The sequence below is a fragment of the Manacus vitellinus genome, unplaced genomic scaffold, assembly GCF_001715985.3.
Source record: "Manacus vitellinus isolate BGI_N305 unplaced genomic scaffold, ASM171598v3 scaffold_23_pilon, whole genome shotgun sequence".
NCBI classification, from domain to species: Eukaryota; Metazoa; Chordata; class Aves; order Passeriformes; family Pipridae; genus Manacus; species Manacus vitellinus.
In genome coordinates this window covers 5,402,017-5,690,374 of record NW_021939718.1, presented here as the reverse complement: position 1 = coordinate 5,690,374, position 288,358 = coordinate 5,402,017, and the positions used below count along the sequence as shown (strand labels likewise).

General features: G+C 39.3%; 3 protein-coding genes and 2 long non-coding RNA genes across 5 annotated transcripts; 3 read left to right on the top strand and 2 right to left on the bottom strand.

Annotated features, from left to right (window-relative positions):
* Positions 1 to 14,146: 14,146 nt before the first annotated feature.
* LOC108639718 lies at positions 14,147 to 18,031 on the top strand. Its single transcript, XR_001920680.1, has 3 exons — positions 14,147 to 14,200; positions 14,481 to 14,536; positions 17,906 to 18,031. It is a non-coding gene; the product is annotated as an uncharacterized LOC108639718 (long non-coding RNA).
* Positions 18,032 to 32,598: 14,567 nt separating this feature from the next.
* STARD4 (StAR related lipid transfer domain containing 4) lies at positions 32,599 to 41,834 on the top strand. The gene is made up of 5 exons (XM_008921432.3): positions 32,599 to 32,838; positions 35,316 to 35,365; positions 36,464 to 36,590; positions 37,680 to 37,794; positions 38,354 to 41,834. The coding sequence occupies exons 1-5, from the start codon at positions 32,734 to 32,736 to the stop codon at positions 38,578 to 38,580; spliced, it is 624 nt and encodes a 207-aa protein (XP_008919680.1). The 5' UTR covers positions 32,599 to 32,733; the 3' UTR covers positions 38,581 to 41,834.
* An 11,385-nt stretch (positions 41,835 to 53,219) lies between these two features.
* Positions 53,220 to 195,938, bottom strand: CAMK4 (calcium/calmodulin dependent protein kinase IV). The gene is made up of 11 exons (XM_008921431.2): positions 195,691 to 195,938; positions 136,355 to 136,433; positions 117,826 to 117,888; positions 117,189 to 117,271; positions 102,344 to 102,416; positions 68,416 to 68,506; positions 67,255 to 67,329; positions 63,839 to 63,914; positions 58,653 to 58,779; positions 56,421 to 56,573; positions 53,220 to 54,067 (listed from the first exon to the last, which is right to left on the bottom strand). Exons 1-11 carry the CDS (start codon positions 195,861 to 195,863, stop codon positions 53,903 to 53,905), a joined length of 1,158 nt encoding a protein of 385 aa, XP_008919679.1. The 5' UTR covers positions 195,864 to 195,938; the 3' UTR covers positions 53,220 to 53,902.
* A 26,337-nt stretch (positions 195,939 to 222,275) lies between these two features.
* WDR36 (WD repeat domain 36) lies at positions 222,276 to 255,881 on the bottom strand. Its single transcript, XM_008921430.3, has 23 exons — positions 255,684 to 255,881; positions 253,989 to 254,016; positions 251,087 to 251,187; positions 250,475 to 250,592; positions 249,461 to 249,593; positions 247,745 to 247,799; positions 246,848 to 246,980; positions 245,725 to 245,900; positions 245,039 to 245,159; positions 242,856 to 242,921; positions 241,844 to 241,927; positions 240,204 to 240,358; positions 239,297 to 239,411; positions 237,916 to 238,081; positions 237,531 to 237,639; positions 236,718 to 236,797; positions 232,610 to 232,717; positions 231,548 to 231,645; positions 229,876 to 230,018; positions 229,413 to 229,529; positions 229,101 to 229,182; positions 226,996 to 227,183; positions 222,276 to 225,623 (listed from the first exon to the last, which is right to left on the bottom strand). The coding sequence occupies exons 1-23, from the start codon at positions 255,879 to 255,881 to the stop codon at positions 225,474 to 225,476; spliced, it is 2,724 nt and encodes a 907-aa protein (XP_008919678.3). The 3' UTR covers positions 222,276 to 225,473.
* Positions 255,882 to 256,851: 970 nt separating this feature from the next.
* LOC108639713 lies at positions 256,852 to 258,317 on the top strand. The gene is made up of 3 exons (XR_001920675.1): positions 256,852 to 256,930; positions 257,189 to 257,278; positions 257,538 to 258,317. It is a non-coding gene; the product is annotated as an uncharacterized LOC108639713 (long non-coding RNA).
* Positions 258,318 to 288,358: the final 30,041 nt, after the last annotated feature.

Sequence of the window (288,358 nt, the reverse complement as noted above, 5' to 3'; positions counted from 1 at the left end):
GAAAGTTTGAAAGTTTAAAAAAACCCCTAGTGATATTGTACAAATCATCTTTTAGCAGTCAGAAAGGATTTGATGAGAACAAAATTGCATCCAACCAACTCCATTTCCCCTATGATGAGGTAAAAAGCTTGTGGATAAGCAGCAGAAGCCATAAATCGTGTCTTTCATTATGTTTTTGACATTGGCTGATGAGATCTTTTTATAAGGAAACTAGGCAAACCAGGTCTGGATGAAATACATTTGGGTAGGAGTAAAACTGGAGAACCTTATCAGAAAAGTGCTCAGCCATTTACTAAAGAAACACACTCATGAATTTGTCTTTGTCCAAATCAATATTTTTAGCAATCCTATTGAAATTTAGGCACTGAGCTAAAAGTACGGTCAGTGGCACTGGTGACCACCATGGAAACTTAAAGTTTTCAATATAAATTGATCTTTTTTCTTCTTAAGGAGGTGTTGTTCAACAGGAAGGTACCACATATAGACAATGTCACTCAGTGTTTAGGCAGATAGCCTAATTTATTTGTAGTACTTCTGTAGAAGATGATCATATTGGACCTGAAGCTAGCAGGAGTTAATCTGCTGCTGTTGCTAGAAAAGCAAACACTGTACAAGAATACATAAACAGAGGCATTAACCTACAGGGCTCATACAGAACTCATTCCACTCCTGTCAGCATTTGCAAAACCTCAGATGAATCACTGTGACTGGTTTTGGGCAAGGCATTTCCTGCAGGATGGGGAGAAGCTGGAGGGTGTCCAGAAGAGAGCAGTGAGAGTAGCCAGTGGTCTAGAAAATGCACTGAGTGAGGAAAGACTGCAAAAAGTTGGACTGTTTAATCTAACATGAGGGGACCATGACAATGTTCCTCAAGTATAAAAAAGGCAACTGCAAAAGGGACAGGGGGAATTTTTTTTTTCCTAATCCATTAGAGTCTAAATCCTGGTGTAGGGGGGTTAGGTTCAATGTTAGAAAGTGGTTTCTAACAGCTTGGCCACTGCTGCAGGGTATCTTGGAAAATCTCAGATACACTAAAGAAAAATTGCACAAATTTATCCTAGCCTTAACTTAAATGGGAAATTTAGGTATTTTTAATAATATCTGAAAGAAAAAGATTTTACAGATTTTGTTTTCTTTATAGCAATCTCTCACTACCTAAACCAGGAGTGCAACAGTGTGTTAATAAACCAAATACTTCAAAGTTTTATACTACTAATAGTTTTGTTCTATTCTTTCTCTTTCTGTACACTATTTAAAGCATTTAATGTATGTTTAAGTGCACTGGTTTCCATGGGTATAAGCAGATCACTATATAAAACTCGGAAAATTGACTGCTTGCTTGTCACACCCTGATGAGGCTGTGCTAGAAGTATTAGTTTCATGGCTGCATGTAATCTAATAACAGCAGAAGCAACAGTCGCAGCCTGTAGCCCCTGGCCTTCTGATCCTACAATTTAATTGAAGATATGATGCACCAACCCTAGCAAATGTGTGGAAGAAGACAAACGGAGAGTGAAACACAAGTGACATGATCAAACCTGTTACATCTAGTTTCTATTATTTCCACCACCTACAGTATTTGTGTTCTTTCAACAATGATTTTAATTTTTTTCACTTCAGATCACTGCCTTAAGAAAATGATTAATTAAAAATAAGGAGTTTGGTTTCTTTTAAGACACCTACTCACATAAGAAGCCAGTTTTACCCCCTCAAATAATTCTACTGATGAGCTGCCAAGAAGCACAGGCAGTTTCCCCATCTCCACCCTTTATCCAGAAAAAGATGTTGCTTCCTGCACGCACAAGAGAGATGAGCGTGGATCAAACTGCAGCTCATGGTTCTGGACTGAGCATGGCAGGATTACCTGCTCCAGGTCCCCTGCTAGCCACCCCTACTCTCAGCATCTTACAGAGGTGCCTAGAGAAAGACATGTTTCAACTTATTTCCAATTATTTCTCCCTTGTGCATTAGCTCATAGCAAGGACATGGGTATGGTTTGTGTGTTTATGACTGTAGTGGATGGATCCCTGGATAGAGCTTTCTACTGTGAGGTTGCTGAGGGGTCCCACAGACAACTTAGGTGTCCCTACCAACTGCCAAAATCCTATGCCAGATCAAGTTACAAACACCGAAAATCAAGACACATGCAATTTATTCATAAAAACCTATTGCCTCAGTTGGAGCTAGAGCTCTTACGTATTTGATTAATACAAATAACCTTCAGTTTTTTGAGTTCTACCAGGTGGTACAGGTTACTGTACAGACATAAACCACTCAACAAGATGTCTGTAGCTGCATTAGCTTTGAAGAAGAGATACGGGAGCAGATGTGTGTCTGCCAGCCTGCTCCTGATGCACACAACATGACATTTACCAGGGTAAGGTAATAGTTTCTCTGGGCTCAGCTGGTAGCACTCAAGCTGCCTTGTCAAGGCACACAAAACCACTAGGATAATTATCTGTCCAAAAGTGAGTTTTAATTTCATGTTAGCATTAGATCACTCCTTAGAAGCACATCTGTGACACCTGTATTCTACCCATTAACTCTGGCCCATTGGCTACTTAACACCATACTGTCAGGAGGATTTTAGTAATTTGTGTATGTTTAAAAGGCAATAAATCTCTGTGCATTGTACTGAATATAGAAGTGTAAATCTGTTTCTGGGAATCTCTCTTGCTTAATCCTAAAGACTGATCCCCTAGTATTTTTATGGGGTTACTCAAAACCAAGCAGTGGATAGATATGAGATTGTATATTCAGTCCTGAAAGGAAAAAAATGTGTTCTTTAAAGTAGAGAAATAGAAATAAGTTGTTGGTTTTTTTTTTTAACAAACTACCTCTATGGAAAATTTGACATGAAAAATTACTTGTGTTTTCCCTATTACAGCAACAGTTTATGTCAATTACTTAGCTTTTCCCTGTTTTGTGAATTTTAAAGCTCTTAGAGTGTTTTGCGTGGTTTTCCTCATTTTCGAGTGAACACAGCTATTACTAAACTTCATTAAAGAAAGCTTTGTAAGCGATCTTTTTCAGAGGTGAAGCCAAGAATTTAGGAAGGTTTACAGAGCTGACTTTCATGCAGATAAGCGGGCCACCATCAAACAGTGTCTCTTTTAAATTTTAACTTCACTTTATGAGTTCAGTTACTTTCACTATTGGAGATAAAAGGAAAGACCTAATGTGGTAGAAAAAAATTACTTTCTACCAGCCTGCTTTTGTATAGCTATCAAATACATCTGCACCTAGTTATTCTAAGAGAGAGCACACTCAACTAATTAGGCCTCAGCTCTGATTTAGTACCTATGCATTAACATCAAACTAAACTTCTGCCACAATGTGAATGAATTGCTAAAAAACCAATGTATGATTATGAAGGGAATTATCTAAATTCTCATATGGTTCATCTTTATGAATGCTCCATGAATACCTTAAGGTATTTTGTCTCAGCAGTCTGGAACAAAATGGGCTTATAAGAGAAACATTCCATCCAGTATGTTCTTTGCAACATATAGTAATCACTATATTGTTTTTTAGTAAAATTCTTTAAGTTAAATCTGAACTGATCAGACCTGAAACAATGTCTGACTGGCTTCCTTCACCAGTGGCTTAGATCCTTTCACAAAATGATGTAGCCAACAGTTGTTTAGAATCTCTCAAATTCATGTTTTCCCAGAAATTATATCCAAATTACAGCAAAGGACAAAATTAGTAATATTTTCACTTCTGCAGTCAACAGATTACATGCCTCACTTTGTTCAATGCTGTTTTATTTATAGAGAATAGTGTAAAGAATGAAAGAATCTTCAATAGAGAAATTTGAGGGAGAAAGCGAGCAACGTACAAAGGAAGCAGATCCATCCTGAATTTCTAAAAAGCTTTTCTTTAGCTTTGGCATGCTGCTCATAATAGGAATATAATTAGCCTGGTGTTTGAAGCTATTGCAGATTAAAAATACAGTTAGATGGCAAAGGCAAAGGTCAATTATAACTAATGTCGTTCGTTGCAGATTGGTTCTTGCTCCCTAGTTACATTTGTGGAAGTGCTTTCAATCTAAGGCAACTGCCCAATTTGACCTACTTCTGCAAATCATTTTGGGTCTGTTGAAAACTCAGGAAGAACTGAAAAGAGAGGGAAATCATTTAGTCCTGCAATTATCTCTCAAAATTGGCCTCTGGCGAGATTCTGAACCAAGGCTGTAGCATATGCCACATGTGACAATTTGTCAGGTTGTGTTGTTCACAGGGCCTGACCTGCACACTTCAAAAAGCAATAATTTTCCCAGAAGCAATTATTTTTGGCTTTTAACTGAGTATCTGTGCCACACATTGCCTTCATATTTATGCTTATTCATGTCTTCTCCACAGTAGTATTAGCAGTGACAATTTTAAGGGGATGGGGAGGCCACCCTGTGGTGAGCAGCACACATCTGATGATACTTTCCCCATAAATTGAAGATACAGGTTTATAGTCTGCCAGGGACATCATTTGGATTTAATGTAATGACCCAGGCTTTTTTCCACAAAATTTAGGTAGTTCATTGTCTGCCTTTCCAGTCTGAGTTCAGAGAAAGGTAAAGGCTACTTTAAACTTTTACCATGAGTAAATATAATGTGAAATTATAAGGACAGCCTCAGAACTGCAGCACTGTAATTCTGCTGCCCTGGGATGATGCAGGAGAGAGGTTACTGTGGAAGTACACAGTACCTTTTAAAAGTCATAAAATGACCAATATCAAGAAGTTGTTTATTGTTTTGTTTTGTTTATTTTTTTCCCACAGAATACTCAAAATTTCAAGTTGGTACTTTCCTAATAATTATCTCTCAGTTTTCAATCCAAATCACAGGACTCCTAAAGCTAAATTTTCAATTGATTCGGAGACACTCTGCCCAAACCCAAGAATACCACAGTATCCACACATCATTGTATGGACTGCTTCTCCTCCACCCAGAAATCTTCTAAGTTTATGCTGAAACAGAGCATTAGACAAAATCTAACCTTAGAAGAGAAAATATAAGAGAAATACCAATACATACTCTAATACTTTTTCTTCCTTGTTTTATTTGGTTCTATTTCTCTACAGCGGGACCATTACTCTTTGAATCAGATACTTCCCTAGCAATTCAATTAATTATAATTAACTGGGCTGGAACTTTTCTGTTCAATGTACAAATACGCTGGGCAGGAAGTAGCAAGCTAAGAACAAATCCAATGCTCAGATAAGGAACAATAAAAGTGTAGAAGAAAGGAGATACTGGTCTTCCATCCAATGTGGCTGAATGGGAGTGTAGGCAGCTGCTCTGTTCCCTTAACTTTGCCGGGACTATTCATGTGCAGAAATGCATACATGCATTCATGTTTTGACAGCCTGAGACTTTTAAAAAGGAGATCAAAGAAACTGGGGGAGGGAGTGGGGAGGAGGTTTGAAGTCCTTATATTCATTCAAGTGAGTTGTTGCATCTGAGCTTATTCTGACTCTGAGTTATTCAGCTGCAGCATCAATCCCTTTGTTGTGTGGGCAGGTTGGAGTGGAAAACACACACGTGCATACTCACAGGGCTCTGCAGAGGCCAAATTTACATTATCCAGTGACACTTTACACAGGCAAAGTGTTGCTGAATAGCAAGCCAAAAAGTACCCCTTCTTAACTACACAAGCTGTGTAGTTAAGTCACCTCTTTAGTCACCTGCTGTGACTAAAGAGCAGTGGTGTCCTTAGTGGAAGAAGACAAGAGTGGAGCAATTCCCCACTGTCTTTTCTTCCTTTGTTCCCATTATTCTAGGGGTTGTGACCACCTTTGATGCCTCCCTGTTTTCTCCTCTATGTTTATATCAGACAGGGGATATTTACAGGTGATATACATATTCCTCGTTCTTTGTCATGCCTATTGACCAGTTGTGATTTGTGCTTCAACCTTCAACCTCCTATTACTCCCTTGTGCCTGTATCTTCAGAGCATCTACCATCAACTTCTGTCACCTGGTTGGTCTCTTGAGGACCCCTGCCACAGAGTAGATGACTTCAAAGCTGCATTATCAGAGACCCCATTTTGAGCCTCAAAATTCATGCAGTATGTATATATTTGAGGGATTTTAAAGACAATTCTAGAGTACCTATTTCCTAAATGTAAAAACAAATGTGTAGCAGGTACTACCTGTCTGTAGTTCTGCCTTTTATTGTCTCCAGTAGGGTTTCTTTTGTGTCAGGAAGAATGCCTCCGTCATATCACTAGTTCTTAGCCAGATGTCCGTGAGAAGTAGGACACAACCTTCTTATGCAATAATAAATACTGCAAAACACCAAAAAAACTCTGTCTGACCTTCAAACACTTTCCAAGAAATAGTTTAAGCATTTTCCAAATAAGGCATCAGTTATGTAGGAAGTTGTCCAGCTTGGCAAGCATATGAGAAAGAGATGCCAAAAGTCCAATCTCCTTTGCCAGACTCAAAAGTACAGTACCTACCTGTAAGTTTTCTACTTGGTAAATCAGAGACGAGAATTATCTGCTCGTCCTAACATAACCCAAAATGAAAACTAAACAAAAGTCAGAGGTTTTGAATGATAGTGTTGGAAAAATTGCTTCAGCTTTTTGTCACACTTCCAACAAGTTTGCCTAGCCACAGAGTTTATTTTTTCCTACATTTTTTTTTCAGAACTTCTTGAGTTATGATGGGAAAATAAAAGTAGATGACTGCAAAAATATGTGGTTTCAGGACTAACAGCCCCCCTTGCTCTCTTGATGCTCCCAAGCAGATATGCATGGCAAAATTTTATTTGTTTTCGGGTCTTCTTACCTACAGTCATGCAATGTGATTTAGAGGTGGCTGCAGTCCAAGCGCTCTGCTAGCAAAGGACCCCAATGCTTCAGGGGATTCTGGTTGATAATATTTTTCCAACGCAAAAATACCACAGACAGTTATGTAAGCATATATACTTCATCTTAAAATAGGAGAGCAAGTTTTTCTGTCAGGAAGATATTTTTTCCCAACTTCTAAAAACAAACTAATCATCATATGTTTAAGATGACTACAAGTGCTCTAAAGCACATGACATTTATTTGTTTAAAATGCTGATTTGAAAATTAGGCATGTTTCCACATCAAGTTATCGATCAGTGCTTGAAAAGCTCCCTCAAAAATATGAGACAATAACTGTTTGCTTCTTTTGGAGCAATTTGATTGTACTACAAACTTGATGCACAACTGGCATATTTTGAATTTGACAAAATATCAAACCAAAGAGAACGGGGGCTGAGTTCTGCAGTGCTCCAAGTGTCCTTGTGAGTGTCCAGTGAAGCACTGACTCACCTCCTCCATTTAAAATAACAAGTTCCACCACAGACTGTTCAATTGTAGAAAGTAAGGTAGTACAGCTGTGCTACTGCAATGTCTGCCAGACAATGGTTCCACCCATGGAAAAAGCGGCTTCAGGTTGCTTTCCCTTTAAACATAACTCAGGTCAAAGAGAAAATACTTTAAAAGAGAAAAAGGCAATGCTGCTACTTGAAGCCTTGTTACCTATCCAAATAAATAGTAAACCGAAAAATGCATCTAAGTCTATCAAGTTTTCAATGTCTCTGTAAACATGATTTTTCATGCTTGGGAGATATGTCTGGGCAATGGTGGATTTTGGTCTTCTGGATAGGAGATCAGACTGTCTGGTTGGAGCATGAGTTGCAGATGCCCAGAAAACCTGGGTGAATATCTTGCATGCACAAGCAGACCAAAAGAGCACATCAGAAGGTACTGCAGTTGAAGTGAACGGACACTTCCCAAAATGCTACAAGGAGAACCCGACATGCTCAGATACACTTTCTGAACAGCAAAGGCTCACAGGCTTCACCTGAGAAATTGGAGACCTAAAGCAGCCATGTATGTGTAGAAGGAATGTGCTGCTGCCTGGCTTTTAATTATGTAATTTCTATTCACAGATGCATAACTGAGCATTATACAACTCCTGGCAAACGAACTGTAATGATTAGGTTGTAAATGAGCCAAGACACTAAAACTACAAAGTAACTATTTTCTGTAGAGTGCTTATTACTGCAACTTGTTTTATCTGCTTCTGCTCCAACAGGTCAAGGTTAACAAAACCAAATTCCCCGAAATTTTAATGAGCACACAACAAGGAAGGAACCATCAGAAATATCACTACTAGAAACAGCCATTGTATTTAATGTGTATAGGACAAACAATATCAGAAGCAACATCTCACTCTGCCATAAAGTCCACAGGAAGAAAAGCAGAAAATAAAGTTAATATACAATGAATTTTCCAGTTAGTATAGGGAGCCTAGCAGACAACACACAAAATAAGATCAGACTTGAGTCTCGCCCATCCTACTGACTCCACTTTTATTGAATGTTTTACTGGTTTAAAGGGCTGCTCTATAAACTTTTTGCTGTGTTCTGCATGTTCTGGTTTAAGCCAGACAGAAACCAGAAATGCTAAACTAGAGCAACTGTGACCTTTACTGGCCATATGTATAGTTAACTTGTTGCTTCACCTCAAATTTTAACCAGTCAGATAGCATTATCTACTATTATTAAAATATATTTTATATCATTGTAGAAAGTCAGGTGTTTATATAGCAATGTAAATAAGGTGGTGAAATCTATATACAGTATTAGTCACTCATTCTGGTTTTTAAACTATTTATTTAAACAGACAATTTCTGTTGGTATTGTAACAACTATGTGAAGTTTATAAAGGCAAATAGACAACATTATTTTTGAAAAAACTTCTGCAGGTTAACAATATTAAACATATATCAGGTTATTTTCACAGATTAAGACCACATTCTTATATGTGATACACAGAGTGAATAAGACTGAGAGAACTGCCATCTGCAGGAGAATAGGGCTTCTGAGAGACACTATTTGAGACTAAAAATCTCAAAATCTGCCTGAAATCTTATTTAGAACAAGTACTCTGCCAATGAAAAATACAGAAAATCAATCAAAATAAACAAATAGAATACTTCAAGGTCAGCTCTCTGTATCACTTAAGTTATGTTGAAATTGAATTTATTTTCATTATTATTGATTTTTGGAAAAAAAGAATGCAGCACCTGTTTGCAGGTATAAAAATATAAGTTTTTCTTGTCAATATGATATTGCAAAATGTTAAATGTTATCTGAGTAATATCTGGCTTAGAATGCAATAGAGGGTGATGAGAATATTTATGTTTACTAACAAGGTAATGTTTGAACCGATTACCCAGTAACTACTGCTGATAAACCTCGGTCAAATGTAGATTGATTTATTTCTTATCTGATACTAGCACTAAGAAATATCCCCCCTTTTAACCCTAAGTATTACTTAAGTTAGAGCAAATTATTTGGCATATTTTTTGTGTTTTCTATAAATTAGTATTGTGCAATCTGGTTTTGTTTTGTTTGTTTAGTATTTGTAGTTACAAATGTAACAATGCACTTCCCTCTGAGAACAATGAGGCCTCTGGGTATTCAGTTTTTGTAAGGCACCCTCAAAATAGACATTGTAAAGCCTTTGTCCAAACAAGGCAATTTAAGGGGCTGGGGTCACACACCCTTCAAGTGGTGAGATGGTGAAGGGCAGTAAACAAAGCTAATTTTTCTGGCAGGGGCAGATCAAGAGCTGTCCAAGCAGAAACACCGCAGTGAGTTTAGACTGCCTAAGCTGGTCCTGTAGATGCTTAAGCCTCAGAAAACAACTGCTACTTCCGAAGGCACTTGAAAATTCACTTGTTTCAGTTCCTTGATGGTTAAACTCAGATTCTTTCACTTTGCTTTGGCATCCTCTAACGTGCAGATAATCTTGGTTGCTGGGTCAATTAAAGGATAAAACATTGCTCCACATAGCAAGATAAAACTTGTAGGCCCTACAGTCCCAATTCCCAGCAAGAATTCTCTCACATTTACACGAAGATACACATTAGGTAAGTCTGTCTCCTTTATCTTGTTAAAAGGTGAGATAGTTCTGCTCTCTGTGAACATTTCCTAGACACGTTATGGATGGGGTTGGCCCCACTTGGAAGCAGCTTTGAGACCTTTACTGTGCATTTGAATAGCATGGCCTCCCTTGACTGGCACCCAGGAATAGACAGCTGTGTAGATGTAATCTGCTGAGCCCAGCAAAAAATGTTAGCTTAGTTAAACACCAAGGAAAAGAAACAAATGAACTTCAGCAGCAAGGACTGAAAAGAAGAAGATAAGGAATAGTGTACTAATTACTCCTACATGTGAAAGAGTGTGATTCTCCCTTGTATGCTGGAGAAGTCAAAAGCTTGTACATCCATGTAAGGTGTCCCAGAACTGTAAATAAAATATGAGGTTGAATCTGGAAGCCCATGTCAGTAGACTGCACTACCTAATCTCATTAGCCCTTGGAGCAAGGCTCCTTAGCTCAGGATCAGACCAAGGCTGACAGGGTTATGTCCTTCCTGGGACATAATTACTTGGCAGCAGCTAAGGGCTTTATTGCAATGCTTTCTGCTCTGGCCATTAGACACATCCTAGCTTAAAAACGGCAGAGCAGATAGAAAAATCCTGTAAAGGTGTCAGAAGGTCAGCCAAGTGTCACTCATCTAAGCTTTCCTCATACAAGAAAAAGAAAAGCTTCCACTGAAGATACAAAGTAAGCATTTTAGAATCAGGAGAAGGAATTGAACTACATTCTGAACAAAACCATAAGCAGAGTACCTTCTTCCTCATTCTCTCAGAGAAACAAAGAAAAGAGCTTAGATGGATAAAAAAAAATAATAAAAAAAATCTAACATATGTTTCATAGATGAGACGCTATTTACTGTTATACTGACTAGAATTAGAGTTAATAGAGAATAGATTTATGGTTCATGTCAGAATTCATGACTGTGAGGGTTATGCTGGGAACAAATTTTTCATATTGGCAGGTTAAACTGTATAATTGGATTTCTGAAGGTCCTACATGTGTTCTTGAAGCTTCTAATCTGATTAAAGCCACGGCTTAGCATTGCAAGGTTTTTGCTTTTCTATACCTATCCAAGTTTTCTACTAATTAGAACATTAAATTTGAAGGTGGAGACAAGGGGAGAATGCTGCAAGGTTGCACAAAGCAGGTGTTCTTGTATAATTTCTGCCTTTATCACAAAAAGGGAGAATACATCACATGCTACATTACTATGAATCAAGGGCAGAATATTTGACTTGATAAGAAGAAATAATTTTTCCACCATGTGTGAGTGGTTACACACTAAAACACGTAACTAGTCAATCTCTGTACTAGTTGTTTCTGTGATTCAGAAAAGGCACTGGATAATTTTTTTCCACAGCAAGAAGGTTAGAGAGAAGACTAATGTGCCATCATGTGTTCAGGACTTATGACCTCATGACTTTTTGACTAAGATTTACACTGTTATTATACATTGCCTTCTTATTTGCCACCTTGTCTGCCCTGTTAAATAAATCCTGATTTAGAACACTTTCAGTCAAATGGAAGTCTTTGCAGGGGACTCAAAGAAAAAATCAAAGTAAAGCTTTGACTCTAGTAAGTGTCTCCTACCTCTTTTATATATGTGGAACTATTTGAACACATTGCCATTGTGTCTCACGCAGGAGCAGTAAAGGTGGTTATGGTGTCTTTATGGTGATGATGCTACCTACAACCTTGACTTTTGGTGGTGTACTCGCATTGTTGCTGGCACTGGCAGAAGCACTTCATTATGTATGGTACATCCACTGTCTCTACTGAGGGAAATTAAGACAAATATCCAATCTAGGAACAGCCAAGAAAGAAAGTCAAGTTAAAGTGAGACAGCTCCAAGTGTTGTTCACATACAACATCAAAGAAAAACTCTTTCATTCATTGGCTATAGAATAGTCTCATCAAGAAGACCTAGAATGGCAGAGGAGAAAGCTTGTGGTTGGTATTGAAGTTCTCTACTGCTTCATTGCCATTTCTGGTTGTGACTCCTGAGGGTAAGATGTGTGAACTGGTGGTAGTTTATGTAATGTCTGCATTTTGTTGTGCCTCAAACGTTCATCTTACACTGCATTAAAAAGGAGACCTCTGTAGTAACTAGGCTGTACAGGCTAAAGATAATTCAGTGGCAACACCCTAAGCTGGCACTCAGGGGCAAGTTTTTCTATACACTACCCGTTCTTTTTAAATGGCACAATAAAATTTTTCAAAACAAATAACTGACCTATCTACTAACCTGTTACACTACAAGTCTATGCTCTACAAGTGACAATGTTGTCTGCCTCCTGGTTTGGAGGATTGCCCACATCCAAGCTGTAGTTGTCCTGAAAGCACAGTCTGGATGAAAACATGTCAATATCTCTGAGGCCTGTGGGAAGCCAAGGCAGAGGACAGCAGCAACATCTAGAGCCCATTTCAGAAGCAAAATCCTTGTCTAACAAGGACTAAAGGAACCATAGTCTCAGTTTTTGTGTAGCATGCTCTAGCCAGCAAACTATGATGTTTCATTTTGAAGAGCAGTCTCCATTCCTCCTCAGCTGGTACAGGCTGAACTGGGCTTACAAACTCATCTGTGTTTGAAGTGACCACAGACTCCTTCTGCCTAGCAAGAGACAGCTGTCTTTGGAGCAGAGAGAGAAAAAAGGAGATTCTTTCCCATCTGAAAACTCAGTGAAATGTCATAATACAAGGACAAACAAAATTTTCATTCAGTTTAATATTTTTCCTGGTTTTTGTAATTTTAAAGGAGTTAAACAGCAAGAAATGTTCTCACTGAAGAATCCCATGGCCTGGAAGTTTGGTCAGTCTTTGGTGATAGAATGACAAACCCATTCATGCAGAGAACAAAACAAAATTAGGTTGGATATCAGGAAGAGCTTTTTCACCCAGAGGGTGGCTGAGCACTGGAACAGGCTCCCCAGGGAAGTGGTCATAGCACCAAGCCTGTCTGAATTCAAGAAGCACTTGGTAATGTCCTCAGGTACATATCAGTGATTCTGATGGGTCCCTCCCAACACTGCAGATTCCATGATTCTGTGAAAAGGAGGTGCTGTCATCCCCATCTCAGCCTGTATCCCGAGTAGGTGTGGTGGGACTCCTTTCTGGATTCCTGCATCTTCCATGAAATCATTTTTGTGTTACAGCTCCAGCTCCCTGAAAAAAATTAATGTAGAGAGAAGGTTCTACATTAGATGGACCCAAAAGTCATTGTCACTGGGCTGCAGGGCTCCAGTCCACCTGGCGTTGCTTGTCCCCTAGTTCCCCAGGGCACAATTTCCTTGGAGATCAGTGCTCCAGTAGGAGAAGCTTTGCTGTCTGCACACCTGCTTTCCTCCCCCAAGGCTCTAGTTCTATTGCTGCAATTATGACCTCATTTTGTTTGTATCTGGAATTTTAATCCCTATCTCCTTACCTCATCTATTCCCTGACTTTCTTCTTCTATTAGAACAGCAAACTTCATCTCTAACCGATTAATAGTTTTAGTCTTTTGATTTCCCCTTTATCCATCAGTTTAATCCAGAACATTCTGTCTACTTCCAGTATTTTCCCTTTTACACCAGTTAATAAGTAAATGATTCTTTTAAAATTTGTTTAAGAGATCCACTTAGGAACCTTCAAATTTATTTAAGAGATCCACCATTAGCTTGCATAATGATCTGCAAGAAATTCTGAAAGTAGCAAGATTAGACAAATAAGCATCTAAAGACACAGTATAAAAAAACCAGGAATAAAAATGACCAGAAATCCTGCCAGCATTTGCAATTCTGTAGCTATCATAACGTTACCACATTAGCAGCTCTGAAAGTCACCCGGGCAGTGGGGATCTTGAAAGTGACAGTGGGGTCATGCATATGTTTGCACACACAGACACTGCACTGAACATGCCCACAATTTAAACAGAAGTGCTAGAGCACAGAGAGCAGAAGTTTTGCCAACTTTAATCTTCTTAAAGTCTGTGTAGTCAGCAGTGTCAGTGCTGAGGGCTTCAGCATGGGCTATTCCTGTCCTGTGCAAGCCTCACACACCCAAACCTGACTGCTAATCCTTTTCTCTTTGTTGGTATCAACAAATCCAGATTGTTGTTACTTTTGGTACAGCTGTATATGCTGCAGTCCCACCTGACTGCCCTGCAGACATATTGAAGACACTAAAGAGCCTTTGAACACCAGGGTTATGTACTGTTGCCACAATACATGAGCTCCATCTGCTGCATTCCAGTAGTTTGTTATATCCTCACGATGACAGGCAAATGAATCCTTCCATGAAGGTGAGAAAACAATGTAAGAAATTAGAAAAACAACAAGATGAAATGTTGTGAGGATAATACTATTTGAAAGCAGTAGTTAATTTGGCTGTTGAAGAATGAGGATTCAATAAGAGTGTATCAGAAGTACCACATCCCTGCCTTTCTTCCAAAACTTCCCTGCAGATCTTCCCATCAAGAATGAAAGTTGTGCAATTAGAAATCAAACTTATTTATGTTTTTCTATGCAGCAAGTTTTGCTGATGTTTTTGGTTTTGTTTTGTTTGTTTGTTTTGTTTTTCAGGTGAGGAATAATATATCTGTGGGTTCTACAGCACTGGTGTAGCTATGGGAAGCCAGGTAAGTTCAAAGGTCTTTACTATGGGCTATGAGACTCACTAAGCAAAGTTCAAGCCTGTATATGTTCAGGTCAAACTACTTTACAAAGAAATACACACACAAAAAAAGTCTCATTTATTCCATCTTTAAATGTGAGGATGGGAGTGAAAATTAAGCATTTGGTAAACAGGAAACCATGTTTGAACAGTTTGAAAGAGGTAAAAATAGTATTCTGTTCTGAGGATATGAACACACACACACATATAGCCCCTACCAAATCTCTACAAAGCACCAAAACAAGCTATTCTTACAGAACTGCATGAAAAAATTAAATTAAAATAAAATTAAATTAAATTAAATTAAATAAAAAAAATAGTGACTTCTCCTTTCTTGGGCAGTGTTTTAATGGTCCAAAACACCAATCCCCACTAATAGTGTCTCATACAGAGGAACCAAAATAGTCATGTGTTATTTCCTGCTAAACCAGTTATGCAAACGCAGTAAATAAAGGGACTAAAAACATCAACAGTCAAAATCAAAGAGATGAGAAAGCTACTCAATGAATGTTAATGCTTTTTAAACCCATCAGGTAGATGAACTAAGTGTTTTCTAAACTACAACAAGGGCTTCTTCACATTGGAGGAGTTCAACTTACAAAATAGCAAACACTTAGCCTAGGGAAAAACATTTTAAAGTATGTAGCAATTTAGCTATTGCTGTTTGTTACAGTCACAATAAAATGTGAAAAAAACCCAAGCCCAGACGTCTCAAAACAACTGAAACACAAATACATACAAGGTAGAGATAGAAGAGTAAGGTATCTAATGGTCCTTACCATGTTTCTGGGAAAATAGATTATATAAAAGGCTTCACAGTCTTAACATGTGAAAAAAAATTATAAATGCACAGGGGGGTAAATTGATTATTATCTGGAAAGGGTTCTGGCAAAAAATAAAAGAAAGAAAGGTGAAAAAAGCTGAAACAAGGAGAAGAAGGGAGAGGGATGTGTAGAAAACTACTTGAAGAGCATGTTGTACCATCCCTTAATAGTTCAGAATAAGCATTTCACATGCCATCTGTTTAATTTGTGATCCAGCCTATCAAAGCTATTGCAGTAAATTAGACTCTGAAGAATCTACCAGAATTGGTGCAGATCTGATGCTGGTGTACTAGATGTTTACAAACAGGTATACTTACAGAAGCAGGCTAGCTCCTTTGCCAAAGGATTTGCATTTTAAGATGAGACATCTCAGGAGCTAGGAACATCAACTTTAACTACCTTGTAACTAACTCCCCTGACATGCTGCAAAGTCATCAGGGGTTTCTCACAGCACCTCTTAGACCAGAGAATTTTTGAAAGCATATATAACATGCAATATTTCTAGGGAAAGCAAAATAACTAAAGAACAAGGGGAGGTTCAGGAATCTAAAAGCACTGAACTACTGACCGTCTTTTTATGAAAGGTAGTGAGCTGGACGTAATATACTTTGAAAATGCATTACATTTTCCTGAAATGTAAGTAGATTACCTACTTTATCTCTAATTTTTACTGTCCTATATACTTAAACTATATTATTGAAACACTTGAAGTTTAAGTTTAATGTTAATCTTTGACAAAATAATCCCACAATTTCTTATTTCTCAGAAGGCTACATTGGGGAATTAAGTGATTACTATTGGAAGAGACTGAGGAAAAATCCTGTGTATAAACTCAGTAATGCTTAACCACTGTGAGGCATTGACTGCTTCATCACATTCAGTTGAAAGCTGCAGTTCCTTTATCTCTAAATAAGGATTGACAACATGAAGGAATACAAGGAACCTCATGGCAAGTGTGTCTTTCAACCTTTTACAATCTCAGGAGTGAAGAATCCAAGCTGTAGTATCACCAAAAGCCCTTGGAACAGACAAAGTGTAATGCCATAAAGAAGCTGTGGGGACCATTAACATCTTTGGTTATGAAGGATGCACTGGTTTAGCATTACTCAGACTGGTGTCAATATTGTTCAAGATGATGGATTAGACTGAAATCAGTCGCTCAAATATTCTGGATCTTGTCTCACAGTAACTCCTACCTCCTGAAAAACATGCCAAACCACAGAAATGTGGAAGTATTGTGGGAGACCAGTAAATAAGTAATGATAATTTCCCTTCCACAAAGCAGCAGCAGAAGAAAAAAAAACACCAAACAAACCCAGAACCAACCTAAAGCCAAAGAAAAAACCCAGCACAAATGACAGAAACAAAACAAATAAAAGAAATAATTGAAAAAAAGAGTAATGACAATACAGAAAAAAAATAAAATTCAAAATTAACTTATCAAGCCCCCCTATTTCCCCTTATTATAAATGGATAAAAATTCATCTACTGGCTCATTGAAATGTGACTTCCAGTAGTAAATGGCTATGTAATGTGGGATAGTGATCTCAATTAGCTGGGTGCCTTTAAATTCTAAACCCTTTTTCCATTTATCTAACTAACTTAAAACTGCCATCTGTCATGTTACCAGACACTTTATGCAGGAATCAAGTGTTTCAAAATTTCCCTACTTTGGCATGGCTTGAGCTGTCTTTAAATAACACTAAAATCCAGAGACGATTAAAAACTCAGATAGATGCAGAGCACACAAATGCACCACATGTGCACATGTAATCATAGCCTGTCAGAGGCTGGTGCCACTACCATGAGCCCACCGAGCCCCTGGTCTTACTCCAGCTGCTGGCACTGAGACCTCAGTATGCCCATACACACACAGAGAACATAGGCCTGAACCCAGGAAAGCAAAGCTAGAAATTAATATAATAAGAAGACAGGACAGACTCTGCTAATTGGGCACACAGCACAGGCAGACAAGTGTATTGATTAGCAAACTGTTTAAAAACAACCAGCTCTTTCTGTCACCTTATCTCTCTGGTTTTGCCAGCTTGTTCCTCCCCAAATCATCCAAATCCTTTTTTTCCCCTCATCTTTAGTTTCTTCCATAAACCACCCATTATAAGACCTCTGCAATTCTAAAATATTCTTCCCCTAGCACACCCCCTGCCTCTAGGCAGGAACTCCCTCAGCTCATTGAGTGCTCCAACTTTGACTTTTTATATAATAAGTGTCAGACCAGTGCCATGGGGCTGTGGGTCCCGTGGAAGAGCCATGGAAAGAGCCCACTTCCACTGGCTCTCTGTGCTCCCTTGTTGGAGTGAGTAAGGGAGCATTTAACATCACAGGCCTAGCCATGGGATCCACAGGTCCCTTTCAGTCTGAACCTGTTTTTCCAAATACTGGATGAGGTTATGTAACCAAAGTTGTCCTGTATATCTGGAGGAGCTGGCAGCATGAAGCTATGTCAGAGCTACCTGTCCTATTCCCCTCCCTGACATGCTTGTTTTGTTCAGCTGCCAAACAACATAGCTGGAACAAAAAACCTCTTCCATGCAGCCAAGCTATGGGAAGAAGGGAAGAGCAGAAAGGGAGAGAAGAAATTGGAGGTTATCCCAACCTAGAAGATGAAGAAAGAAGACATACAGAAGCCAAAAAGGTAAAAGAAGACAGTACAATGTTATTAATACTGTGTTTCGACAAATTCAAGGAAAAAAAAGCAAAATTTGTGTCCATTAGCAAGAGTTTCCATAGAAAATTAATTCAGTCACATTTCAGCACAGGTTTTCAGCAAGCTTTTGATTAATTTTCATTTAAATGACCAATGTGCAGTTAACATATACATGGTAAAGGTTTCCCAACACTTACTTTCAAGTTATACTTTTTAGCAAGAAAAATTTTTGGTGTTTATTCCTACGAAAGATGTTTTGCTTGATTGTCTGTTTTAGAGCACTGACCTTTGTTGCTATTCACTTGAAGTAAAACCATAAGTGTTAAGACCATCCTATCTACTTAGTCATCACTTCACAGCTATAACCATGGCCAACTTAAAGCACAGTTATTTCCTTAAACTATTTAACATCATCCAAAAACTGTCAGTTACTAATAAGCACAAAAAATGCCCAATATAATCCCAAATATAAATGACAATATCTGAGGAAGGAAAACATACATGAGTTTGGAGCACATCAACATTTCCAAGTTGTATGTACAGAAAATTGCATAGACAAGTTTTAAAATTCTATGATATAGAAAGATGCAGCTACTAAGGTATGTGTTATTGGGTCACTGGGCCAAAGGCAAGAATTATCATTACAATAGAGTCTATGCATCCACATGTCCCACTTACAGTATCATGCAGAGTCAATGGCTCCACCTACTTCTTCCTGCTTTAAGTAGAAATAAATAAGAAGAAAACTAATGTAAACTGCTTTTCCCTAGACTGACAACCTTCTGCCACAGAAATACAGCAGAGAAATTATCTGTTCAAAACTTGCATTAACACACAGTTTATTTTCTCCAACCTCTTAGGGAAAAAAGAGACCACTATGGCCTTCTAATGCATCTCACAATTTAAAATATTGTGCTGTGAAGAATATGGCTCTCTTGACCTAGTTTCAGCCTCTTATTTCCAGAGCACTGCATAAAAGCATGTATCAGAGCATCCTTCAAACATATTAAAGCTCCTTGAACTCTGAGAAGAGCTTTATTCAAGTTCCTCCTTGCTGTACACGGGCAGTTGATGTGAGTGAAGAGCCTTACAGTTTGGCCACTATTGGACACTACACAGGCCCTCTCTGACACCTGTCATGCAGCCTTTGTTACTACCTGACAGAATTCTATCCTTTTATCAGCTGAACTGTACTCCTCAAATCATGAACTTCCTACTTCTAGTTGACTACATACACGATCTCCTTGGACGCTAACCTTATTTTGTCTCTACAGGAACCTGATGATTTGCATACACTTGCCTCATCAATTCTCTCCTATTTCTTTGCAGAGTGTCTCCACTGGAGGAGTTTCTGGGTTTCACTTCTTCCCCCTTGAAGTGATCTTTCAGGATCACATGCTAGGGCAAAGCTGCTATTCTTCCTAGAAATGAATTCGTTCCTAAAAATCACAAAATCACAGAATATGCTGAGTTGGAAGGGACCCATCAGAATAACTGAGTCCAACTCTTAGGCCCACAGACGACCACTCCAAGAATCACACCCATGTGCCTGAGACCCTTGTCCAAACGTTTCTGGAACTCTGGCAGACCTGTTGCTGTGACCACTACCCTGGGGAGCCTTTTCTACTGCTCAGCCACACCCTGGATGAAGAGCCTTTTTCTAATATCCAACCTAAACCTCCCCTGACACAACTTCAGGCCATTCTCTTAGGTTCTGTTACTGGTCGCCATAAAAAAGAGACCAGTAACTGCCCCTCCTCAACCCCTCCCGAGGAAGTTGTAGCTGCAATGAGGTCTCCCCTCAGTCTCCTCTTCTCCAGCTGAACAGATCAAGTGCCCTCAGCCACTCCTCACATGACTTTGCCTCAAGGCCCTTCCCCATCTTCATTGCCCTCCTTTGGACACTCTCTAATGGCTTAATATCTTTCTTACATTGTGGTGCCCAAACTGCCACAATATTCAAGGTGAGGCTGCCCCTGTGCAGAGCAGAGTGGGACAATCCCATTCCTTGACCAGCTGACAATGCTTTGCCTGATGCCTCCCAGGACATGGTTGGCCCTCCTGGCTGCCAGGGCACTGATGTCTCATGGCCAACTTGCCATCAGCCAGGACCCCCAGGTCCCTTTCTTGGCACTGCTTTCCAGCATCTCATTCCCCAGTCTGTATGAACATCTGGGGTTGCCCTGTCCCAGGTGCAGAATCCAGAACTTTTCCTTGTTGAATTTCCTATGGTTGGTGATTGCCCAGCCCCCTGATTTGTCGGGGTCTCTCTGCAGGGCCTTCCTGCCTTCAAGGGAGTCAAAAACTCCTCCCAGTTTTGTGTCATCTGCAAACTTGCTCAGTGTCCCTTCCAGTCCTGTATCCAAGTCACTTATGAAGATGTTGAAGAGCACAGGGCCCAAGATGGAGCCCTGTGGAACCCCACTAGCAACAGATGACCAGTCTGATGTCACCGCATTCACTGTCACCCTCTGTGCTTGACCCGTGAGCAAATTGCTCCTCTGCTGCATGACATGTTTATCCATCTTAGGTTGGACATTTTATCCAGAAGGATGCAGTGAGAGACTGTATTGAAAGCTTTACTGAAATCCAAAAAGATTACATCAGCTGGCTTCCCTTAATCAACTAGGTGGGTTATCTTGTCATAAAAGGAAATCTAGTCATCTTTGTCTCACCTGAGGCTGCCCATATTAAAAAAAAAAGCCAACAATAATTGCACGTGATAAGTTTCAGGCTGAGGTCTGAGTTTTGTTGTCCAGGCTGTTATTCTCCTCACATATCAAACCCCAGGGCATGTTGCAATAAGAATTATCTCAAATGGCAAGACATGCCTCCATGGTACAGGGGAAGAACTGTTTTATTTGTACCATGAATTTGCACCAAAGCTAAGAAAACAAGAGCTCTTAGGGCTGAAGAAGGCTTTTAAGACAATTAGGTTCAGTCTTCTGCCATTGCCACATCTGAAAAATATTTTAAGTTTCTTGCCTCTGCCTGGAAGCCTAAACCAGAACTGTGATGCCCTGTTAATCTACTTAGCTAATACTTCCAATGTTACGTTTATAACCAGGATGAAGTTATCCATGATGTCGAGTCTGTTTTGGACTGGCTCAGAAAACTGAGACATTTTTGATGTCCATATAATTATCCGATTAAGACAGAAAGTGTGTTAAAACAATTACATCATATTCAGTTCATTAGTCCAAAAAGGCTTGCTTATTTGCAACTGCTAATGCCTTTTTCTGAGAGGAAATAGCTCAGACATGCAAGATAAATATATCTTACTCCACTGAAACGTTGTCAAACATGCTTTAAGATCTTAGACCTCTAAGCTGTTAGCCTCACAGTGGTCTAAGTAGTTTCCATTGCATATCGATGATAAAGTGGATACCTTTCTGAGAAAAAATAACAGGTAGGGAGTGTGCCCACTTAAAGAAATAAAAAAAAAAAAAAAAAGAAAAAAAGACAGACAGATCTGGAGGCATCTGGAGGACCGTGTGCCATACTGTTCTGTCACCACTCGGACAAAGCATGATTAAAAAAACTCCAGGGAAAAAGCATCCAGCTACAAAATAATTTCTGTGAAACAAATGGAGGAGAGTTAAGTATTTCAGAGCATATAGTGTAAAAAAAGAAATTACTGAGCCCAAGCATTTCATCTAGATTGGAAATCATAAACTTCTAAAGAACCTCTTGTTTTTCTTGACAATGACCATGACTGTGGCACAACAAAGCAATCTTGACGATGACGGTAGCCCTATACATAAGCAGAGGTAAAACGGTGAAAGTGTCAGCAAATTTTGCATATTCAAATTGACTTGTAAAAGAATATAAACAGTGTAGAAGCAAATATAGCAAGAACATGGCATCCAGATCTGCTAATGTCAGGACCCCACCAAAGCAGTGCAGTGTGTGGCCACAGGGGTTTTCAGGACATACTTATGGGAAAATAGCACAAAAGCCTACAGTGCTGACAAAAATTAAATAATTAAAAGAAAAACCCACTGAGAAAGTGGATCTGACATTTGCTTATTATTTCTCTTTTGCTGCCTGACCCATGATTTCCTCAAAACTGCAGCAGCTGAAGTAGCTAGCAGCTTGAGTGAGCAGAGTGAGAATGGCACAGATCTGCTGCTGGTGTAAGGCCACTGAGAGGATCGCTGGCCATAAATGCATCTTCAACATGGATCTTTTCAAAGAACACCTGCAAACCTGACAGATTTTATGACTGACAAAAAGAAGTCCCTTTTGTGACCCATTATTATGTGTCTATCTACTCCAAATTAGGAATTCCTGAACATGACTGAGATAATGAGTTAGAACATGCAGATATCCAGGAGCTACACTTTACTGGTATTACTCCCTCGTGTCACTACAAGCATGGACAATTCAAAGAAAAGACAATGAAACAACTGCTTTCAATGAAAAGACTGTTTAGGATTGCTGCCTGAGTCTCTAAGGAATCAAAATTGCTTTAGGTACAGCTATGAATTTATCATAAACCACCATTTCAATAGCAGAAAATAGAGGATCAGTAGTTCTCACATACAAGTGTGTCGTATGTAAAATATGACCTAAGTTACCGATATGGTGGAGATTTTTTTCTTCAGTTGCACTTTTTTTCTTTCATTACCAGGGCAACTACATATGCACAGATGAACTATGATTGTTTAACTTCACAGCAAAGTCATGAACTACTATTCATATCCTGTGAGCAATAAAGTTCTTCTGCACATTGCCTTGTGGCCCATAATCTGGGCTTCTGATCCTTGGCCAAGACACAGTTATTGCACTCACAGAGTGGTGCACTCCTTGACCAGCTCAGCAAAGAACCGTCTCTGTCACTGGCACATCACCAGGGCTGTCTGTTGTAGAAGTAAAAGGTGTCTCTGTTAGAAGCAAACAGCTGGGAAGGCAGCAGCAAATGGGGATGGAAAGAAGAGGGATGGAACTAGGGATGGAAAGAAGAGGCAGTAAGTCCCCAAACAGATGAAACTACAGAAAGCCCTTGAGTGTGCCATTGAAGCCTGTCCAAAATAAGTTCAACAAGTTTTTGGAGATAATAAGTGCTACTTATAAAGACATTTTGGTGAACAGCTTCCTGGTTCACTATGACAAGAAGACTGAGTCGTCTGTAGAGAGGACACAGATAATTAACCACGGATAATTAAGATTATCCATGAATCCAGATAAGGCAAGGGATTAAAACTCCATCTGTCATTGGGCATGCATCTTTTACTCAGTTTGCTACACTTAGGAGAACATTTAAGACCCCCTTAAACATTATTAACTGTGGTAAACAATGTCTTCTCTGGGTTACAGTCTACGCTATATTTGAGAAGGTTTGTGGGACAAGACTACTCAAGCATCTGAGAATTGATAATTCTCCACGTACACCTCTATTACAGATACTACTGCCATGTATTGCTGCCATACACTATTGCTACCTACACCATACTAATGATGCAATTGTGACCATCGCTTTTAAAAAAGGAGCTGGGATGTTTTAAAAAACAGTCTCTTAAGATTCCACTGAGGGGACTAGGCAGGAGAGGAACAGAATTCATTCATCTGAAATTCTTTAATAGAAAAAAGTTATAGTAGTTTCTTAATATCAGATGACACAGACAGATAAAGCATGAAGATGATTTTCAGGCAGCTCTACCTTGTACTCTTCAAATCAAGAAGAGCCAATTCATCATTTGAATCTCCTATCTGGAGATTTGCAGTAAGCTTCGAGAATAAGGTGGAGGGAGGTTTTTTGCAAGGGCAGAGTGAGAGGGTATACTAATAAAATACAGAAACCAAGGATTAATCATGATTCAGGAAAACCATGGTTCTCCTTCCAGATGCAAAGAGACTTTATTCACCATACTCCACTGGGATACAAAATTGAAATAATCAGGACTAGCTTTTTTATTTGCTGTCTGTAGGAAAAAAATAGACAATATTTGCCCAGGCCCACAAACAGCAAATAAGAGAAAGATATGATACTACGGTTTGGCAAAAAGCACAGTTGGATAACATTAATTAAAGGAATAGCTAACATATATTATAAAACTTTATAAGGCTTTAGCAGTGCTTTAAATTATAGGGAAAATTCATCCCTTTCTTGATTGTGTTTGATTTTAGATGTAACTTTGAAGTGCAGCTGCTTCAGAAGAAAATATTTATTTTGTTTTCCTGCCATCTTGTGGCTTAACCGCAAAATGCAAATTAAAAAAAAAAAAACACACCAACAAAAAAACAACTGCTGGTTTGTGAAGAGATTGCTTTTTGGGTACTATTTGGCCTAGGCTATGCTCCAGACCATCACCCCTCTTACATAAACAGCATTGAAACTTGAAACAAAATGGATCTGCAGTCTAACAAATTCCTGCAACAACTTAATACCATGGAAAGAAATTGTGCCAACTGCCCAGGTCTCATCACTGGGGCGATGGGCCACTCTGTCTTGCAGACACTGTTCCGTTGATCCAGTCTCTCTTTTCTGCCAGAAATGATGAGATGATGTTCTCAGTAAAAAAAGTACAAAATATTTGGTTGGATAAATCAACTAGGATGCAATTTGAAGAGATCAGTACCATGTAAACACAGTGTTTCAAGAGAAGACCAGTGAGAGAATAACTGTACAAGAACTGTGCCTTAATCCCCTGAGAGACAGATTTGAGGGTCATGCGTAACGGGACGAAATTCCATACAAATTCCCCTCAGAACCACAGGAGGTTTAGGGGAACAGGGATGGAAAAGAGAGTGCTGAGAATCCAGTCGTAGCCTTTTGGGTTTATTTGGCATTTACAAGGAATGGTCAAGGCAGCTGACTTAATGCAGCTGATTTCACATAGCTCATCTTAAGCAAACAAACATGAAATCCTAATGCCATTTGTGCAGTTTTATGTGGGCCAACCAGTAGAAAATAAATAAAGACTCTGATGAAAAGGTATCATATTGTACACTTCCCAAATCCAACCAAAGAATTTAAATTAACTAGTTGAAGATCAGACATGAAGAATATTAGAGGTTTTCTACAAACCTTGTTTTAGGGACTTTTTTCTTTTTTTTTTATTGTGGCTCATTTTTTAACAAAATTGCAATAACTTCTAGCTAGAAGTGCTCCACTGACTGAACTGCCCAAGAGCAAAACAAAGTTATTTATTTTTTTCATGCCTGGGACATATCTCCATCTAAAAAATCACATTTTGCCCATGCTGGATTTGAAAGAATCTCCTACATAGATGTATAGTCAGTTAGATTTAGCATCTCATGTGACAGTTTGTGGGTGAACAATACTCGTGCCTGTTTTCAGCAAGAAATAGGCCTCAGGATTTCACTGACTGATCTTCCAAGAAACTCAGACTTCCCCAGTAGTTTTCCTGCTAGTTGAAATGCTATGCTAGTCTGACTGAAAACATCAAGAGTGGTTAAGGGCAAAACACTCCTGCTGGTCTATTATTTAGTAAGAAATATTCTGGAGCATATAATTTCAGATGAGTCAGTAGAAAGTTTCAAAACAAAATTGTTTTAGTTAAATATCAGGCCTTCTATGCCACTTGTAGAATGCTGTGTCCAGGTTATTTCAAGACTGGTTTTCCAGAGCAGCTTTTTCTGGAAGTTTAAATTTCAACTCTTCTACTTGCAGTTGAGTTGCAAACCTGGATTCTCGTATTTTTTTTTTTTCTGACACAGAACACAAATTGGGTAGTTAAAGAGATGGGGAAAAAAATCTTAGAAGTCAACTGCAGAAGAAAAGTAATTGCAGGATTTCTCAGAAGATCCTCATAAAGAAGTTGGTGAAGTACCAGCTGGATGATGGGAGAGTGAGGGTGGTGGTCAGCGGTACAAAGTCTCGTTGGAGAAGTGTCACCCAGGAGTTAATCAATACTGAGTCTGAACCTGTCTCACATCTTCATTAAGGATCTTGGTGACAGGCTGGTTGCACTGGCCAAACTTGGAGCAGGGCCTAGTACACCAGAGGACTGTGCTGACATCCAGAGGGACCTCGACACGCTGGATAAGGGGCTGACAGGAACCTCGTGCAGTTCAATATGGGGAAGAGCAAAGTCCTGCACCTGGAGAGGAACATCCCCAGGCACCAGCACAGGCTAGGTACTGCACAGCTGGGAAGCAGCTTGTCAGGAAAAGCCCTGGCAGACTCCAAGTTGAACATGAGCCAGTGAAGTGCTCCTGTGACAAAGAAGAAAATGGTTTCCTAGGCTTCACTACCAGAAGTGTTGCCAACAGGTCAGGGGGGTGATCCTGCCCCCCAGCACTGGTGAGGCCACACCTGGAGTGTTAGTCCAGCTCTGAGTTTCTCAGGACAAGACAGAAACAAACACAATGGAGAGAGTCCAGGATATGGCCACCAAGATGATGAAGGGACTGGAGCAGCTCATCCTGGAGAAGAGAAGGCTCAGGGGGCTTTAACCAATGTGTATAAACACCTGGAGGGAAGGTACAAAGAGGACAGAGCCAGGCTCTTTCCAGTGGGGCCCAGAGACAGGAGCAGAGGTGATGGGCACACACTGAAATGCAGGAGGTTCCCTCTGAACATCAGTAAGATGTTTCATTGTAAGAGTGACCAAGCATTGGTTACCCAGTGAGGTGGTCAAGTCTCCATTCTTGGAGATATGTAAAAGCCAACTCAGAACAGACCTGGACAGCTGGCTCAAGCAGGTGGTTGGACTAGATGACCTCCAGCCTCAGCCATTCAGTCATTCTGTGATTCTATGTGTCTGCAATGAAGAATAATTTCAAACGGTTATAAAGCTATGAAGACCATGTGTTTTGTGCAACACAGAAGGCCTTGCAGGACAAAATATGGCGTGAAGTGCCAGTTAGGCAGAACAGGCTTTCTCAATAACTTTTTGAGAGTTCTCTCTGAGACATGAGTTCAAATCACAGAATCAACCGGGTTGGAAGGGACCTCTGAGATCATCAAGTCCAACCCTTGATCCACTACCACTCTGTTTGAGAATAGTAAATACATGGTTAAGGGCAGCCTGCTGAGTTTTAGAATCCTGTAATACCAGGTCGGAAAGAATATCAAACACCATATTTTTATCTGGAAAGGGTACTAAATGCATTTATATTTTAAAAAAATAAATTGGTCAGAATAACTTCAATGAGGCAACCATGTGCCATTTGTTCTTCTTTCAACAGCTGGAGTTAAGATTTCATCCAGTAAAATACTTGGGAATGGTTTTGGACTGGAACCAGGCTGCTGAGTGTCATACAAGAGTGAGCTCAGATTAGTGGTTCAAAAAGTAAAACTTGGTCCAATATGTTTGGCAAACTGCACACATACTGTTACCTTGCAAGACATTAGGATTAAATGTCTACAGTTCCTTGCGTTTGAAACCCACCCAAATTGTCCTCCTTACTGTTTCTTACGCATTCTACAGAGGAGCACATTCAGTGATCAAACCCATTATGAGGCATGGGTTAACTAAAATTAAGTACCAGTACTTAGTCTCACAGCTCTTCAAACAACAGTATTTCTAGCATGAAATGGCAGGCATTCTAAGGCAACCATTCCTTCTCAGAGGTGAATGCAGAAAAAAATATTTTATCTATTTACTTTCAAGTTTGGGGACAGAGGAATTTTGGCCTTTCAGCAGTGTTTGTGGGTCTCACACATCATGATAATCAAAATGCCTGTGTACAAGGTATGGTGTAAGAAGAGGAACAGATGTTACTCTACAGCAATACTACATACCTAAGACATGACACAGTGTCATTTTGGGAGTGGTTCAGGAGTTATTGCTGCGGAGGAGTGCCACAGAGATAAGCAGGAAGGAGCAGCAAAAGCTCAGCTACGGCATTGTTGGAAACATTTCACATTCACCTCTTCACATCACTTTTTTCCAGTAGGTACAAATTAGGGTTAAGATTAGGGTAGCACTGCAGGTAATGCTGTACCTAGTGAAGGAGCATAGCACAGGAAACATATACAGCATTACTTGAACATCAGTTATCTCATGTGCTTCACTGACACTTGGCTCTGCATAGGTGGGATGCCCAGAATATATGGAAGTACCCGTTTCACTGTGAGCAAGAACCAGTTTAAAAGCCCTGAAGGCACCCAGCTGGCTCAAGTAATAAAATTAATATTAATATGAGAATAAAGAGTATTCACAGGCTTTACAGAAGGCTTAAAGACCTCCTAAGCTTAAGAAACTTGCTATATGAGCTGCCAGAGCAACTTTCAAGAGACCAGGCAATCTGTTAAAATCCATCCAGCCCATGGAAACACGAAACATTTCTACAAACCAAGTTTTATTAAAAATGTCAGCATTTTTCAATAAAAACTTGTCATTTTCTCCTTCAAAAAAACCCCCCAAAAAAACAAAAACAAAAACAAAAACAAAAACAAAAACAAAACAAAAAAACCCCCACAAAAACCCAAACCAACAAGAAAACCAAACACAAAATTTCCTTTTAAAAACGGAACCAATTTACATCGGAGGTTTAAACTGCCTCTCAGTCCATGGGAAGGAAAGTCATACTCAAAGGCAAGAAAACCTTAGTCTTTAAGGAGAGCAACAGGGCAGGGAGGAATGGAGAAAGCAGCCAGGGACTGGTCAAATGTACACTTTTTCCCTCAGAGAAAGACAGGAGTCTGAAGGAAGATGGTGAAATACATTCCTGTAATGTTACTATGCTTTCAACTCAAAACTGCTGTTTTGATTCTGTATTGTAAAATTTCAAGGACTGCACGTAAAGCATCTTCATTCTTTGCTCAATTAAGGAAAAATGATCAAGAGTTATAAATTGCAAAGCTAGGGACAGTTCAAAAGGCCTGGTGTAAAGTCCTGAATTGAGAACACAACTATGTTCAAAACATTCAATTTGGGAGCTAGGATTGCCCAAAATGAACAATGTATTATCACACAAAGAAGATCTGTTGTTCCCCCACTCTAATAATTTACTTCTTGACCCATTTATCTTTCTGCCCTTACAAAAGTTTTGTCTTTTTAGAGTCGTTTGGAAGTGCTGACCTGGGGAAGCTTTCACTCCTCCTGCCCACCACACTGGCACTTGCAGAACACACTTCACATGAACAGCAAATCCACAGGACTCTGGATAGCTGCAGCCCTGTTTAAACTTTATATGGCCACTGCAAAGAAACCTTTTCTGCTGTCCCAAAATAGATTCGTCCACTCAGTGTACAAGTGGTCAACCCATACACAGAGTCAAGGAATTTGATTTCTTCACAGTTCTGCACAGAAAGGGGCCTTGGGTGGCAAATCCACAAAGACAGCACCACAACTGCCACTGATACTTTTCCCTATTGATACACTTTAGCAAAAAAAGGCACTAATTTCCTTGGCTACAAGTTACCTAGTTGTCTTATTAAGAAATATTCTATCTTCTATTGCTTAATGATTTTCTTGCTTCTCATGCTAATTAATCTGCTTGCTCAGTCTTTCTCTTCCTTGGAGCCTGTGGGTTTCTTGGGTTGGTAGCCATGAGTCAGTTGTGATCTGCTCCTGCCGGAATTACCTTGTACCCAGTTGGGACTGGTTTCAGCACAATTGCTGAGCTGGCTTTACTAGTTTCTTTCTTATCTTGGGGGTTCTGCCAAATGTCCTTGTGGCTTGTAAATTCTGCATTTCTTGTATCCACTATCAGTGGTACAACATTCTTCCTAAGCTTTGTTAACTTCTCCCTAGGTCTGAGGTCATTGAAGCATGTCAAGCCCTAAACCTTAATAAGACAATTCTACCAATAAGTCATTTGTTTATCTAACACTTGGAAATTACTTAGAGCTTGCTCGTTAGCTGATGTTTCAGGGATTAAATCTCCTTTCTTGTTATTAGGCTTGAAAGTACACAAAGATAAAACACTAAAGAATTTTCTTAAGAAAATTTTACATAGTCCACATTTTTCAGCAGTTCATCCTTCTTCCCGGGCTTTGCTAACCGCCCTGCTAGGTCTTTACATTGAAGCATGTTGGACCCTAAACCTTAACTCTTAATGAGAATGGTGTTGATAACACACTGAGGTTTTTTGCTAAGCCATGTTTAGCCAATGGATTTTTTCCTTATCTCATGCTCTGCTAGGGAGGAGGTTTGCAAAAGAAATTGGGAGGGAACATAGCTGGGACAGGTGATCTGAACTGACCAAAAGGATATTCCACACTAAGGAATCATAGAATCAACCAGGTTGGAAAAGATGTCTGAAATCATCAAGTCCAACCCTTGATCCAACACTGCTGTGGTTACTAGATCATGGCACTAAGTGCCACATCCAGTCTCATCTTAAAAACCACCAGGGACAGTGAATCCACCACCTGCCTGGGCAGCCCATTCCAGTGTCTGATTACTCTCTCCATAAAAAATTTCTTCCTAATATCCAACCTAAACCTCCTCTGGCACAGTTTATGATTATGCCTTCTTGTCCCACTGCTGGTTGCCTGGGAGAAGAGACCAACCCCCACCTGGCTACAACCTCCTTTCAGAGAGTTGTAGAGAGTGAGGAGGTCTCCCCTGAGCCTCCTCTTTTCCAGGCTGAACAACCCCAGCTCCCTCAGCCTCTCCTCATAAGACTTGTGGTCAAGTCCCTTCACCAGCCTTGTTGCTCTTCTCTGGACCTGCTCCAGCACCTCAATATCCTTCCTGAACTGAGGGGCCCAGAGAACTGGACACAGCACTCAAGGTGTGGCCTCACCAGTGCTGAGTACAGGGGAGAATTACTTCCCTGGTCCTGCTGGTCACACTATTCCTGATACAAGCCAGGATGCCCTTGGCCTTCTTGGCCACCTGGGCACACTGCTGGCTCATGTTCAGCTTCCTGTCAATCCAAACTCCCAGGTCCCCTTTCTGCCTGGCTGCTCTCCAGCCACTCTGTGCCCAGCCTGTAGCACTGCATGGTTTTGTTGTGACCAAAGTCACAGGACTCGGCACTTGGCCTTGTTGAACCTCATCCCGTTGGAATCAGACCATCTCTCCAACTTGTGCAGGTCCCTCTGCAGAGCCCTCCTGCCTTCCAGCTGATCAACACTCCCCCCCAACTTGGTGTCATCTGCAAATTTGCTGATGGTGGACTCAATCCCCTCATCTAAGTCATCGGTAAAGATATTAAACAGGACTGGGCCCAACACTGGTTCCTAGGGGACACCACTAGTGACCAGCCCCCAACTGGATGCAGCACCGTTCACCACCACTCTCTGGGCCATCAGCCAGTTCTCAATACAGCACAGAGTGCCCCTGTCCAAGCTGTAGGCTGCAGTTTTTTCAGGAGTATATTGTGGGAGATGGTGTCAAAAGCTTAGCTGAAGTCCAGGTAGACCACATCCACAGCCTTCCCCTCATCCAGCAGGAGGGTCACCTGGAGACCAGGTTGGTCAGACAGGACCTGCCCTTCCTAAACCTGTGCTGGCTGGGTCTGATCCCTTGTCCATCCTGTAGGTGTTGTGTGATTGCACTTAGGATTATCTGCTCCATAACCTTACCAGGGATTGAGGTCAGGCTGATAGGCCTGTAGTTGCCTGGGTCCTTTTTGCAGCCCTTTTTGTGGATCGGTGTGACATTCACCAACTTTCAATCATTTGGGACCTCCCTAGTGAGCCAGAACTGTTGGTGAATGATGGAGAGTGGCTTGGCAAGCTCTTTATCACCCTAGGATGGAGCCCATCTGGTCCCATAGACTTGCAAGGACCCAAGTGGCTCAGCATGTTGCTGTTTCCTCCTGGATTACAGGGGGGCATCATGTCCAGTGTATAAACTGGGGTAAGTTGACTGGAAGGGGCCAATCTGCATTGGGAAGAGGTGTCTGGCATTGGTCAGTGGGTGGTGAACGATAGTATTGTACATCACTTGTTTTTTTCCCTTATAATACTTTCATTTACCATTATTACTGCATTTTTACTTCATTTTCGATTATCCAAACTGTTCTTATCTCAAACTAAAACTTCTATTTTGATTCTCCTCCCCATTCCATCGGGACTGGGGGAGTGGGTGGGGTTGGGAGATGGAGGTTTGAGCGGGCGACTGAGTGGTGCTTAATTTCCACTACACAAGGTGATTCTACCGACAAGTAATTTATCTTTCGAACACCCGGGGACACCAGTACGGATCGACAGCGACAGGCACACATGAGCAGCGCAGCCCTGGCTGGGGCCGTACCGCGTTGTCACCGCAGATGACGGAGTGCAGCTCGGCGCTACCAGGACGGCAGGGAGCGTCCCCACGCCCATCCCGGGGCCAGGCGTGTCCCCGCCGCTCCATCACTCCACTCGCTCCACCTCAAATCCCTGTGACGCGCGGCCGCACACACGTGGTACGGGATGACGGAGGCCTGACGCGCGGCGACGGGCGGACCGCGCCGATTGGTCTGCGGGGTCCGACCGAGCTCTGATGGCTGTCCATCATTCGCGCGGCAGGCGGGGCGCGGCGCGTGAGGCCAGGGGCGCGAGCGCGCGGGGCTGAGCGCGCGGCGGGGCGCGCGCGCCCGCCGCCTTCCCAGGGCCGCCGTTCACAGGGCCCCGGAAAGTCAGAGAGCTCCGCACGCCTCACTTCCTCCGCCGGTGCCTGCAGCGGGAGATGCGCGGCGGTGGTTTCTGCGTCCTTTGCTTGGAGCGCGCGGGCTCGGATGCCCCGTGCTGGTGTCGGCATCCCTGATCCCGCTGCCTTGTTCCTGGCGTGTGTGTAACTGGGCATCTTTGGAGGGAAGCAGATGGATCCGCTGCCGAATCCGTCCCCCTTGGCCACGAGGCTGCGGAACACGCTTGTGCGCTACCACGGCATTGCGGACGGAGAGTGGAGGGTGGCCAAGAAAACCGTGAGTGCTCACCCTGGGCAGTTTTCCTGGTCCGTGATCCCGGGGAAGCTGTTGTGGATCACTCTTACGGCGGAAAGAGCCTATTGTGTGTGAAAATCTTGTCCAGTTCCTGCGGGACTTTTGGTGAGACAGGGGCTGTGAAACCTCCCTTCTAGGATAGAGCATCTCTAGATGGCTTGTTACCTCCAGGACGCAGTTTGTGAGCATTAGCGGTCAGGCATGCTTTCATTTTCAGCGCTGGACACACAGGAGGATCGCTCCTCTAATCATATGTGTGTCCCCTTCTCGGCTCAGCGTGCTAATATTTACTTAAAATTTTACATATTCAGCAAATGTCTTACATGTTCACTCCCTTTCTTATAAAGTTCATACGTATGTTAATCCTAAGAAGTTCTTCGGCCCCATATTGGTTACTAGGGGGTCTTCCGGTGGTCTTCTGGAGGTCTCTGGTGGTCGTCTGGAGCTTGAACTTTACTTGAACTTGTCTGTTGAACAGCGTATTTACAGCTGATTATAGAGCGTCTTTGTTCAGCATCTCTTATCCAAAAACTGGCTACTTACGTTTCCACTACTTTAACTAAAGCATTCAGAAACTTGCTTATTCCGCAACTACCTGAACAGAAACTTACATTGTAAAGGCCGATAGAAAATGACTGAACAATGGAGAATTGCTGCTCTCAGGCTGAGTGTGTTTTTATGGTTGCAGACATACTCTTGTCATTCCTTCTACCCATTTTCAGGGAAGTGTCGCACAGAAGGACCCTGCCTGGGTAGGATTATAGGCTTGATTTAAAGCAAAATGTGAAATAGCATTGGTAGTGCTGCAAGAGGCTCAGGTGTACTTCCAACAAACCAGCCACAGCCTGTAGATAGGATATGCCAGCCTCTTGAACGTTTTTCTCAACAGTGCTTGAACCCATCCATCAGACTTCAGTTTCCAAATACCTTCCTCTTAAGAAGTGAGGTAATTCTCAATTCTTTTTCTCATATTGCTTCACATTTTTGTTGCCTTCAGAGCCCCTACATTATGCTAAGTTTCCTAAAATGAAAGGGAATGTAGTTCCTGCTTTCTCCAAGCAGTTTGCCATACTCTTCTTTTGAGCTGCCTGGATTTTTATGAGTCCTGCTTCAACAAGCTAAATAGACTCTGCTGGTGCATCAGTTCTAGGCTACGTGAAGTTGTTAGTCCTGTCCTGCATAGAAGGTAGAAATGTATTTGGGTATCTCAGTGTATCAACGTGGTAGACTAATGTGGTAAATTTCTATCTTTGCCCTTTGGTTACCTTGTTTTGAGTGGGACTTACATTTATTTTTTTTCCTTCATGAGCAGACATTGATAGGATAGAGTCAAGTGGTCCAAATATAGCTTGATTATTTGCAAAATCAACAAATTCACTGTCTTGAAAGGGAGGAACAGAGCATCCAAGCCTTTCAGTCTTCCAATACACCTATACCTCTTCTGCTCTACTAAGTATTAAGGCTGTTGTATTCCAGTGTTGTTATGTCATTTACTATTGTATTCCTGTAGGAAGTAACCTGCATCTCAGTGTTTCAAATCATATTACTCCCCAGATTTTACCCCTGTAAAATTTCTAGTTTGACTTTCTTTTTGCCTCCTTCTCTCTGTCTCTTCCTCCCTCCCTTTCTCCTCTCTTTCTTCCCTCCCTTCTTTTCAGTTTGGTACTGTGCCTGTAAAAGACATTCAGAGCTTTACCAATAACCAGGGAGATGTGTTTTGCTCCAGAATATCTTAAATAGTTCTGGATGAAGTACTTAACAGTGCTCTTCTTTAGGACATTTAGTTCTTTGTGCTTATACAATCATGACTCCAAATAAAGCAGTGCCACATGGTACTGTCTTTAACACCAAAATTCAGAGATGTTGTACAGAGGCTTCATTTAATAGTTAGGCAAAAATCAGAAGATGCTAGTTTCGTTATTTTCCTTGTGTATCTTTAAAATAAATAGACTACTGCTTGCAAGAGACTTTTAGTGAGGCATTTAGCATAGAAGGGTATCTTAAGCTTCCCCTTCTGCCACTGTCAGCACCTCCTGCACACATCTGTTTGGTCATATGTTGCAGGAGTGCAACCAGAAGTTGTGTGGTCTTCCTGTCCAAGTAGCATCCAGATAATGGCTTTCCAGTTGCTTTTAACTGTAAGGCTTTGCCTGGTAATGTGGTTCCGTCATTCTGTGTGTCTTCATAGCAAACTGGCTTGGCCGACCAAGCCCTATTTCTATGCAGATTTTTAGCATTTTACACTGAGGAAGGCAATTGTCTGACTTTTTTTTAAAGAATAGAATATTACAAGAGATATCTGAAACATCTCCCAGGTGCCCCAGTCAATGAGACTTTGGGGTGAACCATAGTTAGTGGTAAAATTGGTTGCTTTTCATCAGGAAAATTGAAGCATTTTCTGAACATCTAATAATTATATATAAGTGACAATTAACATCATATCTTATATTTTCTTTCAGAAAGATGCAACTGTGTGGCGTAAACCATCAGAAGAATTCAGTGGATACCTGTAAGTTTGCCTGTAGAGCAGATGATTTTTTAAGGTTCCACAGGTGCACTTTATAGAATTTAAAAACTAAGATTGTGAATTCTACAGCCCTCAGCTACAGAGATTCTCCAGAGTAGAAGCTAAATGGATTATCTGTTGTACCTAAATTATTTCTTTGCAGTGTTACACTTTGATACTTTATTACTGCATGGTATTTATACAACAGACAGTGAAATCTGTGGAACACATCAAAAAACTCCCACTGGCTGAAGTGGGCAACAGCATCTGCCCAGAAATGATGACCTGCCTGCAATAGAGTAAAATATCAAGTGTTTAGTTGTGGAAAGAGGTGTGACACAAATGCCCTTCCTGTGTGAGTTTCTGTCTCTGGGTTCTCTTGGTTAGGTTTAGGCTACAGACTGTTTAGAGAAACAGTTACTAGAAAATGCTACTCTGAAGAAACAAAAAGTCATGTGAAAAGGTAGTGTTTGACTAGTTATCTGCAGTAAATAAGAACATCTTAGTTAACACAAAGTATTTTGAAAATAATGGTCCTGGTGGATTTTTCACCTTCAGGAACTGGAGGCCCAGTAACTCGAGTAAACAAAAATTCTAGAAAGAACTGATAACAAATGGATGTTCTGTAATGTCTGTACCAAATTATTTTATTTGATACTTTTATATGCCGCTAAAGCATAATATAGTTTCTCATTAGCTTGCTTTTACTGCTATTACTTCTTCTTTATGACAAATATTGTTCCCGTTGTATTACTGATCTTATTTTTTCCTTTTTAGTTTTACTTGTCCCTGGTGAATTCCCTTGCCAGCCCAACAAGAGGAGCAGAATAACAAGTTATTAGAGAAATAAACAGATTAATTTTTATCTAAGGAAGGATTTTGCCATTTAAAAATATTTGCAGAAAAAAAGACAAGGTTTCTCAGAATAACATGTATTGCAGAGAAGAATAGATGCACCCATAGGTCTTCTTCTGTGCTGTTTTTCTGATTCAGTTGTCCACTGTCTGTACCTCCAGGTACACTAACATGTAATTTTACTGCTGCAAATTAATAGGATATAAAAAATTTCTCACTGTTAAATGTAAACATATATTTCTCTAGCTACAAAGCTCAAGGAGTGGTGGAAGATGTTGCTAACAGAATAGTGGATCATATTCGCCCTGGACCTTACAGGCTAGACTGGGACAGCTTAATGACTTCAATGGACATCTTGGAAACATTTGAAGAGGTGAAGACTTGTCTAGATTCTTAAAGGAGATGTGTATAGATGAATATGTGAATTTAACAGTACAGCAGAGGAGTAATTCCTACAAATAGTAACATTTTTCATTCTGCATGAGGCATTGTGCATACATGCTGTGTGTGACCTCAGATGAGGCTTTCTGGCAGCACAGTCCCAATCTGAAGCTTGACGTTCATCTTTCCATCAATGCTAAAAATAGTCAATCACAGTTCTCTTGGACCTGGGAACTCTGATAAAATTCACAGATGAAGAGCTACAGTGTGATATTGTATATGCCAAAGCCTTTTCTTGCAACTTTCTTCCATCCACAAACAATCATAATCACACTTATGGAAGCTGCATCCTCTTCCTCTTTCTGAAAGGCTGACCTGTGTAGTGTGGCTTTATGCTGAGATACAAAACAGTTCAAACTGAGAGTCAGGACTAAATAAAGGAAGGTAGGTTTGAAGTTGATTACAGAAGAGCTGGTAGCATTTCTTTCGTTACTGCAGACATTCAGTATCACTTCAAACCCCCTCTGGATATCTGGCTTGAACGTGGATTGTCTTTTGCTCTGTTTCTTTAGGAAGATTTATATGACAAGGTATTTTTGCTAATTATTCCCTAAAATCTATGCAAATTCTAGTATCTTGTAAGAAAGCCTGTTTTGAAGAATTGTTCACATTCCATTTTATTTTTCACTTGGTAAATTAAAAGTATTTGACTGGAGCATCTTAGTAGCAAGAGAGTCCTCTTTCAATGTGTTCACGGTCCTTTCAGACTTCCTAAGTAATAGTGACATAAGAGCCAAATGACTTTCAATTCCCAGGCATGGCACAGTTCTCTAGTTTTAGATCTTTAAACCCTTATGGTGCCAGACATTTTCTGCTCTTGGCTGTAGACTAAAAGTCTCACAACTTCCAGTATTTAGATTGAAAATGGCACAGCCATTCAGACTTCACTGAGTTTGTTTGCACAGCATAGTTGACAGAGGCTGTGACCTTTGTGAGAAATGCTAGCTGCCTACAAGCATAAATTCCCCTGTATTCATTATATTTTTGTTTTCTCACTCTCTTTATTCTGTCACTCAACCAGAACTGCTGTGTGATGCGCTATACAACTGCTGGCCAGCTCTGGAACATCATAGCACCAAGGGAGTTTGTTGATTTCTCTTACACCACAAACTATGCAGATGGGCTTCTAACATGTGGTAAGCCACCTCCTACCTCTGCTTAATTCTTATTTTTCAACAGCTGCTTGGCTTAGGATTTGGTTCAAATGCAGTTTTGTTCTGCAGTAAACATTCCAAAAATGGTGTAAGATTGTCTCCAACAAATAAATTCAAGGTATTTTAACAATTTCAAAGGTATTTTAATGTTTTACATACTTAAAGGAGCGTACAAGTTACTGGCTTGCTTGTGTGCCAGGTTTCACTTATGTCAACTGTGAGATAGGAGTGGGAGAGACAAGTTGAGTCCTCCGACTCAGAGCAAACTGGGAGGAGCAGCAACTGGCTTCTAGTAAATGGGAGGAAGGTCTTTTTAATATCTAAATTTTTGCTCATCATGGTCTCCGTGCTCTGTTGTGGAGTTTGGATGAAGAGCAACTTTCATTCATGAAAGTACCCAGAAACTTGAAATGTGTCTGTCCCTTCTACTACATTCCTGAAGAAGAAGCAGCTTGTATATTTCAAATTTACTGCACCTGTATTTTTTTATTTGTGTTAAATTAATTTATCTGTTTGTTTGTTTGTTTATTTTCTTTGATAGGTATAAGCCTCGACTACGAGGAGGTGAGGCCTAACTTTGTGCGTGGATTCAATCACCCTTGTGGCTGGTTCTGCGTCCCCCTCAAGGATTGTCCCAGCCACAGCCTTTTGACAGGCTACATTCAGACTGAACTGCGGGGGATGCTGCCACAATCTGCAGTAGACACTGCTATGTCCAGTACCTTGGCCAATTTCTACTCTGACCTCAAAAAGGCACTCAAATCGTAGACAAACAGTGACTTAAAAGCCCGTGCATTCCTTGCAATCAGTTTATTATTATTTAGTTTTTGAGGTGATCCTTAGCATACATTCCCAATGCAAGATTCTTTCTGCTGCTCAACACTCTGCAGCTGTGTGAGAAATATCCTGAATCCATAAACCCCTGGCTTCCTCGGTAGAAAACACAAGATGAGTGTGTGCTCTTGAAAAATGCAGCATGAACTCAGCTCTATCCAACAGCATAGGTGGCCAAGTGCTCAGGATTTTGCTGGTGCAGGTTGCTGTACCGGCAGCATCTTATTGAAGATGTAATTTTGTTATATATATAGATAGATATAGATATTAACATTTTCAATTTGTTTAGTTTGTACAGCTGCATCTGTATTTTTTTAATTTGATTTGATTTATTGTAAGAATATTATATAGCTAAGTTGTTAAATGATACTATTCATAAGAAAGCTCTTTGCACTTGTTAGCAAAAATAAGTGTTCATTGTTGGCATTGATGTTGTAACTGTAACTTACTGTTGTGTATAATAGTCTGAGTGCATAGATAAAGAAATGCCCTTACAGCTGATCCAAAGCTCATTTAAGTCATCAGTTGTCTTTCCATAGTTTTTTTGTGGGCTTTTAATCACACAGTTGTCAAAATAGCAAACTTTCAGTGGATCTTCAGTGATACCCTGCACTTCTAAAGAATTTTTTACTTAAATTTGCATGCAATTGTTCGTGTGTGTGTGTGTGTGTGTGTGTTTGGTTTTGGGGCTGTGTGTGTGTGTGTGTTTCTTCCATAACTGAAAAACCTGGTTTTTTTCAGAATTTTTTAAGCAACAGAAAGAGCCAGTCATTTTTTTGATATATGGGCCTTGCTGTAGCCAACACAGACTGACAGCAGGCTGGTGCTGTGGAGTGTTCTGTGGTATTACCCCTAGATTACTCTTTGCAATAAATGAAATTAACATCTTTAAATGTGAGCAACTGAAGGCCAAAGCTCAAGCTGCAGAATTGCTCAGATGTGCTAAAGGGTGGAGGGCCCTTTCTTAAGGTCCAAATTTTTCAGGATATTCAGCAACCTAGTCATTCTGACAGGTATGTAGGAGGGGCACTCAAAAGATTACTCTGTGCTGCTAGGAACCTGAAATCTCTTTAAAACCCAAGATTAGGCTTTTAATGTTGGTATGTGTCGTGCTCAGGTGAGATTTTAATTATCCCTGTGCTTCACCAGTGCTCACAGGAGTGAGTTTAACTGTGTAGTAGTTAGGGAAGGTACCTTGAAGCCCTGATATTTTGGAGCCAGTTGTATGCACATAATCCAAGGACTGGTAATGAACTCTAAGAGAAAAAAAATTCAGATGAAAATTTTTCCCCTACAACACTGGCTTTTTTGACACTGGCCACTGTAGCTGAACTCTGAACAGTGAGGACTTTTCTTTCTCATTGCTCAGGCAAAAAGAGGTAGAAAACAGTGAGAGCTTTTCCAACGTGCTTCATGTTTTAAAGACCGTTAAAAACAATGCATCAAGCAGCCTTTGGTGTCTTCATAGGCAGAAAATGTTAACTCCCTGTTGGGTTTTGTTTATTCTGTAGTTCCCTTTACACTCCTTGGTGTAAATGAGGTCTAGGCACTGCAGAAAATTTTAAAAGGCCCCTGTTCCAAACACCCATTTTAGGGGCTCTAACACTTCTAGAATATCTATCCTTATTTAGTATTCAGTGAAATGTCTTTTTATGCTTTCAGTAAAGACAGGCTGGTGAAGCACAGAGCAGCTAAAGAAAGAAGAACTTGAGCTTAAATAAAAGAAAATTGCCAGTGTATTTTAAGTGTGTTGATGTTTTTAATAAAAATTTCAGTTCAGCTACAGAATAATACAGAACTAGAAGAAAGATGTCTAATTTCATAGTCTGTTGTATTTCTTTGAAACCAAAACTTAAATTTGTTTTGTATAGCTACAGGTGGAGAGGAGTGCTAGATCTTGAAGCACAGGTTTTCTTTAACAAGAGTACATCAGAACTGCAAGCCACAAAATCAGAGCCTTTTCCCACCCTGGCATTCTTTTCTTCCTAAGTTAGTGACAATCTAGGTGGAGCCAAGGCAGTTAAAACAGGAAGGTAGTTTGAAAGGACAAAGTGCAGGAACCCATGTTTTGCTTATGCAGAAGTGGGAGACAAAGTAAATTCTTTAGTATAGATTTCTGTCTCTTGAGTTTTAGAGCGTTTCAATTAACCTGGAATATAGTTATCCAGAAGCAACTTCTGAATAAGGTGGCCAAGAATAGCAGAGACCTGTTTTTTTAAGGGAAATGACATGTATATAGACACGTCAAAATTATTTTTATATGGCTAATACTTTTTAAAGAAATCTTAACTTTTTTAGGGATTTGAGCAATATGATGCTTTACTCTTTGGCACTTTACTAGGTGCTTTGTGTGTGTATGGGAGAAGTGACTAAAGATAAGACAATTTTCTTGTTTGACTTCTGTTCCTCCTCTAAAACCTCCAGCATTAAACCTTGCCTGTAGTTGTGCTCCTTATTTTACATATGCAGAAGGTAGAGACTGGGCTAAGTACAATTTGGGGGCAGTCCAAGGAACTCTACCACAGCTTGCTGGGAAGTGGACCACAACTTCGGATAGATACTATCTGCACAGGCCCTGATCACAAATATGATGAATTCATGTATGTGAAATACAGTGTATTTTGAAACAGGAGGCCAGGCCCAAAAGAGTTAACTAAGAAATTTGGGCCTGCTAACAAGCTACTAACATCCAAAACAATCTGTGCTTGTTCTGTTCTACTTACTGGACCAAAACTTAAGAGAATGGTAAAAGAACATGTAATAGGCCCAGAGGTAATAAATTAAGATGCAGTAGGATAAGGTAGACATTTGAATAGAAGAAACAGGCTGGAAGCCAAGGCTTTTTCCAAGCTTCAGTGAGCAGGTCGAGAACATTGGAAAAGAAGAGAGGTCAAGCTGAGAAAGATGAGAATAGCCCCCAGACCCATGGGAGGAAGATCGGAACTACCACCAAAATTGAAGGCCAAAAGAAGCACTACCCTAAGCCCCGCCTGAGCTCCACCTATACTCTGCCTGTTATTAATATGTATAGATAGATGTTGTAATCACTTGAATATACATTTAATCATATTTGAAAATTGTATAAAACCTGCTGATTCTGTGTGAAGCCTTTGAGCAAGTTTTTTCCAGCAATAGCTGGCTTGCTCCCAGCGCTGTCAATAAATACCTTTGCTGCTCAAAAATCAAAAGTCTCTGGGCAGTTCATTATTCCGGATTTTTCAGATTCAATTTATAAAACACAAAGGGATCATATAATTCCTCCACTAATCATGAGTAATCAGAATGGTTTTGATGGTATGAGCTGTTGATTCAGCTTAAGAGGTTCACTGCTGTAAAAGTAGCCCTAATTCCAGTGAAACTAGGTGAGCTGTGCCTATCTGCAGAACGTCAATGTCAGTCTATTTTAACAGTGTGTTTAACTTACTGTGTTCAGCACATAAGTGATTGTATTTCTACTTTAAATGCAGCTGCAGAATAAATTCAAGTACTGGATTCCAACAGACTCGTCATGTAGCTTTTTCAATTCTTGTGAAACCAGATGTACCATTCAGTGACTTTTTAGGGAGTTATATCTGATAATGTAGTTTTGGTGATCTCTAATGATATCAACTTGTCTCCTTAAATTTCAAAGCCATAAAGCCTGTTTTTACTTAGAAACTTGATTTAGGCCAAGGAAGATGCCCAACTCAGACTTCTTCTAGATTGAAATCTCTTGAAAACTGTACAAATAGAATTTTCTCAATGCTTCAATTCTAAAAATATATATACAGAGGGTATTTTTTATGATGACTGCATGATTGCTGTGGAAGAACTTTATTTGGCTTAGTATTACTTACCTTTTAGTATGTTTAAGAAATGGTTTATCATTAACATCAAAATGAAGTTAATCTTAAAAACGTGAGCATGTAGCACCTTGAAGGAGGCATATAGATTAGGTTTTATAAAACATGGAACATGTGTATTGACATGTGTTTAATTAGCACCTACAGAAACAAAGGAAGAAAATCTCTGTATTTTATGTAGAACCTTTTCTTGTTTCTCTTACTAAATTGGCATAAAAGCAGTAGAGTTCTGTAGCATTTGACTTCAATGGAAAGAGATGAGAAAAGGAACTGTGACCTCTGAGATATGGCAGGCTCTTGTATGGCTTGTATCATGTCACCTTCTGCAAAGTAGAGTAGGAATAGGTACAGAGACCACTTCAGATCTTTGGAAAATGATTAAAGTCACTAGTTAGAATTACTAAAAAAAAATAGTGATGTTTAGACCCATTTTCTGGTGAAAGATAATATGACAATGGAAGAGATTAAATCTATGCTAAATATTAACCAAAGTCCTAGAGCACAGTTTAAACTTTGGAATACATTCTGCCTTTTCCAGTCCTCATTGAGCTGTGGTGGTGATTTAGTTTTAAAGTACAGGGACTGATTATCATGGGGTTGACTTTCCTCAGGATTGTGTCATTAGTAGGGGGAAATCAGACACAGATCATAACAGCACCTGACAGGAGATACCTGTACATGTTTCACAGCTGACCCACACAATAAGAAATGTCATATCTGGGTTAAGGAGCCTCACATCCCAACAGATTATCCAGAAAAATCTTCTCCAAAGTAATGTTCTTTAACATGTTTCTTTCAGTATGTAAAGTCACTATGATGACCTAATAATCCCTGAAAATGTTTCCGTGATACAGGCGTCATAGGTGGAACTGTTAGAAGATCATTTACTGCCCAAAGTGTTATCAGAAAGTCACCTTGCTCAAGCCTTCTGTGGACCAGTTTGCCCGTGCCCTAGAATGTGTGACAAAAAGCACTTCCTGAGCTCTGTACCTGGGCCTTGCTGACCTGCCTGCCAGCACAGACCCCTCTCTGAGGCAGGTTATGACCCTAGAGAGCAAACTACTATGCTAAGATTCCCTGACTCTCTCAGTGTGTCAGTCTGAGTGCTGCTTTTCATTTGGGCTCAAATCAGGACTACAGCCAGTGTGTTACTGATTCTAGCTCCAAGGTACACTGGGGATGCAGGGCACTGCTCAAAGGGATTTGAGCAGCAGCAAACATGAGTATCCATGTTATTTGGGTACCATATGCCTCACAATTTGGAGGAAGAAGGAAGGAAATCACAGCATGCCTGTGCTGGAGCAGAAGTATAACAAATAAAAGTATAGAGAATTCACAGTGTGTGTACAAATACTGAATCATTCCCTAAAATCATCTGGGTATTTCAGACATAAAGCTTCCACAGTATGTACAATGTGTTGAAGGTAATAGGTGTTTGAACTGCTCAGAAGGACATAACTGCAAAACCCTGGAGCTTTCTAAAGAAGACTGCACTGGGCATCAACAGAAATGCAGAAATTTGTTAGTTATGGAGCAGCATGATTTTGTTTAACTGCCCACCTATCCTAACTTATGAGAAGTTCCCCTGACTTGTTAGTTCTTTCTTACTTCCCATGTTCTTGTTTGTCTTAAGCTCTCTGTAAAACTAGAATAATGTTATGCTGTATCATGAGCTTCTGCAGAGCTGTTTGATGTGCTACTTTTAAGAGGTCAGTCCAAAGCAAAAACACCTTGAGCTCCAGGGGGGGCTGAAAATCACCTTGATACATGCCCTCTTCCCTCCCTTGGACTTTCCACTCCCCTTTCCCATTCTTCTGTGGAGGTATGAAAAAGATGATTTCATGAAACTGTAGTAAGAATCTATGCCTTGCCTTAGTTTGGGAAAAGATTCAGCTACATCTCTGGAAGTGCCAAACCAGACCTTTTTTTGGAAGACTGTTACCATGCAAAATGTTCTGTGGAGTTTAGCATGATTTATTTCTTTGAAATTTTGAAAAATCCTCTCCCACAATCGGATATGTGGAGACTTTGCATTCAAGCAGTTTGCAAGACTAAGGAGTTGTAGGTGGCAGGAATAACAAGCTGCACCAGTACAGGACAGTGACTAACTGGCCAAGCTTCCATTCTTGCAAACTGAGCAAGAGGGAACACCACTGAGGGTGCTGAATGACAGGTGTGGGAACAGCACAGAAAAACAAAAAATAATCCTTTTAACACCTCAGTCATGCAAAGGCCTCCACTCAGGTACCACATGCAGCTTTGGGCTACATAGCTTTTGGCAACATAGTTCAAGAAAGAGAGTAGTCATCTACAGGTAGAAAATCCATATGCAAGCAAGAAGAGCAGTGAAAGAGCACATGCCCTCTGGGGAAGGACTTGGTTTGTTCTGCTGAGAGATGGGGATGCTGAACGAGGGACCATTTTAACAACTTTGATTTCATAATCACCATGATAGACAAACTGTTAACTGCAACAAAAAGACCAGAACTTTATAAAATACTTCTCAGTTAAAAGAGTAGCAGAACAATTTGATAGAGTGCAGAAGGAAGTGGTGGCATCTTCATCAAGTCTTTAGCAAAATGTGACACAAGCTTCTATCTCACATAACCCTCTCCAGAGCACAGGGGCAACCTGGGCAGCCCTCTAGTTCAGTACTCCACCACTAATAACATATTTAGTTTGTTACTCAACTGCTAAGTTTTTGAGGGAAGAGGAACAGGGGAAATGCTATGCCAAGTTGGAAACTGTTCTAGGCTTTGCAATATAAACTGGTAACACCCATGAATCACATCTCTCTGGAATGATGACTGTTGTTCCTTACTTACGCTGAGCAAATAATAGACGTAAGCATTTCTAGATTTACTAGTTTATTTAGCATCAGATCGGTCATGCAAACCACTTACTGAAAACTGATGTCCCAGCATCAAAGTATATTCTCGTGTCTTTATCAGCATTCCCATGCAAGCACACAGGCAGGTACATTGGTCCCACGCACAATACACTGAAATAACAAAACAGTCAATTTTTCTTTTCCGGTTCAAAATTCTCTCTGGTTCATTTGTACAGTATCAGAAAAGTTACTACATAAACAGGCTTTTAGTCAGAAGTAAAAGTGTACAGTTGAAAAAGCAGTCCATAAACTTCTATCTAGTTGCTAACATTGCTAATAGAAGCAAGCAGCATTGACAGTACAGGATTTCTTACACAACTAAGCAGTAAAAGAAGGACACAGGTACACAGGACATGGAGCTAATTTGAGAAAGTCTAATATATATATACATATATATATAACATATTTTTCATTGTTATTAATAAGAATCCAGCCACCATTGCTCTGAGATCAATGAGCTTCTGTAACAGGCTTATAAAATACTTTGTGTTACTAGTCAATAGCACCATTTGTCTGTTTGTCTTGGAAGAATCAGCACATATCCTAACCATGCAGCATATACTATTCTTGAATTAACAGAATCACAAAATTCCCCATTTACAGTCTGGTCCTCATCCAGTGAGGAGCCACTTGAAAGGCCAAGCCAGACACAAGCCCTTAGTGTATCACATTTCTTCAGGTTAAAACCAGCTTAAGCTGATGAGCTCCTTACTGTGGGTGTGGAGCAGCCAGCCAATCTCTGTTCAGTACTTCATGGGCTTGCAAGGGCATGGTGGTTTAGCTCCTTGAGACTAACAAACTCCTCCCCACAATGATTCTTCCCCTCCTCCCACTCCCTCATAGGCTGGACCAGACACCATTGCTGTTTTGCAAGACCATCCTATCAGTGGTAGACTTGGCAGTGCTGGGTTAACAGTTGACTCAATGATTTTACAGGTCTTTTCCAACTTGAATGATTCTATGGTTCTATGACTAGGGTTCATCCTCCACCTCTCCATCTTTCCTTCTCCCTGAGCACCTAATCATTTCAGAGGTAATATTCTCACGAGCATAGGCCTTTCAAGACTGTATATTCTGAAAAAAAAGAAATAACAAAAAAACTTCCAACCAAAGCCCAAAATAAGGTTTCCTTATGGAACACTAAATAAAATTTCTGCTTTAATCAGAAGCATTAGCATGACATCTCAGGAGGATGCGGCATGAACACGGAAGTGGTTTCTGTTGTGCATAACAGCACAAAACCACAGCTTGGGTTAGGTCTCAGTAGCCAGTTGTTTCAAATGTTCTTGTTTCGGATTACTTTCATTAAAAATCTCGTCATTTGTAATTACTGTTTCCCTGCAGCCAAGATGGTAAAGACTTGAGCAGAGCAAATAAGGCACTACCACTACACAAGAGGGCAGTAAGTTGTTGGTGGCACCAACTTGGATGCTTTGCAGGGTCCCATGGATCACTGTCATTCCCAAGGAAAATATTTCTCAGGGAGTACACTGCTGCAGCAGGGAGTTGGGAAATCCTTCAAAGATATTTTTTTCCTAAATATACATACAGTCCATTTGCGTGGTTTCGTGAAATGTTTCTTGACAAACTTCTCCATAAAAGATTATTTCAGGCCCCATGATAAACTGAGGAAGAGACTGGGTGCCATATTAATAGTACAAACAATAAAACTTTGATATCTGACAAATGAAAAGTCGAGTCAGTTGTGAGGTTTATCCATCTAGAGGAGGCTGCCACTGAATACATTTGCAATACTTTCATATACATGTTTGGTGGGGAAGTCTGAAAAATAACAGAAATCAAGGAACCTGAGACCTCAGAAGAAACACTTAGAGACATTTTTCACTTTGTTCCTTGTTGACACAAAGCTAAGAAGGAGCTCTCTTTGGTGTGTTCTGTAGCAAAGTTTTCTGCCATTTTTGTTGTAGGCATTCACTGTTCAGTGTTACTTAGGGATTTATGACATTGTGCTCCTTCATGTAAAGTTAGCATTTGTAAGTAACGCTGTCATGCTTGGGGATCTGAGGACTGATATGAGGATGCAAACACCTATGCACAGTCCTGTGGATGAATAGATATGACTCAGTGCCTACCAGAGCATATTGTCTCTAAGACAGATCACATGTCATTTGCAGCTGTAAATCACACCCAGTGGCTTGCCCTCAGCTTTTGGGTTTACCAGAATAACTGCTTCAAGTCATTTGACATAGTAATTTCTATTAGAAGAGCCATCCCAAATTCACACAACACAGGGATAAGAATTACAGTCTTTTTTCTCTTTGATAGACTTCCCCTGTGTGTGCAATGATTAGCTCCACACAGTTTTGTGTTACAAAGCAGATCATTATTTACAGTTCAGGCAAGAAAAGGGACCAAGTGTTCTGAACTGACTTTGCAGTTTCTTCTGCCAACACTGTAAATGGCAATGCTGCATAAAATATGATCCTAAATATATCAATTGGTATTAAATAAATGATATTAAGATCACTGGTCATAGCACACATGATATTTTTCAGAGTTCCTAAACCTGATGTATTTCTTTTGATTGACCTAAAAGTCTTTTCTACAGAAGGAAAAAGGTGCTGTTGACAAAGGAGCTTCCTGGTGCTGAGGAGCAGAACATGGCATAGTGTTATTCTTGTGTCACTTTGCTCTGAATCCCTCACTCCAAATACTAGCAGCTTCTACAGCAGCCCAGGTGCCTTCCTTTTCTATTGGGAAACTAATCCAAGAAGCCAAATTATTTTCTGTTTCTGTCTGGCATTTGTTGCACATCACTGAGCTATTTCTGTCAGCCAGGGACAGAAAAAAAAACAGGAAGCAAAAAAGGGAAGAATAACAAGAAGCCATTTGGCCATGAATGCATGTTAACACTTCTTCTTGAAGCCAGAGTTTCTAATGGAAAAAATAAGATCCCTTTCTTTTAAGCTTTGCTCTTTGTGTACAGCACTCTGGAATGCTGCAATTTCTCAGGTGGACAGAAAGAAGTACCTATGGGAGAAGCTCTGTGCTACTTCACAGGGGCAAACACATGCTTTTTAATATACCTTGGCCAGTAAACGTCTTCCTGATAACAAATTAAGGGCCAGATTGTCAGTTCTGCCACACATGCTGTGGATGGATCGTTACTGGTCAGGAGCCTCTGGTGCAGTTTAGGGCAACCCATTACAAAATGTTGTGCTTGTGTTGTTGCCCCACTTTAACCCAAGTCCTGATCATGCAGAAGGACAAGGACACTGAAGTAATCTTTTTCCCAACTGTGCCTTGGAGGAAGCCAGAGCTCAGAAAAACTCTGTGCCATTATCTTTCATACTCTGATATCCTTTACTCTGAATTTCATCCAGCAGTGATTCATGTATACAAGATTTTAATCATTATAGTTTCAGTTCCGGCTGACTAATGCTGGTAAAGGACAAAAGATGGCTTAAAAGGTACTGCAACTGTTAATACAGACATGGCTCTTACAGATTGTTCAGCAATCTCTGCCTCTCTTTTAACGAATTTATATATTTGTGTGTGCAGGTACATATTCATATTTTAATCTGCTAAGTTCAGAATTGGGCCACTTTGACTATTCTATTGTATTTCAGCTTCTGTACTATGCCTATTCCCACAATATTTGAATATCTTCCAATAATGATTAAGTTCATTCATGTTCTCTGTTCCACTCTGGAGGGTAGAAGAGGATGTAATGCAGGTTTTACTTGTGAGTGTTTGCTGGACTTTTGGTAATATGTATGCAGATTGTTCTATCCTTATATTGTTTAGAGGACTCACACTCCAAAGGATGCTCTTCACTAATCCACCAGCAATCTTCGGTGAAGTACTCTGGCCAGAAGTTTTACCTCTCAGATACAAAGCAAAATTTTGCTTATGTGGAGAATCTAGAGTATTGCCAGTAAACGCTTATACATGTTCTGAAAGTAAGATCACAGAATCAAAGAATCACAGAATGGGTGAGATTGGAAGTGACCACTGGTGTCGCCATCTAGTCCAACCTCCCTGCTTAGGCCAGGTTTCCTAAAGCACGTTGCACAGGATTGCACCCATATGGTTCTGAAGTATCTCGAGGAAGGGAGACTCTACACCCTCTGGGCAATCTCTTCCAGTGCTCAGTCACCCACACAGTAAAGTTCTCATATTCAGGATTTTCTCGTGCATCAGTTTCTGCCTATTGTCTCTTGTCCTGTTGCTTGGCACCAACGAGAAGAGTCTGGATCCATCTTCTTGACACCCTCCCTTCAGATACTTGTATACATTGATGAAGTCCCCTCTCAACTGTCTGTTCTTAAGGCTGAGCAGGCCCAGCTCCCTCAGCTTTTTTTTATAAGTGAGATGCTTCTGTCCTCTCATCATCTTCATAGCCCTCTGCTGACCCTGCGCCAGGAGCTCTGTGCAGAGGTAAATATTTTATTCCTATAGGTAAATATATTATTCCTATTTTCTTCCTTTTCATTCCTTATTGTTTTTTTCTTATTTTGCAACACAGCTGATGTTTTTGGTTTAATGAAACATGGTATTGTGCAGGGGATTATCAGAGAAGTTAGATTCTTTATACAAAAGCAGAATAAGCTCTCACTATTGTGGTTTTATGTTCTACCTGGAATTATTCAGAAAGGGAAGAAAGGATATTCTTTGAGTTATTATTGTTTTATAAAGCAACTTTAAGGATGTTCTTCCCTATCTCCTTGCTCACCTTTTGTATCCAGGACTTGCATGTATCCCTGTTGCTGTGCTCTAGGTCTAACTCTGCATCTTGCTTGGTCAGCCTGATATTTTTTGTTACATGAATGCCATGCCTACATGAGCTATGCACTCATAACCTCAGCAGCAACAAGGCATATTCAGCATCACAAAACTGAGTTCTTCATCAGGAGGAACAGCCAGCCCCTGCACAAGGCTGGGGTCAAGGCACTGTGCTGAGACTTGTGCCTGTCATTCTGTAAGCAGGCAATGTGCAAGACACCTTGCAAAGATCTGGTGGGAGTCCTCTACCCTTCAACTTCATATGCCACTCCTGAAACCCCAGAGAGCTGCACTGCAGTGCTCTGCATATCAACGTGCCTCAGGAGGTGTGCAGGAGCTGAGGGACTTTGTTACATGGAAATGAGTCTTTATCTTTCAGGGTCCTGCTGCATTTGCTGCTTAGCAGATAGTGCCATTCTTCTGCTAAGCTGGACACTAACAACTCCAAGCACCATCTTCCCTTTCCCTGCTGCTGAGCTGAAGAAAATTTGATGTTTTCCTCATCCCCCTGTGGCTGCTAGTTGTATCTGTGCTTACAGTATGAGTTGTAGGAGAAGATGCTTTATTTGGCAAGTATTGAGCCTGGCTGCCTCAGAACTCTTTGCATTATTCACTAAGGAAAAGGGAATGCTGGGCAGTTTTTATCACTCTATGTGACTGATAGCCTGCTCGCGTCTGGGGACAGAGTCCTTAGTACCCTTCTTCTGAACTACATGCTCTATCAAAAACTTTTGCCTTAATGTTCTTTTGTATTCAGAAGTTTGACTATAGCATGCCTGTCTCTTTATAGCATACTTGCACAATGTAAACTATGAACTTAAGCTAACAAACCAGCACCAGGCTCATGCAGTGTGATCTACTGTGTCATCCACAAAGTTGCAAGCAAGAGTGTTCAAAATCATGGGAGCTCTGTTCTATTTTGGGATGAATCTTTCTGAACTTGTGAAAATCTTGTGCCACAGAGGCAGGACTTTGTTGGCTATTTAACAGCCATCAGATCCTCAGCCAAGCTCTCACATATTAGACTTTAATTGGCCAGTGCTACAATCTGTGATTAAAAGAAGTTTTGCTCAATTCAAATACTTCAAAAAGATGCTAAGATTTCCCTTTTGGTATTTAAAGGAGTTGGTTAATATGTTAAATATTTTTAAAAATTAAAGCTTAGGATTTCAACAGAAAAGAGCATCAGTGACTTTCTACCTAATTTATAACCACAGATATGAAACTGGTCCATCTCCACTAGTTTTCAAGTGTGTTCATATTTTTCTGCCACAATAAGACACTGGTGTTGCACTCCCCAGTCTGAATTACGGCAGTTGCTGCTGGGAGGTGGTTTTTCAGACAAAATCAATGCAGGTAAAACTCCTCTCTTGCACTGCATGCATACACCCTGGTCCTCCTCCTGCACATGTGTGGTGCTGTCAAACATCATCCAGGCACACTCCTTTACTGAGTCACAAACTGGTAATCCATTCAGCACAGGCATCCTCCCTGTTTCATATCGAGCACAACAAAAGAAAATGAAGTAAAAACAACTGAAGCCCCAGAGCCTTTATGCACTGCCTCAGAGCTGCCTCTGAGATCATGCTATCACAGAGAGGTCTCCTGTTCTATGGTATCAGTTCACAGTTACTACATGATATGGTAGATTTAGCAAAACAGTAACTTTAAGAATCAGTTGGGACTACTTTTCAACTTAACAAACCATCAGATGAAGATATTTCTGCTCTCATAGATGCACAATGACTGCTCAGCAAGCTCCACTCCTGCAGATTAGATGCAACTATACCAAATGAAGCAGGAAATGTTACAGAAATCCAGTGTCTCCCATCAAACCTCCCTAGTGACCAAACTTTGATGGCTTCACCACAGTACCAGAGGGATGAGGAAAGTGGGTGGAAATGCATTTGTCCTGCAGTCACCTCACAGGAATTAAGACAGTGAAAAGTGAGACAGGTGGAGGTACCTATCATCTTCTCCAGAGTGATTAGTCTTACTGCATGGGGAAAAATCTGAAAAAGTGTCTTGTTGGCCTTACATAGCTGCCATGAGCCCATCAGCTGACTCAGCTGACCTCAAAGTGTGCACTTGAAAAAAGGATGGATACATGTACTTTAAATTACAACCTTACTTAGTTAGCAAACCTTTTTGTACAACTTCAAAGAGTTCTAAGAAGTGGATAAAAAATTTCAAGTACAATACATTCATTAGCATGCATTCTCACCTAGTAAAGACAGTTTCTTTAATCTTCCTTTATTTATTAATCTAGAGCACATTTTATTTATAAAACCTACCATCTGAATAACATTGTATTACCTTTTAATCTAATCAGGAAATACACCTTCTGAATGTTTTATTGAAGTATTCGTTTTTCAGTAGCTGATATATTTTTTCAAAACAAGCTGTTCAAGGCCTAACATCAACATAAAACCAACAAAAGCAAAGGAGGAATGTTGAGTGTATGAGGATGTTAGGTAATATCAGTATTAAAAAGTTTAACGAGCACAAATGATATTGTTGTACATCAGGTTCTTTTTGCTGTTTCTGTAACATAACCTTATGACAGTCACATGCTGTCAAATTGATAACAAGTATAAATGGTCAGACATCCTGATGCATGTTAATTTTTCAGTTCCTTTCAATGACATTCAACAAAAGCATCAAGACAGCTCAAGAGCCCGACCCTACTCTTGCAAGCTGATCAATGCACATAGCTTATAACATAAGACACAGGAGCTCTGGGTGGATGCAAGATCTGTGCTGGTGGATCACTTTACATGGAGGAGGGTCCTTTGTAAGGAAAATATGGACTGTTTATGTTGACAAATAGAAACTGGTTACTCCTGAGGTTAAACTACCCAGGAAACAACTAGATTATACTACTTGCTCCTAGACCTTGTATAAGAGTATTTTCCCAAAGTAAAATCAGTAAGCTATAGAATAGCTTCCTTTAAGCATTTACAACCTATTACATTGCAGATTACTCCCTCAGGCCCTATAAAAAGTCTTCTAGCTGCACAGTTTAGAAATTAATAAATATGGTGTCAAAAATTTGCATTTACTCTAATCCTTGTTTAGTCTATCATTTTGTTTCACTAACACTTTACTACAGAATTAAATGGCAGAAATCTGAGTAATTTTGGTTATTATTAAAATATTGTATATAAACAGGAAAAATCTGAATAAGGCATTCTCAATGCAAGCTTGAGCAATGTACATTTTCACTCCCAGTGGAACTAACATTTCAATTTCTTCCCAGAAGTAGTGGAATGGTTTTTTTGCACGTAAATCCCCAAATACTTTTTCAATTTTACAGATAAAAAGCATTATTTCATACATCAGTTTTAAAAGCATTGGTTTGGTATTTCCTTCCATTTTGTCTGCTCAAGGACTATGGATCTGGAAAGAAACAGTCCAAAGAAACTCACAACACATATAAGACAACTACTTCCATAAAATTAAATGAAACAACATTTTGTTTCAAATGCCATCTAGATAGATGTATATGAAGCATACGGATTATGGTAGGTAGTTATTCATCCCCATATTTTCACCTGCCGGTATTACTGCAAATTACACTGTTTCCATGACATGCCTTATGGAACAGTTTACTATTTTCATAAGCAGTCACATGCATTGAAGGTAGGATCACCAGCCAGAGTATTTGGCACCCCAAAGCAGAACCAGAGAGGTCAAGCTTACGAATCTCCTTGCTGAATGACAAATTAGCTGGTGTGTGAAATGACAGACCTCCATTGACATGAGGAAGCATATCGACCTAAGACATTTCCTCTGGAGCTGCTTCTGCTTCCTGAGTGGGTTTCTTTTCAGGTTTGCCACTGAGGACGGGAGATGGGTTGTGGCTGGGCTTGTTGCTGTCGTGTGCACTGTGACTGCTGGCGCTGCCAAGACGTGTTGATGCCACAACAGCTTTTACTGCAGCCTGGGAGAGAGAAGACCAAGCAAATGTTCCTTAAAAGGCATGAAATGTCAGCAATGCAGCCTCAGCACAGTCCCCTTGGGGAATGTAACTACCTTTAGTCTTCCTGGTAACATCACATACCTGCCTGGGCTTGGACAGATTTAGAAGACCATCTGAAATTCTAGACTGAGGTTTAAAATTGCTGCTGTCACAAGGTTACAAGTTGGACAACATGAACATGACTTCTTTTTTCAGCTGCAAGTGCTGCATATTTTTTTTTTAGAAACTACTTCAGGTTTTCATGTTGAAGTTAGATGGCAAAGAGAAAACCATCTTCTGCCATAATAATAACAGTATCACTACCGATTATTCCATGAAAATTTCACAAACGAAAACAATATTTATTATTATTGAACTATTGCATATGCCAAGCACAATGGTGTGGAGCATACAGGCAACTTCCTAAGGATATACATATAAAACCACTAATTCGGGTAGGCTTTCATATCACGCAAAATATCACAAAATGAAGACAGTCATGAAGACAGTGATATTAGCCCTTGCCTCAAAGAGTTTTATTGCCTGAAAAAACAAACATACGGAGGTGAGGAAAAGAAATCTCTGTGTATGACAGCTCAAGTTACTTTTGACTTGGCTAGATTTTTGCTTAGGCGTCACAGAAGCGGGTCGGTGGGAGGAGATGAGGAGTAGAGCAAGTTTTGTGGATACCTTGGAGAGGTAATCATGCTGAAACAAACAAACAAACAGAAGCAAGGAAATAAAAAGAAAAAAAAAGAAGATGCTAATGACAAACAGACTACATCGTCATTGTCAATAAAAACGAATCAGCTAACACAGAATATGAAGAAAAAGTACCAGTAAAAAGTGGTAAGACTTTTCAAAGTGAGAGTCCAGACCTCTTAAAGCAAAATTCACAGAGATCCCCTTAGTGGTGAGAGGATTTTGGACAACTGATTACAAGAATAGGCCACTCAATGATATTATAACGTCCAAAGATACTTTTAGTGTATCTCTCACAAGCTATATGGATGTTTATGAAATAAATTCAACACAGCTTGTGAAAAACAAAATCATGACTGAGACCTTTAGAGTTATTTAATAAAAAATGTCTTTACATAAAGAAAGCCTGTCTCTGAATTTGTATGTTGGGAAAGAGAGGATAATTTCATATTATTCTTACTAACGAAACAACAACTAAAGCATGTTCTGCTTGAGTTTCTGCTTTGGTCTTATTTTTTTTGGCTAGCAATCAATTGTCTAAACTTTTATGGTTTATTTTACATGTATATATGTGTAAAACTTTTAACTTCACAATAAGTGCTAACTTCAATCAATTCTCTTAATAATTGAAGATTTGATCGTTTAATCTTTAACAGAAAAGCAATGAATAAGCAAACTTATAAAAAGCATTAGCTTTTAGTCACAAAAGAATAAATTGACTACGGGATCTAAATAAACTGGTCTTCAAAAAAATCTTTTTAGTGATCAAAGGTGTAAAACTATAAAGAAACACAAAATCAAAGTATCACTGTGAATTATATGCACAGTCTCTGAGACTTTTGTAAACGACAAAATGTTTTTCTTTGCCCTGTAGAGCTTCTCTGTCACAGTTCCCTATTAATATTGAAAAAAATTAGCAAAAGGAAAGTTAAGGGTCATTTTTTTTGTGAATTTAGTTTGCACAGAGTTTGTAAAGCTCTCAGTTAAGATGCTTTTAACCCTTATTCCCCAAGGCTACAAGGGCAGCTTCACTGTAACCGTTGGTAATAATTTCTGTGCTGAAGTATCCCTGGAAATATCTTCTGAGCAGACACAAATCTTTAACAATTGAAAAAGGGATTTGGGGAGAAGAAAGTTTCCTGATGTTATGTCAGTTAGATGCCTAGCTGCCTGCTGGTAGAGTAACTCAGGGTGGCTTAAAGACCAAAATATGCTACAGTAGATTAAATTTCTTACAGATTTATGGATGCTCATTAAGAAATTATTCAGAATTTTGTTCCTTCTTGTCAGTACTATAAGGATGCCAAGCAGTACAGGACAGACAGATGGACAAAAGGAAGAAAGGAAGAAGGGAAGGAAGGAAGGTAAGAAAATTGTGAAAGTTGTGTGCATTCTCATCAGTTCTATCTGTGTAGACAGAGTTATCAATCCGCTTCACCAATTTTTATTTATTTGGTTTCAGTTATCGACTAAATCAGCTTCCACTTCTTCAGTTTTCATCAGTTACCTTAAATAAAAATCTTCCATACCACTATGGAATGTTGTCCTCAAAAGACATGTAAGTTTTCTGCAAGGCTACTAATTTAATTGCTTGCTTTCATAGCCAAAACAGACACTGTGTGCAGAGACTTGCCTTAAGTTTACGCCGGGCATTGAATTCTTGAAGTTTCTTTTGTGCGTTGTCCATATGTGCAAAATTTGCTGCCTTCCCTGTGACCCATGGGTGCTGCAAAGCCTGTAGAGTGGTGAGGCGTTTCTTGGGGTCTAAAACAATCAACTTTTTAACCTGCATCACAAGCAAGAAACACAAAAGACTATTAACCTTATTCTTCATTTCCATTTATCTAGCTTTGCATTTTGGGGTTCTGGTCCTGGTTTTGGCAAGCATCTTAGGTGAAAGGCATTCTAGGAAACCAACAAGAATTTGCATTTGTGTCTTTGCAAGTATTTTGCTTCTGGCATTTCTTGGTCCTCCATAAATAACATCTGAGTAAGACAGCCATTAAGGGGGAAGAGAGAAGAAAAACAAATCAACCGGTTACCAACGTATTAAGAATAGGTACCAATGCAGCTGACCTGTATCTGCCATAGGGTGTTGCATGTCTGAATTGCCACATAAACCCTAAGAGATTCTCAAAATAACCCCAACCAGGCAGTTTCTCTGAGCAGTGTCTTTACTTTTGTATTTGAACAAGTTTTAAATGGGATTAGAAAGTTTAAATTATAGTGTGTGCAGCTCATGCAGACTTGTACCATGCAGTCACTGTCAGGTACATCATAAATGAAATGTTTCTTTCAGTCTCTCTAAAACCTCTTGTACACATGAACTAAAAACCACTGTACAAGTATTTTTCTCTTAGCCCACCCTGAAACTAATGCTGTTCACACCAGTCTTTCTGTCACCAAGGCCAGTGAAGCTGCACCTCTCCAAACATGAGAGTAGGACATTTTTGGGAACAAGGCACTGCAAACGTACCCCTGGGAGTGGGGTTGGTACAAAGTGTTGGATACAAAGTGTGTCCAGTCAAGCCATCTTTCACGGGTTTTGCTGTTATGTCTGGACTAGTAGAGTTTTGAAAAAAAGAGAAAGGTGGGGATGGAGTAACAAAGTACATAGATGATACTTTGCAGAGCCACACTTACCCAGCTCTCCTGACTGCACACCCTCCTGGAGCAGAGTGCAAGCGATGGCACAGGGCTCCACTGCTGCTTTGTACCCAAGTGTGAGGGAAGACTCGCTTTAGGGTTCTCTGAAATTTCCCTACAAAGAACTATTAAAGAAAGATGGTGCCAGGCATTGTGACGAATCCAGCCTGTTGTGTCTCCATGGAAGAAGTCAAGGTAAACAAATCCCTTCAACTGGACCTCCAGAACTGCCCACAGCGGAAGGTTTTAAGAGTCATGGCCTTCATCCTTATCTACAACTTCCTATACAGTGTTCAAACCTGAAACTTTGAGCTTTATTGTACCAGAACTGTATGGAGCAACTTGGACAAAAGCTCTGTATGCACAATAAATAAGCAGTTTTACTTTCAGGCTGCTGTTTATCTGGCAGTAAATGATATTTTTTTGACTTTAGAATAACTTCGCATCTAATCAAACAACAAAATGTACTTTGAACTTCTACAGTCCTTCCATTTGAAATGTCCTGAAGTACTTCACAAACACCAATTACATAGTATTTTATGACAGAGTTTTGTATAAGTAATATGGAACAGACCATTTGTGTTTTCAATGTTAATGAAATAACTGAATTATGCAAGTGATTATTGACTAAAAATCAGACTCAAGCATACCTATCTCTGCAGATCAGCATCTCCTGAATCCAAATTACTTTATCCAGTAATGAAAGAATGCAGTGCAGATAGCATGTCAGCTCTTGCATTTTGCTAATGGACCATATTTAAAAGTAATCAGCCTTCTCTCAGAGGGACAGAAAAAGTCTGTCAGAAAAGGCAGGGGGAAAAAAGTTTCATTTCCTTTAATATTCTTTCCCTAAAGCTCAGGCTTGAAAACTGAAAAAAAAAAAAAAAAGGACTTGTTTTTACTTTCCCCTGAAGGTTGTTACCCAGAAAAGAGGAATGAGCTTCAGAGCTGGAAAAAAAAGGCAGGCATATATGAACACTGTGACAGCTGCTAACAATCTGGCCGGTTCAGAGAAGGACCTGAACATCCATGGTTTTGAGGGCAAAATTACAGCACTGGACTAACAGGGATATTTAACAGCACCCTAATATGTCAAAGACAAAAAGAAAAGCAAGGGGCTGTACGAACAATTAATTAACCAATTATTCTTCCCCCACCCCAAAAATTGACTCAGTGGAAGTGATACTAGATACTCTGATCTGATTTTTGCTTTACTTACTAAATCCTTGGCATTCAGAGACACATCATCCCACCAGGGGGACACAAAGTCATATTCACAGTTCAGGATTCTCTTAAACATGTACTGATCTCCCCTGTCATCATAAAATGGTTCAAAGCCACAAAGTCTGCAAGGATAAAAAAGAAATAAATTTATCAAAGATTAATTAGTCTTTGGATTGTTAGGAAAAATTCATGGTATTATTTTTCCCTACTTTGTATTCTGTAGACCCCTTTGGAAAACCAGACCTGGCTGTACTCATGAACTCCTAATTCTACAGAGTAGAGAAAAATGTGGTCAAAAGTATTCATAAGCACTGGGAAAGGCTTGTCAAATTGTAAATTTTCCATTTTCAATGTCTTTAATTGGAACTATTAGTACAGGGACTTACCGTAAGAGTAGCCATACACCAGTTGGTATCTGTATACCTTCTATATGCTAACAAATATTTTCTAGCAGCTCTTTGCTCTGCTGGTCTCAGGTCGAAGTCACTTGAACTACCAGTTATTCCTCAGTCTAAAACCTTTGCTCATCACTGCTGTCTGGGTGAGGCTTCTCCCACTATGTGCCTTTTTGAAGTGGGTGCAAATGGGCACATTACTAAGTTACAATTCAGTGTAATGATGTTTTCTATTTTAGTCTTAGTTTCTTTGCTAGAACTTTCTGACCTTACTTTTTTAGACTGTTTACAAGCACAGAGTTAACGTGATCACAGAGTGTTTATCAGAATCTTTGTAACTCTTGCCAGATGAATAGGAATTAGCTGAGGAACCTCATTTTACCTGTTAGAAGGTTTTATATATCCAGTTAGGACTGATTTTTGATTATGTTCATCCCTGTACATTCTTTCATCCTATGATCCACAAAATGTAAAAACCTCTGTCAGGTTTTATTAATCACCCCACATCTTTACTTAGGTAACCTACATACAAACAAGAAATGTGATCTCACTAATGACTGCATTTTTGAATATATTGAATAATACAGATCCCAGCACAGATCCACACTGCTGGCCTCAGGAAAAGCAAACTCACAGAAGTGGTTTCCACCTATATAATGTCCTTTTTTATTGCTTCCTTTTGCTTTAATCATGCTTGCACACATAATCAGATATTTTTAAGTGAATTTCCTATTCAACCAGAATGTGATCTGAGCTAAACAGAAAGTCTATCTGCTACTCTGCCTCCAGCAAATGCAACAAGCAATGAGATGATGACAGGAAAACAACAGCAGATATAATGATCAAGACAGCAAGAAGTCTACAAAATGTAACTTTATAGTTTAACTTGGTTTTGTATTTCTAAACCCAATCAATGTGCTTACTGTCCTGAAACAGGAGACTGGCGCTCAAGGAAGAAATGTGGTTTTGGGAGTGGTGCATAGCTGTGGATGAACAGTTGCATCACATTCCACTGCTGAAGAGGAGAAACACTTCATCGTAAGCACCTTCTGGGCACATTATTAATTTCCAGGTCTGTCAGAGATGTATTAAAACACCAGGATCCAGCCTCCAAACACCATGTGCTTCAGTAGGTGGGAGCTGGCCACAGCACCCCAGCTGTTGCCCTCCTCTTTGCCTCCTGTCCCACTACCATTTCTGGACTTGTATCAGGTCACTGTCATCCCCATGGAACATCTTTGCTGAGAAGCGTTGTTGGGCCCCTCACTGGGTCAGCCCAAACTGGATTTTGGATACCGGGTGACACACAGTACGTTTACATACACACATACATACACACAGTATGTTTAAGACTTCATCTGACTGCACTGAAAATCTCCTAAGTTTTCTCTACTTTCATTGTAACTCACTATTATCACCTTTTGTCTTTTTACAATTTCTATAGATATGCTTCTACTTAAAATAAAAATCCATTTCAGCAGACAGATTTTTTTTTTGCTACATGCCAAATGAGATGAATAAAACTAGAGGTGTGATTTCAAATTAGATTAATAAAAGCAGAGTAAGATTCAATGCAGTTGCTCTTCATTTAATTTTATTTTGAAATATCATTTTATTGTGATGACTCATTTTATATCAATTACATACAAATAGAGAAAAAACCAATGCAAACAGCTACAAAAACAATTTAAAAATGACCAAATGGTGTTTTATCGCCTTTTAAGTTAGTGAAAAGCCATCTTTAACTAAATCCATGTAATTTCAACTACAGGCAAAGCCTCTGTATTTGTTGACCTCTATCTGCATCTCAAACATACCGAAGGATTTCTAATATAGGAATACACAAGGACTGTTCTTTCTGCCTTTTAAAACTGTAACATGTGGCTTCTCTGGAATTATGACAGTTGTCATCAATAGATTAATATAATTTGCCTCAGGAAAAACTGTTCAGTCAAAATATGTGTCAAAGTTTTTCTTAATCAAATGCTAAGTCCATTTCGATTAACAAGAAGATTAATAAGAAGTTTTATGCAGATCTTCTGTAACATGGTTGTTGCTCTTACATCCATTCCAGTTTGGAGGCACATACAGCAAGGTAATTTTTGGACTGTACTGAAGAGCATTCCTTCTATTAAACAATGAGACCAAGATATGCAACACTGTCCTTTAGGCTGCAGGATTAATGAGTTAGTTATTGTACATGTACCATCAGGCCATATTGACCCACAGAGCTTTACATGCAATAGAAGAGCTTTAAATGTGGACTACTGTTAAAGCTAAAAGGAAAATATAGCGAAGTGGATTTTTGCCTGGCTTATTCCTGCACATCAAATTGGATTTCAAGTTGGGAGTAGGAAGGATCATAAGGAGGAAGAATCATAGAATCATAGAATCAGTGGGGTGGGAAGGGACCTCCGAGATCATCAAGTCCAACCCTTGATCCACTACCACCGTGGTTACCAGACCATGGCACTAAGTGCCACATCCAGTCTCATCTTAAAAACCTCCAGGGACAGTGAATCTACCACTTCCCTGGGCAGCCCATTCCAATGCCTGATTACCCTCTCTGTAAATAATTTCTTCCTAATATCCAACCTAAATGTCCCCTGGCACAGCTTAAGACCATGCCCTCTTCTCTTACTAAGAGTTGCCTGGGAGAAGAGATCAACCCCCATCCGGCTACAACCTCCTTTCAGGGAGTTGTAGAGAGTGATGAGGTCTCCCCTGAGCCTCCTCTTCTCCAGGCTGAACAGCCCCAGCTCCCTCAGCCTCTCCTCATAGGACTTGTGCTCGAGTCCCTTCACCAGCCTCGTTCCTTCTCTGGACCTGCTCCAGTACCTCAATATCCTTCCTGAACTGAGGGGCCCAGAACTGGACACAGTACTCAAGACGTGCCCTCACCAGCGCTGAGTACAGGGGAGGGATCACTTCCCTGGTCCCAGTGGCCGCACTGTTCCTGATCCAGGCCAGGATGCCATTGGACTTCTTGGCCACCTGGACACACTGCTGGCTCATGTTCACAAGTGGAAGAATATCCATTCTGTCGGTGTTCCACTCAGAGCAGCAACTCACACATTTGTTTTTACACCAGTGCAGAAGTTCAGTATGTTTTGGGAGCATCTTCTGAACAGCTGGAAGGTTTTGAAAGGCTGCATATAGCAAATGCCACTCCATATATTCAAATAGGAGTTTGATTTCTGTTCTTGCTTGGAGCTTGCCTACACTTGAAACCAAGTTCTGCTTAAGAAAGGAGCTCAGTTTCAAGTACAACAACTTCTTTAAGCCTTGAATAACTAGAAAAGACCAAAGCTTAATCTAAGTGGCTTTATAAAGGGTCAACAAAAGTCATCTCTTCAATCTTAGGGACAGCCTTGCTGACAACATTCACATCTCTCTGCCATGTGTGGAAACCCCAGAACTGACAAGAAATGAGCACCTGGCAGGCAATTTTTGAGATGTGATCTTTTACATAAGGTCTGGATCTTAAACCAGACCCTGAGAAAAAGGGTCACATTTAAAATGGAGAAGATAAAAAAATGGGAAATGGAAGTATTGTAGCCTATTATTTACCAATACATCAAAGAAGAGCTGTGAATTATATGAAGCTTATATACACAACAAAAGATGTTTTATGATATTTCCATCAGAGGGTTTACATATCCTTACATGAACTTTTAGTATAAATCCTAGAGAATGCAATTACTTCTTTGCAAAAGACAAAAAGAAAATAATTCTATTATTACACACTGTACTTACTGGACACAGTTAAAGAGTCCTAGTAAGGGAAACATAATGACCCAGATGTATAAAATCCTCCATATCTTTAATGTACATATGTAAAATCTCATTTTCTTCTCCTAAAAGGCATCCTGCAAGTATTGTATATAACTACACAAGCCATCTTATCATCGCCATTGTCAAGAGACTAAATTAAGTTATTTTTTCTCCCATAAAGGGAAGTATCAATATATTATATAAAATTTTCCCTTCTCAATAATCTTCCTCTGAAAGATTCAATGACACAATAAAGTAATTACAATGCTTACCAACCGTATCATGACTAGCTATACTAAGATGTAGACACAAATGCCTACCTTTAGACATAACTGTTTGAAAATTTTGGTCTATAGTTGCAACTTCAACTGTTTAAAATATGTGTGGCCAGCATTGCTCATAACTCTTTTTCAACATGGTCTTTTGTTATCTTGTAAGAAAAAGAACACTTTGACATTAACCCATCAGACTGATTTGCAGACAGTCCAGGGCTGTTCCCTGCCTCCTGGCTGAGTGCTATGAGACAGCAACACTGATGCTGCAGCTGCAGCTTTGTCAGTGTCTGTGGCTGACACAGGTGGGACAGCTGCATTTGAGAATATTCACAGGCACTGTGAAACTACTGCAAGCACCTTAACTTCTTGTTGTCTCATCTGTAGTCAAGAACCAACTTAGGATCTCTCACAGTTTATGTGAATGAGAAGAAGCCTCCAATGATTTCTGACACTTTCATGCTTGTATTTTTGCTTTCAGTATCTTCACTGGTACTCATTTACTTTAACAGCATGGTTCTGTGCAGGTCTTCCTGTTGTTCAGGAAGGAGTATTATATCTATCAAATACATAACCTGAGTATTTTCCATGCTTCTCTAGGATTTAACTTACTTCAGTAAGATTAGGAATATCATAATTAAAGTTCATTATCTTGTCTTTTTCAATGGCATAACTCATAATATCATAAAATCTTGAGGGTGTTAACAAATTAACCGCTCTGTAGCACCTTCTGCACTTACAGGATGTAGGTGATAATTCCCAGGGACCACATGTCCACCTCAGGGCCGTAGGCACATCCGCGCAGTATCTCTGGTGCTGCAGATGACAAAACACTTGTCAGTAAGATGAAAGCTGAATGAAGAAGTAACAGTCACAAAGTCAATTAAAGTCCATGAACATTCATACCTCTTAAAAAGGTAGGATCTGTTTCTTTAAGCCCTCAATTAGGCAAATTATTCCCTTCACTGAATATAAAATCAAAGAAGTTATGCCCAAGCAGAGCCACAATAAAATGTAAAGCGGACTTTGGTTTCAAATTGCTTTTTAGGTTTGTGAAAAGAACCACTGAAAGCTACATTGTTTTACTTAGTGCTTTTATAAATACATCAACAACAAAAAGAGGGTCAATGAAAATCTCTCCCTTATAGGATGAAGAGGGAAACACTGTAACCAAGGACGAGGGAAAGACTAAGGTACTTAGTACCCTCTTTGCATCAGTCTTAATAGAAAGACTTGTTATCCTCAGGGCAACCAGCCCCCTGAGCTGGCAGACATGGACGGGGAGCAGAACAGACCCAGGAGGAGGTAGTTAGTGACCTGTTGTGCCACTTAGATACTCACAAGTCTATGGGATCAGATGGGATTCACCCAAGGGTACTAGCGGAGCTGGCAGAGGAACTCGCCAAGCCATTCTCCATTGTTTATTATCAGCTCTGGATAACTGGGGAGGTTCCCAGACGACTGGAGGTAAGACAGTGTGATTTCCGCCTACTAGAAGGTCTGGAAGGAGGATTTAGGGAACTACAGACTGATTTTGATGCTGGCAAAGGTCATGGAACAGATTGTCTTGAGAGTAATCACACCAGGGGACCAGTACAGAACAACCAGGGGATCAGGTCCAGCCAGCATGGGTTTAGGAAAGGCAGGTCCTGCTTGACCGTCATATTCTCTTATAACCAGATGATCTGCCAGGTGGATGAGGGAAAAGCTGTGTCTCTTGTGTATCTGAACTTCAGTAAAGCCTTCGAGACTGACTCCCACAGCAATCTTCTGGAGAAACTGGCTGCTCATGGCTTGGACAGGTGCACTGCTTGCTGGGTAAAAAACTGGCTGTGGTGTATGGAGTTACATTCAGCTGGTGGTTGACCACTAGTGGGATTCCCCAAGGCTCAGTGTTGGGGCCAGTCCTTTTTTATATCTTTATCATGATCTGGACAAGGGGGTTGAGTGCACTGCCATTCAGTTTGCAGAACGCACCAAGCAGAAGCACCAAGTTGGGTGTGGATTAGGAAAATTCTACAGAGGGACCTGGACAGGCTGGATTCAGGGCACAAGGCCAGTTGTATGAGGTTCAACAAGACCAAACGCCAGGTCCTGCCCTTGGGTCCCAAAAAACCCCAGCAGCACTACAGGCTGAGGGAAGAGTGGCTGGAAAGCTGCCTGGTGGAAAAGGATCTGAGTGTGCTGCTCAACAGCAGCTGAGCATGAGCCAGCATTGCCCAGGTGGGCAAGAAGGCCAGTGGCATCCTGGCTTGGATCAGCAATACTGTGGCCAGCAGGACGAGGGAAGGGCCTGTCCCCCTGTACTTGGCACTGGTGAGGCCACATCTCAAATCCTGTTCTGGGCCCCTCACTACAAGAAAGCCATTGAGGTGCTGGAGCATGTCCAGAGAAGGGCAATGGAGCTGATGAAGGGTCTGGAGCACAAGTCTGATGAGGAGTGGCTGAGGGAGGTGGGGGTATTCAGTCTGGAGAAGAGGAGGCTTGGGGACACTTTATCACTCTCTCAACTATCTGAGAGGAGGTTGTAACAGGGTGGAGGTTGGTATCTTCTCTCAGGGAACAAGAGATAGGATGAGAGGAAATGGCCTCAAAGCTGTGCCAGGGGAGGTTCAGGTTAATGATCAGGAAGAATTTTCTCACTGAAAGGGTGGTTAAGCTTTGGAGTGGGCTGATCAAGGAGATGGTGGAGTTGCCATCCCTGGAAGGGGCATTTAGTGCTATGGTTTAGTGGACATGGTGGTGTTCAAAGGCTGGGCTTGATGATCTTGGAGGTGTTTTCCAACCTTAACGATTCTATGATTCCATTTACTTAGCATTTTATTTAGGCTTTATTTTTGATATTCTGTTTTAATTGGAAGGAAAGACAGATCGCTTCAGGCAATTTCTTTTGCTGCATTGAGGAGCAGACAGAAAGGCCAGGCAGTTTTGGGGGACTCCAGCTCTGCAATGGTAAAGAAGAGTGAATGTCTGCCCAAGCAGCCTGACAGAAACACCTTGAGGACCTTGGTCCCACTGTATATATGATGCATGTGGGATGGCTGTCATACTTCTGGAGGACAGCGGACTTGTACCTACGTGCACCAACACTGCAGCACGTATGCAATCTCTTCCCCTTCCTGCATTACTCTTGCATGGCCATGAAAAGCAGGTCTTTTAATATTTTTTAGTATTTCCAGAATTTTGCTTTTGGTAAATGGATTTGTCTGACACATTGCTGTGAGTTTAGATATTTCCTGTAACAGACTGATCATGAATCACCGCTCTGGACTGGCTTAGTTTTATGTGCTACTGTCAGAAATCACTTACGCTCCTCTTATTAAGTTCACTGAAAGCACAGTGTTGCAGTAAACTAAGTTCTTCATGACCATCTTTTTGCTTTCAGTCCTCTGCATCAATCTGCACATCTCAGGAACTGTAGACTGGCAAGTCTTGACGCCAGAGTATCCAGACTCCAGTATGTGTTTTTGTTGCTGTGTCCTTTCTGGAAAAGCTGCTGATAGCTGGGTGGGCAGGATGTGGGAGTTAGCAGCCTGAGACTGCCAATTATTCATAGTTTAATTCGGCATTTCAACAGCATTCCACCTGGGTTTCCTCTAGTTCTGGAAAGTAATACTTGAATATATTCTGGGCACCAGGAATTCTGCATGAGCAGTTAACTTGGGTTGTAAACCAAGGATCACAGGTCCATGACTAGAGGCACAAAGCTCCTTTCTTCTCTTCTCCACAGAGATATTCACCCTCAACCCTCCCCACCAAGTTGTCCTGAGTCTGAGGGCTCTTCTATGGGAATAAGCCTTATAATCTATTTTTATCATATACAAAGACAGGCATAAAAAGGGCTAAATACTAACTACAGGTGTATAGCATTTGTAGTATAACTGTCTCAAGAGAGGACAACCAGAACATTAAACACTAATATGTAAAGTATAGTTTTATGAAACTAAGTGGACAGGAATTAGGTGCTGCTCTAAAGCATGACTGGCACCTGTGTGTGCTTGGCAGAGAATGTCATACAAAGTAAATGGATATATCACCTGATTTGCATTATCAGCTGTGCTACGAGATAACAGAATGATCTTATGGTCTTCTCCAGTGTCCTCTTTCATTTGCCTCTACCATTACAAAAGCAAATGCAAATAATGAAACAACATACCACAGTACCCTGGAGTTCCACAAACCGTCTTCATGGTCACCTGATCTTCCACAATCTTAGAAAGTCCAAAGTCAGCTGTTAAGATAATTAGGAATATTAATGTTCTTATTTCCTTGTAAAATAACGTGGTTTTTTTTTTCCATTGTATAACCAATTAAATGAACATTTATGCATGAAGTGAACAGTACTGTCATATACAGAGATAAGCATTGATTTAAAGAATATACCCAGACTGCAATCCAGAAGCAAAATTTGCTGTACAATGAGCATTCCTGTCTTTTCCATGACAGAAACGTAGCTTGTATTTTATTCTGGAGACTACACAAAGCCAGTACAGTGGGACGCCTAAGGGCATACAAGCAGAGATCCAGAAATGCATTTTAGGTATATATTCAGTTTTCACTCTGTGAGTAATCCAATAAAATTATCAGAATAATTGCAAGTTAAAAAATTTTGCATCAGAAATTTCTTGGATAAAGGTCAGAGTATGCAGACCCTGCAAGACAAAATCCCAGCAGTATTTTGATAGAAGCCTGGGGGCATGAAGATGATGACAGAAGAAGTATTGATCATCCTTTCTGCAGAGTTTTCACCCTGTATTACTACTCAAACAGCAAGGGCCATTGTGGCATCACATGTTGTACCTGCATGACTCATTTTTTAAAGCTCATAAAAACTGAAGTCTTCACAACTCTTAATTTTCACCGAAAATAAACCGATTTATTCAAATTTCAGTATGGATGATGACATCTTTGCCTTAAAAACCCCAAAATAAAATTATAACTACTTTGTTATACTGAATATGAAAGGAAATGTTTTAACTCAAATATCAGCATAAAAATAGGTCACTTGTCCCCAAACAGCTATTACTTATGTATTATTATTTATCTAATCAGAAATAGTGTTTACTTTTATAAATACTGCTTTATTCTCTGCAATTTTCTGCATGATTTTCGGTATAAATTCTGTAAGCACCTAGTTTTTTATTGATTTAGAAACTACCATGCACAGTTGTGCTGCCAAAGAAGTAATGCGCTGTTCACTTGAGTACAAGCATTAGCTTCAAATAAAGGGATTGTGAGATGCATGTACTCTAAACACCAGCTAGCACATATTACTGACACAAAAGAATTAGGGAAGCATATATTTAATGCTGCTTACCGATTTTTAGTGGTGCATCTGGAGCTGGTGTTGCATAGAGTAGATTTTCTGGCTTCAAGTCCCGATGCACAATCCCATTTGCATGCAGGTACTGAAAAAAAGAGAAAGCCAAAACATTTAAGTGAGAATAAGATGCTATGGTCAAGCACGAGTTGACATCTTTCTAATAATCTTTAGCAGCAGATTAGTATATGATATATACTAATGATATAATTTTCAGAAGCTTTTTTTCTGCAAACTTGCTCAGCATAGAATCCTTGGATGCATACTCTAATCTGAATAGGAAACTAAAATTTGGGAAGGTAAAGATGGCATCATGTCCATTTGGGAACAAAAACATCTCAGAAAGTATTATTGAATTTTAAATGCAAGCATAGATCCTAGGAAGTAATCTAATAGATGTTTAGATACCAAAGTCAGGCTCAGAGGAAAGTAGTTTCTTCACATTATAACATTCTGGGAGATAAGAAAACGGTCATGTAACTATTAATCTATTAAATAGACACATTTGAGTAGAAAGGATGCAGTATACATCGTGGGGCAACTACAAAATACTTGGGGTCCCTTGCACAGACTTCTCGAGAGTTTTAAAATCACCCAACTGCAGAGTCTCAAAAATCTGTCTTGACAAAGCGCATGCAGTACACATGAATTCACTCACCACTGAATTCCTTCCTTGCACTAACGGAAGGGAAAATTTCTAGAACATATGGCTGTCACTTACACTGCTATGGATAGAAATATATGTATTTATTGACAGAGAAAAAAAAGGATAAACTAGTGTAACAAATTCTGTATTTCTTGTTGATAAAACATCCACACAAACCTTTGAAGTCTTAGAGGAGAGATGCTTAAGGGTAGGGTAACTATCTTATTTGAAAGTCTCGTGGACTACATTTTAGTAGCATTTCTATACTACAAAAGGAAAAACAATCCATGTGCATAGTTACGCAGCAAATGACAAATGGTTGAATATTCACCTAGACAACACAGCTATGGTGTGCACTTGAGTTAGCACTGAGATGAACTCTTCACTGTGTATCTCACTGGAATTTTAGTTTGTATAAATTTTCAGTGATTAAATAACAGTAAAGAAGAATACATTGCTCTGTCCTTGGACATTGTTTTAGAGATAGTGTGGGCTTTTTACGTGTGTGTTTCTCATAATGTAATAAATGTTTTTTGTGGACTTTCTTTAAAATCCTGAAGTCACAGTATTTGCCATGGTGTGACTTTTGGAGATCAGTCAAAAACCCTCATCATCTATCTTACTTCACAGTGCTTATTCCAACTGTGTTTTCTACAGTGACATAGCCAATCAGTTATCCAAGGTAAAACCAGGCAACAATATACGGAAACTGATAGACTGCACACTGTTACATCATTTAATGCAGCCCCATCTGCATGACTGCACACAACCATGTCCTCCGTGGATAAAAATATATCTTCATCTGCCAGTGAAGGCATAACTTTAAAAAGATGCTTCGACAGCGCAGCAGTGATGTGTTTGACGTGTAGAGGTAACAGTGGCACAAAGGGAGTGCAGCAAAAGCCATCAGTATGGAGTGGACAGAAAAAAAGAAATCTGGACAGAAAAAAAGAAATCTAAACTGATCTGTGTTCATGCACTGCAAGTCAGTTTAGCTGCCTCTGTAGGAGTGAGAAGGATCAGACATTCCACAATCAGGTGGTGGAAAGCAGACATTTCCCATTCATTCCTACAAAAAAAATCTTTGACCAAATACATACAGAGAATTTTTCCAGCCAAGTCTGAAGTCTTTTAGCAGGTCCTTTTTCACACATGCCCATAATCTTAAAAACATCTTATGGTGTGAGGCTGAAAACATCAAAATTTTTGTGTCTTCCCAGAAAAGCATTTTTGTGGGAGGTAAATTTGGGAAAAACTTTGTGAGAATCTGTTCAACTTTTTCTCCCTTTTAGTTGTAAAGTGAGACTGGTTCACAGGGCTTCTTCTCAGACATAGCAAGAATCATAACTGACAACATCTGCTAACCACACTTTACCTTCATGACTGACTTTTTAACTGATTTGTATTGAACTTGGAGTGTGAACTGTTTTTTTATTACAGACTCATAATATCCAAGGAAAATTTCCCTTCTCTGTCCAGCCCAGCATTTGCAGAGAACTCACAGGATGGGGGTGCCAACAAATGAGAATTGCCTCAATAATCTAGCCCATGCCTTTCAGACACTGTCACTGCAATAATCTGAGCTCTCTCTCTCTTATTTACCCTCTTCACAACGCCTGCAGCTGCCAGTACACCTCTGCAGTTCACTTCCCCTTATCTTTCCAGCATCCTAGTCCAGAATTCCTGCCCAGCCACACTAATTCCTCTGATATGCATTCCAGTTGTGGCCTGACAAACTTTATATATAATGTATTCATAAACCTATTTGCCATTTCTTTGTAACACAATACCACTCCTGTTTGCTTTTTGATCTGGTGTAACCTTCAAGTCCTTTCTCTTGTATTCCCACTGTCTCTGCAGTCCACACAGATCCTGGCACAGTTGTTACACACCCTAAAATCAGTCTCTGCTGCTCTGTCCTCTCTCTCACCTGCACTGTTTCTCCTTCTTGACTTCATATTTGGGCACAAATGATACCTGTTGTGCTTGGACAAGGCATATGTGTGGCTGGGGCTGCCTCAAGCTGCCAGGTCATAGGTTTAACAAACCTACTGTTGGCATCTTGTATTTTCCATACCATGTCAAATTTTGTTGTGATGGCTATTTGGATGAATAGTTCTGTTGTGAATCAACAGACTAAAGGGCAAAATGAAAAAAAAAAAACAAAAAACCAAACAAAATAAAACTCAAAAATAACCCAGCATTTTTATTGATGCAGATATCCCATTCTTCAACCACAAAAAGTACCAGCTAGAAAGGTGGATCTCCATCTCTCTGAGGGGAGACACAGCTGGCTGGACTTCTGGAAAACGTATCTGAAAAAGGTATCTGGAAAAGGTATCTCCAGACAGCCTTGTACTAAAGGTTTCCAGCAGATGCAGTGACCCGCTGTCCTTCAGCCTGAGCCACCTGTCATTCACTGAGAGTGTTCCAGGCTCCACAACCCTCTTTGAAAGGGATCTTGCGAGACTGTGTCCATTTTCAGCACTGCTTCCTTACTTAGTAGATACTCTGGGACTTTGCAAATTTTCATGAGTCCCAATATGCTCCCCATGTAGCTCCTGGTATTGAAGGCTACTTGGTAATTACATTATCTTGTCAAAGTGTAAACAGTATTCTGAGTTAAACTATCTTGGCTTAGAAACACATTTAGTTAAATTAGCATGATCCACTTTGTCTAGCACTTTTTTCAATTTATATATGTTATATTTTGGTTGCTCTCACTTAATTTCTCACATACTGATTTTAATACACATCATGTTTCCTTGCAGGCAGTGCCTCTGCAGCATAAGTTCTCCCAGTATGGAGTACAGCTCTGGGCATCGTGCACTCTCCTCATAAGACAGATAGCCTTTGCTCTACTCTTTATATGCTATGTCTCTTAATGACTAATGTCATATGTTATGTCTCTTAATGTGATTAGATGAGAAGATCTGGGCACAGGTATCAGGCCAGAACAGTGTAGTGACTCACTTTATGATCTAAGCGTTGCTGAATTACATCACTTTCTCCACCTGTAAGATATGGATGAGATATGGAAAACGTTTTATTTCTGTGGCTGAATAAAGAGTTTATAGATGCACAGCACTGTAGAACAGTTAAATATGGTATGCTTGTTAAAATGTGATCATTATGTGATATTCTTTTAGTAGCTAAAATGTCCTGTTTTCACTTCTGATTTTCAATAAAGAATGCCAGCCAATAAAAGAAAAGTAAGGCATTTCAGATAATTTGGGAGAAAAGTATTACAGCAAAACTGACTATCATAGTCTTCCTTACTTCTTGATAAATTTTGAGGTCAGACTCCTCATGACACCGGGTGATGCTGAGTCTGATATACAGGCCCTTTTCTACAGAACTTACTTGTTAAAATGAAGTCAGCCTTCATGCTGGCCTTTGGAATAAAGGCAGCAACTCATGAAAGAATAATTGCCATGACTACTTATGACTGCAGAAGAAAGACTTTTTTCCCTTTTTTTTTACTAAGCTTTTTTCCAACTGTTGTAAGTTTCTTTTGTTCTTTTGTTTTGTTCCTTAATAATTTAGGTACCTAAATTGAAAGATTTTATGACAAAAGAACAAATGGAGACTGCTTAAAACTCTAGCCTTTTCCCTTAATTTTATTTATGGCACCCATTACACAGAACTGTAGAAAAGTAGAGCTGAAATGAACCTGTATGCTCCTTGGCAGCATCAATTACATCTACAGCAGCTGTTTGTTCAACTTATGCTCACAGACCTCCGCTACTAGAGAATCCACAATTTCCACTGCAAATTTATTACAGGTCTAGGCTTTCTCGACTGCTACAAAGTACTTCCCTGTGATTTACTGGGATCATGACAGGAGTGGATGAAGCCCATTACCTTATTACTTATACGCCTTAGAGGCAGAAAGCAGATTATCCACCTTTTTTCCTTTTGAGTACTTGTTACCACGTACACAATTAGTCTTCTATCGAAGACTGGAGGACCTTAGTTTGCTCAACCTTTTCTAGACCTTTGGTCATTCTTGTTGCTCTCCTCCAGGCAAGTGTCAACTTGCACTAATGTGTTGAAAATGTAAAATGCATTTCAGTTGTGGCCTGATAAATTTTATATATAATGCCTTCATAAATCTATTTGCCATTTTTTTGCAACACATATCACTCCTGTTTGCCTTTTGATCCAGTGTAACTTTCAAGTCCTTTCTCTTTTGTTCCCTCTGTCCTTGACAGTACAAAAAGAACACTGAATTTTACTGAAGTTATTTTATTTCTAATCTTACTCTCCAGCTTTCCCCAATTTTATGGTGTCTAAAATTTTCTATAAGTGTACCTTCTATTCCATCATCTGAGGTTGTCAAAAGGAGGCTAAAAAAGCAGACCAGAGAAGATATTTCCTGAACTTCTCTCTTGATCTTAAGACACACTGATAAACATTCTCTCAGTACAGACAACCAGTCTTCATCCAGCTTAAAATCACATCATCTTGATCACATTTCTCTAAATCATTGTGAGACTGTCAGATGAGACAAGTACCAAAAGCTTTGCACATGTCAAGTAAATATGATACCTTCTCTTCTTCCCTTACTAACAATACCTCTTACCCTGCTTGAGAAAAAATCAGACTAATTTGGTATGATTTGATCCGGACAAAAACCTGCCTTGCTGGTGACCTCCATATATTGTTATCTCCCAGGTGTCTCATATTCTTTTCCTTCATTATTTACTTCAGATATTTCCAGGCAGTTAATTCCTCCCTTCTTCCTCCTGAAGTGATTATTACATATATCTGTTTCTCTGCCCAGCCTCCATCAGAAGTGTTATCTCTTAAATTATTTTAACCTGTAAAACTTACTCTCTAAATATTGTTCCATGAGAGTCACCAGCTGCAAACAATTTTAAAAATGTCTAAATTATTTCAATACTCTCTGACTTAGTTTTTTCTAATTTTACACTCCCATTTTATAGCTCAGTCACTGCTATTCATTGTGCTAGGCTTCTAGTTAAAGCTGAACTTTTACTGAAAAGTAGCAGAAAAAAAAAGACAAAAACACTGCTGTCTTCTCTCAGACATTTTTCAACAGGTCTCTTTCACCTGCATTTCTTCTTATGAGAATGGTTGGGTTTGCTATCCTTCTTATCTCATGCCAGATGCATTCTTATTTTCTGCCTTGACTTTCCTGATTTCAGCTTTCAAACTCCTCTTGTTAATCCAACTCAGGAATGAGCAACCTGACCTCTTCAGGAATGTCTAGACTTGTAATTAAGCTCTCTCTATAGCCCTTACAAAAGCCTGGACAAAAGAGTGTTGTTGCACAATGAAAGCTACTGCACAGTAATTTGGTTTGATTACAGCTATATATGGTTTGAATAAGATGTGGTTAATTGATAAAGATTTGGAAGCAGTTAAGGGGAAGGCTCTATATAATTTGTGTCTAAAAATCATCATTCTTACAGAGTACAGAGAAACATTCAAAATGCATCATCAAAAATGTACCTGGAATCATACATTCCACATGGATGCAGACTTTGGAAAACAAGACACAGCAGCTTGAGGGAATCAAGAAATCCATAAAATTTCATAGTTAGTGAGCATGTATATCCTATTACATATCCTATATCTTGTGCATGTATCAGCTGATTTGTATTTCACACATCCAATAATTGCACAAAAGTTACAGAGCAAATGATGCAGTTTCTCTGTATGCTTTTAAAACTGTTTTGGCACATAAGCTGTATAGATGCCTGAACGACAAGTGAAAGAGGAATGGTTTTGAAATGGGGCCATCCCCACTGAAATCCATGTAAAATTCCACTGCTTTAACTTCTTTAGACTTTATTTAAGATATGTACAATAAAATACGTATGTAAAATAGATACAGCCACAGTAATATGGCTGCCATGAGCAGCCTGTTTCTGTGCTTTGATTTATCTCTCAGGCAACACACAACTTGGAATGCAGAATAGGATCTTAAATCATGTATGCTTCAGCTTTGGATGTTGGATAGCTTTATTTGTGCTGATAATGGAAAAGCGCACTCATCTGTGTTGGTTGCTTACAGGATAAAAACATTATTTAGGGTTAAATTTTTCTTCACAGGACAGAAATCAAGAATTGAAATAATTTTGAAAATGTAAGGATAGTTTTAAGAAGTGTTGCAGAGATGTATCTGATAATTCTTGCCTAAGGAACTTTAAAAAAAAAAATAAAACCAAATAAAAGATGCCATCAGTGGTAATGCCTGAATCCAGCTCCATAGGCATCAACAAAGTTTCAGTAATGAAAGCGTGAAATCAAGTTGTATACACAGCATCATCCTCCCTTTGCCACCATTCCTTTCCTGCAGTCACACTGGCTTTGGGACCATTTTATCACTGCAGAAGACAAAACCAACATTGACTTATTTTCCTGATGCATTTCAGCAAGTTTTGGATTTCTGTAATTGGATAACAAAGTGGAGTCTTAGAAAGGCTCCATACAGTGAAAGCTTCTCCAAACATCTTGCAGAAAGCCAATTCTTTGCACTTGTCTTGCTTTTACTGATTGCTCTGGGAAACTGGAGTACACCATTACGTTTGCTACGTCATAAACTGACTTCCAAACATTTTCCTAAATTGACAATTAGCTTAGCTAAATTCATTTAACAGAATACTGTTTTACTGGAATAAAGAATATTTGCCTTTGTGCTTTGTGTAAGTATGCATTAACACAACTGATTTATGATTTCAGATAATAAATCTGTGTATTATAAAAAGAATGAAGAAGTGTATCGGCACAGATGAATAAATCCAAATCTGATTATTTTCTTTGCTGATCTACTATATTCAAAATTATGAGATAGGTCAGAAGAGAATTTCTAAATTAAGCAATTAGGTTATATAAAGTTCTAACTGCATTCTCCACAATTAATATTCTTTTATAATTGGAAGCATTTTTATCTTTTGAATGTTCTAACTTTTAGAAGAGTAAAGCAGCATTAAGGATGACGACACTATACCAGGTGTGATGACATCAAATCATGTACAGTAATGTCTGTACAACCTGACATATGTAGGAGACGATAACACACACACCTTCCCACACAAATTCCAAACAAGCAGGCTTTTTGCAGGGCTGTCTGCCTGCAGTGGCATGAAATTCTCCTCTTAAACTGTAAGTAGGCCACAGCATCAGAGCAGCTAGAAGAACTCAGCTATAGTATCTTCTTAAATCCATCCAGAAGAGCCTCCCACTTGCAGAGTATCTGAATTAAGTGAAGAACTAACATACATTAACCATGTTGCTCATACAGCCATTCTACTCGATCTTCTTTTTTTTTTTTTTTTTTTTTTTTTTTTTTTTTTTTTTTTTTGCCTGTCAGGGGTGCAGAAGACAAAGATGATACATCTCTTCCTGCAATTGTCCAGATCCCTCATGCAGGGAAACCTTTCCTCTGCATCCTCCAGACCTACTGGGCACCTGCCCTCTCTCCAGTTCCATAAGGAAAATGTGAAGGATATATATTCTTCAAAGAAAACTCAGTCATTTATGATGAAATTCAAAAGAATCATGATAACAGATGCAGGGTAATGCCACAAAATTGCAGTGGGCTGTGAGGAGCTGGAAGCAGAATGGGAACATGGAGAAAGGGAATGGGAACAGACATGGAGAAAGATGTACAGCAATTGACGGGATTTTATTATATGGACTTTACAGTTATTATGTGGTTTTAAATACACACATTGTATGTTGCCCCTATGTTTATAATAACCTGTGCATGCCCGGGCTTGCCACGAGTTTGCCTGCTCCCTACTTCCCCGCTCCTCCCTCTGCTTGGCTGAGAAAGCTGCAGTGAAGAGAGAGCTACCATTGGACCTTTTCCTTCCCAGTTCCTCCGCGGTTCCGCCCTCTTCTCCCGAGTTCTTAATCCCATTTGTTCCCCTGGTTGTCTGTCTCATGCTCCACCCCATGTTCTAGCACTTTCCCCGCCTGAACTCATAAAACCCCTGCACACCTCAATAAAGGATTCCGTTTGCTCCCTTACCTTGATTCTGGATCTGTCCGTGCTGTGTCACGGCCCCATTCCCGTCCCCCCTCGGACCGTGGCAGTGGGCAGAACTTGCTTAACATGTGCAGTTTGATCTGTCGGAGCTGCTGAAGTGCAGCACACTTATTTGAGGGTTGCAAAAAACTCCCCCTCAAAAAACAGGAGAGCTAAAAGCCCCAGCAAACAGCTCCCTCCCTAAAACAAAAGCCAAAACCTAGCAGTTCTACCCTTGGCATTTTCCTGTGTAGTTTTGTGCAACTCAGAGAACCTCTCTGCTCGACTTAACTTCACTTAGTACAGCTCTTATAACTCTCCATAGTGTCCTGAGGTTTTATTGTTTATACAGAGGTCAGAAAACAAAAAAGCAGTACATGGACACTAAATTGCTACCGCTTTGTTCTACTTACTCTCTGTCCTCAGCATTTTTTACTTTACTGACCACAGCCATGATATAAGCAAATAGAAAAAAGAATTAATAATAAGCAAAAATCTTTAATTAACTTCAAAATATGAAAAATATTTAAATAGTATTGAAGATGCGATTATTTTAAGACTAATCTAAAAAAAAAAATCTCAAAAGCTTCATAAATACACTAACGTGCCTTTGTAAATTAATACTGCCATAGCAAATTTAAAAGGAAGCAGGGAGGAATTTTCTGAAATCAGGCTTCTTCCTTTTAGTCAATGGCATAAATCTACAGGAAGTCTTTTATCAATTTGCCATCCTTATATGGAATACAAACTTCATCACTATAATTCTAGCAAATCAAAAAAAAGAAATAGATTCTCTATTTTGAGCAGGTTACTGAAAAGCAAGTAGTGTTTTTGCAAGCCAGCAATGTTCTTTGGTTTTGCTATTAAGAAATTAAAAAGATACAAATGAAAACCAATCTAGACTACATCTAAAGCTGCTGCCAATAACACTTGGTGCTAGGTCAGACCCCAATAACCTTCACCATCGGATAACGATTTGGCTAACAGAACACTATTTCCGGCAGCATCAGGTTTCACCAACCACAGAGATTCACCAGTTATAGCTCTAGGAGACCTGTGATGGGGCCATAATAGAATGCTCTTATTAAATACAGGTGCACATCTGTTCATTTTGCATCTACATTTTAGTTTTCTTGCAAAAAAAATTTTTTTGTATTCTAATCAAAACATTAAGTTTCATGGCTTTTGATTAATTTATCTCCTTTTTTAAGAAGATATTTCACAAAACAGTGTAACTCTTAAGTGGGTAGATTACAGTCTATCCTATGTGCTTTTGGAGATTAAATTGATTTTGTTCCGCCTGTACAGTACAGTTACATTAGTAAAGTAACCTATACCAAGAAGAGCTCCAGGGTGCTATTACTCTATTAGCTACACTGTTCAAATGTTTAGAACAGCCCTGAGTATATTAGCACTGCTCAGAACAACACCCTGTTAGTCAAGCAAAAGATTGTTTCCACCAGGCAACTTGAAACTGGCCCCTTCTCTGAAGACTGGCACAATTTAATGGTATGGATACTGGTACTGCTGACAGAGACTGACCTGTTTTGGTAGGGTCAGATTTAAAATTGTTTCAAAGGTGAGATTTCAGGGTAATAAAACAATCGAGGAGGATGACATCTCTCTTGTCCATCTATACAAAACTATGTATAGTCTATCACTTTTACTGCATCATTGTATCTAAGGATACTTATAATCCTTGAATTCTTCTTTATGAATAAGTAACATGGAGATGTTGTTCTGGGTTGATTATGCTGCTTTCCTTGAATTGTAAAGTTTGGCCTACATGTAATAACATCCCTTGCTAAGCCTAATATTGACCGCACATTTAAGAAATAACTGCTTAAACCATATTCTTTTTTTTAAAAAAATATTCTTTTACTTTTGTTAGAGACTTTTTAGGGAATGTTGTCACAGACAGCACAGGCCTCAATGTCTAAATGCACAGAAGTGTCTCCATTTATTCATTTGCTAGAGGTGAGTCCTCACCCCATTCAATACAGAGGCCCACCTCAGTCTTCCAGGTGCCGTACATTAAACCATAGTGGTGGTGTGGCAACCTTGGACTGATTTCAGCCTCACAGAATTGTGATGCATTCACTTTCCTATTCTGAAATGAGGTAGGAGAATCAATATATCATTTCTGTCAACAACACCATAGCTCAGACCTTGATCTAGGTGCACCTTGCGGGCTAGGTCTGCCAACTATCCCCAACTTTCTTGCTTTTGCAACACAAAATTTACACTCAGAACCCTAAAAGAAGTCTGTTGTGCTCCATCATGGCCACTCAGTGCCCTTTTCAGCTGAAAAACCCAAACAACTTCATGGACAGCTACTTAGGATCCCCAAAACAAATTAAATTCGTAAGATCCACTTCCATTCTAGGTTTCCAAGCCTGAATTTTTCTCCGGGTGATAACGATAAGAACATACAGTTTTGTTACACTTGACAAGGTGCCAGGAACATTTGTGAAGAAATCATATATTTTAAAAAATAAAAACCATAAAAATTAGTTATATCTGTAAGAACATAACGAAGAAGTTAAAAATTTTTCATCTACTAGAAAGAAGAAGTCAGGATGATTAACCTATGGACATCTCTATTGTGTAGGTGACTGCTTCCTTTGAAAAACTATCTCAGATTGCACACTAGTATAATTATGAGTTTTCTGGGAAGGATTATTACATGGTTTGTGCAGACTCTTGAACGCAGAAGAAAAATTCACATTCTCCTAGGAGTTGTGTCAGCTTTATCAAGGCACTCAATGTTCACTGTTTGACAACTGAAATTCTGAAATACCACGTGCCATCCAGTGAAATGATGAACTGTAAACCTGAATTTGCTATCAGCTCCTCTTTTCAGAAAGGTAAACAACAGTCAAAACGGGATGTTTAATTTCTGTCTAACAAAGAAATCTCCCTGTGGATTTCCTGCTCTAGTCCAGAACTTCAATTAACATTGCCAGTTTTAAAACACACTGTACAATTGCTGTTTAATGTACAGGAGGCTACAGATGAGATCTGCTAATATTGTAAGACACAGTAAGACATTTCATTTAGAATTTTATTTTTGTCAGCGAAAGATTTTCAGAATCCTATTTCCACATATTTTTCCTAGTTTCTACATTGATCTATCTTGATTCCAAAGTTTGCTGTTATAATGAATAACATAAGAACCTATAAAAATTAAATTTCTGTTTCTCAGTTGTGCTATACTCTTCCCAGGGTTCAGAAAATCCTAGGAAAATTATTTAATCTGAACAACACTGCTGTGCTAGATCACATATTCTCCCACAACTCACAGCCATGAACTGAGAAGAAAATCTCAGCATTTTGACTTTACTTTATGGATAGATTGTAATCCCCATGCAAATAAGCCAACCTTTTCCCAACTGCAACTTTTAGAGGTGTTTTTGTAAGAGAGTGACAATAATTTGCAACAAGCTCATTTAATACAAGTGCTTTCCACAGTGAATAGTGATGAAATATTCTATGAAGATGCTGCCACCTCCAGCATCTGCCTCAGGTTCTGTGGTTAGAGAACCTGCCTACAGCAGAGGAGCCTGGGGTGAAAACCAGCTCAGGTGTCTGTCTTATGTGTCACAGGTAAACAACAATTTTCAATTAGGACTTAGAGCTAGAAAAACCATCAGCCACACATGACAAATGGCAAATAATCCTATGAAATTAGTGGAAATGTTTCTGTTATCTTCAAAGAAAGTAAAGTTTTTTGGGTTTTTACTGCACTACCCTAATAATTCAAATACCTCTGTAGCCTTGATAAGCCTACAGTCACCACTGTAACTCTCAGAGAGACTTGAGGTCTTCTGTCTTAAAGCTGTGGAATTAAATATGATGACCATCACTCAGTCACAGGTTATCACTGTGCTCTGAGAGATGGAGTGGCAATTTCTTTTTGTATTTTAATATACGATTGTGCTTTTTATATCAGACTTAAATATTAGGGATGGGCTTAACTTTATTCCCATACTATAAAAAAAGCAACAGGATAATCAGGAATCTGGTCCACAGTTTGATTTTTATCGATTAGTCTAGTGATCAGCATGAGATATAAAATGTATTTCTTGTTTTTGAATAACTTCCAAATTCAGGGGATGATAATATTAAAATCTTGTTTATAAAAATTCTTTTATTCAAAATATCAGTAGATAAAACTAAAACAACAGTGTCAAGTAGGACAAAAAACTTTTTGTCTAACATCTCTGAATCTAAACTTAGGTCAGTATCAACATGAACTAGCTATTTTGGCCTCATTAAAGTAAACAGCTAAATTCCTATTGAACAGAAAGAGAAAACAATCTGATTGAAAATTATATCCCCTCTTAACACTCTTGCTTTCATCATCTCAATGTTTGTGATGCATTTATTTCTAGTTTTTTTCATCTTAGAGTTTTCTGGCTTGTTATGAACTGTATTATGAACTATATTATGAATGTGAAATATTATGAAGAAAAATAAAATTCATACTTCAAAGCCTTTCTTTTTTTGTGCATGATATAAATAAGAAAGAGGAACCTGAGCCCCCTTTAGCCTCTACAGGTTATGACTGAACAATTTTGCTAGACTAAAAAGTGCTAACAGAGGATAAATCTATGTTAATTTTATCATATTTCAGAACATGGGGTGCCACTCCTATCTCAGATGCACCTCACATGAACCACAGCTACACTGGGCTCAATAGCAAACATGAATGTAAACACTAATGCTGAAGGAGAAAGCAATGCTCTGTCTGTGGACTGTTCACAGAGAAACAGTCCTTGTGTTCAGAAGTCTTGATCAGTAAACTTCATGCAACAATCGCAGACATGAATATGTCTGGATTTCAGTAAGGTATCTGATATTACTTCAGATCTCTTGCAGGTTTAGCTGATGATTGCACTGAAGGAAATTAGTAGGAGAAATGCAGAACAGACAGGACAGCAAAGCAGGGAAAGTATTTCCAGGAGGTAAAGTACTTGGTGTGAGGAAACCTCTTCTGGAGAACCTAGATTCAACTGAGGAGTGAAGAGGCTGCTGTGTGGTGAGACAATACCAAATTTGCCTTGTTCAGCAATGAAAAGTAAAGGCTGAAGGAGAGTGTGACCAGTCTGTAAGTACATAGTAGTATATACCAGACAGGAAGAAAAGAAAGAGCTTATACTTAGGGATTCTTGGCACAAAAAACCAACAAGAAACTAGCTATGAATATTTTTAGGCTAGAAATGAGAAAAAGGCTCCTCACTGTGAAAGTCACAAATATTCAGAGCAACTTTCCAGGAATTTTTGGGGGGCTCAAATCATGAACTGTTTCTAAGGTGATGCTCGGTACAGCTATAAAAAAGACTACATGATATGACTCCTAGGAGCAACTGCAGCAGAGAGATAACAACAAATATGTGTTGTTTGGCTTTGTGATCCTACAGAGAGGATTTTAAGATTCAGTTTTAATTTTCTTATTATCCCTTTGTGATTTAATTGGTAATAAATTAAACTAATTTCCCAAAGTCGAGTGTGTTATGCCTTTGATGGCAGTTGCAGAGTGATCTCTCCCTGCCCTTATCTCAACCTATGAGCATTTTGTTTTATTTTTTCTCCCCTGTTCATCTGAGGAGGGAATGGATAGAGTGGCTTGGGTGGGCAGAATCCGGCATCCAGCCAGGGTCAACACAGCACATATAGCCTTTTGAATGGTTTTTAGTTGCAATTTCTAGTGGCCTCTGTGGATTGTACTGCAGAAGAGGATTTAATACATAGGGAATCTCACCCCATGCATCAAATCCTGTTTCTCAGCTAAGAACAGGCTGCAAGCACTTGAGCAGCTGACTGAAGGAGGATACTCAGGCTGGAAGTAGGAAGGCCAAAAGGATGATCAAGGAGGACTTTGTTCCACTAATAACTGGAAATGACAACTGCATCCTTAAGTATTGATCTCAATTCAGTGCTTGCAAGGGTGAGCATCACACTGAGAAGATGATATCTGCTCAGCCAAAGCTCCAGTATACAAAACATTGCAAACAAGTAAGAGAAAATAACTTTTCTGTCTGCTCAGTGCTGCACTGGAAGAAGTTCTGATGAAGAACGTCTTTTGTTAGGTAAGAACAACTCAAGCTGCTAACAACAACGTCAAAGGGGAATGATTTAAGGTCTGCTTAGTTCAAGAGGGAATGCAGTGTAGAGAGATCTTGGAGCTCTGAGGAAGTGATAAAAAGGAAAGGTACTGCTGAAAATTACATATTTCTATCTGTGAGGCCCAGATAAAATGGGCAAACATATGTTTCACTTAGGCTTTTGTCAAACACCAAAGATAGCACTGCAGACTATGAGGCTGAGCTTCTACATGATTTGTCTATGATGAAGTATCCAGTTTATGTACATACTTTTGCTTATGTTTTTGAGTTTGGATAATTAACATTCTTCAACTTAGCTCTCATAATTCTGCTAATAAATTGCTTATAAACACCTTTGCTTCTCTTGCTGGTCTTTTTTTTTTTAAAAAAAAACAACCTTGTTTCAAGGTACTTTTTTTTCCCTTCTTTTCTTCATTTCACGGGGCTAAACAGTTAAACCACCAGTATCTTCTTGCTCATTTGGGGGCCTGTCCCTTTTCTCTGCTATCACACTGACTCTTTGTTTCAGCCTTTCCACTTCCTTCTGCTCAGGTCCCATTCAGTCTTGGCAGGTCCACTGAAGTCTGTAAAATATCAAGGATATTTCTCAAGGATAGTAATAATTCCTGTTACTGGACATCTGTATAAAGTTGTTGAGCTCACAGATGAGGGGTTATCAGCTGGAAATGCAAGAGGAGGAGAGACACTTAAGTGTATTTATACACCACAAGATGTCCCAGATGTACAAGATGAACTCCTAGTGTGATGCCATTTTTGCAACAGACAAATTACAGCCTCGGATGCAACAGGGAAAGTATTCTCATGGAGAGAGGTGCTGCTGCACAAGATTCTTGTTTAGACTAGATGCCAAAACAGGCTGATGGTCCTACCATATGCTATAACATTTAACTTATACAGTAAGTCTTTTCTTGACTGAAAAACAAGCAGGAGTTTTTGGAGAACATGAGAATTCTCATTTTGTCAAGGAAAAATAATAAATGAGATGCAATATTTTATATTTATAAGGAGATAAGTGTAAAGGTAAGGTCTGTGTGATTGATCAGGAGAGTTATTCCCCTTGAACATGGGTGCCTGAAATGGTGTTTGGGACTGGAGTTATCCCAGAAAAGTTGAAATCAGGTTCAGATCTCCCAGTAACAAATCTGTTAACCTTGAAGTCCCTGTTTTTATGAGCAGAGATTAAATAGATGGGCTTATTTAGCTTAACAACAGCTGTATGCTTGGAGGGAAAAAAACTGCTGTTTGTCAAAACAACAGGCAAACATCTAGAACAGATAAGATGGAAGGAGGAATGACACCCCACAGCTGTTAACTGATCTCTGAGATGAGAGACAAGTTTCCAACAGGATTTTAGATTTGAGCATCCTTCCAAGGATCCAAAAGCAAACACCTCTATGAACTCAGGAATTCTTTTTCCAAAGAAGGCCAGACTTAATGGCTGTGTTTGCTCCACGGATTCCAGTGCAGCATTGATGATCCCCATGAATGGGGGATTGAATCACAGTAAAATCTGTACTTTTATGTAACACGTGCCTGTGTTTCAGAATAGGCATGCATTTTTTAACTCTACTAAATCAGTGAACAAAACCAGCTTTAGCTGGTAGAGAGTTGCGGGCATCATTCAGCTTTTATGAACTTGCAGAGACGAGAGTTAACTGTATTTGGACAAATATTATTAAACAAAGTCTCAACAGTTTCATATAAACCAATGTGGTTCCCACAAAAGGAAAAAGACACTCCATCAAAAATAAGATTTAGCAGGAATAGCTCAAAAATATTATGAAAACTGATGAAAATGGCTACATTTTCCGCTATTAAAATGAATTTACTGTTGTTACCTCTTTGACAAGCTTAATTATCGTAACTGCCACTGTGCTTAAGCTAACTTATCCCAGGTTTTGGAAGCATTTATCATAGAATTGTAATATATGAACTGGGGGCCAAAGCTGATTATTTTCCACACAAAAAAATTACTAAAGAGCCTGCTGAGAGCAGGAAGTCTTAAGTTACAGACTGTCACGTTACATGGATTACTGTATGCATATAAATACATGTCAGCACATGGTACACAAATTGAACTTAAACAGACATATTTCCTTTAGAAGAAAGCAAGTGCATTTAATTTGTTACACTTTAGTGCAAAATTAGGAGTGTGCATCACACTGGCATCATTTCCACGTGGAGCTGTAGCTTTGTACTTCATGTGGCACATCACCCCCTACTACAGCTGAGGGACAACATCCTTCACCGGTATTTTAAGGCCCAGTTTGGTAAGCTGTGACTATTTTGGAAGGAGACACCAGGCAGCTGGCTGCCTACCACGTGGCTTATGTAGGCAGAGTTATAAAAGCAAAGGGAGGGGTTGTGTAATAACTGTGTCTGCCAGGAAAATATTACATTTTAGCTGCTTTCTGCTGGAATGCCTCTTTTAAAAAACCCTGAAAGAGAGATGTAAAATGACTTCAGATGAGGCTTTATTTGCTTTCACTGGCTGGTGAAATAGCATATAGATTTGTAGTTCCCTATCCAGAGCACCTTCCTTTTCCTTCCCTTTGCGTAACCCTGGATGAAACTGAGAAGGGTTGGTTCTGGAGGTATGATTACTGACTGTGAACTAAGTATGCCACAATGAATTAATGAAATGCCTATGAAAATGTGTATTTTTTTAGGAAAATACTTGCCAAAACGAAAGTGTTCTAAAATTCAGGACAGGATCTGCAATCTGTAGCCTGAAGGGCTTTGGTCTTCGAGACAGTCCTACTTGCTTCAACCAAAGCTTATCAGTATATGACACCTGAGGCTATAAATGTTATACCTTAAAGACTGAATATACTTCTCTATAGTGAACATTAGAATATGTGAATCTGTGACATCTCAATCCTTTTATCAAGATGAGCTACTTCTTTTCAAGAGAAGTGCCAAAACCAAAATACTAAAAAAATGAACACTAAAAAGAGGCTTTTATTGTAGCAATCAAGAGACCTATTTTTTTTTGGGGGGGTGGGGGGGTGGGGTAAATGGCTGCAGGCCATTTTTTATCTTTTTCCAGCCACATCTGAAAGCACCATTTTCTTTGCTTTAAAAACACCATCTTCTCAAGGCCAATCTTGGCTAAAAAAATGGTGGCTGAAGGCAGAAATACATAAGAATTCAAACTGGCATTCAGTCTTACTGTACTGCTCTCTATTGCAGGGCCATTTAAAACACTTCCTCTCCTTACAATCATTACATGGAGAGAAGGCAGAAGCACACACAATCTGTGGTTGACAAATACCCTTAATTCTATCATGCAAGACCAAAATGAGAGTTATATCCCCTAAGAATTTAGAGGTCATTTTCAGCCTTCCAGAGTTTTTGACTATACTATTTCATTTTAAAGCTGGGAAGATGAAAATCCAAAAATTTCTCTTCTCCTTCTCCACCAACCAACAGGGCACAACTGAGGCTCCAAGCAACCATCACTGCCCCAGCAGCCATGGACCCTCTTTCTGGAGGGGGCAAATCCACACCAGAGAGAGATCCAAAAGAAGGCTGTGAGATGCTGCTGCAGGGCAGCTGCTTGCTGACATTCCACTTTTGGCAACAAGGTGCCAGGAGTGTGCAGCCTTTTTGTAGAGTGATGTACATTCCATATCTATAATATTTACTATCTTCTTTTAAAGAAACAGTTTCTTTAAAGCTGCTGTGATTTGCACTTGACACCCAAATGATCCTCAGTATTGAGGATGAGGGTTGGAATTAGGTGGTCTTCACAGTCCCTTCCAACACAAGCCATTCCATGATTCTATGGTAGAAAAACCAGAGCCTTTTCTTGTGGCTGAGTAATAACCAAGAGACAGGAGTTTCAGTGCTTGTAACACTTGACTTCCTGGTGCTTCTCTCCCATCCACAGCAACAGGGATACCAGCTCTTAATTCAAACCAAACATTACCAGGGCTAGAAGTCAACTAGGGATAGAACCTCCTGACACTGAATAAAACCCATGCACATCAGTAAAGAAAGGCATACATCTTTCATTTTGAGAAATGTTACCTTCCCCATAAGTTGAAAATTATGTAAATTATATTTTCCTGGGATAGATATGAAGAAAAACAGATTTTCTGAGCTATCTCATCACATGTTCTTTGCCATTCTCCAGTCACTTTACATTAGTTAATAATTATTTAGCGAAACCACACAAGGAAAATAAGCTGTTCATTCTGACCATACGTCTGTGCCATTACAGAAACAGCAGTCCCTGAATCTAATTATTATGAAACGTTATGTACAATTGCCTGCACTGCCAAACATCACAGAAAGAAAAGTAACTTAATGTGAAGGAGCAAGATTCAGGATGGGAACGATTTCAGGAGTGGAAAAAGATGTACAGCGATTGAAAGGACTTTATGATACGGACTTTACAGTTCTTATGTGTTTATAAATATACACATTGTATGTTTCCCCAGGATTCGTATCTCCCGGGCATGCCCAGGCATGCCTGCTTCCCTGCTTCCCCGCTCCCTCCCTGATAGGCTGAAGAAGCTGTGGAGAGGAGACAGCTGCCATTCGCCCTTTCCTTCCCCGGCTCCTCCCACGTTCCTCCCACTTTGCCTGTGTCCCTATCCCGATTTGTTCCCCCGTTTGTCTGTCTCATGCTCCATCCCATATTCTAGCCCTTTCCCCACCTGAAGCCCATAAAACCTCTGGACACCTCAATAAAGTGTTCCACTTGCATCTCTACCTTGTTTCTGGACCCGTCTGTGCTGCGTCATGGCCCCATCCCCCCTCGGACCCTGGCAACTTAAGAGCTTCTCAAAAGCACAAATCTTGCTTGAATATTTCACTCTTTCATGTTTCAAATAAATTTTAAACATTTAGATATAAAACTCAGAGGAAATCAACGTTGCTAGTAGCTGAAGAAACTACACTATGTCAGGTGCTTATTTTCAAATCTCCTTTGAGATAGCACAGATTTAAATAACTCAAGGGGCCTACGCTTGCATTGGAAGGGGAGGACGATAGGTATAAAGCTATATTCAGTTTTGTTTCAGAAGAAAACACTGCACCCAGAGAGGGACTCAGAACCAGATCCTTGAGCTCCCAACACAGCAGACACATTTCTTTGCAGTTCTATTCTGGTCTCTTCCTCTGTGAGGAAGGGACCAGACATTTAAGAACTGGAGAGTATTTATGGCCTCTCATCCTTCATTTTTTTTTTTATTTATTGATCAATCCAAAAGCATGAATGCAGCTGTCACTCGACAGGATTACAGGAGGAATGAGAGAGAAGGTCCACATGGTCTCTGATGTGCCCAAGAACAGCGCTGAAGGATTCTGTCTCCCTGTCCTGGAAGATAACCTCCTTCCCCATGTGCAATTTGGAGCTCAGAATACTGACAAAATACAAACACTCCCTGTGAGTGCTGCAATGTTAACAAAACAACATGTTGCTACAGTAGGAGAACAAGAAACAGAATCAAGGAAGCCAGTGATGAACTGGCTGACAGCTATGAACTGGGCCATGATTTTTCATTGTTTAGATACATTGGTCTGTACTTCCTCTGGAAAAAAACAGTTCTAAGAAACAATAAAAAGAAGAGGTCATGGAAAATAAAGAGCAGGAAGAACAATAAGTAAAAGGTAATATAGTAAAGGATGAATAATTTACTTTCAAAGAGCCATATGCCCATTCTGTGTGTCACCATATCAAGTACATCAAACCTGGAGGGTGACAGCATTTCATGAATCTTTGCTTTCATATATTAAAGGCCTTCTGGTGAAGATGGAGTTATCTGAGTTACAGATCTAAACCTATTTAAATCCAGCTGGCTCTGGCATTTGTTTTGTGGGGAAGCTGGCAGCAGGCTGGAGCACAGGGAGCTGTGCAGCCCAGGGGGTTTGTCTTACACATCTGTGTGTTGTTGGGGATACAGGAGCAGAGGCCACCCTGCCGATGCCACACTGCTGCCACCTCCAAAGCCTGACGTGTGATGTGAGCCACAGAACATGGTTAGAGCACTGTCCTGCCTGACAGGTGCACCATCAACCAGCTCCAACATGTGGTCCTTAATTTGGATTACTGAGTTACCCGCAGCAGATCTTAAAACATCTGCAAAAGAGACATGCTTTACTGGCTATTTAAGTACCTATTTCTCAACAAGTGCTCTTGCAGTGGTGTTAGTCCAACTACATTATTCTTCTGCATACTTTATCTGATAGCTTGGAAAGTACTCTTATTATGTTGTTTGAACATTTCTTCATATCACTAAAACAAAACTATAAAGATCTTTCACATGTTCCTGAAGCACACACTCAAAGATCTGCTGAGACACATAAACTGCTTCAGTCTGCTGCTTCCTCCACATCATTAGCGAATATGGAGATAAGGCAGCAGGTCTGAAATGGAAGCAGGTCTGTATCTGTCTAAACAGGGCATCCTTTGCAAAACCCTGCTTTGAAATTTAGCTTAGGAAACTGGCAGTTTGAACACCTCCACTGATAACACTTGTGACAACCCAGCACAGGACAGCTGCATGGACAGCTTACATTGAAACAATTGCAAAAACATTAGGGGCTGGAAATGGTTATTTTATATTAAAAAATGACACACTGGAGCTTATCCTTGCTGCAAGTTTCAGTGACCACACAGATATTTAAAGGCAAAATATATCAGATTTTACCTTTGAGCGAGTTTCTCCATGTTACCAGATTTTTCTTCACCTTATGTGATTAGAGAATTCAAAGCTTACTGGAGATTGAAGTTTTTAATTTGTGGATTTTTTTTAACTGGTTTGCCCTTCTAGACAATCACACATTTAAAATTATTGCAAGAAGTTATGCTTGCACAGAAAATTAGATAAATCCTTCAAATTAAGATAACCTCTTATTTGTTAAGAGTATTTTGTCTGAAACTAGCTCTATAGTTGCTAAATTTTGCACAAATAAAATTCAGAATTATCATATTTTATTACCATGAAGTATGACAGTAGTTACAAAGTATGATAGTATTTTATAGACAGGAAACCACAATGGTAAAACAAAGTAATTTTAAAACCAAAGAAGTAAAAGATGTGTATGTTTGCTCTTTGACTTAAAGCATACTGAATTTCTGCTATTGCAGCTTATCAGATGGACTCAGCTGATCAGAGTATCTGGAAAAGCACATTTCAATAGTGAAATACACTGTTTACAACCCAGCTGCTACCCATCATTACTATTTTACAAGGACTTGCATCAGAAAATACACCAAAGTCCTCACAACCAGTGCTGTTCATCAAACAATAAAATTTATCAATGCCCAGAAATAGAACAACCATTAACTCTGCCCTACATTCAGACACCATCTGACAAATCTGGAAGGTCAATTCTCCTGCAAAAAACCCTGATCACCCACCATCTGAGCCAAGGAGACACCCTGATGCTTACATATATCTAATCTCATTATTTCTAGCTCATGAAGTAAAATGCACCATCATGCACTCAAATGTAATGAAGTGACAGGTGTGGAGCGGCATTGATTCCTGAAAACATCAGCTTCAATATTCGCCTCTTCAGACACAAGTCTGTGAAAAGCTGAACTGAAAAGAAGAGTGTGCACAATTTAAAGTCAAGACACTCCCTGGTTTTGTTGATAGTTATTGAGAAACAATAAGAATGGAGGTGAAAGGCTTCAGAAAGCAACTTGCACATGCCAGCAAACTAGTATGACAACATCATGTAAAACAGTCACTGAGAGACATATAAAGCATCAGGAAAGAGTAAATTAAAAAGGAGAAAACCAGATTCATTACAGGTTCCAAAATATCCACAGCTGCTAACAATTCAGAGGATCAGTAAGGGATCCTGAGGGATTGAGTAAGGAATCTTGATTCACTCATCCTATCAGGGCCACAGAAATGGAACCACTGAACTAAAACAATTAATGAAAAATTACTTAGCTTGTTTAAGTGTGATCAATGTCAATCAATCTTAGTTCATGCCACCTCCTTGGCATGCCAGGAATCTCCCCTGAAGATGGAATAAATTCTCTCAGCATTTCTTCAGGCATGGGGATTCTAGTAAGTTTCCCTACTACCTAATGAAAAAATGCAATTTTGCAAGTCGCCATTTTGCTGAGAGCCTGCTATCTACTCTGTGTGTTACTATGAAATTGGAGATGAAAAATTGCATAAGGCTATGATAGTACTTCTGAGCAATTTTTTTTGGCATATGTCTTTAGTTTCACAGGTTGCCTTATAATTTATTCCTGAACAATCAATGTCTCTTTATTTTTTACCATCATTACTGAGTCAGGAACAGTGAGATACAGAGAGACAAGCCTAACCTAGCCTAGGCCTACAGGCATGGCAGGTTTAGGAGACAGAAAAAAACCCCAGCCCTGTGGACAGGGAGAGCTGAATAAAGGGGTCTCCTTAGGCTTCAGCTAATCTTTTTGATGATAAAACAGTGACTTCTGCAAATTTGCTTCTATTTTGTGCCAGTTCCTTGGGTAAGAAATTTTCTGCCTGGTAACATACTGCGGGGACCAGAACTGCTCCAGTCCTCTGCCTGGTGTCTGCACAGGGGGTGGAGGGGGGAGGTTTCTTGTACACAGATTTATTCAGGTCCTTGGCCCCCTGGTGGTCTAGTGGTTGGGATGCGTCGCTCTCACCGCCGCGGCCCGGGTTCGATTCCCAGTCAGGGAACTCCTCCGGGCAGATGGAGCTCGTCAGCCCTGTAAGGCCATCCATCTAAGAGAAGGTCACTCTAAACAAACCCACGCCCTGAGGACCTCGCTGCCGCCATCTGAGCTCGCTTGGCCCCAGCAGATGAACCTCAGGATTAAAGGGTGGGCTCAGTTCAGCGCACACTGTGTCTCACCTAAAAAATCCACTGCTCGAAGGGTAATGACCTTTCCCAAATCTTCGCGAAGACTGGCCATGATGATGATATTCAGGTCCTTCTCACTACGTGGCACACTGTAAAAGTTATTAAACCTCTATATGTTTTCTCAAACCTTGAAAGGTTTGGGGGAATTTCATATAACATTTAAGTAGACACCTTTAAGTCCTCAGAGAAATAATGTAATATCTGTCCTCACAGCTATCACTTCATCAAGGCTGCACAGTCTGCATGAAGGGCAGTAGTTACTGGTGACAGTCCTGAAGTGCCAGTCACATTTCTCCTCTATCTAGTCATGATTTTCCACTTTGGTATTTCCTCTAGGGCAATTTCTGAGGCTAGACCTCCTTCGCGAATTCCTCTTGACCCTTTCTGTAGCATCCAATTGCTAGTTTTTTACTGTTTCTACACAGTATGTGAGGCTCTTAGGAAGCTTTAGGAGCTTCTCCAGCTCAAAAGTCTTCAGAGCCCTACCAGGGTTCCTATGTATATTTTGGAGATCCAGACTGTACAGTATTGTCCCACAGGAACAGATACCATGACACAATGTTCCTGCATGACAGTTTGCACAATACATGCAATAAAAATTAAAAAAAAAAAAAAGAGTATTAGCAGTTTAAAGTCTGAGATAAATGCAGTCTTTTTCCTTTACTGGTGCTTTCTTAATTGCAAGGCAACATATAGGAGTGAGATGTGTGGCTGTCTAAAGCCAAGACTCAGGCTCACTCCCAGTGTTGTTCCTGTGCTAGGCTGTTCCCCCTCTGAAGGGGATGTCCAAGGATCAGTGAATCAGGCAAATAGACCCAGCCTTTGGGCTTGGTCAGCACTCTACTCACATCATATTTTCAACAATCCATCTTCCAAATGAAGGTGCAGGAAAATTGCCCGTCTCCCCAGGGTGAACTGGGAAGAGGTCAAATCCTCAAGTCGTCAATCAGTTCTTAGGTAGCAACTTCCCTGTAAATGTCAATGTCTTGGAAGAAGAATCAGGTACTGGCTCAAACACAGCAGCATCTGGCTTTTATTTGTGGTGTCCTGAGAGTTAAAACAAGTGCTAATTAATCACTTTCATTGCTATTTCTAAATATTTCCCCAAATTAATACTGTAGTGGCTTGTTTCCAAAATGAGAGAAGGACAGCTTACTCAGATGGAAGCATAACTTAGACCAGTAACAAGTAGGCAAACACAACCCTGACTTTTCGCTGCACTGGACATTAACTGTAATACAGTAAATATGCAACATTATCATTAGTGCTCGCTCCATTTCCTCTAATGGAGATAATAGCAAATACAATACCCTCATTTCCTCACTGCTGATGGCAGCATTGCTGGACTCTCTTGGCTGTAACTTGTCTTGAATATGTGTGTTGCAAAAGGAGCTCTGTACTCAGCTAAAACAGATCTCGAAACATATTTTTGGCAAAATAATTCTGAATCAAGGTACTGATAAATAAGGTTAGTTTGATAATAAGTCCCATTCTGTTTCCCTACCAACAAATTAAGCACAGTGATAACAGGAAAAACTAGTTTAAAATCTCTTTACAAAAAACCAAGAAAAACAATCAAACTAGTAAAATTGCAAAGCTACTCATTCAAAACATCTTCACATTCTAAACAGATTATCTCAGGTGGGAAAGCATTACTGAATATTGCTTCAGAAAGAGCACATTTGAAATGCATTTCTCTCCTAGGCAGAGGCAGCACTTCAATAGGTTTCTTACACAACACTTTACCTACTTGCTTATTTGTTCTTGACAGCAATGTGATAGAAAGGTCTCCCAGAGCATTCATGAAACTCTTGTTAAAATATTGTCATCAAATAGAAGAGAAGGCCAAGACAATTTCCCATGGGGTCATCTTTGTACATAATGTGTTAAACCACCCATCTCCCAGAGGATTCACCTTCAAGCCACACAAACAAATTTTGAAGAAATAAATATCTTGTGTCTGTACTACATCAAATGACAAGTATTTTTTAATTTAAAAAAGCCAACAACAATGTCTTAGGATGGATATTGTTATTTTTTCCTGCGAGTCATTAAGTTGTATGCCAAGTCCATGGCAATACTTCCAGTTCAGGGAAGAATGTACAAAGTTGACCTGCAAAACACATCTTCATATCAGTCCAACCGTCAGTCCTTCCTGCCTTCACTGACTGCAATTATAAGAAGGTGCAATGCAAGCAAACATTATGTTATTCCTCCTCTGTTTGACACTCTGCCTTGATATGTAGGGTTTATTATGCATATGAGGCATGACTTATTATGGAAGTCCTTTTAGAAATAATGTTAGAACCTCTATTCTGCAGTCTAATACAACCTCTATTAGACTGGTTATTTATACTCTTTCAAGAGGCTACAAGCAAGATCACAGCAGATGGTATATGATTTTCATTATGGAGACGTATCTCTGAATTTTTCCTCATGCTGTCATTTGCCTACACAAAAATAATTATAATATTAAAAGTATAAATTACTATAATAAATAGTAAAAATACAGTTGTATATGTTCTCTTCCCTTACTGTGAATTCAAGTGTACTGTGAAACTCTTTGCAATAATCTGTCCCTATTATAGTATCCTTTTGAGTCACTGTCTCTTACCTTTCTTCAGAACAAGACTTCACAAGGAGTTCGGAATACCTGTCAGTTACACAAACTTTGTGAAATCAGTTGGTAGAAGCAGTGTATCTGCTGTGACATTCCTTATGTAATTTTGTGTATCACAGAAATATTGCTTTGAGGCTTTTTGAAAGTCCTTTCATTTACATATCCATCTTCAGGCCAGCCATTTTTTATAACTCATGAAGTACAGCTATTGTATATGTAGTTAGTAATTATTATGAATACTGTCATGTTGAATACTATATTAAGTATATATAATTTTGTCACATCCACAAAATCAGTTTAATAAAGCAGATAAAACTGACACCATGGAGGCTTACATATCAGAATATATTTTTGGCTCTTTCAGAAAACAAAATATCTTTCAGTTAAGAAAAAGTAAATTTCAGTGGTTTAACAGATGAGAGAGACCAATTTGTAATTACAGCTTCGCATCTATTTTAGTAAATTTGTTTGTATAAAAACCAGATGTTCTCAGTGTTATTTTAAAGTTCTTAGATTTATGTGCAGCACGCTTGCATATCAGGTACACATGCAAATGTCTTATTCACTTAAGCTTAATTCCAGAGGGGCCTTTAATTGGAAATGGATGAAAGCATATACCTGATTTCTGAACCATGCAGAGCTTCATATGTACAGTTTGTGCAAGGCCTACTGCCATATGCCATGCAGTTGTCCTTAATATGAAATTTTTGACATTAACAATTTGTAAGCAAAGACTGTATTTCACAGAAACCTAGTTACTCAGGTATCTTGCTAGGAGTGATCATAGCTGAAGATACCAGAGGAAGTAATGAAATGTGACATATGAGTGCACAAACACCACTGCATTAATATTCAGGTGGTAGATCTTCAACTTTTGATCTAAATAGCTTCAAAACATTTGGTATCTAACCTAATTATTACAGTTAATGCAATTTGAAAAAGCCTTTCCTTTGGTGTTTATCAGGAACAGGACAGGAACCAACAGTGCTATGAAATACTATTGCTTCTTGGATGGAGAGCACTTAGCAGTGTCAACACCAGAGCTGCAGAAAGGCATTCCTGCAAGTCAGGCTGAGTATGTGGCTGGTCACACAGAAGAGTAGGTTTTCCAATTTATCCTTATCAACAAGCCAAGTCAAAATATTGCCCAGTCAAGAAGGGTAGAAAGGGCACTTTGTTTTGGTTTGGTTATGTCTTACTCCTCAAGGTGACAGGACACCAGAAGACAGCTGCACTTGCAAAACCTTCTTCTTCTTTTCATGTGGTCAAGGGAAGATCAAAGATTTTTATCTTCCAGTCCTTCTCCTGACAATAAGAGGATTGTCTGAAACAACAGCAGCTAGCACTAACGGCTGCTCTGATCAGAAACATGTAGTTTTGTACTTATTCTTCTGGTTTTCCTTTGTAGGCCACAGTTTTAGGTAACTAGGTGGACAGCTAGGGAGCACACTGAACAAGGTTTCATGACAGAAGGACATCAGAGAGCAAAGCCTGCTGCTGGGTAAAGTTACGCTATCAGGAGTTTTCTGAGAGGAAACTAGCTTAAAAAAGATGAAGATCATGATATAAAAAACTGGTCAGGAGACAGGGTGTCCATTACAGCCTCAGTCAAGAGGCTGTAATAATAATCACATAAATATGTAATGTAACAATAATCACATTTTGCATGTGATTTGCACCTGCAACCCCTTTGAAACGACTGAAGTGCAGAACTGCCCAAAACATGATATGGAAAAGTATAAAACAAGCAAAACACAACAACAAAAATATAGGGAGGAATATGGCAGGCAATGTAATATAATATAATATATCTACAGAGTAATTTTTCCAGGATATTTTAAGCGATAATCTTGTAGGGAAAAGGTATACTAAAGACTTGGTGTTTCATCCACCAAAAAAGGGCACCAAACACTCCAAGATCTGCTTTATCGCAAAAATCAGAATGACCAAGACAGCTTTTTAATGTTTTGAGTCACTGGCAATAACTACTCTGAAAAACTCCCAGCTCAGGGACACAGGTATCCACACTACATTTCCTGGAAGATTCAAGTTCAGTTTCTGTGAGTAATCCTCACCTCCCAGGCAAGCTTAAGGTTAACAGTGCTCCAACACTACCTCAGTGATGAGAGATAGCTGAAGAATTAGCACAAAGAAAGCAAACTGGTTCAGTGTCTAGGTTTTCTATGCTGTGTTTTTCCTTGTGTGGATTGCCATAAAAGCAATACAGAATTTCTCTTGCATATAGGCAAACTTTCTTCTAAGGAAGAGAAGAAGTAAGTGTCCTCAAAATAGATTTCCCCAATTACATTTCAGATGGTGCTCTTAACTGCAGAGAGTTGCTGTGCCTCTTTTGAACTCAGTGTTCAACTGCCTCTTACTCCAAAACATTGCCATGCAAATTTCCCAAAGTGAAGAGTGTTCCAGAGCACAAATGAAATCTGAACTTTGAAATCAAAAATCTCTGTGCTTTTCCTCCTGTTCCTATAAGTGTGTCAGAAGAGGAATGGCAAAAGTGTATTCTCATACTGTCAGGAAATACAATACAACGTCATAATCCTTAGCAAAGAATTGCAGCTGGAACAGCAAATTGCTCCTTGTCTTACAGTATCAAGCATTGGTCCTCTTAATAACAACCAAAACCCACACTGAATCTGGCCTAAACCTGCAAGTTACTGAAATACTGTTTTCAGCAAACATACTGAAAATTGATGAAAAAATTTACATTTCCCTTTCTTTCCCCATCAGAAAAGCAGAGGTTGCTGGGTTGCTTTAGATCAGAACAACTGCTGTTTCCTAACCACATCCTTATGGATATCAACACCTGTGCCAGGAACAGACTCAGAAAACCACTCTCTACTGCCAGAGGGAGACTGGAAAACACCCAGGATTCATCAGGGAATGGGGAGACATCTGAAGATACAAATGCCTCCTCTAATGAAATGGAAATCTTTTGCAAAATCTAAAGAGAGAGTCAATGTTCTTCAATATCTACAACTATGCATAGGATTCCTCCTCTTACACACAGTACTCCCAAGATTTGTTACTATTTTAAACAGGTCTTTATTCTGTGCTGTTATACCTAGGCATCCTTGCCATTCTCTTCATTTTCCACAGAACTGAGCTCCAGGTTTCTTTCCAATTTGTCCACTTATTCTTCTTAACAGTGTGCCTTGCTAAGTATATATTGGTAATGTAACACTTGCCTTGTTCAAAATTTCAGAATTTTATGATGCACCTTGATTAAGTTCACCTAAATCCGTTGGTTGCCTCTATCTCCAGCAAGCACAACTCCATGGCTGTATAGAAAACATGAAACCTCTTCATAATCTTTATACATTGTACGCTTTTCTTTGAATGCCAAAACCACCAAATACCTAAATGAATTCGCTTGTGCCTCAGCCTGTCCTTAGAAGTCTGCCTACCTCATTTGGCCTAAGCTCTAATTGTCAGACACACCAGTGCCTCAGGAACTGTAAAATATACTTGCAAGCTGCACATTCATAGTACGTTCTTACCTACTAACATACAGCTCATTATCAGACAGATCAAAACTCACTGAAATGAATAGAAACATTTAATCTAGGTTTTCTCTCTCAAACCTGCAAATTGCTTGACTGCCCTCAGGCTCTGCAACCACAGCTGAGAATTCAATGTGCTCCCTGTGAATTTGAGATAACAAGGAAGTGAACAGAAGTGTAGCCATACAGTGAAGATTGAAATGGTAGAAAATTTAAATAAGATAATAGAAATAGAGGGGATCCCACATATAACTTCAGGAAAATCCTCCTATCTAGACAAGATAATAGCCAGTTATAAGAAAACAAACTATTGTAAAATGTGATTGGAAATTAACTTAAAGACTGCTGGATGAATTCAAAACTATATATGGTAGGTATTTTAGTAACTACCCTAACTTAAAAATTAAACTTAAATAAAATGAACCCTCAAGCAGAAAGCTATGACTTTGACTCTAATGCAGAATAGGCAAGAAGAAACAGTGCTTATATTTAGTGACAAAGTACACTTAAAAATCAGAGTAATTTTCTTCAGTTTGACCAGCTAAAAAATAGATATCTCTTACAGAAATGTGCAATAGACTTTTTGAGAGCATTATTTCAAGGATTATTTGAATATCACAACATCAATCACTCATTCTGCAAGAATGGCTCAGGACAGAAATGATGTGCTAAGATAGACTGCCCTCAAATGCATCCTCTTTTAGGATGTTCTGAGATGTCAGATAGCAACAAAACCTGTTCTGCATAGCACAGCAAAAGAGCTAAAAAGATGAATGCTGATTTGACCTAGTTTTGTACAAACCTTTCATCTTATGAATGAAGCTATCTCCCAGCTTGAAGAATAATGGAAGAATAATGGAAAAGTGCAGAAGAGAGAGAAGAAAAAAAAGGATAATTTGTCCCCCCATGGACTGGGAACACCGGATCAACTGTAAACAACAGAAAGAAAAATCATGAAAAAGGACAAAATGAATGCAGAGGTCTACAAAACAGTACTGGCTTTGTTATTTTCTCTGATCTTGGGAGGACAGATGTTGGATGTATTTATGATGGTTTGTGACATGAAGACTAGGATTAATTTTCTGTGTTCTGCTCTGGCTGCTTGATTAATTCTTGATAAGCCCATCAGAGGTAAGCTTATAGGTACTGAGGTATTATAAAAAACAGACAGACCTAGAAGCTTTATGGATTTTCTTTTTAAGAAAGTAAGTCCATTTGGTTTAACAATTTCAAAAGGAATTGAACAAGGAATTGAACAAAAAATGCTTATGTGCTTTTAATATCCCACTCTCCACTTTTGACTAAATCCTTTAGACTTGTCTCAAAAAAACTTTGCTATATAAAGGCATAATATCTCCTCATGTCAGTGATCCACTGAGAGGACAGATCCATAACTAGAGTAACAGCCCTTAAAAAGGGACTGATAAAACAATTAGTCCAAGAGAGCTCAGCAAGAAGAAGGCTGAATGCTGTTTTTTCTAAGAGCAATTAGTAAAAATTGCATATGTCAAAATGCCTGTGGTTGTGCCAGGAGGGTGTTCATTAGCATTATCTATTTTGCAGATTGTACAAATATTTGGTTTTAAGAATGATCTATGGACATGTTTCCCTTCATTTTGGATAGATTATTCTGCTGCAGTAGCATTTTCCGGTTTCTAACAATAATTCCTTTTCTTCTCACAAACACCATTCTGTCAAGTTTACTGCCCCAGTCTATCACGGTGCTTTAGCTGGGCTGCAAAGATCCCAACCTGGGAATTGACACTTCCACGGCTTTCCAGCTTTGTCTTAGATGTTCAGTTTCAGCCATAAGAGCAGAAGCGGATATAGTTCATCCTAGCTAGGGATCTAGTACAAGGATCCACAGAAATCCAAATTATTGCTTACATATAAAGGTGAGCTTTTTAGTTTTCACACATCACTAATCCATTTAGTTCAGCCAAGTTACTACAACTCATAGAAACTGAAGATTTTCATCTGGTTTCTGGTTTTTAAAATAAAGAGCTGAAACACCTCCTGAAATATCTTTCAGCAGAACTTGATCATCATCTTTCTTTTTTTTGCAAAAAGAATGTTAAATAATGTAGAACTATCTTAACTGGAGCACTTCAACTGAAAGAAAAAGTTGGTCATAAAATAATAATCTGAACCAATTTTAAAAGTTTATGCAAATACATTATGCTGTGAATTAAAATACATAATTTAGATTTCTTTGAATAAGAATGACTCAGCAAACATCAGATCATTCAGAAAGTAACATGAAGTGAACATGCATGGTCTTGCAGTATGTGTAGTTAGTGTAGTAAACAGTAGTTCTCACATCTTATTTAGCGTGAACAGGCTTACAAATAATACCAAACCATGATTTATAGCAACTTTTTACATTGAAGTATTTTGTTACCATCCCAGGGAAATATGCCCAAATTGGCCTGTTCCTTCTCTGAATTACTGATGTAACGAGTAATCTCCTCATCTCTAGACACCTTCCACAGAGGTCAGTCATGACAGCCCGTTCTCAGGGACAGCTTCTCTGGCACTGTCTCCTCAGATGATCTGTACAGATCCTTCAAATGAGCCCTTCAGGCTGACCTCTCTTTTCCCCATGTGGTCAACAGCTGTACTTTATTTGAAAAGGCTGACAGTCTGGAAGTATACCAAAAGTCAGGCAAGTTCCATCTGCACTACTTACACACCTCTGACTCCAAGATCTTTGCAGTCTTTTTGCTACCTGGCTGCTTTACCCCAAAGCACCTTCATCTGCTGCCGACAACTACACAGCGCCACTGGATAAAATCCAAAATATCACCTGCTGACTCTGAAGTCAGACTGTCAGGCACAGCAGAACACAAAATCTTTAGTATCCATCTCTCTTGAGGCCTTGATAACATCTTAGTTTCATAAAGTAAAATTGCCTCTATATTGTTACTTGTCTGAAAGCCTTCAAGAGTCCCAGCTGGAATACTTTTTCCTTGTCCAACATGTTCCCTTTCTTCTGTTCTGGAAGTGATTGGTGCTAGTATACAGACTAGATATTTGAGAAATTAATTTCTTAAGTACTGTCCCAGCATCTGATAGCTGTTTTGGAGAACGTCTGGTGTGAAGTTAGATGGAAGAGCTACAAGTGACTAAGAAGAACAGATAATGTATGGAAACATTTTATGTAGACACTAGGAGCCTTCATCTTCTTGCCTCAAAAATCTTTATAACTTTCTGAAAGTGACAGAATGTGAAATAGCTGTATAAAATTATTTGAAAATCACAAAAAATATAGAGGAAGAAGGTATATTAGAAACTGCATAAACTACTGGCACCAATTCTTATTCTGCTTTCTCTCAATATTACTTTCATTCTGAACATGTATATGCAATATGATGAGCAAGAAGAGTTGGTTTTTTATTAGATATGTTGCAATCTACACTATGCACTTTTCACAGTAGTCCACACTTTGCATCATAGAATATCCTGAGTTGGAAGGGACCCACAAGGATCATCAAAGTCCAGCTCCCAGCACTGCTCAGGGCAGCCCCAAGAATCACACCGTGTGCCTGAGAGCATTGTCCAAACATCTCTTGAACTCTGGGAGGCTTAGTGCTGTGGCCACTTCCTTCCAAAGAGCCTTTTTTGTATAAATGCTTCTTCGTAGTGGCAAAACTTGTGATGGGTCACCTTAAGGTAACAACTGCAAATGAAGCATAACTATTTTCATGGCAATATTCTTCAGGAGTCTCTGACTTAAATTTTTGTGACTCTTCATATCAGCTAACACATTCAGCTGATCTATTATCCTTTTGAGATGAAAAGTACTGCACTTTCTTTTGTTTAAGGCTCCAAATAAGTTACTATGACAAACTCGTCAAAACAAAATGAGCTATACAAGTCTCAGTGACTTCAAATTACTTTTGGGGCTAAAACAACCAGTGCTGAATTCCACAGCAGAGACTGGACAGAGCACACATTCCGTTGTAACAGGTGACTTAGTGCATTAAAAATGTTGCCATACAAAGTCACTTCTCGCCCTTCAAAGTGCCACTATCTTAAAAAAAATTCAGTACAACGTTATCGTTTAGATTGTCTCCAGTAAACTCTGCCTCTTTCACACATAAGTATTTATTGAACCACTAAAGGTGAAAGATCAGGTGCTGAGTATATGATGACAATACTCACAGCAACAGCCTCCAGAATTTGTTTAACAGCATCAGCAGCATCTCGTTCACTGTAGTAACCCTTTTCCACAATCCTACAGAGAAAAAAAGGATTAAGCATTAAGGTAAATAAACAGTGCACAGAGGTTTCTTTTTCAAAAATGAGACAGCAAGCAATCAATTTTAAATATGACCAGGACTCTAAAGTGCCCCCAAAAGACTTAAAAACAACCTTTTTGCAATTTAAGTTACCCAGTTAAATGAAAAACAGGAGATAAAATATCAACTAAGTAAGATGCTTGTAATATGTACATACTCAGTTCAAAGGTTCTGGTCTGAATTACTCTCAGACAGAACTAGACATCCTTTAGGAACTGTTTTTTCACTTTTATATTTAACTTAGTTCCCCTCAATTTAGCTAGCCCTTTATGAAACAAAACACACACAGATCTGAATTATTCAAGAGAAAGGGTTCACTAGTTTCAAATTATCCCTCAAGTGAAATGTGCTGAATGTGCCTTTTTTCCCCCCTCAGTAGAAAACTGGGGCTGCTGTAGTCAAAGAAACAGTTTCATTACAACTAAAACTACCTTTTTCTTTCTTCTTAACATAAACAGCCAGTATGCTATGCTTATTTTGTATAGATGAGATGTGATAGCTTGATTTGGTAATGCGTTGACCATGTGGTGCTTATGGGGAGTCCAGCAATTTATGGGTTCTGAAGGTCCTGCAAATCCATATTCTTTTCTCCCTTTGCTTTTCATCAGTTCAGTCTTGCAAAATAAAGAAACTTTCAACTTTCTTCTTCAGTATTATCTCCCTGGAACCTTACATGATGAAAACACTAAGTTCTGCAAGAACTGCCATTAGAGAATGAAACATTATAAATGCAGAGTGCAGTTAAACAGAGCCAGCAGAAGATACAGATTTGCACAATTACACATGAGAAGTTAATAAAAGAAGGATCTATCATTAAGATGGACAATATCATGGTTACGACACCCAACAGTCTTTTTACTGTTGTTTTTAACTGTGCACAGTATTTGTGAACTACAATAATTCTCCCTCAGAGAGTCACTTTAAAGAGAAAGCATAGCCAGGTCTTGTCTAGAAACAGAACCAGTGGTGCCTATGAGAGGTTTTTCAAAGTTATGTCCTGCAAGCACACAAGCCAGTTTTACAAAACAATACCCTAAAATCCCCACAAAGCAATACAGCAAGAAGCTTGTAATATCTGAAGTCAGAAGTCACTGGAAAGACCTTCTGCCTAAGGTCCATAAAAAGACTCTCTGGTGGCAAGAAGCCTATACCTCTTTCTCCCCACTGCTCCTGCTTTGCAGTAACTTTTTATCACTTCCTTTCTCTGTAATAATAGACTCATATTTAGTTGCCATCAGTGCAACACCTCATAGCTTCACAAAAGCTGATGGGAAGGGTGTTGACTAATGTACATATGAAAAGCACTACTACACGCTCATTAGAAGATCAGGTGCAATAAGGAACAATGCAAAGATAGTACTCCAACAGAAACTGATACAACAAGCATGGTACTGTGGAAAATAGTCTATTCAGGGATATTCCTAACTGGCTGCAATTGCTTTACCTTAACATTCATCATGTTCACAGATAACTAAGTCTATTGATGTGACATCATCATCATTACCATCCTGGCTAGGCTTCAAGAACGAAGATTTGGGAAGGGCTCTACCCATAATTGTTACAGGCACACTGGTGGCTGAAAAGGCAAATACGAGACAGGCACGTCTGGTTGCAAAAGGCACAGCAGAAAGACTCCTTAGGTGGTTATTCTGCAAGACATGATTCTTTCTGCATTGTCTTTTCTCCTCAAGAGTGATCCTGCGTGCGTTCTCAAAGGAAGCAGCAGCATTATAGATGGTGTGTCTCCAGACCTCCTGATTGGAGGTCAGAGTAGACCAGTTATGATGATCAATATGGCCAAGGCTGAGAAGTTGTTTCAGGGAGTCCTTGTATCTTTTCTTCGGGGCTCCTCTCTTGCGGTAGCCGGTGACAAGTTCACCATAAAGCAAGATCTTAGGGAGGTGGTGGTCCTTCATCCTTGAGATGTGCCCTGCCCAGCGCAGCTGTGTTCTCAGCAACATGGCCTCAATAGTTGTGACTGCTGCTTGTTCTAGAACAGATGTATTGGTCACATAATCTGACCAGTGGATGTTTAGGATTGTACGGAGGCAGCGTTGATGGAAGCGTTCTAGGAGATGCAGGTGGTGGCGGTAGATGACCCATGATTTGGACCCATATAAGAGAGTAGACAGCACTATGGCTCTGTAAACACTGATCTTGGTACTTTTCTTCAAGTGTTTATTTTGCCAAACTCTTTTATGAAGCTTTCCAAAGGCACAGTATGCCTTTGCTAACCTGTAGTCAATCTCTCTGTCAATCTTACTGTCCGAGGAGATGAGGCTACCTAGGTAATTAAACTGCTGGACTGATTTGAGCTCTGATTGGCCAATGGTGATATGGGGATGATGGGAGGCTTCCTGAGGTGCAGGTTGATAGAGAACTTCTGTGGCATCAGTAGCAGCAAGTAATTCCTCTCAAGCAGCTCTTCTATTTCACCATGATTTCTTAGCTGCATAATTCCTTGGCCTTATTTCTAGAAATTTGTTTGGTTTGGGTTTTTTTGGGTTTTTTTGGGGGGGTTTTTTTGGCAGCCCTATAGCTAACATCACATATGCGCTGCTTTAGCACCTTTGATTTTTTTTGTACCTCTCTGCTTTGGTCATCTGTTTAAACTGTTAGGGAGAGCCTTACTGGCAATTATCATCACAAGGTTAAAACAAAGTAAAGCTTATCTCATCGAGCTATTATGTTAGGGTTTTAGCGTGAAATGTAGGAAAGAGGTTACAAAAAGCCAAAAATTACACAATAAAATGCTACATTATACTTGAAGGTAAGATTCCTCCTTAGCTATTTCAGGCTGAATTATCCTCTTCTATTAGATTACATGGTGGGACCTGAGCCCCAGTGATGCTTTTGCTTAGTTCTTTTTTTCCCCTCAAGCATACTAGTTTTGATTCCTCCTCCTTTTGAACTCAAGTAAAGTATTTAGTGTCAGCCAGGCATACCTGTCTGTAGTATCCCACCTGCCCACGCATTGGGTCCAAGAGGTGCAGGATGACCTTGTGCACCTGACTTCAGAAACATATGAGGCAGGTTTTAAGGTTTCAACAGGATTTCTAATTCTCTGGGTCACACATGTGACTAAGATCAGAGAAATATGAAGCAATGTAGCTACAATTCAATTTACATTTCTCCCTTAATCCAACAATTTCCTCATTTTACAGTAAGGCAACATAATCCTTTTTCTATCTTTTTCAAACAGATAAACTGGGGGAAGGAAAAAAAAAATACATCTCTTAAATGCAGTCTACTTCTTTGTATTTTTCTCCATTCAACAAAACCAAAGAAGAGATGAGGTTCTGAGCTTTCTGCCAATGCCCAACTAATGCAGAAATGAAAACCACTAATTACCTGACCACTGCAAAGGAGATCAAAGAGATGCTCAAGACTGCCCTCTTGTTGACCTCAAGAGGAGCCCACCCTGACTTAGACAGTATATGGGGGTAAGGATAGCACGCTGCTCTCATTATTTACATTAAATATACAGCAGAAGAATCCCACAGACACTGTAGATAAGCCTTGGTAAATTTACGCTTTAAAGTAATAAATGTAATGAAATGTGGGTCCATATTTCAGGAGAGTAATGAAAACAAACTGTAGAATTATTGTGCAATGCATTTGACCCATCCTCTAATAACATGAGTTACACATGAATAATGGACCCTGTCAGGCCAATTACAGCTTATGTCACCTGCAGTTAACTTTCCAGTTTTCCAGAAGTCAAGAAATGGAAGTTATTGAGAATAGACATCTAATTCTTAATAATAATCTAGCCAATAGAAAACCTAATCTTCTGTAACAGCAATCAATGAAAAAGACATATTGCTTTCTAAAGATGAAAATTTATTTCTAAGGGCACTCTGATTTAGAACTAAAACCTGGTTATTACACAACAAGGAAGAGTACTGAAAGAAGATTATCATGTAGTTTAGATCATGTAATAAAGCTGGCAGATCATTTGCATATCTATTTTTTGCATCTTCCTTGCACTAGTTTACATAAGACAAATGGTAGGTGTGCCAGTTTGCTTCTTTATAACAGCACTCCTACCTGAGATGAACGAAGCTTCTTTACAAGGATTTTTCAATTTTAACCTGCAGATTAACAATGACTCATTGCTCTTTTTCCCCATAATGGGAAGGAAACTTGCAGAAATGACTTATTTTGTTATTATTGAAGCAAACCCAGCTATTTATAGCTAGTTTGCAGAATGATCTTTAAGAAAACTATGGTTGGAGGTAGATTAAACCTTTGCTGAAAGGACAGAAAGATAGGAACAGCAACAATAAGGAATTAATTAAATACTCTCTTTGATACACAAATGAAGAGCCAAGTATACCAAAAGAGTACTTGACAGAAAAACTGAGAAAAACATCTGGGAATCCAGAAATGCTTAAAGTCAAACAGAATAAACAAAAAAACCTCTGAAAAACACTGAATTTGGTGCTGCAAGGATCCAGGAAATTCAAGACAGAAGTCCAAAATTAAGACATTCTAGAGCAAGCAAAAATGAAGTGCTGGTTTGTGCAGAATCACTTTTTCATTCATGCTTGTGTGCACACACTTACTGAAATATGCTTATTCAGTTGTTTACACTTACATGTGGTGAGACACATGTTTCACAGAGCAACCACTGATGGATGTCAAACCACAGGTCTCCTAAGACACCACCTACTTTAATCTTGTCTTTCCAAGCACACATGAACATATTTGAGACAAATGTTCTTCATTCTATACAGAGAAGCAGTGAAGTACTTCCCAAGGCCCCCTCCTCTCTGCCCCTTCCTGCTATGTGCAGAGATGGAGATGCCCTTTCAGAACAGCCCCAGTCCCCAGGGTGCTGAGATGCACCTCTGCCTCCCTGTAGGGTCCGGCCACCCAACAGAAACCATTCCCCTGTGCTCCCCAGCCCACAGCCCTCAGCTGCACCATCAAAGCAACTGTAATGCTCTCAGCTGCTGCTGACGCTCAGAGGTAGAAAAGCCTTGTATGGAGCTGTAACAAATGTAGTGATGGGCAAAACCACCCTCAGCATTACCCTGCCCAGCAAGCCTGTGGAAATGGTATAATGTCTCTCCTGATGCATGCTCTCCCTATACACAGTGGGTAACTGGAATTTTGACAGCTTCCACATGATCAAACACATGTATGTGTTCAAGTGTTTCATAATTTGCAGTAATCCTTGCCAACTTCCAACCAGCCTTTCTAACACCTCTGTTCCCTGTGAGCACTTCCAGTTTTCTTGCAATATAAATTCTTCAGTTTTGCAGGTGGTTTTCAGTGTAGCCTCTCCACCATAGAATTACAGAGCTTGCTTTGTTGCTTATAATGTTTCCATTATGTGTAACTTCATCGGTCCACATCAGCAGATGCATAAGCTCCTACCAGTGTTCAACATACCCCTCTAACAAGCAGTATAATTTGGGCACACCGTGTAGTGAATTTTATTCCTTTTGGGACATTCTTCTTAGGACTTGGTGTACTATGCTTTATTTCACTGTATCTGTGTAAATGTACTGAAAGCAGTGGGATATCCCAGTAAAGGGAGGAAAGTAGTGGCCACACTTGTTCCGCAGAAACTTTATTAATGGTAGGAACAAAAAAAAGTCCTGCTAAACTAAACTAAACACATGGGATCTGAAAATAAGTGAGGAAAGAGATGGGGAACCCAACGTGTGATTTTAGAATCAATTTTCAGAGGAGTATTAAAATTATATTGATATACAGTTTTACAGTTCACTGAAATACATGTGTCTGGGGATTAAAGACAAGCATGTTAAGGAAGTGGAAACAATCAATTTCCTACAAGAACAAACAAGTGAACATTTCAGAGAAGGAAAGGACTAAGTTTTGGGTGGGATTTTTCAATGAGTAATGAAACAGAGGGCCAGCTCTTTCCAAGTCTAGCAAGAGAAACAGTGCTTGCACAGTGCAGTGGTAAAAAAAGAAATCAAAACCATCTGCTTTGATTAAGGAGAGGACTCATCTGGTGCCAGAGGATGCTAGACTGGGATAGTCACTGATGGCATGCTCCTCTTTGTGCGAGATTGCCCATATCTTAAATTCTCAGTCAGCACTTGCTGCTGCTGTAACAGTGAGACCTCTCAGTTAAGACTGAGGAAGGATGTTGATCCTTCCCCAGGCAGCACAGCCCACAGAACCACTCCAGGCCTTTCACTGGAGCAACTCCTGAAACCTGCAATTGAGGGCACTGGGGGATGGAAGAAACAAGACAGAAGAGGAGCAAAACAGCACAAGAAATGGGTACTTTTACCAGCTCCCTGATCCTGAAACCAAAACCTATTTTTCATTTGTTTTTCTTGGGTATTAGAATTCAGTGCAATGAATATTCCTTCAATTTTAAACACAAGCTGTTCTCACGACTCCCAGCGATCAAGAAAATCTGAAACCTTACCACTTTAACAAACTCACTTTTTCCTCCCCCATGCTCTACATGTACTAGTTCTCCTATTCTTAGCTTTTCTTCTCTGCTTCCTTCCCACACAGGCCACCCTAGCCATACTCCAATTTTGCCTGAAATGTGAGCAGGTAAAGTCTGTTTCTTACTATCCTTACCTCAGATTGGTAAGTGTACTTAGTTTTATGCCAATTAATCTAAACAGTTACTCTAAAACTTGCAATATTTAGCCATCATTTAATATTACTGCTATAAAACCTATTTCTCCACAATGTGCAGTCGGTAGCACTTGAGTATTAGCTGAATTTAGAAACATATAATGTGGCTTGCATAAGTCCTGCTAAATCTGTTTAGCCATTGAAAACAATAAAATTTTTTATTACATCATTTCCCAATATTGTTTCTCTTTCTTTAAGCAATGTCTGAATTTGCTTTTTAGACTATTCTTTATAAACATCGTGACATCAATAAAAGCCGTCACTGTTTTTAGGGTCATTTTCATTCTGCCTCTACTTGGCTTTTACTCAAAATCCTTGCACCACATCTTAGCTGTGGGCTGCATCATGTTACATCATCTACAGTCTCAGACAAGGCACTGGCCTATATAAATACAAGTTGTGTTCCAATGCCAGTATGTGCTAACAATTAAAATTATTTTATTCTACATAATAAATGGTAATTTATCTAAAATGTTTTGGTTTTCACAGAGATTTTTCTGACCTATTCACTTAATTCTTATGTAAATTCTTGTATTTAATTAAAATGAAATTAGAAGCTTTATACAAGCTAAAGTGAGACTGAAAACTAGCAGAAATAGGAAAAGAAAATTTCATCACTCTATTCAGTAGCAAAATGGTTTCCACATGAGACAGTTTCTCAATGAATGATTCACAGATCTATTGGCTCATGTTTGTACTGAGGTGATGCCAATTCCTTGTTGCTCTGATGCATTTGTTTAGTTAAAAATAAAGTTTCCCTCTTAAATATTTGTGTATTTTCCATACTACAGAATAGAAGAGTAATAAAATATTTTTAAAAGTACCTCTATTTCAGTTTGCTGATTCTCCCTTATTATACAACCATTTTCATATTCCAGAGCAGACTAGCTGTTACTGTCTCTAACAACTCAAACCGCCTACCCCTGATCTGAAGAAGGATAATGGAAAATACAAACCTGGGTTTCGATCTGACTCCAAGTCAAACAAACTAGAAGTTTTTCTTCAATACTCTGTTTAGAAATGAAATGCAGCCATTCAGGAAAACTCTTTTCCCTTCATTGTTTTTAAACAAGAGGCACTCTCTGATAAATGTGGCATGCAGGAGAACTTAGAGGAAAATTGTGTATTTTTTGTATCTTGCACTGGGGTTTGTTTTCCCCTCTTTAACTTCCACTTCCAACTCAGCATTTCTATAGCACCCACTGAATTAAACAAGTTGATCTTTCAGGAGCTTAATTTCAGAACATATTTTAAAAAAATAATAGTCCTTGTTTCTAGAGGTCACGAAGCCACAGTGCTCATAAAGTGGCTGCTCAAGCTCCTCCCTCATACAAAAGTTTTGTGTTAATGACTGTGTGAGGCAATGCAACAAACTGAGTAACTGCAGCATGTCACAGCTCCTGTCTGAGCAACTGAGAGGGGGCAAAGTGAAGGACCGCTGAAAACTTGAAAAAGAGGCAGTGGCTTGGGGAGGGGAAGAGAGCTGCACTGAAGGGGCTGATGAAGCTGCCCTGCCAACAACTGCTGAGGCTTTAATTGGATTTCTTTGTCTTGCTGAGGGCACCACAATATGAGAAAAATGTGGGAATGTGGGGGAAATTCAATAGATGGTAACAGACCCACAGAAAACATAACTGAGGACAAAAGATTGCTGGGGCTGACAAAATACAGTCTTCCTCAGTCTTCCATGCCTGAAAGTTTGATATAAAATTTGCTGTAAAGAAGAAAGTAATCATCTTTTTCCTACCGGCTGGTGACAAGGCAAACAAATATTGGTCAAATTTGCAGATAGAAAGTTTTTCCTGATATTGACACTGAACCTAATTTGGAGAGTCACTGGAATAGCTTACACAAGAAGACTACAGAGGTATTTAAGAAACAAAACCCAAAGACCTGGATGCCCATGTATGGTTGAAAAATACTCTTTGAGCTCAGGTGACCCACCTGCCAGTTCCGCCTGCCAGTTCCACCTCTTCCACCTCTTCATGCCAAACCAGCACAGTTGTAGCTGCCATGACAGTTTAAACACATTCACTGGGGCTCACTCTGGCACATCACCTACTTCCCAATAAGAGTGAAACAACTGACAGTCAACTTCTGAAACTGGGCACAGCTTGCACAACACAGATTGTACTTATATTCCTCTATGTCCGAGTTCACAGGAGTATTTACATCATTCAGTTATTCTGTTCAGGATTATTTCAGATTCAACCCTTCCAGTCCTCCTGGCCTCTTTCATGGTGTCTGGATCTGGGATACATTCCTTATGATAGCTAAATTTCAACATTGAACTGAGAAGTACATTATCTAAAAGGGATTTGCTTTTCAGGCTTTCATCAAAAAATCACCTCAATCATCATTTAGGACAAGCATTTCGGTGCTCTAAATATTCAGGATAACTTTACTTTGTCCTAAAACATTTTAACTTCACTTTACACTCTTGTCATAATGTACACAGAGAAAAAAGCAATTTAAAAAAATGTACAAAGCACTCACATTCTAAGTGACTTATTAATTTCAGAAGAGGTGTTGAATCAAGGCACAGAAGACATAGTTAGCACTTGGGTCAGTCAGAGACATTATGTATATATGTGTGTGTGTGTAGGGTACAGCTATATAGGCTGTAGGTATATATACCTGGACTTGTCACCTGCACAGGGCTGTTAAAACTCTCTGCATTTCAAACAAATATGAAAGTTAAATATGGTAATAGTTAAGGAATTCAGCTAAGCCTTAATCAACTTTCTATTTAATTTAACAGGTAGTTCATCTGGCATCCCGATTATGTATATCTATATTAAAGTGGTGAGGCTGTGGCAGAAAAAACTGAAAATACTTATACTCAGAGGTGCTATAATCATAGGAACTTTAAGTATTAACGACACCTGAAGAACTTCACAGGCACTGATGTGTCCAATTTATAAAAGGCTTTCCCAGTTCCCAGAGTGACAGAAAATTAGGAACTGAACACAAAAAAAAGCGTAAAGGCATTATTACAAATGTACAACAAGGAAATACCGGGGTTTATCATTACTAAAGCTAAATTCTGTAGAAACTAAATGCCATCAAGGAGCAGTTTCTCCAGAGCTGGTTTTGTCTTGTCTTCCCATTTCAGAGAATAGGGCATGGTTGATGTAGTTGTCACCAACTGCTTTTTATTTTTGCCAGTCCTGGGGGATGGGACAGTAACATGATCATATGAAGCAGGGAGTCTGTGCTGGTTTAAAAGTAAACCAGCTGGAGAAATGAACCCAACTCAAGAGAGATTACAAGTCAGACTTACAGTTTACTAAAAAAGATTACGATAAATGCAACGATACAGAGAAAAACTGGTTTTAACCCATAAAAGCAGATATATAACCCAGCACCCTGGGACAAGAACAGAACAGTGTTTGTTGGCCCCTGTGCTGAGCGCTATCCTCCTGAGTGCAAAGTAAAAGGAAAAGAAAACCTGTTTGTCCAGATGATGTTTGCAATTCTGTCGAAGTTCTGGTCCTCCTCTGGATACGACAAGTGGTACCAGAACTCCCAAAGCCCGAAGTTTATATATGCTCAGGTTCAGGTGGGAATGCCCATTATCTCCCCCAGGGCAGGGAGTTTCACAATGGGTGATTTAACTCTGTGAGTCATGGGATATTTCTGAGATCTTTGATGGTCTAGATGTTGCAGCTGCCTATTATGCCAGCCCATTGTGGCCCCTTAGCAGAGATGATCCCTCAGACTGGGTATGAAGGTGTTAATGCCTCCCCGGAGCTGAGTCATTGGTTTGAAAAGAAAAGAACACTCCCCTGACTCGCAGGGTTTCTTTTTCAGCTTGCAGTCTGAAGTGTCAGGTGTGCCCTGGGGAGCTGCTGCAAATGATCCATTACTAACAGTCCATCAGAAATTTCATAGAGTGTGTAGAATACACAGTTTTGGTTATACCCACATAATGATAAATTTGTCCCAGACTCTGTAACTAGGACTGAGTCCAAAGGACTTCTCTGACCCCTGTTCAGAAGACAGGCTGCCACTACGTGATAAGACCAGAACACTGAAGCAAATAAAAGATGTTATTCTGACCCTAGCTAATAAAAGACACTAGCTAAGACACTGTGACTGATTAATTCCTTGACTGTTATTGATGTCCGTTAGCAATTCTAACTTTCAAAAGCACAAACAAAAAGGTGTGTGAGAAGCCTGGGAAGGCTTCACTAGATTTTGTCCATAAGAGGTAACAATTCCCACCTCTCTTAGAAAGGCAAGTTCTTTAGAACAATTAATATTTTTGTTAATGTACACTCCATAAAAGAAGAGAATATCAGCTTGAACTTATATTTCAGAGGAAATGTGAAATTTGAAATGGAAGTGACTCAAGAGACCGTGAGGTGTAAGTGCTATCTTTAGACATTGTTTGGTGCACTTAATAATAAGATGAAAGAAGAAACAGAAGAGTCTGTGGTCAAGATGTCAAAGTACAGTCAAGGACAATTTATGGATTGACATTATTATTTGAAGCAGAAAAAAGACTCTAATAAAAACTATTCTTAGCAATCTGCAGGTATTCTGAGTAAAATGAAGTTAAAGTAGAATTGATTTTTTTACTGGAATTAATATTTGGAAAAGTGATTCAGGTGAGAGGCAATAGATATGAATAGAATCTAAATGGAATAAACCAACTTCAACAAAATTTAGCCTTTAAAAAACAAAGATCAGACTTCACAGTGCTGCAACAGCTATTACTGCCCATAATAATACAGATGTTAATTACTAGAAGCAAAGCCAAATCAACAGAGACCAAAAATCTGATGAAATACACCAAGAAAGCTAAAGTAACAGTACCAAGAAATTACATTTAAGTAAAAAATTCCTCCACTGGTCTGTCACTCTCTTTGTCATTCTTTGTCACAAGCTCTTTGTCAGTCCTCACTTACTGGGTTGGCAAAAACTGTCATGTAAACTGGCAAGAAATATTTTAATTTACACAAACTTCTCCAGTTCAGCTTAGAGTTTTATTATTGCGTATGAAGTGGTATATCAGGGTATGACTTACAATGTGATTTATGAAGTCTGGGAAAGAGTTTTCTTTTCATAAATACAATCAAAGCCACCCTGATTTCAGCTGTATTAACTCAGATGTGTAACTGATACATTTGTTTGAACTTATCTCCTTTTGGATAACACAATTGAAAAATTGTCATAATGAGAGTTATTTTAGCAATAACATGGATGACTTGACAGTAATGTTAAATATGATGAAGGAAGTGAATAATTTCATTACCTAGAACTTTTATTTTGAGTGGCTTGAAACCAACAACACATCAACAATGATAATAGGATTCTAGAAAACTAATCGTATCTTGGGTATTTATAAAATCATCTTCATGATAAGGGGGATGTTTACATGAAAGAACTTACTTATCCGCAGCTCAAACATATTCAATGGAAGAATGGACTGCTGGAAGGGCAGAAAAAATAGAGCAATAAAATGGTTGATATAAAAAGTACCAGCACATTACAAGAATTAGTAGTAGCAGCAATGAGGATGTTTAGAGCAAGGAGAACAGTAGTGTTTGTGTCATGCAAGCACAGAGGAAAGAGTGCACAAGGCCTCTCTGTCAGTCAAGTATGTAATTTTCTTCAAGTATGGTAAAACAATGTAAGGAATGAAAAGATTAAACATGAGAGGGGAATCTGACCTAAGGTAGTGTGGTGGATCTGGCTGAGCCGGAATTTATTTCCCCATAGTAGCCCTCACAGTGCCGTGCTGTGCATCGGTAGCTAGAGGAGTATTGATAACGCACCCATGTTTTGGCTACTGCTGAGCACAGCACCAACACTGTAACATTCCTTCTTCAATGGGAGGGTGAGATCCTGGGAGGGGACCCAAGTAGCCCAGCTGACCCAAACTGACCAAGGGGATATTCCAGACCATATGACATCAACCCAGATATAAAAGCTGAGGCAAGGAGCAGGACCAGAGGCACTCATTGTCTCTGATGGCTGCCTGCTGACAACTGTTACACGTGCTGGAGCCCTGCTTCTCAGAGAAGTGGCCGACCATCGCTGCTTATGGGAAGTAGAGATTAACTGCTGGCTTCTGCTTTGTGCGTGCGCACACTCCTTTTGCTTTCTTTTTTGCATAAATATAAACTGCCTTATTGCAACCCACAATTTGTGTTGTTTTCTTTTCCCACCTTACTCTCTCCCCTGTCCGGATGGGAAGGGGAGGGATAGAGCGGTTGGGTGGGCAGCTGACATTCAGCCAAGGTGAACCCACCACAAGTAGAAAGCTAAATTTACCCTCACTAAAACTCAGAGGGCAGTCATTGCATAGCACAAAACAAGTTTTAATCCTTCATCCCAACTGAGAAAGGGTTTGATGTTTCGTTGGAGTCACTAGTGCAAAACATCTTTACTGCATATTTATATTTAATTATTTTTAATTTAAGTTTAAAGAGTGGAGTAATACTCCTACTGCTAGCTGAAGAGCTGAAAATAATTTTTTATGGTTTCTTATTTCATTGGTTGTTTTATTTTTTCCAAATCACAAATCAGAGACATCTGTATTGACAAAGTTCCAGTTCTGTTGTACATGGAGTAGAGGAGGATGCTGAGTTCAGATCTCCACAGTATTGGTGCTCAATAGTAGCATCACAAGGGGGCACCGCAGTTCAACTAAGTGACTAAATGACGTTGCTTCTTGTTAGAGTGTCAGCTCATCCTAGCTGTCTAAACTACTGGATCAGGCATTAAATTTTTTTGAAAAGATCAATCTGACAGCTCAAATCCCATAATCACTGCTAAGTATATCATAGAATGTTGAAAATGTCATAATATTAAATCCTGGTTCCATTAAATAATGCAATTTCCCATCCTGGATCCCATGAAGTCTTTTCAGTTTTACCACACAGGTGTTTGCTGCTCAGGAACCAACAATTTCGCTGGCACATTTGCATTTTCCCTTTGCTAAATCTTCTCGTCAAGGAGTCCTGTAGAGTATCCAGCCTTCCTGAAAATGACCTAATCTGAAACCACATGGATGTATAATGGGCTATGTGTAGGGCTATGGTTCTTGACCAGGGTTCTCTCCAGCTCAGGACTGAGCCCTCACTGGTTGTTTAACTTGCAGCACATCTCTCCTCACGGCTTCAGCACAGTATTGAGAGGGTATGCACCTTCTTCTGACGAACTAAAAATGTCATAGGAGCAGTTGCTTTTGTTGTTATTACTCTCAAATAGTTCTTTTTCAAAGCTAAGCCCATGATACCAAAAAAAAAAAAAAAAGTTATGATTTTGTTTTTTTCAAGTCGAAGATACTTTTAGACTGAATCTTTGATGTGTATTTGTATAATAGCCTTCTAAAATACTAAATTTTAATTATAGAAGAAGGAAAATCAAATAACCCTTCCTTAATTAAGCTGGAAATCATTAATACCAATGAGTTAATTAATTTACTCAAGCCAGTATCAAATGTTTTCATATCGTCTCTTGCTCTAAAAAATCAAATCCCTACCAGTAAAATATCACCCCAGCATTATTACAGAATTATTTCACTTTATGCATATGCACCTACTCCACAAGCATGTGCAGCCTCATGTGTAAAACCTTCAGAACTCAAGAGCTGTCTTGCAGAACCTTTGCAGCAAAACCAGAGGTTTTATAAACACAATGAATACCAAAGAGAATTTCTGGTTAGTCTGCTTATCAAATTTTTATTTGACATAAAGCTATCCTCCTGGCACGCTGATTTCCACATGTTTCATGATGATCTGTCAATGATATTTTGCCATTTTCTCCTGCCTTTTTTCTACTGTAGCACACTTAATGCTGGGCACATGCTGAGCACCTTTCTTCAATATTTTTCCACTTTTTTTATTCTCCATTTTCAACTCATGTATCATTTCCAAAAAGTTTCCCGATAATTACATTTCCAAGCACATTTTTAAGCTATTTCCTGCAGACATTTGTCCATGTGAATAAACCATTATGCTGATGAAATAATAACAGTAACTACTAACACAAGGATTACATATAGAGAAGAATCTGGACCTTGGGGAAGGTACTGAGCAAGGTGTGTACAGGTAACTTACCTGTCAAATAGTTCTCCACCTGTGACCAATTCCAGAACAAGACTGATTTCTGTAGGGGTCTCAAATATCTCCTTCAGTTTTATCTGGTAGAAGATAACAGAAAGTATTTATTTTGCTTATTTGTCTTCTTGGTGAGCATTGTCAGGGCGTCAACAGTAGGACACACACCACAGCTGGTAGATCTACCTTGTTCTCTCCCACTTTTTTTTTTTTTGCTGGCTTTATCTCCTTTGCATTTCTTTTTTTTTTCTTTCTTTCTTTTGGTTATTTTCTTACTCATACCTCAGTAATCTCTATGAAATACAGCAGTTTAAGAGGCTGTCTGCCAATCTTTCAGAGAAACTGAAAAGTAAAACCTTTACTACCCTTCAAGGACTGACAACACCAACTTTCCACTTTCATTTGCAGAACTTTTTTCACATAGTTTCTTACTCATGTCTCTAAGAACATTTTATTTTAAAGTGTAAGTATAACTCAAGAAGCTTTCATAAAAAGCTGCTAGCATGCTCATGAAGAGAAAGCAAAGCTTTAATCCAGGTCTGTATTGATGAACCTGAACAGTCATCTCTTATGAATAGAAAGAATTTTTAAAAAACAAATAAACAAATGTGGAGTGAAAAAACAAAGTTAAACTTACAATGTTTGGATGTGAAAGGCGGAGAAGAACTCCAATTTCTGTGCGGACAATTTTCTTGTCTACCTGGTTAAAATAGGGGAAGGAAAAAGTGAAAAAATTTATTTCTATGGTCACCATAGAAACTTCTAGCTACATCACAGGAAAATATGTAGGAATAGCATTTCTAGTTCTCTCTGGAGATAAGCTGATGTGAGACATACAAGTCAAATAAGAACAATTTTCCATTAATACGAGACAGATACTGTAAAAGAAAAACATCTGCATCTAGCAAAAAGATTTCAGATACATCTGTAAGTCACCCAAGAAATATATAAGAAAGACATCTGGAAAAGCTGTATAAATTCCTATTTGTACTCAAGTTCTACTCTTGTCTATTGCTACTTATGTTGGCTAAGTTTTTGCTAGGATAGCTTCATTTTGACACACTTTGTTCAGCAACTGTACTGGAAAATTTTTCTGCACACAGGATGTGAACATGAAAGTAGTGTAACATACTGCTTAGAACAAAAAGGTAATGCAAAGGTCAAATACCCCGCCTGTCACAGATTAAAAGGTTTAACTTCAACTTGCTTCAGTTACATCTAACAGAATGGTCTATTAATGCAAAGGATTGGTTAAACCTCTGAAAGGATTAGAACTTCCCTTTTCTTCCCTTTACAAACTGCAGTCTTTAGCAAACCAGGCACAACTTATGTTGTTGGGGGACATCAGCCATTTCATAGAATCATAGAATCAGCTGGGTTGCAAAGACCTCCAAGATCATCAAGTCCAACCCTTGATCCAACACTGCTGTGGTTACTAGACCATGGCACTAAGTGCCACATCCAGTCTCATCTTAAAAACTCCGGGGACAGTGAATCCACCACTTCCCTGGGCAGCCCATTCCAATATCTGATCACCCTCTCTGTAAAGAAATTCTTTCTAATATCTAACCTAAACCACCCCCGGCAGAGCTTAAGACCATGCCCTCTTGTCCTACTGCTGGTTGCCTGGGAGAAGAGATCAACCCCCACCTGGCTACAACCTCCTTTCAGGAAGTTGTAGAGAGTGAGGAGGTCTCCCCTGAGCCTCCTCTTTTCCAGGCTGAACAGCCCCAGCTCCCTCAGCCTCTCCTCATAGGACTTGTGCTCGAGTCCTTTCACCAGCCTTGTTGCTCTTCTCTGGACCTGCTCCAGCACCTCAATATCCTTCCTGAACTGAGGGGCCCAGAACTGGACACAGTACTCCAGGTGTGGCCTCACCAGCGCTGAGTACAGGAGAAGAATCACTTCTTTAGACCTGTTGGCCACACTGTTCCTGATCCAGGCCAGGATGCCCTTGGCCTTCTTGGCCACCTGGGCACACTGCTGGCTCATGTTCAGCTTCCTGTCAATCCAAACTCCCAGGTCCCTTTCTGCCTGGTTGCTCTCCAGCCACTCTGTGCCCAGCCTGTAGCACTGCATGAGGTTGTTGTGGCCAAAGTGCAGGACCCAGCACTTGGCTTGTGAACCTCATCCCATTGGAATCAGACCATCTCTCCAGCTTGTCCAGGTCCCTTTGAAGAGCCCTGCCTTCCAGCAGATCAACACTCCCCCCCAACTTGATGTCATCTGCAAATTTGCTAATGGTGGACTCAATTCCCTCATCCAGATCATTGATAAAGATATTAAACAGAACTGGGCCAAACACTGATCCCTGGGGGACACCACTAGTGACCAGCCACCAGTTGGATGCAGCACCGTTCACCACCACTCTCTGGGCCATCAGCCAGTTCCTAACCCAGCACAGAGTGCCCCTGTCCAAGCCATGGGCTGCAGCTTTTTCAGGAGTATGCTGTGGGACACGGTGTCAAAGGCTTTGCTGAAATCCAGATAGACACATCCACAGCCTTCCCCTCATCCACCAGGTGGGTCACCAAATCATAAAAGGAGATCACATTGGTCAGGCAGGACCCGCCCCTGCTAAACCTGTGCTGGCTGGGTCTGATCCCTTGTCCATCCTGTAGGTGCTGTGTGATTGCACTTAGGATGGTCTGCTCCATAACCTTGCCAGGCACTGAGGTCAGGCTGACAGGCCTGTAGTTTCCTGGATCCTCCTTGCAGCCCTTTTTGTGGACAGGCGTGACATTCACCAGCTTCCAATCATTTGGGACCTCCCGAGTGAGCCAGGACTGTTGGTAAATGATGGAGAGCAGCTTGGTGAGCTCTTCTGCCAGCGCCTTCATCACCCTAGGATGGATCCCATCTGGTCCCATAGACTTGTGAGGATCTAAGTGGCTCAGCAGGTCACTAACTTACAAGCATCCTGGCAAATGGCCATTTGGATAGATTTTGCAACAAAAATGAGCAGGTATAAGTGACATGAATTGTTCCAGAGTAAAAGCAGGACCATATTTACTCATGGCATTTTATTACAAACAGCCAGTTTTATTACTGCTACTTTCTTACTTTCTCCTACACAAAGTATAGATAAATTTGTATCAACATTTATTTCAGCTCCTTCCAAAAAAGTGTATCTACTTGTATCAGGGCCAAACTTGGCTTATTTTTAGTTGGGCAGGAGTAGCAGCAATTCAACTACTTATATTGTATTTTCCTATCATCATCCTATCAAATAATTTCCTGACAGAAACTATTTGGTAGGATGAGAGTCAAAAATCTCACTCTAGGGTGTAAGTTGCTATAGTAACAATTTTTAAAACTTAAATAATTTAATCAAATATGCTATTACCACAAATATTTGAACAAATTAAATGTTTGGCTACATCAAATGCAGTAGTCTAATTTGTGTAGATGCAATAACTGATCAAAATGAGGTTGCAAAACTGTTTGTCTCCTCCTCTTTCTTTAAACTAATGTTACTCACAGAAGTGTCAGTGAGACCTTTGTGAGTATATTACAGTCAAGAATAATAGGGTAGAACTGGTGTCTGTTTGTGAAGAAAAAAACAATCAAATGTTAACTTTCAGATGTTTCACAGTTCCACTAGTTTAGCAATTGTCCTTCTATCCTTTATTCTTTGCTTTTAATCTATGCTAAATGGACTAGAGTATGCTTTTGGCCAGACATTTCATCAGTATAATTTGATTTCCACTTAAAAGACTACATTTCACTGTGTGAAAAACTAGTTCTGTTGTATAAATGAATGGTTGGGTGATTTTAACACTGGTGCAGTTTTACTGAGCTGCATTTTCTGTTTGCAAACTTTAAATTGCAAACAATCGAGAGGCATTTGCTTCTTTAGGCCTGTAAAGCAACAATTGCTGTGGAAATCTATGTCAATTTGAGAAGTCATTTGCCAGGTAATCCTGAAATAGTCATTTGTCAGCTCTTCACCACTGACCCTAGGCATGAAGATTTCACTAGGAGAAAGCAGCAGTCCAGAAACCCCATCCACCCTTCTAATTTATATTAAAGCATTTACTTTAAGGTAATTATTCCTGGGTTATTTGCAGTACTTTGTGTTTCCAGTTATTTCACTTCTCTAGAATTAAGCATTTATCCCCTTTATAGGTATGTGTCTGCAAACCCCAGATCTTTGAAATTTGATGTTGGTCATTCAGTGACGTAACCTTAGGTTTATAATCAGTGTATTTCTGATTTATGAATTTCAGATTATTTTGACAGAGGAAAGGACTGGAAAAATCCTCAATGAGAGCTGAGATTCTTTCATGTTTCCCTGCCCCAAGATGGTGAGGTGGAGTGATGTTACAAACCACTAAGATGTAAAAGTGATGTTTTTCTCTCAATTAAATGAAACAAGATGAAATGAACTACCACTGTACATAGATTAACACAGCTGCTGCCTTGTGATATGGTACACCACCCTTAAAACCAGTGGCCAACAGACACACTCTGTACCCTCAGACTTAGTAGAGAGCAAGAAGGAGTACATTCCTCATCCTACATGTTCAGGCCCTCTTTCTCCTGGGCAGTGTGGACATGGAGGGGCACATTTGCCCAGCTGTGACCACCATACAGGCTGGGGGACAACACAGTGCCCAGGCAAGGGGTGTGAAGAAACCACTGCAAAGAGCTTTCAAGGAGTTTCACAGGACTGCCCACCCCAGTGAGCCTGTTCACCCCAGCTCTGCCTGGCTCCTTAATTAATATCCCACTTCTTGACTCACATGAACACCTCTAATATGAGCAATGAATTCTTTATTGAACCAGCAGGTTGGGCTCTGAGTATGTGTTTCCCTGCACTTACAGGGGGCATGATGCAAATCATTATTGGCTTGCCACCACACTATTAAACGTGCTTCCAAGAAAGCTTTTATATTCATCTCAGCTAAAGTAACTACTCTGAAGCCTAACTCCTTCTGTATTTTATAGCATCAATTGCTAATTACCATTTATAACTTCATCATTATTTTGCTTTCCTACAATTAAGCTGAAATATTAAAACTTACACAGATACAGACTACACACAGGCAGAGCTGTCAATTCCGTGGTTATCTAAAAGGTTTGTTACCAGTTGTTAAATCTACACACAGGACTGCTGGGTTACTTGACTTCTCTTGAAAGGTTTCAAGAAAAAAAAAAAGAAATAGGCTTGAATTTAAAGATTGAATTTAAATAAATCTTCACAAGAAGAAGACTCAAAGTACAGTTTAAGGTCTTGCTTTTTAATTCAGAATGTCCTGAATAACAGGAATTCCAGTTTCTGCCCTGTTCATACACAGCATATCTTCTCACAAAGTCTTTCAGTCAAGATTTCAAGGATAAAACACTCTAAAGAAGACTTCTGACTGTACTTTTACATCTTTATAAAGCTAAGTAGTACCATTGAAAGCATCTGAGCTGGTCTATATATCAGTGGAAGATACAGATGACATTCTTCACCGTAAGTGATAAAGAATCATAGAGGCTACAAAAAGTGGTATGACAGAAAAATCCCAGAACAAATGAAAATAGAGGTTTATATGTGACTCAGTCTGAGTTACTCTGGTGTAATTCAGTAACCAGCATGGCAGTGGACAGTAGGTAAAAGCGTAATTTAAAAAAGCTGACCCTTTTGAATGAAAGGATGCTTCATTGTTCCAACTAGGACATTTATTTAGCAGCTGCTTCAGATGATTTGATTTGTTGCATGACCTTTTTTTGAATGAAAATAAGAGTCTCTCAAGCAAAGAATTCCTCCTATGTAGGCTATTCATTATTAGAGCAACTATTTTCTGCACACAAGTCCACACTCCCAATTTGTGGCTGTAATCCTTCAAGTGATGCAAGTTCCTCAGACTGAACACATTTGCATGGAAATAGTGTCAGTTACATCAATGTCCATGCATTTGTCCCGTGAGGTGACTAGTACATGCAAAGCTGCAGGCTGCAAATAGCTGGGTTTGTACAAGCTGAAAGGGTACTGAGCTGTCTGCATATGACAGGACTGTTAATCTGTCAGCAGTAAAGTGCTCCATCAAAGAAGCAACACTTCAGTTTCTGAAAAAGCACAGTACATTTGCAGGCAAACCTTCAGATTGATACAGATGATTTGTGGGACTGTAAAAAACTTCAGCACAGTAAATCACACACTGGCATATCTGATTAAGAGGACCTGCATCTTCAATGGCACAGGTGAACAGATGCAGTTAACATTCCCCAAAGACACACAACCCTTTGTGAATGGGTTTTGTTGTTCACCCACATCAATTCGTGGCATCACCAAAGGGTGAATAGATATGTTCAGAGGTGCTTAGAGCTTGCACAACACTGGTCATTTGCAATAATACATTTCATGTCTGAGTACAAAACAAGTTATATGTTCATTAGAACAGGTCTCATTATATGCTGTGATCTAAATATCTGACAGTTTGGTTGTTACTTCTTTTCCTGACTCATTTATACATAGATTTCTGCAAATATGTTAGATAATTGTTGAGCAGTTTATGCAAACAAATTTCAGCCTTTTAGGTGTTCATGGATTGCTCATTTTAGCTATTCATTTTTTATATTGTGTTCCTGCCATTGTTACTGTTCCCAAACCTGGGTGGAGAAGGACACTTTTAAGATGCAGGAACAATGTGTAAATCAAAGGTAAGCACTCCTTTTGTTTTTGTCAAAATAGATGCATTTATAGGACTATTTATAAATTTGTAGATTTGCTATCTTCTTGTACATTCTTGCTTTAAACTTATACAGTTACAAATTCAAAACTGTTCTCTTTTCTCATTGAAACTTTATGAATTCAGCTTTTATCCTAGGGGATGCAACCAGTATTAGACATCTGGCATTCTGTAAAAGGCTTCATATTCAGGTCACCCCTCTGAATAAATACATTGCCACATAACAGTAGTCCCTTAGAAACTGAAGGCTATAAGGCGATAGGACATTTCCTGTCACACTGTACAATATTTTATTATTAAATTACTCAAATTTATCAGGAGTCCTCAGCTGCACGATAAAGACCTGGGATACATTATGTCTACTTATATTATTAAGCAAGTGCAATGCTTGTTGCAGTTTAAGAAATTTCACATGAATAGTAAGCTTGTGTACCCATCCTTCTCTCAATCAACTCACACTTAGAAAATCGTCCCCAATGAACGTTTGATGCATTAATATTGTCATCTCCATCACAGATACCAAATAATTTCATGTGATCAATGTACTGGTTTTGTCTGGTATAGACTTAATTCTTTTCATAGTAGCTTTCATGAGGCTATGTTTTAGATTTGTGATTAAAACATTGGTGATAACACAGGGATGTTTTAGCTATGGCTAAACAGTGCTTATGCGGTGCTTTTCCAGCATCAGGGCCCTTTCTGCTTGCATGCTTCCTTTCTTCCCCTTGTGTCTTGCGTGTTTCCTCTGATGAATCATCCTGAACCTCTAGACTTGCTGCTTTAATGACACCTGTACTAGGAGACTTGTAATCTCCTGATCCTAGACAATTCTTCTGGCAGGTCAGCCCCAAACACTGATAACAAGAGGTTCTGACATAATTTCTATGTTGCTTGATAGTATTCTAAATTTACAGGAACCATACACACGACTCCATCCCCAAAACTACTTCAAATGTGTAGGTTATAAACTTTGTAATCTGAATAACACAGAAAACCAGTGGATTCTCAAAAGAAAACAGGGAAGGAATCTCTTGCAGAAAATTTTCAGGGACTGAAAATGAAAAAAATATTTTATATAATTGGAGGATGATACAGAGAATCATGTAGAGATGGTGAGATGGTTAAGAAAGGTAGGCAGAAGTGAAAGCAAGACCTTATAACTAATACAGAGAGCTCACTTCATAGATTAGAAACTGTGACTTTCTTGTTAGCACTATGTGTCAACAAATAACATCAAAATTTACAGGACTGCTTTTGTTTCTACATCTCTCCAATCCCCAAGGAGGATGTCTCAACTACATTAATGGCAGCACATTAACTTGCTTCTTCTGGCAGGATCTATGAGTTGTACTGGAAAAAAAGGACAAGTGACTGAGAAGGCTGAGAGCAGCAGGAACACACTTTGACATCCTTCTCCAACAGGTCATCTCAATCCATGAATTCTGTGCAGAGGAGCCACAAGGTGCCTTCCATATTTTATCTTGTGTTCCCTGATGTTCATACAGTTTTAGAGTAAATGGAGGAGATGCTGAAAGGAGGTGGTTGTAAGCTATGTGAAGCTGAACTGGAACAGGAATATTTGAATTTCAAGAGATTTCTCTGTGTCTCCCTTTATGGCAGATTTGGCAAATCACACCACACCTGATCTAAAACCCGTATCTGATGCATAATATCTGATCTGGGTTCAATTTTGATACTTAGAAAGAAAGAAAACATAAAAAAGATCCACAACCCCAGACAAACTGTTGAAGTATGAAATGAATAAGCAGTCTGTGAGACAGCTGAATAGCCAGGCCCAGAGTGACATGAATTCCACTTGGAGGCCAGTGAATAGAGGTGTACCCCAAGCATCAATAGTGGGTCCAATCCTGTGTCACATCTTCATGAATGATCTGGATGATAGGATAGGTGCACTGGCCAAATACGGAGCAGGGACTGATGCACCAGATGCCATTCGGAGGGACCTGGACAGGCTGGATTAAGGGGCTGACAGGAACCTTATGCAGTTCAACAAGGGGAAGAGCAAAGCCCTGCACCTGGAGAGCAAGATCCCCAGGCACCAGCACAGGCTGGGGCTGCCCAGCTGCAAAATAGCTAGTAAGAAAATGCCCTGGAGGGTCCTGGTGGACACCAAATTGAACATAAGCCAGTGACGTGCTGATGTGGCAAAGCCATAGTTGTTTCCTGGGCTGCATTACAAGAAGTGTTGCCAGCAGTTCAGGGGAGCTGATCCTGCTCCTCAGCACTGGTGAGGCCACACCTGGTCTACTGAATGCAGTTCTGCGCACCCTGAGAGACAAGGACATGCTACAGAGAGTCCTGTGAAGGGCCAAGAAGATGATGAAGGGACCGGAGAACAGCCTGGAGATGAGAAGGCAGATTTTACCTGTGAAGTAAAGCATGCAGGATGTAGTTGTTGATGTGATATGAACTGTGGTACCAACTGCCTGGATACAAATACTTTCCAGATCTAGTTCCTAACCGTGGCACCTCATGTGCTTCTCATCCATTAAACATGGAATTACTAATGTGTGTTCCCACTGTGATGATGTAGCTGTAACACAGTAATGGCCCAAAAAGAATAGCTGAAATTAATTATAATGGTGAAATGAATAATTTTCCTGGAGTCCTGATTAACAGACTTTTGGCTTCTCATTTGTAGAAATTGGGGCTTTCATCTCCAGGAATTATGACTTTGCCCATAAATTCTTGAAAGCCATATAAAGAGTTCTCTTGACTTTGCATTTTCTCATATCTTTACATTGAAATCCTATATCTACTGTGTTTGCCACTCAATCCAGAAACCTACAATTACTATCATGCTATTTCTTCCTGTAACACTATTCTTTTGTCGGTTTATAAAGAGCTGAAACCTATATGAGTGTTATGTATTTTGCAGAAAAAAATCTAAATTTCTGGAGGCTGATGTTCTTCAGAGTGCTGCTTAGAAGCCCTCAGAAGTTATCATGTAATCTTGGCAATTCTAAAAAAATTGAAATCAGAATTCCCTCCAACAATGAAAGTGACTTGAATATCATAGGACTGAATACAAAATAAACCATCTTATTTATGCTATTTCTTTTTATTTGTGGAAACGCTTCCAGCTGTTTTCAGCTGCATCTACTGAACATATGCCCAATTGGAGTTTGAAACATCTGCTCATTCAATATATGCCAAGTGTAATGGAATAACTTGTTGGAAACAAAGAGTAGTATTTGAAGGCTGCTTAAAGTGAAGGGGGAGGAATAACAATGAAAGTGGGATAAGTTTTTGCATTTGTAGAAAAACAGGTTGTTAGTTATTTTTTATTTTTATTCTTTCATTTTTTGGGTTTAGGTGGTGTGCTGTTGGGTTTTGGGGTGTTTTTGGTTTTGTTTTGTTTGTTATTTGTTTGATTTGTTTTTTTTCCTTAAGAAAACCCTTCTTAAGTGACTTGAGCAGACAGCAAGTTTAGTTTGGCAAACACTTGTCATGACACTCACCCACACACAGCCATCAACTTCAGCTTAGAAAGTTGGGCGGAACCTTAGTTCTAGCCTTAAGAGATCCTCTGACCAGGTGAAGTTATCTCAAGGAGATCAGACACAGATGCTGACTTCGTGATTTCTCAAAGAAACTTCTGTAACAGAACACTGAGATCATGCTGCTTACACAGCTGCTGTGTTAATTTACATCCTTGCTGTTCCATTCCTCCCTACCTGTGGTTAGTCTTCCTCTTAAAGGACATAAAAAAAAATTAAGATCACCTCAGACAAAGAGAATATATTTTATCTGGAAATAAACCAGTTTGTCAAGCAGCACATGCTGATTACAGTGTTCTTGGTAAAATAAGTCCTCTCTCTTACAGATCTCATTTGGACTTGCCTCTCTGAGGGTCTAAAGAGACCTCAGGTTCAGAAGAATAAACCCAGGATGCCACGTTTTATGTCATACACTGTTCCTGATTTATTTCAATATCTGAACTGCCAGCATTGGAGAAAATATTGTCGATTCTTATCTTTTGCCCTCTTCATATTTTAGTGCATACTGACAGTTTTCTTTAATTCATTACTCTACAGCACAGCACAAGCTCAATCTCTCTCCCCCCAAAAGAATAGCTGTCACACCTCTGACGAAAGCATACATATCTGAACATAGCAACTTCCTAAAATGCAGAGGGAGAAGTCTTTCAGAGACCCCCAGCACGATCTTCACAGACAATCCATTTATGCAGAAGCCCTGCCTTCTCCGCATTACAGCTCCACCAGGGTATATCTCCAGATTTCTTTAAGAGACTGTAAATAAAGGTTTCCAAAGAGGAGGACTATAATCATGGGATAACCTAGTATTCACCCTTACACCACTACTCAGAAATGCTATCGTTCTGTAGGGTTGCACCTTTGCTTTAGGCATTAAATGTAGCATCACAGAGCAACAGGTTCAGTTCCTATTCCCTGCCCTGCCTCTCAACATTTATGTGCACCCTGGACACACAGAGCTCCTCTAGGCTTCTTTATAGCCATGAAGAAATCACTGCAGACAGGGAAGGAGCAAAATGTGCATGGGTAGGTTGGTGGAAGAATATCTGCAGCTGAGATCAGTTCACAGGAGTTCCTGCTAAGTAATTCAAAGCTAAACGTGTGTCATTTGTTTGGGTTTAGTTTCTTTTATTTATTTATCATCTAAGGATATTATTTAATTTCTCAGAACAACTTATTTAACAGTGCATTGTATACAGTAGGTAGAGCTTCCCTGAACTGAATAACGAGTTGAGCTTTATATTTTTGTCTTTTTATTTGCTGATCTTTGTATTTCTGAAAAATAAGCTGTGAAGACCAGAAATGAGTGTTAGCTAACTACCCATAAATTAAGTAAGGAAAAAACAGATATAATACATACTGTCTGTTCTTAAAATCTTAATCCAAGGTATGACTTACTCAGGAATAATACAGCAATTCAATCTACATGGTGACAGGTACAAAATATTTTTCTATATTAAGCGATTTTACACAACACCTGCACTATACTGTTCTGTAATACAATACAATGGATTACAGATGACATGTTAAATAACTTTACATATGTAGAACAGGCTTTTTACAGTTGTGGAATGGGATTTTTTTTTTCTGAAGGTTGTCCTGACAAAAACAATTTTTTTGTTTCTTTTCAAGGAATAAAATGGCTAACAAATTTATTTTTCAGTAAAATTTCCACTTTCACTGACAGGTGTCTGATTTCATACCTTCTAAAGCAAAAAGCTATTGGTTACAGTGCAGAAAAAAAAAATCTTTTAGTTCTCTCTTCTTTTGGACAGCATTTATGTAAAATGAACTTCTTTGTTCTTCTTTAGAAGAACATTTGATGGACTTAACTTCTACTGAAAAGCCACTTTTGTAAAGTAGTGAATCAGACAGTGGAATCCAGACTCCGTTATATATGAAGGAAAACTGGATATAAGCAATGGAAAACTCAAAGCCTTACTGTCTTATTTCTTTATTCAAACTGATTTTGACTGATTTTTTTTTTCATCTTTTGGTGAAAACCTAACAGTGTGAACTGCATGTGAATGAGATGATGACATTGATGATGAAAAATGAGAAAGCCAGGAAAAATAATCTACATATGTAATAGGTAGTACTGCAGATGGACTGCTAAGTAAGAAATTACTGTTTCCCTTTCATTACCAAGAAATTAATGGCCTGTCTGGTATGTGCACTTGTGTGTGTGTGTGTGAATGAATAACTGAAGATAACGTGTGAGCTAGCTGACAAAATAATTCCTTTCTAATGATGAGTAGTGCTGTGCAGTTGACTGTTTTCATGTAGATTTACATATCACACAATTCTTTCTCCTTTTGAAAAAATCAGAGTATTACATATTAACATGAAGTGAGGAAAAAAATTACCTTAAATATGCATATGTATGTAAGTGTATTCCACAGATCACTCTCAGATATGTGACCAGTATGAGTACTGACAATTACTGAACAACAGGAGTTAGATTAGATATAGGTATAGATATATCCATATCATGTCTGGGCTTTGCAAATGAAGATTTGGGAAGAGCTCTACCCACAATTGTTACCGGCGCGCTGGTGGTTAAAAAGGCCAATATGAGATAGACAAGTCCGGTTGCAAAAGGCACAGCAGAAAGACTCCTTAGGTGGAATATTCTGCAACACACGATTCTTTCTGCGTGTGTTCTCAAAGGACGCAACAGCATTAAAGATAGTGTGTCTCCAGACCTCCTGATTGGAGGTCAGAGTAGACCAGTTACGTTGATCAATATGGCCAAAGCTGAGATGTTGTTTCAGGGAGTCCTTGTATCTTCTCTTCAGGGCTCCTCTCATGCAGCAGCCTGTGGCAAGTTCACCATAAAGCAAGATCTTAGGGAGGCAGTGATCTTTCATCCTTGAGACGTGTCCTGTCCATCACAGCTGTGTTCTCAGTAACATGGCCTCAATACTTGTGACTGCTGCTTGTTCTAGAACAGATGTATTGGTCATGTAATCTCACCAGTGGATATTTAGAGTTGTATGGAGACAGTGTTGATGGAAGCCTTCTAGGAGTCGCAGGTGGTGGCGATAGATGACCCATGATTTGGACCCATATAAAAGAGTAGACAGCACTATGGCTCTGCAAACACTGATCTTTGTACTTTTCTTCAAGTGTTTATTTCGCCAAACTCTTTTTTGAAAAGTATATACACATAGATGTGTATAAATATATACTCATTATAAAGTCTGTGGAGAAAGAGACATGTGGAGGCAGAAGAAACTTCAAGTATAAATCCTGTAAGGCCACATTGCAACAAATAGAATTTTTAATTTTATAGCTACAAACACACATAATTTTCTCCAAAAGTCAATAAAGGACCAATTTACTAATTCTGATTATGTCAGCTGTGATACAGAAGTCTCCAGCCATTCCTCCCCCAGCCAGTTCACTTGTCTTTTCAATCAGTTGTGAAGGCTCAAAAGCAGTGTTCCTTCAAGAAAAAAGATCAAATATTTGCATGACCCTTTTGATTATCGTTTAATTCCAGCAATTCACTGCAACAGAAAATTAAAAACCCAGCCAACTATACTCTCTGTAAAGATAGGAATATATAGTTTTTAATATATATGTATAACTTATAGCCAGTGTATACATGTGCTTGTATCTGTGTTGAACCTCAAACAATTGGGTTCAGACCATGGATTCAGCATGTCCAGATCCCTCTGCCATCCAGAAGATCAAAACTCTGACCTAACTTATTGTCATCCATGAACTTTCTGAGAGTAGACTCGATCTACTCATCCAGATCAATCTACTCATCCAGATCAATCTACTCATCCTGATCAATCTCCTCATCCAGATCACCAGTAATGAAATAGGACAGGGCCCAACACGGATCCCTGAGGGACACCACTAGTGACTGGCCACCAACTGGATGCAGCACCGTTCACCACCACTCTCTGGGCCAGGCCATTCAGCCAAATTTTATCCAGTAAACACTGCATTTATCCAAGCCATGGGCTGCAGCTTTTCCAGGAGAATGCCGTGGGAGACAGTATCAAAGGTTTTGCTGAAGTCCAGTCTTCCCTTCATCCTCTAGGCAGGTCACCCAGTCATACAAGGAGATCAGGCTGGTCAAGCAGGATGCCTTTCCTAAAGCCATACTGCCTGAGCCTGATCCCCTGATTGTCCTGTATGTGCCATGTGATGGCACTCAAGATGGTCTGTTCCATGAGCTTCACAGGCACAAAGGTCGGGCTGACAGGCCTGTAGTTCCCCAGATCCTCCTTCCAGCCCTTCTTGTGGGTGGGCGTCACACTGGCACCTCCAGTCATCTGGCATGCCCCTGGTGAACCAGGACTGATGGCAAATGATGGAAAGCGGCTTGAAAGTTCTTCCACCAGCTCCCTCAGCACCCTTGGATGAATCCCACCCTAGTGCCATAAACTTGTGTGCCGCGGTCCAAAGGGGGGATGGGACACGAGGAAGGGTGCAAGCACAATCCTCTATTCAGGCATGCGCACTCTCCTTTTGTCCGCCTGGGAGTGGAACCGCCCAGAACACAGGGCGGAGCATGAGACAGATAAGCAGAGGGGTGAACCAGGATAGGGACACTGGCAAAAAGGGAGAGGAGTGGGGGCAAACTCATGGCAAGCCTGGGTTTGTCCAGGATGTGCACTGTGTAGTGTGAATACAATGAAACCACATAATCACATCAAAGTCCACACGACAAAGTCCCGCCAATTGCTGCATGTTTCTCTCCACACCCGGAACTGTTCCCATCCTGAATCGTGTTCCCTCACACTTGTGAGCAGGTAGGTGGCACATCTGGTCACCAATTACCTCCTCCTGAATTTCTGAGGGTCTGTTCTGCTCCCCCTTGCTGTCTGCCAGCTCAGAGGCCTGGCTGCTCTGAGCATAAGCAGTCTTATTGCTAAAGACTGAAGCAAAGAAGCAACAAAGTACCTCTGCCTTTTCCTCATCCTTTATGACAATGTTCCCCCCTGTGTCCAATAAAGAATGGAGATTTTCCTTGGCCCTTCTCTTGTTCTTGACGTTTTCATAAAAACAGTTTTTATTATCTTTCACAGCACTGGCCAGACTGAGTTGAGCTTTTACCTTTCTGATTTTCTCTCTACATGACCTAACAACATCCTTGTATTCTTCCTGAGTTGCCTGCCCAATGTTCATATATGTATATATGCAAACACTAATGTAATTGAGACTTTTTTATATATACCATTATAACCTCTTCCAAACTCTGACTCTAGGTATCCAACCCCACTTATCCAAAAGGGAAGCCTGTTACCTTTACATCTGCTCACACTCCTCTCTACCTCATAGACATAAACTATCTGTTGCTCTCAAATTCTCCAACTTACTAGTACATTCAGATTAATTGCAGCACAACTATTTCCACAGTAGGCATTGCTTGAAAGCTGTTGCTCTCAAAAAAAATTGATGCACCTGAACATTTGTCGGATTTTGAACATCAACCAGTCTGCAAGAAAAATGCTGCTTCATAAATACTGATTTTGACAAAAGTACTGAAGAAGTATTAGTTAAGCATCATAAACCATCTGAGGGAGGATGCCCACACATGAAAAAAGTAAGAAATCAAAAGGAGCAGCTCCAAAGCAGCCTCTATACTTCCATGCCTCATTGCTGATAAACAGAGGGCCTAATATTGCATAATACTTAATCACTGTTAGAGGACAGTACCTATCAGTTAAAACCTAGGAATATTAACCAGGCTATCCTTCAAAGCATTGCTGAGAAGCAAATCAAGTAAGTATTATCTCATTTTCATGGATTAAAAAGTTGAAACCAAAAGAAATACCTTGGCAAATGGCACAGACTGAACTGGGAATATGCCAGGACTCAGGCTCCAGACAACCCAGCCCAGTATCCTACTCTCCTTGCAGCAGAGCATGTTGCTTTATTGCCATGGCAGATCCCAAATTACTTCAGTTACTGTGGTTAGAACTTGGTAGACCTATAACGCAGGCAGGGACTTGGTGTCTTAGTTTAGAAACTGTGGAAGAGAGGCCATCTGTTCTGTTTGCTATTTTTAACACACTTGTCCAGACTCGGATAAGAAATTTAAGGTGGAAGTGGATCTAATTTCTTGGAAGGCATTCACCTGCCCAGATTCTGACACACTCTCCAGGCTGCCTAGCTTCCTCAAAACACACTAAATGGAGGAAAAGGTCTGCAGATGAGAGGCTTCATGTAATAAATAGTAGATATATATATTTCCTTTCTTAAAGAAACCTGTGTTCTTTGAATATGATCCACATGCTGTATGTTGTTTGCAACAACAACCATTACAGAAAGACTGGTTGTAAATAATCACATAATTTTTCAGTCTTAGCTGAAGAGCAGTATCAATCATGTTTGTAAAGTGTGTCCTAAAGATATTTTCACTTTTCTTAAGCACTGAGTCATCAAGAAGAGGTAAAATGCATAGTGAAAAGCAAAGCCATCTCATATTTGCAATTGCAAATGTAAAAGTTCAGCACTATACTCTGCTCGTTAGTTGAACTTTTCTGAAGTGCTGTATGATCTGTTTTTGCCTCTTTCTTACTTCATGAAATAGATTTCCCTACAAAGAAATTACATGATTCAAATCTTTACATTTACTACCTGTGTGGAATTTAAGAGGCCCGAATATAGCAAAAATCAAGTAAGGAATATATATTACAATCCTACATTTCAATTATGCTAAATGTGGCAGTTTAAGCCACATTAGAAATCTAAAATCCAATTTTCAGGCCTTCCCCCACCCCTTCCCACAATTTATACTAACACCGGAGAGAAACTTTCAGGCCGGAGGCTTCTGTAGGGGAAGGGGAAAGTATCTACATTTATTTACACAAATAAATATACTGTACAAACTAAAAGCAACTATATATATATATTTACATTTCTGTCAGTCCTTTTAGCCCCTCCCTTTAACTTTAGTCCAGGAAGAGCCTTTCAAGGCTGATATGTAACCAATCTCTCTCTCTCGTGGGAGTGTTCTGGGCTCAAACGCTCTGCCCTCACCAAGCTTCCGCTGTTTGTGGCAGTTTTTCTCCTCACGAAGTCCAGGAAGATAGCTTTGAGTCTTTGTTCCACGGTCTGCTGTGTAATCCCTCCCTCTCGGTCTCATACCTTGGTTCGTAGGCTGCTGCAATGTAACTTATCAACGTACGCATCCTGGAATCTTCATTCCTCTAAGTCAGTTTTCAGCTGCCCCCGGTCAGCTTTGGCAGGCAACTCCCAAGCTCTTGGCCCATCTCCAAATTGGACAAACAAAGTAGTGGCACGTCCTTACAACATTGTCTCCCATGTTCTCAATTATACAAAAAAAGCTCAATTGTGTAAGAGGAATACTTGTTCTTATAACAAAACATCCCAAAGTATATTAATTACAGTGGGAACAACTTAGCTCTGTGAACTGCTTAACCACACTGCTGTTAAAATCATGGCTGCATTAAGCCAACCTACTGCTGCTGTGAAAACAACTTACATAACAAGTTTTTCTTCTTCATTTGCCATTTTTCCTACACTTAAACAAAAAAAAAATTTGTGCTACAGTAAGTCTACCGAAAGTCTAAATTGACTAGTTTCAGACACAAATAGATACATCTAGCATTAATATGGTGATTGTGAGCATGAATTAATTTCCACAAAGGAAAAAATCAAAAGGCAAAGAAATAATTTTAAGTAATACAGTTCTTCCTTGTGCATTTCAGAACAAGGATTATAGGAAAGTACACTCCTAAAACACTATGGGAATCATTGGCATAATGAACTGATAAAAGCTTGAAAATTAATTTCTCTGCTTTTCCATAGGAAAGGTAGATCACAGCCAGCAGCAATGATCCTTCTCACATGCTCTGCTTCTTCCAGTGCACCAGATACAAATTCAAAAGCAGCACACACAACTGAATTTTTGTGCCAGCTTAAACTTCGGCTTACTTTCAAAGATGATAAATTAATGCCAACATTTTACTTATATGAAACCCATTCATTATGTCTTTCACTGAGACCACCAGTTAATTCACCATTTAGACGTGTTTACACCTACCCACCAATCATTATGTTTCTACATGTGAATGTTCCTGAACTTTAAGGAATAATGAAGGATTTAACACTAGAACAAACTGAATCAAACCCATTCATGAATAAATATCATGTCCATGCCTCACAGCTCGCTTGCTTTCTCTCAAATTCCCCTTCTTAGGAATATGAGTAGCTCTACCCTATGCTCACACTCTCTTTCTGCTTGAAGTCTCTCAGTTCATTAGTCTTCTTTCCTCTCTAGTCTCTCTTCATGCTTTCCACTATGTATTTTGTAGCGCACACAAAACCAGCTGTGGTACAAGTGTGATATATATGGAGCTCTAAAAAGAATTTATAATCTCAACTGATTCTCTTGCAATTTTGCAGGAGTAAAAAACCTCCACAAAATATTTAATTTTACTTGGGTTTGAATTGGTGTTTTAATCAGTTTCTGAAAAAGATAAATTGTGTCATGGTGTTTTTTGAGCAAAACAATATATTAAATCAAAGTGAAACCACTGAACATTTAAATTATTCAGAATGTGTTTCTTTTCTATAGTGAAAGGAAAAGACGTATTTGTCTAAAACGTTTTGCCCAAATCTAAGTCTATATAGATAACACCAGATGAAGGTATAAACAAGATTTGTGGGGATAAAGCATTCCCGGTACAGTACTGTTACCTCTAACAGCTGTTTCAGTGATAAGGAGCCAAAGAAACTCAGTCACATAAAATACAAGCTTAGCAGTGTCCTAAATCTAGCACATTTTCCCCACACCAAGAAACTGCATCAAAAAAAGAGAACCAAAACAAAACAAAAGAAAAAAACCACCAACAACCAACCAACCAACCAACCAACCAACCAAACACACACACACAAAAAACCCAAACCCAAAAAACCCCCGAGGAAATCTCAAACATATTCCAAAGCAAACAAAGCAAAACGAAATAAAATTACTTACTGTCTTCTTCAACATTTTGATGGCGTAAGGTTTCTGGGTCCCTTTCTGCCTGCATCTGTAGACAATGGATGTAGCCCCACTAAATTAAAAAAAAAAAAAAAAGGCAAGAATAGTTGTATATACAACTCTTTGAACTTGTCAGTAAACAGAGTTGCCTAACTGAAACTACATTTTCTATTCCTCCCACTTTGGGCAAAAATACTACACTTTTCTCCACAAATGCAAAAAAAAAAAATCAAACAAAAAACCAAACAACAACAACAAAAAACCAAACACAAAAAACCACACACAAAAAACCCCAAAACAAACCAAAAAACCTCTCTGATGAATCAGTGAACTTCAACAGTTATTCAGCCAACAGAACTTCCGAGAGCTCAGGGTGCTTTTTTGGTCACACCTTTTCCGTCTCCTGACAATTCCTGAAGGTTTCCTCAGGGTATCAAGTGAACATATCTTGCCCCAAACCTGTGGCAACCTATCTTGTCTTTGTTAAGGCAACATTTGCAAAAATTAGTTGCATTGGGTTTTTCCCTAACTGTTGATGGCAGTAATGCTGAGACAGAAAAGACAATTGTTGTGTTGCTCCCTGCCCAGTTGCAAAACCAGCCAAATTTGGCACCAGATGGAGCAAGTAGCACTTTTGGTTAATTCAGTGGAATCTGGTGGGGCTTGTTCATAGCAAAAGTGAACTGGAGTTACATCTTCTGGTTGCCTTCAAGGTGTACTTACTTGAATGTGTTAAATCTGAGCACTCATAACATAAAATTATAACTCTGCTAGGTGGAAGGCACTTCTCTGAGTGGGAGGTTGGGCTAGACAATCTGCAGAAGCAGGCTCAACTTGCTGTGCTTTACTTTTTACCATCAAGGAAGGGACCAGTACTCTGTCAATTAGTTAAACAGAGGAAAAACCTCTGGAAAACCATACTGACTACAAACTATTCAGATAACTTTATATTATACCACAAAATTAATGCACTGAAGTGCTATGTGTCAGCAAGGAATTTAAGGCATTTTTGAATGCCTTCTGCCCTCAGGAAATTTGTCACCCACTCTAAGACTCAGCACTTCTGAGTAGCAGCAGATTTTTAAGCTAGAGGGAACTGCAGTTTTCACACATGACTTCCTGAATAACCACTGCAGAACTGCATACAGCAACTCTGCAGTGAGTTAATTTCATATATACCCCACACCAAATTGTATAGCAGATCTCTTAACCAGAGGCAACCCACTTCAGTATGTCTATAGGAGATGACCACGAGCTGCACAATGACATGAGCAGCTTTCTTTTGAACAAGCAACAAGAATGGCACAGCCATTCTTGACTATGTGAATAAAGATATGACACAAGTTTTTTTATTCTGAGTGCAGTGCTATACAAAACTGCCATGCGTGCTCTGCCCCCTCAGCATGGGCACAGGTGCCAGATAAGGCTCTGAGTAGGCACATCCATATTTTTATGAGTACATCTGTGAGCACAAGAACTGGCATTTGATTGAGGAGATTTGTTCCAGAGAGACCTCTTCATCAGGAAGGATCACCTACGGCAAGGGTTATGCAGCATAATCATTTGAGGTCTTGTGTGCATCACACATAAAGTAATCTTCACTTCATCTCAAATGTTAAAATGATTTGTCTCTCATAACAGTGTATTGATAAATGTGTGGGAGTACTGTAAGCTTAAGTGACTCCCAGAATCATTACATGAATATAATTAGATCTTCTCTCCTTGGCCAAATCCAATGTAGCAAGTAGAAAAACCTCTACCACATTAAAAAAACCCCTCACATCTTTTAAATACAAACAAAAATGATAAAAGGTAGAATTCTAAGAACCTGCTGTAATAAGTTTTCTATCTCCAGTATTTCACTTCAGGACTGTAACGGAGAATTCAGTGCATAAACTGCAAATCACTCTTGTACCGTGCTTCACATATGCAGAGTACAATATCAACATTAAACTCAGTAGTTTACATGTGCTCTTACTAAATAGGTAGTGCACTTTCTAATAATTATTGTATTTGTATGAGAGCAGAATTAGATAAGCTGTGCAACTGATGTTCCAAATAAATAGATTACCATTCCTGTGCACATTTCTAGGTGTTCACTGATGTTGTAGCAATGGAGGACAGTAACTGTCTCTCAGTAGTGCTTGTGTCACTGTTTGCTTTACCAGTTTGTAACCTGGTGCTGCAAAATCTTCAATGTGAATAAGAACCTATGCAGCAGAACACCCCTGATGATTTAACAGCAGTGCCTTCGTGATGAGACAGACAGCTATACCACCAAGGATATTATCACACCACCTTTAACTTGACTGTACCCAAGGCTGGAAGACAGGCAGTATAATGCTTGAAAAAGGAATATGACAGTCTGGGGACATGGGAATTTACAAGAGCGAATCCAGATGAGCAGTTTGACATCCAGCTCATTGGTCACTGTTCAAAACACACACAGAGGGACTACTTCAGAAATTATTCCCTGTTGCAGAGACTTCTGACAGCACATCCCTGGAGTCCTAATTTGGGGAAATACTTTTGACAAAATATCACAGGACTTGGAAACATTTTCAAAGAGTTCACTTCTAGTTTATGTGTCTATGCCCAGTTCTGACAGTCATGTTCCCACCAGCCAGGAAAGAGATCACCAAGCTAGCAGTTAACACTGCCTTCATCTTCCATGCTGGCGACCAGCACTGGAACTCAGGAACAGGATGGCAACCTGCTTACACCATGCCTGGTGCAAAACTTAGCAGAGAACTACTACTGACTAGTACAGACCTGACTCCTTGTCTGTTTGGTGATAGCAGGATCTCTTTGCTTCTCCCCATTTGAAAAAAAAAAAAAATGTGGTGGGAGGTGGCGGGGTTTTCAAGGGGTCTTAACGTAATGTGCAAACAGAACTGCCTCATGCAAATAAGGGCTTCTTTTGGCTTCCTGCTGGAGCTCAGCAAGTCTTCTGCTGAATCAGCACATGCAGCTTTCCTGAGACTGTGTGACTTAGAAGGTCACCAGTTGGAGCAATCCAAGCTTTCACCACCAAAGAGCAATGGGAAGATTCAGATGCAAAAATCTCACGTGCAACTGAAAAGCTGCTAACCTCTTGTCCTTATCCTAAGCTTTTTCACATCAAACCTTGACTGTCATCAACCAGGTTCTCAGAACCTCTTCTGGAATTTGCATCAATGGAAAATTTCTTTGATACATTTGGTCAGAATACACAAATATGCAGAAACCAAGAATTCTTGTGGCAACATGCCACTTTCCACAGGCGTGGAATTCATGGCCAGATAGGAAGACCACAAGGCTCTCAATGTCCCATTTTCTGCAGGTGGTGTTTCCCTTCATCTAAGTGATAAATATCAATAGTGCTATAGAAAGAGATCACCTAAATTCAAAGGTTAAGGCACAGATTTGATAAACAGCAGATAACAACACTGCAGCATTAACAGTTTAAATGAGAGGATCCTGTGAAGAAACTGAGAAGACCCTAAGCCCAAGCAGCTACTATCACTTGCAGCAGTACCTTGCAGTGTGTGACTGACAAGCAACTCATTCCAAATTCAGCCCAGAAAACAGAAATTAAGCCTGTCATATTCCATAAGATTACTCACTGTATTGTGTTTGTCTATCTGGAATTGATTCTGTTGGTTCTTCCCTCTTTATAGTTAGTGAATATATACATATGTATCTGTCTTTGCACATATTTGTACACATTTATACAAAATATTTGATTATGTATATTTGTGGATGTAAGCATGCATTTATTTGCTTCTAAAGAAAATTAGGCTTAAAGGAGCATTCAGTGGCTGCTGCTTTTTTGCATCTCTGCCTGTAACAATCTACCTGAACTAAAAAAAATATAAATTATTTGAAGTTAGCTGGAATAATACCAAAAAAGAGGCATATTCTCCAAATATGTAATTGGCCAAGTTAGAGAATACTATTTAAAATTCCTGCATGGTTGAAAATATTGTCATTCTCTTTTACTGACATTCATGTTTCTGTTTGGAAAGCTGCTTAACAATTCTGTTAAAGATTTACTTTTAAAAGCCCGGGTGTAAGAGTGAAAATGCTAAAGAACAACAGCAACAACAACTACTAAAAACCTAGATCATTTTAGTGCATGTGGTATATACTTTACTACATAAATCTGCTTTTATACTCAGTTTTGAACTTAGAAAAAGCCTAAAAATAATGTATACATCTTAACTACTTTGTCAGAATGAACAACCAAAGCACCACCTAAAATGAGGCCAACAACTCATGAGAAAGCTTATGATGTCCTGTGCATGGAATGTATCACAGCTGTGACACAAAAAAGTCAGTATTAGCACAGAAATAGTGAAGTACAAAATACTGAAGTACAAATACTTCAGCACACAATAAACTCATTCATTAGTCAAATGATTGCTTTAAAAATTTAAGGTATTAAAAGTGCCATTTAATATGTGAAAATAGACTAAGAATTAATGACTGATCTCTGCATTTGTGTTGCTTTCCACACAAATTCAAAAAACATTTTTAAAATATTTAAGATGTATGTGCAAAACTTCTCCCCCCCTTCCCCAATATACAATTCGTTGAGTGTTATGAATTATTTTTCTTCTTATTATCTTCACATGTTACTGAATTTCCAATTATTTTAGAAGGACACTGTTTTAGAGGATGGACAGTGGCACCACAGTGCCCTGCCTGTGCTACAGAGTCCAGACTGTGAAACGGAGAGAAAAGGCATGGTCACACTTCAAATACATGCAGTCAAAAATAGTGGTGTCAGCACAGATGGAAGGAAGGCAGAGACGCCCAGGAGGGGTGTTAAGGAGGTGGAAGTGATCGGCAGAATTTGCACATAAAGGAGAAAATGGAATTTGCAGGATCCCGCAGTGTAGACTGGCAGAGAGACAAAAGGCAAAGCAAGAAAAGAGAGAATTTGACCCAGTTTGGAAAAAGCCTTTCTTCCCCCAAACCCACAAAAAGCTTCTGCCTCTGAAACAGGAATGGCGACCAAAATGAAATGCAGCCATGTGTTTACTTGCTCATAGTAATTAGGACAGATGAATTCCTAGAGCTGCAGTTTTTATAATGAAATAAGCAGTCATTGACTTTATTTTACTGGAAGAAAGAAATTTGGTCTTTTCAAAAGTAGGTCAGCATCTCCACACCATGCTCCCTCATCCTGGGTTTTATACTGCCTTTTGAATCAACTCAGGACGAATACAGTCCTCTATGTAATCTCCTGCAAATTTCATTTGGATTAAATTCTTTACGTTCTGAATTGATTTTTGAAAAATAAATTGGTTTGTGCTTCATGCAGTCAAACAATGATTACACAATCTAGTTTGTCCAAAAAAAGTCAGGTGAAAGAATGGTCAGTCCCCAAAAAACTGTACTTGGTACAAAGCCATGGAAATCTGTGCTGCCAAAACTGCAGTAACAGGTCGAAATCCAGTATTGGTTTCCACAAAGAATACTGATTTTTTTTGTACAGTTCACAGAAGTACAAAGTTAAACCACATTAATTTACTCTTCCTTACATATAAACTAGGTCAAATGCATTTATAGAAGTGAAATTACTGTTCCTAGACTTCAAAATTAAATGTCCTTTTTGAAGTTAACTACTGAAAAGAACAAACAAAAACAAACAAACAAAAAAGAGACAAAGCTCTTGACACACACAGAAATGAAAATAAACTAAAAATGCATACTCCATGGCATTACTGCTATTGGCTTCACTTAGAAAAGCACATACATGCAAATTAGGAAATTCTCACAACTTTCTTTTCATGTGAAAGTATCAAAACAAATTTTGTTTTTACAGTAATCTGAAAAACAATTCTTAAATTATTCAAATCTAATCTAAAAGCTTCTTCTAAACACCAACACCAACATATAAAGGACTTACAGGCAATTGCACACAATGGAGCCCTCCTTTCTCCCTCATTATTTCACAACTTGTAAAGAGAATGGAAAATTTCAAAAAACGTACATAACTTAGGAGGAGGAAAAAACCCTTGAACTCCCACATCCTACCAGAAATGAAACTAATTTTTAAAGAAGGAAAGGTTAGTGGAAAAAGCATACACAGTTCTGGAAAAGAAAGCTAATTGCATTGCATTCCAAAGTTCTGGCTGGTTTGATTTTGAGGATGAAAACATCCATACCTTTTCAGTTTTTCATTCTGTGACTTTAAGCTGCTGAGTTCATTTTCTAGTATTTGAGGTGAAAGGCCTTTTTAGCAATTGATTTCTGTTCAGGTTGGCCTGCAAAGGCAGTGCAATAAACCAACAATATATTTTTTATATTCAGCCTTCACTGCATTCAGCAGACAAACAAAAGGAGCACAACAAAAGACATAGACCATTTTGAAAGAAGCTGTAATCAAACTAGTGCTTGCCAATATTCTTGAACCCATAACTGCTGCAGATAACAATTTGTAGAACTGTAATCTTTTAGACGTGGGCTAGGTTGGCTGGTGAAAAACTAATTAAATGCAGCAGTCCAAGCCACTCCTGCTGTGGTGGCTAGACCAGCAGCTGCTAATTCCTGCTGGGATTGCAGCAGTATATTTCTAACTCACTTCCAGTGGGGCTTCTCCTTCAAGGATTGCAGGAAATTTATAGAAAAAAACTTCTATTCCACAAGCAATCTAAACACTCTCGTTACACCTGGAATTACTGCCTTTTTAAACAGCAGACTTTCAGTTAGGAGTCAAATTAGCTTTAACTTGCATTGTCTAATACCCATGTTAACATTTGATTATTTCCCCCATCTCAAATGCTACTTAAATCTGTTGAGCTGGTAGATAAATACTGAGAACCACACACAGACTGCGTCTGTCTTCCCTGTCTTTCATTAAATGGAACCAGCTGACTCAAACTTACTAAAAGTGCAAGAATCATTATGTCAGACATTGATTTAAAAGCATGGAAGGAAAACTCAGACTATGCTGAATTTCAGAGGTTACTACTATACTGTGCGTACATTGCACTCCTCAGAATAACTCAACTTTCAGAAAGTTTGTTCCTTTGGTAAGACTGTTGAAATGAAGATATGAGGTGAAGATCAGAGTACTTCCTACGGCACTGAGTAAGAAAAATATTTAGAAAACATATTCACTATTTCCTCTTTTTCCTGTAGCCTCTTTAAAAAGCTGAGTTAGACTGCACGTAAGAATAACTGTATTTCTAAAACAGCAGGCAAGTTCTCAACAGGAAAACCGATTTCTTTCCTACCAAGTCTGGAAAAAACATGCCACAGAAAGTTGGCTGAAAATGAACTCATAATAGTGTGAAGTTGACTTTTCAACATGAAGTTCCTGAGTCCAATAGATCCTGAAACTGATTTTGAATATTTTATTTAGAACTGAGTTTTATTTGAGAGTACTATTCTCTCTTCAGGGACCTGGCAGTACTTATCTACTCACATTTAGGCAGTTCAATGAAATAGGGAGAACAAAGAAAAGGAGGTAGAAAAGTGGACGAAGTAAAGTAATTTTTAAGATCTCATGCATATTTTTGTCCTTGGTACTGAATTTTGGACACAGTGAGGCATGTTTTCAAAACCAGGTGCTTACACTATCTGTGTAAGATGCAGACCCAAATCCTTGGGTTGGCAGTCTTGGACATATTCTTACAGCCAAAGATGCTGTGCCTACACTTCCTGTCTATGTGACATTCCCTGCAGCTACTAGCCCTCCCTAAGCATGACACGAAGCTTGATGACTGAAAAAACGAACACAGCTTCCCTGGAAACATGTCTTACTTTAAACACCATTTAAACCACTATCTCATAAGCAGCACATTTTTCTTCTCCTCTTAAAAGATACTGATGACGAATAAACATCGTTTATTCAATCCTAATGAAGAGTACATGTGAGGAGAAAGAGTACTGAGCACTAAAAATGTTGTAAAACCTTCTAAAGTGGGCTGTAAGACCTTCCTTCCTGGGTCATTGCAGAATTACCTGCCTGCTTTTTCTCTGGTGACACATTCCTTCAAGAAGTGTTTTAAACAGCCTCTATGCTGAGCAGGTGTCAACATCATTGATTACTGCTCCCCATGATAATCTCCAGGTGCAGAAGGCAAACTGGCCTTTTCACTAAATGACAACATGTGGTAGTATGAACATCTTCACACATACATTAATGACTCTTGGTTTTCCTGGTCGAGGGAAGGGGAGTAAGAACAGAGGTTATGAACTTTTAACATCTTGCCCCGTATAAAAATATATATAGAAAAAAAAGTAACCTTTTAAAATCAGATAAGGAAAAATTCACAGCTATTCATGTCTGTATAGCTTAATCCATCTTTAAACAAACTTCTTAATCAGCTAATTTAGGCCTAGTCATTTTTGGGATTCCACAAGCTCTTGTGCCCATGGTTATCCTCAAAAGCTCTCATTTTGGTAAGCTACACAGCTTTCCCCTTGAGGTTTTGTGTTCTGCTGAATCATCAACTCCTTTGCAATGGCTTCTCTGAAATAAATTGCTTTTCCCAAGAAGTTTATGTTCAGTGCCATCCCAAGATCCTTTCCCACAAGACAACAAATAAAATTTTAATACATAGCAGATTTAAAAGTTCCTGGGCTTTTTTCTAGCCACTCTCCATATTTCCTTCTTTAAAACCGGCGGGACAGACATTTCTGAACATAAGATATAAGACTGAAAGCCAGACGATGCAAAAGAGTTGGGAGGAATGTATAGTATTTCACTAATGCTCCCTAAATGAACACCTTTTATAATGTTTTGTGTATTCTGATCATACTTACATACATTCTCAAAAGATAAACTGAAATAATTGATTTTCCATAAGAGAGAGAGTACTTTTAATCTGTCATTTCTATTATTTTTGTAACAGTCAGAAAACCTAATTTGTCATTGTCATAACAATGATCTGCAGACTTACACTTGGTTGTTATTTTATTGCATTAACAAAGCTACAGGAAGTAGCTTTTACAGTAAGCTTTTGCACACAGTAAACCTGCAGCAGAGAGGCATTGCTACTACATATAAAACAGGAAAAAAATGCTTGAGAAAATGAAGATGACATTAAGGCAATATACTCTACTACAGGTTTTGTCAGAGGGGTTATTTCCATTAGAGTGATAAGTTTTGCAGTCCTGCCAAGTCTGATGACTGAATGCCAACTTACTGAAAGGGTAGGGGAGGTATCAAGTCAGGCCTGATCTTCCAAAAGTATAAGGCCCAAACTTTCTAGCTGCGTAGACTTTGATTCTGGTGGCTGGGAAAGACTTAAGTAGGTGGAGATCTTCTCTAAATACTGGATTTTCTATGCACACAGAGAGGAATGGTGCTGCATCAGTCCTTAGCTATCCCTGCAGATGCCCTGGAGCACTCCCCTCCACCCACCCTGGTCCCACCCACTCCAAGGGACAAAGAGGGCAGAAAGCTGGGTTCACCACACATACCTTCCTTCTCAGAGACAGATGTTCCCCATGCATGACTGTGGTGGGTGAAATTTGACAGAAAATCTGAGATAAGTGTTGAGATAAGGACAGAGAGGTCTACTACAATCACTGTCATGGGCAAAACAGAGTGAGAACTGGAATGAAAAATCTTACATCAGAATAAATTTTAATCATATTAGTTTCATGCTTGCACAGAAATATCTTGTTTTGCCTTTGTGGGTGTAATTGTTTATGTGGCTTTTACTTTACACTGGTGTACAGCAGAAAGCCAAGAATGTTAATGCTACGCAAAACATTGTGTAACAAGATAGGCAGTCTCCCTAGCCACCAGAAAAGCACAACCCACAGGCACTTAGATCATACGGGCAGAGTACGGGTGGGTTTAGGGTCAGCTGGGATATCCATAATGAGTTTCAGGAAAAAAAGAAACAAAAAACAAGACCGCCAAAACCACCCCAAACAACCAAAACCAGTTGTGGCTTGCGTATTCAATTTCAGAAATTCTGTGTTTCTCCTAGCCAGCAATAGTGCCACTCATTTGTTTTCCTGCTGTGTTGCTGCTCTTTTTGCTTTTGGTGTTTCATAACTGGACAACCCTAGACCAGGGAATTTGAAAATACTGTGTTTTGCTGCTTCTGAGAGACGGAAGGCAGCAGGCAAAACACACACAACAAAGGCCATAGGGACTAAGGCAGAAGGCCACGGGGAATTATTTTGTGAAACAATGTTAGAAGATAGGAAGAATAGAAGCAACTGAATAAAATGCCTTTTATTAGGAAGCTGTGGCCTGTGTTCAGTTTTCACTTTCTGAGTTTTGTTTTTCCTTAGTGGTAGCAGTGTATTATGAGCTCTTGACTTCAGTGAGCCCTTCTGGCCTTCGGACTGCTGGGTGAGAAGATGGAGATAGAATGTGGGAGATAAAAGGTTGCAGAGTCTAATCAGTCACCTAATTAGTGGCAACTTCTGAAGGATAACAGCTGAAAACTAAGGCATTCCTCCCAAGAATTTCCTGCTTCAACACTCTGGGTATGAACCTCACCCTCAGTCCTCAATGATGGACATCATCAACTCAATCTCAACTGCTCTAAGTGGGCCTTCAATATTCTACGAATCTTTTACAAAGACCCCAGCTTTCTCCACACAATGTTTTCTTAGTTAGCATTCCCTATTAAGTAAAGGACTTAACTTATTCTTATTTTTCCTTTTTCCCCAGCACATTTTTAAAACCTCTCTGTGGCAAATTTAATCAATTACATATCTTTAGCTTCCCCCCTTCTTAGAGCTACTGCTGTGTCTTCTGTTCCATGTTGCCTTTTCTGCTTTTTGTGAAAACCATTCTATCATCTGACAACTCCCAGTGCAGATAAACCTACAAAAACCTCAACAGGATATTCAGAATGTCACAGAAATCATTCTCAATGACCATGATCAGAGACCATCCTGGTAATTAATGACATACATCTGCAAGCAAGTGTATTTACACTGAATTACATTTTCAAGGAAGTGTCAGCACTACTTAATGTTTGAGATGAGGAAGCTCTTTTTCTGTAGTTATAAGAGTGAAATTACTGTTTTCCAGGAGAAGATTCCAGATCTTCTAGTCCATGAACACCTTTCATCTTTTCTTGAAGTTCTCTATACCAGTCACTGATCAAGCCAGTGTTTAATTGGACATGCTAGGGAAAGGCTGCAGTTTCCATTTGTAAAGGACAGAGGCTTTTTAGTCAGAGTTGCTTTGTAATCCAGGATAATGATTCTCATCTAATCTATGTTGGCCTGTACTCCTGTTTATAAAGAATTCAGCACAGTGTTGTATTAGAGGTTTAAAAATAAATTGCTTCTTTCACATTCTCCCCATCATACTGAATCTTCAAGCACAGCTTACTCCAATGACATACCTGACAGCTGGCATTTCCAGCCTCTACCGGAATATAAAATAGAATCACAGTTAAGCAGTATTTGCAATATAGTCTGCACAGGATTTACAGATTCATGTTGTATTTTTTAAATATATTTTAAAAAATATATTTACTTTCAGAGAGTGGCTTGGAATAAATGGTTTGGTTCAGTATGTCCATGCACTGGTTCATGTGTGCACTAAGTGGGTTACAGCTGTACAAATCAGCTGTTGATAGAAGCAAAGAGCTGGTCCTTCACAGGCACAGCTTCAGCACCCACATTAGCCACAGCCTGTGAAAAGAGCTGTGAGGCACCAGCTGCAAGGAAGATTTTGACAAGGACTTCCACATATCCTGATGAGGTTGTTGTCAGACAGGCAGGTTGTTTGAGAGACTTACCAGCCCTTCTGCACTCTGCTTTGTGTTCCACAGGCTGATGATCAGGCACTGCATTCACACACAGAACATTTTACTCTGAAGAAGAACCAAGCAGTGAAAGGTATCATGTACTTCTGCCATCCCTTCCCATGACTTTTTGCTTGATGCTTAAAGAGAAAATGCCCTTAATGAGATCTCATGTAAACTATGCAAACTTAGCTTTACAGATGTCAAAATGCTGCTTCTGGGCTCAGAAATTTGAGTCTGATTTACCAAAACTTGCTCAAAATTGAACACCAATTCTTATTTGAAGATTTAGCTGAGGATGAACAGTACTCATTGTGATCAATAGACCATCCATCCAGATGTTTAATTATGCACTTATAATATTTTCATATGCAGTGCAATTATCTAGTTAATAATGTTTTTATCTTGCAAAAAGTAGAGCACAAAGTTTTAGCATATGTCAACTCCATGAAAAATTTTAGTAAGGCCAGGCTCGCTAAATATAACTTTAAATTATTTGATATATCCTAAAAAAAAGGGCGTGTTTTTTTTTTTTTTTTTGAGGTTCATTATCTAATTGAGAAGTTTATCCATGCTTTCATTCAGATATTCTTTCTTTATTCTTCCATCTGAATCTTTGAAAATAAAAAAAATTTCCCCCCTTCTGACTTAAGAACAAACCTGTTGGCAATGGCAAATTTGTGAATTCAGTCAGGAAACTAATGCTTTTAATGGAACAACACTAATACTTGTTAAACATTGATTACATTTACAAACTCAAAAAACTGTTGCAATCACAGAGATTACAGTACTCTGTGGAAGACTATCTTGACTATATTGTCCTATCTTGACAATAAAGCCAAGTGCTTATGGCTAACAAAATATCAACAATTTTGCTAGTAAAAGTTGAAACCCACTCCACTCATCTTTCTTCCCCTAGTAAACCAATATTCTTAGAAGACAAGTGATTCAGAGTTAGTATGTCTAACAACATACCACACTGAAATCAGTAACACTGACAAAACCGTGAATTTTATCTCTTTTCCTGATGAAAGATGTTATGCAAATAAAAGCAGTAAACAGGACTATCAGATGGACTGTAAAGGTGTTTCTCTAGTACTAGGAAAACAGAGATTTTTCAATACAAACACTTCTCCTGGACACATTTTCCCAGTAAAAGGTAAGTTTAGCACTCTTTAGAGATGACAGACAGCCTCAAATGCATTCTGCTGCTGCTTGAGAAGGTTAGAAACCATCTGTATCTCCTTTCAAAGTCAGCAGAAAGTTTAGGCAGGACATAAAGAGTGAAGAGAGGCTCTCAGCTGTGGACATCTAAAGTAGGTCTGAAAAATAGTTTAGGTCAGAAGCGGGACATGGTGATGTCATGCAGTTGTATATGTGAACAATGACTGCACGATGTGGAAAAATGTGTCAGTTAGATAAAGAACAAAGGACACTAAAAGCAGCTTAATGTTAAAGAACTAGAACTGCCATTTCAGGGTATAGAAAAACTAATACCTGTCTAGCTGTATCTATTTGTCTTTTAGATACATAAGCCATGAATTCACTCCAAAGCAGATGCTACTGAGAAATGTTTCCACCTGTTATATAATCTTGATCTTACATTAAGCTAATTATAGGCTATTGCAAGCTACTTAAAAGCTTCGAGTCATATATTTCAAATTAACTGCTTAATTTCTCCATGTTCTTACTTCTGGAGAGTATTCTTCAAAGCCATTTTGTCAGTCCCCTTAGGAAAAAAGTCTGCTACCTGAACAACACACTGCTGTCACATGCTTACTGCAACATCTCTGGATTTCCCCTTATGAGTGCATTTAGTGAATTAGAGCACTTTTTAAGTCCCTTCTCTTTGGTTGCAGCACAAATGCAAAATTTATCTACAGGGTAGATTTGCCATCAGCAAAAGAATAGGATTGAGTCCTAATTGCATGGTGGTAAAGTGTAATATCTGTGATGATGAGTAATTAAGAGTCTTAAATTTCTGCTTTCATTGCTTGAAAAATAAAAAGCAAAATACATCTTTCTTTGGCAGAAACACTCTTCTAACACAGGACTACTAAAGCCTTAAGAAAAAAAAAACACCCAAAAAACCAAATCCAAAGCAACACCATCATCATCAACAACAAAACCCACAAAACAAAAGAAACCAGCAAAAAAAACAGAAAAGGGAAATTAAAAAGAAATTAGATATGTACTTCAGATACCTCTTAGCTTTTATCAAAGGGTAAAGAAGCTTCCTTGTCACAGACCTCACAAATACCTTCATTAAGACCTAAGTTTACTGTGGGGGTTGTTTTACCCTGTGGAGCTACAATACCAGAAAATGAAATTAATTTCCTGAATTATTGCCCCCAGGCAAAAACTCTCCTTCATGTTAAAATACAGGGTTTGTGCTGTTTTGTGTCCGGGACATGATTATGTGACAAACTGACTTCCAAGTGTGGCACGATTGTTTAGATTTTGTTCTTTGGGGAAGTCCAGTCAGACAGAGTTCTTAAGAAATGTCACATAGCCCTTTCTGAAAGTTCAACGCTAGGTATTTAAATAGACATGTGTTGCATGTCCAGTGAGAACTGCTAACTTCTGACATGGTCCATCTGCTAATCTTTTGGCATGGCAGGCCTGGCAATAGGCAGAGAAATCAAAAGCTGCTGCTGCTGCAGAGATGCTGATACAGCCTGGCCATATGGTGAGTTCCACAGAGAGAAAGAGAGAAAGAAATCTTGAAAAGGTCACCCTGATTCAGAAGACCCATGTTGCTCTGGTTGATTCATCTGGGCCATGAAAGAGTTCCTAGGTTTGGTCACAGGACTGCCCTCAAGAGGTACAAGTGCACAGGGCAAATATTATGAAGTTACATTTGGCAAATACTTCCATGTGTCATGATTCCAAACAACATTATTATTTACTGCAAATCCTCCCTCTCCTTTCAAATTAAAGGAAATAAACAAGACAGATGGAGCTAGGAGATTTCTATTACGTTCATCAGCAGGAAAACTGATTTGCATCTACCAATATATCTTTTGTCAGACACATGAAGATCAACTGTATTATTTGCACCAAGTCAGACATCATCTGTCTCTTTTCACTGAAGATAGCCTCTTACAGTCTTGTAACACTTCATGGATTATTCCTTAATCTCTGGTAATTTTCTTATGCCACAGTAATAAGGTATTGTAAAAAAACCCCTACCTGTTATGCATAAAAAGCTTTGCTCTGAATGAAGTTTATAATCAGTTGCATTATTTCTCTTGAAGGTAAAAGAGAATTATCAGCCATGTCATATCACCAACTTTCACTTGTATTTGCCCAGTATTTGAAATTCAAAGGAGAAATAAATTGCCAAACCAAGGCTAACCTCAGGACCAGAAAGCAAATCATGTTACCAGAGGGCACAGCCATGCTGAAGTGTTTTCTGATGAACAGTACCTCTAAGGCTTTAGGAAAAATTAAAATCTATGCAGAGAAAATCCAAACCATTCAAATCTGAAGAAAGGTAGATTTGCTGTACCACCATGAAGATAAATGGTCAGAGTAATTCAAGACCTTAATGAGGTCCCAGCTTGTACTTCAGGCTATGAATTCACCACACATATGATGTATTTTATACACAGTTACTGGTGAAATTAATTACAGAAGTTATCCTGGATAACTTCTGTGGCTATTATATCATATGTGTTACTTGAATGTACTCATTCACTGCAGTCATAGCACAATAATGTAGGCAGCAAAAGTACTTCCCAGTTATCGGGAACTTCCAGGCTCACTTGTTGATTTCTGTGAAATTGCATAGATTTTGTGAGAAATGACAGAGAAGACTTCATAATTCTATTTTTTTTTCCTAATTTATGTTTTTTAAGCAAAATGTGGTTGGAAAAGACTCTCATTTCCAATATCTCAACAAATGGCCTTAGCTTCCTGCTGAAACTAACCACTATTGCTAACCTACTAGTCAACCTAGTTTTGCAAGTATTTAGAAAAAATAAAATCAGCAAACTTCCCATTTAGTGTGTCATACAACTAACCACCCTGGTTCCGTCTTTATTCCCCTTCTCTCACCAAGGGCCTACAAAATTTTGTAAGTGCACCAAATGTAGCTCCTAATGGAGGAACACTTCATTCAGCACATTTTATAGTTATCAGGAAGGTATAGTGCCAGTATTTTAACAAAATCAAGAGTTAGCTTCTTTTCTCCCAGTTACCCCTAATAATCTGACTAGAATTTAAAGACGTGAAATTATTTCCCAGAGTTTCAAATCTAGTCCTATCAATTGCATGGTAGAAAGTCAGAGCTTCATAATTTGCCCCTCAGAGTGGTTTTAATTTGCACCGAGTTAACAGTAACTGCCCAGTAATTAGTAATTAGTTTGCTTCCTAGGTTATTGCACTGTAGTTTGACCAATAATAAAAAACACTGACTGTGATAAATGAAAGACTCTTGCCTCTACTAAAGTAAAAGGAATGAGGAGATTATTTAAAAAAAGAAGTAATTCCATTACTCCCTGATCAGAAAATGCATCCATTAATCTGAGACAGGAGTGCTGCTCTAAGAGACATCACACAAAGAGGAGGGAGAGCTCATGTGAGACATGGTCTTACTTAAAGTTCACTATTACATGGACCACTTGTAAACAGAATCACCTAAGTCACAGGAAATGCAGAAAATGCAGTTATTTACAACATGGTTGCCTATAGCAGGCTCACAGTCTTTTGGCTGGGGCATTTTATTTTGTAAGAGCTATTACAAATGAATAGGCAAGGTTATTTTTGTACTCTACAGTGCTAGAAATAGGCAGTACACAGCAGTAATACGAAATTGCTTCCATTTACTCAAATACTGCAGCAGTGCTATACAACACTATGATGAAAATTTCTGCTCTGGTTCCATTTCATAAATTTATGCATGAGTTTAAAAAAAATAGTTATTTCAAGTAATTCTCTTATAATAAACTGAACACCATACTCCACAAAGTAATTGTAAGAGGAATAATATTATTTTAGCCATGACACTTAAAAAGGACAAACTTGGCATGAAGACATAGTATGTTATTAAATATACCAACATGGTTGGAAAAGCAGACTTCTTTTAGTTCTTTCTTTTTCTTACTACATCAGTAGACATGAGCTGATCTTATGACGAAAGTCCCTAAGATTTCCCTGTAAAGACCATTTCACTGAGCACTAGAAAATATTTAGTATATGGCAACAGTTTCATAGTCAGCCTTTACTTCACTAGCATATCTTACTCTTAGTACGAACCAATTCTTCAGCTTATCATTGAGTTAAAGTGATTGAAGAGGTTATAAAATCAGGAAGAATTTGGCCAAAGCACATAAGATGTAAGCCACCAGCACAATGTATTCTGATAAAAGAGTTAAAACCTTCATGAGCATTAATGGAACAGCCTCATAGGTAGCTTGGCTCTTTTCAGATACATTTTCTCCCCTTGAGGATTCTCAAGTGTTCCCAAGGAATTATTTCTCTTCAGAGAGGAAAAAAAGTGAAAAGCAAACCATGTCAGTTCAAGGGAATTTAGAAAGATGTGATATTGCAAAGTTAAGACCAGGACCTGAGACATTAAGTATTAATCTCCTCTGAATAATTTTAACTCTGCATAATATTTATATCAGCTCTTGTTAAAACACAGGACTTCCAGTAATTCTTCTTTATTAGCAGACTCATCAGATGCCTCATTAGTACAGCCTTGCTCTACTTTGGCTTTATCTCTCCATTTGTAAAACGGTCTATGATGCTATAGAAGTGCTGAATACCTTTTCTAAACCATCAAATTACTTGTCTGACTCAAAAACAATTTTTCTTTACGAGTCTGTACAAAAACAGTGAGCAAAATTCATCTGATCAGATATTACTGTTTACTTCCCTGGTAATCATCTGAATTCCCTTTTCAGATAACAGAGAGCAGTGGGCAATTCTGGAACATGATTCATTCCATCCTGAGGACATTTTGAATAGGTCAGGTAAAACATGCCCTGGAAGAATTTTAACTCTGATCACCAAGGAAGCTTCATGTAGGCACCTATAACAGTAACTGTCTTTGATTAGGAGAAATTACTCCCACGCTTTCTAAATATTGCAGCCCATAGAGTGATGACTTATTAAATGAATGTCATGGTAATCTCAAGACTCTCAAGAGCAGCAGAAACATCACCATGATGCCCTTCTCTCATGATCGAGGGCCTTTCCATTTTTGGTCAGTGAACAGCATTTGATACTCTCTTGATACAGTCAATACCAAAAAAGTCATGGGTCTCTCTGTCCTCTGCCTCCCCATGTCCCTTCCAAACCTGTGCAGACCAGCATGTGTGCTGAAACCATACTGAGAAAGCAGCTACCTTGTGTTCCGCACAGCACACCACAACTTAAAGCAGGAGAAAGATCTTGGGGGAAAAGAAAAAAAAAAAAGAGAGGACATCTTAGAGGGAGAAATGGAGAAGGATATTTATATATGTACCTATATTTATCTCTATATGTATGGAGATGACAGAGGCAGAGATGGCGAGACACTGAGGGAAGCTGAGGAGGGACAGATGATGAAGTGAGAAGACAGGCAAATCAAGATAAGGTGGTGAGAGGAGGGCATGGTGGGAGTGTGTGGAGTGGGCCAAGAGACACACCAAGTGAAGAGCAGCACAGTAAGAAAGGAAGTGAGTAAAGGGAATTCAGAATAGAAGCAGTAGCAAATAGAAAATATGTGTACAGGCTTATGGTTTGAGGGCTTGGGAAAACAGAGCAAAAAAAAAAAGTACAGCAGAGAACAAGAGCCAGAGAGAAAACTGCAAGTAAAGTTTGAGGGAAACAACTCTATTGTTTTACAAGCTTAGACAATATAATAGCACAGGAAAGAATAAAATTAAGTGAAGAATAGGTAATAACTGAGATCTTTATTTTTTCTTTCTTTTTTTTACATCTTAATTAAATAATGAATCTTAGAGGATATGTGAAACTTGTGAAATAAAATTAAATTTGATGCCAATTTTTTAAGGCTCAATGCAGCATCAAAAATGGTATAAAAAACAGTGCTCCAGACTTGTTACACCCAATGCCATTTCAAATGTTATACATCAGTATTCGAGGGGCAAAAATCCACACAAAATATGTCACCTGTGGCACCTGCAGCAAACTCCATGCTTACATGTGAGCATAGCTCATTTTGCCTAAAATATGGTCTAAATGGGACAGTGTCATTTGTACACAGCTCCTGTACAACCAGGCAGTTTGTGGTCTGACAGATGCTACTGGGACTAACTCAGAGAGTACAAATATCATTCAATCAGATATGTCTGAGCAAACATGAAAAATCACTATCCTTAAAGAATGTCTGCCTGCCTGATCTCAATATAAAAGTAAACTCAGCTGAAAATAAATCCAGCTTTTAAAGCATAATGCAGAAAGTAACCATATCAATCTACCTTCAATAGACTATCTATAATCTTCCCCCTTAAAACCCATCCTCTTTTGTACAAGTTAAGAAATTCCCTTCCATTCTCATGCGTAAATGTAAGTAAAAAGAAACCATTTTTACTTGATCTTTTATGATTACAGTAGATTTAGTAGGTGCACTTTGCCTTCTTACAATGTCTTTACCTGCCTTCTGCCATTTTCTAAATGTCATGTTTTTTATGCCAGCCACATCATGTAGTTTTAAGCACATTTGCAGCATATCCCTGACATTTAAATAAAAATGTAACTGCTTTCAGTATTGCTATTGTTTTTGTTGATCAGCTACACCTTTTCTGCCATGATAATAAGAGAATAAATCTTACAGTAGCTGTCATTCACTCAGGGTATGATAAAAAGACAGAAGTATCTAATGGTCCTGAGCAAATCCTGGGTGTGCAAAAAAGGGATTTCACAGGAATCATCTAGAATGAAGTTATGTACTCTTCAAGTCTTGTTACTTTAAAGGGAAAAAACCCAAAAACAAAAAGCAAAACAGGTGAAGTTAATTTCACTGTAGAAGACTTACTGGTGATTGCCATGAATTTTGAAAAATGGCACTAACTGGATAAAGCATGATAGCTCTCAGTGTTTATGGAGTGGCTACACAAAGCACTGTGTAGTTTTACACTAATTAAACTCCATTGGTTTATTAACAATCTGTGCATTCATCACTGCATTGGGTAGGTACTTTTGGAAGTACTTTCCTAGCAGGCCAGCTGTGAATGCCATTTCTGAGACACAGTGAGCAGTAACCATAATGAGGACTCTGCCATTTCTCACACTGCAGACATTAACAGGGATTATTGAACGGTGCTAAGAATGGCTTATCCAGAGTTCAGTGACAGGTAAAGGCCACTGTACCTTCTTCTACCACTGGATTTCAAAAGAGCTATCTTTGCCAGCTTTTTCACACCTTTCACTCTGCGGGTTATAAAAAATTGTAACATTCTAGTAAATGCACTTTTTTTTTTGAAGATTCTCAGTTCAAGAAGCTGACTATGTAAGGGACTAATGGCTACAGCAAGAGTGGCATAGCTGATTTCTAAATAGCCAGCATCTGTGTCTAACACTGACATGAAATAAATGTACTTTTTTAAAAAAAGGGAAAAAATACATTTTAGAAAAGCAATTGTGATAGTTTTCACCCTAGGCCTTCCTGGAGACCAGCTTGTAACCAGGAAAGAAACTAGGGTAATGACTTAGGAAGTATTCCTTTCCGTAACACAACATATAAAAAGACACAGATAAGAGAGTTTGCTCTCTTCTCTCTTCTGGTGGCTGAAGGCAACAGGTCTCTTCACAGACAGTTTTTGCTTGTATAGGCCAAAGCCTGCCTGCTCCGACCTGCCGTTATCTCCAGTCTCTCCGGGAGGCGTGGGGGAGTTGGCTGCTGCCTTGCACAGCTCTGCTGTCCCAATCAGGGAAGTATTTAATTCATTTTTATATTTATTCATCAGCTCTCTGTTAACGGGTGTATTTAGGAGATATTTGTTTTTAGGTTTCTTTTTATCCCTGTTTCCCCCCTCCTTTTCCCTTTTTCCCCTCTCAGGAGCTCCCTGTTGTGGATAATATTGTATCTATATAATTGTAAATATATATTTTTGATAGAATCTGGTTTTGTTCAAACTTCTTTCAGTTTTTTTCCCCGTGGTTCGTTTTTTTTCTTCCCTCTCTGGGAAGCAGGCCTTGTCAAATTTTGGAGACTTGGCAGGAAACCAGCTCGAAACTTGCACAGCAATGCAAAAAATACTTTAAAAAAAGTCATCACCAGTGCTGCCTGAATAGAGAATCATAAAGTGACTAGTATTTTCTCTTTCCATTTGCTTTAATAATGCAGCATGATGACAAGTACGGTGTTTATACAAAAATTATGTCTATTTGTATTGTTTTCCCCTACCCTCTTGTTTCCAAAAAAACCCTCTCAAAACCTAAAAAAACCCCAAACAAATAAACAAACAAACAACAACAAAAAAACAACACCCCTACCACTACCTTTCTGGGAGAAGGGTGTGACCCAACTTTCCTCTGCCAAACAATCTACTTCCCTTGTTTTAATTTAGTTATCCCATAAATGCTTCAAGACAAAGCTCATTCTTCTTCAGGAACATACCCTTTTCTGCAGGCTAGACATGGACAAAAATATCAGAATTCTTTAAAATGCTTTCAAGTTCACACATCATTTCATCAGCTGTGTATGAATCAACTAATAAATGGTACCACTAGTGATTTGGGTTTTATACTCCTCTTTTGCCAGCCACTTAATTCTTTTCTGTAACTGAACTCACAGTCTTAAGTCAACTCCTCAGTTCTCCACGTACCGTACAAAGGAAAAAAACCATCGTATGTTTTGCAACCTTCCCTTTTCCAAACCACTTTCTCTGAGGTAAAAGTATTTTTTAACAAGTTTTTGTTATTAAACTGGTGTGTGAAAAAGGCTACGGAAAAGATTTTTGTTCAGTGCATACTTTTGCTGCTTACCAAATTCTTCACAATAACCATGGCAATGCATGTTTCTGTCCACAGTAAATCATCACTGGGAGGTTAGCTGTCAGACAGAATTACATTTATCATTTTAATTATCAGAATTACACTAGTTACCATTTCAGAGAGTTTCTCTTATAACCATTCTTATACTTGAGAGCAGATCATCAGATAGCACATTTTAAATTAATGCTCCTCACCACTAATTAGGTGACTGATTAGACTCTGCAACCTTTTATCTCCCACATTCTAAATTCTGTGCATGTCTCAGTCAGACAGGTATGGGGCTTGGATGAAAATTCCAGCTGGGATGTAACTTCTGTGCGTTGGCAGAATACCACAAAAATTTGGATGGATGAACTCCCCAACCTCACACCACATTTTGACTTCAGACAAGAATTTGCAAAACAATTGGAAAATGCGTCTGAAATCGTAGGCAATAAATTAATGAACTTAGGAGATGTGACGTGTTTTCCACCTTTCTTTGAAAGAGGAGAAAAAAGAGAATCTAGCATTTGGCTCTGCATTTCTTAATTAAATCCAAGCATGTGTTTCTGATCATTCTTCAGTCACAAAGCTCAAGAGACTCCAAAATAAATACCTTTTTTTAATCATGCTAAGGAGGTAACAACACCCTTCCTATGCATCACTTACAATACAGCACAGAACCTAACTTTTTTCCTTTTTATTAAACATATCTGAAGTTCTCTCATCTTTCACTGAACTGTATTTGATTTATTATGACAATTTCTTTTTGTCATCAAGCAGTCAAGAAATAAAATGTGAGTTAATCCTTTAATTCAGTGACTCATATGAGTCACTAACTTTGTTTTGAACATTATAAATTCATAAAATAGTAGAGACTGAATAGTTATTTAGATTGCTTGCATTTCTTATGACTGGGAGAAGATTCTAACCGTGCAGCAACTCACTGAGTGATGCCCAAGTTCTGCTGTGTTTTCAGGCAAAGGTCAAATACTTCCTTTTTTTATATATACTCTGGAATTCTTGAAGCTCCTTTCTAGGTCAATAACAAAGAAAATTAAATTTCTTGGCATTAGTAGAAAGGTATCATTTATTTTCAGGCTATCTTCCTTTAAATAGTGTTATCTAACAAAGAAGAAATAGACCTCTATTGTTGCCTAAAGTCTGTGCCTTGTAGTAACTCTCATTTGCTCAAAATACAGCACAGCTATAATCAAGGTACACTCAGTCATTTCAGTAATAGCTCTTTTTTGCACCAATTTTTGCAATATTTTTATAATGACTATTCCCTCTCAAAACCTCAAAGTCTGACTCAAATTATTCAGGTACAAACACTTTGTTAAATAAATTAAATTTGTTCTCATTTCTCACCATCCTACTCTGTTACTAATTGCCAACATTAAAACCAATTTCCTCAAGATCAGCTTCTCTTGCCTGTGATGGTAAATGGTGAGTGATCTCCCTGTCCTTATCTTGACCCAACCTTTTCATCCCATTTTCTTTCCTCACATCCTGTTGAGCAGGGAGAGTGAAAGCGAAGCTTGGTGAGCCCGTGGTGCCCAGCTGAGCTCAACTCACCCCATCCTCAAAGACTGGTTTTCAGTTTCTACACCATGGATAAAAAAGAATCACCCGAGATAAATTGGGGGTTTAGCTCAAAATCCAAGGTGGATCAAGTGACTTCAGCTACCAGAAATTAGGCAGATTTAACCACCAGAGGAATCAGGTTTTGATCAAGCTTCTGATGGAAAAAACCGGCACTAAAAGCTGAACCCATTTTAAGATGGAACATGACCGAAATATGAAGACGGTTATAAAATGAAACTGCAAAAAAACCAGTGGAGTATTGAACTGAGACACAGGAAGTCTTTCGTAGAACAAATGTCTTAGTACTTTGTTTATGATACAGTTTATTTCTACAAATGACAGCTGATGCAGAAAAGGCTGAGCTTTGGTTTTGGAAATTGGTCATGTATTTGAAATTGGAAAGGACTGGGAGCTTTATTTAGTTGTGGAAGTCAAAACTTCTGTCTCAATGTTTCAGGAAGATCTGGAGAAGATGCAACGGCCCTAAATTTCCAAGTATAGAAGCAGATTTGAGGAGGGCATGTGGGAGAGCCAATCAGAAATGTGAACTGCCAGCTCAGACTTTTTAACCTTCATGGCTCTAGAAATAAGAGTCCCTGCTGACATGAACGCTTTTAAAGATGGAGCGTAAGAAGAGACTTTCTACATATATTTCTACATACAACTTTGAACTGAAGCTGCTGGGCGACAGGTCAGAGGTTCTCTGCACTGAGCTTTAACATTGGCATTGGCCAAACAAACCACCAGATTAGATGACAAATGTGGCTTGGAGTCTGTCACCTTTGGTCCTTTCTCCATCTTCTCACCCAGCAGTCCGAAGGCCAGAAGGGCTCACTGAAGTCAAGAGCTCATAATACACTGCTACCACTAAGGAAAAACAAAACTCAGAAAGTGAAAACTGAACACAGGCCACAGCTTCCTAATAAAAGGCATTTTATTCAGTTGCTTCTATTCTTCCTATCTTCTAACATTGTTTCACAAAATAATTCCCCGTGGCCTTCTGCCTTAGTCCCTATGGCCTTTGTTGTGTGTGTTTTGCCTGCTGCCTTCCGTCTCTCAGAAGCAGCAAAACACAGTATTTTCAAATTCCCTGGTCTAGGGTTGTCCAGTTATGAAACACCAAAAGCAAAAAGAGCAGCAACACAGCAGGAAAACAAATGAGTGGCACTATTGCTGGCTAGGAGAAACACAGAATTTCTGAAATTGAATACGCAAGCCACAACTGGTTTTGGTTGTTTGGGGTGGTTTTGGCGGTCTTGTTTTTTGTTTCTTTTTTTTCCTGAAACTCATTATGGATATCCCAGCTGACCCTAAACCCACCCGTACTCTGCCCGTATGATCTAAATGTTGCAGGTAGACTGTAATAAGGAACCATGGGAGTTGTGGTCTCCTGGGTTCTCAGACAATACTTGATTGTCATTGGTTAGAAGGTCTTGTGACATGTTCAAGCGTGGTATTTAAACCTAGGAAGTTTGAATAAACGGTAATTCTGCTCTGGCACTTGTTCATGTCTGAGTGGGGTTCGTGCCTTGAACAACACCTCATCTAAGTGCCTGTGGGTTGTGCTTTTCTGGTGGCTAGGGAGACTGCCTATCTTGTTACACAATGTTTTGCGTAGCATTAACATTCTTGGCTTTCTGCTGTACACCAGTGTAAAGTAAAAGCCACATAAACAATTACACCCACAAAGGCACAACAAGATTTTCCCATCCAAGCTTGAAGCTAATTTGTTTAAAACCTATCTTGGTGTGATAGTTTTCATTCTAGTCCGAAGAAGCCCAAAGTAACAGCAATTTGGCCACAAGAGAAAGGAATTGAGAGAGATACCAGAAATTTCTTTTCTAGCATTTCATTTCAGATAGAAAACCATCAGGGCAACTAATTAGATGCCAAACAAGAGGTTTGGCATCACAAGACAATCAGAAGCAGAAGCTGACAGACTGCTAGCTAAGATTGAGCAACAATGGTTCTTAGAAGCAAAATCAAGCCAGCAAAAGCAGACAAAACAGAAGAGTAACATGACCAACTTTTTGGTCTTTTGCTTTAACCAATAAAATAACATTCTGTGCAGAAATAAGAAAGGCAAAACTGCATTTTCAAGTTAAGAGAAAAATGCTAAAAGAACTAAGATAAAAGTGAGTACTGGGCAAAAAATCCTGTCCAAAAAAAGCTTCAACAAACCAACCAAAAAGCCAAACCCAAATGAAAATGAAAAATCCACCATCAGAAGAGTTAAAAAGTTATGTGTAACATAGACCTAATGTGATCAGGAAAGGAGTAACTGGTGAAACCAGGAAATGTTATTAAAATTATTAGTTACATTTAGCACCCACACAAGGAGTGCCAGAAAAAACCTGGGATTATTTATAATGCAAGCACCTGCATCTTTTCTATGTAGTAGTGAACTCCTTGTCTATTATTTCCATGAAAAGCAAAAGTACTCAATTTACACATTTGTATGGTCTGTTGCAAGTTCAAATGGTAAATCATTTCTCTGGGAAAAAGTATATGGTGTTTTGGAAATCTTTCCAATAGAATATAAAATGAGTTTTCATCATCAAAACACTACACTGAGGTGATAAGTATAATTGTAAAACAGTAACCTACCTTTTAATTAAATAATTTCTCATGCTGCTTTTCCTCTTATTCAGTAATGACCTGGTCTGCATTTCTTTAGTCTCTGTAAGGACTCAGCAACATCAATTACTAAAAGCCAGAAGGATAGGATCTGGTCTCTGTGATTTCCACATTTCAAACGTTGGTGAAGTTGACATTGACAACTAGAACTCTGACAACTCAGCATCTTATAGGAACACACTATCAACTGGGTTTTGCTAGTTCACTTAAGGGAATATGAGAATTTACCTGCCATAAAACAAGGTCTGCCTTCAGCACAGGACTCAAAATCTGCAGGCCTCCATGGAATGTAGTCAGGGGGATTAGGCAGGAGGTAACATTAGAGGACCTAAGGATTCTTTTTTGGCTTCACACTCTGCTAAACGATTAAAACCTAAAACCCACTAGTATAGAAAGGTTAACAGAAGAATCGGCGTCCTGCAACTGATTTTCCTTCTGACAGTATCATGAAGATTTTTCTGCTTGTCAGAACTTTAACCAAAGAAAAGGAGTAATTAATTGTAGCTTATTGAAACTAATTGTATTCTAATTTCATAAAGGAGATGTTTGTTAATAGCTACATTACCAACACTAAGATAAGCAGGTTGCCTTGATTATGCACATCTTCTAGCATAAACAAAAAAAGCAGCTTGGAGTAGCTTAAAAGAGTTAGGATTTCCACCACAAATGGCTGACTGCAAAGGTGGCTATCAAAAAATAATGCTGACTACCAATTTGTTAATGCATAAGAAATTTGGTGCAGGGCAAATGCAGACAGATGTGTAGAGGAGGTTTTTCCAAAGTGTTCAAACCTACCTTTTCCATCTAGCACAGTCAGATGCAATGAGATGGGACTTCTTTGCCTGCAGCACAGCAAACAGAAACTTAAGTTTTAAAACCAGTTTTCCCAGCCAGGAAGGGCAAAGCAATTTTATTCTGTTGCAGGGAAAAAGGAATTTTTTATCATTGGCATAACTGTCACTCACCAGCGTTCCAGAGGGATAAAGAAGATGGCATGTGATTTACAAATAGAGCAGGTCAGCATATAGGACTTCAAATGTTTCTAAGGTGACAGGGAAAAAATGGCTTAGGTATGCCATTTTAGCATTTAACTTCAACAAAATGTAGAAAAATTGTTCTCTCACTTAACAGTAAGCACAAGACTAGAGATGTTTCAGAAGCAGACAAGCTGCAATTATTTGCTCCTTCTCGTTTCCTCCTACTACTTATAATGTCCAACTCCCACCAACTTTTTCCACCACAAACAGCCATGCAGCTCATAGCTGAAATTATTATAGCAGCTATTCTGCAATAATCCTGATTAAAAAATGTTTAAACTCAATTAAAGCCATTTACCTAAAAAGTTTAACAAAAGTTTTCACAGCTTTTTTAATTCATCTGGCAGCAGTGCCATCCTTCCTTACAACAACAATAAACTAATGGAACCACGTGGCAATCTTTATTTTCTCAGTTTCTCCACTAGAAACACCTGACCCTTTCCTCTTTCTCCTTTAGCAACAGCTGTGACTTTTCTTGTGCTCCAGCATCAGAGTCCCACGACCTCAGCACCCTGGTCAGCGCCACGGCTGATGACGGAGGGAGGTGAGGAATGCGAACTTCGAAGATAATTCTGGTTTATTAAGGTGGTGCTGCAGACAAGCAGTTACTGACATGAGTTTTACAGAGCTGTAATTATTCATTATCTGTTTCTTCAGTTTATGCTCAAATTTCATTATGCTCCAAACAATGCCCTTGGGAAAAGTATCTGGGGAGTCCAGAACACATCCATTCCAGATCTGCTACATAAATGTATATACACTGTTACATTAACACACAGTGCTGTACAAATAACTATGACTAATCTCACCCTTTGATTCAAATAGAATTTGTTGACATAGCTTTTTACAGAGGGGAGCTTTACTTCTAAAAATGATAAAACTGATTTTGCCTAACTTGAGTTAGGAAAGCTTTATCAATACATCTCACTTGCCTCTTAATAAAAGAAAATTGTAGGCAAACTGAGCAGTTAGATTTGATCCCATATCCAATTTTAGTGGAATTATAAGGTTCCTGAATGACAGGCATGTAAATGTTGCTATATTTCATATCACATATTTTCCGGACATCTACTGCTACCCAGCCTCCACCCCTCCTCCATGCAGCTTTTTAAAATAACTACTGTTCTGCCAGTTACTGACAGAAGACCCATCTGCAGTTATTCTGACTTTTTAATTTTCCTGCCTATTTAAAGATCTTGGATTTGAGTTCATAAATCATTGAAATTATCTTTCTTCTTGAGGAAAAAAAAATATAATGCATAGAAGCAAACAGTTAAATTTCAAGTCAGCAGAATCACAAGTTGTGCTGAAAGGATCCAGATGACATCCATGATGATCCATCAAAGACATCCATGCAAAGCTGTTTAAAAATTAAAAATAACTGACTTCTGAAATAAATTGGTCTTTATACTACATGTAAGTACCTTTTGCCACAGCAGAGGCCTGGAATTTGCACACTTCACTGCCTGATCATATGACTACACCAGCTACTGATTCAGTGGCACCACGATCTGTGGGAGTCGTGTGCAAGTCATGTGAGCTGCATCTGCCCTCAGGAAAATGCAAGTACCTATGCTGCATTACACTGTTATGGAAGGCAGACAATTCACTTTATTTATTCATTTTACTGATCATTACAGCACCTTACAACTAAAATTAAATGCAGCAGCAGACAACTGTGGCCACTTATCCTACAAAGAATCATTTTACTCAACATATCCAGGTGCTGATGTTGGAAATTATGGTTCCTCTATGGACTCAGAGAAACTGTGGCAGATTTCTACACATTTACTCTGCAGTGCAACAGTGAACAGAAGGGAGAGTGAGCTCATACTGTTTTATCTGAAGGTATTCTATTGCACTGTGACCTTGATTGATTATAGCTTTTAAACCCATGCTTAGTTTTAATCATAAGAGTAATACCATTGACTTCAGTTCTCAAGTACTTTCAAGAGTTAAGGCTTCAGTTCAAACTGAAGAATCTTTACTATTGGTCAAGCACTATTAGAGGGAGCAGAAAAAAAAATCTCCTTCATAAAAATCAGATGAAATTTAATCCAGGACTCAATAAAATACAAAAAGATTTTTTTATCTGTCTATACAAACTCTACAATGCTATTCACAGTACTGCTTTTCAGAGCAGAAAGACATCTTTTGGTTCTCTTTTCTTGCAGGTTTCTATTTTTATACTATCCTCCTATCCACAAAGATTTTTCACTCTTAAAAATAAGCTTATTTTGTTGCCAAGGCAGGGTCCCCTGGAGCAGGTGACACAGGAATACATCCAGGTAGGTTTGGAATGTCTCCAGAGAGGGAGACTCCACACCCTCCCTGCGTAGCTGTTCCAGTGCTCTGTCACCCACAACATAAAGAGGTTCTCCCTCACGTTTAGATAGAACTTGTGTTTTAGTTTATGGCCAATTGCTCCTCCTCCTGTCTCTGGGCAGCACCGAACAAGTATGGCACCATCCTCTTGGCACCTGCCTTTGAGATATTTACATGCATTAATGACACGTGCTCTCAGTCTTCTTTTCTCCAGACTAAACAGCCTCAGCTCCCACATCTCTCCTCATAACAGAGTTCCTCCAGACCCCTCACCATCTTTGTGGCCTCTGCTGGACACTTTCCAGTAGTCCTTGTATTGAACTGTGGAGACCAGAATTGAATATACTCCAGATGTGGCCTCACTAAGGGCTGAGTAGAGAGGGAGGATCCCCACCCTTGACCTTTTGGCCACACTCTTCCCAATGCACTCCAGAATACCATTGCCCCCCCTGGCAGCAAGGACACAGTGCCAGCTTATGGTCAATTTGTCATCTCTCAAGATGCACAGGTCCTTCTCAGCAGAATTTCTCTCTAGTAGGTCACCCCCAACTTGTACTGGTACATGGGCATATTCCTCCCCATGTGCAGGACCCTACACATGCCTTTGTTGAACTTCATTAGGTTTCTCTCTGCCCAACTCTCCAGCCTGTCAAGATCCCACTGAGTGGCAGCACAGCCTTCATGTGTAATTCAGGTGTAATTTCCTCAAGTAAATAGTATTGGTTCACAACAAATCAGTAATTTTCACAAATGTGATCATTCTGAAAGCTTTTCCCTTTGTTGCTAATTTAGTGCAGATAGGTACGTTACATAAACTTCTAATAAATAATATGTGTTTTAAATGAGAGGCAGAAAAAAAATCCAATTTGAAGAAAAATATTTTTGAATCTGCTCCAAAGCTTAATTTAGAAAAAGTTCCATTAATGCCATGGAAATGGCATGGAAATCAGAAAAAAAAAGGAAGAGTTTTCTACAATGTTTTCTAAGTACCTTGGTACTGGAATATCCAGAGCCTCAAAAAGTCCAGTATCTTTTCTGTGATCTACCCCTTTAAAGCTTAAGCTCAAAATTTCTTTGAAAGTAAATTTGGACAACTTCGACAGCATGAATGTGAATGGCCTTGGGCTCTAAGCATATTCCTAATTAATCTTTTGCCATCTGGGAGTTATTCTGCTCCATGCATTTTTAGGACCTCAGTCAGCATTTCAAGAAATTATGAAGAAAGAACAAGCTGAGGACACTCATAATCTTACTAAAAATGTGTTCAGTGTAACAGGCCAAAGAAAGAAATTTATTCTGAAAGCAAGCATTTGACATCCACTAATTCACTTACCTATTTGCTGTCTATACTTTCTCAAGTTTTTCTATTTGTCCTTCTGCACTTTATTAATAATGGACTATGTACCTCTTTCTCACAGTCAAAATCAGACCCTCATTGAGTGGGCTGTTGTAATTACAGAGAATTTTATAACTTCAAGTGACAGATCTATTCCAAACACTGTTCCATATAAGTATTTATATGTTTAAGAATATGTCTTCCTGATAAATCTTTTAAGGTAATCTTGATTGTGGAACTGTCTGCTCTTCATGTGATCAGACTGGACAGCCACCAGGTGACTACTCTCAGGTTTTATTTATGACCTGAATGAATGAGCTCTTTCATAGAATCATAGAATCATAGAATCAGCTGGGTTGGAAAAGACCTCTGAGATCATCAAGTCTAACCCTTGATCCAACACTGCCGTAGTTACTAGACCATGGCACTAAGTGCCACATCCAGTCTCATCTTAAAAACTCCAGGGACAGTGAATCCACCACTTCCCTGGGCAGCCCATTCCAATGTCTGATTACTCTCTCCATAAAAAATTTCTTCCTAATATCCAACCTAAACTTCCCCTGGCACAGCTTAAGGCCATGCCCTCTTGTGCTACTGCTGGTTGCCTGGGAGAAGAGACCAACCCCCACCTGGCTACAACCTCCTTTCAGGGAGTTGTAGAGAGTGAGGAGGTCTCCCCTGAGCCTCCTCTTCTCCAGGCTGAACAGCCCCAGCTCCCTCAGCCTCTCCTCATAGGACTTGTGCTCCAGTCCCTTCACCAGCCTCGTTGCTCTTCTCTGGACCTGCTCCAGCACCTCAATATCCTTCCTGAACTGAGGGGCCCAGAACTGGACACAGCACTCCAGGTGTGGCCTCACCAGCGCTGAGTACAGGGGAAGAATCACTTCCCTGGACCTGTTGGCCACACTGTTCCTGATCCAGGCCAGGATGCCACTGGCCTTCTTGGCCACCTGGGCACACTGCTGGCTCATGTTCAGCTTCCTGTCAATCCAAACTCCCAGCTCCCTCTCTGTCTGGCTGCTCTCCAGCCACTCTGTGCCCAGCCTGTAGTGCTGCATGGGGTTGTTGTGGCCAAAGTGCAGGACCTGGCACTTGGTCTTTCACTTCACTATCTATTCTCTAGAAATGTTAAAAATGTGCATCACATCATCTTGATGCTACATTTTTATAAAACCATATGAAAAACCTAATCTGTTGTTATAAACATTCCTGTGTGTTTTTCACTGCATGTTATACCTTTCCTCTCTACTCCACGCATGTGACACCTCCATCACAACAACAGCTACTATAGACTAGGTAATAGAGAAGAGGAGAAAGCAACTTTCACAGCTTGTCATAGCTGCCCTTATCTTGCATTCCTAACTAAAGAAGTTAATTTCTGGAATAAAAGGACACAAATAGATACAGGTTGAGGGAAGTTACCTCACAATACACCATACCAGCTTCTGAAACTTTAACCAAAAATAAACAATAACATTGCTCTATTTGAGGTCACTGTTTGAAAACAAATTTAGACAGTCCTTTAGATCTCCACAGTACAACTAAAAATTAAGTCTATTTTATGAACCACTTAGGGTTCATTTTTTATCATCTCTAGTCAGCTATTTCTGAAGGTAAAAGTTGATATAATGGAAGGGTTCCTCGGTGCCTTGGAGAAAGAACGTTTGGGATAGGCATGGATATTTCATTTATATGCTGCCTACAGGACAGGGAATCACCTCTTCAGGGTCAGTAGAGGCAGAAGCTTATGTTAGATGAATTTTAGGTGGAACCTGAATGCCTGGAACATGTCTGTAGGAGGCATGTCCAGAGGTGCAGGGGAAGCACCAGGGGCAGGGAAGCCGAGGGGACATGTACCGAAATAGATAACCTCATTGGTCACAAGGTCACATGGTTTTAAGGGATAAAAAGAGCGCCGGGTTTGAATAAAGTCTCTTTGATTATCATCGCATCAGGGAGTTGACTATTACATAAAGACCCCACGCAGCACATGTCAACCAGTAAATCCACACTGAACAAGCCAACAGGCTCTTTATACTCCTTTTGTGCACATTTTCTGTGGGGAAAAAAGATATAACAAACAAACTCATAGCTATTGTAAAGCAGTGATGTAAATTGGAAAACTTCATCATTAAAGTTCATCTGCTAACGACACAATGGTAAATCACTACTAGCAACATCAGAATATGAAAGTAATTTCTGCAGATGTCATAATACTTACACTGCTGTGGCACCACTATAGGATCAGATGAACACATATTTCACTTCCTCCAGAAGTGTGTCTTCCTTTAAAAACTGAAGGTAACACAGCCCTCCTTTTCAGGTTTTTTGTTAAGAATTTTTTCTCTCATCTAGATTTCTTACAAAACCACTATTTTTTTTCTTTCTTAATACTTAGAGCAGAAAAAGCTCAATAAAGGCAACCTTTCTCTAAATCTCTGATTTCCGTATACAGGGAAACAGAATGCCTCAGAAAAAGTTATATTAAAAGTTTAAGAAACTTAAAACTTATATTCACAGTGTAGGCAGAAACACCACCTGAAACCAAATTAAAAGCTTCTAATATAACCCACATAAAAGGATTAAATCATATTTTAGAGAATATTGCCTTTCAGGAAAGCAATCCTTTTCGTCATCCAGAATTTTCCCCACTTCTAGAAATGTAAGTAAGGTATCAAACTATTGTCAAAGAGAAAAGTACTTTTTAAAAAAAGTTCTGATTTTTCTTTTAAACCTTTTCTTAACTGTTTCCTTTCCCAAATCTCCAGGGGAAAAGAAAAGGAAAAAAAAAAAAGGAAAAAAACCACAGAAGAAAAAGAAAAGAAAAAAAAAGAAAATAAAAAACCCCACACAATCCCCCCCAAAACAAACAAACAAACAAACCAACAACAAAAAACCAAACAAAAAACAAACAAACAGAAAACCAAACCAAAACAAAAAACCCCCCACAAAACAAACAAACCCACCCCTCCCCTAAAACTGAAAACAAAACCCACCAAACCACAATTAATGAATTAAGGCTTTAAAAACCTTAAAGGTCTTTCCCAGTCTATAATTCTTTGATTCTATAAACAAGATTTTAATCAAAATTACTGAATAATATTCTGAAAGATATGGTAAATTTGCATGTGAAGTCATAATAACAATGCCTATTTTAAAACACCAGTGGTATAGTTGTGTTTCCTACAAAAATTACGAGCTTGGCTTTTGTAACATGACATCTCCTACAGAGTTGAACAGAGGTGCCTACTTAAAAAAGACTCCCAAATCTTAAAATAGAAAGATTTTGAGCAAGATAAATAAGAAGTTAAATAATATTTTAGAAAGATCAGAATTACACACAAAAGCACTCTCAGTTTTATAAGGATCAAAAAACATAGTATTCAGAAGCATATGGTAAAATGAAAAATTTTATGTAACTAGTGCTATGACTACTCAGACGTCACAGGTTTTTGGTTTTTCTTCCAAAGTATTTCATTACTCTCAGATGTAAATACTCACACCATTTCACTCTTGGGTTTTTGCCTGTCACAGATGAAATATGCACAACTGGTTATATGAGTTATTAAGGATTTGTGACATCTCACAGGATCTGGAATTCTTCCCTGAGAAGTGAAAAATATTAAATCTGTACTATTCAAGGAATTTCTTTCTTAAAAAAACACAGAGAAGATATTACCTCTGTGCACCTCATCATTCAAGGAGTACAAATGCACCCAATAGCTTGTGGAAAAGAAACAAAAGGCTGTTAAGATTGAAAAAAAACGGACAGAATGCTCTACACAAAAGATACTGACAATGTGTCTGACTTTCTTATGTTTTAATATAGTTGCTATATAATCTAAGTTTCTTTCTATGGAAACTAGTTCTCTGAATTTTTTGGAAAGCTTGCATGAATGAGTGTAGGTATACAGGATACTTATCATGATTACTAACAGACTGCTCAGAAACTGGGAAAATCTCTATGGTATATTGTATATTCTGCCATTTATGAACAAATATGTCCACAAAGCATCTATTTGTTCTGTCTGAAAAAAATCATAGTAACTCTTCACTAGACATTATAATCCAATATAACTACCAATGAACAAATTAAACTAATTAGATAATATTTTCTCTATTTGCAGTAGACAGTTGTACTGTATAGAGGGCCAATTTATAAACAAACACTGTCTTTCCAGCTTCAAAGAGAAGACACTGATTAGCAAATCACTCAATAAAAGTCTTTTCAATGTTACATGGGAATGGCTTTATTTCTATTCCTCATTGTCCCTTGAGAATAGTAAGTATGAATGATGTCTTATGTCATTCAGTATAAACATGGTGACTGCTATGTATACATGCTGTGTGAATTAAATACTACTATATGCAACGTTTCAGATATGAATGCTATATAAAGAGGTTAAATATATGGCTTTAAGGAAGAGAAATGTAAATAAATACAATAAAAGAAGAAATAAAATAAAAAAGGAAAATGTAGAAAAAAAAACCAGAGCAGTTTGTCTACAGCTTACACTTGTTCAGTGCTGAATATGACATGGTTTTGAAAAATCACGAGAAAACAATTATGTAGTCATAGGGTACGGGCTGTAATAGATAACTATCTGAACATTGGATTTGCTGTTTTGAAATCAAACTCAGAACCAGTAACCTGGATCACAGACAGGTAAGTTTAAGGCAAGAGCATTTAGGAAAGTAGACAGAAAACACAGCTATGAGCAGCAGTGCAAATTATTCCAGTGCAACTCAGGGACGGGCAAGTACAATAAAAGACCAATATAGCAAATTAGATTTTTCTTCAACCACGATGAGGAAAAAGCAGAACAGAAAGAACCAATCAAAACAACAAAGACACAAATACAGCCAAAATAAAATAGGCCGTATTACTGAAGATGATTGCAAAAGAAAACAAAGGCTTGTACATGTCACCTCTGAAAAAAACAGGGCAAACAGAGTCAGAGGTAAGAGAGAACTATGAGGAAAAACCAAAAGTAGTGTTTTCCAGATATTTGGTCTGGGGGGAGAAGAAACAGTCACAAAGTCTCTAAGAGACAGAAGTTTAATCCCTTTCTTCCACTAAAGGGTCAGCTTTGTTCAGGTGAGCAGAAGAATTGTAATAGCTTAAGACTGGGGAGAGAGAAATTATATGTTATCAAACTTTCTGGCTTCATGACTTTTCTCAGAACATTAAAAGAGTGATCTGAAGAAATTCCAAAGCCACAAGTGGTAATATTTGATAACTCAGAGGAAAATAGTGAAGAAGTATTAGAGAAAGAGTGAAGAGATTAGAAGAAAGTCAAACTGTCACTGTTTGTAGAAGGAAAAGTAGTATGAGAGGAAAACAGAGTCCAGAGAACTTCACACCCTGCAGAAATATCAGGGGGTAAAAAATCATTAGGAAAACTATTGGTCATCACCGGAGAATCACCAGAGAATGAGGACCTGACTGGCAACCAACCTTCATTTTTCAAGAGCAATTTATTATCAAACAGTTTTTTTCTACACTGTAACAGGCCCCATTATTAGTGGAGGCAGCAGATGCCATACACTTTCACATCCATGCAGCTTATGAAGTTGTCTTGCACAACATTCTCAGAAATAATACAAGGAGACAGTCTAGGAGAAAACAGTTAGTGAAACACTGGGTAAACACATTGAAAAAATAGTTATAAACTATTTGTGAGCTAAAATTGTTATATTTTATTCAAATGGACAGATGCATCATCAGTCCTGTGTCTGCTCCTGAGTTTGATGCTGCTCGGTGTTTTCATGAATTACCATAAGAGGTCACTAATGGACACTAATTGCTTTAGCAGGATAAAAATATGTAAGGGTTTTTTTTAAACAGACACTCTAAATCTGGGAATGTAGACTTGAGAGCACATAAGAATTAAAACTGACCTGGACAAAATAAATAACTAGGCAGGAAGACCTCTCCCTGACTAACTTAAAATACTCAAGTACCTTCCTATGTGAAGGTGAAATTTTGTTCTCCAGATGGAGTTAATTCATAAGGTCAAGCCTTTCTACATCCCCATGCTCCCTTCAACACAGAGGTGAATCTTGGCAAATCTGGTGACAACTCAACACTTTCTCTGCTATTTCATATAAACATATATATAAATTTATCTTTGTTTCAACAGTTTCCGGCAAACTACTGTTAGTACAAGGAGACACTTAACGCTGTATGCTAGTGCACTTTCAGCTGGTCCTGGCACTCTGGACTGCCCTCCATCATTTGTCCAGTATTTAGAAACTGGTCTTTCAGACACAGAGCAATGTGCTTTCACTGCTTTCCACGCAAGCATTTGATAGAGGTACCAAAGAAGACTGCTGCACATAGTTTATTACTAGTGTCAGAAATTCATTCAGAAAAGGAAATTGAAGACTTAAATATAAAGTAAAAAAAAGTCTTTCCTCCCTAGGGTAACACTCAGCTGGAGAACCAAAGGCAGATATTTGTGTTTTTAAAGAAGAGGGCTTAGCTGTGGTCACACCATAAGCTTTTGTAAAAGGAAACTGGTGAGCCATGTGAGTCACAACACAGACAAATTTAAGCCATGAGCAAAAACCGTGGTCCTCAATTAAGGCAAGACAGCATAGCTTCAAACAGTCAGTCATGACTTCCATTTGATGAAATCCAAAGGCTTTTTCTTCTGCAAAAACCCTGCCTTCAAGCAGACCTCTATGCATGTTTACGACACAGTTTATTACTTTGGCTTTTGTTCATAACTATCTATAAACAGACACTAGTGACTTCTAGAAAAAGACTGCTCAAGAGCCAAAGGACGATGTCGTAAAGATCTGAATACAAGCAAACACCACCTTAGAGACAGCAATCATAAAAAGCAAGCACCACATGGAAACATCAGGAATTACTTGCAGCAATGGATCACAACTACTGGGAGGAAATCTAAATAACAACATAAAAAACATCAAAGAGAAATGGACTATGTATTTCAGAACTACCTATAAAGATCTTGCAGTTTTTGGTACAAAACCTGTCTGAACACTATCTCAAATGTCACACTGCAAGCTACCCTAAGAAGGAAAATACAATCTCCCTGAAGTACTTCAGGCAGAATTAACACACCTAAGTACAAAATTAGTTACCTCTTTCAACCAAAGGAGTACAAGAACATGAACCACTTCTGATGTATCAGACCTTCAGTATTTTACCAGAGAACATGCAAACTGTAGTTTCACTCAACAGAAGTTAATCAAGCTAATGTAATTACCACAAAAATAAAATAAATCTTATCCTTCAGCATAACAGATTTGGCTTCCATCATTCTATCTGAAGCCGCTGCTTTTCTCTCACTATATGAATAACTACACTAGGACTTTTATTGCTTTTAAGTTCCCTTGTTTACTCAAGGGCCTTGAAAAAGTCCCAGCCTTGGCTGATGAATAGAATTATTTGTTGTGAAAACTAAGTAAATGTTGCATACAGAAGAAGTTGATGTATGTCTCCTAGTGCATGTGTGCCTATGAAGCACTCAGGCTCTGCATTCATTAGACTCAGAGAATGGTGCTGACAGAGGCAGTGACGGAATCTCTCTGTGACAGCCTATGGAAAACATTGCTACAACACAGAAACTCTCTCCTCACTAACTCATTAAAAGTCACCTTGTCAAGCTTATTAAGAAGAGAAGAGGAACCTTTCATCCTTGACATGACTAAAATTTCAGCTCTGCAGCTACTGTAGTCTCAGTGAAAACTAAAATTATTGAAACTAACAAGTGCTTTCCAGAATAATAATAAAAGGTCTCTGGGTTTGCAATGGTATATATACCACTTCTGATAGCATATTCTCATTTCAAGCCTAATAATTTCCAAGAGGTGAGGCACCTCATCATGCTGGATGAGGTTCAGAGCAGAAGAGAAACCTATGAGCTTTCTTTGGGTTGTGAGTGCTGGTTGCATGTTGGGGCCAGCACTGCTGTAGGAACACAGAAAGCTATCTGAAAAGGGTCAGAAAAAGCTTCTGCTTGGGCCCCTGATTCCTCAGTCATCCAGGGCTCCTGAACCCCTTGCTGAAGGGAAGACAGAGGGGAGACCAGCAATAAAGGTAAGCAGGATGCATGGGGAAAAATCCAAGTGCTAGGGAGTGGACCGACAGATCTTCTAAATCATCCTTACTGCAGATTAAGCCAGTGATTTCTCCTACTCCTTGTTGCAGGTTGTTGTGTACTTTCACAACTTCAGAGATTGTACAGAGCAGTTATAAGTATCTGTATGAATAAATAACAAAATAAACAAATAAATAAAATAACCTGTATATTTTAATACCCAATCACAACTGAAATGAATACATTTTGCAAAAGGGATTAAAAATGTTCTTTGACAAGGCTTTGAAAATTTGCTCATCTTTTCAAAAATGAACTAAAAACCAGAAAAAGTGGCAAGTGTGCATATGGGTGTTTGTGTGTGTGCATTCATTCTACATGTGCCTATATTTCTGTTCTGATGTTCTACTGTTTTCTAAAATTTCCTTCCCTAAGATATTTGAAATAGTAAAATGAAACTGCCAGTAGAGATGTGCAGAAAGATACTTTCAATATAATACACTTTTGTTTGTAGAAATGAGCATGCAGACAGAGAAACTACTCGATCCTTATCAAATCAAGCTATTTGGAATAAACAAAGCCATGACATATCCCACATACATTCTTAAATTCAAGTCTGTAAAAAAAGATATTTTAGGGAAAAAACCCCCAAACAACCAAAGAATAAATTCTTGGGTGGCCCCATACATGCAACTTTGTATCTCTGAGGTATGAATGCAGTATGAATGGGCACATTGATGACAGCTTTAATTTTACTTGAGAAGGGAATTAGTGTGGTGGCAAATTAACAGGAAGAACCTCAGCTCTGTTCAGAGGCTCCAGGAGGGTCGTATCTCTTTCTTTGCCGAAGGGAGCTTCATGGCACTTCATGTGCATTTTGTCTTCCCTAAAAATATCACCAGCAGGTTTGTTGTGCATCTTCACTTGCACATCTAAATGCTGAGGGTGCTTGCCAGGGCCCCAAATAGCTTTCAGAATCATTATTTGGGCTTCCCAAACAACTCATGTGGTGTGTGGCAGAAACAAACATAATTTCCCTACAAGAAATCTGCTGTGTAGGAGGAAGGGAACAATGGAACCAGTGCACAGGAAGAATCATCACCATATAAACACACAGACGGTAGAACAAAGTTCTTCCCTGAAGATGTGGTGAGCAAAGAATTTACTGTAGAGTAGCAGGCAGATGTGCAAAGTCTGTTTTCCAAGTACTGTGACTTCTACTTAATCATCTGTATTTAACAAGAACAACTGTGCCTACCCAAGCAATTATTTGAATGAAGACAGCTTTCAAGCTAACAATTCCTTTATCACTATCATTCAGTAAAGTTATAAAAAAAACCAAACCAAACCAAAACAAAAAAAAACCCGAACAGGTTGAAAACAGTTTTTGAAACAGTTTTGAAACTGAACTTTGGGAAATTTTAGGAAAGTTTGTTACGTGAAAGCATATTTTACATTATTTTTACTGTATACCAAGTTTTGCACATACTATTACGGCCAAAATTTCTTAAACACTAAGAAAAAAATTAAGTGTAACAGATCTGTAAAAGATTCCCTTTTGTCATGAAAAAATTATATATATCAGGTTTCATGTTAAATGTACTTAAAGTAAAACAAATCAGCTTTGTTTCATAATGATTGTAAGTAATCTAACTTGAACAGCACTCTGTATGGAGACGAAAACCACTGACCTATCTACAACTTTTCAAACTTTAAAGTGAGAAAATAGCCATTCCGGTGGTAGATTCAGGTCCTACTCGAGTGGGTGGTGTAAAATCAGTGAACAACCATCGCATTATTCACCCCAATCCTGTCAGAGTTCAGTCCTATGAAATCCAGAGGCAAAAGTCTGCATGACCAACTAATAATCTTCATACTTCCTGTTAGTCTGTCAAGGTACTTTAAACAGCTTCAGTAGAGAATCTGGCACATCAGAATTTTATGGAAGAAAGAAGGGTGCACTTAAAACATGTATTTTGCATTGGATTTTGAATTTAAATCGTTGCCAGGATAGCATGCCACTCTCTCAACATGGCAGGGCAAATTTTGATATGACTCCCAGTTCAAGGTAGAGCCCTCCATGAAATCAGACACTCCACAATAAACAGTTTCTGAGCAACATAATATGCTCATTTCATTTTCCAGTCTCCTCTTCAAATTTTTGAGGTCAGTTCATTTTAGATGAATAACTGTTTTGGAGTCCATGAAAATGTTCATTTCTGAATGACTGAGAGATCAGATTAAAATTTATTACTTCCCAGCAGCAGAAAGCTCTAACACAAACCAAGGCTGTAAAAAAAGGCAAAATCAAGGATAACAGTCTTCTCTTCATTTTCTTTGAAAAACTTAAAAGTAAGGAAGAATATTCTCACAGAGGCTTTCTTCTTTGCAGTGCTTACAGAACCAGTGTGGCAACCGGGAAAAAAAGGGTGATTTTTATCCTGTGCGCTGTTATTAGAAGGGTGACCCCAAGAAGATGCATAAAAAGAGAGTTTAGCTGGAGAAAGAGGAGAAATTGTCAAACGACCTGTACCTACTACTAGACATTTATTAGTGATAATGGACAGCAGCTGCTGGCAGAAGTTTGAGATGTGGTGCTTCAGGACATGGTTTGGTGGTGACTGTGGCAGGATTAGGTTTATGGTTGGAGTATGTGATCTTAAGGTTCTTTTCTACTCTAAATAACTTTATGATTCTATCCAGGTAAAACTTAAAATGCTCTATTTACCATCTCTGTTGGGCCTCAAGTACCATTATGACTGACAGCTTTCAGTGCTCTTTGGAGAGACTTTTTACATTAATTCAGAATACAATGTTGTACAACACTAATACAAAGCTGGGATAAAAACTTCCAAAGAAAAGTAAGTCTTATATTAGGCTTCTAAGTACCTATCACTCATTTCATCTTCATCAGTGGTTTCTATTCAGTTGACAGCAAAAGGAATCATAAAAGTCACTATGGATTAAAAACTTGCCAGTTGCATTCTCATCTACGTGTGGTGTGCCTGCCTGCTCCTGCATATGTATGCACACATGAATTAAGGAAGTTATGTGAATTATAGAGTGTTCACAACTTCAACTCTTATTGTTTCAGGGACAATGTTAAGCAGGTTTAGTTTCAGTTAACATTGTTACTTGTTTTACCTCCAAGTAGTTAAACAAAACAGAGGGTATTTTCTACAACAAAACGGATACTGTAATGTCAGGTCACAGTTGAAAGCTGAGACTATGGAAACTGACAGAAAGGACTCTTGTTTCAGGAGCTCTCTTTCAGATTACTGATTAGTAGATACTGAAAGACCTTTATATAGCTTTGTCAGGCTAAATGGCAGTAATTTAGGCATGAATTTCACTGTCCAAGAATGATAATATTTTTTCCAGCCATTCAGCCACATGTACTTCTCTTACAGGTTGTACAAATAACTTGTTACATAAATAATTTCCAGAAGAACTGAAAAACAGTAATTTGATGAAAGACTCATAATATTCATTCCTCATTTCTATATCAAAAACTATAACAGCAAATAAATTTTCTCAATCTGTCTATTAGGCAGGAACCCAACTTCTATCCCTCAACTTCCCAAAATGGTCGGTCCCTTGCACAGTTCATCAGAAAGACAAATGAACTGATTAGTCACTGTATGGGGATAAGATGTAGAGTAATTTCACAAAATTTTAGCTTATCTCTAGTCATGCCCATTTCTCCTTTGCAGAAATTAAAGGAGCATGTGGACAGACATAAAACACATTAAAAATACGTGAAGACCTTCACCTTACCCAAACTGGGCTAAAGTAAAATGAGTGTAGGATGAAATCCTGCAATGAACAGCATCTTCTGCTTCTTCCCTCAGATCTACTATTAACAGGTATCTGCCTCAAAGCATAGGAGAGTACCCTCTTACCTGTTTCTCATTGAATGAAAAAATTCTGTGCTGAAGGCAATCTCTTCAGCGTTCTGCAGCACAGAATGGCCAAAATACAGTGAACAGTGGCATGATTGTAAAATGTTAATTCTGTAAAGATTCTGTGTCTACTGAACAGCCTGTGATAAATCTGATTTTGAAAAAGTGAGGGTTTTCCAATGATAGAATCTTTCTTTACTCAGAAGACAAATGGGGAAAAGAAGCCTTCAAACCTCCCAAAGAGAGAGAGAAGAGACAGAAGACATTACATGAAGAACAGATAAAGTGACCAATAGCACATTATGGGTGCTGGCTTAGACCAAGTTCAAGGATTAACTTGAACTCAAGAATGAAACAGCTCAAGTTAAGGCAGGAAGTAAGGCTCTTATACACCACTTACTTAGCCTTTTCAGACTAGAACAAAACAAATGTGACAAAAATTTTTTACAATGGTTATCAGAGAGAACTGGAAGACTATACTTTTGCTCTATATTGCTGAAGTAATTTAAAGCTCTGAGCGTATGACCTGTGGATATATGGACATATATAATATCCTGGGGAAGAATTAGTGTGGCCTCTGTAGAGGGAAGCCATGTCTCAAAACCTACAGAACTTCTTTGAAAGTTCTGGCAAGGATTTGAATAAAGTAAATTTGGTTGATCAGTCCACTTGGATTTCCAAAAGTTACTTGACAAGGTCCCTCAAATTAGTTTCTTGGGGAAGCCACAGTAGGCAGCAATTAATTAGTAGCTGGTTAAGAGATACAAAACAAGGAAGGGATAAAAGTTTAGTTTCCACAGTGTAGAGAGGTCATCAGTAAGTCTAATGGTCCAGAGTTGGTGAGTTCCAATGAGTCAGTTGAGATAAGAAATGAGGTGACACTAGTTGGTTGGGATTTTTTATAATTAAAGTTGTTCATAATAGTAAGTTTCTGCCCAACTGTAAGAAGATTCTACTGAGATTCAGTGATGGGGTATTAAATGGCAGATAAAATCCCATATAAATAAATATAAAATTACTAATTACTAACACAATCCTAATTTCATGTATTAAACAGACTAAATTGCCTATTATCACAAGCAAGGAAATCTTGAGATCTAGACAGAAGTTATATGAATCATCACGTCTGCGACCAGTAAAAAAGAAAAAAAAAAACAAAAAGCAACTCAAACGCCACCAACTGTTAAGAAGTATTAAGCATTGTCCTACGTATAAATGCATTGTGTGAACATCTCCATCTAGTTTATCTCCATCTATTCAGAACTCCGTTGGACATCCTTCCAGGAAACCTCCTCTAACTGACCATGCTCAAGGAGGGAGGTTGGACTAGATGATCTTAAGAAGTCTCCGTCAACTGCATCCATTCTGTGATTCTGTGTTACATCTTGAGCCCTGCATGCAAATTCACTGTTCTGATATGAGGAACAGAGCTGAAGGTTCAGATTTAGCTTCAGTTTTCTGAAGGCTGAGGGACTACTCTAGGCACATATCTAAGGATAGATATTTTTACACTCCTTTCTAGGTATGTGCTTCTTTCTACAGATGGAGACAGGACACTGGCCCAAATAGACCTTTGATCTGACCCACCACCACCATTCTTACACTAAAAAGACTCAAATAATTTAGGGTGGCCAGTTCATTTTAAACTGTACTGCAAACGTATGTATGTATTAGTTTGTAGATTCTGAAATGGCTGAAAGTTCTGAAAACAGTGTTTCCAAACAAGAGTATCTCCACAAGCAGAATGAAAAAGGTATCCATGTTGTAATTAGAGTTGACTCTCATTGAAAGGTGAATTTAAGATTCCTTTAAACACAATAACACACATATCCAGTGCATTACACACTCATCTCCAAGAGCAACAGCTGCACTTAGGTACATTTTCCACTAGCCAGGCATTAAGGATGTAGGAGAGCACATCAACCCCCAGAGAGAATTTGATTTCAATTTGAGATAGGAATGTGACTAGGAGAATTATGTTGATCCTTTGGTGATGTCAACAGATCAATACTGAATTCAATGCTACCAGTGAGAGGACACCAAAAATCAATGCAGTTATTCTAAAGATAACTGGGAAGAGCTCTCCTATGTCATCAAGGAGGCTCCTGGTAACATGGGCAACCATGTCGTGCAGAGTCTTACGCAAAATTATCACATACCAATTTTAGGCACATTTCTCATCTGTCTTGCTCATATTTAAAAGGCTGTTACAGAACTACAGATGGTTAGATACTTTCATCTAAATTACAACTTTTACTGTGATCATGGTCAAGGTACTTCTCTTTTGCATGCATGAAGAGTCCTTAAATTTAAGCAAATTATTCTAGCTCACAGGTGTGGATCTCTGTTGGGGAACTACCATAACCTTTTTCCAGCACCATCTGCTGGGATTAAAGAAACCCAGTTCGTTCCTCTACAGTATATTATCAGATGAGTAAGTTTAAAAGGGATTTTTCATAACACATATGAAGACAAGCCTTTTATGTTGCCATTGCAGTCATTTTTCACAGCTGCAACTATTATACTGGATGAATAAAAAATGAGAACAAATCAAGTCCCATAACTCACAGACCCATGAAATTTTCAAGTGCAGTGAAAGTACTTTTCTTTTTTGTTTGACAGAATTACTGGAGCTGAATCCTTCTACATTCAGGAATCATTACAATTACACACACTTGATCCATATTACAAAAGTGGGAGAAGGAAGATACCTATCTGCATACTGAAACCTAATCCCTCACTTCTACTGAAACATCAAAATTTCTGTCAGCTTTCTGACTAGCACACCACCTATATTATTTGCCACTCATTGCGAGGATACAGTGTTAAATGACCAGTTTTGCAGCTTCTGAAATTGTACCCATTAAATACAGTGCAGATTATTTCTTCCTCTTTCCATAAAGGTGATTAAGAGTGCATTCCACAGAAAGCACTTGGAGCTCAGGGGAATGAAGGTGAGAATAGCCTCAGACACCCTTTGCTGAAGGAGCTAGGACTCATCAAAAGAATATAGAGGAAGAGATTCATCCTTGGTATAGGCAATACTGCAAGAATTCTGATTTTTTCAGTTTCAATTTGAGTGGGATAATGGCATAAAATGGAACACTTTTATTAGCCATTTGGTTTTAGAGATTTTTTTCTCCCTCTCAAGAAAATTCATCAAAAGCTTGCCAGAAACACACTGCACATTACTTCAGCTTTTTTAGTTTTTTTTCTGACATGAATGTTTGAGCAACACTCCTTTGGTTTGTTATGCATCTTACTTAATACTTTAATTATTGACTTTGGCATAAACTTTGGAGTATGCTGATTCAGTTTGCTGATGATAAAGCTGTGGTGGCATTGGCAGTAGAGCAGAGAGCCATAATATCAGAAAGAAAAAGCTTGTACTTACTACCTGGGGAGCAGGAGCAAGAGAAAAGGGATAAAATTTAGCTGCATTAACTACACGGTCATGCATTACAGACAAATAACAAGAACTCTACTATAAAACGTCATCAATTGTAAACAGAAGGAAAATGGAAAACATACAGTTAGGGCAACAAACAATGAAACAGCCACAAACTACCAAGACAGCAGCTGTGAAAAAGGCAAATGTGATCGTGGCCCACTCAATAATGTTTACTGTTCTTATTAGAAAAGTCTGAGAATTTTATAACTGGAGAGAGTAGGCAAACACAATTTTTGCAATCTCCCTATGTTTCAGTAGGGGAATAAATCATATGAAAGTTGCACCACTTTTAGTGCAACATGTCAAATACAGTCCAAGCAGGAACAAAAGACAGAAGGTGAAAACAGTTAAAAGCGGGATCTGACTCAAAACTCTCATAAGGCACCATGATACAAGAGATTACTGTACCTCATTCTCGCAATCTGGTTACTTTGAGTCCAGAATGCCTTTAATTAATACAAAATATAAAATGTGAAAGGGGTTGTAAATTTCATTTCAGAACTGTAGAAAAACTCTATGCTGTGAAATTGTCCCTTGTCCACATTGCGTCAGTACTTCAGTTATGCATTCTAACTCAAAACAAAGACAGATGACAAAATATTTATCATGGATGAAAATTGTGGAATTTCTCAAATCTGGCAACTAACTCAGATAAAAACATAGGGATAAAACAAACTTTTAACAAGTATGACTCTAAAGAATTAAATATAGTCTTCTAATAGCCACATGTCATTTGGGCAACTAACACATTATTTTATTTCAACTGTGACTAGAGAAAAAAACAAAATAAAATGGTCTTACTAGATATTCAATACAGTTAAGACACATGGTTCATAAGAAGCACCATGGCAAACTATTTAAACAGGCTATCTGATATATATTTATTGCATGAACTCAGAAATAGCAAACATAACCAGTTCACAGAATAGGAACTGACAGGAAAAAGAAAGTAAGATTTGTAGGGCTATTTATATAAAGAATAAATTTCAATAGTTCTAATTTAGACAGTCATTTCCAAGGGAAATACATCTAAAATGAATTTTCCATCACAAATGACATTTGTGAAGTCATGCAGGGAAACCATGTGAAGAGGTTAAAATATTTTGCTTTTGTTTTTTTTTTCTCCAAGACATGAATTTGGCAAGACCAATAAAAATAGCCTAGTATAGATTACACCACCTGAAATCATTATGCAGTAACATGAGCTAATGTACTTTAGCTAGACAGGGTGAATATTCAAATGGTCAAATAGATACTGTTGCGCTGAGGAGAAGATGGTTTGGGGGTTTTTCTCATCTGAAATTAATGATCCTCTGAAAACAAAAGATTATTCTTTTTATGCTACTGCTAATTAAACTAAAGGTGTGAACAACTTTTTATAATAATGAATAAAACTGCCTTTTTCACTCAGTTTTATTCCTGCTTCACCTACTTTTGAATACCTATGTATGAATTATGCATAGCGATGGGATTTGAATTTAAACTCAAAACATAACTTATGTGAGTGTTTATTATGGAGGTCATAGAGAGATAGCTTTCACTTCTACAAGAGCAAAAAACTTGCTAGTGAATTTTAGGGTCTCTTTCATTGCAGATTTTCCATTACACAGTGACCCCATCTGGAACTGATTACTGATCTTACTTAGCATTCACCAACTATTAATTTTAACTATTACCAGTTAATTGCTGCCCTATAAGTATTTTTGTTAAGACTAGAATTTGCCTTCCTCTTTCAACTCAAGTTAATCCTCTGCCAGCTAATTAACAGACCAGTGAACAGTGTGCTCCACAAGTATTTGCAGCCTACCTTGAAAAAATTGCAAGGAATCCTAGGGTAAAAAAAGGAAGGGTGCAGGGGAGAATTAAAAAACCACCTTTATTATGTTTCTTCATCTGATCACGTGGAGTCTAAAGTCATTAAACAAAATCATTAGTCACTTCCTAAAGGATCATCAGTAACTACATCTTGAAGCGTTGCTTCCCATTACAGAGCCAGCTTTTCAGCCTTTCTCTTTTCAATTCTACTGATCTAGTCAGAGGAAAATCACAAGGGTTTGAAGAGAATGTAGAGACGTGGGTCACTCACTACACCTACAGCATAAGGCGGGGGGGGGGCATCCAATGAAGCAGTAAGGTAAAAACATTCATGTCCAGCTCTCTGAACTTAAATCATGATAATAATCATGTCAGAGTTCTCAGCGTCTTTTGTGTTCAGTTTTATCAAATCGTTAATGCACAACAAGGGAAGCTGACAAACACATGTTCTCCATCACAAAAACAAACATCTGTAAAACCCTGTACACCAGATCAGAACTGTGGTCCATTAATCCAGAAAATTTGTCAATAGCCTAAAAAAAAATATATAAAAAAATCATTAGCCATTAATGGCAGATTATCTCAAGGCTTTATTAGCCTTGCCAAAACACCCATTTTCTCTGCAAAAATATAAAAGTACATAATACCACCAGATTTTATTTATATATATATATATACACACACACACAAATCTATGGATATCTCTCTCTCTCTCTATGTATATATGTATTGATACAGATATAGATATATCAATGTGTGCCAAAAGAATTGAAATTTTTCCTGGTTCAAAGCATGTTCTTAAAATACTTTCATTGGTACACAACATTAGGCTGGTGTAGGACATCTAATAAATCAGAGAACTGCACACACTCTCTTGTATATAGAGAGAATCTGAAAGAGGTACATCCTCAAGTCTGAATAAAATTCAAAAAACTGACCATTAAACATCATAGCTAGAAGGTCTAATTATCAGCTGAAAGCTGCACAATTTATGGTCAGCCTTCCACAGAATTGTAAAAAAATTCTAATCCTTTCAACAGTTTTAATTTTTTTTTCAGCTAAATACAAAATAAAATCACATACCACATTCTTTGGCACTGTCAGTGTGCCTCTGTTAATAAGAACTATTTAAAGAAAATCAATATGAGCATTATTTCGGAAATACTTCAAGATAATACCAGACTTCTTGTTCCAAGGATATTCATTAACATCTCACACCTTTTTTTATATCCATTCATTCATGACTGCAAAGTTGTTGATTGAAAGTAATTAATTTAGATTAAATTGGAATTCCTGCATTTCATTTCTGAGTTACTCCCAAATTATTTATGTAAATTTGTTATCTACTGATGTCAACGTTTGAATTTTTTATTAAATGAGAAAATGTCAACGAGCAATTCTACTCATGGCAACTGATCTGATTGACTGACCCTTTCAGTCACATGATGCTGTGCTGCCTCAATACAAAGAGATAAAACCAAGAAATGTGTAGAACCTTTTTGTTTATGTAGTATTCAGTTCTGATAAAGTCTGTGGAGCAATCAAGATCATCTTCATTAATAAAACCACACTCAAGTCAATATTTTAAGATGTAGCATCAGTATCCAAAGGCTGTGAACCTGGTAGACATGGATATGCTTTAAAGATCAAAACTGAAAATAAGTAAATATACTGATGTGTTCACAAACATCTGAATTGGGAAGAAAATATGATTATTTGCAAGAAGGAAAACTTATTGCAGGGGAAGGTGGGGAGGGGAACAAATATGATGACATGACCCTATTTTAGGATAGTATCTATTCCCTAAATCCAAACAAGTGCTTTTTGTCTCACAGTGTCTGAGGACAGAGGAGAGATGCATCACATATTTCTAGTGAGGAGGGTTTGGGGAAAAGGACTGCAGAGATGACATCAGTTCTGAGGTAAAATTGCAGTTCTGGCATCTTATCTGTGGCATATGGATGCTCACAGTATGCATCAGAACACAGATTATACATTTGCTGAAGGGCATAAAATTTAATGTTTTGTTTCTAAGGCTGTGTGTTATTAATCTTGGACTTGCTTTTACCCCTTAGCCCCCCACAAAATGCCATGATAAATACATAGCAAACTGTCAAAGGGCAGCATGTTTTATAATTTATTTTTTTTTCCTCAGTGGGGTTCCCGTTTCCTTCTTTTCTTTTATAATTTATGAATCTTGAGCTCTAGCACAGATAATCACATAAATAACAGGAAATCAATTTCAGCATTATGTTGTTCTCAGGTAATTACCTGTGTCAGAATTAGGACTCAGTTCCAACTATGAAATTTGGTGGTTCGCATCCAAGTAATTTCTTACCTCTTGTTCCCTGAAGATGAAACTCAAAGAAACAAAAGCTTTAGTTGCTACAGATTGAATGGTCGCTTGCACAGTCATATATTTGCATGGTCTCCTAGCTCAGAATTACTTTACAAGGAGTGCAACAACACCTCATCAACCTATTCTCAGAGCAACAGATGCAAATATTGATGGTCTCCAATTGTCCGTGTCTTTTAACTGACAGCAACCTATGACACCAATGACACCATTTTTCCATTCATTCTATAACCAAAAGAAACATTTGCAATGGCTTATACCCATCACTAATCCTCTTTCTGTTTTAGACATTATATAGTCTATGATATTGAGCATATACAATGTATATGTTGAACAAAAACCCCACACTTGAAAATGGTTTGCACAGCTCATTCTCAACGATCTTTCCGATTGCATCATCATAACAGATCTTAAGAAACCACCAAGGAGGAAAAAAGTTCTCACAAGTTAGAGAGAAGTATAGTTTTTAAGATTTTTTTTTTTAATGGCAGAGGTACAGAAATTATAAATATCAGAGAAGACATCAGATAAACCAAGAACAAAAAACAGCATCACCATCTTGAAATAAATGGAATCTGGTTATCCTTTCTCTGTTTTGTATTGTAAGAAGAACATTCCTTATGAAATTACTGACTGTTCAGATAATAAAGGTCTGCTCATTGTGAATAGAGGAGGCATGGTAAGAATGCCTGAATGAAGAAGTAAAGAGCAAATAAATATGCAAGTTTCTGTGTTTAAATTCTGCTTCATTGTGAAAGCACAAGGAAGTACATGTTCTTTCTTTTTATACAATCTTAACTCCTACTAATGGTTCATTCATACTGTACATATATAGATGAAAATAATATTCAAACCTTTGCAGATTTTTTCCACACAATGTGCAGTGTCAGAAGATTGCTTTCCAACAACTCAGCCAACCTTCTGGCTAGCAGAAGACCACTGAAGAATTGTTCAAGTTTACTGCAATAAAGCTGGCTCAATTGGTTGTACTATAAACAAAATTAGCACTGGGAATGACTTTTTTTTTTTTTAATTTCCTGATTGAACTTTTCAGACAATATTCAGAAAGATAAAACTTCTTTGGTCTGAGTGACTGAAGAGGATAGTTATTCCTTCCTAGCAAGTACTTGAATTTCCATACATGGGGCACATGCTACTGAAAACTCCTGAGTATTTTTTTCACTGACGACCATGCATAATTGGTGGTCTGTTTAAATGTGGCTATTTACTATCTGAGACAGCATTTAAACATCTGTTACTGGTAGAATTCTGCCTATGAAACTGTGTCCATCACAATCCCTTACACAATACTGCCCACACTTGGACACACACCAAAAGACACAGCGGAATGAATGAACACATAATGCTTCTCATACCACAGGGCTTCAGTAAATTTATCTGCCCTCCACCCAGAATCATGTCGTTACACAATCATGCCTATGGAAACGCTTTAAACTGCACTTGAAAATACTTATTCAATTTTAGATGTACTTTCTGGACTTTGATGATCCTTGTGGGTCCCCTCCAACTCAAGATGTTATAAGATTCTCTCTGTGACACTCTAAAATAATGACTTTGTTACATCTAACCTCTTGTAGAATACTACAATGTTCTTCAACTGTGGCAATTTTCTTATTAACACAAATTATACTATTTCTTCCCACTTCTAAAACCAATCTGTGTAAAAAACTTTTCAGCACTCCTAAGAGTACTTAATTCAAGAGCTATCCATTTTCTCCATTAGAAATACAAATTTTAAAATTAAAAAATATTATCAAAACCAATGGCATAAATACATATTGGCTGACAGATAAAAATAAAGAAATAAAGGAAAAAACACAGAAATAACCATTCTCTAATATAATTTTAATTACTAATAACTCTTTTTTAAGTATGAGAAACCTGTTAGGATTACAAAGGATGATCACCTATTCATTCCAGATATCCAAAACTGCTCCAGGACTCCTTTTATAGAAGAAAAGGTAATGGTTCACTTAATTGACATAACAATGCATTAAGTGTACAAACTAGAAAGAGTACACTGCCCACCCTGAGTACTGAATTTTGATTTATATGATAATACTCCCTTTGGCTCCTGAGTTAATTAAAACTTCAGCAGATTGACATTGACCTCTGCATTATACTGATTGCACATCACAAGCATCCTATTAATCAACTTACAAAATAACCAGAGTTACATCTAAATACAGTAGCAATAGGACACATAATCAAGGCATGCACTAGCAAGTAATTCAGTGCAGTAAGAGCACAGGAGCATTACAGAGAGTGGCAGTATGCTGGTATCAACACTTAAAACTTCTGGGCGTTTTGTATCAGATGAGTACTGACCTGTTCTCATAAACTGACAGTTCACAAAACATTACATTGGATCAAATGCTCCTGAACAGCATCTTCTGGTTCAGCTACATTCAGTCTGCTCTGTGTGATCCAAGAACAACCCCGATGCAACGCAAAGCACAGCAAGAGTGGATAATTGGGGCATTTGTCTCACAGGCGTCACTCCCAATGCAAATTAAAACTTGTGCACCCAAAACCTGCCTTTTAAAAATAGGATTGGTGCAATACAAATAAAATCTCAGTGCTTCTGGAATTGGAAACATGCAAATACATGCCATTATCAGTAGTTTATTGAAGTTCATATATAGAAGAAAAGTTTGTTTCAAACTATTTTTTATATAAAAAATTATTATTTAAATCATAGAATATCTTGAGTTGTAAGGGACCCAAAAGGATCATCGAGTCCACGTCCCTCCTCCGTACAGGGATGTCTAACACTAAATCATATGAGTAAGTACAGATGCTCCTTGAACTCTGACAGGCTTGGTGCTGTGGGGAGCCTGTTCAAGTGACTGACCACCCTCTCAGTGGAGAACCTTTTCCTAATGTCCAGCCTGAACTTCCCCTGGCATAGCTTCATTCCCTTTCCTCATGTCCTGTCACTGGTCACCAGAGAGATGAGATAAGCACCTCCCCAGACACTACCCCCATTGAAGAAGCTGTAGACAGTGATGGGGTCACCCTCAGCCTTCTCTTCTCCAAGGTAAAGAAACCCAATGACCTTGTAAGTCTTGCCCTTGAGATATTTCATCATCTTGGTCTCCCTTCTCTGGACACACTCCCACCGTTTCATGTTATACTTGTATTGAGACACACAAAGCTGCACACAGTACATGAGGTAGGGCCACACTGTTATTACTGATTGTACTAAAAAACAAGCGATCCGTGTATTTATAGAGGTAGCAGGGCAGTTTGCTCCACAGAAACAATATTAATTGTATCTGAAAGAAAGCACTACAACAGTGTTGGCTTCTCTGACATGTGTCCACAAGAATTGTAATCCAATCACTTTGTCCACAGCTGACCTAATCAACAAATCCATTTTCCGTCGTGATGGAGAAAATGCCTCAGTTACAGTATTAACAGGAATCAAATACACTTATAAGCCATTGCACATTTTACCATCTGTTTTCTGAGACATAGTGAAGAAGGTGTTGAGTTTGCAGTTTGATGCAAAACTCCTGGCTGCAGCAGAACAATGGTTTTGCCACAAATCCCAACTGTAAAACTGTAAAACTTAAAACTTATTTACCAAAAAGAACAGAATGTCAGCTGTGCCATCCAATACTCAAAAAAAGCCTTCCACTTTTCTATCTAATAAGCATGCACAGAGAGATAATGTTTAGACAAGTAACTTAGTGCTTAAGACAGGCATTTGGACAACAGAGTCAATAAAAATCTCCCATGGCAAGATTCAAAAAATCTAATAGCCCTTTTCCTCTCCATGATTAGAGACCCTCATTTGAAATGGTATGTCTACTCTCAAATGGTTTTTATTTACATAATGGTAGAGTAAATTTTATTTTCTTGATTTTTTCAACACAGTTTTTTAATTCTAAGTGAATCAGTTGTTGAAATGAACCAGAAAAACTGAAAAAACCTGCTCCCTGTATTGAGCAAAGAACTTTAATTGTCAAAACCTGGCCTATTCACTGCAAGTTCTCATTTCTGGTACCGAGGTGAGGAATTGCATCCAGAACACTGGGTTAAGAAGCTATAGAGCTTCCACAGAAAGTACTGACTGATTGATACTAATTCTCATTTATGGCTCTCGATAGATCAACATGCATTTTGATAGGGACTGACTTCCCCCTTCTTTGAGGAGTGCCTTGGTTAACAAAAATCTGACATCCTCTTTCTGGACAATTTAACATTGAATTGTCTTTTCCACAACAGCACTGCTTCAGTAAAAGGAGCAAAGCACAGGTTCACCATAGAAGAGTCTGCAGTCAAATGCTTAGGACATTTTTCAAGGGGAAAGATGAGGTGGACAGAATCCCTTCCAGATGAAAAGGAAGTGAAAATCTTCAACTAGGCTATGCCAGTTAGTGCCATGCATGAAGGTCACCATTCTTCCCATCCATCTGACACCTTTACCAGCACCAAAAGGCCCTCTATATCTCCTATTTTCCTACCTCAAAGCAAAGTCCAACATACCCACCACAACATCCCCAAATAAGGCCTCAGACATACCTCTCCAACAACCTTCCCTATGGGCAGGAACTGCCTGAATGAAAATGCTTGCTGCTTGCCTGAAGGTGTGAAGGCAGCAAGCAAGTTGCCGTTCCTGGCAGAATGTCACTTGGAGGACAGGCAAATCCATACAGGCAGTTTCTGCTCAAAGATAATTCTCATCCTGATCCAGCTAAGAACCAGCACCATGTACTGTCAGTTGCATGCTTGCATCACTTTGGAAAGTCCAGTGCAAAAAGTCACAACCAAGTAATAAGCACAAGTGCAATTGAAGGCACGACAGACCTGCTTTAAATGCACCCCAAAGCAATATGAGCAAGTGATTTTCAAAATAAACATGGCAAACAGTCTATAAAACAAATGACTCTTGAGATGAACAGAAAAAGAAACCTTTATTTTTTTAAATGAAGGAATGGAGGGGAAAAGAGTTGGCATGCTTTCAAAGCAAAAACTGTTTGAACTTCAAAGCATCAAGTGCAAATCCAATCCATTTCTATAATGCTTTTATCAGCTTAACAACCAAGTTTTAGCTTTGCTAGTTTAAATCAGCTAACAAAGAATTAGCTGATTTCATCTACTACTGCCATTACAAAAGTAGGTGCCAGGATGACAGCTCTGATAAACAGGATTGGCAGAGTAAGACGTCACTCTGCACACTGAAATCTTGAATTCAAGCCACACATTGAATTGAAACTCTCTCTATGCTAGAAACTCAAGGACATAAACCACCTATGATTCAGCTCACACTGTCAGTTCATGGTTAAGTTGCTAAGTACTGAGCACCTTTCAGGTCTTCAAGAAGGATCACACAGCTGAAACACTGCCCATACAGGAAAAGGTAACCTTGGAAGATTTACCATTCTTACAAGAAAAAAAGTGCCTGCGATTTCCCTGTTAGGTTTTTGTTTCAGTTTCTTTTTAATTGTTATTAGTTTAACCTTTGATATTTAAAGGAAGCCCTAAGGATTTGATTGGAAATACTTTCATTTGCCTTTGGCCATGTACCAGATCTGCAATACTCAAATACTTATGTAGTTCGTTAGGCGAAGAGGGTGCATGCTAAGTAAAATTCCACACCTAAAATCCCAACAAGGAGAAATTCCTTTTTTTTTTTTTGCCATATTGCTGAGTATCAAAAAGATCAAAACTGAACTTCCTCTTCACTCAAATACTGTATTTAGACTGACTCTGAATTAGAAACTCTGAACAAGAAGATACATCATGGGTAACGCAAGACTAGCAAAAGGGTTTAGCTTTTAAAGAAAATACAAGTTTAGAATACAAAATTTTCAGAATTATTTTCCAAAGAAGTGTGGAAAATAAGCTTTTAGATGAAATACACACAGAACAAAATTCCAAACTCTACGATAGACCAGTGTTGCAACTTGTCAAACAAAGACTTCTTGTAAAACAAAACACAGAATTTCAACTTTACAGCATTTTGAACTCCAGTTATACACAAAAACCCTTCTAAGAAATGGATTAAAATGAAGATGAACTAGCCAGGCATTAGTAGAACCTAAAAACAGAATAAAAGAATGAGAATAAAAGTTGTTCTAGCCCAGAGTACTGTCTCTAACAGTGGCCAAACACAGATACCTCAAGAAGAATGCAGAAATAGCGCAAACCCCTGTCATCACTGTCAAAGAATACCCTCATAACACTCAACAGCTTACAGTTCAGTAGTATCTTCACGTTAGATCAATCTTAGTGGATTTCCTGCATGTAAATTTACCTAGTTGCCCATTAAGTCCACATAAACTTTTAGCATCCATAGTATCCAGTGGCTAGGACTTCCACCCCTTAGCGACACACTGTGCTGACATAGCCTTACCTCCTGTCACTCATTTTTGACTTGATAATCCATTTTTTATCAGACACCCCACAGAGCTTGCATTAAAAAAATAAAACAAGTGATCAAGCTCTTTTAACAAGGTGTTCCATCCATGCCACACATCTCCAGATATGTCTGTCTTAACCTCACAATACGATTTACTAGTGAGAGAAAACAACGAAATGGTTTCTTCTCCACAACCTCTTTTTTTATCTTAACTGAATTTCAACCACCATTTAAATGCCGTAACAGTTCAATAAGGTCTTTCTGCAATTCTTCGTAGGCAATGCTGTCTTTTAAACCCTTGATAATTTGCAAAGACCAGCAAATATCACTGTTCAACCCCTTCATTTATGGAGTATATTGAGCAGCACAGATACCTGAACTGATTCCTGTGAAACTCCACTGCTTAAAGACAACTGTTTACTCCTACGCAAGCTTTCAGGCATTTATTATTTTTCCTAGCAGGATCTTCCACCTCTCCTTCCACTATTCCTTAGTTGGTCATGCAAGCAAGAATTACTGAATACTATGGTTTAGGGATCTGCCAGGTACACTTTGCACAAAGGGCACTCCTTCCAAAGGGGAATTCCCATGCTTGGCCACAGGTGTCCAAATGCAAGTCTTGGCAGTGAGACAAAAGACATCTTTCAATCCTGTATTTGTTAAAGATATTGTAGGACATCGTTTTCTGCTGGTTGTTTTAGTATATTATTTTTATTTACTGCATCTAAAGGGATCACATACCCGTAATTTCAGCCTCACTTGATATACTTTCACCACCACTAGCCTAAGCAAGGAATTTTTTTTTGTGTATACAAGCGAAATTATCTCCAGAACTAGAAGGTTAGAGACAGGGTTACCAAGAGAAAACAATACACTTTTATATTACACTTAGGAACCAAGAGGGATTGTGGACTCTCCCTTACAGATTTGCCAAGGTACACCTGTCAGAGGGGGTCTGAGATAATCACTCTGGATGCTGGCTCTGAAAAGATCTCAAAGCCAGCCTTGGGACCTAAGGACTGAGAGCTCACTGCCAAACTTGTTAGAGCAATCTTCCCTCAGATCATATACTCCTCCAAGTTCTTCTCTCTCCCTTCCCTACTTCTTAATCTTTGATTAAGGTGGTGGTTATCTCCTGTATTCTCTCTGCTTTTGTTCTAAATCTTAATACCTAGTTCTATCCAGCAGCAGTGGCTAGTGGCTCACATCCCTACACCAGTTGGGTGTGGTTATCTTCTACATACAAGCCTTTTGTTAAGTGTTTCAGCATCTGTCTTACCTTGCAAAGTAGAAAAATCCACTGCACCTCAGCCTTACTGCAATACTTTTATAAGCATTCATTCTTCCTTCCTCAGACTGAAGAGTTCACATTTTAAAACCCCTTCCTAAGCTACACAATAAACCCAGGATGTATCACCAATACAGATTACTCTTACCGTCGCTATCACATATGGTGAGAGAATTCTAGACAGACTGCACAGAACAGTACTAAACCAGGTGACACAGTGGTATCAACTGCTGTAAGTCAGCAACATACTTTTTTCCTTTTATTCCTTTTTTTTTTTTTTTATTGATCAATTCTGGACACAAAACTGAGTGCTGGCTTTAGATTTCCTGTTTTACATTTTAATGCTTCTGCATAGGTGTACAGTGAAGTCAAGTATAAATGTGGTAAGTGTACATAAAATTATACCTATTTAAATGGGAATAGTAGCAACAGTATCAAAAAAAAGTAGCAGCAGGTGCTTAAGACCTGGCCAGCAAGCCAAGAATGATACTACATTGTATTTCTACCACCTTTCCTGCCCCTATTAGATGCAGTACAGCAAGCACAGATATGCTTTACAGGAATAACTGTCATTGCATGCCTTTCTGAAAAAATATTATACCAAGGCAACCGTGTTATTATCTGCAAGTTTCCCACATTAATTCAGGATCTTAATATTGAATTGGCAAAATTAACAATCAGCAAAATTAACAATTGCTATTTGCTACCTACTGACCTGGAGATTTAAGTCAAGTACTATGAACCCTTAAAAAATAGCTCTAATTTTCACTTTTCACACATTATTTTCTATCCACAAATTCAACATGAACCAACAATGCATTTAGAGGGCAAAAATTGCACACTAACTACAGCATTTTACACCAGACTTCGGTTTTAAAAAAAAATATGAAAATCTGGGACCTTTAAGTTGCTGGGCAGGACCATCACCAGGGCAGTAGTGTAAAATTAATGAATGAAGATGTACCAGCTCATTCACCTGCACTGTGCTCCAAAGAGAGGGCTCTGCTGGCAGAGGCCTATCCAGGGACTCCTGTTTTGGGTGGGAGTTTTGTCAGCATAGGGTCTACCAGTGCTGATAATGGCGATAGAACGACAGCAGGTTTGGGATTAAGGGATGCTGTGAATAAGGTGGCGTTTCGGTGCTCTCCAAGTGATGCCCACTTTCCATCCCACACTGTGCGGTGACTGGATGCTGCCAGCCCACACAGATAGCCTGACTAACGAAAAGCTCCCCACTCCGGTCAGCGTCCACCCAGACGGACCCATGCCTTGACCTATAAATCACTCCCTGCTTCAGGGAATTTGCACAGCTTGGCTCCCGGGAGTGGGAGGAGGGCTGCAGTTTTTCTTCGAAAGCCCACACGCCGCGAAATCCCGCTTGCTCCTGCGCTGCAGCTCACGCAAACCAAAGTTTTGCCGCTCTCGCCATAGCGACGGGGAGCGAGACCCACCCCCGTCATCCCCGCTCCCCCCGGCGACGCCTCACCGTCCCAGCTCGGACTCCAGCTCGAAATAGTGAGCCAGGGTGTCCTTGTTGGAGCCATCGATCCAGTAGTCGGGCGCGGCGGAGCCGGGGCGGCCGCCGGCCGAGGAGCCGGAGGACGAGGACGAGGAGGACGAGGAGGACGAGGATGAGGAGGGCATGGTGACTTTCAGCATGCCGGGACGCCTGACGGGGGCTGTCCCCTCCTCCGCACCGGCTGCGGAGCGCGGAGCCAACGGCGACAACACCTCACCTCCCTCCCTCTTTCTCTCCTTCCTCACTTATTTCCTTCCTTCCCTCCCTCTCTCCCTCCCTCTCCCCTCCTCCTCTTCCCCCTCCCTGCGGTTCCCCAGCCCGGTGGGGCGGCGGGGCGGGACCAGGGCGGGACTGGGACCGCCCTGGGTGTGGGGGTCGCACCGCCCTCGGTTCCTGCCCTTCCCCTCCGAGCCCCGGGCGATCCCTTCCCGCAGGGAGCGACCCCTGAGGCCCGCCAAAGACGGTGGGATTCTCGCGAGTTCCCGGCAGAGGCACCGGTTGTTCCCCGAGCCTCTGGAGCAGGAGGACCCGGCTCCGCGGGGGACAACTACACGGATGGAGAAACCGCATCCCGATCCGGAGGGGAGGGATGCTCAGCCCGCAGCGAGGCGGCCCGCCATGCCGCAACATTCCGGGCAGCTCCCGAACCGCCGGAGTTCAGGAATTCTCTCTCTCACCGTGAATTTGGGGAGGAGGGTGTTTGGGGCAGAGAATGAACAAGAAAAACCAACGATGGGAAAGAGGCTGACAAGTGCTCGAACATGACTGCAAAAATAATAATAAAAACCCCAACACATAGCTTCCCTTCCCACCGGCGAACTAAAAGAAGCCGTAGAGAAATAAGATTGCTGTGGTACAATGCAGCTCTTAACAGTTATCTGTTAAGATGGCATGCATTCGGTTTGTACTAATGCATGCTGCACTGCTGAATGCAAAATCATTCGCCAGAAGCGCCTATAGAAGGGCCGTTTCTGTTGGTGTAGTGGCGAAATAAAACAGCAGCAGCTGTGTGTGCCTCGCATGCATAGTGTGCCAGATCAATCCCACTCGCATCTTCTCTGTGCTGTTACACCCACTCATACTGCCATGCCAGCACAGGCAGGAGGAAAGATGGACCATGTGCAAGCCTGTGCAGCAGAAGGGATGGAAGTATTGTCCTTAATTTTCAACCACAATTCACTATCCTGTTTTTAAACATGGTGTTTCTTGCTCAAATAAAGCACAGAATCCTGTTTAGTGTTTGTGCTAATTCAGGTGTACTAATGTTTTCCAAGATGTTTTGTTTCCCTCCATAAACAAGTCCATCTCTTACTGTTTCTTAACTTCTTTACTGTAGCCGGATGGGCCAATTAATCTTAATTCTGAACTTCTTAACTTCTCAAAGACCTAGAAAAAGAAATGCTTCTCTCTGCTTAATCAGATGATAGAAGAAGTATCTGCTAAACTGGTCTTTGTTAATGGTAGGAAAGGATAAAAGAGGTACATGAGATAGATAAAAGACAGATGAAGCCCTTTCCTTTGAAGTTTACTTATTGCCATTATAAAATTAAAATGTATATCCCCATCATGATTTGAGATTTTATCATTTTCAAATTCATATTTGAAAGGCAGGAAAGAGTAACCCAAAGTCCTAATTTGCAAACGAAGTTCCATCCAATCCAGTTTGACAGCAATTCCAAACTTCTTTTGGGATGAACTTTGTGCTCAGAGCACCTATGGTTACAGGGCTGAGATTAGAACCAGAGCAGCATCTCCTGGGAGATGGATGGAGAAAATCACACACACAGACAATGGCAAATCAGCACACTTAGAAGACCATATATTCCACATGATATTTTTGTTTAGTCAAATACCTAACATATTTTGTAACCCAAATGGCATGTATATTTCTCTTGTGGTGGTGTTTTGTAAAAATTATGTTAGTAAGATTATGTTTAACCAGGTACATGCATTCAGATTTGCATCTCAGCTGATCTATGTATGGTTACCATGAACCTTTAGGTACTCCTTGCTAAAAGACGTAGCACCAAGGGATTTTTTTTTTTAACTGGACTACCTGTATGAAAGGCATTTCACTTTCCTTAAAACTCTGATTCAAAGTAAGATGCATTGCACCATCTTACCAACCTAGTACTTGAAAACTGACTGGACCTTATTCTTCAGAAGACCCACTTTCTTCAAAAATTAAAATAACAATATCCAAATACGTTTAATATGGAATTAAAGAAAATCTTCAGGCTGAACAATGCATCTAACCAGCATAGAAATAAATGCCTCTCAGTCTCCAGGAAACTAAAGGCAGCATTTCAAATCCATGGTGGTCCACTCAGATCTATGTGAAGATTTACATCATCATTATTGGACATGAAACTAAAACACTAATAAAACTAGTTTATGTTTTTGTGGCACACTATGTGCGAAATTTTATTATGGGGCTACAAATATCATAATTTTCCTGCCAAAAAACCCAGATTAAAAACTCAAAAAAAAAAAAAAAATGGCAGGTCAAGGAGGAAGCAGTTTATATGAACAAAACATGCAAGAGATGTCCAGCCTCCTGCCTCTCTTCTGTCACTCAAAATTTTAAAGCTCAAAGCAGGAATTTAATCTGGTGTCGTGGTGGAGATGTGGGATCAGTAATCTTTCTGCCCTGCTATTTGCTACAGTCCTGTTTTGTGAATGCTCTTGTCCTTTTGTATAGACCTCATTGCATCAGGTAAAAGCAGTCCATACTTTATAAGGTTACATTAAAAAGTAAGGACAGTATGGTAAGTACAGTACTTTTTAAACTTGACTTTTGAAGTTTTTATACAATTTTAGCAGCTAGAACTTGGGTAGAAACTTGAGAACATGAAAATTCTGTCCAGAATTCTGAATAAGTAGTTTCGAGTTTATAGAAATCATTTGACATAGCACCATGTTAGTCCCTTGCAAGCTTAGGCTAATATTTCTGCCTGAACAAAACGCAGCAGCTGCTTACTGAAGGTACAGTGTGTCCACACATGTAGTAGAAAAGGTGGTATTATCTATAAGAAGTACCCTGTCAGATACTGTCCTCCTTAAGGAACATTTCTTTCAAAATAGCTTTCATGTACCAAGCTTTTGTCCTTACATGGATGATCTGGTATGGATTCCACATTTGCACCCACGCTAGACCTGATGCTTATCTGCTATATGTGTAGTGCAAATTAGGTCTTCTGAAACAGAAGTTACTCAAACCATGTCATATACAAGTCAAAGAAGTTCAGGTCAGGGCAAATCCCCAAAGCTTTCACTTCCCTCGCCTGTCATTGATTTTCCCTGCTGAATACAAAGCCCTGCACTGCATTTTATTTTCTGAAACATCTTTCATCTTGCATTCAACTTCCAGAACCTCTGGATGACTATGCAAGCTTCCATTGAATGCCTGTCTGTTAGGAATACCAAAACCTTTTGCTAATTTCTTTGTTTTTATTTATACAGAAGAAGCCTTACGACTTGTATTGAACAAGTTCACTTCAGTCTCTTATCATCTTTCATGCTATTTTATATGTAAATTGAAGTCTACTTGATGATTTATTGAGCTGCTGGGTAAAGATGGACTCTTTCACCACTTGGATATGTGAAGAGTTTTAATTCGGTAAGAATGAACACAGTGCCAGGAGACGTCAGGAGAATAGTGGTGCTGGTGAGGAGGTGTGTTTATTGCAAGAAAAAAAACAAGAGGAACAGAAACATCCTTTGTAGAGTGACAACTGAGGTGAAGGACAATAGCATGTCCTTTTGCCTCCAACCCTACTCATGTGTTTTGAAGTCAAGACCACTTTTTTTGTCAATGTCTGGGAAAAGGGATAAAATACGGATAAAAAAAATGATCACCTGAAGATAAACTGTCAGAAAACAATGTGATTCATCCATCCCTGAACCACATTATGTGGGCTGCAGTTATCAATAGGGTCATTTTACAGTCAGTGCAGGAAGACACACAGAACAGTTATATTTGCAATATAGTCACAGCACTTATCTTTCCAGTCCCTCTTTAAGTGATTCAATAAATTTTTTGATTTCTAGAATGTGGGAGGATACTTGAAGCATTCCCTTTCATTTTTCAGGATCAAACAACATTGGTTCACAAAAAAAAAAAAAAAAACAAACACTAAAGCCGATCCACATGTTTATGAGTCATTAAACTCAAATAAACCAACCCCTTGAGGACAAGCTTCATAATCCTGAAGCTGCCTAGTAGGACCCATGGAAGTTACACATCACTCTTCCTGAGCTCTAATCCCTGCTCAAACAAAACCCAGCTGGAGGTTCTCTGCCACTATTAGCACCTCAAGAAATTTCTCCACAATAAAGTGTTTCCTTGATTCCAACGTGGAACTTTTTCTCCCCCTGCTCCTTGCCCCCCTCCCTGAATGCTATTATGCAGTTTTAAATATGCAGTTTAAACTTCCTCCATCATAGGGAAAAGGAACACTCTCCTCACCACACACCTCACAAAAAAAGTAAACCATGAAGTGAATTCTAAAATGTACAAGTAAGTATACAAAGTTTTTTGACAGGTTTAAGGTGATGCCAGCCTTTCAACACTTCCAATAGAAAGTTGAAAAAAAACACTGAGAAAACAGATACAAAGAGTCCTAGTCACAGCCAAGCACTCTTAAAATGAAAGCTGACAATTTTAATATAGTTTCTTTCACTTTGAAGAACAAAAAGACAATTTTATCCTTTTTTTGATACTTGGAAAAAGACATCTGCATGCAGGAAATTATATAAAAACTGTAAGAGTAAGTCAAAGTTAGCAGTTTCTTAGAAATGGTCATTTGTATGAAGCAAACTCACTTTCCCAAGATAGGCTGGAGTCCAATCTCAATTTAGTAGTAAATCAGTCATTTCAGAGTAAGGTTAGAAGGAAGTTTAGGCATGAGAGCTTTAGCAGCTTGTGTGGATATGCAATGAATTGAAAAAACAAGAAACTATGCTTTAAAATAGTTCTTTTTTTCTATTTCCTGAAATTTATGTTTCGTCCAGTGTCAAAGAAAACATTAAAGGATCATTTGAAGGGGAACTGCTGCCACACACCTCATTTTAAAAGAGGTCATGTGTCTCCTTTTGCTGATTTGTGAGCAAAACCCAGTTAAAAATTCCGCAGATCCTTCTGTGTTAAATTGCCCAGCAGAGAGCTGTCTGAGCTGTTTGCTTGATTTTTCTCTATGTATATGCAGATTTGCTCCACTGCCAGCACCTCAGCACCTTATCTAGCAGTAAAGCAAGTTCAGTAGGTGAACATTATCAAGAAGTTAATAGCCACGTCTGTAGTCATAGAGATAGAGAATTCAAGGTCCACCCCTACTGCTGTTCTGCAAGGCAGCCAACTTACTAGCTAAGTTAGCCAGTAAATCTTGCCTTTCCAGTTGTATTATTCTGCAACCTTCCCTTATCCCACTGTGTTGTGAAAAACAATTATGGCCATCAATTCTGACTGCTGCTATCCAGTATGGAACAGATCTACTCTGTGTAACTCGTTTGCCCCATGGCTACAAGTGGCTACAAGTTAAGAGGGCTCTTAATTGTAGTGCAGCTGTGACTGGGTTTCTCGTGAATTGACTGCCAGCGACAACAGTGAGAAACACAGTGTGTACCCAGGACATGTATAGAAGAGTTAAAAATAGCTGTCATTATTTACTTCAGTGATTCCTGATTGAGTTGCTTCCAGTTCTGTAAATTCAGGAAAACTGCAGCTTTTATGAGCAAAGAAACGGCTGTAGTTTGTCGATATTGTTTTGTACATCTTTCTGATTAAGCATCCAGATACCATCTTGTTCAACTGCAATCTAATCTGTTTGAGTGTCCTGCCCAATATTGATGATAACAGACTTTCTGTATGTTAGCTAAAGGGCTTCTAGAAAAGATCATATTCTGTGGAAAAAAACCCAGATATTAAATCATCTAATTTAAAAGTCAGAGTTAACTATTTAGCTATTTCTTTTGGTCCAGTACTATAGTGCACTTTTGGTCTTCATGAGGACAATCATTTCAAGTGACAGACCTGATGTCTCTGTTGATGAATCTCACAATGACACAGCAGTCATGGGGAAATGCTTATGCAGAAACTCCAAAGGAGTCAAAACTCCTGCACCTGAGTATTCCAGAGAGTAATTCCTCCATTTACTCCCCTCTACACTGAATGTGTCTGTTTTTTTTCCTTTCTTTTACAGGTTCCTTAACTCTTTGGATCCATATGGCCCTTCTATCACTACTGATATTTCTGTAATACAGGTTGACCTGAGACACAGAGTAGAAGAGCATCTGTGTCCCAGGAAGTAATGTTTATAAGCTTATCGATGGACAAATGTAGAGGAAAGGATTAGGAAAACACAAATTTAAACTCATGTTGTCTCACATAGATGTGGTGCCTATTTCAGGCCTGGTTGGTGTTGCCTCCACTTTGTCTTCTCAGGCATATAACTCTTGCTTAAATGCTTCACTGTTCAACAGCTCTTGTATAAAAGCCCTGGAGTTCCAGGATAAAACTTTCCTCACTGTGATCATCTTTCTGCATATCATCCCTGGATTTTTCCGGTTTTGATTCTTGAAATTATACTTCAATGAGTTTAACCCTCAGGGACAAGAACAGCTTACTGTTAGGTAAAAGGAGGCCTTTCAGCATCTCATCTGAGAAGCATTCACGTCAAGATTTTTACCCTGTATTTATTACAATTCAAGAGTAATTATTGTAATGAAAGAGCATACACAGGTACACCTTACACTAAGTTGCTGGTGGACTGCAAGGTCTTAGTGTTATTCAGCAGCTTGCTATCATTAAACCCACTAACAGAGGTGCTGGGGTACATTCCTATAGTGTGGGTAACTTCTGCAATTTTCATAAAAAACTTGGAAACTTTGGAAACACCTAACAAATTCAGTCATGACTAAAGATCATGTGAGATTATACTTTTATAGAAGATACACCACCTCTTGTAAAATAAAAAAACTGAATCCCTCCAAGACAAAACAGAATTTAGTATTTCCAAGTCACATCACTGCAATTTCTTCTCTATGTGATACACATATATATTTAAACAAGTTACATTAATAAAATTGTGCATTTCCACTCACAAGATATGAGTTTTATTTGCACTTTGTGAAAGTGATTTTGTTTAAATTCTCATTTAGCTAAGTTTTTTAAATCTGTACCACTCACTAATCACAGTAGTGGGACTTAATGATGATTACAGCTATGATTTGTGGACTGAAAAAATGTATTATTCTATTATTATACTTGCTCCTTCAACTACCATTTTTCCAATTAAAATTGAAAAAGATAAATAGAGAATATAAAGCAACCTGGTAGAATTTCCAGAAAAGCTAGTTGGATACCATGTGTAGAGATGGTATTTCAGAATGTCCTCCAGTGTGTCCTACTGTGACCTCTGTGCGTGTGGGGGTTGACCATGGCTGGATGCCATGTGCCCAACCAAGATGCTCTATCACTGCAGTCCTCATCTGGGCAGGGGAGAAAAAACATAACAAAAGGCTCTTTGGATGACATAAGGGCGGGACAGATCACTCAGTAGTTGCCATCATGGACAAAATAGATTCAACTTAAAACACCTTTCCCCAACCTCACCCCTCCCTTCTTCCAGGGCTTGACTTTACTTCCAATTTTCTCTATCTCCTCCCCAGTAGTGGTAGAGGAGGATGGGAAATGGGATATGCAGTTGGTTCATGATATATCTCTGCCACTCCTGCCTCCTGACAGGGAGGACTCCTCACACTCTTCCCCCGCTCCAGCATGGGGTACCTTCCCACATGAGACAGCCCTCCACAAACTTCTCCAATGTGAATCCTTCCCACGGTCTGCAGTTCTTCACATGCTGCTCCTGTCTGAGTCCCTTTCATGGGACACAGTTCTTCAAGAAAAGACTGCCTCCAGTGTCGGTCCCCCAGGGGGTTACAGCATTCTGCCAGGAGCTTGCTCCAGCATGGGCTTCTCTCCCCACATGGTCACAAATCCTGCCAGGAGCCTGCTCCAGCAGAAGCTTTGTGTGGAGTCATAACCTCTTTTGGGCACATCCAGCTGCTCCCCTGTGGACCTCAATGGTCTGCAGGTGGATTTCTGCTCCACCATGAACCTCCATGGTTTGTAGAGGCACAGCTGCCTCATCATGGTCTTCACCACAATCTGCAGGGAAATCTTCTTCAGTTACCAGAGCATCTGCTCCCTCTCCTTCTCCACTGACCTTGGGATCTGCAGGGCTGTTTCTCTCACATAGTCTCACTCCTCTTCTTGGACTGCTGTTGAGGTTGTGCAGGGTTTCCCCCCCCCTTCTTAACTATATTATCCTAGAGGTATTGCCTCTCACCCTGCCTTAGCCAGCAATGGGTCTGTCTTGGAACTACCTGGCATTTATTCTGTCAGCCTCCCCACTACCAAAACCCTACCACACAAACCTAATTCAAGAAGTTAGAAGCAAAGCAAAACATAGAACAGTTGCATTGCTTATGTAAACAGTTCTTGTTTATTTCTCACTCAGCAGTTTCATACTGTAAATACCCTTACCATAGTTCAGACCCTTGATTTATGTAGCATATCTAAAAGCTTTGGCAACATCTGACTTGTACAAATTTCTTTGCAAAGACTGATAAATTCCTTTTGTTGCCAGTAAAATTCTAGAAACATATTTTGGGGCATTCTGATTTCCTCAAGTAAATGACAAGGTATGTGTATGTAAAAATTCATGTATAATTTGAATCCTGATCTGCACATAATTACTGTAGGTTTGCAGAAAGCTTTTGTACTCAAAAACGATTCTTCCTGCTTCCATAGAACTACTGAGCAGGAAGGCAATATTAAAATCACTAAGAAGTATGTGGAAACAAACCAACCAAGATATTAAGCATTCTCCAAGCTGTTTTTGTGGTATGTTCCCCAATGATTTTTGTCTTTTGTTTTTTAGATAGAGGCTTTTGATCCCTTTTTTTTTTTGGCCTTGTTAAAGGTTAAACAATTATTTGTATTATATTAATAATATATCAGAAACTAATGTTGGATTTATTTAAACTTATAAACTTTATACTTTATATATGCAATGCCAATGAAATCTAAGCATATTTATAGATGTAAGTGAAAGAAGTATTTGGTCAGCCATCTTATAGGAAGTTTAAGATTGTCACCAGACTGTCACCAGTCCCCTTTCAGGGCCAACAGTTGTACACCTGATTTGGAAAGGATGGGGGTTTTGCAACACCAGATGAAAAGAGCACAGATACTGCTATATCTATATGTTAGCCAGCTAATCTTGCCTTTTTCTACACAAGATTTTTAGAAGATAATCACACAGCACTGCTTCCATTTTAGTTGCCACTTTCACATTTCTGCAGGAGTTGTAGCAGACACAAAATGTCAGCGGTTACATAGATAAGCACCTTAACTTATATGGGGAAGGAAATGTGAGCTATCAAAGTGAACTGAGGAATAGCAGAGCTCATTACATTTTGCTGACTGCTTTTTAAAAGAAATGCTTTTAATCTGAAATGAGAGAAAATGACAAAAAGTCTCTCTGCTCCTCACTAGAGTGGAGACTTGTGTGTGTGTTTTGTCTTTGTCTGAGACTGGCTCTGCAGGAGGCTCCCTGGTTGGTTGGCCAAATCCCACAAAAAATTATTTAAGATGACTTATAATCAGTATTTTTGGGTCTTGCATTAAAATGCAAGTGACTTATTTCAAGTAATCAAACTACTTCATTTGACACCCTTAGGGTTATCTTTTTCAATAGAACTTTTATAGCAGCAAAAGTCAGTTTTGAAGCAAAATATTTAACTTCCGAAGTACCTACACAAAACACTTCATTGCTTCCAGAGGGTTTGTTTTATTTTTCATACAAAATTATTTTCTGAGTTGACCTCTGAGTACACTGGGTTCCTGTCAAGCCTATTTTGTTTTCCTTTGAAGAAGGTGTTGGTTAAAAAAGTCCCCAGTCCTATGATAGACAGCAGCAGCACAGACAACAAAAACAACAACAAACCAACCAACCAAACAAAACCCCCACCCACCTAAACAAACAGAAAAAAGCCCAAAACAACGAACCAAAACAAAACCCCAAACTCCTTAGTTCCTAGCAACTTAGAGCCTAAAAGACAGGAGAGTGAAGAAACAGTTGTTTGGTATGGCTATGGCTTTTTACATTTTTTTGAGTCATGAAGCTTAAGATGGCAAAACACATCATGGATTTGGGTAGCACTCACAGCCATTTTTTTGGGTAATTTTTCCCTGTCAGAATATCAACAGAAAAAGCATTTAGCAGCTCATGACAAGACAGAGTAAGAAAGCCCACATCAGCCTCTGCAACATAGAAACGAATGGAAATAAAAGAAAGCAGGAGTATAAGTGCTGTGACGGTGTGAAGGTTTTCCAGGAGCCAAGACATTTAGAGTTTAAGGGCAACACAGCTAGTTTAGCACCTTGTAATAGAATCACAGAATAGTCATGGCTGTAGCATCACCATAAATACTACATCCCCGAAGATTCTTTTTCTCAAAAGACTTCATTAAGTAGGAGATTGATATAATACTTTGGAAACTACATGGATCATCTGTATCTCGCTCTGTTACTCTTCCCCTAAAACTGTACAACATTTCTGAGCCAAACCTTGAAGTTCTGATAGGAAGATCTGAGATCCACTGACACCAATGAGAGAGTTTGCTCTCAGAAGTCAACATTTAAATTGTATATTTCTCCTTGTACTAATCTTCAGCAGTCTCACCTTGACCCTATGCTCCACCAGAGGAAAAAACATTTTTGTGGTTAAAAAAGGTGCTAATTACAAATAAAAGCAAGACATAAATTCAAAATTTGGCCAAGTCATACTTAGCATTTTCAGGCACAGTAATGAAGAGAGCATAAGTACCAGTATAACTATTCCTGATAGCTTCTTCCTGTATCCTTATGCATTGCATGCAGATTTTTCATAAAAAATAGTTTCTTCAGTATCCAACCCGTATTTTGACTTACTGCATGACAGGAATAGAGATTCTAGAAAACTAATAAAATTAAATTATCTCAGAGGGCACATCAGTCATCCTGCTGTTAGAGGAGAAAGCTAGGCAAATAAAATACTGAAATTCAGTGTATTTTTGACTTTACAGCAATTCACTTCTGTATGGGATGCTTTCCTCAAACATACAAACTTCTGTTCTAAGCTACCAAAATCAGAATTCTCATATGTAAGTGTCATGGTTTGAGAACCCTAAAATCCAATTCCCTAGTCCAAACCCCCTCCCACATCTCAACCTGGTGTGAGATGGGTTTCCAGACACCACACAAGACTCAAAATGGGGGAAAGGGATTATATATTACTGTACAAAATGACTGTACAAAATAAATACTACAATACATTATATACAATCTTAGCTATCTCTACCATGACATAAAAGTATTTACAATGCATCAAATCTCTTCTCCCCTCCAAATAAAAGTCCAGGAGGGAAGAAGGAAAGATCCTTTCCACTTTCAGAGCAGCATTCTCTTCAGAGTAGCAGTCTCTCTCTCTTCCACGCAGCAGTTGTAGCTGGACCTCTGCCAGTGCACGCAAGGGGGTATCCAAGCCCTCTCAGCCACTTGTCTTCAAGCGAGGGTCTTCTCTTCCGTGGCTGCGTAGCAGGGACAAAACTTGCTTCACCATGGTCATATCATGGGGTGTAAGACCCCCATGAAGGTCCCTTCCTCAGGGGATTCACCCCTGAGTCAGAACATCTTGGGCAGCTTTCAGTTGAAGGCCTTTGCCTCAAGAGTTCTGCCAGAGCTCCTGTGCTCCAATCTCAGGCTGCTAGCTTAGCTTGGCAGCAGCGGCGAGGGGGGTCCAAGGTCACCCCCTCTGCATTCCTTTGGCCGTCCTGGTCCAGCTTTCAACCTCTGTCTCTGTCTCTGTACAGCTTACGTTTGCTCTCTCTGCTGCTGGTTCTCGTCTCTCTTGCTCGGCTGCAATGCCTCTGCTGCTTCTCTCTTATCTCTTGGCTCTCTGCCCTCCGTACGCTGCTCCTGCCACTGCTCCTGCTGCTTCTTACCGTAGAGAAACTCCTTCAGCTCTCAGCTACAGAACTTGGCCCAGTTTAACACTGTTCCAAGTCCCTGTACTCCCCCTGCCGGGGGCTGGGGGGGGGCCAGAGCCCCCAAGGGGCTCCTGCCCCTCTCTGCTTGTGGCCCTACAACATGGCTGCTTCTTCTACAACAACTACAACTACCTTCTCTTCCGTTCTGCTTGTGATATGTTTATATTTTGCAAAAGCGTTCATTGGGTAAAACCTCAAAACTTCAAGGGTCACCACCCCCTGGGGTTTTAGCATTTTATAACTTCAGGGGGAAAACTGTTTCCCACCACCACAGTAAAGCACTGTGATGTATGCAAAATATTTAAAACAAAACAATGAAACTAGGTCTGAAGAAAAACAGATCACTGAGGAAGACCGAAGATGTCTTTAGTCTACACATAACTGGACCATGTCAATAAGCAACTTTAAGATAAAATTTTAAAATGCATGTTGTGTTTGGTATCAGTTTCTCTTAAAGAATCTTATCTTCCTGTTGTAATATTGTCAGATTGGTGAATCCTCAGCAATTTGGTCAAGAAACAGTGTTTTTGTAGAGCAAAATGCTGGTTTATGCTCCTAGAATGACACACTTCTGCAGAACTCTAACATTGTCATTAGATCTTGGTAAACCCAAATAATTTCAATCCAAACTTCGTTCTCAACTGAAAAAAGAAATACCAAAGCCAGGTCTTGATTTAAAAGCACTTAAGACAGTGCTTTTCTTCTAGAAATCAATATTTTCAAGGATACAGATTACATCACTGATACTGGACTAGTGATAGGTTTTCAGAGCAAAACCCTTCTCTTTTTCTCAAACTGAACTAGAAAATCACTCCCACAGCAAAAGTATAAATTTTCCACTTCAGTGATGCATCTAGAAATAGACAGTGTCAGAGGCTGCAAATAAGAAGAGAAGAGCAGAATGAAGGTATGACAGCCAGACTAGCAACAAAGACTGGAGAACAAAGAGCACTTTTTAAACATCCTATTTCTGATGTGTTCCTGTGACAAATTAGAGACAGGCAAGCAGGAGGCTGAATGGCTGGTCCCACCCATGTCAGTGGAACTGGTTGCCATAAACTAGCACCAAAATGACATGTGTGGATGGTATCCGCACAAACCATGCACAGATCATAAACACAGGTGCATGTGATCAGCTCTTGTAAACAAGCTTATCTGCTTTCAGTCTGGTCAGGGCAGCACAGGAGGCTGTACTAATCTGCTCAAACAACATGATTTGTTTTCAGTTGAGGTTGGATCATGACCCAATATAGGGGATTCTGGGAGTGCACCTAGGTTATCAGATCCCCTCTCTTGTGGTCACAAGTGATTCTGTCATGGGCTATTCTTCCAAGAAGTGCTTCTTGGAAGTCTTTAGGGCAAGATCAGGCAATCAGGTGCTTCAGTTCCTTCTGACTGATTATAGCGGTCTAATTAGCATGTACCATACTGTGAATAGGGCAGGTCCTCCTCTTTTCAGCTCCAGTTCACTTTCACTGCATACTCATTCTGGAAACCAGACTCTCATTCTAGATCTAGTATCTTTATTTAGCAAGGCATAAAAAATGAGCTTCAATTAATGTAATTGATTTTACTGAAAATTAAGCCCACATGTACACTTACTGAACTAAATAAAAGATTCAGTGGATTGGTGAATACAAACTTAGGTTGTAGCCCTAGTAGTAAAATTTCCAAATTTTGAAGAAATAGTCTTAGTTCCTTGACACTGGATCATCCAGCCTTCCCTATCAACTTCCTAAAAAATGCAGATTGTTTAAAACAGTGGCTACACAAACTGCAAACTTTTCTTCTAGACTACAAGAAAGTGTCATCCACAACCAGCACTCTCTATCATGTTTTCTTAGATTTAAAAAATGGGTAAAGGATCAGATATGTGCTTTAAAAAAAAAAAAAGAAAAAAATAAACAAACAAACAAAACCAAAACAAACCCCCAACAAAATAAAACAACAACAAAAAACCCAAACCAAACCAAACCAACCAACCAAACAAAAAAAACCTGCCAACCCAGAAGCCAAGAAAATCCTCTGCCTAAGTCATCTGCACATATCACAATTTTCTGCCGTGATCATGTTTACTGCATTCTTTAAGAATGCTGATTTTAAACTGAAAGCACTGTCAACCCCTAAACAGGACAGCAGGAGCTCATATAAATTTCAGAGAAGAAAGACTCCAGGGACTGGCTCTGCAACTTATGGTACATTTGCTAGACAGATGTTCCCCATGAGAGGAATTAGTCGTTTCATAGTAGTGTAATCCCAAATCTTCATTTGCGAAGCCTAGCCAAGAGTAGTCTAATGCACTGAAATAAATCTACGAACAATCAGAATAGTTCACATACTTAGAAGTACAGGGAAGTTTGATTTTTCCATGAGAAGAATAACCAACTGACAAATAAAAAGCTGCTTTTGGAGCTGAGTCATTTGTACTTACTACTGAAAATAAGGATTCCTGTGCAATGATGCCAAATTTAGTGTGGTGTATCCAACACATGTTGACTACGTTTTAATTTAGAAGGCTACTGCTCTGAAGAATAAAGCAGCACAAATTGGAAACTAGCTGAGAAGGCACAAGGAACATCATTGCAAGTGATGGAAAACCACTAATCTTGGCAGTGGGAAGGAGAGCTTTTTTCGTAGAGGATGGAGAGGCTGTGGATGGACACAGGTGCTGAGATTGCTGTGATGCTCCACAGGGTAGGGGAGGAATATTAATCAGGGACCTCATCTGGGGAACTAATCAGACACTATGACAGACCAAATTTAAGCTTTTTGGTCATCAGTGGCTTGAAACAACTTCTAGTGGCTGAGAGTATGTTCCCCATGCTAGTGTCCCCCACTTGCTCTCAAAGTTCTTACAATATATCCAAGAATTTTTTAACCAGAATGCAAACTAGCAGATGAAAGCAGAAGGATACTAAGGAATAGATGTCAGTAACAAAATTATCTTCAAGTGGTATCTCATTCTCTCATTAAATGGTAGGTCAAAAATATCTGTTGCCTCCTGGCAGGAAGCTAGATGCTATCAACATGCTCTTTCCCCAACCCTCCCCTTTCCCCATCCAGAGTTTCCTGATAAAATTATCGCGTATGTTTTATCATTAAAACATGGAAATCTTCAATGAATTTGCATTTTTGCATCTCAAGCCTTTTTAACTTCCTGAAAAACTGTGATACTCACACTTAGTGCTCACATCATTGCTGTTACCAATATAGTACATGTTCTCCTTTAACAGCATTAAGTAGCATGGAATTTTGTTCTCAGAAGGCATCAAACAAATTACCATGTGAAATTACCAAAGTTATTTAAGGCCATGGGATAGTAGAGTTGTTGAAAACATTTTCTAGCCTAAAAAAGAGGCAGAGAACAGTATGAGTTACTATGTTGAGGGTCCCTTCATTTGAGGATCCGAAGTAAAATCTAAAAGGTGGTGCTATCCTCCAGTTTAAACCAAATCTTGGACAGATTTTAATCTGTGAACACATAACAAGAATCAGCTAATACACTGCAGACAACATAGAGAGCATTATTAAAAACTGACTTGATACACAAATTTATAATTACCAGCACAACTGACTCTTGTGATATTTTGTCTTTTCCCTACAGCCCAAGAAGCTGCCACTGGACTGTAGCCAAATACAACTTTCCATTTCAAAAAAGTGAAAAAAAAAAAAAGGAAATTTTAATAGTGGTGGATGACATTTACGGGAGAGAAAAAAATGGAAAGAAATGGAGAAGCTGACATCTTAAATGCAAGAATGAAGAAAAAGAAAATTCAACAGTTGTTTCATAAATCTCAAGGCCTTCACTGGGGAAGTGTGCCCAACTCCTCCCTCTGTTACCTCCTATTGTAATGACTGGCAATATCCCATTGACTGATGGGTCTTTGGCTATCCAAGCATGAAGGACTACTAAAGCAACTACATTTTCTTGTTCAAGCACTGCAGACTTCTTTCTGCAATTAGAAAGTCACTTTTTAATGTCAGCTTCATGAGTGAGAAGGTCTTTTGTGTTCAGTATCACAGATGATGCCTGACCTTCAAGTCCACTGTATCCTACATCAGATTTTCCTTTTCTTTCTCTGACAGTATCTCAACAATGGTGAAGTCATTAGCTTTTACAAGGAAACACAATTCCTTCACATAGCTATAACATGTAATAAAAATATCATTACTGCAGCGTGACGATGCTTACCACAGTGGAAAAGTGTCTGGACTTTTTCAAGACTAAGTAATTGATCTTGAACAGTCTGACCACACCTCTACATGAATTTTGTCCCAGAGGCTCTCCTGGACTGAAGGTACTAAATGTAAGGACACTGCACAGTGATTGAGTACTGTGGGCAAATATTCAAGAGGTTGTTTTAATCATGATGTAAAGCAGAAATGGGTAAGGTGACAGAAAGCTGTTACTGTAAGGCCTAAAATCTTTGGAATGAATGGGGAAACGGGAGAACAACCTAGCACCTTGTGTGTCAAGAAAGAGTGGAGCTTGTGGACAGTCAATTTTGTAGATGGCTTAGGAACTGGATGTGATTTTTTAACATCAAAGCACTTTCCAAACAGTCCTACTTCTACCTTCTTTCAACAAACCACACCTACTGTCTGCTACCTGCTGCTAGATGGCTACCACATCTACCTCCTGTCTGGATCTCATCTATGACCCTGGTCACAAAACAGACTGTGTCTCAGTCTTGTAGATTCTTCCCAGATAGTACTTTTGGTTACTACCTACCTCTCCAGGTAACCCAAACTATTCACACCCCACTACTTCAACAGTTACAATGCAGCCCTACCCAGAAAGGTGCTAATAGAAATAATTTCCCTTGCAGACTGCTGGTCTGATTATAACTCCACTAATTCAAGTCATCAAACATCAAAGTTACTTGTTTCTGCCTCTGAGTCCATTCAGAGCCCATGACTACACTCCTCACACCTATCACTCACTATGAGTGCTCCGTTCATTAGATGGGGCTAACACCAACATTCCATTGTCACGTCTTTGTAGAACTTCAACATTCTTTCATGTTCTTCCCACATGAAGTCTTTCAACCACCTGTCATCAGAACATTATTTCCCTGTCCATAATAGAAAAGGTCAAACATGAAAGTTGTTCAGGAATCTTAATATGACTAAATTTGACACTTATGACCAAGAGCTGTCAATATAAATTTGCAACAAACCATATGCTTCTCTGGTCTTAGTCAGGTCCAGTGATGCTTCCACCAATTCTGTAACAGATATTCCTGGAGAACGTTTTTCTCTATGACATACTCAAATCTGAAACAACCTAGATTACTGGGAAAAGAATGAACCTTGGAAGGTATTCAAATTGCTCAATCATTCTGACAGCTATGGAAGGCCGCACACTGGAAAGATTTTGCAAGAGCTCAATTAGACTGTTCTAACAAGACATAAGCACATGTATAAGCACAATATGACACCGGGGCACAGAGCAGGTCACAACCTTTAGGTGGCAAGGTATTACTTGCATGCTGAGCAGGATGTTCCCTTCTAGTCTGTTGTTTTGCTTATTTCTTTAAAAAAAATTCCCTTGAATTCCTGGTAACAGTAACGCACTGAGCATTGATTCATTGATGAAGGAACTCAGGAATACATTACTAGTTTATTTATAGACACTGAGAGGTGGTGACAGATCTGAGAAAAGCACTTACATCTTTCTGTTACAGTTTTGCATGCGACAAAAGGAAATTCCATTTTTCCACAACCCTAGTCTTAACTACAAGTTTTTACCTTCTTTCAGATTTGTTCCTTTTTGTGATCCTGGTCTAGTGTATTTGTCCTTGCAAAAGTGGACCTAATTCTGGGAGTTAGAAAGACTTCAGGCAGCTCAAACAACTAAACAGACAAAAAGCAGCCTGAAGTGCTACTGAGAAAAAGTACCCTTAATGGTAACAAATACAGACCATACTCTGTAATTTCCATTAGCTCTGGGTCAGCACAGAATCCAGCATAATAAATGTCACATATAATTCATCAATACCCAGGCATTCACTTTAGAGTACTTGAACATTAACATTGAATATGCTTTTTAAAATTTGTACAGAGGCCCAGAGAAGTTACTGAGTTTGAAAATAATGTAAGTGGTCCCATTAAATTATAAAAACATTTAAATGTGTATGCCAAAGAAAGAACACAATAAGCTATTTATATTCTCAGTGATTTTTCTCCATTTAAGTGTTAAACACCAGGTTACACTTTCGCAACAGAGATGCTCCAGAATAACAATCCATGGTCAAACATACTTCCCAGCTGCTAGCTTAGTCCTCTAAAATGGAGGAGAGAAAGACTGCTTGGGTCATGACATCACAAATGGGGCTGTCCGTCATTACTGCTAATGGCTCCATACACCGAAAAGAACCTGCAAAAGCACAGTCTCCACATTTTAGAGGGTCAGCACAACTTGAAGACCTGTCCTCTTGGGTTCAGATCTCATCCAAAACATTACTTAATATAAAACTTCCAAGGAAAAACAGTGCTATTGTGAAATGGTCTTCCCTGCAATGAAATGGAATGGAGATTTTGGAGTTTGACAAGCTATGGTGTATTTCTAACAAAATAATAAGCTTTTCTTTTTTTATTGCAGAAGCAGTAATTGTTAGTTCATGAAACATATGAAAATAACAATCTAAGTCAGTTACCTTCACTTTGCTTCTAATTTGATACTTTATGAATTATTTTTTTTTAAGATATACTTAAAAACTAGTATAGAGATTCCAAAAGGTTTGTCTGTATTTTCTTCCAAATTGGTACACTGCTAGCTAACGAAGACAATGATGCAGCCAGTGACTGACTCTGATGTTTACAGTTATCCCAAGCTGGCCACAACTCAAGAAATAATCAGTCTTCATGGTTCTTTATAAAAGCATTCAAAATATAAAGTAATTATAAAAATTATTATTCATTTTCTAAAGAAGAGTACCTACACTGTTCAGTGATTATACATGCTTACATCTGCATTGCTTATCTTTTCCTTCCCTGAACAAGGTCGTTTTTGCAATTATTTCCATTTTAATTTTACCCAGACTGAAGACCTAGAAGATCAAGAGGGGGAGAGGGAGGAACCCAGGATTGATAAGGATTAATTGTTTGCTGCTTTTTTTCCAGTGCCAGAACTAAAGGAAACAATATAGAGTTAGCAAGAAGCCAGACTCAAGCAAGCAAGAGGAGGTAGCTGTGAGCAGTAAACTCTGCAGCTCCTTGCCATGGGGTACTGCAGTGCTAAAAATGTGGATGGATCCAAAAGAAGATTCATGGAAGACAAATCCACTGCTTAATATCCTAGAACAGTTAGAAACCGCCTCTGATAGTCCATTAATTTCAAATTGGTAAAGTCTGAGAATGCATTTCAGAAGTAGCAGATATTCTTGCTGTATTTCACTTCACCTTGTCATTTTTTTGGCCACTTCAGTCAGATCTAACAGAGCCGTATTTGTTGTTACATAGAAGTTTCACATTTGTTGAGTCAGCATAAAACGAAACTTAGAAGGCAGGTCAGATAAAACCATGATCTTACTCAAGTGCTTTTTTCCTATACTTTCTTTCCCTAAATAACTTTTAGGTTCATCACAACACAGAAAACCTCCTCCAAGAAAATCTCCTGCTATGTGGGGACTTCTGAAACCTTTGGCAGAAGAGACTGACTCTCACCTCATCACAACCTCCTTTGAGGTATTTGTAGAGAACTGTAGAGAGTTATTTCCCATCCTGTGGTGTGGTACCCTGATTATTTGCTTCTGAGCCCATAAATCATATCCCTGAAGTCCATACAATTTTTTGTATATGTACACAAAAGAGCAACAAAAAGATGAGAAGACAGGCTCTTGCCACATGTCTGACTTTTTGGTGTACTTGGTTTTCAGGACATTCATTATCTGTGGATCTGTGTGTGAGGCATTTTTAAGGTGGCCTAACATTGCAGTGGAGTTTCTGGGTTTAGTTGCATATAACATCAATCACACATATACTGAATGGCATCAGAACCCCGTGTCAGGCTTCTTCGCAACTTTTAGGCCATAGTGAGTCACCATATGGAGCTCTAAATTGTGGACTACAATATAAATACATAATCAATTAGAAACTAATGAATTAGCAGTGCAAATTTCTTACTGTGAGTCAAACCCGTCAGTCTTCAGCAGTCCCCACACAGCAGAATTTCTTGGAGGAAAGGATGAGAAGAAATGGCCTCAGATTATGGCAGGGGAGGTTCTAACATCAGACTGTATGTTAGAAAAAACATTTCACTGATAGTCAGGCATTGGAATAGGCTGCCCAGGGAGGTAGAGGAGTTACCATGTCTGGAAGTGTTCAAGAGGCATCTGGATGTGGCACCCGGGGATATGGTTTAGGGGTGATTATGATTATATTGGTTTGAGGGATGGACTAGATGATCTTGAAAGTCTCTTCCAATATTGATGATTCTATGATTCTGTAAATGCATGCCTACACTTCATGTTCAGCTGTCCACATCCTTTAAATGTAAACTTCCTTTTCATCATATGGAAAAAGAGTGAAATGGCTGAGTGGGATCAACACATTCTCTACCATCACTTTGGCTATCCAGGTAGGAAAAAGGAGAAAGACAGAGAGAGTTTTTAATAACATTATAGCTAGATTTATCAGTACTCACATGACAACACAGTAACTCACATGAGTGAAGTGTTTTGAATTTACAGAGCAATTCCTTATGCATTGCATTTCTGGGCAGAAAAGAACCAGAGATTTCTATCTCTCCACTTATGAACATGAAAACTATTACATGATCTGGTTTTACTAGGAGCCAGACTTAACCATTTAGTATTCTTTTATTCTTGCTAGGAAGAAATTGGTTTGAGTTAAAGTAGAGTAATGCTGTAAGCATTTGACTGGGTGGGTAACTTATTCTGCATAATGGTGATATATCAATATATTTTCCCTATAAATCTACAAGTGCTGTTTGGAGTTCATATAGGTGAGCACTGGAGGCTTTTGCTGGAGATGGAGAAGGGAGATTGAGTCATTAGGAATTCCTGGGTAAAATGAGAAGCAATCTTCACAAAAATACAGTTGGTTAGATCTCAAAAGCATAGGTCACAGCATGGAAATTAGAAGATGGGGTTTGCTCTTGTGCAGTATATTATGAGTGCGTAAAATCGTGATTCTCATCACTTTTCTTCCACTCCCAGTTTTCTCCAGACAGGACTAATACTGAGTGGTAGAACAAGGAGCCGAAAGTTGGAATTCCTCTGTACTAATTCTGATCCTTCTGATGACTTTCTAGAGGACATTCAGCAACAATAGATATATCAAGACTACATGGTGAAAAAAAGCAACAGGTGACAATCTAGCACCAAAGTATGTAGGCCTGAAAGCCACAACTGCTAACTGAACCTCTAGCTAGCACTCCAAATGACAACATACAGGTATTCTACATGGTACTATACTACATGGTCCATTTTCCTACAAGTCATGTGGTTCTGATAACACTTACCTATTCATGGTTTGCTGTCAAGTTAAATTTGTCCAAGTCAAGCACCTTAAGACTTTGGATGAAAGGACCTCCCATTGCGGAATTGGAAATTATTACCAACATTATAAATGAGTGGGTGCTGTTTAGACAGAGAATTAGCTCTTCAGATCATGGTTGCTAATGAAATGACAATGGAAAAAGAAGCACCTGCTTTTCAAGTTAGTCTCTAATAGGAAGAGCAGCAGTTTGTAACAAAGGATAATTGTTACAGTTTGAATCCTAGACTGAAAATTTAAAAGATTAATGGAACAAATAAAATTCTTCCTTTGTCTTAGTACAATCTGAGGAACAGATTGTCATTTTAATAAGACACCCGCCCTTTTGGTTAAAGGAGAAAAGCATAACTAAGCAATGTAAAGAGAGAATCTTGTTTAGAAATGTAGAACATAGATAAGAAAATGTTGAATTGACCAGATGTGTCCACAACATTTTACTCAGCTCTTAACATTTCTGTAGATGATACATGGAAACAGTGGAGTGAATACTACAAGAACAATTTCATGGAAACTGAGAGAAGATTGACAGAAATAACTGGAAAGATCATTAATTAATGCTAGTAAACCTTTCTTTTCTGTTTTGGGAAGGATAATAGTTATAGCTAAATGTCTTTTGGGAAAAAAAGTAAAAGCTGACTGGAAAAGGAGGAAAATTACACAATACTCTTATGTACAAAAATTTATATTTTATTAGACTTAAAATCTCTTTCATTTGTCTGTTGCTATCTATATGTGTTTCCAATGCCTAGTTAGGTTAATATTTGGGGGAAGTGAAGTCTATGGTCGTGTAGACTAATTTCAACAGAACAACAGAGGCTGGAGCATCATTTGAAGCTGTCAGTTGTCCTTTTCTATTTAAAGGCAGTGAATTATTTCGTTTAAGGTTCTTCAATGCACAAAAAACAGTTACACAACTTTTCTGAACGCAGTTCTCAATCGTGATTAACTACGAACCTCACATAAGTTTTGCAAAAGTCTCATTTAAAGCTTTTACTCCAATCTCTTTTCAAAATAACATAATATTTCATTATCGAAAGACAGTAGAAAATTAATTTATGGCTTATTACAAAAAATACTTTTCCTGTTATTCAGTAGACTGTCTTGTAGCGTAGGAGCCTGTTTCTTGTCAGTGACTAGGGATTCACTGTAGATATCTCTAATCAACAAGAATCTGTCATTTTAATTGACAGTTCACTTAGGGCTGACAGTTATTAAAAGCAGACAGCTAGCACAGCTTAATAGTTACCTAGACCATAGCAGCTCTGCTAGGACTGTAACCAGTATTTTAAAAGTATTTAAATCAGAATAACAAAAAATCTGGACTAGTGTGTTAAAGCTGAACTTCAGAGAGGCTGTTGTGACCATTCTCTTACTGATGGAATACTTCGAGATGGTAAGAATTTTCTACCATCACGTTTTGGTTTTGGCTCCTTCTCCAGCATCAGTGTTCAGCTGAACATTGACACTCCACTCCTAGGCATGAGCCCACAGCTCTTTACAGATTAATTCAAATGGGATTAGATTCATTTTATTATCAGAACCATTTTCATTTCATGCCACAGTCACCACATTATGTCCCTGCTTAGGCTGACCAGGCATATCAAGGAGCTCATGGTCCATGTTTAAATTGAATATCAACCCACAGGGCCAACTTCTGCTAATCCCAGACTTCCATCTGCCTTTCTTAGTCCAGAGACTTAAGTGGACTTGGAGTGATAAAGGTGAGTTACCTTAAGACTAGTGATAACATCTGCAATGATCTGTAGCTCCAGAATTTCCTCCCCCAACATATCAAGATAATAAATAAGGAATGAGTATCTAAGCTGTGCTGTGGTTCTGCTTGAAGAAGATTTACCAGATTTTCAAAGCCTTTCTTTTCAGCATGAAGGAAAATGGCACATAACAGAAGAACAGCACCTTCTCAGTTATTCCAAAATAGTCTGTTTACAAATGTATGCTATAATCAAGATTTATTCTTTAAACACCAGGTACTGGGCTCAGTTAAAAAACGTTCTTATATACATGAAGCAGAGAACCTAACATGGTAAGCCTTCATTAGCACACACTGGTTTCAGTGTCATTATCTCTTAGGACTAAAGTTTACTCCACTATTTTACTTCTAATATTTCATTGATTTTTTTTCCCATTCTCTTCCTGAGGACTGACAATTTGCTTTCTTTTGATTGTACAGGTTCTTTAAGTCACCTCATACATTTTCCTTGCTAAGAAACAAGATTTAATCACGGTAAGTCCCCAGCTCCTGAGAAGATACATCCCAGTCTGTTTCTTGTGCAGTTTTGAGATTCCTGCTGTCTCATAGCCTAAGCAGCAGTCTTGCACCAGAAATACATTTCTAGGCACCATCTTCACTCTAAGACAATTGCACTTTGTGTCTCTTTCTCAGCTGGCTATGTGGTTTTACAGTCTCTCTTAACAGTGTTTCTTGGATGTCTCACCATTCCCAGACTAAGTGCCTTGTACCCAAGGAAGAGTCTTTGCTCAGGCACACATTGTGTTACCAAATGGTTAAAAAACAATCAGGTTGAAGGACCTATTGCAAAAAGAGGAAAGATCTATAGCTGCAGCAGGGGACATAATACAGTGGTGATCCACAAGAATGAAACCTCTGTTGGCAAATGGCAAGACCTTACAATATGGTCTAATGTGTTGTGGCTCAAACCAATTTTAGAATAATTTTTTCTTATCAGACATTCACTTGAAATACTTTCAACTCACTTGGCAGTCTAATTCTTCTACGTGTCATTGCAAATCTCTGCAATGCCATTAGTATTACGCAACATTCTGCATCTGATTTATTAAGTTTCTTTGCTATGGGATATTAAACAAAATAATTATGCATTAGGCATAATTAGAACATGACCAAATTAATTTCTATAATGCCAGTTATACTGGGGAACTGCAAAAGTAATTCACTCCTCTGTGCTGTAGACCCAATATGACAAGTCAGCTCACAATATAAAAGGTTCATGGCACATAGAATGCAATGAACAAGCATCATAATTTTCAAAATCTTAACTGAAAGCATACCTGTTGACTTTAAGAGTAGCAATTCTCGTATTATTGACTATGATAAAGTAATTACAGACTGCTGTACTTGTACTGAATTTTATCATTAAATTCATGGCTCTTCCTCTGTCCACATAACCAGCCATTTCATCCCAGAAGGCAACTTAACTTGGTCAAGCATGATTTGCCCTCATGACTCTCTGCAGGTTGTTGTTCATCATCTTGCCATTTGTGTACTGGAGATGGATTCCAAAAGCACATGCAGTACATGCTCCCTGATTGTTTTGGACACTGAGACAAGTTTTATGAATGTAGAGTTTCCCGGATGTTCCAGTTCACCTTTTTTAAAAGTGTACACTACAGCCTCAATCCAGTTGTCAGGGACCTCCTGTGTTACAACTGTGTTACAGCTGATGGGCAAAAACAGTATTTATGCAAAAGTCCATGTGTGGAGTCCCACGGTTATAAGGTGATTGTGCTCTTAAGTCTTTTTAACGCATTTCTTCCCTGTTACTGGCAACTCCTTTCCTTCTGTGGTGTTCACAGAAAACGGAAGCAGTCTTTGCCTGTGAAGCCTCAAGCAAAAAAAAAAGGTATGAAGTATTTCTGCTTTTTCCATATGCACCAGTGGGTTGTCATCCTCCTCCACCCACACAAAGGGAGCTGAAGGGATTTCTGTACAGATGGTGCTGTTTTCTCTAGCACCATGAATAAACCATCTCAATGATGTAAGCACTGTCGAAATAGCTTACATGTATCTTGATTTTGTTGAAACTGAAATCTTCAAAGAGAACCTTTGCCCCACAGGACAGGAAGGGACAGGTTGCATTACAACAATCTGGTGACTTTTCAGTTCCAGCCATGCCAAAGAGGTGGAACATTTCCAAAGCAGCAGGAATATCAGAAAAGAGTGTCAGAAAAGAGTGTCATAACCACTTTTTTTCAGTGAGCTATATTTACAAAAATCCTTCTGAGACGTGAATCTGACTAACCGTTAAGAAAAATTTAGGGTGCTAACAGGAGGGATGAATTGCTAAACTCATGTATTATTCTGAGGTCTAACTTGACAGGACTCCTGGGTACAGGAGCTACCAAGAGCAGCAGCTACGCTCAGAAGCCACAAGAGCCAAGACCACGGTGAAAATGAAGCACAGGGACACAGGCAGGCACAGGCAAGTAACAGACTTGAGACAAAGCTGGAAGGTGTGCTGTGACACACAGAGATATAGCAGAATCCTAACAGCAAGCTGCTAGTCAGAGCTTGCTTAAGATGGGCTTGGTATTGTGTAAGAATTATAAAATCTTCGGTAGTTATCCTGTTCAGAAGAAAACTTAGAGTTAATGACTATATCCCTTAATCCACCTAATGATTTTCCCACGTCCTATTGCATATGCTACTACAAGAGCACCAGATTAAATGAGTTATTATGTGTAATGCAAAGCCCCACCTATCAAATTGAATTGTCATGTGTCTTATCACTTGTAATCAACAACTTTTGACTAACATCATAAGCTATTGTCCTTGATGTCTCAAGGGAAGGAATAATACAGGAAGTAGCAGGTGAAATACCCACCTTCATCCACTAGTAGGTGGAATTTATTTTTTATTTCTGAAAAAGTTATTTATTAATGGCAAAAAGTTCTTCATCATTTTGATGTGTGGTAAAAAGGACAAAATAAAAGGCCAAGAAAAAGAAGCAATCAGAGCGACTGATGTAAGACTCTACAGCTCTACAGCTCTAAGAATAGCCAAACATCTCTGAAATAGCAGTGATCACTAGGAATGTTGAGAAAAAGACAAAAGAATAAAGGAGGTGGGACAACACTCACTTCTAAGCACTGTTTTCTGAAGGAAACAACTGAAGTGTTCCAAGTAGACTTAAAACACATCTAGGTATGATATAAGAAACTGAATTAAACACATTTAATGAGATCATCCAGACTGCAAATACTATGTCAACTCTGCTATGCATACATTGTTCACAAAAATTACCTTCATTTTTCTGCTTTCAGAAGAATGGCCTGTCTGGCAGAGTATGTCTTTTTTCTTATGATTACATCAAGTACACCATGAAAAAAGAAACTAAAAAAGCCTCCCTCTTCTACAATTCATACAAATTTTGTGGACAAATCTTGTACAAACAGATTTAAACAACTGTGCCCATAAAGTGTTCGTGTATGCCACTGAAAAAACACACATGCACTGAGTAACACAAAGTATCTCCTTCATGAATAGAAACTCTTTCATCATTGCTCTGTGGTGGAGAGGTTGTAAATCATGAAGACTAGAGCACAACTGATATTTCTAACTTTCAAGAAGTAGGAGGGGTATGTAACATTAAAAGACAGCAGGTCTGGAGTATATAAACAGAAACACATTACTTCTGTTAATTAAATTGTAGGTCCCATTACTACAGGATGTAGTGAAGGATAAATGGGTTCTAAAAGAGATTAGATGAACTCAGAGAGAACAAACAGGTCCATCACAGAACATTAAGTACAACTGTTGGGCTACGGCTGGGTCACTAAGTACCTAAATAGCTATTTGATGAAAAGTGGTGGTATGTGCTTGAGAAAGACTTTATATATGACCAGGTTGCTAAACCCTTTGCATCTATTCCTTGCTGCAGCTGGAGACAGGGTACAAGGCTTGACAGACCCTTACTCTGATCCAAGAGGAACGTTCTTTATCCACTGTTCCTTCTTCCACTGGGGCAGGTCTGCAACCAATGACTTACTTTTAATATTCTGTCTTGGCTCAAAAAATGACTCTTTAAGATCTAGATTAGTTACAATAATGCCTGTAAGTTCAGAGGTTTATTACATATTACAGTGAAATTTGAGGGACTTTGGACTGCTTCAGATGCATCCGAGAAACTGGAAGCAATGGCTTCTTGAGGACCACCAGCAACTAATAATTGTATGGTATAAAGGATTTTCTTAAATCTCCATAGTAAACTTCATAAAAAAACCTCAGGTGTACATTATTCCCACTTACTCCACATTCTCAGTCCTAACTGGCTATAATGCCAGACTGGAAACTTCTATAGTATTTTGCCATTCCCTTCAAGCCTTTACGTGAGGCAAAGTTATGGATAAAGAACACCCAGGACAACACAGAGAAGCTGATGAGTGAAATGGCTAAGCCACTACCCATGATATTTGAGAAGTTGTGGCAGTCTGCTGAAGCTCCCACTGACTGCAGAGAGGGAAACATAACTTCTTGAAGAGTCCAGTGGAGGGCCATGAAGATGATTAAAGGGATGAAATGCCTCTCCTATGAGGAAAGGTTGAAAGAATTGGGATTGTTCCACCTGAAGAAGAGGAAGCTCCACGGTGACCTTAAAAGCAGGCTTCCAGTAGCTAAAAGGGGCTACAACAGTAGTAGTAGTGATAAGAACCGGGGGATGGCTTTAGACTTAACAACAGTAGGGTCAGATTGGGTATTAGCAAGAAATTCTTCCCAGCGAGGGTGGTGAGACAGTGGAACAGGTTACCCAGGGAACTTGTGGACAACCCACTCCCCGAAGTGTCCAAGGCCAGTCTGGATGTGGCCCTGAGCAACCTGGTCTAGATGAAGGTGTCCCTGCCCATGGCAGATGATCTTTAAGGTCCCTTCCAACCCAAACTGTTCTATGATTCTCTGATTACTCTGTGTTTGCAGATAATTTGTTCCAGTATAGATAAATGAGTTCTATAATGTGATGGCACTGAAAAAAAGAAAAATTACACATACAGCATGACAAAACCATACCCTTGTCTCAGTCTTGTGCCAAACGCAATGAATCCATCTTTGAAGTTTACCCATTGAAATTGCATATATTTGTGTCAGTTATTCTGTTAGACTATGTATGTAGCTGAAGCATGTGAAATATACCAAGGCCTCATTCAGGAGATTCTTCTGCTGTGAGGAAGTACTCTCAAAATGCAAAGTTGATAATTTCACTCATGAGTTCCCAAACAACGCCCAAATCTTATTGTTTGAAACCTAAATATTAATTTGTAAAAACCACATCTGATTCAATTAAAATTCCCCAAAACTCAGAGCTTTTATTCTGGTAATCTCTTCTCCTTAAGAAAGGAAACATAATTTTCAGAAGAAATTGAGCATCCAAAAAACCTGATTATAAAAAATGAGTGAAAGTTTTTGTTTGTTTGTTTAGTTTGGTGTTTCTTTTTTTTAAACTTCAAGTATTTGTAGTACAGTTGGAAATATCTGCATTCAGAAACACATGTCTGCAGCTACAGAACACAGCTTGCCAAAGTCAGAAAAAGACTGATTTTTACAAACTTCATAGGAAAAGCACTCTAATAGCAGAGGAGCACAATTTTTAGATTAAATTGCTTTAAACTAATGTTAATAAAATGTTAATAATTCAGACATTTTGTTTTATTTTTGCAAAAACAATAACTTTATTAAACACAACATAGATTTTGGTCTCCTGCACAGAAATTACATTCCCACCTCTTTTTTTTTTTCTCCCAAGTAATTTTTTCATTCTGATCTACAGTTTTGGCCATGAAAGCCTAAGGTAACTAGCTACATTATCTATAGCCACAGAATCATAGAATCATTGAATGGCCTGAGCTGGAAGGGACCTTAAATATCATCTAGTTCCAAACCCCCTCCCATGAGTAGAGACACCATCCACTAGACCAGGTTGCTCAGAGTTCTGTCCAACCTGGCCTTGAATTCAACTGTCTGTTCACTGACAGCAAGAACCAATAGAACATGAATAGCTGCACATACTAATTTTTGCTCCAACTCAACAAAAATATGTAGTTTTGCATGTTCTAAAATACTCTGCCATACCCAGATGTATAAAATACAGCATCAGAAGAAGCACTGGAACAGCCTCCCCAGGGAAGAGATAAAGCCACCATCCCTGGAAGTACCCAAAAAAAGAGTAAATGTGGCACTTAGTGATATAGCTTAGTGGACATGGGAGGTATTCAGTCAAAGGTTGGACTCGATCTTGGAGCTCTTTTCCAACCTTAATGATTCTATGTTTCTAAGACCCAGTATGACTTTTGGAATCTGGTATTTTTGGTAATGAATTGTATTATTATTCCGAGGGAGATTTTATGCAGACAAAACCATTAGTATTTTACAGCAGAGCACTTTTCATATATGTTAAAACACACAGACTCTGATTGAAGAGAGTCTGCAAACGAATCCAAGTGTCCTCGAGTTGCACTGACAATTTGGATAATTCTTCCAATAGGTTTGGTTCTGACGAGAGAATCTTCAGATGTAACTGAAAATGAAAACAAGGAGTTAGTGAAACAAATACAGATAGTAAAAAAATTCAATTTCAATACTTTGCCTTCGGGAAATACTTTGCCTTCCAAGTAAGGAATTCTTTTACCTTGAATTAATTCCCTCTATTCCATGTTGCCTCCTTTTTGCTAGTTTTACCCAAACCATTTTACTCCCACATATGTACTAAATGAGACAAGGCAGCAAAATGTCTTCAATATGCTACTGCTTTACTAGATCTTCTTCTACCTAAGCTGCTGAATCTATCCTAATCACACACTCTTCTAGAGCATAACTTTCTCCTCCTTCTGATTTGCATCATAAATTCCTCTTTAGGCTAGAAAAGCTAGACAGATGCCCTGAGGTCAATCAGGATTATTATTTTAGTTATCCGTGTTGCATACAGCAGAAAGAATGATGCCAGCACACTCTATACCAATACAGACGGATGATATCTTTTCATGTAATAAACTGTAACCTTGTTAAAGCAGAAGGAAAAAAAACCTTTCGATCTTGTAGCAGTTATTACCATTTAATGAATGGAATAGTTGTTTTCCAGGCTACAATTTAAATCTGGGAGTATTGCTATTCAGCTTTAGCCTGAAAGAGAGTAGGTTCAGTTTGGATATTAGGAAGAAATTCTTTACTGTGAGAGTGGAGAGGCACTGGAACAGGTTGCCCAGAGAAGCCATAAATGTCCCAGTATTACAAGGTGCCTGAATGTTTATAACAATGTTTCACCAGTAAACTGTAATTAATTGCTTTCACATGGTTTCATAAATCAGAGTATCTTAAGCACTTGTATATCAGAACGGTTTCAATCTTCTGCAGAATGACTTTCTCTCTAAGATTAACTTATACTGTGCTTCATCCAAATAACTTTCTGACTTATACAAGACCTGGGAGTTATTTCACTAGCTCTGTGATGCTTAACAGGTAACAGAGGAAAGGAAGCCCACTGACATGGAAAGTAAGTCAGGCTTGCAATGTATAGTGGTAAGTCCAACAAAATCTCTAATTTACTTTCCCAACCACTGTGCATTAAATTCTTTGCCTACTTAAGACATAGCATGTATCAGCTTAACAATTAACAACCATTTTTGTTACAAAAAAATAAAACCAATTCTAAATAAAAAATACTAGAATAAAACCTGGCTGCCAGGGTCCTATTCAGAATACCTGGGTTTTTTTGCAAATTTTTCTTGACTGTGATCAGATGAGTTGTCAAATCATCCAATACATTCAGTTAGACATTTTAAAACCATTCCCAAACAAAATCATTTAAGATACTCTTTCAAGCAGACAAGTTATATCCTTTTACTGCACAACCATAATTTTAAACAGGACTAATTTTTTAAGAAAATTATTACCTTTAAAAATAATGCAAGGTATGCCTGAGCAAGTTCAAAGTTGTACTTCTTGTTCAGCATCATCCCAATCATTCTCAAAAAGCTCAGCATCACCTCCATTGAGCCACCACCTTCAGGGGCCAAACCTCGTAGTTCTATCTCAGTATTAGATGGTCCCAACCTTTTCAGTAGGTCAAGTGGAACTTCATCTGTGTTAAAACATTGAATGAGATGTTATCAGGAACATCTGCAGACAAGTACCTTACAAACCCTTCGTAAGACAGGTTTATTCCAAAATTCTTAAGCAGTGACTATGAATTTCAAGTTCCTACTCTTTCCTTACTACTTTGTTTACACCAAAATGCCTTCCTGCCTTTAATTTACTGTCCCATCACATACTAGAGAAGTACATTTCTAATAAGACACATGTACTTTATTTGTCAGTTCATCTTGAAAAATACAAGTAACACCTTTATATTTGTTTCATTTCCCCCCCAACCCGTTTTCTGTCCTTTAAGCTGAACAAAATTTCTTATTAACCACATAGCACTGTCATTTTATATCTCTTGGCAAAAAGAATGTATACACTTGAGATTTCAAGCTACTAAAACAGTGAATATGCTCTGAAAGAGATAAGGTACTATTTTTTACTAGGCATCTTTACTGTTATTGACATTAAGCAAAACTGGGGATCATCTGGTGCATCTAATGTAATTATAGCTTTTGTCAAGTGAATTCCTCCTGCTTTTTCTGGGACCTGGGGGGTGGTGGAAAAATATTTCTCATGGTAGAAATACATGCAATTTAAAACTCTTTCCTCCTCTTCATAAGTGTTCCTCCTCAGGATTTCTACAATCCTACCTGATTACCTATGAGAATCCCACCCACTTGCTTTAAAAATGAGGAAGCAAAAACATGTTTGGTTGCAAATGCAACTGATGGTTGAAACACTTTTAAAAATGTAATTTAAGAAGTTACTAAGAAGACCAAATTCCCATATCATTCCCAAAGACTCTCATATCTTGGTAATTAATGGTATTAGACACTGGCTAAGATTCTTTAGGTGGTATAAATCTGTATTTGATTCCTATGAAAATCATTAGCTAGTTTTAAATGTAATTATGATATGAACAGTACTAAACAGATACATTAAATAACTTCTGTGCTATTAAAAAAACTAAGCACAGAACATGTTATGAAATTGGTACACATACAATATGGGAAAGAGTGCACTTGCTCCCTGGTACAGCCAGCCTCTAGATGCTTGGTAGGGTTCTTAAATATTCACCTGAAGCAGTTTAATAGAATACTATCAATTAGAAATACTAAAAACACAGTATAAAAACACGCCTCATTTGTGACAAAGTTCTGCACACAAAATGTTTCAAGTGCAGTTGAGTAAGCTAGCAACTCAAAAGAGTTCAAGAAGGGGTAATAGAATTCCCAACAGAACTGCTTTGTAGACAAACTGCCAGTGAATCTCCATTTACATTTCCAAGGTAGCTATGTTAGCAATCATTTTCAAAACAACTAAGTTTCAACGATTCTGTAGGAGCACAAGTTAAGCTGGTACATGCCAAAGGCAATTTAAGTGATTAAATTTCAAAATAGGTTTCAAAGAAATCCAACATCTTATTTTTATATCATTTCTTCTTAAGCTTTAAATTATAAAACAATTAATTAAAGGTGTAAGTTTGCTGAATGCCTAGAGAAGTAGCCCTTTGGAGAACTTCCTAGGGACATTATGTTTTTCATGTTTCAGTAAATCACCAGACTATCTCTTACCAAATCAATCCCTTCCTTCCCCTACAAATAATACACAGCACTTTTCTGGGCAAGACCACCACAGTCTCCAAAAAGGCTAATGATCTCAGGAGCACTACCTTCTCTTCCTAGAATGGTTTTAGCCAGCATTTCTTTGTAAGGATTCCACGCTGCAGGCAAGCTGGAGTACCAATGGATCTTGACCTAGATTGGCTATCTATGCATTAATTAGGTCATTCTCTTTGCTGCTGTACTATGCATATTTTTGCCTCCCATGTGTTACAATTCTGACTTTAGAAAGCACATGTATGTCAAAACATAAGCAGTATCAACATTTTTAGTGAAGTATTTTATTAACTTACATTCATTAGTGCTCAGGGCTTCTTCAAGATGAACGCAGAAATCAGATTTCTGTGCCAGTACTCCAAGGTTTACTACCTTTGACTAGACCACAAAAGTATTAAAAGAGTGTACATAAATATGAAAATATATTTTTACAACTTAGATTATTTCCCTACTGACAGAATAAAAGACTTTGGCAAATATGCATTAATGGAATGAGTTAAAACTGGCACTTTAAAGTCAGTAGGAATTTCACTCAGCACTAAAAAGCATTTAAGATTTCTTTGAAAATATACTAGATAAAAAAAAGTTATAATTTTTGTTGGTTTTACCTGTGTATCTTTTTCTTCCTCTGGTGGAATGTATCGGGGTATAAGACCAGGAACTGTTGGTATGAAGAAAGGTGCTGCCTTCGGAACTTTTGGTGGCTCTCTTGGTTTATTTTTTTTCTGTTAATTAGATATTTGAATTAAAATAATCATCATCATAGTAAGAATACATGGGAATTTTTTTTTTTCAAGAGTTCTGTTTTTAAAATACTATGAAAACTCTAAACACTAATTGAAAAGTAATACATAGGTAAAAGTTTTGCTAGTAAATGCGAAGATACTATTTAGAAGACAAACAACTCCTCTCCCAAATCCCAGGAATTCTGAAAAGCACTTTATGGCTTTCTACAGCAAAATCTTGAAAATACCTGAAAAGAGGGATCGAATTTCATGAATCAGTAATGCCTCTCATAGAACAAGGGGAAATATGTCTGGCTGTTTGCTATTTTTTCCACAGTTTCAGTACCTTGATAACATCAAGGCTGAGGAGGTTCTTCCATCTTGATTCCGGTAAGGAGGAAAGGGTCACCAGCTGCTCTTCCAACTGCTCAGGTGTGACATATTCCATCATTTCATCACACGGCTCTTCTTCTCCTGACATATCCTCATCTTTCAGGAACAGATATCGTTTATGAATATACAGACTCCATTTTTTTTTTTTAATCAAACCCAGTATTATTATGTATCTTGCAATTTTTGAATAACAAATGCTTAACAGTTATGGACATAAGTGCTAGCATAACTCAGAGCTGAAAAGCTACAGAATCTTGTTAACCTTATGAAATATAATGTTTAGATTTAAAAAACTTATAGCTAAAATGCAGAATTGGATAAACAAAATTTTAAAGACTGATAAGATTTGTCCACTTTGGCTGAAATTATATCAAAACAATTTATAGAATTCTAAAAGAACAATGAATTACTGTTAAAATTTTATTAACCTTTTTAAATATATCCACAGAAATTTTAGTTCTACAAACTTTACAAAGCTGTAAAATCTTTGCATTTAAATATGTACCATATTCATAACCTCATCACAATCTCTTCACAGGTATGACTGAAGTGGCACATAAAAATGAAGAAAATCTCAACATTAAAGCACAACATCCCACAGCAAAATTTCTGTCCTAAGATTTTCTCTGGTCTTCCTTTGTGGTCTTGACCAAACATCTCTACTCTCCCTTTTTTTTTTTTTGCAAAATGCTACATGGCTAAAACAATGAATCTAATAGAAAAGCCTACAACAACAAAGACCTGTAAAAACCATTAAGAGCTCTGAGCATCTAAACAGGAACTTGACATTTGCTGAAAACAGGAAGTAGATTGAAGCTTTCAGCCAGAATCAGGTTAAAAACATTCAGAATTTTTGGATGAAATCCTGTCTCCCTAATTTAAGTATCTCAAATAAGTATGTGCTTAATAAAGCAGTCATCGTCAAGCATGTTCCTCGCTCTTTTAGCGGCCCATGGCTAGGTGTTTCTCCTCCAGAGAGAGAAATGCAAGCACTGCAAAACTTGGGCAGACAAGATCGCCACCTAGAGGACCTCAGAAGCACAATCATTTCGATTAAATGCAGCTAAAATGCCATTTAGGCCTTTCTTTCACTAGGAATCTAGACAGGCAGGGTCAGCTGAACCCAATTCTCTTGCCAACAAGACAACACATAGCAGTGAATATACTGTGGCACACAAGGAGAGAAACAAGTTGCGAGGGAAGTGGAATAAAGAACAAGTTGCGAGGGAAGTGGAATAAAGAACAATCTCCCTCCCACTGCTAGACAGTAATGTTAATTTCAAACTGGCCCCACAAACGTCAAAACATAAGGTATTTACACAAGTCTGGGATTAAAGAAAGCCAGTAAATAGCACAATGTTTCTGCCACCTAAAAAAAAAAATCTTCTCAAAGATGTTGAAATCATCACAATGTAATTCCATGCGTCTGAACATAGAAACATGACTAGATTTTAGTAAATAGTATTAGCATATGAGTAAGCATGCCAAAAACAGTGGAAGCATTAGGAACAGCTCAGAGAAGGCATGGTAAGACACAATGAGTTTGTCACTGAGGAAGCAAATCATCTTCTATTTGAAATATAACAGCAAACTCAAAATAAAATAGGCTTTCATCTGAAAATTACCTTGCACAGGGCAGGTGCTAGGGAGTGTCACCAAAGAAGGCTCATAATCTGCAGGAAGGGGCCGTAATGACACAAGTGAATACAGAGAACGGTTTGACCTGCAAAATAAGACAGGCATTTTAAAAACAATCTTCAGGTGAATGGGAACAAGCACTTTAGACATGATTTTTACTGCAGTCTAAAACTATTGCATTATAGCAATTCACCAGGTTCTAGTCAAGATCAGTTTTTCTAATCTACCAGATAAACAAGAAATGAAACACATCAACAGATATCACCTGAAAATCTGAAACATAAAGGCTGTGCTGAAGTATTATTGCCAAGAACATTTAATAATGATTAAGGAACATGTACACAAGTCATTCTGCTGAATTATTTCTCTGGTAAATTATTTTTTCTGCCAATATAAACCAGGGCTAGGTAAAAATATTTGTCATTATTCACAAGGAAGGTCTAACAGTTGAACACTCCTCAGGCAAAACTACAGTCAACATATGTAACCTGAAAGATCTATCAAATGAAAGGGGAAAAACCCCAAAACACTTAAATGGTGTGTTACTCCAGTACTGACCTAAGCACTCATTTGCTTTAAAACCCTATCAGGAGGAAATTGAACTAAAACACGTTACCTCTGTGCTCATTTATCACTAATAAAGAGAAATAATCACAACTTTCAAATACTACTCACAAGTCTCAGACAATGCTGTGTAGCAGGACAAGAAAAGCACTTCAAAAAGAAACACTATTTGAATAAAGACATTTCAAAGGGGTTAAAAAAAAATAGAGACAAAGAAAAACTTTAGGAATGGCATAACAGGAATTTTTAAGAATAAGAAAGAAATATTTAGAAAAAAGATAATTTAATTATCAGAATAAATACCTTAACTGCGGAAATGTCAAGATTTATGAATCTCAGCAACACAGAATATCTCCCTTAATTACAATGAGACAAACACTGGAGATGACACTTCACAGAGCAATTCTCTATTTGCAATGAAGGTGATTAAAAGAATTCTTTCCCATCTGAAAATCTGTGTAGAAACACAACTATTATACACTCACCACAAATAAATTCCAAGATCATCCACATGTGCTGAAGCTAGAAAATCTCCTGTAGGTGACATAGTAAGGCTCACAGCTGCAGAGTCCACCAAAAAACAATCTATAAGGCTAGGGAGAAGAAACACAACAGAGAAATTCTCAGCAAGACGAACTTGTTTATCTATGCATATTTGAATTACAGCTGAATGCAAACAGAACACTGGAAGTATGCACACAAATCAGGGTATTAGATGTATTCAAATATATTACATAAACTTAGCAAGTGAACAGCACTGTGCATCAAACCACTCATCTCTATAAAATTCTCTAAAATTGGCACCTCCTTAGACATCCACATTCTGTGGAAAATGTGATGAACCATCTGTCCACATTTAACTCCTTATGGCTAATGCTAACCTTCTTAGTGGCCATAAATTTTGAGCTCCCTAACAGCCCCATGTTGCTCTGACCTCATCTTTTAATGCTCTGCATTTAACTGATAATTCCCTTTATCAATACACTTCACATACAGCTGGGTAATACTTGCACCTCATGCTTCCAAAGTAAAGAATGGACTGTACAATGCAAAATTTGACTAACTGCAACAGTTTTGACATTACCACATCTTCAGCCTGATATACTACTCCTTGACCATTCCTTTCACTATTGCAGAAAATTGAAAAAATACCATGCAAAAACAAGGTTAAAATATTCAGTAGTATGTGACTATTCTAACAGAGTGACATTTGAGTTCTGGATGATGCCATAAGTCCTGGACGATGCGTGCCCTGCCAGACTTCCACTCCAGTCCAGGTTCATATTCATAGCATGCTTGTCACTTGTTGAGGTATAAATTTTATTTACTTCAAAATGTAAGTAAAAGTTGAATTTGACAACTAGTTTACTGAGAGAAACAAAGAGAAAAATGGAGAGCTGGAATACCTTGCTCTTGTTTACGGACCAAAATCAAAAGCAAAGTGAGAACTGATGAGAGCAGCTAGGTATAAAACCTTGTTTTGCTCACTAACCGTAGAAAAAATACAGATGTAACAAAGCAGTTTAAAATGTAAAATCCTGTGGGTATGTATTTTCTTAAATACTATGCACTCCTGTGATGGTTTGACAGACCATGTTAAAAATAAAAGCCTTTTTTCCCCCTGCATTTTTTCCCCCAACATTTCCTTCAGCATGTTGGTAGACACAGGTTTCAAAGAGATCCAGCTACAGCTGCTGCATGGGAGAGAGAGAGAGAGACTGCTGTCCTAGAGACACTGCTGCTCTGAGAGTAGAAAGGATCTTTCCTTTTCCCTTCTGGACTTTTACTGAAGGGAGAAGAGACTGATCCATTGTAAATACTGATTAATTATAGGAGAGATAGTTATGATTGTATATGATGTATTGTAATATTTATTTGTATAGTCATTGTAATATAATTCCCTTTCCCCCCCATTTTGAGTCTTGTGTGGTGTCTGGAAAACCCATCTCACACTGGGTTGATATGGGGGGGGGGGGCTTGGACTCGAGAATTGGATTTTGGGGCTCTCAAACCACGACACAATACACTCCTCTTCCTACAGTTAAGGGAAAACCTGGCCTTTACATTCTGGAAGAATAATTTAACCTAAGTACTTTCAAAAGCAGGGTTTGTCATATATCTTCCTAGATTTCAGCTTGATCTGAATTTCTTGCCATCAGAGAGAAGAGACAAAATATGTAATTTTGTTACGTAAACAAGAACTATTGTTAGGGTACTTTCAAAAACATTATGAATAGATTATTACTGCAAAGTGTTATGTTATCAAAGAAACGAAGTAACTGACATTAATTAATACTGCAATTTTTTGCAGGCACATTATTTTGGAAGGGAAAGAGTATTAGAAAGATGAAGTCCAAACAGAGTGTTAATTTTCTTCCCATTTATACTGGAAAGACAACACTTAATGTCCATCCTGTCTGTGCAAGTTTCGAGCTGGCTTCCTGCCAAGTCTCCAAAACTTGACAACAAGGCCTGCTTCCCAGAGAGGGAAGAAAAAACGAACCATGGGAAAAAAACTGAAAGAAGTTTGAATGAAACGGGATTCTATAAAAAAAAAAATATTTACAATTATATATATTCAATTTGAATATATTATCCACAACAGGGAGCTCCCAGGAGGAGGGAAAAAAAGGGAAAAGGGAGGGGGAAACAGGGATAAAAAGAAGCCTAAAAACAAATATCTCCTCAATATACCTGTTAATAGAGAGCTAGTCAATAAATATAAAAACAAATTAAATACTTCCCTGATCGGGACAGCAGAGCTGTGCAAGGCAGCAGCCAACTCCCCCACGCCTCGCGGAGAGACCAGAGATAACGGCAGGTCTGAGCAGCAGGCCCTGGCCTATATAAACAAAGCCTGTCTACAGAGAGACCTGTCCCCTTCAACCACCGGAAGAGAGAAGAGAACAAGCTCTCTTATCTGCACCCTTTTATATGTTGTGCTACGGAAAGGAATAGCATGGAATACTTCTTAAGTCATTACCCTAGTTCCCTCCTGGTTACAAGCTGGTCTCCAGGAAGATCTAGAGTGAAACCATCACATTGTCCTATTTTAGACTAGCGTCATTCATTATGTAAGAACAGGTTATTTGTTTGTTGATACTCAACACGCTTTAGGTAGTAAAACTTCTAACAGTATACAAAATTATTGACCATACCACATCAACTAATCAGTGAAACCATTTAGTGATCACCAGAACTGCACGCTGCATAGCACTGCCTTAAATTACGTAAAAAAAATAAATCTATCTGATGTGCTGCTAAAAAAATGCACTGACAGAACTCTAAGTTACTTTTCAGCTTGTTTTTTTCTGGGCTCCTGAACTTCCTGTGTGTACTCATATATTTCTCGGCCAAATTTACTCTGGGAGAAGCCTACTCACAGCAGATCACGAAGGAGAATTTTTGGCAGTTGCAATTAAAAATATAACTGACATAAAGCCTTATTGTGTGCTAAAATGAATATAAGTGAAAACAGGCTTCTATTTACAAAACCATCTGGAGTACTGCATCCAACTCTGGGGCTCCCAGCACAAGACAGATATAAAGTTAGAGCAAGTCCAGGAAAATGACTGGAACACATTTCCTACGAAGAAAGGCTGAGAGAGTTGGTAAGGGTCCACGCTGGGGAACAGAAGGCTCTGGGGAGATGACTTTGTGGTCTTTCAGTATTTACAGGGGGCTTGTAAGAAAGGTTGAGTTAGACTTTTTAACAGAGCCTGTGGTGAAAGGACAAGGGTCAACAGTGTTGAACTGAAAGGGTGTAGGTTTATACTGGATACAAGGCAGAAATTTTTTATGATGAGAGTGGTGAGGCACTGAAACAGGTTGCACAAACAAGTTGCCAAGTGGATGGCCCATTCCTGGAAGTGCTCAAGGCCAGGTTGGAGGGGGTTTTGAGTAACCCGGTCTAGTGAAAGAAGTGTCTGTCCACATCACGGTAGTTGAATTAGATCTTTGAAGCTCGCTTCCCACTCAAAACACTCTATGATCCCATGTTATGTCATCATGGCTAGGCTTCGCGAACGAAGATTTGGGAAGGCTCTATCCACATTTGCTACAGCCACGCTGGTGGCTTATGAGGTCAATATGTGACAGACATATCCGATTGCAAAAGGCACAGCAGAAAGACTCCTTAGATGGTATATTCTGCAAGACACGGTTCTTTCTGCGTTGCCTTTTTTCCTTGAGAGTGATCCTGCGTGTGTTCTCAAAGGAGACAGCTGCATTATAGATGGCATGATCCCATGAATACTTCAGCATATCACAATGCAGTTCAGCTTAAGCAACCTCTTGACCTTTAGATTATAGTGCTAGTTCCAGACAAAGAACAAATTAACACTCACTGACACTGTGAGTGTCCTCAACTCCAGGTGTCCTCAACAGATCTTAAAGATGCTGTTATTCTGCAGACCCAGAAAAAGGGTCTTGCATTGGACACAACTAAAATACTGAGAACTGAGTTGTTATGCCATGTGCAACTTTGAATATCACATAGCACAAGTTGGTGACAGATAATCAAGCCAGAAGGCTTTTTGCCATTTATCAGACATGAGATTATTAGTTCTGCTATATGTTTTTAAAGTGACTCACCATCCAGAGGGAAGGTCCCAAGTCTTAATGGTGCAGTCCATTGATGAAGTTATTAGCCAACGACCATCAGGACTGAAAGTCTAAAATAAAATAGTCAATTTAATGGCACAATGGACAAGCCAATCCCTACAAGAGGCACTGTCAAGATTAGACTGCTGCCTAAAACCACGATGAAATGGTCTGGTGATAAACTAAAACCGAAAACACACTGTTTTAAGTGAGAAAAGCTATTTTGAAACAGGTTTAAATATGTGACACAGGACAGATCTGACTTATAAAAGTCAGGACCAAAGTGCTTTGACTGTTAGTGATGAAAACCACTAAGCATAAAATTGAAAAAATGAAATAAATACTCATTTAGTAGCATTTAGAATTAAAAACTACTGTAATGAACTCTACAAAACACTATTACATAAGATGTAAATAAGGAATGGTCATTGTGTAGTGTAATCTCAGATCTGTTTACACCTGACTCATCTCTTCTATGTACACAGCTGAGACTACTGTACAATTTTGCTTCTCAATGTGTTTTTCATTACTCCTAATGCTTTATTTTGTTTGACCCAAAAGCAGCTTCTAGCAAAATTATAGTAAAATCCCAAAGTACATTAAAAATAGATGGCCATTCCAACACTATACATTTTAACTTGAAAACTAACATGGCCAAAACTGCTGTAGAGTTGAACTACAACTCCACAATTCACAGCTGAATATAATACTCAGTGACTTAATACCTACAGAGAAATTAATTATCTTTAAAATTAATTACGTATCTGTCTATGTCACCTTTACAGAAAATGAGTTAACAATTACCATGTCATTAATCCGTCCATGGTGTCCTGAGAATGTCCTGACAATCTTCCTGGTTTCTATATCCAAAACACTAATACTGAAGTCCTCAAAGGCAATTCCCAGAATACCACTGCCAAGAAACATTAACACATAAGATAGTGAATACTCGAGAGACAAAAAATATCCTAACATTGCTCCAGGTATCTTTTATCCTAAAATAATTTCGGATATCAGTATTATACTCCTTCAGTCTAATAAAATATCTTGTAATAATTTTATTTTGTGTCTGGTAGTCAGTTATATTTCAAAGCATCAAATATATAAACTTAATTAGAATGCTGGTTGCCATTTCAGACAAATACGTCCAGCAAAACAACATGCACATGGAATAGCTTCAGTTTCTTACCTATCTCTGTGAAGCAGAATTGCACTTGGAGAAGAAGAAAGTTCAGTGGAGTAAACTAGCTCTTTAGTTTTGAATTTCCAAAATTTAATTAATCCTTCACTACCAGCTGTGATTACCAGCTGGTTTAATCCATCCACTGCTACCCCTCTAATGGCCCCTTCATGTGCTGCAAATCAAGAGAAAAGAAAGTACTATTTCAGAATTTAAACTTAGCATAGAAATCAACTGAATGCCAAAAACCATTCTGTATGTCTTTGCCTAACTACACTAAATGAGCAGTAAGCAAGTGACAAACAATTCTAAAGCCACCTGACAAGACTGCTCCAATATCATATTTTTTTTTAACCTGTACAGAAACCAAACTGCTTTCAAGTAAACACGTGGAATACAAGTAAAAATTTGTGAGCAGCTGAAGCTGAATATTAGCTCATATTTCTGTTTTCAGTTTTGGGAAGTTTTTTGTGAGTGTGAGATTTGAGAGACTTTTTGAATCACTTAGGGAATGCCTCCAGGAGGCCAGACCACTCCAGAAAAAATTTCCAGCTTTGGTTCCAGCACAAAGTCTGGAAGTTTTCCTAGGCTACTTTACAGTGCAGTGTAAAGACAATACATAGCTCCTCTGGGTTTGGATCAATTTTATTTCTTTATCTATGCCTAAAGCTACTGGCCAGTAAATAAAATTAGAAAAGTCATCCTGTTATCAACCAATTATTTTATTAGGAGATCACTTCATGTTTCCTATGCTTTTAAAAATCCAGTAATGTTTAGAGGTTCTTTCCTTGTTTCTACAACAAAACATTCAGATCTTGAGCACCAAAAAACATGCATGAGGATACATGACATGAAATATATATATATGCAACCATTAAAAGGAAACGACAGAACACTGTCACATTACGTCATAATTTTGAAGCTGGGTAATTAAAAATAATACCATATGAAAAGAAATAGACTTGTTTAGGATTTTAATTTCCAACTCACGTAAAATATTCTTTAATTTTTAAGCAGGGAGCACAAAACAGATGGGAAAATTTATCTCAGAGACAGAACCTTGTAACAAGAAGCCAAGAAATGTGCTTATCTCAAAAAGAGCAGAGGCCAGAGGATTTCATTTTGGTGCTAACCATCTTGGAACTGACAATTTTGTGTTAATTAAAACCAAGGATATGCTAACATCAGACCTGTTAAAACTAGCAAGGATCCTGTCCTTCAAATGAGGTTTCTGACTGCAGTGCATCATAGGACAGTGTATGGTAATCAGAGACGCTGAAAAGATTCCCAAATTCAACTCAGAACCTATGTTAAATATGCTAGATGACAGAACAACAGGTTACTGCTGTTCTTTTCAGAGCCAGTATTTTAAAAGTCTAGCAATCCTTACCTTTTTCTTTGCCATAACGCCCTCTGTGAATGCCAGACTGCATGTTATACACATCCACCTGTCCAGTTGACATCCCGATTACAGTAAAGTTACCACATGAGGTAATATCAACTGCCTTTCAAGGGAATAAAAAACAAACAACAAAACAAAGAACCTATGACAAAAAATTCTCTGAGTGTATATCAATTAGCAAAGTTGTTAGATGATACGTAGCATATGAAATATGTAGGAATACAAAATACTAATATATTTTTATTAGACTTCTTCAAGGAAACCTGCACAGAACCAACAACTTACATCTCAAAAAAGTAGAGGGAGGAGCTCTTAAAATAAGCAAATAGTCAACATGTAATGAAAAGGTCACTGCTTGGTGATGAAAGTTTAGTGACATCCATCAGAAGCCATATGTAATAATTTCAACAGTGTAACCCAAAAAATCAAGACGTCCACAAATTCAATCCCTAAGATAAAGTGTAAGCATGGTGACTGCATGCCTCTTTGAATGTCCATACTGCCTGTGGCACCCTAAAATAAGGCAAGTTCACACAGAGTTTAAATAGCAAGAAACAAAGAAACAATGGTCTAGCTGTCTTTGGAAAAATACAGTCCAAAGCAATTCAGTAGCCAAAAGAAAACCAGGTACTTAAAATTAACTTTATTTTATCTACCACTTAACTACTACACACAAGGTCAGAAAAACAATTTATCACAAGATATAGGAGTTGCTCAATGCCTAGCACATGAAGTGTGCCACAGTAACTACTCGTCTACGAAGCAGGTAAAGCTCAGTAAACATTTGTATTGCCTTCATTGTGGGTTCAACACAATGTCACCGTGTCCAACTCAAGTTGTAAAGCATTTTACATACAATGTAATGCTGAAGAAACATTATAAGAAATAAACTTACTGTTGCATATATATCAATAGGTTTGTACTTGCTAAATTCTTCAGGCCTCAGTTTATGAGCTCCCATAGAAGTTTTCTGATAGTTCCAGGTTGTGCAGGTTATATACCCTTGATGGCAGGCAATAATACCATCCCAGTCACTCTGATGTGCCACTTCTGCAAATGCAACATATAGTCCTTTTACAAACAGTAATTCTAAAGTCAAACAAGCTTTTCTGATATCTTAGGAAAGAGTATTTTGAAATAACTTTAGACAGAACAGTTCATATTTATTGTTCTTGTTGCACAGTTGAAAGGCTGCCATAGAGAAAAAAACACCTGGCAAAATGTTGTGCATGTGGTAGTGCAAATAAATGCTAACAGAACCACAAGCATTTTTTTGGATGTCTTATGTCTTTGTATGTTTTAGCCTATGCAGTTTGAAAAGCGTATTCCAATGCAAGTGGCTTAAATTGCTCCATCTGTACACATTTCCAGCTGAGTCTGTTAGCTGTTTCTTCAGTTGTTGAAGCAGCAGAAGCCACTATATAACAAATTAAAGCTGGGATTAAGAGCTAAATCTGCTCCACACAGCAAAACACTTTTTTTGCATTTCCAGGAAAATTTGTTTCTCCAAAGCTCAGTATCCAAACTTTGTAGTCAAACATTATATATAAAAGTCTAAATAATGAGCAAGTTTGCCTTTTTTCCATAATATATACATTAAAAAAAATTGAGAGTTTGAAACTGGATATTTCTTGAACTTTAAAGACTAAAAGGAGATACACACAGGTTCATTTTACCAAAGACAAGACAGCAAAAAGGAAACAACTCCATAACGTATTTAAATAAATGGGGGGTTTATGTCTCCAAATGCAGGAAGGTATAATATTAATTTAAAAATAATTAATTCAAAATTAATTGTATTTAAATATAAATTTTAAAAATACATAGAGATATTTGCAACTAGTATGTACAGATAGTCTGTATCACTGAAGTATAAATGTCTGTATCACTACAAATGTGAATGTCATATGTGTCAAATGGCTACACGAAACTGTAAATCCAGATCTTTCAACATAGGAAACAATAAACCATCCTCAGAAGAGAAAATATTTATACTTAAGACAAAACAGACTTCAAGAGGAGGTCATTAATTTAAAGAAGTACATTTTGATGAAGCAAAGATAATTGTTATCCTGCTTCAAAAAAGTTAGGCTCTTTATCTGCATACTGAATTACAAATGAACAGATTACTTGAACTTTGACATCGAAAAGTCACTGAAATGAAAGAGCTGAGGAATCAAAATCAGACATTGTTCCTAAGATTTCCTCAGCTGAAAAAGATCTTCATCCCCCCTCTAATTGCTGGTTCTCCAGCTGGAATAATATATACACCAAAAGATTCTGGCAGGAGATTTTCAAGCCAAAGAGCAAGACAAACGTTCAAAAGAAAATGCTTTTTTTGAAATATTGGAAAACTTTACAAAATAAAATATAATTTTAACCTGTCAACAACTCATGAAAGGCCACAGATGCTCAATAATCTCATCTTCTTATGAGCTTTCAAAACAGTAGTGTCTTGAGGGTTAAAAGACAAAAAAAATATATGATGATACTGTATTAACATTTACTCTGTAATGTATGTGAAAGACCACTTACCCGAAGCAAAGGCTGTAATTGGTGGAAGTGCCATCGTGTCAAGCTTAAGACCTTTCTTTTTTGATTTCTTTTTGTTAATTGAACCTTAAAAACAGAAAATAAGTGTCTCAGTCTCATGATGACAAATGAGAATAATGGTTTAAAAAGGACTGTTAACAAAACATAACATTCCTATTAACAGAAAAATCTGGCTTATATAAACACAGCAGTGCTGTTCCCTAGGGTTTGAAGAGGTAAGAATAGTAACAGAGTTCCTGTCAACATTCACGTGATACTGAACAAATCACCAGCCTTTTACACAGATGTACTACTCAGCCTATTTATTCCAGGATCTTGTGCTGAAGTCTTGAGGCAGAAGTTCCCCCATTACAGCTAAAAATATGGTCATACAGACATGATTATACAAAGCAATATGTAACACCCAGCCCCTTCAATAACCAAAGAGTTGGGAATTTCAAATTTATACCCAAAGGATATACATACAAAACCAATTAATCTGCATATGTCTTTCCAAACAGATCTAAATACATATACAACCATATAGATAAGCACTTAAAACTAAGAATTATTTTAGTCTTTCTGATCCTTGCTCTCCAAACTATATCATGGCACTGTGTGCAAGATGTGTTTTAAGTTAAACTCTACATTAGATCAAAGGAACTCAAGATATGAAATATCAATTTAGTCAACTGAATAGAAGGGGAATATGGTAAAAAGTTGTAATTACACATACTTAAATGTCAGCTAATGCCTTATACATTTTAAATACAAAAGTCGTGCCCAACATTTCCCATGGTGAAGGAGCATATAGTGCCAGGCTATGGAAATTACTTTTTTTAAGTACAAACAAATCTGAAAGTACACTTTGCAGGAAGGACTGAGTTCACAGAACAACTGAGGTGACTAATTTTTATACAACAGTTAAAGGGAAAATAAAGCCTGCTTAACATTTACATAAACACTTTTCAGAGCTTTTTTTCACCAATACTTGTACTTTGACTGAAATACTCACCACGTCCTAAACTTTTATTGAACCTGTCATGCACTGTTGAAAAGGACTGCAATGTTCCATCTTGACCTGACAAAAAATTAGCAGAGTAGAAAAGGGCAAAAATCAACTTATGCATAATCTATTTGAGAAATGAAAATAAAAGGATAAGTAATAAGCAACTTCAAACAGCATCATAAAGTATTTACTAAAAATTCTGGTCCAAGAAAAAATACAGATACACTATAAGCAGCATAACTAATGAAGCCTAGTTTTCTATGGCCTACATTCCATTCCTACAGTTTTGCCCCACACATGATCAGAATGACACCTCTTTATGGACATCTTTTCCATGTTAATTCCTCTGTCCCTGCTCCTTTCTCTACCACAATATCTTGCTGGACCCAGCTTTCAACAATTAGAACATTAAATAAAGTGTTGCATCCTTCAAATACCTCCATAATACTTCCAAAGCTTTCTCATGACGTCATATACTCCCTTCAATAGCTACAACATTCCTTCCTTTATTTTTCTAACCAATACATGCTGTGACTGATTAAGAACTACACACAGGTTACTCAGCAAGCTAACCCAAAGGAAAATGGTAAAAGCTGGGTTGTCCATCTTTCCTGTAACCAGGACACTAATGGGACTCTCCTACTCTACCCAGTGACCAATGTTCACAGAACTGATAGGAAGTTAATATAGAGATAGAAAGCTCAAATTTGAAACTAGCAAACAGGTCCACTTGGTGGGGGAGATACGGACAAGGCAGAACCAAAACCCAACAGAAAACAAAACTCCACAACACACGCAAAATTAAAGGCACTGAGATGATTCTTAAAAATCACAAGAATCACAAAACACTTTTACTACCGCAAATAAGTAAAGAAACAGAAATTTAGTCAAAGTGAACTTAAAGAATCTGAAAGACAATTGAACAATTATACTATTCTAGCAACCTTTCCTTGCCGCTGTGATGGAGACGTAAGTCAGGATCTGTGTATTTGGAACTGGGAGAAAGGTTAAGCATGAGGTAAATCTGTGACAACAGTGAAATTTTACAAAGTAGAGATGCCTGTTCTGAGGAAACCACTAGCACCTGAAAGACACCTCACAGCATTGCTACCTCATTTCTGCTGCACAAAGTTTTACCACTGTTTCAGAAAGGAATGTAGAGAGTATCTTTATGATGTATCTTTACACTGCAGATACATCAGATCTCAGAGCTTGAGATCCTTTTCATTTTAGTGGTTGCCTCTGTGTCCTCTCCATATGTTTTGCAGTAAACTGCAAAAGCAAATGTGAAGATTGGTTAAGCAAGATTTAATTGATACTGTGGTTTATCTTGTGTGAGCTGAATTACTGTCAAGGAACTTGTTACTTGAATCCAAGTTAATAGTTGGATGGCCAGTAAGAGATTTCAGTATGTAGTTTTAGCACCACCTATATTGCTGTGCCATACTGGATGTAACATTTCATCAAAACATAGTGTAACATTGTCAAATGTTGCCCACGTAAAAAATTCACTGCTTAACAGTAAGTAAAGACTAGGTGAAGAGTCTCTACCATTCCATTACTTAAGTGCACTGGAGTACAAAACAGTCTGATCTAGCACATCATTTCCTAAGGGGTCCTTTAAGAGATTTTTAAATATGCTAGTTTCTAAGGAAGGGCAGTCACATGCATTTTTACATTTCTAGATTAATACCATGGTAAGAAGCAGCCTTGAAAATATATAATACAGACACAACTGAGCCATAATAAATTACAAAGACAGTACAAGCAACAAAGCTTGCTCAAACTAGTGGGAAAAGCGGTGTGGCTCCTCTCAGTTACTAAATGCATTATGCTGTTTATTTTTTTCCTGTCACAACCAGATTTCCCTAGCTGTTACAGGTTTTCATTTTGACAGCTGATAGTTTCTCAGCAGATAATGGATCGATTTTTATTTATCAAATACATAAATACAGATAATAAAAGCAGCTCCGATGTTATTCTGCTTCGAACTTTTCAGCTTAAGTGAAACAGTTTGCTACAGTAATAATGACACTGTCTACATTAGCTACTTACTATGTTTCATAAATACATATACACAACACATGAAATATAATCTAGTTTATTAATAAAACAAAGACACTTAGTTGTGTGCATTTTCTTTATCACAGCAAGAAATCAGGTTGATAAACAAAAATGAGAACTCATACCTGCACTAAGAATTTGCTCTCCATTTTGCCCATGGTATCTGATTTTTGTTGGTGGTGCACTGTGTCCCATTCGGCTTCTCAATACACGACCTGTACCACCAGGTCCATCAAAAATCCACACCTGCATCCCAAAATAAGCAGAGAAACAAGGTTGATAAACATTGCCCTGTCAGTAAGTGCACCTCTAGTCAGTGGAACAGGTTTAGCTGGGAGCTGGTGCAACAAACTTCACATGCTGGCTTTCATCCTTCACCCTAAAACTCTTGAAGTTTCTGTCACAGAAACTAATTGTTTCCTGATGTTCATTCCACCCCTCCACCAAAGGCTGACGGCACCAGAAGACATGCAGCACAAGGGAGTTTTATCAAGAGCAATTGCTTGTGATCCAAAACGTTATAAAAATGGATCAAGATTTAAGATAGTGTACCAGGATATAAAGTATGGTTCTGGAAAAGTGGATCTTAAGCTTTGTTCTTTAACGCTACCACAAAGCAGTGAATGAAGTAATGGCACCATGGTAGCAAATCTTTAAACTACAGTCCAGCTGAGGAACCAGCAACTTGAGTTTTGCTGTATTTGTTTCATTTGAGAACTGCTGCTTCAAATCCAAACTAAACATTTACACTTTGCAGGTCTCCCAGAGAAGAAAAAGGTAACAGCAGACAGCAGCAGCTCTTGTAACTCACCCGTAGAGCATTATCAGCACCATTAGTAATAAGAAGTGGTTCTCCAGGGACAAACGACATGCCAGCTATTGCTGTGGAATGGGCATCTTGCATCTGACACATCAGCTTCTTGTCTTCTAGATCCCACAAAGCAATGTGTCCAACTGGGCTCCCAGCTGCCATTACTGGGTGTCCATCTGCTCAAAAAAAAGTAAAAAAAGGTTTGTTTGTTGACATTCAGCACATCTTTATTGACTTCTCATGTCTTTAAACTGATGCAGAACTGATGAAGAAAAAGCTAAAATCACAAGAAAAAAAATCTCAAGTTGATGCTATAAATATGTTTTAACCATAACACTCCAGTATTTCAATCAGAAAAGAAACAAAGCTCACTGATAATAAAACCAGGATTTTTTTCACATCAGATAACAACAAAATATCTAAATCCAGCAGTAAGTGCTAGAAGTTTTGCTTGAAAGCACAAGAGATATTGACACATTCTACTTCTCAAAAGTCGTTTCACAGTTTTCTCCAGTACCACTCATCCTCAACAGGGTCTACATCAATCTATATCCTGATAAGATTTGTGACTTTCTCTTTTTGAATGAGAGACTAGATTCAGTATCAACAGCTCGTTGGAAGGATCAACATCAAAATAACTACCTTTAATAATTAGTACATACTTGTTAGACAAGAAAAAGCTGTGAAAATAAACAGTGTTCCCCAGTTACATCCATTCAGTAGTCACACAACCATTAACACTCTAACTTTATTTGGGGGGTAAGACATTGCTGAGAAGTAGGTTTGGACAGTAAACTAAGGTGTACTGGTTACTCTGCACTAACTCTGATAACTGTACTGTGCTAGCTCTTGGCACACTGTAAACAAACTTTTCTTTCCAAAAATGCTGTGCGCTGAGTCAGAATACAAGAAAATGCTATAAAATAGCACTATAAGTCATGATGAAAATGCATGATCTCCCTTACTTATTGGTAACTTCTCTATATTACCTTCAGTCTTTGAAAACTAGAACTCTCAGCACAAATTTTGATTCTGAAATGTTTTATCAAAAAATATTTTCCTGTGTCCCACTTAGTTTTAGTGATTTTATACATATTTTCACTAAAAAAATGCTAAGACTTACCTGTACGAAAAGATACTGCTGTGATGGGACCCCAGTCTTGTTGAAATTTCATCAGAGTTTCATCAAACTTAATATTATGTACAATGATATGACCAGATACAAGACCAACTGCAACAACATCCACTGCTGGTGCCTGCAAGAAAAATTGAACAGCAACTAAAATGAAAGAGAAAAAGCTTGCAGCTACACTGGTAATGACAATACATTCAAGACAATGTATCTAAGTCTGGGACAAAGAGTAAAGAAAAAAAATAAGGCATCTTGCATAAGATTTTCTATCTATATCACTGTAATGCAAAACTGAAGATCTGACAAAAAAACCCAAAGAAATACAAGATTTTGTGCTTAGTCTCTATTGGTTTCCAGAAACTTTGAATCCTTTGAAAAACACATCACTTTAGTACCCAGTAGCTCTGGTTATTATTCATTATATACCCTGCCCCACACCTCCATGTGTACAAGTTTTATCCTGAACAACTGCTGACCTTTTTCAAAGCTGTCATCAATGCTACCAATAAGTTAAAATTAATTTTTATATCTAAAAAAAATATAGCAAATACAATTACAAAATCTTTTCTTGAATCAGCAAAATCTACCTTTTATCAACCTCCAAAGCAAAATAAGTTTAGCAAAAAACTACCAGTGTAATGTAAACTGTTTCTATGAATTTATATAATTTAGTGAAGACTATAGATGTGATAAACACAAAACAACTAAGATCCTAAATGCAACATAACTAGGACTAGAGGAAGAGCAGGTAACAAACCTTCACTAAAGAGAAGGTTATTACAATACCTTGAGAGAATACAAGCCATCTTTACTGCTGTAATTTTTAACAATTATATTTTACCAGCTGACCAGTTATGCACAAAAATAAAAGGCAACAAAAGTACTAACTTGTGCAAGAGTTGTGACTGCGAAGCCCCATCCTGGAAATGAGTATAAGAGTTTGCTGGAAAACAAACACACATAATCCATAAATCAATTAACCCTTGGGGATCTTCCATGACAAAATGGCTGCTTTATATGCACTTACATGGAAAAATAATCAGCTTTCTCTTTTTATAAATCGGATAAAAGAAAAAAAACACCTGTGACACTAATAAATAGGGTTAAGAATAAAACTTATGGTTCATTTTTATTGAAAAATTTAGTGTCATGCATTAATCCCACAACAATGACATAATTGTACGCCATGAACAGGGAGGAAGACCCTTCTATGCCAGTTGTTCCCCATGCATTTCTGTCACAATCACACCTCTGCAGAATTCTCAACATCAACATAAAAAGCCAGTCTTGATTCAGCTTCTAATAGAATCAAATCTTTCATGTGCAGAGTAACTTCCCTAAATTAAGACACCAGTATGTATTACAAGCACACACCATCTTGTTCCTTTCAGACATGGTAAGAGCCAAAATACGAAGCAGGACCGCTCAAAGACAAGGCAGTCATGCAGCACTTATTAAGGGTGAAATTGTGAAGATGTTATTTAAGGACATGATTAAAATCTATTCTATCACCACAGGCATAGGTTGACATTCTTAAAAGACTGCTACCAGTCATGTTACCACCTCTCACTTTCCTTTCTTGCCAGATACAATCAAACTTTCCCCTCAATTCTTTAATTTTTTTTTGGTCTAGTTTTTCCATTCCTATCTACAAAACAATCTATGGAGGGAACAAACAGGCAAAAACATATCGTGCTTAACCCAGCAATACTGCTAAAAGAGCAGTAACATGCCATAAGTTTTTACACAATTAACAGAGAAATTAAGCCATCTAAGGCAGACTTTTTGTCATCTAGGATGTACTGCATCTCAAGATGCTGTGACAGGCATTGAATAGATGTAAAAATACTATGAGTAGAGACATTTACTTTTCTGTATTTTTAGGTTATTCCTATTTCCTGATTTATATAGCATATAAGGCATCTCTAAAACATTAGAATATGAAACAAAAAGAAATAACAGTGATACAATTTAAAGTATGCAGTGGTTATGAAAATAAGACACTGAATTAAGCAAGCTGACAACATCTATTTGCAGTGTGTACATCAACATGCAGGGAAACTCACTGTACTTGTAACTTTCATGAGTTAGAAAAGCGGGTGATCTTGGTAGACAGGAAATATTGACAATATGAATGATGATCTACTCAGACATGCTCAGAGACAATGGCATATCTACACATCTCTTATTTGAGTGTAAGGCTCAAATGCTGGTAATTACGTCCACAATACCTGTCAACACTTCCTTGTATCCACAACAACCAAAAAATTAAGCTAGAAGGGAGGCAGAAGGCCTGAACATGCTTTTTACTATTATTTTAATTGCTTTCATGGGAAAGCTATGTGATTTCAAGAAATTTGAAAAAAAAAAAGTCCTGAACAACCTCTGACATTTTGCAAGGAGAGTAAACAACATGCAACCTGAAAGGTGTCAGCATTCAGGAGGCAGCAGCATTCTCTGTTCCTGGAGAAAGACTAACTGAAAACTTTTGCCAATACTTGGTAAAAGATTCCATGTTCAAAACCTATAATACTTAAAAGTATTATTTGTAGCATATCAAGCTACTCGGGGCATGAAGTGTAGCCAAGTTATTAAGCATCTTACTTGGATCTTATATTCCACAGCTGCAAGCTTCCTTGTTCACTCCCAAGGAGAATTTTATTCAAATAGGTGCTGGGATGCAGAAGTGCAGAAACTACAAAAGTGGCTTTATCAAAATCCACTTGAAGATACTCTTCTGCAAAAAAAAGGTAAGAAACAGTGTTAGTGTGGCTACACCTACAAATCTGCATGCTTGTCGTCCCTTTGCAAATGTAAAAGCAGAGCTGATGTTTACTTTACAAATCCTGCAACTGGTGTTTCTTACATTAAAGGATTAGCTAATGTGTAACAGGACAGTCTCAGCTTTACATTCTAACATCTGTTGGCTCCAAGGTACATGTTTTCCCTATAAGCCTACCTACTACAGCAATACTGGCAGAACGGTAGCGATTTTTATCTTTCTGAGGGATTCCTGCTCCTGCCTGAGCAAAACACCTCATCTGATTAGCATGCCTTTTGTTTGTCCTAGCAACTTCAAATTCTAAAGCCTGTTTACAGACACTTTTGAGGCCCAAGATCCAGGGAATAACACTGGTCACACCAATGGCAATGCTTTCTAAAGGAAAAAGTTTGGGGCACTGAAGCACAATTGTTTGGGGCACTGAAGCGCTTGACAATGGCACGAAAAGATGCTGATGCAATCAGAAGATTATTCATTAGAATGTAGTCTTACCCAGTTTGGTAAATATCAAGGAATTACACAGTTTCAGAGATAGAGTTAAAGCTGCTGTATCACAGTCTTTACCAGAAAATGGAAAACTAAAATGTAATTTCCATATAACCATTATCTCTTTACACCTATATGGAACCCTACTGGGTCTCTGCATGTGATGCAGAATCCATTCATGAAATATTATTGCAGGATTATTGCAGACTAACAAGTAGCACTGCCATTTAGGAATTTTCTTTTTTAAGGATGAACTATTTCTGAATATGTGCATTTAACAAAACTCCTTTTTAAACTAATGAATGTTTAACAATCTTACCCTAAAAAGTAGTAAAAAAAAAGTCTCTCACCTTCTGACTGTATATTCCAAACAATAAGAACATTATCAAGATCCACAGAGATGATGTGATCACCAAAAGGTTGTAGAAGGTGTATCCTTGCCTTGTGACCTTCATAGGTATGAACCACCTATAAATTCAAAATAGAAATGCTCTTAATATAAGCTGTTAGGGCAGGATATCATGTTAATATAATACCTGAGGACAGCTAACAGACTAAAAGCAACTAAGTTTAAATAAAACACATGGAAAGGCCACACAACCTGAAGTAGAAGATAGATAACTATATATGACATTTAAAACTGCTGGCAAAAATATTCTACCTAAATATTTTTCATTATTTAATTTCACTCAGTTCACTTATGTGAATTAACAACTTATTTTTTTATCTTTAACTAACTATTTAACTATTATAATTAATACATAAAACGCAGGTCAGCCACTACAGAATTTGCATTTACATCCTTGTTTTAAGCTTTTTATTCTTTATTCTACAGTTTGTTTCCCTAAAATTGAAGGTACTAAACATCTACAGAAATAAACATCTGTAGAAAACTAACTGTCTTGATACCCCAAACACTACACAGCTGTCTTGTACTAAGCAATAAGTAAACTAATAAAAACCTCTTTGTTCCTGGCAAAAGCGTGGAGAATATTGTCATATGAAGCAAATATCAGCATGCGATCTGCTGCCAAACATGTAATGTCTTGTGGCAAAGCATTACCTGTTAATCAAACAAAAGAAAAGATAAACAAATCTCAGGCTCATAATGAAAGAAAAAGCCTCACAGCATATTTCTCTGGCACGTGACTCACCAAGAAAGCTCTCCTTTTGAATATTACATTGAATTTTAGAGAAATGTACACATTTCGGATGAATGCAAATATTACAATATTACAATAAAACGCTACAATAAAAAGGTGACAACATCATAAGTAACGTCAAATTGGTAGATCACAAGGTGGTTCTTTTGAAAAACACTTAACAGTAAAACTACTGAACGTTCACTGTAAGTGAAGGTAAGTGTTACCTTTGTGAAGCTGGAAACACAGATGCAAAATCAACATCTCAGCATTAGCAATGCTTATTAGTTTAATAATAACTCCTGCAGCTGTTTCCTGATCACAGGTAAAGAAACTGGGAATTCACTGCCCTAAGAATACATCTCACTCACCACCTCATGGCTGGTTCAGAAGGAGTACCTACTATTGGGATCTGCTACTTTACTAGTTCAAAAGGGAAATGAGTCAAAGTTCCAGATCACACTGAGAAACTGCTGGTGTGGTCTCACATGGTAGAAAACTGAAAAATATACTGTAGGAAAAAAATACTCTCAACCCAGTGAAACATAAAAATGCAAGTTACAGCACTTAACAACTGTACAAAGAAACATCAGATTAAAAATAAGTGTGTGAGTACACCTATGATAAAAAACTTGCATGATCTCATACCAGCCTTCCCCACAATGTTGCTTTGTACTATGAATTATTATTAGACACAAAGAAACCAGTACCTTTGCTGTACTGCAGCACAGTTTCAAAAGGATAAAACTAAGGACTAAGAAAATAAAAAAGCTTGCACTTAAGGTTTAATTTGTTCGAACATATTACACACCTTCCCACAGCACCTCTGAAGTGACTTAGGCTTACAGCCAGGTTATAGGTACTCCACATGAGCTGTATGAAGTCTGCTTAGGCTAAGACAGTTTTAGGTAGAGTCCAGTTAAAAAGTTCAGAGCACCAACCACATAACATCAACCAACCAACACCACCACACAGAGAGAGGCACAGCATTAATTTTTTCAATCACAATACTGTACGTAAACATTTCAATTTCTCAAAAAGCTTAGATGACTACTTCTGTAAGAAGATGTAGCTCACTGAACAGAACATGCAATGCTTTTATGATTTTGAAAGCTAAACACAGAAGTTACATTAATGTGTTTACAGCTGTTAACTCTGCACAGCTGGTCTTCTAAATCTAGTCCTGGTTGTGTGGCATTTATTGTCTCGTTTACAGGTGCTCTTTTAATGAAAAATATTTTATTTATGAGGTCTCTGTAAAAACCTGATGGTAAACAGAAACCCCTAGTTTTCAAGACAGCATGCACCCCTCTGAATTATCTAAAGATCAGTTGAAAAGGACCTTTGGAAATTAATCAGTTCAGCATCCCACCAGCTCCCCCCAAAGCTAGACTATCACCAGTACCAGGGTGGGTTAACTGCCCAGCTGAGTCTTGAACATTTCTGGGGAAGGAGTTCTGCTCAAGCTCTACACCATATTACAGTTACCTCTTAGGGCCATTTTTCCTAAGCACCACTGTGACCCTCTCAAGCTGCAACCTGTGTTTGCTGCCTCTTTTTACTTTGTCTACCATCACCACCACAAATTCAGCCCTGCCATCTAATTACCTGTAAGGTCACCCTATATCTGTCCTTTCTTAAGACTAAACAGACCCAGTTACTTCAAAGTCTCTTTTCATACTACATCCTGTTGGACCTGACACTCTCCAGCTCCTCAGCAACCCTCCTGCAGGAGAAAGGGGAGTGGTGGAAGGAGGAGAACCACACTGACTGGGTACTGCAGTCCAGGAACAGCCTCACCAGCATGAAGTACAGGAGAATAACAGCCTCCCCTTATCAACTGGCTGTGTTCCTAATGTACCCTGATACACAGCTTGCCCTATTCCCAGCTACTGTGTTGTTGGTCCACATTCAATTAGGCACCAGCACAACCCCAGCTCCTTTTCAGTAGGATTCCATGCAGCCAGTCATTTCTCAGCTTGTTCTGTCCCAGGTGTAGGATTCTGCACTTGCACTTGCTGAGCTTGGCGAGGTTCTAGTTGGCCCAGGCTCAGTGTTTTGTATCAGCTCCCTGGAGTGAAACTCTACCATTCTGGGTGTCAGCTACTCCTTCTAATACAGCATCATCTGCAAACTTATCCTAATGCTGTCTCATCACCAAGGCTGCTGGTGATGGTGCTGAAGAAGATGGGCCCTGCTGCTGATATCCAGAGTGCTTTGTTCCCAATAGCCAAGGGAATATCAGGCCATCAATTCATATCCTTTGTATTCAGCAGCACAACCAATTCTTAAGGTTCCTGAAGATTTCTATTCTCATCCACGCATACCTTCCTCATGTAATTATTTTATATAACTCCTATAAGTCTTCTAATAACCACAAAAACAACAATCAAAATAAGGGATCTGAAATTAATTCAATAAATTAATACTTGACTTTTATTCACTGCTCAATTATTAAGGCCTAGGGGTATTCTTGGAAGACCAAGATGATAAGAACAGAAGGTTCACAAAGTATGTCTCTAAGAGAACTAAGTTACAATTTCAACAGCAGTCTTATTTCCAAATCGATATCTTATATTTCTGAGACTCCTCTCAACATATTTGATTGTAAATATTAGTACATGCAATTTATTTTTTGCTTCTGAGTTGAGAATCATGTGCAGATGTCAAACATGTCAAAAAACCCACAAATGATAGGAATGAACAATCTGTGCATACTTACTCACAGAAACAATACCAAGCTTCTTCACCTGTAATGAAAATGTTAAAAAGGCATTTTTAGTGACTGCTTGTAATGAATTTGCTATAAACAGAAATTAAAAATTCTAGGAATGATACCACATTAGATTAATTTGCATACCTCACAAAACAGAAAAACTATTCATCTTAGTTTACAACAGCACCTACCAGAAAACGTGCAGACAGCAGGTCAAAAGGAATGGGAAAATACATTTGCAAAAAGAAAGCCACTCAGTAAAATTAAGTTGTGCTCCTGATGTATTCTACCCTAATGCATAGGAAACTAAAGACATGTTAAAACACCTTGCAGAGCTTGGGCAACTTAATTTCCACATCACCTCTGTTTTCAGTTTAACTGCAAGCACACTGTATTCTAATTTTATATCTGCTCACATAGAATTTGCTTTAGTTGCAAGCATCTTTTCCCACTGATGATCACTACTCTTTCAGTTGAAAGTCTGTGAAGAGAATGGCAGAAGTGAACACTAAAAGGCAGCACAAAGGTGGAGGAAGATCCATGCTGTCTGCACTCTACTGTTCACTATAATCACTCGATTCAATTCCTTTCTGTTTAGTTACTGTTTCTATACACTGATTATGCTTTGACTGTGCCCAGGGAGGTCATGAAGTTTCCTTCTCTGGACACGTTCAAAACCCACCTGGATGTGTTCCTGTGTCACCTGCTCCAGGTGACCCTGCCCTGGCAGGGTGGTGAGACTCGATGATGTCCAGAGGTCCCTTCTAACTCTAACTCTGCACTAACCCTGTGACTCTGCACTGCAAGAAATGAGCCTATATCACAGGCTTTCATCTGGCAGAACTCAATTTTGCTCATCTGCTTCCATACAGGAGTTTTAATAGGATCTAATTGCCTGCCTCCCAACCCTTCAAAAAATAAGTGTGCAGCCACTAACCCACAACTATCCCTGCTGCAGGCAAGCTTTGGTTTCTTCTGTAACAAGGAAAAGCCTCAGCATCTGGGTGCTCCTTTGGAAAGATTGATAGTATTTACAACATAGAAACTACAGATAGCCAAGCCAAGTGATTTAAAGAAACAATGAGGAGAAGAACTGAGGCAGCCAGTTGCAACACTCAGTTACCGCATTACCATTTCACAAGGTGGCCATTTGGAATTTTGGGGGCTCCAAACACAGAGAAGAGACCTAGAGACCCCCGACGACCTTATAAAGACATGTATATATGCTCATAAGTGTTGGGAATGCCATGAATATATAATAGGAATGCAAGGAATGAAAAATAAATAATCATGCAATGCAGACATACAAGCTGCAGTGAAAAATACCTCGGTGTGCATTCTGACGAAACGATTCCCAGGGCACCCGTCGCGCTGGGTAGCGCGTCGTAATAAACAATGCCTGATTTCTAAAACTCACAAATTTGAATTTTAGAAGTTTCCTTTTAAGTGCCGCTTTTAGGCAACCGAATGCGCTAAGCTGTAGCAGCCAACGCTGCCTCACATGGCTGAACAAGCCCATTCCCGGCCTGTTTAGTCAGCAGCCTCCATCCCTCCCTCCGGGCCGTGGTACCCGGGCGCCGCAGCCCTGCACACGCTCCCGCATCATTATGGTGAGGTCGGGGAGAGGAGGAAGGCGAGGAAGAAGCAGGTCGCCCCGCACGGCTCCGGGGAAGCGGCGAGGGGGGGCCGGGATGTACTCACGTTGTAGGTGTGGACGCTGCGCCCGACGGCGGTGGCCACGTAGAACTCGCGGTGCCGGCCGTGGTAGCGGAGAACGTGAGGGACGTGCCCGCTGAAGCGGCCGAGCACTCGGAACCCGGAGAACAGCCCCACGCCCTCCGCGACATGGCACCGCACGTGTCCGTGCCCGCTCTGTGTCCGCATCCGCCTCCCGCCCATCCTCCCGCAGGAAGCGCCCGCCCCCCTTTCCGCCGCCCCGCCCGCCCCCCGTGCGCCGCCGAAAGCAGCCCCCGCACCGCGACCCCATCTCGGACCGCGCGCATCCTCGGACCCGCGACCGCATCCTCGGACACGCCACCTCGCAGCCGCGCTGGGACACGCAGAGGACCGTCACCGCGCACTGCGCTACATACATTCCCGCAGCCACCACTGCGCGTCCTTTCTTTTTATTCTTCGGGGTTTTTAATGCCCTTTTATTATTCGGGGGGGGGTGGGGGGGGTTTAACCCCCTTTTATTTTTCAGGTTTTTTAATCCCCTTTTATTCTTCACTTTGTTATCCCCTTTCTCCTCACAAAGCATAGGGTCTGGCTGCAGGTGACACCGAGGCAGCGGAGCGCTGGGGTGAGCTGAGCTCCCGACGGTGCGTACGTCCCGGCGGGGCTGCGGGGTGCCCGCTCCAGCAGCCGCTGCGCTTCCCGAGGTGTTCTGGGTTTTTGTTGGGGTTTTTGGGGTTTTTGTGTGTGTGTGGTTTTAAATAAATTATGCATGTTAAAAAACCAAACAAACCCAAACTACCCCGGAGGATGACTCCGTTGCAACAATAAAAGAGTCAATACGGCGGACAAAAACAGTGAAGTTTCCCCCAAGGCCACCTATCCCAAGTTGTTGTAGCTTCTCCACACCGCCATCAGCTCCCGGGCCTTGCTCCTGTCGCACGGGGCTGGGCTCCATGCACCCCGCCACCGCACCGCCCCGTCGGCGTTCCCTGCGCTGCTCCCGGACCTCCTCGCGCTGGGGTGGCCCCGCCGCGCTGTCCCTGCACCCTCCCCTGCCAGGCAGTAGCCGGGGCAGCGGCGCCGTAGGATGGACAGGATGTCTCGCCACAGCTCCGGCCGCTTCCCGCATCCCCGAGCCCGCTCCAAGAGGCACTCCAGCAGCCGACCCGCTCGCTCCGCCCGCCGGGAATCCTGCAGAAAGACGGCTGGTCACGACTCCGGCCCTCAACTCCCTTTCCCTCAAGCGCTTCCGCATGCATCCTTAAAAAGAGGTTACCTATCCACCCTTTCTCTCCCCTCACTCCTCATCCTTGCCCTCTTCTCCCTGCTTTTCCTTCTTTTTCTACCTTCCTCTCTCCTGGCCTTTTTCCCCCCTCTTCCCCCTTTTTCCTCTTTCTCCCTTTCCCTCCTCTCTTTCCACCCTTTCCCCCTTTCTTACCCTCTCCTTCCCACCCTTTTCTTTGTTTTTTTTTGTTTGTTTGTGGTTTAGGGTTTTTGTTTGATTGTTTGTTTGTTTGTTTTATGGAAAGGGAAAGCCACCTAGCCACCGGGGAGTGCTTGCACCTGGGCGAACCTCGGACTGCTGCATGCCCGTCGGCTGGGAGGGTGCATCCTCGCAGGTATGAAAATCGAGTTGTAGCTCCTGGAGGGAAACAACAGGGTGGATGCTCGTTAAAGACACGGCCCCTTGCTGCCAGCCCTCTTGATCACCCCACTATAGACATCCCTACTGCCCTCCGCACCATCCCGTCGGGGCCTCGGGGTGCTTTGGCGGCTGCGAGAGTCGGGCAGCGGCGGTGCGGGGCAGCTGGTGCTGGGCTGGCTGGGTGGCTCCGGGCTGTGGTGCCCGAAACAGCGGCGGGGCTTACTCGTCCCCAGAAACACCACCCGGTCTTTTCGCGAAGGAAAGATGTGTGTGAACCATCCTCGTAGCTTCTAAAACCACTGATCACCTTTGCAACCATGACACCATCTTCAGCGTCGGTGGAGCATTCATTATACAAGCGACTTTCAGTCCTACGAGTCTGCAAGGCACTGGAAAGCTTCGGGTAGCGCTTTCCCAGCGGCCACCCGGGCTCGTGCTCTCCATCCCTGACAGTCCCAGCTTCAGTGAAGCGCATTTTAGGAAGGTCACGGGAGGACAGTTGGGCGTAACCTCAAGGTCCTGTTTCACAGGCACCGATTTACTAAACTAGCCAACTCCCGGCTTGCTAAAGGAGATTTTCAGAAAGTAGCTGCCGGTGGTCAAGAATAAAAACGTGGAGGCAGTGCCGTCCCGACCGTTTCCCTCCGATGCCACTAGAGAAATCACCAACCTCTTGTGTAAAGGTCTTGTCTGGATCCAAAATGTTTAGTAGATCCTCTTGTATCTCCTCGTGGTTACAAAGGCTGAAATTGTAAGTGGATCCCCGTGGAAAGAAGGCGATTTGAATAAAGATGATCAAGCCACAAAGAACTGCGTAAGAAAAAGCCAAAGGTTAATTCGCTACGTGACCCAACAAGGCTCGGAAGACAGATCTGAAGAGAGAGATGCCCGTGCTTCGGAAGCACTAGAGAAACTGTTTGGTTACCCTTGTGATTATCCATGGTGTCTTTACACGTTGTTTTTCTCCTCCCAGGCGTCAGATCGTTGCTGGCTTCATATATGTACCTGTACGCCTACGGAAATAAAGGTTTCCAGTTCCATAACCGGGCTCATTTGAATGTCTCATGCACCTCTTTCCAGAACTGTAAATAATTACTCAGTCTTGAGATTGTGTCACTTATTTGAAAAGAAAACTGGGATAACGAATAATAATCAAAGACAGTATCTAAACCCAAACCCAAACAAAAGCAAACACAAAAGCTCTGCAATAGACAATCGTGCATCAAACAAATGGGAGTAACACTCATAACTACGTGGAGTGCACCTGCAGCGTGGACCGTTGCAATAACACACGATTTTCTCTCAAAGACGAGAAAAAATGCTTCGGGGCACCTTGCAGAGGGACTGCCCGGGGGTAGGCGCCCCTACTTCCCACATGGAGGTTGCAGGAGTATCTCTAGTGGATCGTTTTAACACGGTAGCGTGGGAGCGGGAGGAGGGTAGTGGTTATTTCCCCACGCCGTCTACAGTTGTTGTGGGGTTTTTTTTCTCTCGAAGGTGAACGTTTTACCTTGCAAGCCACTCTCCCGGGGAGCCTCTTGACTTGTGCAGGCTGCGGGGAGTGCAGGCGAGGAGCGCTTGCTCGGGCTTGGGGACTGCGTTAGCTGACTGGATAGCTGGCTGCCTCGGGCACTGGGGATCGGCATGCCAGGGACATCGGAGGAGAGGCTGCCTCAGGCACTGTGGATCGGGGTGTCGGAGACATCGGGGAACAGGTTGGTCCTGGCATTGGGCATGAGAGGGACGCCGGGGGACAGTCTGCCAGGGGCACTGCCAACTAGGATGCCTGGGATGCCGGGCTGAAAGGACCATGACCCTGCTGGCTCCCTCTCTCCTCGGAGCCCCTTCTCCGAGGTTGGCCGGCCCCGACTCCTCTGCCACGGTCTGCACCAGCTATTCTCTGGTCCCGCAGAAGTGTTTCACGAGAAGTGCCCCGGGAGCCTCTGCGGAAGCCCCGTCCGGGGACGTGCTTGTTTTCGGGGAATGCTCCTCCGGCATGAATCATGAGGGAAACCCTGGAAGGCTGCCGCGGCCACAGCGGGACAACACGCGCGTCTGACCCGCTGAGCTGGGGACGAGCCAAGGCGCGTCAGTCATCAGTGCGTGCCTGTCCGCTTGAGCGAGTTCCCTCCCCGCTCTCCTCCTGGATTTATCCCTGCTCTCTGCCTTTATTTCTTCCCGTCCTGCATCTCGCAGCCCAGCCGGGAGCTGCCTGCCGCTGCTCCCGAGCTCCGAGCGGGACGGCAGGAGGGACCGCAGAGCATTTCGATCTCTGTTTCAGAGCGTGGCGGCAGCCCTGTGACTCTCTTAATGTGTTCGTGTGTCTGGTCTTGTGTGTGTGAGATCAAGCCAAAATCGATGTTTCAAAATCGATGCCATAAGAGCTGTTGCACTAACGCCGATGCGGCTGCACAGCAGGTGCATGGAGCTGCAGCAGAGCTCAGATGGGGCTTCAGAGCACTTGAGGAATCCTATCAGATTACTTACCTTCATCGCTCTTATAGTGTTCCCAAACAAATCCCTGCTTCCTAAAGAATGTATTTTTCTCATATTCCAGAAGGGGGTTTCTTAACTTGCAGAGTCATGTGACTTCATCTTTCTCCAGAGCTTTCTGTCTGAAGTTGCTAATAACGGATTCATAAAAGTTAGTAAGCTGATAAAAATGGGAGTGTTCTAAATAGCTTTGTGTTTCTCCTCTTACAGCTTCATAATCAATGGTACACCCAACCTAAAGAGTTGGTGAGTTTTATTGTACACCTGAAAACCAGCATTATAACCAATGAAAAGCCTGTTCATGCCAGGAATATATTTAATACTGATCTAAGGACCAGGAACATGTAATTTTTTACCTTTCATTGTTCATTTCTCTTTACTGAATGGGATACATACCCCTGTGAATAGTCAAATAAAGGTGTTTATTTGTCCTTACTAAACACAACATAGTAATCCCATGTAGGTAAAAGCTACAACTTTGTTTTAATGCAAATAACACTGGATTGAAATTCTTTTCCATTACTATTAATATGCACATGCTTTTATTTTTGAAGCTATATCTCTGAAGTTAGTAGTAGAAAAAGGTTAGAAAAGACACTGGCAATATAATCAAATTCACAAATGAAAAAAATGTGTTTTCAAAGGAAGCAAATTTGTATGTGACTATAAAAGACAATTTGGCATTCAAAACATGCTTATAAGTAAATTCAAGTCGAAGTTTATTCAGAAAAAAAGGAATTAACTTACTTTTTCTTTAATCCCTTTTGTTGTATGGTAAAGTTCCATAAAAATAGTATCTGTCAACAACTTTGCTACTCTCTAATTTGCATTCAACATGACCTCAGAAATGACAAATTATGACAAATATGTGTTCAAATTTGCTTTCTATTTTAACTTCTTTGGAGATAAAGGTTCAATTATCGATATATGAGCCAGAGAGGCAGGGGTGAAAGAGGAATTTAGAAAAATCAGTTCATTTGTATAACTATAGCAAGTCAAAACTTTTAACTTTTACTCACTCCAGCCGTAAGAATGTTGCACTCATACTTCTGACAGCAGCTTTTGACCTGAGCAGTTGGCCAAATTCAAGGGACTTGTAAGTGGTTTCCATTAAGACAAATAAGTTGTAACAAGAGGCATTTCTTTTGATGGGCCTTATACTTACAGTACACCTACTTTGTTCCTTAATTCCTGTTTCCTGATTGCACTAAACATCTCATATTTGTGATGGTACTTGAGCATCTGGAAGATGGGATTAAGAAATAGCTTTTGCTATTTTGCTGCAGGTTGAGATGGTATCTGTGTGGGAGGGACTGCTGCCAGCCCTCACCAGGAAAAGAAGCATTTAAAGCCAACACAGAGTTTTTGACTTCGGTAGACACTTCCAAATATGTATATGTATATATATGTCTGTGTGTGTGTGTTTGTTTTTTGTAAACATGAGCAACATATTCTTTCCTAAAGTATTGCACTGCTGCAGAAATGCCATTGTATCCAGGATGCTTAACATATTATACTTAGGACATGTAGGATTTGGGAATTACTTAAATTATGAAATTATGTACTTGGAAAGGAGAGGTGGGGAGAGCGACTACAATGATGATCCTACAGATAACCTTCACACCTAGACCATGGGAGTAAAAAGTTCAATGGCCTTACACTTTTTCCTAAGTTTTTGTTAAAAGAATTCTTTTTCAGAACATGATGCAAATTTTTTTTCTTTGAAATATCATAATTTCCAACATAATGGAAATTCCAAGTGTTGGCCACAATGTTTTTTCCACATTCCTGTATAGTGCTCGGACCCTGCTCTTCCTGGGCACAGGCACACAAGACTGTTCCTATGCATATGTTTAGGAGCTTACCTTCTTGAACACAAGCAGCAGCTGAATGCTGATGATGACATCCACATGCCACTTTGAAAAGGTGTGTATATCCCTGTCAGGAACACCTGAGGGTGGCTGATGGCTGGCAATGAACAATACAGCTCTGAGAGGATCTAGAAGGTGTTGCCTTTGGTACACCTCAGCTTCCACCAGAGATCAAAAGAGATGTCAACAAAACACAGACACGTATCCACATTATTGGGAAAAAAACTAACCATTTTTATCTGATATAGCCATGGTATATATGGTATTTATTTGGGTAGCTGTCATCTAGACCATTAGCACATCTGCAGGATTTAGGCATGTAAGTCCTGACATGAATACATAATAGCTCTCTTGGAAGCCTCCCATTACCGGTGGCACACAGAAAGCCCTAGGTTTGAACACCAAGTTATCTAAGTCCCACAACATCAACAGCTGGCGCATACTTTCTTTCAAAATGTTCATAAAAATCCTAAAGTTTTTCTCAGTACTATTTGTTTCCAACACTAACTTCCCGTCTCTTGAGGAAAGTTAACACCCATCAGGAAGGGAAGATTCAGCATTGGGAGCCAGACTGGTGGTCACTGTGCTTTGGCAGGGTCCACAAACTTAGCTGAGATCTTTTCCAATCAGGCTGACTAATCATGACAGAGGGGATATGTTATTCTCCATGCAGGTCAGTTGTTAGAAGGCATAAAATACACATTACCAGGAGCACTCACAGTGATTCATTGCCAGAAGAAGAATGCGAAGACTCATAACACTTGCAGTTAATATTACGGCCCTTAAGAGATTGCAGTCTGTAGGTTAAACATATTTGTCTGACCCCTTGCCATTCTCTGTTCTCTTGCCATCTTCAGTTTATCTGTCCAGATATCTTCTACCACCACATCTCCAATGTCAGCCTCTGAGTCTTTTACTCTTCTGTTCTTATCTAGTCCTGATAATTTTCCAAGTCCACTATTAAATGCTTATTTTTAAGCATTTTACCTTTCATGTGTAGAGAAGAGCCTGCAGGCTGTCAAACTCCTCCCTTACTTTCTCCCACTCCTGATTTTTTGAAATCCCATGAGAAGTTATTAAAAATGTATCCTAAGACACCAGTTGCATCTATTCTGGTTCACAAATGCTAAAATATCAGAACTGTAATCATATAGTGATTCTGGGGATTCTTAGATCATCTGAGTTAAGGCTGTTCAGATATTTTAGTCTTCTGTGATCATGCCTTATTAATATGTTTAAGTATCTTTAAAGCATAGCTTAGATTTCCCAAGTTAATGAATTACAATGATATTATAACAGTGCTGCCATCTTTTTTTAATCCCTTTTTTTCTGTAGTACTTCGGTGTAACTCCACTATTCTTCTCTCTAAAATTTGGTATACTTACACTGAAACTTATCTTTGATCAAATCCAGTATACCTATAAAATCTGAACAAATGGAAGCCATCATTTCAAACATAGAATGAAAACTCTCAGCATACTGCTGAAGTATAATGAACATTACATTAGAATTGGATATCCATTGACTGTCATTACAACTGGATATGCCATATAAGAAACACTCTTTAAACCATCAAAACAAGGTTAGGAAGCTCAATACAACAATTTTTCCTAGCTTTGAAGCCACCACATTTAGCTAGGTGGATCAAAGATTTTCAAGCTAGCAAAGGTAAGGAAAAATCAGTTTCCTACATTTGAAATATTTCACCAAATATATGGGGTTTGTCTCATCCAATAATTATTTCAGTAGGAATCCAATTGAACTATTGATGTGGTTTGTCAAGGGAGAAACCCTGAGGCACTTATTCAGCAAGGTGAATTAAAGACTCTGAAGTCTTGACAAAGCCAAACTCAGTGTTATTGAGAGCACTGAGACTGAAAGGACATCATTACCTTGATCAGTCACAGGATCTATAACTTCTAGAAGCAGCGGAGGAATGGCCTATATACAACTGGAAATGTTGATTGCTAAATAACATTTCATTTTTCTGATACAAAATATTTAAAACTCAACAGTAGCCTGTTCCTTCTCCTATATTTGCTCTTCTATACAATTTGTTGCTTACTTTAACTTTGAACAATGATGATTTTATAAAATGTTTCTGAACATTTCAGTTGCCCACTGTTCAAAAGAAATATAATTAGACTAACACTGCTTTAATATTATCAGTGTAATGGAAGAGTACTGTAAAGAAAAGAAAGATTTGAAATAATGTTTTTTCTCACAGGTTTTAGTAAAGTGAGTAAATTATTTAATTGACACATGGCTGAATGAGAGGATAAATTCTACATTAAGTGTTAATACTACTGATACATCATTCACTATGGAGGGCAACACAACCTTAATATTACAAACAACTTGCAACCAAACAGCTTCTTATCTTGCCATTCCTGACTGAAGCTCAGGGTTGACAAGTTTGTGCCTTTGTGATAATTCAGTAAAAATTTGGAGTCTAGCCAATACTGGAAGGTTCAGATCAAAAAAGGAATTATGCTGTTGTATTTCTAGGGCTGCAGAAATAATCAGAATTAAGCTTCTTCATAATCACTGGATCCATTTCACATGATCCAACCACAACATGCTTTATTTTTCATTAAAGGAACATGGCATTAGGTGAATTTTCTCTCCTTCTGATCTCAAAAAAGGCAATACAACAGAAATCTGCTGTATGTAAATAATGCAGAATTATATCTAGCCAAGAAAGTCTGCCAAGTAGAGTAAGACATAGATGTAGTGTGGCTCCAGAGAAAGCAAATGGAGATTCCTGGTAACTGGAACCAAGAGGACATCCAACTCTCACTCTACTCCTGGTTTAAAGTATCTTCACTCAGAGCTATGATTCTCAGCTGTTGAATATCCCAACAATACTCACTCCCTATAGGAAACCCTCTACCCAGGCTTATTAAGTCTTCCTTAGTGACATTCTGAATAGTTATAGAATCATAGAATGGTTTTGGTTGGATGGGACCTTAAAGATCATTTGGTTCTAACCCTCCTATGGTGGGCAAGGAAATCTTTTACTAGACCAGCTTCCTCCAAACCCCATCCAACTTAGCCTTGAACACTTCCAGGGGTGGGGCATGCACAACTTCTCTGGGCAGCTTGTTCCAGTGCCTCACCACCCTCATAGTAAAGAATTTTTTCCAATATTTAATCTAAACCTACCTTCTTTCAATTTGAAGCCATTTCCCCTTATCCTGTCACTACATGCTCATGTAAAAAGTCCCTCTCCATCTTTTCTGTGGGCTCTTTTCAGGTACTGGAAGGCTGCAATTAGGTCACCCTAAGAGCCTTCTCTTTTCCAGTCTCAGCAATTCCAACTTCCTTAGCCTTTCCTTGTAGGAGAGGAGCCCCATCCTCCTAATCATTTTGGTGGCCGTCTCGGGACTCGCTCTAACAGGTCCATGTCCTTCCTGTGCTGGGGATTCTAGAGCTGAGTCTCACTGCAGCACTGCAGGTGGGTCTCACCAGAGCAGAACAGAGGGGCAGAATCTTCTCCCTCAACCTGCTGCCCACACTGCTTTGGATGTAGCCCAGGATATGTTTGACTTTCTAGGCTGTGAGTGCACATTGATGGCTCATGTCCAGCCGCTCACCCACCTGCTCCCCCAAGTCCTTCTCAGCAGGGCTGCTCTTGGTCTATTCATCATCCAGCCTGTGATGATATGGGGGGGTTGCCCAGACCCAGGTGCAGCTCCTTGCACTTGGTCTTGTAAAACCTCATGGGACTTCCATGGGCCCATTTCCTGAGCTTGTCCAGGTCCCTCTGGATGGCATCCATCCTTCAGGTGTGTCAATAGCACCACTCAGCTTGGAGTCATTGCAAATTTGCTGAGGGTTCACTTGATCCCTTCATCTGTGTCATTAATAAAGACACTGAATAGCTGTGCTTCCAATATGGACCCCTGAAGGACACGTCTCATGGTCTTGGACTTGCATCACTGCAAATGACCCAGGGTTTCAAGACAGGCCAGGGAAGGTACAGCACATGGCAGCATCTTACAGATCACTGCTTTGGACTGTCCTACTTGTCAGCCTGAGAGAGCTGGAGGAAAATCTGCACTGAAAGCACAGCAGTTCGCTTTTTGTTCCTGCATTCATGGCTCCCACCCCTGCCAGCCCAACAGCAGAGACAGGCTGTCTCTGCCTGTCCTGCACATGGGGAGGACAATGGTATTTCCCACTCACTCTAGAGCCCAGACCAGCAATGCAAGGAGCTGCTGCTTCCCCTCCAGAGATTGCAGCTTCTTTGGCATCACTCCTGGGGGGACTGGAGCCTGAAAATGGGGATTTTACCTCCTGCCAGGACCCTCCCTCCTGCTGATACTTTTTTCACTAGTTGGCCTGATGGTGTGCTTCAAGAGACATCTATTGCCAAAAGCCACTGGATTCCATTGGATAAGGTAACCTGCAGCTTGTGTGAGACTAACAAAGCTGAAGTTCAGGTAAAATGTGCATATCCATTTCATCTTGTTCACATATTATGTCTCGTTCCAAGTTTCATGTCCTTTCAATTCCTGGGTACACACCACACCTCTGCACAGTCCCTGACTGCAGTCCCTGAGCTACGCTCTCTGCCCCAGCCTGGCTGCAGGCAGCCAAATGCTCTCTCAGCCCTGCTGTCACCCCTGCATGCTCCCTCCAGAAGTCTGCTTTCAGTTAACCCAAATGCCACCCATCTCTCTGTCTTTAACTTCCTTCTTACATGCTCATGCCTCCTGTTAGCAGCCAGGCTGGGTGAAGGGCAGAGGGTAGGGAATGCCCTGTGTCTCTTGCACTCATTCCCAAGTAGGAAGCACAGGTTCAGACCTGCTGCTGGTGTTGGTTGGTTGAAATAATGGCTTGACTGGAGCAAAATGTTTCCCACAAGTGTATGTGGTAGAGGCATCAGTATAGAGTTTGAATCATGACAAATTTAATTTCCCAGAGGGAGTGTACCCTGAGCTCAGGGAATGAAGAGCTCAAGTCTGTGCATAGTCTTGACAGCTGCAAGGTAGAGGTGTCTGACATTCAAAGCAGGGTGTGAAGTAAGTGGATGGACAAGAGAATAAGAGTTTGAATTTAGATATGTACTTAAGCAGTTCTCCCCTATAGAGGGACAGAAATCTTATGTCCGTGGACCCAGAATGTCCTGTCATGTGAAGCATGACAGGAGCCACGTAGCAGCATGACTGACTGCACACAGCCTGACAGGTGGCCACAGTAACAGTGAGTAAACCTACATCCTCTGATGTCAAAGCAAGGTGCCTGTTTCACTCAACATTAAGCAGGAAAGAGGAAGGCCATAGGTAGAGGAAATGTAAATCATGGAGATTTTTTCCGTCTCCTTCCCTGTGGCACAGGAGATGTGGAATGCCTTACTGGGAATTGCACTTGGACAGTAGGGTCATGACCTGCAGGGAATTAAAACCCAAATATTTGCTCAACTGCAGCTGCTCTGTGTCCTTTCATAGGCAGTGGGAATTTAGAGGAAACTGGGAGCCAGTTGCTGCTGCAAATGGAAGTGGGGTCTGGTAGGTTAAAGTGAACTAGAAGACATTGTTCTTACAGCCTGGATGACCAGGTTCAAAAGCGTTGTGACTGGAAATGTCTTCTTACTCATGCAAGTCCATCTCTGTTTAATGTCTCTTGATGAAAATTATGAACAGCTGGAGGTAACTCACTCTGGATTTTATTAAGTTATAACTGTTTATATGTTGGAAACTAGTATCTTAACCATGCATTTGAGGACTCTTCCCTAAAGAATTTAAAGCCTTCTGACACTGATGTTTTGTATAAAACCAGACATCTTGGTGGCTTATGAGTTTAGGGATTGCTAACTTATTTCCCAGTTTTGTGGATCTTGATTCACTGTGTGTTATGCAGTGTGAAAGAAATCAAAGCTTTTGCTTTCAATTCCAGCACTGTTTAAAGGGAGCCACACACTAATTTTCTAACTGTGGGAAGAAGAAGAAAAGCAGCGAAGCCATGGTTTGTGGAACTGGAGGAAACCCTGCAGTCTGACACTCCACATCAAGCATGTTCTTCACACACCATGTGCATGTCTTCAGTGTTTGCCACACAAGCATTCCCACAAAAATAGCTTGGTCAGAGATTGGTTGAGAACAGGATTTTGCTTTTTAAGTTCTAGATACTATTTTCCTAATTTTTTTTCCTCTGTTAAAAGTAGCTAGTACAAAGGAAAAAAAACAATCTGAAAAAGAAGATCATGGAATCTTAAATTCACTCTGATCCTGTTATATTTTATAGGCACACATGGCCTTGAAATAGAGAGCTACTGAAAAACTGGCATAAATATTTGTGACCACGGTCTTTAGGAAGATTAATGCAAAGTTTAGCATCATGTTGTAAAGGGTGAAATAACTCAAGGGAAACATTAATAAATAGAAGTACAGCATATAGTTTTAATAAAATTACTTAAAGGCAAGAGAAACTAGAAATGTTAACAAATGTTGTCTAGTAAGTAACATGTTTTGCTAAGAAGAATAGACTGCAGAGTATAAATGTAAATACATTGTTTCCAGTAAAATATAATTATATATATAATTACAAGGAAAAACCCCAACAACTAGGAGACATTAGGGAGTTTAGATGTGGCAATATTTTCAGATAAATATATTTTTTAAAAAGTTAAGTTTTCTTTGAAGGACAAACCGTCATTATCTATGAGTATTTTCTAACTTCTCAGTTTACAAGTTATTATCTTTGTGCAGGAGCTGAACAGTATATGGAATCATCACAGAATCATAGAATGGCCCGGGTTAGATGGGACTTTAAACATTATCTAGTTTCAACCCCCCTACTGTGGGTAAGGACAACTTTTACCAGACCAGGTGGCTCAGAGATCCATACTATTTAGATGAAGACATTTAGATATTCATTGCGAAGAAATGTTTAAAACAGATACTTTGCATATTGTAATTCAATATTTCTCATTTATATACTAACAGTTGCCTGAATGGCAAGATTTGTTTCTCTTAGGAGACAAAACATAGGCAGTACGAATTAATTACTCCTTCTGTGCAGTTCTATTTAATTCCAAGGAATGTATACACAATCTCATTTTCCTGGAGGCTATGAAAGGTGGTGTGGAATGAAGGAAAGAAGTGTTTGTGTCGATGCTTTTATCTCATGATAGGGCTCACAGCATAAGCTTATATTTCCATTTGTTTCAAAACTTCCTTTTATTTCTCTTGAATCTCAGAGAAAGATGCTCTAGCAGGTCTCCTCCTGGTTTTGTACTAAGAACCAGCTCTGTGGTAGAAATTACTATATGTTAATGGTAATATCATAAAATCACAGAAACACAGAACCATACAGGTTGAAGGACCCTTAAGAGCACTGACCAGCTTAGCCCACCTGCCCTGCAGGCCTAATCAGCTGACCGGGAGGTGGAGCCGAGGTCGTCACCAGAAGATTTAAACTGCTCCAGGGAGCGCAATGGACCTGGAGCGTGGCACGGCAGTGAGGGCTGGCACGGCAGTTCGCGCAGGCAGGGGGAGCAGGAAGGGCACAGCCCGCCTCCCAGCTCTCTCTGGTGGCTTGTGAGGTAGGTGTGTGGCTGTGGTTTGTTGTTGTTTTGTTTTCTTCTTTTTTTTTTTTTTTTTTTCCTGTAAGTCAACTCAGGTCCCTGACCGGAGACGTAAAAGAATCCCCTCCCGACCCCCCATCACCTCCCACAGCGCCCTTAAAGAACAGGTACGAGGCCCTGGACCCAGAGAGTCAGGCAGAGGGCAGTCAAGAACAGGATCTGTCTGGAGGGTCTGCAGCTTGCACCCTATCTACGAGACGGATTACAGCCACAGCTATAAAGAAGAAAAGAAGGGTAATTGTAGTAGGCGACTCCCTTCTGAGGGGAACTGAAGGCCCTATGTGCCAACCAGACCCATCCCACAGGAATGTCTGCTGCCTTCCCAGGGCCCAGGTGAGGGACATTAGTAGCAGACTCTCTGAGCTAATCCGGCCCTCAGATTATTATCCACTGCTGGTGGTCCAGGCTGGCAGTGATGACATCAGTGAAAGAGAAAAGGCAGTCTAGGAGATTCCTAGAGTGTATAGAGGATAATTTCCTGCTCCAGCTGCTAAATGGGCCCACTAGAGTGAGGCCCTGCTAGACCTGCTGTTTACAAACAGAGAGGGGCTGACGGGAGATGTGGTGGTCAGAGGCCGTCTGGAGCACAGTGACCATGAAATGATAGAGTTTTCAATACTCAGGGACACAAATAGGGCCATCAATAAAACTTCTACCCTGGACTTCCCCAGGGCAGATTTCAGCCTATGCAGAAGACTGGTTCAGAGGGTACCTTGGGAAACAGCCCTTGAAAACAAAGGGGTCCAGGAGGGATGGACGTGCTTCAAGAAGCAAGTCTTGAAAGCATAGGAGCAGGCTGTCCCAGTGTGCTGAAAGGCGAGCCGGCGGGGAAGACGACCAGTGTGGCTGAACAGGGAGATTTTGAAGGAAATTAGGGGAAAAAAGAGAGTTTATCGACTATGGAAAAAAGAGATGGCTACTCAGTAAGAGTTTAGGAATATAGTTACGTTACATAGAAAGAAAATTAAACAAAGGCACAACTTGAACTCAAATCTAACCACTTCTGTTATGGATAACAAGAAGTGCTTCTCCAAATACATCAATAGCAAAAGGAGGAGCAAGGAAAACCTCCATTGTTTGTTGGACTTGGGGGGGAACATAGTCACCAAAGATGAGGAGGAGGCTGAGGTACTTAACACCTTCTTTGCCTCAGTTTTCAACAGTAAGACAGGTTATCCTCATGACAACTGGCTTCTGGAGCTGGTAGACAAAGACAGGAAGCCGAATAGCCCCCCTGTAATCCAGGGGGAAACAGGTACAGCCTGCTGAGCCATTTGGGTCCTCACAAGTCTATGGGACCAGATGGGATCCATCCTAGGGTGATGAGGGAGCTGGAGGAAGAGCTCACCAAGCTGCTCTCCATCATTTACCAACAGTCCTGGCTCACTGGGGAGGTCCCAGATGATTGGAAGCTGGCGAATGTCACACCCATCCACAAAAAGGGCTGCAAGAAGGACCTGGGCAACTACAGGCCCGTCAGCCTGACCTCAGTGCCTGGCAAGGTTATGGAGCAGACCATCCTAAGTGCAATCACACAGCACCTACAGGATGGACAAGGGATCAGACCCAGCCAGCACGAGTTTAGGAAGGACAGGTCATGCCTGACCAACCTGATCTCCTTTTATTATCAAGTGACCCACCTGATGGATGAGGGGAAGGCTGCGGATATGTGTGTCTGGACTTCAGCAAAGCCCTTGACACCGTCTCCCACACCATTCTCTTGAAAAAGCTGACAGCCCACGGCTTGGACAGGGGCACTCTGTGCTGGGTTAAGAACTGGCTGAAGGGCTGAGCCCGGAGAGTGGTGGTGAGCGGTGCTGCATCCAGTTGGCAGCCGGTCACTAGTGGTGTCCCCCAGGGATCAGTGTTGGGCCCAGTTCTGCTTAATATCTTTATTAATGATTGGGATGAGGGGATTGAGTGTACCATTAGCAAATTTGCAGATGACATCAAGTTGGGGGGGAGTGTCGATCAGCTGGAAGGCAGGAGGGCTCTGCAGAGGGACCTGGACAGACTGGAGAGATGGTCTGATTCCAACAGGATGAGGTTCAACAAGGCCAAGTGCCAGGTCCTGCACTTTGGCCACAACAACCCCATGCAGTGCTACAGGCTGGGCACAGAGTGGCTGGAGAGCAGCCAGACAGAGAGGGAGCTGGGAGTTTGGATTGACAGGAAGCTGAACATGAGCCAGCAGTGTGCCCAGGTGGCCAGGAAGGCCAATGGCATCCTGGCCTGTATAAGGAACAGTGTGGCCAACAGGACCAGGGGAGTGATTCTTGCCCTGTACTCAGCACTGGTGAGGCCACACCTTGTCCAGCTCTGGGCCTCTCAGTTCAGGAAGGATATTGAGATGCTGGAGCAGGTCCAGAGAAGAGCAACAAGGCTGGTGAAGGGACTGGAGCACAGGTCCTATGAGGAGAGGCTGAGGGAGCTGGGGCTGTTTAGTCTGGAGAAGAGGAGGCTCAGGGGAGACCTCATCACTCTCTACAACTCCCTGAAAGGAGGTTGTAGTCGAGTGGGGGTTGATCTCTTCTCCCAGGCAACCAGCAATAGGACAAGAGGGCATGGTCTTAAGCTGTGCCAGGAGAGGTTTAGGTTTGTCTCAGTTTAACAAGATTACAACTTTGAAATTAAGAAACTTCAGGTGGAAGTGTGGAAAAGGAAAAGAACACCTTTTATTAACAAAATCTGAATAAACAACAAATGGTGCAATCGGAACTTTCAAAAAGAAGCAAGACAAGTTCCGATTCCCCAGGTGGCTGGGAGAAATCCGTGGCAACCCGGGGGAGTGGTGGGGGGGGGAAGGCTGAAGGCAAACTGTCCTGGCAGCTCAACAGCTGCTCACAGCCATGTGAGCAGCTGGTAGCTTTGCAGTCCCCTTTTCTCCAGGCTGAGCCTCCGTTCTACCTCAGCTGCTCCTCATAGGACTTGTGCTCCAGAGCCTTCACCAGCCTCACTCTTCTCTGAACACACCCTAGTACCTCAGTGTCTTGTGCAGTGAGGGACCCACAACTGAACACAACTCAAGGTGTGGCCTCACCAGTGTCCAGCACAGGGGGAACAGTCACTTCCCTGGTCCTGCAGGCCACACTACTGCTGATTCAAGTCAGGATGCCACTGGTCTTCTTGGCCACCTGGGTGCACTCTGGCTCATGTTCAGCTGCTGTTGACCAGCAGCCCCAGCTCCTTTTCTGCTGGGCAACTTTTCAGCCCCTCTGCCCCCAGCCTGTAGTGCTGCAGAGGCACTTGTTGTGACCCAAGTGCAAGACCCAGTACTTGGCCTTGTTGAATCTCATACCTTTGGCCTCAGCTAGTTGATCCAGTGTGTCCAGACCCCTCTGCAAAGCCTTCCTACCCTCCAGCAGATCAACACTCCCACCCAACTGAGTGTCATCTGCAAACTGATTCAGGGTGCACTCGATCCCCTTGTCCACATCATTGGTAAAAATATGAAACAGGACTGGCTCCGAGCTCTGGGGAACACAACCAGTGATCAGCTGCCAACTGGATGTAACTCCATTCACCACCACTCTCTCTGAGCCTGGCTATCCAGTTTTTTACCCAGAAACAATGCACTGGTCATGAGCAGCCAGTTTCTCCAGGAGAATACTGTGGGAAATACTGTCAAAGACTTTACTAAAGTCCTGGTAGACAACATTCACTGCCCTTCCTGTATCCACTAAGTGAGTCGTCTCATCATAGAAGATAAAGCTACTGAAGCAGGACCTACCTTTCATAAACCAAGGCTTTTTGATTACCTGACTGTCCTGCACATGATGTGTGATGTTGCTGAACATGATCTGCTCCATGACGTTCCCTGGCACTTAGGTCAGACTGATAAAAGTTCCCCAGATCCTTCTTCTGGATATTCACGTAGATGAGAGTCACATTTATTCATTTCCAGTCATCTGGGACCACCATGATTAGCCAGCACTGCTTGTAGATGATGAAAAGTGGCTTGGTGAGCACTTCTGTTGACTCCCTCAGTACCCTTGGCTGGATCCCGTCTGGATCCCAGCTGGATGCACAGACTTGTATGTGTCTAAGTGACAGTTTACCCCCGGGTGATGGAGGCTTCGCTCTGCTCCCCTTCCCAGTCTTCCAGCTGAAATGCTTGGGTACCCTGAGAACAATTGGTCTTAGTATTAAAGACTGAGGCAAAGAAGGAATTAAGCACCTCAAACTTTTCCTCATCACTTTGTCACTACATTTCCCACCACATCCAACAAAGGATGGAGAGTCTCCATAGCCCTCCTGTTGTTGCTAATGTATTTATAGAAAAATTTTTTATTGTCTTTTACTGCAGTAACCAGATTAAGTTCTAGAGGGGCTATAGCCCTTCTACATTTCTCCCTACATAACCTCACTCTATACTTGCAATCCTTCTGAGTTGCCTGCCCTTCTTCCAAAGGTCAGAAACTCTCCTTTTTTCCCCTGAGATCAAGCCAGCCTGTTGAACCAGGCTGGTCTTTTCTGCCACCATGGGGACAGGCTGCTCCTGCACCTTTAGGGTTTCCTTTGTGAAGAATGTCCAGCCTTCATCAAAACTTTTGCCCTTCAGGACTGTCTCCCAGAGGTTTCTGTCAACCAAGCTCCTAAACAGGCCAAAGTTTTCCCTCTGGAAGCCAAAGGCAGCAATCCTCCTTACTTTTTTGAGAATTGAAAACTCTACTGATAATTTTGTGATTGCTATGCCCAAGACAGCCTTCAGTCACCACATCACCCATCAGTCCTTCTCTGTTCACAAACAACAGGTCCAGTGGGGCCTCACCAGCTGTGTCAGGAAGTTATCTTCCACACGCTCCAGGAACCTCCTACATTGTATCCTATCCACGGTTTTTTACTTCCAGCAGAGATCTGATGAGTTGAAGTCCTCCAAGAGAACAAAGATTAGCAATCATGAGAGCTCTCAGCTGCATATAGAATATTTCATCTGTCTCTACATCCTGCTTGGGATGATATCGATCATAATATGGTTGGGATATCATGGATCCCACCATGGTATCTGCCTTGTTGGTCTTTCCCCTGACTCTTATCCATAGACAATTGATCCCTTCATCACCATTGCCAAGCTACAGACAGTAAAGACCCTCACTAACTGATAGGTCTACTCCACCGCCTCTCCTTTCTTGCCTATCCTTTCTGGAGAGTTTTTAGTCATCCATTGCAGCACTTCAGTTGGGTGAGTCATCCCACCGTGTTTGTTTGCTCTGGATGCTGGCCTGATCAGCAAGCTGGATTTAACCACATTTTGAGTAATCCTGGTAGATCAGGCCACCCCAAGAACAGTGGAGAATTTTGACTCCTCTTTCCAGTTTTGAACTGGTGGCAGGTTCTAATCACAGCTTCCACAGCATTGTGCTGCTGAACACAATTTCAAGTCAGCATTAAATATCTTAGGGAATGTGAGCTACAAGACTGTGAGCTTGACTGATTTCATGGGCTGATTTCGGAAAGTACTTAATGTCAGGCAGTCAAATTGTTCTCCTGGTGAGTGGGGGGGACAGCATATAGGTGCTACCGAAACTGAGCATCTGATCATATGAAGCTGAACTTTCTAACCTTGGTTTTTTGAGACTCCAAACATTTTAAAATAAATCAGGTCAAGAATTCACAAGTAAAGCAGGAAATTAAAAGGTAAAATTATGATAATTTTACTAGGTAAAATCCCTGGTATCAGAGGTACCAGTCTGTTTCCAATGACTAAAGCCTCTATTGTTCTCTAGAAAGAACTCCATTTTAGATTATACCTTTCTGACAGAGTATTTTTGTGGTTTTGGTAAATGCTTTGTCAAGTTTGATAAAGTTGACAAAACCACTTTAAGTGTGTGCAGATTATGTTTATATACTGAAACACTAATTATAGTCTGTGAGAAAGTAGGTAAATACACTATCTTAGTGTTTAACTCACCACAGAATGTTTCAGATAAGATAGGATGAAAAAATATTTTCCAGGACACTTTTCCCTACTTGGATTTTAGAATGAAGAGCAGTTAACTGAAAGTAAAATTTCTCAATCTTCCTTTAGCTTTTAAGTTTGAAGAAAAAAGGGTGTGCCTGAGAAACCACTGGCTTGAATGCAGCTATTTGGGGCAGAAAGCCTACATGGTAAACTTTTTAGACATTCTCCCATTCCTCCGTTGGGACAGACATCCAAGTGTATCATGCCAAATACTACAAATAAATAGAAAGTTATAAAGTCTGGACACTGCCTTTCATCAGTTTCCAGATACGGCTGCTTTTATGGGAAATAAGATCATGAGTATCACAACTCTTGGATCTAGGCAAGAAAGCTCATTTGTGAACTTGGTAAGTCCATGACAAAATGTTGCTCCAGGCCATTTTTCAAAGTAATTGGGATAAGAAGTTTGAACCTCCTACATTTAATGTTTCAATTCTGCATCCTATGTGTTGGGTTAACCATTTCTGAAGAAGTCCTGCATATTCTTATTTGTAAGGATCAAATCTAACAGAGAACTAATGTACTTCAGTGAAGACAACTTAATTATATTTTTACACGTAACTCCAGATAAGAAACTGGAGTTTTTACATTTTTACTTTGTAGTTGCACAGAAGGAAAAAGTAAATATTGATGACACCATACATATAGAAATCACATGGTATTTTACAATCCAGCCACTAAATCACTCAAACAACTGTGTTCAAGTTCATGGCTAGGCTTCGCGAACGAAGATTTGGGAAGGGGTCTACCCATGTTTGTAACTGTGTTCAACTCCACTTGGTAACACCATACAACAGATAAATCAGATATTTGGAAAGAGAGTCTTAAAAAATTTCTAGATAAGGCATTACAAAAGAAAGCATTCAATTCCCAAGTTGTCATTTGTTAGGAATAGAAATGAAACTAGCCCCTAATGAGTCCAGATACTGATACTCTGATATTCCATAGAAATTAAAAATTATTCCAGAAAAATTAAAAAAAAAAAAACCAGAAAGCATGCCATTTAAACTCCAGTATTTTTGGGGAGTGGAAACTAGATGGCTTCTAAAATAACTGAGATTACAAATAGCAATGCTTAAGATTATTGCTCCTGGAGATAAAGTTCTCCATTCTCTAACCACAGGTAAACTTCTGCATAAACGTTTTAGCCCACAAACAGAAACGTCATAAAAGCTCGAGCCCCACATTCTCAGATTTGTGTATTCTACCCTAATCTCCCAGTTTTTTGATGTAATGGTGGATGAGTACAAAGAGGAGAGAAGACAGTCTACCCCACGAGCCTCTGAGGTCATTATCAATGCCATGTTAAGGAAAGATGAGCAACAAAGAGGAGATGACAAAGCAAATGGCACAGATTTCCCAATAAATGTAATTTTAACTACCTCCCCAAGGCAACATCGCCTCATCTGTGGAGAATCCTGTTTTCTGGTGGGGAATGACCACATTTATTGGGAACAGAGGAAATCTATGGACAGGCCTAGATCCAAAGCCATATTTAACACAGCATTAACATGAGCCATCTGCTCATGATTAAACCAATGTGATCTTCAGCATCCAAAAAACATAATCAAATCCCCAAAGGAATTAGATAATTGGCTTATGATAGTCTTCCTCTGTGAATATTTACCCTATTAGAAGAGTGATTTTCAGGAAAATCCAAAGAGAATGCTGTCCTACTCTGAGAAAGCCTTTTACTTCATTGATGAATCCTGATAGAGAATAAAATATTTACCCAGAAAAAAGACAGTTAATTTTTGTCAAGGAAGATTTTAATATGGGAGCTGAGATAGAAGCTGTTTGGACTGGAAAAGTCAATGATGAGTAAAGGCAGTAATGTGCTTATCTTCCCTCTTTTTGATGGTACTACTTATAACAAGAACTCTGCCCTGGTCTCCCTGAAGCCAATACTTACCATGACTAAGGTTAAGTATAAAGGAATAAGATAACTTAAAAAATATCATAATATGTAAGGTTCCAAATTAATTCCAACTGGCAGGAATTAATTCCATTAATTCCATTAATGACAGGGCAATGGAGCTCTTTCTATGAATCTATTAGCAGTTATTGAATGAGGGAAGGAAACACTTACTTAGTACTTCAGGAGGGAATATAAACAATGGCAATATTTCTTTATTAATAAAAATACACAGAGGTACTACAGCTGTCAAGAGATGATAATTTACATCATTCCTCAAGGCACACCCATCTGTATCTACCCTGTATCTGACAGAAGGCCTGTCACCATGTGCTTGATCACATCAAGCTATGAAAATAACATGACTGCTCTAGACAAGTTTCTGTAGTGCTACTATTCAAACAGTGTTTACTCGTGTCCATGCTATACCACCCATAACAGATCTTAAGGCCATTAGTCAATATCTTTCCCACCTGGGAGAAAAAGAACTAAACACTTTGCTCTTTGCAGATATTTTTGTACTCTTGAGGGATGCTATTTTCTCTCAGGGTACTTGTTCTTGAATTGAACGACTAAAATTTGTTCAAACTACTTTTAAAGGTCAGTTAGACTTCTGATCAGTCCTGGTCAACATTTTTTTTTCAACAGAAACTAGACTAAACTCTGCAGCTGAGAGATTATGAGTCTTGTTGTTGAAAATGACATTTGAGGTTAAATTGCATTATGATATTTGCTTTTTCTTTTCCCTTATCTTACATTGGTGAGTCATGCTCAGTTTTAATAGCATTTTTTGCTTCAGTCCTAAAACCAGAAAGTTAAACTATGGCTAGATGTTTAATTTGGAGGGTTCTTTAAAAGCGAGTATTTTATTTATTACTTTCCTTCCCTCCAATGCCAAGGATGTTAGAGGACAGCTGTTACAGTTCCTTAGAAAAAAAGAAATAAATTTTGGGGATTTCACAGATTTCATAAACATTTATTCTCTTTATTTTAGAAATTACCCACATTATCCCCACCTAAATCTTGGGGGTTTTTTCTCCTGTTTTTCTCTGGAGCATGCCCAGAGAAGGGCAATGGATCTGAGGAAGGGTCTGGAGCACAAGTCCTGTGAGGAGCTGAGGGAGCTGGGGGTTTTCAGACTGGAGAAATGGAGTCCTGGGAGTGACTTTATTGCTCTCTACAACTACCTAAAAGGAGGTTGTAGTAAGGCAGGTGTCAGTCTCTTCTCCCAGGTAACAAGTGATAAGACAAGAGGAAATGGCCTCAAGTTGCATGAGGGGATATTTAGTTTGGGAACAGACTGCCCAGGAAGTGCTGGAATCACTGTCCTTGGAAGTGTTCAGAAACCTTGTAGATGTGGTACCAGGGACATGGTTTAAAGGTGGACTTGGCACTGTAAGGTTAATGGTTGGACTTGATGATCTTAGAGGTCTTTTCCAACCTAAACAGTTCTATCATTCTATGATTTTCAAAATGGGTGCTAAAATTTGACATTTTAGTCTTCAAAATTAAAATAATTACATAATTAAACTGAAAGTTTAAGAAGAATTGACAAGAAAGACAAATTTATAAATGTCCTCAAAGAGTCTGAGAAGAAACGTAATGCTTAGAAATACAAGACCCAAACAGTAAGGAGTGTGTGAAGTGAATGTTCAAGAGAAGTTATGTGTGAAAATGATGTTCTATGATGTTGACATTCCTAAGTTATGATTATACACTTTTAAATCATGTTCTATAGCATGCTTAGGGAAGGGACTGAATTTATATGGCCATGTCTGAATTCTGAGCTTATTCCCAAGAGCTGCTTTGCTTCTTTCTTGGATCAACCCTTTTGTGTGTCGTCTCATCCCTTTGAGAGTTCACTTGGTGTAGCAGGGAAAACCCCCATTTCAGGAATGTGTTCCTTGGGTTGTATACACTTACTCAAAGTGTCAACCAGGCTTTGTGCTTCCTGGTGAAAAGTACTGGGATTCCTGAACATTTGGAGAGTATAGATTGCCTGGTCCTGACTTAGCAAAGACATATACCTGCCAAGCTGGAGAAGCTGGGGAGGGAAAGTTCCTGTAATGAGAAGAGCTCCAGAGAAGTTGTGGAGGTGGAAGGACAGCAATAAGATCCCCAGAAATAATCCCACTACATCTATCATGAGCTAAACTGTCAAAAGACTCACTGGCAGCCTCCCACATTTGATGAGGGGTAGCAAAGGGGCCAAGACCAAACCTAATCTCTGCTTTGGGTCAGCACGGGCCTGAAACAGACCCAGAAGAACAGAAGATCAAGATCAAGGTCCATAATGCTGCAATTATTCTATTATCCTGCCTCAAGTGATTAATACTTTGAAAAAGAGTACTAGAAACAGGTTGTGTAGAAAATGGATGCTGCCTTGGCTTACTAACCCAGTTTCTGACATCAGTGGTTCAAGGACTTCCTCAGCCAGGGGCTTTCAGTTAGTGACGTTCAGTAGCCCTCAGTGGATCTACTCTAAGCCCTACCTGATTCCATTCCTTCATTTTCATGCCTCCTAAGGTGATTTATGCCAGAGGTTGACCACGGTTTGACTAGAAAAACGCTTCCATTTTCTGTTTTAAATCTGATGTCTGAGAGTGTCATGTGCCTTTTGTCATAAGTAAACATTCCCTAGTCACCCCTTTGCCTGTCCCTTGGATACATCCACAGTTGTATCTTGCTGGTGGAAGAGCTTCTTTTACAGAGACTCCATCATCTTTTCTTTTCCCATCCATCTGGTTTTTTCAGATGAGGGAACCAGAACTGGACTTGGTATTCATAATGCAGTATAAAATCATTATCCCTGGTGATTTCAACACCTGAGTAGGAAAGAACTTTGAAGCCTGGAAAGGAGCATTAGGCAAGCATGGTGTTGGAAACTGCAACGATAATGGACACCTTCTGCTAGAGTTTCATGTGGAGCAGCAGCTCACTATCACTAACACTATCTTTCAGCAGAAAAATAGACTGAAGACAACCTGGATGCATCCTAGGTCCAAGCATTGGCACCTCATTGATTACATCTTGGTGCGACAGAGAGATGTTCGCGATGTCCACCATACCCGCGTGATACCCAGCGCAGAATGCCAAACACACCATCAGCTTGTGCGCTGTAAACTTAACTTCAACCTTAAGTTCAAACCTAAAAGGGGCAGTATCCCAAGGAGGAGACTCCAAGTGAACAATCTTCAGTCAGATAAAGTGAGAGACAGCTTTTAGGCAAACCTTCAAACTAGGCTCGAGAATCATTCCATAGATCCTTCTCCTGTGTCACTTTTGCAGCATATTAAAAATAGCATCCTGCAGTCCTCTGAAGAATCCTTAGGGTTCTCCTTCAAGAAGAACAAGGACTGGTTTGATGAAAACAATCAAGAGATCCAGGAATTGTAGAGGAAGAAGAGAACTGCTCACCAAGCACACCTTGCACTGCCGTCTTGTCATGTAAGAAAAGCAACCTTTTGTCTCACATGCAGCAAGCTCCAACAGAAACTCCGTGACATCCAGAACAAGTGGTGGATCAGTCTAGCAGGAAAAGTTCAACTATGCGCAGATACAGGTGATTACAGAGGATTCTATGAGGCCCTGAAAACAGCATAAGGGCCTACATACCAGGTCCAAAGCCCTCTACTCAGTGCAGATGGTCAAACGCTTCTAACAGATAAAACCTCTGTTCTGAATCGATGGTCTGAACACTTTCAGACTCTTTTCAGTACCAACTGTGTAGTTCAAGACTCAACAATTATTAAGGCCATACAGCAGGTGAAAATTGGCAAGACAGCTGGGGTTGATGAAATTCCACCTGAAGTCTGATAGCACAGGGGCTGTAGCAAGGAATCATGGGAATTGTAGTTTTCTGGGTTCTCATGCATGCTCAATCAATACTTGATTGTCATTGGTTGGAAGATCATGTGACATGTTTAAGCGCTGTATTTAATCCAAAGTGTTTTGTAATAAACCTTAATTCTGCCCTGGCACTCATTCGTGTCTGAGCAGAGTTCGTGCCTTATTCACCACCTCGAATGGCGGCCCGCATCGGGACTTCACCAGGCACCGGGAACCAGGAGCATTAAGCTGTGGGGTGCCTGCCGGAGGTGTCCATTTCACCAGAAGAAAAGGAAGAAAAGGGAGAATTTAGCATGCTGGTTTACCTCTGCAAAAAAGGGACAAAAAACGATAAAAAAAGGACTGGAAGAAAGGACAACAGAGCTTCAGCACACAGAGGTAACCAAAAACTGGTGAAATGGGAAGGATGTTATCCCAAAAGGGGAGATTTTCCTCAGAAATTAAAAGGACAGCTGAAGCTATCATCCATTCTTTAAAATAGACTTTGGGACTTATTGTATTGGATTTCCCTAAATGAACTAGCTCTTCCTTTAACTGGCATTCACCAAGTGTTATCTTGGAGAAAAATAGGTAGCAAGTTAATTGAAAAAACAAGTGAATGTGATATAGAAGCTATCAAGAACTTAGCAGCATATAACAAAGTTGTGGCTGCCTTGAACTTACATTACAAAGAAGCAAAACCAGCCAGGACAGCGGACCTTTATGCCCCCAGCCCCGCTCTAGCCCCTGCGCCCCCCCAACCATGTGGTGCAAGGACAATAGAGTAGGGAGTGTGCACGTTGCATTGGCAGAGAGAGGTGGGGGGGTTCTATACAAGTGTTACAACTTGCTCTTGTACTTAGCACATTTACGTTGTTTTGTAATTAACCTATGAATGTTATAATTGATTCATGCTATGCTATAGAGTTACTTTCACATCTCGAAGCCTCCTTCCTTCGAGATTTCACTAACCCTCCTTTACCTAGAAAAATACACACCACATAATTCCTTGTTAATCACACAAAATCTAACTCTTACATAATACACATCCATTCACATGCATTCCAAATAGAGTAATACAACAGCACACACTAGAGAAAAAAAAGGATACTACCAAATACTAACTTAATTGTTTTGCAATTTCTGAAATTCCAAAAACCATAAACACAAACAATGATCCTGTATGTTGTTCAACAAAAACTAAAACATATCTCACAAATCAGAAAAAATTCCATTCCACAGGCATACCGCACTCACCCACAGGACAAGCAATTGTAAAAGGAACACACCACGCATTAAGAAACATGCTATAAAAACACAAAAAAGGGGGGGAAAGAGATATGGGTCTGGTCCCTATATGTGTAAATCTGCATTAACACTTCTTCAAAACAGGAGCAATCACAAAGACGCAATAAATGATACAACAGAACCAAAAGAAACACACAAACAGTAACCAATACGAAACCAAAACTCCATGATTCAAACACAGTAAAGGGTTTAAGAATGCACGTGTGAGGAGAGAATGAAATGGTGGCCACTGGAATGTGAATGAGAAAGTTGAGTGGAGATACGTATGTGTGTGTGAACGCAATACACTTTATAGCAAGACATCTTAAACACTAACTCAACCAACACTACCGCAAACAACACCACCTCAAACACAACATCTACAACCCAACAGATTTCCCTTTCAAATAAAGATGATACCTTTACCCGATCACACAAAATCACCCTCAGATAAAAGGTTCTACGCATCTACAAACCCTGGGTAATTTAAGGTTGCTTGAATATTGCACGAACCAATAAAGCTGTAAACAGTTCAATAAAGGCCTTGTGATGATAGGCCCTGGTTTTTCTAAACAGTTACGATAAGATTGGTTACATTAAGAATGCTTAAAAAATGTATTGTTTTACAACTTGTTAATTATTTAGGGAAGGGGGAGATGTAGCAAGGAATCATGGGAATTGTAGTTTTCTGGGTTCTCACGCATGCTCAATCAATACTTGATTGTCATTGGTTGGAAGATCATGTGACATGTTTAAGCGCTGTATTTAATCCAAAGTGTTTTGTAATAAACCTTAATTCTGCTCTGGCACCCATTCATGTCTGAGTGAGGTTCGTGCCTTATTCACCACCTCAGGGGGCCAAGCACTCCATGCTAAATTCCATGAGTTTGTGGTGCGCTGTTGGGAACTAGGCAAACTACCATCAGACCTTTGTGATGCAGTCATCATCACCTTGTATAAGAAGAAGGGAGATAAATCAGACTGCTCAAACTACCGGGGTATTACTCTGCTCTCCATTACTGGCAAGATCCTGGCAAGAATGCTTTTAAACAGACTAATACCTGCTATAGCAGAAGAACTTCTTCCTGAAAGCCAGTGTGGTTTCAGAGCCAACAGGAGTACCACAGACGTGGTATTTGTTCTCAGACAACTGAAAGAGAAGTGTAAGGAACAGAACAATGTAACCTTTGTTGATCTTACAAAGACTTTCAATACTGTGAGCAGAAAAGGTCTATGGCAGATTTTGGAACATTTAGGATGTCCTCCCAAGTTCCGTAAAATGATCATCTCACTTCATGAGGAACAGCATGGTTAAGTCAGATATGGCAATGCACTTTCTGAGCCCTTTCTAATATCCAATGATGTGAAACAAGGCTGCATTCTTGCACCAACCCTATTCACAGTCTTTTTCAGCATGATGCTCCAAAGGGCCACGGCAGACCTTGATGAAGAAGATGGTGTCTACGTTCGATATTGTACCGATGGAAGCCTATTTAACCTAAGGTGACTGAAGGCCCACACTAAGACCTTAAATCATCTTATCCGAGAGCTGCTTTACGCCAACGACGACGCTCTTGTCGCTCACACAGAAGCAGCTCTGCAGCATTTAACATCCTGCTTTGCAGATGCTGCTGAGCTCTTTGGGCTGGAAGTCAGCTTAAATAAGACAGAAGTTCTCTATCAACCTGCACCTCAGGAAGTCTTCCATTATCCTCATATCACCATTGGCGAATCAGAGCTCAAATCAGTCCAGCAGTTTATTTACCTAGGTAGCCTCATCATCTCAGATGGTAAGATTGACGGAGAGATTGACAACAGGTTAGCAAAGGCATATAGAGTTTTTGGAAGACTCCATAAAAGAGTCTGGCAAAATAAACACTTGAAGAAAAGTACAAAGATCAGTGTTTACAAAGCCATTGTGCTGTCTACTCTCTTATATGGATCTGAATTATGGGTCATTTACTGCACAGGTGGTGTGTCTCTTGTGTCTCCTAGAACGCTTCCATCGACGTTGTCTCCATACAATCCTAAACATCCATTGGTCAGATTATGTGACTAATACGTCTGTTCTAGAACAAGCAGCAGTTACAAGTACTGAGGCCGTGTTTACTGAGAACACAGCTGTGTTGGGCAGGACACGTCTCCAGGATGGAGGACCACTGCCTCCCTAAGATTGTGCTCTATGGTGAACTTGCCACAGGCTGCTGCAAGAGAGGAGCCCCAAAGAAAAGATACAAGGACTCCCTGAAGCAACATCTCAGCCTTGGCCACATTGATCTTCATCGCTGGTCTACCCTGGCCTCCAATTGAGAGGTCTAGAGACACACTGTCTATAACACTGCTGCTTCCTTTGAGAACACACACAGGATCACCATCAAAAAGACAACGCAGAAAGAATCACATCCTGCCAATACCACCCAAGGAATCTTTCTACTGTGCCTTTTGCAACTGATCTTATCTATCTCGCATTGGCCTCTTTAGCCACCAGTATGCCTGTAGCAAATGTGAGTAGAGCCCTTCCCAAATCTTCGTTCACAAAGCCTAGCCATGATGAGGATGCGGATCTACATAGCTGCAGAATCATTTTTGTTTGTTTTCTGCTCTTTGCAATTCGTGTAACTGTAGAAATATTGCAGCCAAAACACCAAGTAAAAGCTTTAGCTTAAAACCGCATGACCTATTAAAACGCATTATCCATAAATCTTGCCTTCTTAATGGGTTTCAGAATTTTATTTGCCTTTTTGAATGCTTCTGCATGTTACACTAACATCTGCATGTGGCTCTAACATCTATGACCTAACCAAGAAAATACTGGAAAGGCAGTTTCTTCACATATACATTATATTTCATTTATCACTATTGAATGCCATTTTAGCATTCTGTCACTCTGTACCGTGCAACTTTGGCCAAGAATAAAACTGGCTGCCAGAGGTTGCTCTGAAAAATGTCAATTATTATTATACCATTTGCAAAAGTTGTCATCTCACTGTTCAATTTTTTCTTCTAGTTCATATATGAGAAGGACAACACAAATCCTTGGGAGATCTTACTGAAAATTTCCTTTCATTGTGAAATCTCACAGTTTATTCCTGGCATTTATTTCTCCATATTTAGCTGATTGTTAACAACCTTGCTCTCCCATGACAACGTAATTTCTTTAAGAGACTTTCACAGGAGCCCATGTCAAAGGCATTTTGTAATTCTATCTATGATGTATGAGCTTACTCACCTTACATATACAATTGCTGGTGATGCATGTTCTCCCTTACAAAAGCCATGCTTTTTTTTCCTGAGTATTATGTCCATCTCTGCTGTCTGCAAATTTCCTTTTTCATTGCTGTAGTTACACATTTGCCTGACATTGCTGTTAGATTACTGGTACTTAGATTTCTGATCCTCTCATGGAACCCCATTGAGAATCAGGGGCCACACTTGCCACCCGCCAATCCTTCTGTGCCAGGGCTTATTTGACCAGAAGTTCCACACTGTTGCTGCTATCTCAGTTGTTTCACATCTTGGTCTTTTCAAACTCTTGGCGAATAACAGCTGGACCTGCAAGTTTTTTGCTGTTTAGTGTCTCATTCAAAGCAGTTTTTTGAGAAATTTTATTTTCATCCAACTCTTTAGACTTTTCATCTACCAAAAATGACTCACTGCAATACCTCAATGCTATGGATATTTTAAGTATATATTTTTTACTAGAGCATTCTTTTTTTTTTTTGCTTTGTCTGTTAACTCCCCAGCTTTTTGTTTATGTCTTTGGTAGTAGTTCTGTCTGTCTTACAGTAATTTCATGTCTAATTTCTAAAAAATTGACTTATGTCTCTGCCTTTCCTTTGGACTTGACCCCTGTGTTAAAAAATTCCTTATCTTAAAACTGATAAGTATCCTTCAGCTGTTGAACACAATTGCTTTTTGTGTGTGTGCATGTATTGTCTTTACAGCCCTTCTTGGTCTGCCATACCTATTTACCTGGTTTAGTAAGTAACAGATATCCATGACTCTTGCAAATGTTTTATATTTTTTTTTATTATTTCCAATTTCCCTCTAGCAAGTTTCATTATTTTCATGCTGAACAGTCCATCCACACCCAGCCTATTTAAATAAAATATTAATTCAGTAGAGGTTTTCTTACCCTTCTGTAAGAATACTGCACTTGAGCATCTTGTGGTAAGTTCTACAGGAGTCTAAAGCTCACAGATTGAGCCAGGTTGCTCAATAGCCAGGTTACCCAACTTTGTTTTTCTCCTTGAGAGTTCTCTAACAAGTTGATTCAAGAGGTAACAATTTACAATGTCTAAAATTTCAGTCCCTTTGTCATAATCCAACATGATATTTCCATTCTTCATAGGGTGGTACAGGAACAACTGAAGTATCCCATTGCTAGAGTATTTTCTTAGTAATATGAAACTTCATGAGAAATAAATCATTCTTAATGCCACCTATTGTATCTTGCTCAGACTTTCTTCCTTATCTACAATCTCTTTTTGGTGAATCAGTGTGCAGCTTTAGAAGAGGATCTGCACAAAAGTGGGATCTCAGAAACTTTGAGTAAGGAGTGGAGTCATCAGGAAACCATTAAAGTAGGTTCCAGGCTGCCCAAACCTGGAAGACTGTGCATGCTCCTGTAGCAGCTACTCTGCATCATGTTGAGAAACATACCAGAAAGAGGTGTTTCAGATTGGAAATAACAAATTTCAGTGAATTGAAATCCCATGCCTGAACAGGAAAGGACTAACTTTAGGACTGTAGCACTATCCAGTGGACTAGGACAGTCAGAGTAACTGCAACATGTTAAGAAAGAACAGAGAGGCTGCTCACGAAAAAAACCCCAAACATTAAAAAAGATGAAAAAACATGTATAAAATAGAGAACAGTAGGCTAACAAATTTCTATGCTGGTTAAACTATGAGAAAGCATTCTAAAAGCACTAAGTATTCTTGAGGTGCACTCTGCTTGAAAGTCCAAAACTATTGAAGAACTACTTGATGCCCAAATATTTTATTTTTTTTTAATTTCAAGTATTTCAGCATTTGACAGCTGATGGCATTCAAATCAGGTGGGAAGGAAATAAGCACTTTTGAAAATTTTAATTTCATGAAAAGACCCACACTACAATGGACATGATTGTTTATAGCCGAGCAGCTACAATTATACTGCTGCTTACACTGGTATTTGATGCAGAGTTCTGCAAGTGGTCAGAGGTGAAAGGCAGAAAGCCAACCCTGTGCAAAGCTATTATAGGAATAGCATTGTCATGTCATTTTTTGGGATAGGCACAATGCCAGACTGACACTGCTGTGGCGTTTTTGGACCACGTAGCCATAGTACAGTCGTACTTCAGCAATAGGAAATAATGAAGATGTCCCCTACAAGCCTTTATTTTCATTCATGCAAACTGATAATTCATTTTATCACTTAATTCTCGAGTACTCTGTCTGCCTAATCATTCACTTTTCAAATCACGTAATGGCCTGGTTTGGAAGGGACTTTAAAGATCATCCAGTTCCAATCCTCCTACCATGAACAGGGACACCTTTCACTAGACCAGGTTGCTCAGAGCTCCATGCAACCTGGCTGTGAAACTTCCAGGGATGGGGCAGCCACAGCTTTTCTGGGCAACCTGTGCCAGGGCCTCACCACTCTCACACCAGTAAAGAATTTCTTCCTAATATCTAATCTAAACCTACCTTCATTCAGTTTGAAGCCATTCTGCCTTGTCTTGTCACTACATTCTCATGTAAAAAGTCCCTCTCCATCTTTTCTTTGGTGTGGGCTCCCTTCAGGTACTGGAAGGCCACAATTAGGTCACTCCAAAGCCTTCTCCAGGAGTGAGCAATCCTAATTTTCTCAACCTTTCCTTGTAGAAGAGGTGCTCCATTCCCCTAATCCCCTTGGTGACCTCCTCTGGATTCGCTCCAACAGGTCCATATCCTTGCTGTGCTTGTACCTCAGAGCTGGATGCAGCACTGCAAGTGCAGTGGAGTGGAGGGGCAGAATTCTTCTCCCTTGACCTGCTGCCCACACTGCTTTTGATGCAGCCCAGGATATACTTGGCTTTCTGGACTGCATCGGAATGATGAAGAGACGTTCATGGCACTGCAGTA

What these genes read in the sequence shown, in the direction of transcription:
- WDR36 (XM_008921430.3), bottom strand. Translation starts at nt 255,881, where the DNA reads ATGGGCGGGAGGCGGATGCGGACACAGAGCGGGCACGGACACGTGCGG. An exon ending in GATCTTGGAATTTATTTGTG is followed by an intron (nt 231,646 to 232,609) that starts GTGAGTGTATAA and finishes CTTATTTTGCAG; the next exon opens with GTCAAACCGTTCTCTGTATT. An exon ending in TCAGCCTTGATGTTATCAAG is followed by an intron (nt 229,530 to 229,875) that starts GTACTGAAACTG and finishes TCTAATTAACAG; the next exon opens with AAAAAAAATAAACCAAGAGA.
- STARD4 (XM_008921432.3), top strand. Translation starts at nt 32,734, where the DNA reads ATGGATCCGCTGCCGAATCCGTCCCCCTTGGCCACGAGGCTGCGGAAC. An exon ending in GAAGAATTCAGTGGATACCT is followed by an intron (nt 35,366 to 36,463) that starts GTAAGTTTGCCT and finishes ATATTTCTCTAG; the next exon opens with CTACAAAGCTCAAGGAGTGG. An exon ending in AGATGGGCTTCTAACATGTG is followed by an intron (nt 37,795 to 38,353) that starts GTAAGCCACCTC and finishes TTTCTTTGATAG; the next exon opens with GTATAAGCCTCGACTACGAG.
- CAMK4 (XM_008921431.2), bottom strand. Translation starts at nt 195,863, where the DNA reads ATGCTGAAAGTCACCATGCCCTCCTCATCCTCGTCCTCCTCGTCCTCC. An exon ending in TCAAAATGTTGAAGAAGACA is followed by an intron (nt 117,889 to 136,354) that starts GTAAGTAATTTT and finishes TATTTTAACCAG; the next exon opens with GTAGACAAGAAAATTGTCCG. An exon ending in GCCTTTCACATCCAAACATT is followed by an intron (nt 117,272 to 117,825) that starts GTAAGTTTAACT and finishes ATCTTCTACCAG; the next exon opens with ATAAAACTGAAGGAGATATT.